The sequence below is a fragment of the Eptesicus fuscus genome, chromosome 17 (assembly GCF_027574615.1).
Source record: "Eptesicus fuscus isolate TK198812 chromosome 17, DD_ASM_mEF_20220401, whole genome shotgun sequence".
Lineage (NCBI taxonomy): Eukaryota > Metazoa > Chordata > Mammalia > Chiroptera > Vespertilionidae > Eptesicus > Eptesicus fuscus.
The window spans coordinates 19406760-19680513 of NC_072489.1; the positions used below are offsets into that span (position 1 = coordinate 19406760).

The window sequence follows — 273754 nt, forward strand, 5'->3', positions numbered from 1 at the left end:
TGTTACTTTGTACCATTGCTCAAATGTTCTCTCTCTCTCTTTTTTTTGTTGTTGACCTGCTACCATGTTCTTTTAATGTATTATTGGAAGTGAGGTATTGATGTTTTCAACAATTATTTTATAATAGTCTGTTTTACCTTTCAATTCTGTCAGTTTTTACTTTACGTATTTGGGGATCTGTTGTTAGGGGCATACATGTCTATAATTCTTATATATTTTTGATGGATTGACCCTTTTATCATTATAAAATACTCTTCTTTGTCTCTAGTAACAATTTTTTTTCTTAAAGTTTATTTTGTCTGATATTAGTATAGCCACTCCAGTTCTCTTTTGATTACTATTTGGATGATATATCTTTTTAACATTATTTTCCTTTCAACCTATTTATGTCTTTGAATTAAAAATGTGTCTCTTGTAGGTAGCATATATTTAATTATATATTTTTTACCCATTCTGACAATGCCTGTGTTTTGATTGGCAAGTTTAATTAATTTATATTTAAGGTAATTATTAATAAGGTATTATTTACATCTGCTCTTTTGCACATATTTATTTAAATATTTTTTCTGTCCCTTTCACTCTCTTCTCCTTCTGAGACTCCTATTAGCACATGTTGGCATGCTCGATGATGTCCCACATGTCCCCGAAGTTTGTTTAGTTTTATTCTTTTGGTTCCTCAGACTGGATCTCAATTAATCTATCTTCATGTGTGCTGACTCTGTCTTCTATATGCTCAAATCTGCTATTGAATGTCTCTAGTAAATTTTTCATTTCAGTTGTATTTTTTAACCCCAGAATTTCCATTTGTTCTGTGTTATAATTTCTATCATTTTTTCATATTTTTTATATGAAGAAACATGGTTTCATATTTTCATTTAGTTCTTTAGCTATGGTTTGCTGAAGTTCTTTCAACCTGTCTAATACAGTGATTTTAATGTCTTTGTCTATTAAGTCTAAGGGCAGTTTCTATTGCTCACTTTTGTTTTTTCCATTTATGGATTTCCTCCCTTCCTTCCTACTTATCTTCTTTCTTTTATTTATGCGTGTACATATATACATATGTATATATGTATATATATATTTCTTGAAATAGAACACTTTAAATAATATTATATATCATCTCTAGAAATCAGATTCTCCCCAGAATTTGCTGTTGTTGCTTTTTCTTGTTGCTGTTTTTTAAAATTAACTTTTATGAATAATTCTGTAAAGTGTGTATTTGTCATTTGTGGCCACTGAAGTCTCTGCTCAGTTAGTTTAGACATCAGCTAATGATTAGACAGAAATGTTCTCAAATGGCTAGAACCAATAAGTCTTTCATTCTTTGCCAAGTGTCTCTGTGTATGTGTTGGGGCATGCCTTCAACACTCAGCCAGGTACTTGACAGCTCTCCCTTAGCCCTGACTTGCTATACAGGGAGGGCCTCAAGGTCAGTCAAAGGTAATTGCCTAGGACCTTCTCAGGTTTTCCTGAGCATGTGAACTGCCTAAGCATGCATGTGGCCTTCTACATTACCAGGAATATGTTGGCGCTTTTAAAAGTCTCCTGCGGAAGTCTCATTTCTCAGCTTTACTCTTTAGAACTTGTTGGTTAGACAGTTGTTTGTTCCAACTGGCATCTACCACCCAGGAGCCACAGTGTTAAAAAACCACTGTGATGGTTTCTCACAAATGCCCCTCCAGGTCAAATAAAGATAAACCTGTGAATAGAGCCTTCCAGGTAATGGCCAGACAGGTCAGGTAATGCACATTCTCTGCAAATGTAGCCTCAAGTGAATCCAAATCTGGTTCTGCCTCTCACTCCCTGCACCACCTCCCTCCCCAGATAGTTGCTAGACTGCTGATTTTCATTGTGATTTTAGGTAGTTCATTTTCAAGACCACCACTGAGCTGGGGAGGAAGGTATGGAAATGAGGCAAGTCGGGTGTCACCCAGTTTTCTTTAATTAATGCTCTTTGGATTGTTGTAAACTTTTAATTAATTTCTAGAGTTCTGAAAATGTTGATTCTGAAATTTTTGCCATTCTTCTAATTGTTTTTATGGGGGAGAGGATTTTTGGATCTCTTTAGTCCACCATTCTTACTGTTGATACCATAGATACCTTAAAATTTTTAGCACACAGCATCTCCTGTATATGTCCACAGTTAACCAGTAAGTTTATCTTCCTCCTTATTCAGAATAAGGAATAATCTGGGGATGGTTTTACTTTCTCTTTCCCTAGGTCTCTGACACTTTTGTTGTTGAGAAAAAAATTCTCAAACTTGATAATTCTGTTTGTTCTATTGCTATCAATAAAACAACAATTTAGGCTTACCTGTACATTTTACTAATTTTTATGCACATACTAGTTTCTTATATCTCATGCTGCCCTTTTTGCTGGAGTATACTTTCTAGTAATAATTTCAATAAGAGTTTATAGTCTAAGAAATATTCTGAGTTCTAGATATCTGAACATGTCTTTATTTTATTCTAATACTTAAATGATAGTTTGATTGGATATAGAATTTAGGTTCGAGATTATTTTGTCTCAGAACTTCGAAATTATCTCTACACCATCTTCTTTTTAATTATATCTTTTGAAATAATTTTCAAACAATGAACAATTACAGTAGTATAAGGAACTTCATATCCTTCACCCAGATTTACCAAATGTTCACATTTGTTTATTATTTTATTTTTGTCTTTATCCTTTCCTATTTTTTCTAAACTATTTGAGAGAGAGTTGTAGATACTCATCTCCTTGACTTCTAAATACTTCAGTGTTTACTAAGGGCAAGAGTATTCACTTATATAACCACAATGCCATTATAAAATCAGGAAATTTAACGTAGATACAATACTACTATCTAATCCTCAGACCATATTCAAGTGTTTCCTATTGCCATATAGTGAAATTTATAGCATTTTTCTTTCTGGACCGGGATTCATTTTGTTCTTATGTCTCTTTAATCTTTATTCTTCATTAATCTGAGTCAGTTCCTCAGCCTTTCTTTGTCTTACATGACATTGATATTTTTGAAGAGTACAGGACAGTGTTTTGGTTGAATCTCCATCCATTACATTGTATTCCTGCATCCAGTGTTGTTGGTTAGAATTTGGAGGTAGAAGGACTGAACAAGGGTGCCTTTAACGCAGCATAACCCAACTTCACTCTTAAAAAGCCAGGGAGATAAACAAGTCTACTTTTGGAACATCCAGTACCCAAACTCCTCAAGGCCTGTTCAAGCTCAGAATCCCTGGAGATACCATTTAACAGCTCATTTTGGGGAATTTACTGCTCTCTCAAATGGAACATGAGCTGGGAGAGTGATCTCTATGTTTGGTGCTATCTCAACCAATCTCTTCTCATTCCCACTTTACAAATCTAATCTCTGAGAGGTTGTCTACTGACTTTTGTCAGTCACACTTACAGCTGTCAACAGCAACTATGCTCATATCATATAGAAAATACCAGTGGTCACAATGTATCTCCAGTTATCACTGTGGGCCACAGTAGTATCAGAAGAGAGTTAGTTTCATGACTTTACTTTATGAAGAAGTAGAAGCCTTGGGAGGTGAAGAACTAATGAAGGCCACATACCTTATTAGTGCCACAGCCACATCTTGAATTAATATTCTGATTTATTATTTAAACTTGAGATGATCCAGCAATCCTAAGGAAACGACTACTTAGCAGTGGCAAGAATACAGTGGCCACATTAATTAAATTAGTACTGGAAAAGGGGGAGGGGCATAGTTCATGTCTCCATGACTAAGACTCTGTGAATTCGCCAGCATTCAAGAGGCCAGGTGAGTGATATGCATACAGTATTATTGAAGGGCGCTCTAGGAGGTCAAAAAAAGAGAGACTGAGTGCAATTCATTATTTGAAGAGCATCTTAACTGTCAGCACATTAAATTAAGGGGCCAGTAGCAAAGAGGTTCTTCCCAGTTAACAGCCACAAATGTGAGGGGTCAGAGGTCTCTAATTCAGAGGTAAGACGCTAGCCATATAATCGTGGAGATTTATTGCTCTTCCAGCGATGAGTGTTATGAGATCCAGGGTCAACATCCTTCACTACATCTGCTTTTGATAAGCTCTGCAGAGTTAGTTATTTATGTCAAGAGTTCTTAGCCCCAAGCAAAGTGGGGGTGGGGTGGGGTGAAGAGACAGTGAACAGAGAGAGGGGAAGGGCACTGAGCTCACAGGGGTCAGAAGGTTAATACTCAGATACAGGGCTCCATCAATATCTGCTCAAGGGTTTTCCTGGTTACACATTTACGAGCATAATGTATGAGTTGAAAATGATGATGGGCTTTCATGTCTGTGGACTAGGTCTGGGAATTAAATAAAGCAGAGCACTGCTGTATAATTGTAGAAAATATTCTTCTTTTTCAATGGAAAACTATGCCTCATCTATAGCGGATCCTTCTGGCTTGTCCAATTCTAGATCTGTTCATCATCTCCGAGCTATTTAACAATGCTTTGTAAGTTGTAAGTAAGTGGTAGATATGTAAATTCCATCCTGGGTGATAGCGATTATTGACTTTGTTCTATTTGTAAGTCTTTCAACATGCCTTTACTCTATATAAATTTGTGCTTTTTTGACTTTTCCCCTGGACTGGTTAAAACATTTTCAACTCATACAATATGCTAGTAACTGCTCCCTCATCATGTGAATCAAATAAAATATTTAAAATGGGTTAATTTTGATATCTACATGAGAGTCAAGATTTTTACCTTTCCCTGACCAGTATATTTCTTTTTAAACATAATTTTCTATGGTTTTCTTTGTGTGTGTGTTTTTAAAAATATATTTTTATTGATTTCAGAGAGGAAGGGAGGGGGAGAGAGAGATAGCAAACTCAATGATGAGAGAGAATCATTGATTGACCACCTCCTGCACGCCCCAACTGGGGATCAAGGCTGCAACCTGGGCATGTGCCCTGACTGGGAATCAAACCATGACCTCCTGGTTCAACCACTGAGCCACACCGGCCGGCCCCGACAGTATCTTTTAACACAAAATCCTCTGAGCTTGGTTGTTTGTGGAAACATTCAGCCACTCTTCTCTTCCCTGTTTTTCTGAGGTCTGGTTCTGCGGGTCATCGCTCTGGAGATTCCTTCCCTGGAACTTTTAAACATCAGTTATTTAAAACAAAACACAGCCGAGGCCTTTATTTTTCTTTTTTGATGCTGTTTTCAGCACTGTTGCGTTTATTGATTTAAAATCACAGGACTACAAATCTAAAGTACTTACCTGTTGAGCCAAATGTGCACCCGGGAGCTGAGAGAAGGTGGTGGTGGTAGGAGAGGGCAGTGGGACAGAAAATGTCGGGAAACTGGAAACAGAAGAGGCTCTTTGTCTATCTCACCCCGGTGCAGGCATTTCAGGACAGGAAATGGCACAGTTCATGGCAGACCCAGACCTGGCATCCATATTTCCTGGTTGGCAAGTCTGCCCTTTTCTTCAGAAAAAGAGGAGCGGAGAGAGAAGCCGTAACTTTTAGAAGCCCTCCTGTTGTGAGCAAGAAAGTGTCCCGGGAAGCAGTCACTCACACATGTTTATGTCTTCCCACAGCCAACTTTACTGGGGGAGACCGGCCCAGTAAGCCAACTGAGTCACACACAGAGAGGGGAGCTTACGGGATAGACGTGAGCCCAGTGAGTTCCAGTCCACGGCGGCATCCGCAGGTGGACAGGTAGGTGTCCCCCTCAAGCCAGGTGGCTACAGTGGTGGCATGCGCCCAGTGGAGTGTAGGTCCGGCAGGAATCCGAGAGTGACCCCTGCTACAGCCAAGCTCAAGTGTTGTGTGGTCAGAGCTCTGAGTTCTTACAGCCCAGAAGGGGTGGAGGTCCCACTCATATGGGGTCCAGGGGGAGTCCTTATCCAAGTGTCCAGACTTGTGGTTTTGGGCCTCTACTAAGGTGTTCCCATGTCAAGACATAGTACTTGACAATGGTCATGGCTGACAGTGACTCCATATTGTTTTGTCTAAAGTGTCCAAAAAGTCCTCTCTGCTTTTGCTCCATATACCCCCAGCCAGACCTCCAAACTGTCCGGTGCAATGACTGTATTTCTGATGCCTTAATCTGAAGACAGCGGCCGTAGGTGACTGAAGATGAACGCAAGTTCCCTTTCACCTGCCCACCATGCGCACCATCTTGAACAGCAGGAAGAGAGGGAGGGACCACAGCTCCAGAGAAGGGCCTGTGGATCAAGGGCCCTCCCGCTGTCCCTAGCTGCTTTTCTCATGAGCTGGAGGAAACATGATGCTGCGTGATCTTGGCTGACTCACGAAAGTTCTCAGACGCTTCTGTACAAGACGAGGTGGGTACAGACAATCTTAAGGCTCATTTCTATTCAGACACGGTAGGAGGTCTGTGGTCTGTTGAAGTGAGAAGCAACCAGCTATTCACGTGGCGTTCTTTGGAATTAGATACCTTCAGTTTGGTCACCCACAGAGGATCCGAGGGTACTGCTCAGTGTGACAGAGTTATATGCAGGATTTCCTTGGCTCCATCGTAGAGTCTGCAAGGGACATCCCTCGGGGTTTCTGCCCACTTACAAGGACTGTCAATCCTAGGCCACTTGATTATGTTTCTGACCCAGTAAAAGTCTTCTTCATGGGATGTTAGTCATCAGGGAAGAAATTCTGGTGTCTAACAAAGAACATACTCAAAGTTTGAATATTTAAAAACATTTTTTTTTGAAATGTATGTCTTCCCTAAATGCTCTTAAAGCTAATAAAATAATTATTGAGTACTGACAGGAAAAGTTAACTTCACACTCAATTTCTTTTCGCTTCGTCTCAAAATAGAATTCAAGCAAAATACAATCTTATATAAAAATGTCCATCTTCCAACCAAATGACATAATGAAAATTAAGATGAAATAATTCCATTCCTTTGAGGACAGGTTTTTTTTTTTTTAACTTTCAAAGTATTTTGCAGCTGTTACCTTTTGGATTTCAAAACAACTGTGACAGCTGTTTTCATTTTTAGATGAAGCTCCAAGAGGTTAAGTGACTTAGTCAGTCCCACATCTGTTAATGCAAGAGTCAGAACTAAAACCCACTCTCCTGACCCCTAATCTTTTCCTCTTTATATGGCACCATCTTACTTCCATTAGTTAGGAATGAGGGTTTCCTTTAATCATGAAACTCTTTCCCTTCTGAAAGATATTAAAGTAAAGGTATATAATTTCCAAACACACGCACGCACACACACACACACACACACACACACACTCCAAAAACCAAGATGTAGATGATTTGTAATTTATTACTTAGATCAACTTCCATTTTAGAAAAGACAGAAACAAAATATATAATTCATATTTACAGTATTTACATCGGAACATATTTACACCATAGATATTAAGTACAAAACAGCATAGAAAACTCTAGGACACAAACAGTAAGGACCACAATTCCAGCAGAGAATTTTCTGGTTACGTTTCCCCTTATACGTCAAAGTGCATTAGACTAACGGTTGCCCAACCATTTTGCTAATTGAGCCCGTTTCTCTTTCATCTTTTTAGCTTGATGGTCTCTCCTAAAGAGCCCTTGTTTAGTGTAATTAGTAATTAATCTTTCCACACCACTCTCTCGGGTTCACCTTTGATCCTTAGGATACCTACTCCATCACTGTGGTTCGGGCCATTGGCCCTTGTGGGTTTCCAGATGGCAGCGCCTTCTACTTAAAGGAGCAGTTGTACTCATTTGCTAAAGTTCTCCCCATTTGGGAGTAGTGAAGCTACGTATTGAGGAATAGGCTGATTTGTTCAGCTACATTGATACAGAACTTTCCAGGTGTAAAGAATATCTAGCGCTGCTCTTTATAATGCCAAGGCCCAGAAAGGGTTGACATTTAGTGCATTAGTAGCAGAACTGAGATTGGGACCTGGGTCTTCTGACCCCCAGGCTGGGCCCTTACCTGGTGTCCCTCTGGCTGGGATGGAGTTGTTCAGAATTCCAGGTTGCAGGCTACCTAGATGTGCTGAAGTGGGGGGCAAGCAGTTTCAAAGAGATATGGGTATGGGTTAGCTGGGGGCTCGGCTCTCTACTTCAGAAAACATTTGCCACTTGTGAAGCCATCTGGTCGTAGGTCCTTAGGCAAACTCCAACCACCTGGGAAGTTTTCCCTGGGGTTCACTTTTAGCCTGGAAGTTATTGAAATGAAATGAGACCCTACCGTCAAGGGGCAAAATGCTATCTTTGGCCTGGTATGTTTAGGCATGGCAAATTGAATCATGGGTAATTAAAAATCAAAGTCAGAATGGGAAGGACAAAATAATCCACAGAGAAACATGTTTTGTTGAAATAGCACCTGATAATGGGAAGAAAAGCATATAGGTAGCATTTAAAAGGACCCATCTTTTAACGTCAGTATCTATCAGAGAGCTTGCTCCCTGCTTAAGCAAAGCACTTTCCTATATCTTCCTAATTATCAGCCTTCCAAATACCAAAGGTGATTAGAAAAATAAATTGAGTGCACCAAAAAAAAAAAAATCTCCAAAATTAAGAATGATAATAGAATAATAGTGATAATGGTCACAATAAAAAGAGAGACAGTACTTAAAACACCAACATATGTCAAAAGGTATTTACATATATAAAGTTAGCTACAGCACAACATCTATAAAATGGGTGTGTAAGATTTAAACATTTCTGAAATTATCTGGAAGCTGTGAGAAGCGAGAGAAACTGTTCCATTATCAAACTCATTACGGAAATAAAATACTGTGCATTTAAACATTGCGCCAAATAACAAGAAAACACAAAGCTTCAATGAAAGTGTAAAGGTAACAAACGCATAAAATCCAGTTGCTGCAATGAACTGGCTGGGAAGACCAGCCTGGAATTGCCATGGAAGTTTGCAAGTTCAGTTGGGCAGAGAGGAAGTGCTGGGGATAAGGGAATCAGGTACCTTGCCCCTAGTATCGTTTTTCTGGTAAAATGACATTTTTTACTGAATCCCTGAAATATAAGATTCTATAATCTTTCTTACAAAGGAAGCTCTTATGGGGTCATTGAAATTCTTTGGAGCCTTTCTTCAGATCATCCATGGAAGAGGCCACGGTGCTCAGTGGAGTCTGGCGTGCAGAGGGCTGTTGGAGAAAAGCCATGGTCTGAGGCGCAGGGGTGCTGCCCAGAAGGTCAGTAGTGAGAGACTGAGTTTGAGGGTAGGACCTTGGGAAGCTCACAACAGCCTTCGTGCTCTTGAGTCACATCAAAAGTGGAATGCGCTTCAGAGCCTGGGAGTAGAAGCTCAAGAGGCCCCAGGTCTCCCGGGCCCCAGGAAGGCTTCTTCCTGCCAGGGCCAGCCGCCTGGTGTGGACAAGCCGGGAGCTGGAGCCCTGATGGGCAGAACCACGTGCATTTTGAAGAAGCCAAGGCGAGTGCCTCGGGACTTGGGGAGGGACTTTCAAACGGGAAAACTTCTGAGAGGCTATTTCAGAAAAGAAAACTTAAACCGGAGACACCTGATTTCTGCTTCCGACGTGGGGACATCCCGGTTTACGATCAGGTTAATGTTTGGGCCGGGGACAGAGGGCTGTGCCCCAGCACAGCACCAGCCAGTTCCGTTGAGTTTGTGTGCCAGGTAATGTCATATTTCTCGGCCAATCGGTACAGAGGAACGTTGCTCTGTGCTGCCTCTACTCCTACTTGGTGAGGTTTGCAGGACATGTTTTTGTCTAATTCACGCACAACCATATTCCCAGAGACAACACGTCCCCCGGCATGAACCCGTGGCAATGCCTTCCAGTAGCACATAGAACACAGGCGCTGAGTTCCCCTCCAACACAGATGTTATAAACCCTTTCGGCCAGATGACAGCTACAGAACCACGTCGGGTCTTGACAGTTGGTCATTCTAGAGCACACACTGACTGCCAAGGCCCGGGTGACAGGAGCCCTGCAGAACTCTGCTCATTCATGGGAAGGAAATACTGGGTGTCTTCGGGGGCTGGGCGGCGGGGGGGGGGGGGGGGGAGTCGATCTTGGATGGCCCTGGAACAGGCTTGCTTGGTTTTTGGCTAAGCTATGAAGCAAAGAGTTGGTTTTTAAGAAACCTCTATTTTATGCCACAAATACCTGGCTCTGGGTTTCTCGGAAGGTCTCATCACATGTTAGAGACCTCGCCTCAGATCCCATTGACCCAGGAACGGGGGCGGGGGAGGGGGAACCAAGCGGATTTCCGAAGGAAAAGAGAAAACCAGCACAGGGAGCTTTAGCTCTTCCTTGTTCACTGCAGCTTCCCGTCCAGGCTTGGTGGGGAGGGGCCTTTATCCACTCAGGCCTGAGCCAGAGCACACGTTTACATTAGAAATACGTGGTACCTGGGTGGTGACAACAGAACAAACCAGCCCCTGACAGGCATAAGGAAAAGTGCATTTGACCTACAAAAATCAACACAAAGTTACTGAACGACAGAATCCCAACATATCACCCCCAGTCTCCCCCTTTCATTTTAAAGACACTCTTTGTACGCTAGCCCCTGCCTTCTGCTGAGACGCAGCATTCCGTGGGTCTGTGCTAAGGCGTTTGCTGTGACACGTTGAACTTAGAACCAGTAGGAAACCCTGGAGACTTTGCTTATGACCCTGAAACCAAAACACAAAGAACCCAAAGCGTTTCCTCACCAGTCGGTCTTCATAACAATGTTTTACCAGACTGAGAATAGAAACTGAAATAAAAGTAGGCATTTCTCTTCTTGTGGGGAACATAAGATAATGACGCATCCTTTCTATTTAAACGGAAGTCACCAGGAGTGTTTGATCGGAAAACGAAACTCTCAGAGGAGATGGCAGATCTTTCTCCCCAAGGTACGAGTGTTCAGGGAAGGTGAGCTAGACTGATGCTCAGTGGACGGAACTGAGAGATGGGGACAAGGACGGAGGGAGCCAAGTGGTCTGAGAGTGAGAAGTAGATGGAGGGAGAACTGAAAAATAAATAAACAGAACAAGGGCAGATGCAAGATAAGGAGGGGAGAGGTTCTCAGGGGGGTGCCATAAGGAGAAGGGGCTGGAGCTAAAAAAAAAAGTGATGGCCAGGAAGACCATCTGAGCTGCTGGCCTGGCTGGGGGTCTGATCCCTCCAGGGTCAGAGAGAGCGAAGAGGCTTTGGGAACCATCTGGGAAAGCAGCAAGAAGGTAGGCACCTTCCAACTCTCCCCACCTGCTGGGCCTGGTGGGAGATGGAAAAATGGGGCCCCCCGCGACCAGCCACTGACCTGCTGCCCAGGATAGGTCCTGTGTGAAAATGACCTCTTCTTGGTAACCGGCACCTGGGAGAAAGGGGCTCCGGAGGGGGTCAGGATGGGACAGCCATGCATGTTGTGTGTGTGTGTGTGTGGGATACCTGGGGTGAGGGGCGGGGCTTAGCACCAGGTTGCCTTCACGGGAGGCACTTTTGACCCAAAGGAGAGCTCAAGAGAAATAACTTTTTAAAAGTCATAGGAAAAATATAACAGTTAGCAAAAAGAAGACATCTTGTATAACATTAAGACAGAAATGATAGAGCAACTTAAGCCATTAGCAAACTATATGCAGGTAAATGTTTTCTTCCACAAAATAACCCCCACTGCCCGCAGTATGGACAGGTCCAGCCCAAACATAATTACCTCCGGGGAAAAAGGTAATTAATTAGTGCTTTTGTCATCTAGGGGTGACTCTGGGAATCCTTTTTCCTACCTCCTCCTCCATACAAGCAGATGAGATAAGCTGTTGACCTTCCTTAGGCAATTCTGAAAATTAGGTTCTGACTGACTTAAAAAACAATACCAAGAAAACATTTAAACCTCCATGAACTGCACTGAAGTTTCCTGCATGACGAGTTTTCGTCAATGAAATAGAACTTCTTCTACTGAAATACTAAAGGGATGACTGTTGAACCTAAGGTGAAAGATGGACCACCTGGGGTCTCGCCCACAATGTCGGAGAGGGCACAGGTGGGGAGGGTGAGGGAGGCGGGAGGCTGCTGGGAGGTGGAAGCAGGACCGGTATAAACAACACACACCCGTCTTATGCTGGAGTCAGAATGGGAAACCTTCTCATTCAACCAGAAATACAGAGAAAGCAAGATTTTAAAAATTGCCGATTTTTCTCTTTTAGGGAGAAGAACTAAAAGCCCCTATGGATGGTTATGGACTTTAGTTTTAAAAAGCAACTTCCCAAGGCAGTCCTCCTGTCCCGCCCCAGATCAGCCACCGTTCCCTATTCGCTATTCGGCGTCCACAATGTTGGTGAACAAGGCCCTCTGTGTGCACACACGAGCGCCTCCTTTGAACCTAATTTTGCCAGAAGTTTTAATGAACCATTTTTCAAGTTACTCCAGTGAACTGAGGTTTGTCTATGAAAAGCAAGGCTTTATCAGAACAGTGAACACGAACCCTCATGCTGTCCAACCTTCGTACAGTACAGTACACTTCTCTTGGGTGTGCCAAGTCATGTCCTGGAGATGTCCTCCCATCACCTGCGGGCCCTGCAGAACCTGTCCGAGGCCACAGAGGAGGGAATGGAGGCTCAGAGCCTGGGAGGCCTTGCCCCAGGTCGCTCTGCGGGGGCGGGGCCGAGGGTCAGTGTGCAGGCCTCCTGCCTCCAGGCCAGAGCGCTTTCCCGCTTTCCCGCTGGCTGAGGGCACTGCAGGCACATTTATTTTGGCCAACATTGGAATAAAACACTTGGTCTTTGGAATGAGTGGAGTGCAAGAAAAATGTCTTAGCAGGCGGTTTCACTGCATGGCTTCCAGGGAAGTGAGCCCAGGGACCTCGGTATCCTCTCTTAGAAGGGGGCCGTGATGGATCTGTCTTCCTCCACGGTTGTTGGTTCAGAGCGGGTGGCTTGCTGGCAGGTGATGAAAACCATCTGACTGTATACACATGTCCAGGATTCTGTGAGTCATCGAAAGTCCTCAAGCCCATTCACTTGTGTGTCATGTCATGTAAGGATGTGTTTAATTTCTCCCATGCCCCGGGGATGGCAAGGAGAGTTGGGCAGCTGGTTAACTTGGCTGTAAAAAGGCCAGTGGTACCCACTGTGCCCCACGTCATGTCTGGATCACCACCTGGGTCCATTAGCATGACTTTGGCCACATCCAGTTATGCACATGCACCCGTGTCCCCAAAGGGGGCTGAGATGGGCCCATGCCGTTTGTCCGAAACCCTGGATGAGCTACTCCTAACTCCGGTAAAGAGGCTGCCGTCCCTACTTACAACACACATCCAAGGAGGGAGAGGGGTGGAGTTGTCATTGAAGGTGGGACTGTGATTGACAAGCTTTGTGAGCCAGACACTCTGCATGGGAAAAATAGTAAACTTGTTCTAATGCATTTTCTGTAACCTACAGGGCTGAGAAAAGATGTTATGGATTTAAAGTGAGAGCGTGGGCCCTGGTGACCCAGCTCCCCAGCGTGGAATTGTCTTAGAGAGGCATCCCTCTGAGAGTGAGTTAGTCAAGAATGCCCACTGCCCCTTGTTCCTGCCTCCTCTGGCCCCCTTCCCTTTCCATGCAGGTGTCATTTGAGTTCTGATCTTAACTCCCCACCAGATGAGACTGGAGGTGAGAACAGGGGGTGTTTACCTTTGTTCCCCAACTATATGCACCTGGCCCCGACTTCTCAGGCCCTCCTAAGTAGGTTGTAGCTCTAGGGAGCCATGAGTCATTGCTGGAGCTTGGCCTGGGGGCTTGGGGGAGGGCTGGTGTGTTGGGTCATGGTTAGTGTGACCCTACCTCCTGGTTTGCCAGGTTGACTTCTGTTGTCAGGGCATAATGATTAAGTGCCTCCTTCACTGGCAAAGTGTCCTGGACTGAACAAGAGAACACGGCCACCCTATGGGAGAAGCAGGCAGCAGGGTGGTCTGCCTGTGGTGGCCACGGGAGAAGGAAGGCAGTGGGTGTCGAATTTCCAGACACTGTCTCTTTGACAATCTTGCTAAAGGAAGATGGTTTATTCAAGATCCTCTTGATGATACTGTATGTGGATTGCTGCCTCTCCATCGGTGTCAGCTCAGTCCTGGCTGGGGCATCTCAGGGCATCAGACTGAACGCATGAGGCCCTTGGCTCTGAGGACCAGACCAGGGTTCCAACCCAGGAAAGAACGTTGTGTCTTCCTCTTGAAGACCATGTTCTCTGCTTTACTAGCTTGGAACACTCATCAGCTCATGACATTTGAGAAGCCCAGGGAGTCAAAGGGCTAACGGTGGCAGCACCAAAGGGAGTTAAAGGAAATCTGTTGAGAAGGAGCTGGAAAAGGTGGCAGGCCTCTGGCCCCGCCTCCCGGGGAGACTGCCCAAAGTCAGGACCTGGCAGCTCCTTCTCAGAGAGGTTGCTCAGAGAAATGCAATTCTCCACGAGGAATGGGCATCCCAGTGCCCTGACACGGCAGCAACAGCAGAGGGCCCAGCGGCGGGCACGGCGGAAGCCCCAGCAGACAGCTGGGGAGACAGGGGCGCAAGCCTTGCTCTTCGGGCTGGGCTCTGGCTCTCGGAGAGGGCAGACGGCCATGCTGTCCTGCGGTCACCCTCTGGTCACCTCCTCGAGCCAGGCCCCCGGGAAAGGTTCGGCTGGCGACCCTCTGTCCAGGGGCAGCTCCATGTTCTCACTCCTCCAGGGAAAGACGCTTCCCCAAGGCTCTGGGCTGGCTGGCTTCACTTCTTGGCAACTAACCATGGACTCTGGCCCTTGAGGAGGTATAAAGAAGGGGATGTTTCAGACAGAACCCCGTGGGTGAGTGGCACATGGGGGGTGCCTCCTGGGCCGGGTGATCCCACAGAATTGGCTGACCTTGGCATAAGTCCAGCACCCTCCCAGTTTGGACCTGCCCTCTCTGCCCACTTTCTTCCAACAATTTCATTTGCCATCCCCTGATTCGAGAAGCGAGTGTGGCCCAGGATCATGCTCACTGGAAGATGCTATCAGGGAAAGGAGAATGAGGCAAAGGAGGGGACTGCCTGTGTGTCAGCCAGCTCCTCCCTCTCTGCTTTGTAATCCCTGCTGGGCCCACTGGGTCTCTCTTCACTCTGGCCGTGCTGTGCTCTCTTCATTCCGGCCGTGCTGGCTGCCAGTGTCCTCATTAAGCACTCAGTCTCTGATGAATTCGCCAGCCAGACACCAATGCGAGAGGCACCCTCTGCCACCAGGCCTACCCTGGGGGCGCTGACCCATCACCTCCTGTGTGGCCAGGGTCCCTTGGGATGCTGCTGGTTAGTTAGGAAGCACACGCATGCCACACAGGTTTGTAATGCCAACTCCATGCATAGCAGCATCACAGCCAGGAGCTCTCGGGGAGGGGCCGGAATGCTGCCAGGAGCTGAGTGGTCAGTGGAATCTGAAGGTTTCAGGGAGTCAGAGGTCACACAAGACGACTTCCTCATGGGACACTCAGGACCACTGACCCCTGGAGTAAGTTGCCCCGCTCCAGGTGGTGGAGAAAGGACTAGAAGCTGAGCCTCCCAGCTCACTGGCCAGTGCCCACCTTTTTCGTGGACTAACTTGACTCTCCTCATGTCCGTGGCAGAGCCCGGGAAGGGAGGCCAGCGTGGGCCTGGCAGGGAGGAAGCACAGGGGGCTGAGCCGGGGCGTGGTGTGCGTGTGTGCGTGCGTGCGTGTGTGTGTGTGTGTGTGTGTGTGAGGGGGAGCTTCCTTTGGCTCACATGACTGCAGAGGCACAAGTTGGTGAGAGCCACTGTCACCCTCGGGGCACTGGCTCAGTCTTTGTCAAGCCAGGTGTTTGCACGTCTCCAGGTAGAGTGCTGGGCAACACGTCCCCTGTGCCAGAGCACAGAGCGCGGGCCAGGGAGGGAACCAGAGGAGGCAGCCACTCTCAGGACCAGGGCACTCACAGAGCACGCTGCCAGCCGGGTGGTAGTTTGGCCCACGGGGCAGGGCTGGGTTCATGGCTTTCTCCCTGGGCTGGCAGGTCTCAAGAGGAGGGGCTGCACGTCCCCAGAAGGGCCTGAGTGTCTTTACCTCTGTGAGCCCTCTCTGCCCTGCAACCCTGAGCGGCCCTTCCCTGATCCTTCCCTCCCGTCTGCACCTGCACTTCCTCCCAGCACCTGGTTGTCCCTTGTCCACCGGGCTGCTGGTGTGAGTTCGATCCCCAGCTACTCTGGCAGCTTCCTGCCATTTGCTTCCCTATTTCTAATCTTCCCGCGCCACTTTTGATGCAGAGTGGAGTTAAGGTCCAAGTGGAGAGGCCCAGGGGTTCCTGGAGTCAGGAGGGTGGGGCTAAGGGTGTGCAGCTCGCAGCCTGTGATGGGAGGAGGTCCTGGTGGAGGAAGCACCAGGCTACTTGGGGAGACAAGGAGCTTGCGGACATGGAGGGTGGGGGTGGAGGGAGGCAAACCTCTGTGAACTGCCACCCCCTGTGGAGGGCAGCATGGGCGCTGAAACCAGGCAAATAATTTATTTTTTCTCTGAGCACCAGGCAGCCTGCAGTGGAATGTGCCGAGGGCCTCCCCGCCCCCCACCTATTTGGGGTTTCCTGCCACTTCCTCTGTACTTACTTTTCTTGACTCTGAATTTTCAACTTTTCTTTGCACACATTTCTATTTTATTAACTATACTAGAGGCCCAGTGCACAAAAGATGTGCAAGGGGGTCCCCTCAGCCCGGCCTGCACCCTCCCGCAATCCAGGACCCCTCGGGGGATGTCCGACTGCCGGTTTAAGCCTGCGGTATAGGGCCTAAATAGGCAGTTGGACATCCCTCTTGCAATCCTGGACCGCTGGCCCCTAACCCCTCTGCCTGCCTGCCTGATCATCCCTAACTACTCTGCCTGCCTGATCGCCCCTAACTGCTCACCTGCCTGCCTGATTGTCCCTAACCACCTCTGCTTTGGCCCCTGCCCACTGTGGCAGCCGCCTCTGCCTCGCCCCTGCTGCTGTGGCTTCATCTGGAAGGACATCCGGAATGATGTCCAGAAGGTCGTCCGGCTGTCCGTCTAATTAGCATATTATGTTTTTATTATTATAGATTATTGCGAAGGACTTCAAACACTCGTGGTATTAGGTGGGGGGTAAGAAGCAAATGAACAATGGTGGGACTGAAGCACAGTCAGAGGCTTCTGTTGGTCCGAAGGGGATTCAGCTAACACAGAATCCCAGCGTCAGAAGCTTCCCAGTGAATGCTGGGATCATCAGTGGGTTCCAATTGCTCCGAGCAGGACTGAAAGGGAATGAGGCAGTGGGTCTAGAACAGCCAGATCCTCGGGATCTCAGACGGGGCGAGGAAGCAGAGAAAGTGGTGAGCAGAGCACAGAGAGGCAGAGAGCTCAGCTCAGGACGAGGCAGGGCCTCAGTGGGCTGCTCCCTCCATAAAATAGAAAAGACATTATATTTTATGACTGCTCTGATTGGAAGGGGAGTCAAACCCTGCCTGGGTTCATGATTACATATTAATTTTTTCTTCTTAAAAGAAATGAAAACGAAAATATTTTCCCAGCCGCTGAAAGTACTTGGCTGTGCCGAGTGGCGAGGCTGGCCCGGATGGGGCCGTAGGAGCTGGTCAGTGTTACCCGGAAAGCGCTGCCCCCTGGCACTCTCCCTCGGTAGGAAAGCACCTGTGCCAGCTGGTGGCTTGGGCCTGGTCCCTCCCTCATGCTCTGTCACGTAGGGAGGGGCAGATGACTCCATTCAGTGGCCATGGAGGTCAGCTCTAGTTCAAGTGCTCCACTTCTCAAATGAGGAGGCCAAGACTCAGAGGAGGAAGCTGTCTATATCCGAGCGGACATGTAGAGTAAGAATGCTGGCATAGTCCCCGGCTGTGGGCAGCTTTGACGCACGAGTTTGTGAGTGACCTCTCACCAGCAGTGCGCAGGGTCTCAGACGTGAAGCCCACCGGTGTAGCAATCCTGTGACTGCGTGTGGACAGGTTTGAGTGTAAGTTTGCCTGTGCACTTTCTACAAAGAGAGGAGATACAAAGACAAGTGAAAATGGAAGCAAAATGAGAGGGTGTTTAAACTACTCAAGTAGTTTGTTCTTGTCAAGACCTTCAGAAGCACCAGTTTATGTTGTAAGGCATCTGACAATAAACTTGTGTGCTGCACCAGTTAATTCTTTTGTCTCTAAGTTAGGTTTCCTGAGACCTCTACTAAGCAAGGTGCTATGAAGAGGCAGCAGTAAAGCTCTATTTCTGAAAAAAACAAAAGTAACTTCAGATGGACCCAATCTGGCCCAGATTCGTGACCGTTTTCTGCCTGTTCTTTGTTGGAGTGAAATGGCAGCTGAGGCAAACCTTCCAACTGCTGGCTGTGGGTGGGCCTTGCAGATTTATATCAACTCACGGCCACCACCAGCAATGGCTGATACTAGTGACAAGCGCAAAGGAAGAAAAACAGAAAACTACCAACAAACAAACGTAGCAAAGAGCCCTTTGTAGGTGAGTCTGGGGGCTGCGGGGGAGTGAGGGGGTGCCTTCATCACAATGGAACCCTAAGTGCTCAAACAACACCGTCACGAACGTGGAACATGTTACAGTAGACATTGCTGAACGGACTTCACATCTCAAAACATGACACTTCCGAGAGCCCTGCTTCTGGGACCTTCTGCTTTCACAAGAAATAAGGTCTTCAGTTTAATGACTAATCAGGATCATGAACTGCTATGTTTCTTTTTTCTTTTTTTTCTTTTTAATAATGAAAATCCATACGAGTTTAAAAGATACTTAGACACACCTGGTTTGGCAAACACCACGGACCTTCATGTTTTTGTGGGTTCACACATGGGCAGCAGAACACAATAATTTATTAAGTTTCCATACTTAATAAGTGTGCACAAATATCATGCAAACATGTGACCATCTCAGAAACAGGAAGTGTATTAGAGTCACCGACTTATACAAAACATCTTGTAAACAAAAGAGGAGAGGTTGGTATTTTCTGTACAAAATATGCAGGTTTTTACTTTTTTTTTTGATAATCTGTAAGATGCATCATACTTCGGGCACTTTCCAAAAGTAAAAACTGTATAAAAATAAATATCCTATGTACAAACACACACACAGGCCACTCCCCGGTTAGAGGCATCACTGCAAAACAAAAACAAACACAAAACAGCGCAGAGTTAGTGCCAGGGGGCCTCTGGGTGTTTATCCCCCTCGTGTGAAAGGAGGTCCATCTTGTCCTGGGTTGGATGGGCGTTCTGGATGGGCAACTGGGGGTGAAAACCCTGGGTCTGACGGTCTGCCCCCTGAGGGTGGGAAACCGCTTTCCCCTTCCAGTCCCTCCCCTTCCTGGCCACTAGAGGGCGCTTTCTGTCTACGCTGCCTCTGGAGGCTGGGCAGTTGAATTCCTGACCATCCCAGACTGAAGTTAGGATAGGAACCAACAGACTGGAGGCTATCTAGCTGCTCTTCCAAGACACGGTAGCTCTAGAGAGTGGCTGTTCGTCCCCTGCAAAGCGCAACCATCTCTGGTCCCTAACCATCAGCAGCAACCTTGAAGGAGAAAATCTTACTCTGAGGGGGCAAGGGGTCTCATTCAACGCACCTCTCACCTGCTTCTGTGGAGCTGTAACTAGGTCTAGGGCAGTGGTCGGCAAACTCATTAGTCAACAGAGCCAAATACCAACAGTACAACGATTGAAATTTCTTTGGAGAGCCAAATTTTTTAAACTTAAACTTCTTCTAATGCCACTTCTTCAAAATAGACTCGCCCAGGCCGTGGTATTTTGTGGAAGAGCCACACTCAAGGGGCCAAAGAGCCGCATGTGGCTCGCAAGCTGCAGTTTGCCGACCATGGGTCTAGGGGAACTCGCCAGACGACGAGGCACAGCTAGCGGGACAGATTCTTGGGGAGGCATCGGCCTGGGGTGCTGAGCTTTCCTCTCCCCGGTGAGGGTGTTTAGGTACCTGGGCAAGTAGGTGCTTCACCAAGGGCCTGGGGTCTTGGTTTCACTACTTTCACCCAATCCCATGAACGAGTGAGCTTTGGGCATTCAGCGTACAGGAGCATATGTAGCTCGGTGTCGGTATGACCCTGCTGCCTCGGGGACAGGACCGGGTTAGCTAAGCACGCGCTCTGGCACAGGCTGGGGGTTCCAGCCCTGTTACGAGGAAAAGTCTTCGATGGGGGGCAAGGTGGAGGCAGGCTGTGGGCGGACAGCACGGCAGTGTTATCTTTGCCGGGGACCACGCTAGGTTTCTGGATTAGTACACCGATGGCCCGGGTCCGGCTGGGGAGCTCTGTGTGTCGGGGGCTGTGGCTGAGTGAGACGGTTGTGTGCCAGGGCACAGCCCTTTGAGGTCAGATGGCTTTGATGATGGCAAAACCCAAGGCAAGTGTGAATAAATGACAGCTCCTTGTTAGACATTCTGGGCCGCAGGTCTCACGTGTGGAAGCGTGAAGCTCTGACACTTACATGCAAGGGAAGGGCCGAGCGGTGAGCCGGCCAGGCTCTCCGTGGAGGGATAGAAGCCATGTGGATTTATAGTTTAAGAAATTTAGATTTCTTACATCTGGATAAATGTCATCGTATGGCTTAAATGACCTCAGATGAACACTATGAGAATAGCTAATGACAACTAATTTTAAAACAAGGTCTAGAGCTCCTTGGAGAAAAGGTACTGTATACATTAACCACACAAAGCATACAGATGTCATCTGTGTGGCTGCATGGAAATTCCATACACGGGATTTGCTGGTGCCTTAAAAAGCATATGTGAATGTTCTCCAAGTGTGTGCAGTGTGTGGGATGTCTCATGGGCACCCTGCCTTTGGGATCGGCCCTTTTCCGACCCACATCTACTGCCTCACCTGCAGAAAGGCCCCGGATGGAAATGGTGCATGCCTATCACGCTGTGAGAACAGCGCCCCGAGGACACCTGTGCCCGAGGCACAGCGGCCGCTGGGAAGACTCACCTTGTTCCAGCAGCCCTGGACTGGTAAGCCATCTTCGCCCTGCAGTGAGGAAGGAAGCACACGGCTCAGACTCTCCGGACGGCCCATCGAGCAGGCAGGACGGGGCAACAGGACCACACACTGTGGTAGCTGGTCAGGACCCGGCCCCTGCCTGCTCTTGTCTATTTCTTTTCTATTCCTATTTCCTCCCGGTCAGGGCCTTGGAAGGAGGCAGGACGCAAGTCCATCTGTGTTCCCATTGGCTCAGGTCACATGAAGTTACAGTGCGAGCCCAAGAGGGGCTGTTCTAGCCTGAGGGTCGGTGAGCAGAGGCGACCTGAGCCATGGGACGAACCGCCTGCTCCCTGCTCTGGCTGCACGGAGAGCTGCGTGCTCAGGGGCAGGTCCCTCAGCACCGGGCAGCCTGCTTCCTCCTCTGTGAAGCCTGGGGAAGGCAGGGCTGCAGGACATAACTGCCAAGGCCGCCCCCCACCCCCGCAGCCCCTCGTCCTCCCATTCTCTTATTCTTTTCTCTTTCTCAGCAGTGGCAGGAGGAGATGTAGGTAGTTCCCATCTGATAATCAGTAAGGAGGAGGGGCACAAAGGGACATGGCTCTGAGGGGCCTTCAGTGCAGTGACAAGGGCTTGCAGGGAATTTGGGAAGAAGATGCAGTGGCCGGATGGCGATGAACTGTGCACTGTTGTTCCCTTTGCTGGAGGCACCCCCGGAGCACCGGCAGCCTCGGGGTGTCCCATCTTCGGGGGCCCTGCGCCCTGCCTCTCTGGCCACCCTGGGGGAATCTAGGGACCTCTGAGAGACAAGGTGGGAGTGGGAGGCTGGACCAGGGCAAAGATCGGGTTCTCAGTCCTCGTGTACTAGAATTGAAACCCAGATCCTAGAATTCCAGGCTCCAGGGCAGAGGAAGAGATGGACACAGGGATTCAGGGGCCCAGAGCCAGGGGTCAGCCCCAGGGAGATTGCGTGAGAGCCCTCTGGGCCTCAGACCCATTTCATCCACCATGACGGTGCCTAAACCTCTCACCTGGCGTTCAGCAGGCGGCCAGCCGGCATGGCGGGCTAAAGTCTAGATATCTTGTACTAAAACCCATGATCAATAGCACCCCTGCCCCACACCCATAATAACACCGTGCAGGAGACAGCAGCGAGAAGTGAAGGGGAGTTAGGTGCACTTCCACAGCAAGATTAATACACACGACACCTCAACAGGGGATGTTATTGGAGAATATGCTAGTTTGCATTAAGGGTCAAATAAACACGACCTTCATTTGTCCCCTCTGGGTGTGGGAGGGTCTGCAGGGGGAGGTGGTGCATTCCAGGGGTCATGACGACCTCATGCCCCTCCCCCAGCCCGCCACAGAGCGCCCGCTGCACACGGACTCTGGAAGGGAGAGGAGCCTCCGCTGGCCACAGTGGCATCCCATCGGCACATGGATGGTGGCGGGGTGGGGGACAGAGGGCGGGCAGGTGAGAAGGGCGAAGTGTGAGGGGAGCAGGGAGGCTGCGGTTGGCGGAACTGCAGGCGCTCAGATGGAGGACCTGGCTGATTGGAGGGACAGAAATGCCACAGCTGAGAAAGGTGGTGGAGGACCTGGCTGATCGGAGGGACGGAAATTCCACAGCTGAGAAAGGTGGTGGAGGACCTGGCTGATCGGAGGGACGGAAATTCCACAGCTGAGAAAGGTGCCCGTGCGTGCCGCATGCTCAGGTTCAACAGGCCGGGCCAGTGGGATGTGGGGCCAAGCAAGGGTTCGAGAAGAGGGGACAGGCGGCATGCTGCTGTGTGTGCTTGTACTGTTCACCTTTGTTGGTGGTCTTAAAAGCTCCTTGAAGGGGCTCTATGGCCATCTCTTAGGTCACACATCATATTTTAAAAATAACTTTCTTCTTCTGCTCCAAGATAATTCCTGTGTGACCCCAGGTGGGGTGTGGGGCTCCTACCTTGGTGGGGAGGGGGGAAGCGGAGGAGAACCGGAAGCTTTGATCCGTCCGCTTCCTTGGCAGGAAGCGGGAAGGATGCTGTGGCTCTCTAGGTCCCGCCTAGGGAGGAACTGGGCCCGCTGGGAGCAGAACTGCTGCCCTAGTCTGGGACATGCCCCCCTCCCCACCTCTTCTTCTCTTCATTAACTACATTCTCAACCTTTTCTCGCTCTTCCAGACGGTTCACCGATGAACCAGCTCAGATGAAAGAAAGGGAAGCCCAGGGAGGGTCTTTGGGGACTTAAGCAAAAAGGACGCACCCTTTAGGGTCTAAAATCCTGACCCTGGACCCCCTCCCCCCTCCATGGCAGTCATCAGGGCAGCCGGATACAATGGCCCGGACACCTCCTTCTCAGTGTGCCCCGTGTTTATAGGTGTGCCCACCTGCCCCGCCAAATCGTGAGATGCTGGCGCAGGGAGGGCTGTGGGCAGACTCGGGCCTCTGTCTCACATGCTGTGCCAGGTGCTCAGCCATGCCTGCCGAGCTAACGGCGGGGTGCAAAGGAAGAGACGTCCCCGTTCCTACGAGCCTGCCCTGAGAACCCACTCTCCTAGTGTTCTCTCTGGGAGCAGATTTGTCTAGAAGCAGTTGTGGAAGGAGGATGAGGCACCGCCCACGCTGGCTCGGTGGGCAGGGATGGCCCACACTAAGGGGATGTGCTTATGAGGCAGCTGCAGGACGAGGCCAAGAAAGCATCCTGGCAAGCTTTGCATGCAAGAGTGGGTGCGGCGGGAGCCCCGAGGGCCAGCCGAGGCCGGTGACCCTTGGTATCTACAGAGAGGAGAGGCGGGGAGTGGAGACTGGATGGATGGAGCAGGAGGAGGTGGAGGGTGGTGGGGAGGAACGCAGGCATGAACCACACACGTGGGGAAGCCCAAAGTGGCCATGCAGGCAAGGAAGGGTGATGCCATACCAATGGGCACGGGGCATCCAGTCCGTCCAGCCCTGGTAACCCCGGCTCCCCTTTCTCTCCTTTAAAACCTCGGTGTCCCTGTTCACAAAACCAACCACGATGGTTATTCAGGTCAAGGCTGGCCAGCTCCGACTGTGGAGGCGCGAGGCCCCGGCCTACCCTGCCCAGGATGCAGGACCTCCTCAGTTGATGTGCGTCTCCTAAATTCAGCCTTCGCTCTCCCTTTGGCCGCCAGGAGAGTTTAGCTTTGGAGTATGGGCGGCAGCCCCCTCTCCCTTGACAGACGCATTTGGAGTGGACACAGATGAATTTCCATGTCCACGCGTCAGAGTTTTTGGAGCCTTCAAACGGGCTGCAAAGGCACCTGGGAGGCCGGCCGATGAGCCACGGGGCATTTCTTACTGGCTCGTTGCGAGGGCTTCCTGGGGTGCTTGCTGACTGATGCTGGGCTGCAGCTTTTAGCTGGGTGGCTGGTGGGCGCTGGGAGTCTGTGTATTAAAAGCCACCTTTCTGGCCTTGTTTTGCCCAGTGGGGGCACAGGGTGCCCTCAGGAGATGCTAACCTGGGGGTCCTGCATCCTGATCGGGTGAGGATTCCACCAGCGCGAACTGCTGGCTGCACAGGTGGCCACGAAACGAAGAAGGCAAACGCATGGCTCACAAATGCTACGCTGGCTGCCACAGCCATCCTGGAGTTAGGAGTTGAGGCCTTTTCCCAAACCCCTCTCCTCGGGTCTCTCCACATCCACACATCAATTGTTCTGCAGCTTCAAAGGAGAGGGATTTAGCCAGAATGACTTGCAGCTGTGGCTTTAAGGCCACGCCAACGGCAGGCAAGCATTCCACGGGCCACAGGCACAGACAGATTTGGTAGCATCAGTGTAGTCATTCGGCTCTCATCTTAGTGTGTTTGCCTTCTTTGTTTCCAGCTCGCACACCTCAAGGGAAAAACCAGAACAAGGCAAGTGATAAATGAAAACATACCAACGGACAGGGGGCGTCTAATCCAGGCGCTCCTTGGTCTCCCTTATCCCCTTTAGGCCCTCTAGAGCCTTTCTTCCCCCTCTCCCCCTGCAAATAATAGTTTAGTCCGAGAGAAAAAACAACATCAAAACTTTAGGATCATTCATGTGTTAAGGTTAGAGATAGACATAGAAAATAATAAAGAGGGGAAAATAGCTTCTCTCAATTAGGATGGTCTCCCCGATAGGATTTGGGGTCAGTACTCACTGCCACCCCTCTAAGGACCTGAGGGTTTGGCTAAGGCAGGTGGGGAGGGGCAGGGGAGGTGAGCAAGCCCTGGGAGCAGGAGGGCTCGGAGGTGGAGGTGGCGGGGGGAACGCAGATGGAAGATACGGGTGGGCAGCTTTGCTAATACTGAGCCCAGAGTGTAAACAGGGGGACTCACTTCCTTCTGTTTGAGGGTCTATTTTTGAAAGATTTTGGCTTGACCACTTTTGTCCCAATTGGTTTTCATCTCTTTGATAGTCTACTAGGAGGCAAGGTAATTTTTATTTAGAGCCCTGGTGTGCATGTGTGTGTGTGTGTGAACACAGCATGTATGAATGTGTACATGTACATGGTTGTGCACATGTGTGCATGTATGAGTCTGTGCTAGTATGTACATGTGTGCCCAGGGCTCATGGGTGGTCCCTGGTTCTCAGCTGGGTCCTTCCACTCTGTGTCTCTTGTCCATCCTGGTCTGAAGCCATAGGCAGCTATTTGTACACAGACAAGTCGGCTCAAGGAATTCACTTGCTTCTGAAAAGCTTCAGTGAGCATTGTCTTTCTCAGGTGAACCCCATTTTGCATGTGCCAGTCACTCTCCGTTTAAAGAAGGGCTGTGGGGGATTCTTTGCAATGAATTAGAGTTTGGGAATTTCGCAGGTTGGAGGGCCAGGTGTGCCCCCGGGAGCCTTCCTGGGAACGCCTGTCCCCTGCGATGGTCTAAGGCTTCCACAGAGTAGCTCCAGGGCCCCAGGCCTCGAAGGAGGGCAGCACATAGGTCAGAGCAAAAGCTCACCGCCAACGCACGCTCTGCCTGTGATCAGCTGTGTGTCTTTGGGAAGTGACTTAACCTCTCTGCGCCTCAGTTGCTTCACCTGTAAAGTGCGGATAATACCTGCCTCAAAACTTTATTGGAGGCCTTTGTGTATGTGAAGTGCTTCATACTGGCACATGGTAAATGCTCAGTAAATGGTAGTTGCTTCGTCTGATGACAACCATTACTGTTTCTCGTTAGCTAGTATGAGGTATGGCCTCGTGTGTCTACTGTGCTCCTGTAGTGGAAGGGTAAGGGTTTGCTGGAGGGAGCCAGAGGATAAGAATGTTTTTGATGCTTTCCAGGATCTTTGGAAATTCCTTAAATCTCTTGATTCCCGAGGTTCCCTGTGATTGCCAATGCGTTGTTCTGAGTGACTTTTCTAAAGTGCAAATGTTTACTTAGAAAATGATACGAGTTAACGAGGGCACGTGTGCTGCATACCAGGCAGAATCGCATTGGCTCTGAGACACTCCCACCAACGAGAACATCGTGGCGTGAATAGTCCCCGTACAGTGGACAAGCAAAACCACTTCCTGGGGGGAAGAAGCCCCACGTGAGCTTTCTCAGGGATGCGACTCCCTTGCCCCTTGGGTGGGGCCAGGGTAAATGTGAGCAGTTTCCCAGAGCCGGGGGCTCCCGGTCCCAGGTGACCGGCCTGTGGTGATGGAGGCTGTGCTGTCCTGCCTTTCAGGATGGGTGACTTGCATTATGGGGCATCATGTTCTAAGGGCACAAGAAATGGCTTTATATCGGGTGCCCTTTGGAGACACTAGAGTAGTAGCTTTGCCTACATCCTCCTGCTCCCAGCGAGGCCCCGGCAGAGAGAGGATTCCAGCTGGAACAGGGAAGGCAGATAAAGCCAGCTGCAGAGGTTCCCTTACACAAAATCAATGCAGATGTAACAACTGATTTTAGAGGAAAGAAATTGAAGCTGGGGGCGTGAAAGGGACAGGGTGAGGGAGATGGGGTTGTTATAATGTAGGGCACAATATAGGGGGATGAATATTGAGGAAGTAAAGGAAGGAAGAGGCAGGCCCAGGCCAAAGAGATAGTAAGGAGGCAAGGGGGCTTGGGGAAGCAAGATACTCATGTGTGCATGCACACACACACATACCCGTACACACATGTACACACATGCACACACACAGGGCACACACACGTGCATGCACCCCCCCCCCCTCCCAGATGGTGCATCTCGGAGAGTGACAGTAGCCGCACTACATGCGCGCAGACCTTTCAGTTGGCTGTGGCTCGCAGGCAGTTCCACCTTCACACCCAATTATCCTGGTGCCCAAATTGCCAAATTCACACCCCCCTTTTATCCTTGATGGACTTTTTCATCCTCAAAGTGGCTCCTAGGCCAAATGCATAAGGCTGTGAAGGGACAAGAAGGTGTCCTTAGTGACAAGGACAGAAAACGGCCTGTTAGGGGCTCTGAGCCTTGCCCACCACCACGAGGACCTTCCTCCCTCCATGAATGGGAAGAGGTTCAGGACCACCTTCTGGCGGGACGTGAAGGAGCAGTGCTTTAAGATCGCATCTCAGGCCACCGTCCGATAGAACGATAGAATGCAGGCACCGTCTGATAGAACACTGGGACCGCTCTGATGGGGTCCCGGCATGTGTGGTAGAGTTTGGGAGCATCCCTGCAGGCAGCCGCCCTCCACACCTGGTGGGGCAAGGGCCTTAGAGCATCTCCAGCAACAATGAGACTTCTAACCAGACTGTCATGTAAGCCCTCCCGGCCTCTTACCTAGACCCAAGTGTTAATTCTGAGCTTCCAGCATCAGAGTAAAAGCTGCCCCTAGCCACGGTGCAGATTCTCCTTGGACCTTCCTTTGTTTTGGAGGCTTTGTGTCCAAGCCCTCACCCCTCCCCTCAACGACCTCAGAGGCTGGTGGCACAAGGAGGTCTGAGTGAGGAGGTGAGGTGTAGGGGGACCGTTCCAGGACATTCTGGCATCCTGTCAGTCAAATCTCTTGCGGGGAGAGAATAAGCTGCTCCTTGATTCGCTAACTGGCTCTGGGGAACACTAGTCAGCCAATGGGCTCTTTGCCACACTCAAAAGAAGGCTCAAGCAATTTGACCACTCTCGGACTTGACTAAGTGACATTTGCTAATTTATATACGGGACGGGGAGAGCGTGTAAAACCTTAGAAAGGGGAGGTGGAGAAGAAATATTTTCCCACTGATTCCCGGGGCCTTATTGCCTCATACAGCGGCTTTGGTTCCTTAAACAGCAGCGTCTCCAGCCTCCACCTCCCCTCCATCTGTGACAAGGGCGTCTGCCTGCCCTGCCCCCACCTCTAGAACCACACAGTCGCCACGTGGGCTGGTGTTGCAGCCCTCAAATAGCTCAGTGCCTCAAGCCAACTGAAAACGTCTTAAGAAATTGGTTTAAAAAGTTTTAATTGACTATAATAACGAAAACCAGAACATGTTAGAAATAAATTAGAAAGGAGGTTAGTATGCCAACGAGAAGGTGGAATGATCAATTTTTTTAGTGGCCTAAATTCTTGGATGCCACAGCAATGAAGGTGGGCTTCCCAGCCTGCTTTAGCACATTTCTGGGACTAGGTCTGTCTATTCCAGTGGTTTCTAGACTTGGTCTTCCCATGGACAGTCTGTGCGGGCAGCTCTTCCTGCTCCCTCGTGTTTATAAAACATATGGGACAAATCGAGTTGCTTTTGGCCAGCTGCCAGAAAGGAGAATTTAGGGATACAGATGTACTCTAAAAATACATCCTAAGTTGAAGAGACTGGAATCAGTGCTAGATTTAAGCGTACGAATTCTGGCACTTTCCGTTCATGATCACGATCACCAGCATTCAAAGCTCAGCTGGAGTCCACCTGCTCTGCCTTCAGCTCTGTGGGGATTCAGTGCATTTGATCATCGTTCTGGGCCTGTTTTTCCGTGTGTGCTTCCCACTCCTCTTCTACCTCCAAGATCCTTGGGTCTTTTGACCTACACAGGGGTGGGGAACCTTTTTTTCTGCCAAGAGCCATTTGGATATTTATCACATCATTCGTGGGCCATACAACATCAGCTTAAAAATTAGCCTGCTATATTTGGTCAAACTTTAATTAGCTCACCTCCAATGCCTTGGCAGAGCCAGACCAAATGATTTTGCGGGCCTTATACAGCCTGCGGGCCTTATACAGCCTGCGGGCCTCATACAGCCTGCGGGCCTTATACAGCCTGCGGGCCTCATACAGCCTGCGGGCCTCATACAGCCTGCGGGCCTTATACAGCCTGCGGGCCTTATACAGCCTGCGGGCCTTATACAGCCTGCGGGCCGGACGTTCCCCACCCCTGCACTAGAAGATGCCCTTGGCTGTTAGGGGGCGTGGGTCACACTGAGACTCACTGCGATGAGCAGCAGTTGAGATATTCTAGAAAGCAACTCAAAGGTCATCTCTTGGTCAGATGGAATTAAATGGTCCCTGCTGGGGCCAAGTATGTCATGTGTCATATACATGGCATGTGTCATATACCATGACGTGTCTATGGGTGCTGTGGGCATTTGGTCACTGTGTCCTGGTGAAGATGGCAGAAACCAAAGGGAGAGCTGGGGGCCTCTGAAGGCGTGAGTCATTTCCTAGTCCTGCTGACGCTTTCCAAGAGAAATAATGGCTGTGCAAGGGCTGGCTGCTTACAATAGCTTTCTGCTTGTTCTCAGAACTGGAATTTATTTTCTCTCTCACCAGTGGCCTGGGATGCCTGGCAAAACTGTTTCAGAGTTTGCTAGGACTAGGCAACGCTGGATTTAAAAACATCATTTAGGGGCCCATTATCAGGGCACCGTAGAGAGAGCTGGGCACGTGACCCCCATCACTGAAAGGCAATGCTAATCTGATGGCCACCATGGGATTCTGTCCTCCCTTGTCAGGCAGAAAAATACAAGCTTCAATTTCAGGATCAGGCCCCAGGCTCCCTGCATGGCCACAGATTAAGCCCCTCACTAGCAAGCCTTTTAATTTACAACGATTTATCAGGAAAAACTGTATTTGCCATGTTGGGTCAGGAATCCCCAATTGGTCATTCCACCACATCATGAAGACATTAGTAACCAGAGCCAAAGGGTGAGGGGTCAGACTCACCCGGTTTCCTTTGTCCCCGGGTGGTCCGTGTAAACCCTGCAATAAATCAGGGACATGGAAACACATTAACGAGAAAACACGGGATGGCTGTGCAGTGCTTCCTCCCAGGCTCATAAAGTTCTTCTCCGATGCCTAATTTATCCAAGACAGATTTAATTATCCCCATTTAACAGAAGGGGGATAAAGGGGCTCAAGGAACTTAACCTAGGGATAAATCATGAATTATGGGCAAAGCCAAGAGCGTGGTTCTGGTTTTCTGCTCCATGGCCAACGCCCTGCTGTGTTCTTCAAGATCACTCAGGCTGAGGAGTGACGTGTGCTGAGGACGTCTGGGGAGGGAACTGCCTGGCAGAGGAGGTGTTTGCATGGCTCTGCAGCCAGGTTCTTGCTAGAAAAGTGGCTACAGAGCTCCCAGACCCTCTCTGCGAGGTGCATGCTGCCCTCCATGACCTCAGCGGGGGAATGGGCATAGGCCAAGGCTGGCCGGGGCTGCACACTTAGCCAGAGCAAAGCCGCCTGGGCAGCCACGCACGGAACCATGAACAGGTAGATGGACAATCTTCAAGTGGGTGGGAAATAAAATTCTGGTTTTCTCAGGCAATCAACTTTTTAAAACAAAGCAATGGGGAAATCTGCTTCAATGATGAAGCCGTCCCTTGGGAAAGCTGCCCTCTCCTTCTTGTAGGATAGGATTTGGATTTGATTCCCGCCCCCGCCCCCCAGGACAGGGCCATGGCACATTCATCTGTGAGACCCCCACGGCATCGGACGCGGAGCCTTGTAGTGGATGGGGCTCATGATGTGTTTGCTGCATCCCAGCAGATGGTCCACACAGTGGAGGGCCTGGTCCCCCCGCAGGGATATTCCAGCGTGTCGACCAGTTGGCTGTTGGCAGCTTCTTCTGCCACAGAAGTGAGAATTCCTGCTTAGCTCTAGACTTTTTGCTGTGGGCCCTGGGCATTCTGTTGGGACTGTTTCTGGTGGACAGGGTGCGTGAAGAAAACCTTGGACCCCGTGAGACTTACCGGAAGCCCAGCTGCTCCCGTTGGTCCTGTCATCCCAGGGTCGCCTTTGCTGCCCTGAAACAGGAGACAGAAGCCAGTGAGCCCTTCTGGACGTAGTAACAACCTGCCATCAACTGTTTTCTGTTTTAAACCTGGGACGCCTCGCCAGGCCCCCCTCTCCCCCCCCAGCAGCCGTCTGGGAAGCAAGGTCTGAGCGAAGGGTTGGGGTTACTGGTGTGGACTCTGTCCGGGGAGGCGGCTGGAGGCCCCTCCCCCTCCCTCCAGCAGAGCCTGTTCCCCAAGGCCTCTGGGAGGATGGAGCAGTGTCCTGGGGGTCCCGGCTGGCCAGCGGCAGGAGCAGGGGAGGAGAAGGAGGGAGGAAACGGGCGTGAACAGGAAGGCAGGGAAAAGAGAACAAGAGAAAAGAGCTGTGATTTCTTCCTTAAAGCTGTCACCCCGCGAGCAACCCCCCTGGTTGAGGACGGCATTCGCTTCCTCCAGGAGGGATGGGTAAGGGCAGAGACTGTGGGCCGAGCGGTGACCCTGGGGCCGGTGCCAGGGCTGACGGCCTGAGGCTGAGGAAGGTGCCAGGCTCCCCGCTCACTGAACACTCACCCTCTCACCCTTTGGTCCGGCTGGGCCTGGAACTCCAATTGGTCCCGGAGTGCCCTGGGGAGGCGAAGGAGAGCAGAGGTGAAGGCCTGAGGCGGGGGAGCCCTGGGCACCCGCCCGACGCCTGGAGAGGAGCAAGGTCCAGTGGCCAGTTTTCAGGGTTGGCGAGGCCAGGCTCGTTCAGGGCAGTCATTCGACTGAGCTGTGTTCCTGTTTGGGTTTGGGGGCCTCGGGGAGAGAGAGCCTCCCCTGCCCCAGGGCCGGATTTGAGGAAGAAAAAGGCCCTTTCACTTCACAGCCAAGCTTGCCAAGGCTGAAAACGGTAGGAAAACGGTTGCTTAGTTTGCTCCCAGAAGCGCTTGGGAGGGAGTCGACACCAGCCCGGGGATGGGGGCCCGAGGGTGGCACCCCTTTGCCGTCACAGCTCCACATGCAGCGGGAGGGGCTTCATGCCACAGAGACCGATGCAGACGCACACACAGAGGCAGGCGTGGGGGGGTCATTCAGCCATCGCCCACCCACCTGCCCCACTGCCGGCCCAGCCGGCCTTCGGCCTCTGGCCGGACCTCTGTCCCCACTCCCGGCCCAAGGGAACAGCTGGGTTGGAGAGTGAATTAGTGTGCCTCGATGCCTGGTCTGCCGACACTGCGGGGGAGGGAGGTGTGTCAGACGCTCCTCACCCAGGGCCGTGGGGGGGGGGGGGTTGGGGCAGCTGGAGCTATGGGAGCTGCGTTGCTTAGAGACCGAGCAGGGCTTGCTATGGTATAATCCAACATCTTCCCCAGGTTCCCAGGTACAACATGCAGTCTATGTTGCAGAGCTTCCGATGGCTCGTCCTCAGTGTTTGTGTTTCCTGCTCAGACATGAGGGGGTATGGGCTGGGCCTGTGGACAGTCCCCCATGTTCCAGGTGCAGCTGTGGAAGGCGGGGCAGGAGCAAGAGGGGAAATGCTGATCTACTTTATGGGGAGGGCGGGGGCGGGATGCAAAAGGCTATTCTCAGTGCTCCCTTTGCAGCTACCAGGGAAGAAGGAAAGCTGTGGGCACGGGTGACAAGAGCACGTCAAAAATGACAGAGGCCGGATCAGAGTAATGGCTCAGCCCAGGACTCCAGAGCCACTGGATGGCTCCCAGTCCTGCTTGAAGGCTTTGAATTCTGCGATACTGCAGACGTTCCTTGGCCTCTCTGAGGCTCAGTTTTCCCACCTGTAAAATGGGGGTGACAACACGAGTGTCTGCCTCTCAAGCCGCTGCCAGGTTAAATGGATGAACACATGTCACGCATTTGGCGCCCAATAAATATCAGTATTTGGCAGGGCAGGGTGACTTTTCCCATATACATTTTCCTTTAAGGTCGTGATATCGATTTTATGAAAAAATAAACCCTCAGATCCAAGGGGACAAAATTTACTGCTGCCCTCTGTTCATCATGAATGGAGGAAGTAGCTGAGAGGGAAGTCCCGGTTTCTCTGAGTCCAGCCACAGATCATCTGCCCAGCTCTGACTGGGCGCCTGGGAAATGTGTGCTCGGGGCAAGGAGGATGGAAATGGAGGGCCTGTGGTGCAGGAGCAAAGCCGTAATAATGCTCAGAAAAGGGGCATATTCTCCATTTATGAGAGTCTATAATTTTAACTCCATAAACACGTAGTGGGGAGAGGCTCCTGGGAGGCCTGTTGCCAGGGTGATTTGACATCTCCCTCTACCCTGAGCGTATGTCCTCCCTCCTCCAGTGAGCCCTGCAAGTTCTCCTCTCCCCCCAGGTGTCGTGCCAGCCAGCTCATTAGAACCTTGTCTTCTAGGCAGACCAAGCACCTGTGGCCTCAAAAATGTCCTGCAAGGTCAGAGCTGAGATGGGGCTGGCAGGGGCTGGGCACACATACAGCTCTGGTTATAGCTGCTCCCGAGCGGGAAGCCCAGCCTCCTGGCCCTGCTGGCCAGTGATCCCAACACCGTGGAGAGGGACAGGCTTCAGCTGGGAGTGCCACTGCCCTGAAGACCTGAAGGGGAGCTCTGGGAGGAGGACTGGAAGGCGAAAAGGAGGGGCGTTTTTCCCTGATGCTTCAGTTGTTAAAAAAGAGAAGGTTCAGGTACTTTCCAGTCAAGAGTAGGTGATGTGTGTTTTCTGGAATCAGGAAGAACAAAGAAAGAGGGGGCCCAAGTGTCCATCAATTAGCTCTGCATAAACCCCCTGTTGGAATGGATGACTGTGGTGCAACAGGAAGTGCAACATGCCCACAGAACATTGAGCTGGGACTGGCCTGTGTGCTCCTAATGCTACACCTGCCCTCACCCGTCCATGCTGTCCCCACCCACTACATCAAACTGGTGGCTACGCAGATCTAGGAAGCCCCTCTGGGCAGACAGGACATGGACAGAGCTCACAGTATGAAGACAACACAGCATGACGGGCACATACAGACACTGTTGTGTTTGGTGGGGATGAGTCATGGCCCAGATCCCCAGGGCTGGGCTCCCAGCCCGAACTCAGCATTCGCTTAGGAAGAGTCTGCTGCTGGAGTGGGACTCCCACTCCACATCCAGGAAATTCATAATTGAGGACCCTGGGTGTATACTAAGAGCAGGGAAATTTAGATGAAGGCCAGCCATCTTTGGTCAAGAGGCCAGAATAAGCACTTCTGAACAGAGCACAGGTGGTACCTTTCTGGTGTCAGTAGTGGGATAAGTCACGACTCACTGGGAAAACGAGGCCACAGTGGGATAGACGAGAGGGAGCACAGGCTGGGGTGGGGTGGGGTGAAGGGTAATGGAGAAGTGACACTCACCGGTGGCCCAGGTCTGCCGTCCAAACCTGAAGCTCCCTGGACAAAGGGAACAGTTTGACCAAAAGAAGGGTAAGGGAGGAACGGGAGGGAGAAAAAGGGATCAGGGAGGGAAGAGGTGAGTGAAGCAGTGACTCTGGACAGACACAAATGCTGGTAATCAAACAAAATGGGAGAAGTAAGCTTGGGAGGACAGGTAATGGTATTCACATGGAAACCAACAACAACATGGAGACACCGAATGCAGTGGGGCCGACTGCTGAGCAGGCTGGATGGAGATCAGTGCACATGACTGTTCTGATCCTCTGTGCCCCCGGCTCCCCTTCCTCCTTTGATCCCCTCTCAGAAACCCCTCCCAAAGGGTGGCAGCACTCTGGGGAAAGGGATATAGAAAGTGAGTTCATGGGGAGGTGTCTGGAACCTGAGCTGGTGCCTCTTCCCCAGGGCCAGTCTCACTGGGGAGAGACAAGCCTACTTGAAGGGTGGGGACCTCGTGAAGGGGGGTCTCCCCAGCCTATTTTGCAAACCCGTTGAGACCGGGCAACATGGGGGACCCTGAGAGGCTTGTCACTGAGTTACAGCACCTGGTTGTGAAACCTGAGTTGATGCTTCTACTCCAGCCAGGTGGGAAGAGTTGGTTCTTAAATGATAATACTAATGATGCCTGGCATTTCTCCAGACCTTCACAGTTTGCAAATCTCAACACAAGCTCAGTCCATTCGTGTTATCCCAGATGAGGGTTCTTTTACAGAATAGGGCTTTGGGGCAGCTGACTGGGACAGAGGTCTAAGGCCATGTATACCCTGGAGTAAACTCGCTGAAGGTGGGATGCTCTTAGGACCCACTCACTATGCAGTGTCCGGTGTTACATGCAGTGGGAATGGGAGTTCTTCCTCAACCTTGGACTATAAATCTACCCCTGAGATCCACCTTGGAGAACCAGGGGAAAATTATCGAATGATTCCAGTGTGACAAGCCAGGGAGAAGGAAGCAGGACACTCCATCTCAGTAAGGCCTGAGTTATTGGAAACTGCTTCCAAATGGGCCTAGGACTTAGGATTTGAAGGTGGAGGAATGCCCCCAGGCAAGAGGGCAGGGAGCTGCTTCCTCCTGGGGGAGGAGTGTTGGATGTAGGACTTTACAGAGCCTTGCTTCTCAGTTCGAGGCCCTACTTACTTCTGGGATGATCTTGACTTACACTGAGTGGCCAGATTATTATGATCTCTGAATGCATAATAATCTGGCCAATCAATATATATATATATATATATATATATATATATATATATATATATGAGGCCCGGTGCATGAATTTGTGCATGGGTGGGGTCCGGCCAGCCTGGCCAGGGGGAGGGTACATGGGCAGTTGGCCGGCCTGCCTGCTGGTCGAACTCCTGGTCGAGGGGACAATTTGCATATTAGCCTTTTATTATATAGGCTATACACCGAGTGGCCAGATTATTATGTGTTTAGAGATCATAATAATCTGGCCACTCAGTGTATAGCCTAGAGAGCTGTGGTTCTCAACCCCAGCTGCAACACCAGAATTTCCTGAGGCAGATATGAAATAATACAAGTGCTTGGGTCCCACCCCAGCCCAAGTCAACCTCAGTCTCCAAGAGTGAGGCTGGGGTCATGGCAAGCTAGAAAGTCCAGGTGACCTCAATGTGCAGCCAGTGTTGAGAACTACTTATATAAGGCAAATAGGAAGAAGTCAATAGGATATGCCTGGAAAAGCATGCTGCTAGTATATGGAATATAGTATTGAGGTAAAGCCCCAAAACAGAACATTAGCTAAATCTCCACAAACTTTGTCTCTTCATATTAATACTGAGTTCTCTTGAGAGGTCTGGAGCACAGACGGGAGGTTTTCAGGCCCTCTGTGGGCCACTGACATATTCTGTATGGTCAGTAGTGCTGCAAGTAATTTTGATTGAATGTGAGAGACTAGGGAGATTTCACATAAAATGCCAGATTATCAAAACTAGAAAAATGAAAGATAGACTGGGCACCGTGTCTTTCCTCTGGCATTTTCTTTGTTGATATGACTTGTTTGGTCTCTCTTCCATTTGCATTTTGACGGAATTCTCCATGTTCACTAGGGTTGTTGGGGCCATGAAGGTGGACAAGGAGAAATTCATGGTTGAGTGGGGGCAGGGACGCTCTTTAATAGGAAGGAATTCTTCATCATTCCAGATGCAGCGTAAGACATGGGAAAGTGTCTGCTAAAGTCATCAGTTTTCTGTAGTCTGTCAAGTGCATCCGCTCCTTAAATGTTCCTGCACTTGATGCACTAATAGGATGTAGTGGTATCTTTTGCTCTTGCTTTTCGGTTGCCGTGATTATATTAGCCAGACCTTCAAGCTCTGCCAAGCTGGGGTAATTGGGCTTCCCATTGTTCCCCTGCTCTTTACGGCTTCCTGGGGGCGGGGAATGGCCTGCTGCCTGGGACAGAAGAAGCCCCAGTGGCTGGAAAGAGGCCCTTGCGTGGCTGTGACCTCAGTGGAGGAGCAGCCTCTGGCCGGGCCACCGACTTAATATGTGACCTCAAGTGAGTCACTTTCTTCTCTGGGTCCCTCAGTGAAATGACCAGGTGGGTCACCGAAATCCCTTCCAGGCCTTGATAAACAATCCAAAAGCAGTGCCAGCCTCACTGGGTTTGGGGGAGGGTGGAGCCCAGGGTGGTGGGCTGTGCTCTCCTGGACGAGGTGACCAGCCCACCAGCCCACTGAAGCTTGGGGCAAAAGGCTTTGTCCAGGACACACCTGGAAAGGCCTTCCGAGCGAGCCCCCTCCCCTGACTGGGGGCCTCCAGCCCTGGGCAGGCGGAGATGAGAGATTTCAGGGGACTGGGATCGAAGTGGCCTTAGCCAGCGGGGACAGGAGAATCTGACCCTTTACAAGCTTTTCTGCTGTGGCCAGAGCTTAAGAGCAGAGATCAGGGGTGCTCTTGGGGCCCCTCCTGGGAAAATAGAAGAGTGATGGAGCAGACGCCTCTGCCCCACTGCTCCCAAGTCCTCCAAGTGTGGCCCCTGCGAGGGCACTTTCGTTGCTTCTGAATCAGGCACTCCTAGGGCCCAAGGCTGTGCGTAAGCCACCTCTGGCTCTCCAGCTGGGTGCTCTTTGGGGTAGGGGGCCCTGTCTCATTCAGCTTCATAATCCCCACACTGAGACAGGGCCCGGCCACAGCAGGCCTCAGTAAGAGAAGCAGAGCCCAGGGTCTTCCCAGGTGGGAAAGCAAAACCACACCGAGCTCTGGAGTGCCCGGCACCCTTCAGGACCCCCGGCTGGGCTCCTCCAACCATCGCTGGGTCCGCGATACTCACGGGCAATCCCAGAGGACCTCGGTCTCCTTTTTCTCCCTGGACACCCTTCTCTCCTTTTGCTCCATCTAGTCCTGCTTCCCCCTGAAGGCAAGGGAGATGGGGAGATTACAGAAGGGCATGTCTCAGACACTTCATTCTAGAATTCTGAGGTCCTGGGGACAGGAGTGGGTGCAGGGATGGGGAGGTAGAGGAGGAGGTGGCTGGCCCAGGGATGGCAGGCTGGGGACTCCAGGGATCCCTGGCTTAGCCCTTCTCTGCCTCAGCTGGAGCCCCCTGTATCCCTGTAGTAACTTTAAGGTCCCCAAAGGGAAAAGAGATGGTGGAGTGGACATAGACTCACAGGGAAGCTGCCCGCCAGGCTTTGGCATAGGTGACTGCATGGCAGGAAATAGGGGACACTGCAGAGGTTGGCTGGCAGATGCCTGAAATGCCACCACCGGAGCTCTGAGGCTCCCAAACAAGTTGGGAGAAAAACTGCCCCATAGTCCCCTGTCATGTGAGGGCAGGAGACCAGGGCTGTCACGCCAGCAGGCTCCAGCTCCCCTGAGCCATTTGAAGTGCTTTCAGGGGGAGATTGGGAGAGCCCCAGGCCAGTGTGCAGCGGAGTGGCTCCTGGGAGGGGTCCCACGCCATGCCGCTCTGTCTCCAAGGGTCTGGGGCAGGTGACGTGGGAAAAGGATCTCATCATTTGCCAAGCACCTAACTTGTCATTCTGTAGGGTCCACTGGTGGATGGGAAATTTCTAAACCCGAAGCCTGCCCGGTGTCAATGATGGATGTTATAAGGACCATAGGACTTCACTGTGTCCTGATCATACCCCACTGGCCAGAGGGTCACATGATTCCATTTAGGGAATGGGTCAGCTGGGCTGCCCACCTCTGAAGCACTTTCCCTCTTTTCTGCCCTAAGTCCTCTTCCCCCACGCCTCACCCAGCACCTGTCCCATGACCTCTTCTTACCTTTGGTCCAGGAATGCCTTGGAGCCCCTGCATTTGGAATGAAAACAAGGCGCTTCAGAGCTATATTTCTGGTTAAGTCAAACATCCTTGTCCACAAGTTGGACCACAAACGTGCAAGGGCTCAGCGTGCAGAGCCTGGCCTGGGTCCCTGCCCAGGGGAGGCAGAAGGGAATGCTAAAAGGGGGTTGTGCTTGGGGCTCCCTAGGGTGGGGTCTGACCCAGGCTTCCCCAGCCAGAGAGTCTCCTGAAAGACTGAGAGGAAACACAGCAAAAGTTGGATAAATTAATATGTGCAAAGTGCTTAGAGCAGAGTCTGGCATGTAGCAAGTTACAATAAATGTTGGCGACTATCATTATTACTACTACTACCTCTACCAATGACAGCAGGTGACACAGTGCTTGAGCGAGGCATGAACCCCACAGAGGCAAGAACTAGCATCTGTTGGTTTGGGGTGCTTGGGAGCCCTCTAGGTACAATGCAAAGGGGTCTTTTTAAAGGCCTTTCTTCATCTGTAACCATGGAAAGGCCCATCCAGTGGGGCTTGTTGTAAATGGTTCACTTTCTATTTTAATCCCAGTCTTCTTACTGGTTGGTTAGCAGGAAGAAGGAAGAACAGGAGCTGATGTCTGAGGGCAAAGGTCAGAGCTTAGTGACAGCGCCTTCTGCAGAGCAGTTGGACTTGACCCCAGGGCCGCCATGCCAGTCAGCTGTTTCCAAGAAACCAGGCAATGCCCAATCTCTTTAGTGTCACTGGAATGGTGTCTGTCTGACATGGGAGGGAAAAAGAAGGGGTCTGTGGATGAGAAAAACCCCACCCTGGGAGGAGGAGGTGACAGTGACCTAGTGGTGAGGTGGAGCCCAGTGACTACTCTGGGGAGGGGACATTAGGGACCCAGTCACCAGGAACTGACGTACTGATGAACCTTCCAAACTTACCGGAGGTCCGGGAGGCCCCTCTGGTCCCGGTGGCCCAGGAACCTAGAAGTGAGAGGGAGATGGTTAGCCCACCCTGTTATGCTCTAAGTGGTCCCGCCTTCCAACATGGCCTGGGGTCTGGCTGGAGACTGCAAAGCCGAAGACGGAACTGCCTGGCATACAGTCTCCCAAAAGAAGGCTTAGAACATGTCACCAACTCATGGCAGCTCATTAGCCTTTATAATGTTGCAAACAAATGAACTATTGCTGGCAAATGTCCTTGAAACATCTACCCACCCTAGATTTTTTTTAAACTAGAAAATTTGGCAGCACTAAGTTCTTATTCCTGCCTGTCAACAAATGCCTGGAGCTTTCCCCTCCAGGTGGGTCCTGAGACCTTTCTTTTTTTTTTTTTTTTTTTTTTAATTTCTTTATTGATTAAGGTGTCACATATTTGTCCTCATCCCCCCATTCCCATCCTACCCCACTCCCCACGCATGCCCCAATCCCCTGTTGAACTTAACCGTTGGATAGGCTTATATGCATGCATACAGGTCCTTTGGTTGAACTCTCCCCCTCCCCCCACCCTCCCCCTACCCTCCCCTATCCTCCCTCTGAGGCCCGATAGTCCGATCGATGCCTCCTTGATTCTGGTTCTGTTCTTGTTCCTCAGTCTATGTTGTTCATCATTTCCTCTAGATGAATGAGATCAAATGTCACTAGATATATACTAATAAGAACTGAATGTGAGACGAGCAATAATATTTATGCTGACAGGCAAATGAATCAATCTGTAGCGAGCTTCCCCCTGGACCAACAGTTCTTTTGAGACCCAATTTCGATGTCCAGTAGTTCCTTATGTGTACATGTCAGCACTGACCCCTCAGCTCTGGATGGTGGACAAATGGTGGTAATGGAGGTCCGACTCCCTCTGGTTTGGTCTCGGCCGAACCCAGGGGCACGGCGTCACCCGGACTAAGGGGCACGTGGCCTCACCCATACCCAAGGGGCGCGTGGTCTCACCCGGGCCTGGGACCCAGCCTCACCCGGATGGATCCAGGGGCGCACGGCCTCACCCGGACCCAGGATCTGGCTTCACCCGTACCCAGGGACGCTTGGCCTCTCCCAGACCCAGGGGCATGTGGCCTCACCCGGGCTTAGTTGCACAAGGCCTCACCTGGATCCAGGGACACATGGTCTCACCCAGACCCAGGAACGTTTGGCCACTCCCAGACCCAGGGCCACTTGGGCTCACCCGGGCCTAGGTGCACGAGGCCTCATCCGGATCCAGGGACGCATGGTCTCACCCGGACCCAGGGACGCTTGGCCTCTCCCAGACCCAGGGCCACTTGGGCTCACCCGGGCCTAGGTGCACGAGGCCTCACCCGGATCCTGGGACACATGGTCTCACCCGGACCCAGGGATGCTTGGCCTCTCCCAGACCCAGGGCCACTTGGGCTCACCCGGGCCTAGGTGCACGAGGCCTCACCCGGATCCAGGGACACATGGTCTCACCCGGACCCAGGGACGCTTGGCCTCTCCCAGACCCAGGGCCACTTGGGCTCACCCGGGCCTAGGGGGTCCTGAGACCTTTCATTTGACCCAGTCCCCACCGCTCCCTTTTGTGGTTTAACCTGAACCTTGGTGTTTGTTTGTTGCATACCTGGCCCTTGTAGGCATTTGAATTTGAGACCCTTGGCTTAGAGGAGCAGATATTGGTTACCTGGAATTGGGGGAGGCTGAGATATTGCCTCAAGTCCCCCCAAATTTGTAACGGAGACTGCTGGTCTCTGTTTCCCTTGAGGGCAAGTTGAAGTTGAAGAGATGTGGATGGGACAGTGCAGTTGGGGAACCCAGGGCCGTCGTCCTCTCTAAGGGGGATGGTATTTAGTGATGAAGATGGACACCCATTTGTCTACAGCAGCCACCCAAGAAGTGGAAGGAGACCTGCCTGCTCCTCTCTGAGCTGGTCACCCCACTTCGGCTTTGGGGGCTCTTCTCACCTTCCCAGGGATGGAATCCCCTGGGTGTGACCATGGTGGAGACCCTCTGTCAGGCCACCATGGAGGGAGGCCCTGCACTGGGCAGATGGAGACCCTGACATCTCTTGGACCCTTGGACTTTTCAGCTCCAGAATATACAGTCTCCTTGCAGGGCACTCAATCTTTGGAAACTCTACTTGGGAAAAATTACTGCTTTTTCTTCTTCTTATAAATAAATAATTCATGTATCCTGATTGTGGTCATACAAATCTATGCATGTATTAAAATTCACAGAAGTGTACACCCACTTCCCCAAAAGTCAACTTTGCTATATAATAATTAAAATATAAAAAAAATTTAAAGTAATGCAAACCCATTAAAATATTTTATAAATTAAAAAAAATTGAAAGGAGGCAAAGGAATGAATGTCTGAGTACTGCTAATATTTTGCTTTATTTCCTTCCACTCTTTTTTGATGCATAAAATATATTTGAATATATGTGCATACTTATGATATTATATATCAATATATATGTCATTTCTATATATACATACATATGTATATGTATGTATAACTTGATTCTCTGCTCTTTTTCATTTAACACAAAACCCACTTTTTCATTTTTTGAATGTTGCCCACAAGCCTCAGTTGTATGTCAATATGCTATTCATTGAGTGCAGAGTTGCTCCTTAGCCAGGGCTCGGAGCAGTGCTTGGCACAGCGACGGTCCCAACATGAGGACTATTATTACCATCAGCATTATTACCAGAAGTTACTTAATCATTTCCTTCTTGTTAGAAATGTAGGTTGTTTCCAATTTTTACTTTAAATACGTCTGGAAACAACACTTTGGGGTATAATGCTTTTCCTGAATTTCAGAGCATTTCTTTAGGAGGCTATCCATCTCCAAGTAAGTAACATGCTATACAGTCAGGTCTGTGTCACTAAATGCAGACGGGGCTTGGTGACCCTGAAGGTGACAGGAGCCAGGGGACTTCTTCAGGGACTGAGAAGGCGTGGCGGTCTCTCCCTTAGCTCTGCGGTGGTGTCTGGGGGGCCCAGGTCTTCCCGCCAAGCACCCTCTCCCTCATGTGTCCTTGGCCTCTTGCTTTCCTGGCTCTTTCCCTCGATCCTACATATGTGAACCTGGCTTCTATCCTCTTACGCCACTGTTCCCTCCTCTTCCCTTCATCACCGCACCTCTCAGAGAATAATGCCCCCTCCCTGGGAAGCCCACCTCTGCAGCTTCTAGGCAAACTCCTACAGTCTTCGAAACTGCTCAAAGGACCCATTTTGGGGAAGCTCACCAGACTCCTGAGTTGGTGTCATTCTAGTACCCACTACTGGGGACTGTTTGCTGCGCAGGCTCAGCCCCAGGAATGAAATATGGTGGGTGCCTGGTGAAATGCCACTGAGGATTAATGGGGCGACCGTGGAGCAGACTGGGGGCTCCATGGCTGGCCACTGCGATGCTCGGTGAACGTTCCCCTCCTCGCTCCCTTCCTGAACAGGGCAGCTCTGAGTTTCATTCTAGATCGTGGAAATTCTGCCCACACTGGAGAGACCAGGTGTGATGAGGTTCCTGCCCTGAACCCCCGGGACACAAAAAGGCAGAGCGGGCACCACCTACCTCTACTCCTGGGTCACCCTTTTCCCCAGGTTCTCCTTTCTCCCCCTGTGGGCACAAAACACCATGGCGTGGATGCCAGCACTCAGGGGAGCCTGGGACAGACACACCCTCAAATCTGTGACAAACCAGACCGGAGGTAGACTAGGCCTAGGCGTTGTCAAGGAACACCTCAGAGGCTATGGCGTGGTCAGCCTGAGGGACGGAGATGGGGCAGGTGGCCTGTGACCCCTGCTTTTCAGAACCTGAGTTTTCAGCATGTGGGAGGAGAGGATGGCATTCTCTATGGGTCCTGTGTTTATAGTACACAAATGATAACCTATGACATATGTTAAGATTGTTACAAATATGTCACACACACACACACAGAGTTCTGTCCTGCCAGCACACACGGAGAGACTCCTGCTGACCTTGGCCTTGAAGAAACAAGCTGCTATAACGTGAACTGCCTACGTGGGGAAGGCCGTGTGGCAGTCCCTAGGAGCTGAGGGACCGGTCCCGCTGTAGCAAGGAGCTGCACGATGCCCACAGCAGTGAACCTGGAGGGGTCCCAGCTCTAGATGAGAACGCAGCCAGCCGACATCCTGACGCAGCCTCGGGAGGCCCTGGGCAGAGGACCCCGCTGGGACGGGCCTGGACTCCTGACCCACAGAAACCGTGACATCTTAAGTGCTGTGTTGTTTTAAGCTGCTGAATTAGTGGTGGTTTTTAAAACGGCTACAGAAATGAATAAGGCTCCAGAGGCAGAGCGAGGGCCAATGGGGGGATGGTGATGAGGGAACTTGCACCCCAAATCTAGGAGCACTCCCTTCAGCGTGGAGATGCCCCCCAAGAAGGGGACATGTCGGAGGTGCTGAGCTGCCTCCTGTTGTAGCTGAGTGAGGCGGCCGCAGGCAGTCCCAGGTGGGACTGGTGGGCCTCTGACGTCTTCCCACTCGTAAGAGGAGAATTCTGAGTCTGAGATCCTGGCACCTTTGAACTACGTTGGCTCTGAAGACAGAGGCCATCATGCTGTGGGCCGAGGGAGTCGGAAACCTTGTTTAGACTCAACTGCCCCTCAGGAAGTATCTGCTCATCAAGAGAACCCCCTCCCCGGGCCCGGCCGGCTGGGGGTTAGTGCAGCCTCACTGCAGTGCCAGGCACCTGCTAGGCTGCCACCCACGTGAGGGGCACCCCTGCTCAGGTGCCCTTGTCCGCAGCTGCCGGCTGACCACCTGGGTACCCAGCCCTCTGGCCTTACTGTAAATCCCGGGAGCCCGATCGGGCCAGGCAATCCTGTCGTTCCGGGTCTCCCTGGGCCACCTGGTTCTCCTTTCTCCCCAGTTGGGCCATCTAGACCCTAAGGACCGACAAAGATCTCCGTTAGTCAAGCGCAAAGTCATCACGCTGAGCAGCTGTGACCAAGTGTGGCATGCACGCATGCTCCCTTCCTCCACGGGCTGGCGTCTAGGATGGTGACGATTCAGACGGAAGCCACCGATGCCAGAGAGGGCCCCAAGTCAAGGCAGTGGCCTGGCTGGAGTGGGCTGTGACCCCTTTTTCGTACAAGCATTCTCTCGTGGTGAGAGGCCTTCTGCATACTTCCCCCAGAGGCAGTTTTCTACCCATGACTTCCTCTCCTTCCCAACATCCTCGCGAGGTTTGCAGGGAAGGCATTCTAAGCCCACTGCAGAGACAGGGACCGAGGCTCTGCCAGGCTCAGGGACTTTCAGGGGGACACAGACAGAGACGACAGAACAGGACCCAGGTCTCTTGAGGGGGGACACTGGCCTTTGTAAAGGAAGGGGGGCCTGAGGGGAAACCAGGTGAGTCCCCTTCCCCCAACTCCCAGGTTAGCAGCCAAGCCCCATCTCATGCTGGGGTGGGGGGTGGGGGGCGGGGGAGGGGCGGTCAGGGCGGGGCGCATGCAGAAGGGCAAAGGGGTCCAGACAGTCCTGGCACTTACCGGTGGGCCTGCCTGCCCCGTCTCCCCTTTCTCCCCTTTCTCTCCCGGGCTCCCTGGATGTCCGTCTTCTCCCCTTATTCCTGCAGGCCCAGGCTTTCCTGGGGGGCCTTGGGGACCAGGAGGGCCCATGTCTCCTGGTTTGCCTCGAGGTCCCTTTAGAAAATATCAACACCACTCATTAGATACACGAGTGGAGAGCACAGGAGGGAGAACGTGAAGGAATGGGTGGCCTACAGGACTGGCTCTTCTGTGCTTGGTTGGACCAGGCAGAGAGCTCGTCCGACTCCCTGTGGGAACCCGAGGGGCCTCGGCCCCCAGCCCCAGCCCAGCCCATGTGGCCTGCTGGCTTCTCCGAGGCCGCAGCGTGGGGCTCAGCAGGGCATCTTCAGGGTGGGCCTCCCTCCCTTCCTCTCTCCCTTCCCCAAAAGGTCCACCTTGGGCTTCCTCCAGAGCCCCTGCCCATCACCCCCAGGGCCAGGACCAGCTTCCGAGGTTTGTCTGGGCGTGTCTGTTCTCACCTTTTCTCCATCGTGGCCTGGAGGGCCTGGCAGTCCAATCTCCCCCTGTGGCCAGAAAACTAAAGGTTACTCTCAAGGGTGACAGCTGCCACCGAGGGCCCCGGACACTCACTCCCTGGCTCCATGGGAGGGGTGCCTGCCTCTTGGTTCCCTTCAAACCCAGCCCTTCTGTCCTGGCTGCCCCACAGGGCACGCCTTTCATTTTCACACCAACCCATGCCCCTTCTTTAGCTCAGAGAGGGCGATGAAGGAGGCGTGGCCTCTGCCTTGGAGGCCAGGGGCAGCCTGCTGCACCACCGAGGTAAAATGCCGTAGGTGCTATGAGAGAAGCGGAGAGGGAAGGACAGTGAATTCTGCCTGATAGATCAGGGGAGGCTTCAAGGAGGAGGTGAGCTTTGAAAGGTAGGGAAGAGGGGAAGAGGTTTCAGGGTAGGGGCCTCATGAGCAGAGGGCAGAGGGGCAAACACACAAGGCCTTCTGAGAAAAACCACAGGGGCTGGGGCAGAGTATAAAAGGGAGCCAGGGCAGGGAGCGAGGAGGGGTGAGATTGGGGATGGGCTCAAGGCCCTGTTCCCTGGTGGCAGGTTGGGGTCACTGCTGTGGGTTTGGCTGGGGCAGGGTCTGGTGGGGCAGGCTCCGCCACATCAGAGGGGTTATGGGCGCCCAAGACAGGCAGCCAGGGAAGAGTGGCAGAGCCCAGGGTGGGAGGAGTGACGGCATCTGGGATGTGGGTGGAGCCCTGGTGCATTGGGAGGGATTACAGGCCAGAGCCAGGTGGTGCTCTGGGAAGATGAGAGGGTCATGGGATGAGGGGTGGCCACGGGGTCCCACGCTCAGAGTCACATGCTCTGTAGGGTCAAGACAAGTGTCACCTTCTGGCCTGGGATCCCTGGAGCTCCAGGTGGGCCGATCTGCCCGGGAAGACCAGGGGGCCCCTAGGAAAGAAAACAAAGACTCAGGAAGGACGTTCTGAGGAGCAGGAGTGGCCTGTCACCAGAGGGGAATAGCTATAGGCTGGCTCAGAGAGAGCAGGCATTTTCAAACGTTCTGTCAGTGGCAGGAACACCTTTTCTGCAAAGGAGATAATGTGGGGACTTCACAATGTGTAGGCGATAGGCACCGAGTGTGTCTGGGTTAGAGGAGGTGGCGGGATCCAGAGCCATGCCCAGCAGCCTCTCTCCTCCTGCCTCTGAGGCACCGCCGGGCTCCTGAGCTCCAAGAAGACAAATCTGACCTCCCCTGACAGTGACTTAACACGTCTCCCGGAAACCACACGTCCAGCCACAGGTGAAGGTCTGGGACATCGATGCAATGGAGCGCTGCGGGCGGTGAGAGAAGAACAGGGACTGCACCCGCCATGCCACGGCGAGACCCAGACACACGGCGCTGAGCAAACGAAGCCGCACGCAGACAGCTACACACGGCGCGCTCCCACTCACAGGAAGCCCAGGGCAGGCACAGCTAACCCACGGCGACAGAAAGCCGAGTGGTGGCTGCGGGCTGGGGCAGGTGTGGGGCTGACCCCCAGGCCCACCCATGGAGGAACTCTCGGGAGTGACTGGGGTGGTGGATACATGTGTACGGACACGTTTGCCAAAACTCAGCAAACTCTACACCTAAAAGGGGTACATGTTATTGTTTGTAAATGATACAAGGCTGTTTTTTTTTTTTTTTAAAAAAAAACCCACACACACGTGTTTCTAGGAAAGTTTTGCTTCCAAAAGCTATTTTGAAGAATCCATTTTAATGTTTCCAAATGAAGCTCATTGATTCCAGAATCCTGTGGTTAACACCCGTTGCTGGGACTGGGGCATCCTGTGGCGGGTGCTTGGTTCTGGGTTTGTGTCGTCCCCAAGTGTGTCCGTGGCTCACGGCCACTAACAGTATTGGGCGAAACATACGCCAGCCGTTTGAGAACGTGGAGCCCTCCCCGGGCCCCTCCACCTGGTGGTGGAGTTGGAACGACAAGCATTCACTGCAGGCGGCCACTGGCAGGCCTGTGTGCAAAAGCCAGGCTTGGAAGGCACTGGTTCCCAGGTGCCCGTAATACAGTTGATTTGTAGGAAATGCAGAGGGTCGTTACTCATTGTTCAGGGTTATGCACTTTGTCAACTGAAGGTGGAGAAAAAGGAGAAAGATAAAAGCATCCTCCTCTATACCTCTATTTCCTTGACAGAGCTGTAATGAGAACCCAGCATTTAAACTGTGCCAAGTATATACTCTGCCTGGTAGATCAGGGGAGGCTTCAAGGAGGAGGTGCACAGCTGAACCAGTGAAGAACCACTCCAGCAGACAGCCATGATCCAGGCTGGGGACAGCTCCTGAGACCCCCTGTTCAGACTTAGGTCACCCTCTGTCCCAGCCCTGCAAGGCCAACCCTCACCCAAAAAAGCCCAGCGTCTGCCTTCGTGAGGCAAGACCTCCAGGCCCTGTTTCCAGCCCGCCCTCCCCACGGCCCCAGCCTGGTGCCCGGGGAAAGTGAAGGAAGAGGAAGACTTATGATCAAGGTCAGTGTCAGGGTCTCCTAAAAAACCATCACCACGCCATCAGGTGAAGGGCAAGTCAAGAGCCAGAGTCATGGACTGTGGGAGCTGGGCCCCTCTAAGGAGCAGGCTCCGTGCCTCCCAGCCCCACGCTCCTCCACCTCTCCCAGAGGTTTGTGATCACTGGGCAGGGAACACCCCACATCTCACTGAATGCTGCTCTGCGGCTGTCTTACTTTGACTCAGACAAGCCCTCACATAGCCTGCGCCCTTTCCCTCACTTTGCCAAAGAGGGAGGAAGCAACATCCCTTATGCTTTCTAGCCGCTGACTGGGAGCTTCCCTCGCTTTTCTCTCTTGTCCCAGTAGCTAGATTTCAAGGTTCCGCTGCACCGCCCTTCAAACAAACAGACAGCATAGCAAACTATGGAATCACTCAATTGTTGGCATTAAAAAAGAATTATACAGCCGAAACCGGTTTGGCTCAGTGGATAGAGCGTCGGCCTGCGGACTGAAAGGTCCCAGGTTCGATTCCGGTCAAGGGCATGTACCTTGGTTGCGGGCACATCCCCAGTAGGGGGTGTGCAGGAGGCAGCTGATCGATGTTTCTCTCTCATTGATGTTTCTAACTTTCTATCCCTCTCCCTTCCTCTCTGTAAAATATCAATAAAATATATTAAAAAATAATTATACAGCTCATAAATGGAGTCACATTGTTAGAACATTTCCTTTAAAGGAGTGGCTCTCCACCTGAGGCGGTGTTGCCCCAGGGGGCATTTGGCAATGACACATTTTGGTTGTCCTCACGGGTGGGGTGCTAATGGCATCGGGAGGGTGGAGACCAGGCATATGCTGAACACCCTGCAACCCATAGGACACCTCCCCCCACAGCTCCGAGCAAAGAGGGCCCAGCCCCAGCTGTCGACAGTGCTCGGCCTGAGGAGCTCTGCTTTCAGGGGTGGGTATCGTATGACCTTGAAATACGATAAAATTGACGCAAAAGGGAGACGTGGTCCAGGAAGACATGTGAAAGGGGCGTGGGTGCTCTGAAGAAATGGGCCCCCCCACCCTGCAGGGTGCCAGGATGCTCCAGGAATGGCTCTCAGTTACCCAGAGCCAGGAGAGCGGGCCAGATGGGCCCAGTGGGGAGCCAGGCCACCTGGATGCCAAATGAGCGGGCCATTTGCCCGGAGGCTGCACAGGGGGACCCAAACAGCGGGCCAAAGCGGGGGGCACCAAGGGAGCCTGGCTCAGTGGCCTGGCCCCAGGGCCTCCATCCAGGTGTGCAGCGCTCCCCTCTCAGGCCTCCGTGCAGCGCGAGGCCCGCACCGGCAGCTCTCTCGTCCCAGGCCAGCCCCACGCACCTGGAGCGCCTCGTTGGTGCTGGCGTTGCACTCCACCGCCTCTCCTTCCCCGGCCTCTCCCTTGGAGCCCTGCAGGACAGACAAGATCTCAGCCGCCTGGGCCAGCAGGGACCCGACCACAGCTGCCGCCCGCTGTCTGTCAAATGGACCGTGGACAACGCTGGCTGCGCCTGGCTGCACACAGGTGGGTCCAGGGCAGCAAGAGGGGAGCCTAGCGGGGGACCCGAGCGCTCTGAGGCTGCCTGGGAGTTGGACTCCGTGAGCGCCGAACTAGACCGACCTGGAGAAGACTGAGCCCAGTCCTGGCTGCAAGGCCAGACCCTTATTGGGGACCATCAAGCTCTTCTCCTCTCCCCTCAAGACCCCAGGGACCTGCCCCTTCACTCTGTGACCCCAGGGAGGTGAGAGGCGCTGGGACTCGGTGAGATGCACGTACCTTGGGGCCAGCTGGTCCCTGTGCTCCAGGCACTCCAGGGTCCCCCTATTGCACGACAAAACTGGAGTGAAATGGGGATGAAGCTACGTACAGAGAACCTGATGCCTCCAGTGGGCCACGCGCTAGGGCCATGGGCGGCCGGGTGGCTCACCCTAGCTCAGCCATGAGGACGCAGAGCTCCCTGTACCTGAAAGTGCAGGCTCCCCTCTCCCCGGAGGCATCCCCTCCCTCCGCCCCAGCTCCCTCAGCTTGCACTGAGGGGTATTCTTTCTGTCCTGCGTTAGTTGTTAGTGACCCCACCTGTGTCCGTCTGCCACCTCCCCAGCCCCCTAAGCCAGCCACCTCCGTGGGCGCAGAGATGAGCCCTCTGGTTCTCCTCATTCCCATTCTGCTCAGGAAGCAAGGGCTCCGAAACCTTTTGCCAATTAATTGCCTGGGCCAATATTTGCCATGAAGAGCCCATGCGGTTCTTTTAGGGGCCCCTCTGTTTGTGAACGATCCAAACTGCAGGACGGAACACGGGAGGGGCGGGGAGCGGAAGGTATTAGGAGCCCCCAGCCTCCCTGAGCGGGGGACGTGAGGGGCCTTTTTCCTGTTGGAAACAGGACAGAGGGTGGGGAATAAATGAAACAGTGGTGTAAATTGTGAGAACAAACCACGCTTCAGTTGTTCTGGGATAGTGTTAACATTGAGGACAATTAAAAAAAAAAAAGACAGAAAGTGAAAATAAAGGAAAAGTGAACTCTTTAATGTAACTCAACTCCTGAGGACACTGGAGGCGGAGCTCATGGAGTGTCTAGCCCAGGGGTCCTCAAACTTTTTAAACAGGGGGCCAGTTCACTGTCCCTCAGACCGTTGGAGGGCCGGACTATAGTTTAAAAAAAAACTATGAACAAATTCCTATGCACAATCCACATATCTTATTTGGAAGTAAAAAAACAAAACGGCAAAAACACCCGCATGTGACCCGCGGGCCGTAGTTTGAGGACGCCTGGTCTAGCCACTGGCACCTCCAGGTCACCTGCCTCCCTGCCTCCCGCCACAGCATTTCAGTCGTGCTCCTGTGAGGCACACAGCACCCACCCGCCCCTGCCCGGGGAGCAGCTGGCGGGAAGCGGGAGTCCCCTGAACCAGGGCTTGAAGGCTAACAGAGCAGGGGCTCTGGGCCACTCCCCAGCCCCCAGCTCCGGCCCCTGGGCCAGCCCTTGCATGACTGCTGTCTCAGGGGACAGACAGCAGGCAGGAGTCCCAGCGGGTCAGCCTGTGCCCGGGGCGTCCAGCCGCAGGGGTGGCCACACTGCTCATCTCTGAGCTGGGGCTTGAACTCCCAAGCGGACCCTCATCCTGCAGCTTTCAGGTCTGGGGCCTCTGTACCTTGTCCCCCTGCTTTCCGGGGGGGCCGGCCTGGCCATGGACACCAGCTTCTCCCTGGGGAAGGAGAGAGATGGGTGAAGGCTTGCAGGGCACCTTGGACAGCCGCTCAAGGGGACAAAAGGTGGCCCTGCTGTTAATGTCCTGGCTATTGTGTCTTTGGGCCTCCATCTCCTTCTCTGCTGGATTCTACGAACTCACCCCATTCCACCTACCTGACTCCTACCCACGCCTGGGCCCAGCCCCGGTCTCACCTCCTCCTGCAGCCCTTCTTTCTACTCCCTTCCTCCTCTGAGGTCTGTTCTCACCACTGGCTGGTGTCCACCCCACGCCACCCCCCCTCCCCCCCAGCCAGGCCACCTGCAGTTCTCAGTTAACATACATGTGCTCAGTCCTGTCTTGGCCCCAAATGTGGATGCCAGCAGCCCTTGGCGGGTCATTTTGGAGCCTGAAACACTTGCCAAGGCACACCTCACCCTGCCTGGGGGGTGAGGAGAGGGTGAAGACCCTGGGCCTGTGTGTATGTGGGGGGACTCGGGGAAGGGGAGTACTGGAGGCCTAGGCCAGGAGGGGAAGGGGAAATGGGAAGAGGCCCATCCCAAACACATCACTTATTGAACATCTGCCTGGGCTTGGAGAGAGGATGAGAGGTTGGGAACAGTCTTCTAGCTTTCCCTTCCTTCTGCCCCAGGGCGTGAGGACAATAGTGACCAGGTTTCTCCAACCCTAAATGAAGACCCCAAATGTGCCAGCTATTTGTGCCCTGTCGGGGCAGAGGGACAAACTCCAAAACTTGGGATGTCTGGGAACCCGGTGGGAGGGCCACCTTTGGCAAAGCTGGTGCTCGTGTCAGGGAGGGTCTGTCCCCACCACAGTCAGATGGGCATCGGGCATGGGCACGGGGAAGGGGAAGCCACGTCTGCCTGTGAGGTTCCTCGTGCTCCCTGCACTGTATTCCTGCAAACTGTGGCTCTGCCTGTCCTGCCAGATTGCGGGCCAGCCCACCATAGCAGCCCTTGATAAACGCCAGTCAGTGGGGTGAATGTGCGTACTGCTGCCAATCATGTAATTCATCTTTTCCTTGTAAGCTAAGAAAGGGACCCCTCATCTCCCCATGCTGCTAAAATAAACCAAGGAGGCATCTGCTTTGGGAAACCGAGTCTTACCCTGCAGTTTCCACAAAGAGCAAGGAAAGGGTGGGCGGCCAGCTGTCTCCCGGCCACCACCCTCCTCCCCGAAGTGCGCCAGCACAGGCGGGGCTCAGCAGCTCGCTGGCCTGTGGCCTATTCAGAGCCCAGCCGAGGGGCCTTTCTGGCTGTCCTTAGGCCCTGCAGTCGCCAGCCCCTGACTCAGTTACATCATAGCCATTTGAGTCAATGGGACCAACCCTCTGTCCTGGGTGACATCTCTGCTGGATGGCCAAACAGTCTCTGCTTGGAAGTAGGAGCTCAGGCCAAATGGCCTTTCCAGAATCCACGGGAAAAACCACACTTCTGCAGCAAAAGACTGGAGAAGGCAAGGTGCCCAGGACACAGAGTCCCCAAGAACCGGCTGAGGTAAAGGCCTCAGGCAAACATCTTCCTTGAGCACTGACCTTTGGCCCTGGGGGCCCGGGGAGCCCTGGGGGGCCGGGGTCCCCTCTGCCTCCTCCAATGGAGTTGCCAGAATCGCCTTTCTCTCCCTGGGGGTGGAAAGTAAGAGTTATTAGTTCTTACTTCACAGTTTAGGCTAAATTTGGTAGGGGTTGAGGGTGGGCATCAGGGGGCTGTGGGCTCCAGAGGCCCTCAGAAGCCTGGCCTAGTCTGATCCAGCCGCAGGATCAGAGAGAATAGAGCTGGCTATTGAAGGGGAACAGGCTGAAGCAAGAGGCCTATCAGAACCTGGGTCTGGAACAGTGTTTCTCAAAGGGTGTTCCATGGGCCCAGTTGGCATGGATCAGTGGTCACAGTTCGATTCCGGTCAGGCCACATGCCAGGGTTGCCAGCTCGATCCCCAGTAGGGGGGCGTGCAGGAGGCAGCTGATCAATGACTCTCTCTCATCATTGATGTTTCTACCTTTCTCTCCCTTTCCCTTCCTCTCTGAAATCAATAAAAAATATATATATATTTTAAAGGATGTTCCATGGAACACTTCTTCAGGGGGTTGAAAATATTTGAAATGTGAGAAAAAAGGGGTCTGGTGGCCAAACAACGTTAGGAAAGGCGGAATGAAATGAAGCTTTGCGAGCTCCTGCATGCGGCGTGCTCAGAGCTCTGACAGGCGACGGTGCCTGTCCCTGTTTGAGGGGCCACCTTACCCAGCTCCCCCACACTTACCTGACCTCTAGTCTTTCTTCAAATGGACTATCTTATGGAGCTCATGTACCACAGAGCACATTTTCAGAGCTGCTGCAAAGAAGTCTGACCAGGTCTTTGCCATTGAATTCTTTGAATTTGGGCATTGTTTGGCCAATCAGGGCCTCCCATGTGGCACCTCCTTAGCCCCCGCCTCTGGGAGGGAATGTGCAGGCGGGAATGTGGGTGCGGATGGGCATCAGGCTCTACATGCATCGCACCATGCAGAGCTCCTCAATACCCACCTTCTGCCCTGGGAGGCCAAGGCCCGCGGCGCCCTTCTCACCCTGCAGAGAAATGCGGACAGTGTGGTTAGAAGCCGCTCCTCCAGGATGTGGGTGAGGCCTCACGCCGCCAGCGCCAGGCCTTGGCTCTCCTCTCTCCCACCTCCCTGCCCCTCCATGGGCTGTTTTCTGAAGGACTCCACTTCCGGAAGGACCCCATCTGGCCCAACTCCTTCCTAAGACCCCTTCACACTGGTGACAGCCTGCACCAGTGTTCCCCTCTCCCATGTGGGTGGGCCCGCATCACTCGTGCAGAGCGGGGAGCCACCAGCACTTAGTCCCTTTTGGGGGAGGGACGAGCAGTGTGGAGCCAGGCCCTTGGGAAGCTCTTCCCTTTAACCACCGTGCTCTTCTCATGTTCATGTTCATCAGGACCAGCCGTTAGAGGCCCCTGGTCTCCAGGGAGAGCCTTCTGCCCGCCTCCTCCTGCCTCTTAAGACAAGACCAGCCCGGCCGGCATGGCTCCGTGGATGAGCATCGACCTAGGAACCAGGAGATCACGGTTCGATTCCCGGTCAGGGCACATGCCCCAGCTGCGGGCTTGATCCCCAGTGTGGGGCATACAGGAGGCAGCTGATCAATGATTCTCTGTCACCATTGATGTTTCTCTCTCTCTCTCTCCCTCTCCCTTCCTCTCTGAAATCAATTAAAAAAAAAAAAAAGAAGAAGACAAGACCATCTAACCAGGACTTCTCTTTGGAGGAATATTTTGAGAAGCTTGCCTCCTGTTATGGGTTGAATAATGCCTCCTCCCCCCGATTTGTATGTTGAAGTCTGAACCCCCAGTATCACAGAATGTGACCTTATTTGGAAATGGGACATTGGAGGTGTAATTACATTGGAGGTGTAATTAGCTATGCTACGAGGTCATGCTGGAGTGGGGTGGGCCCCTAATCCAATGTGACTGGTGTCCTTATACCAGTGAGAAGGGGAAACTTGGACAGACATGCACACGGGGGAACACATGAGAGCGTGAAGGCAGAGATGGGGGGATGCTTCTGAGCCGAGGACCAGCAAGGATGGCAGCAAACCCAGAAACCAGGAGACAGGCCTGGGCTAGATGCTCCCTCACGGCCGCAGAAGAACCGACCCTGCTGACACCTGCACCTCAGACCGCTGGCCCCCAGGCTGCGGGGCAATAAACGTCTGTGGGTTAAGCGACACAGTTTGTGGTCCTTTGTGGGGCGGCCCTAGCTAAGGAACACCCCTCGTAGCCAGCTCCTTCCTGAAGAACTCTCCCCCTGACGTGGACCACAGAGCCCGCCTCGGTGCAGGGGAGGGGGCTCTGTGCCTGTGAGCAGCCCCCCTGTGTCGGCGGCAGATCTGGTCTCACAGGCAGGTGTCCTGAGGCTCCACCTTCGACCCAGTGTCTCACATCAGGAGGCCCCCAGAGCACCGCCAGGTCAGAGCGAGGAGCTCCACTCTCCACAGCCTGAGGCTGGCGGTTCGCGTGTGTGGTTACATAAATTGAGGGCCATGGGTCATAATTTGCTCAGACGTCTCAATGACTTGTCTAGCCGGAGCCACACAAGAAGCCACGCCAGGTCACTGGGGTCATCCCCTTGTTACCTGTCCTCGGGGAGGAGCTGAATGGCAAAGTGGCCTGGAGCTGGCCCAGGAAGGAGAGCAGGCTGGGTAAGTGCCCAAGTGACGGGAGGGCAGCAAGTCGTGGGAGCCCAGCAGGCCCTGTTCTGCCTGGGCTATGCCTTAGCGGGCACGCCCTGAAACAGCCGGGAAGGGGTGCAGTGCTGTCTACGGGGGTCCTGGGAGGGTGGGAGGACGGAGGGAGGAAGGGCCTTCCTTCCGCTGGGTTCTGGGTAACCCATGGCTTTCAAGGAGGGAGGGTTGCTCCCGAGTGGAATTTCTGAAGCTTTGCAGGCTGCCCCTTCCTGGGGTACATGCACCCATAGCACACTGCAGACAGCACCCCAGCCATGGGAGGGAGAGGTGGGCAGGGAGTGGGGGACCAGCACTCTCAAAGACACAATATCCTACCCTCTGTCCCCTCTTTCCCGGCAAACCTGGGGGCCCCGGCTTCCCTGCCGCTCCTGGGTCTCCCTTTGGGGTAAGAAGAGAAAGTCACTCCTAAGAGATGGAGGTGGGGGTCATGAGGGGTATAATGGACAGCATTTCCTTAACACTAGTCCCATAAGATGTTCCTCTGATAAAAAGGATGCCCTGGTCAAAAAAGTTTGACATCTTCACAAGATATTACCTTTTTAAAGCTTTCCAATGCACATTTAGCATGTTAAAGGCTCTGAGAAGGCCTGCACGAAAGAAACCCGTGTAATATTTTTAATCCCCTATTTCTCAAACATATTTGGCCTTGACCATGGGAACTTTTTTTCACGTTACATCCCTTAATGAGCTAGATGAGTGAGACAGAGTCCCCAGGTGCAGGGGTCAGCAGCTCCTGGCTGCTGGAGCAGGTGTGTAGGCAAGCCGGCCGAGCTGTCCAGCCCGAATCCAGGAGCGGGAGGCACTTGCTGTGCCACCCTGACCAGCAGGCCCCTCCCTGGCAGGTCGTCCTCTGCTCAGTCAGGTCCCCAGCCCCACGCCCGCCTCAGGGGACCAAGAGCGAGAAACAGCAGCAGCCCCTCCCACCTCCCCTGGAAACCTGATGCTCCATGCATCCCAGAATATTCCCTCTGGTCAGTACCTTGGCTCCTGGGGTTCCTGGTTCTCCCTGTGTAGGAAAAAAAAAAAAGATTCAGGTAAGGAAGTAAGAGGGCGCAAGAGAGCGGGAAAGGGAGCAGGAACCAATGAGCAGAGCTACTCTGGGGGGCGGCGAAGCACCTGGCCAGCTCAGGCTTTCCTATGCTTAGACCTCAAAGCGGCCTCCTGGACCGCCCCCCCCATTCTCCCCCAGGTGAGGCGCGGGGCTGGTGTGGGTGTCGGTGAGGCCCCGCAGGAGAGGGAGAGGTGCCCCTGTGAGTGGGCCTGCCAGAGAGCCACCCCGAGCACTTGTGCTGCTGGGTGTTTCCACCGTCCGCCTGCCCGCCACACGGCAGTTAGCGTGGGGTTCAGGAGGGAGAATCCAGCCCCTCTCCCTGAAGCTCTGCAGGCAAGTAGCTGTGAGATTCCAGTGTGAAGGAAAGCTCTGGCTCCCCTGCATGGCAGGAGGTGAGACCTAGAGCTGAGAATGGTAACCCTTTGCTACTCCCTTGCAAGGCTTAGGTAGACATTGGCTGTTCAAGTCACGTGTGCATGCATGTGACGTTGGCTGTTCAAGTTATGTGTGCATGGATCTGGCAACAATGCTGCTTCAGGAGAAATGTCTCCCAACCCTGACTGCCCCCTCCTTGGTTCAGGGCCTCTGAAGTTCCAACTCTGTCCTCCTCTCCCCATCTCTCCCCCATTACCCCTCAGTGTTGAATTACAGCATTTCACTGACCTTCATCCCAGCCACGGCGATGCCAGGAGCCCCCTGGCAGAGAGAAGAAAAGGCATGGAGACTTTCTGCAGTCAGGGGGAGCACGGGGGAAGTGGCCAGCCTCCCAGCCTCCCCTTGGGGACATGCGAAGGTGGACTGCTCACGCCTGTGTACCACCCAAACCCACGGGAAAGGAGGGGTGCTGAGCTTGGCACGGGGGGGGGGTGGAACCCGAGGAAGAGGCTCTGTGCAGCACAGCTGGGTGCCCAGGGTCCCACCCACCTGCTCAGCACCTAGGCGGTACTGGGGGACACAGTGGGCATCATGGCAGGATGCCCACAGGTGAGCTAGATGGGACATCCCTGGGCTGAAGTGAGGGAGGTCTTCATTGGGATAGGAGAAAAGGAGGAGGAGATGGGGGAGGGGAAGCAGGGAGAGCCTCGGGGAAGGGGAGACCAGTAGATGGAGGTGTCACCACGTACAGTGCCCCCCAGTGTGTGTCAGCAGGCTTCTCCTCACAGGAAGCTCTCTGGACCTACCCCCTCATGGACTGGGGAGCAGCTGGCAGCGAACCCCGTTTCTATATCAGCCCAAGACCACTGACTTTTGAAGTGAACAGGCTTCCAAGCACAGAGCTTAGTAAACCCCAAGTGGAGGTGACATTACAGGGTGTCTGCTCACGGGGTGACATGGGTCTCAGGACTGCAGCCAGAGCTGGGGTTACCCAAGAAGATTGTTATGACCCAAAGTTGCCCAGAAGGAGGCCTGGCCACATCAGAAAGGGCACTGGTGAATGATGGGGCCAAACAGGAGCCAAACAGGAGCAGCCCTGCCTGGAAGGACCGGCTGCACAGCGAGGGGCGAGGCCTGGGAGGATACGCACACCCAGTCTTCACCGTGGGACGCGGGAAGGAGGAGCGTGGGAGAGAGGCCGGGGTGGGGGAGGGGCCGCCTGGGTGTGCTGAGGGGCAGGTACCTTCACTCCGTGTTTGCCCGGCATCCCTGGCATGCCCCGTTCTCCCTGAAGGAAGAAACAGAAACGATGAGAAGAGGACCAGACTCGGCCCTTGAAGCGCGGCCCGCTAGGCTGTCACCGAGAACAGTTGGTCCAGGAGCTCGGGACAGTTGAGCTCTGGCAGTCACCGTGGGCCACTCAGCGATGTGAACTCACACAGGGGTCCAGGGCATGGCTCACAGTGAGGGAAAGGCCCCAGAGAGAGCGGCCACCACAGGAGCCGAGTCCTGAGGGGAGGGGGGCCAGGGAGCTGTTCAAGATCTACTGCCAGCGGGTCTGGGACTCAGTGCTGTGGGCAGGAGCAGCCCTGGGCCACATACCTACTGCACAGCCTCCCTCCCACCCGCCTCGCACTTCCTGCCCGTTTTCATTCCAGCAGCCCTGCTCCAGCGGGACCTGCGGGCATGCCATCGCCCTCCGGGGCTCCTTTTCCTCCAGGTTCCTTGGTCTAACTCCTCCCAAGGGCCTGTGGGCCTTGGCCCCTGTGGCAGAGGGTCTGCCTGTACTTGGATGGTGGGGGCTGGAGGTGAATCAGGTGCCACCTGGCACCTTCCAGAGGCACCAGGACAGCTGTCGCTGCTCCAGGATCGCGTGGGTGTGCGCTACCATCTCAGCAGTGTCTTCAGCCTCTCATACCTCCCCGTGAAATGCCGCATCGATGGGAGGGGCTGAGCCCAGGACACACCAGGAGGAGAGGGGGTTGGAGATGCCAGCCAGTGGCAAATGGGGGCTGCCGTGTTAGGGTGACCAGGGGAGGAAGAAGAGCAGCTCCCGTCTCCATGAGTCGAACCCCAACGGAAGCCCCAGGCAGGGCCCAGAATGCTGTGCAGCTACAGGTGACAACGGCCGGCCTGCTGCAGCTGCCTGCGTGTGAAGGCCAGCGCCGTGGGTGGCCATGCCCAAGCCCGCTCCCGGCCCAGCTTCCTCTCTCAGGCCAGTGGGCACGGCCTCAGGCCATGCTGCCGTTCCCGCAGGCTTCAGGCAGAGGGGCAGCCTGGTCCCACCTCAGCTGTCCTCACCCCTCTCCGCCATCTGACAGAGCCCACCCCATGCTCACCGAGGACAGAGATGCTTCTAACTCTGCTCCAGGACCGAGCACTCCCTGTACGTAAGCTGGACAATAACACTCCCTACTCAAAACAGCCACTGCCTGGCATTGACTGTGGAAAAGGGGCCAGGGTCCTGAGCATGGCGTTCCATCCTCGCTTCCTTCCCAGCCTCATCTCCTGTTAGCCTGGCACCTCTTCCCTGCGTCCCTGAAAACACCACCCACTCTCCTGACTTTCTGTTATTTCCTCAACACCCTATTGGTTGATGGTCACACACCATCTGCTCTGTGGAGCCTTTTGCTGTGCCCGAGCCCCGTGCTGGCTCCTCAGTGCAGCAAGGAGCCCGTGCATTTGTAGTCTGTGCACAGAGCCACGTCGGCCTGGGATGGTTCACCTGCAGTCTCTTGGGGACAAGTCTCTGAATTCTGCAAAAGGCTCAGAATCTTTAGCTCCAAACCCAGGAGCCCTTTCTCATCCTCACTCACCAGGACCCCTGCGCCACAGGCAGTGACCACAGCAGACAAGCCAGTGGCCCAGGTCTGCCCTGGCCACCAAATTCCGGGGACCCCTCTGACGGGAAAGAGCAGAGAAAGGCATGGCCATTTGCTGCATCTGCCATGCGTCCGGCACCGGGCTAAGGGCTTTTCATCTTTCTGCTCACTGTCCGGGAATCTACTCCGGTGTGGGAGTGGATGTTACTCCTGCTTCACAGGTGAAGAAACTGTAGCTCAGAGAGGCCGGGTACGATTGTCAGGGTCATGCAGAGCAGGGATGTGAACATAGGTCTTTTGTGTGCCAAAGCCCAGGTCCCCATTTCTCCAGGCCAACCCCAGCGTCCATCCGCTGGGCTGGTGTTCCACCTGCTTCTGTTAAACACCCTCTGCGGGCTGAAAGCAGGCAATGCCCTCTCTGCTGGAGGGCCCTGGGCCTGAGCCCCACAGGCATGAAGGAGTCGGCCAGGCCTGTGAGGGCAGCTCAGCCCAGAGCCCTGGGGTGGGTCTTTAACCACAGACACCCAGAGAAAAGCGTGGGGCAGGGCCCTGCCTGCCAGTGCGGGTCTGCTATGTGGCCAGCAGAGGGCACCCCAGGACCTCGTCAGGAGTCTGGCAACAGGCCTCCAACCCCTTCTCAGGAGAACCAGCTGAGGCCCTGCTAACATGCCAATCAGCCCAAATGGGTTGACTCAGCCACAAGGACATCAGACAGAGTCCCTGGGGTGGGGTAGAGGTACAAGTGGGAGGTCAGCTTGGGGGTCCCTGAGTATCCAGGGATTTCCCATTTGTCCTGCCCTGCCCCTGTCTTTCCCTCAATGCCCCAGCCTCCCTTTCCCACCTCCATGTTGAGGAGCTGATGGAGTCAGGAAAGGCTGGCTGTGGGACTCCAGATAAACCCCGTTCCCTCTCCGGGTCCAGGATCCCCACCTGCAACGTGAGATTAGACTAGATGGTTCCCAGCCACTCCTGCTCCTCCATCTTTCTCCATTGCCCCCAGCCCTGCCTGTGGGAGACCCTTAGGAGGGAGAGAGGCCACGGCCAGGGAGGGGACACGGGGTCTGTTGGCAGGTCCAGGACAGGCTCCCTGGTGGAGGAGGTTAGCTCTGGGTAAAACGGCGGCTCTAGGAGGGCTCTCTGCCTTCTCCTCCTGCCCCCAAGAGACAGACAGCTTCCTGTGCCTCCGCAGGGAGGAGGGCGGGCTCCGGGCTCCTGTCTCCAGCCTCCACAGGAGCCCTGCAGAGCAGGAGCTGGGAGTGAGGCCTTCCAGCTAATTGGGCTTGTCTTCAGCCCATGTGGGTTTGTCTGTAAAGACACAGCCATGCCCTCCAGGGAAATCCGGCCCCTTGGAGCCTCCGAAGCAGGCAGCCCTCCTCATTAGCGTGGCTGACCTTTGCCCCTTCCCTCCCTCCTGGGTCAAGTCTCTTAATTCCGCAAACGACTCAGGCTCCCTTGATCCCCACCTCAGGGCCTCCCTCACTCCCAGCCCTTTGCTGGGCAGGAAGCAGGGGTGCCCTCCGCTGACCCACCCTGTGGGCTCAGTCCACTCTCATCAGCCTCCTTTCTCCAGGCCTGTCTCCACGGGCGTGCCCCAGCCTGACCTCTGAACCGGGGACTGTGCTGTCCTAACAGAAAGCACTGGCTCCTGGACGGTGGCCGAGGTGAAAGAGGGGTGAGAGTCACTGTCAAGGACTCGGGGTGGCTGTGGCAAGCAACCTTGTCTGTAGGGAGGAGGCAGGGGCGGTGCTGCTGCAGCCAGCGCTCCGAGGAGGCCGATGCCTGTGCACACGGCTTTCCCCGGTGGCACCCCTCAGTGAGGGCACATCTAGAGGGCCCTTCCCTGGCTTTCTTCTTCTTTTTTTTTTTATTTTTTATTTATTGTCTAAAGTTTTACATATGTCTCCTTTTTCCCCACTTGACCCCCCGCCCCAAGCCAACCTGGCTTTCTTCTTAAAAGTGTTCCTTTCTAAAAGGTTTAAGTTTGGAATTGTGCTGAATTCGGACTCATTAACTCACCGGCTTATCTTAGGTGGGAAGGAGCTGTCATAGTCTGTCAAAGCCCCCGGCCCCAATTTACCCTCTATCTTTGCCTTCCCCTCCCAACGGGGAGCCTCTGGGTGGGTCTTAGCCACTGGGTCTGGGCGTCCTGCAGCTGGGGAGTGGGTGCCCGGGCATGACAAAGGCTCTTGCCCCAGGGGCACAGAGCATGGATGGCACAGGCTGCTGTGGGACCAGGCTTGTGACCCCAGGCGGCGCCGACCCGCCACCTGGTTCTTTAACTGTGGTTCGGAGAACCAGTGCCTGATTGCAGGCCTGGAAAGGGTGGGTTCCATTCAACGGGGCTAAGAAAGCTCTGGGTGAGCACAGGTGGGTGGGTGGGGGGGGGGGGCACCCTGAATGACCTTGAGGACCTGTCCCAGCAAGGACTTCACAATGTCACTGACTCTCAGCTGGACCCTGCCTGTGCTCCCACTGCAGCATCACTAGGTGCTCCATGCTGGTCCTTGCCTCCAGGTGTGAGGACCCATCCTTTACCCAGATGACAGGATGGAAGCGAGCTCCTTGGAGCACAAGCTGGCCATGCTCCCGTCCAGGGGGAGCGGCCTCTTAATTGGTGATTTACTGTTTGTGGAACAAGCGGGGCAGGGACTTGGCAAGAAAACGCAGTCTGGAAGGAGGTGGGGGGCTTCAAGGTCAGCTTCCCAGCCAAGCAGAGGTCAGGTCAGAGAAGCTTGGGGAGATGAATGGACCTCCCTAACGTGAGCAGCCCAGCGCTGGGTGGGGGGCCCTGGGCCGAGGCAGCTCCACACACAGACTCTTTGTTCTCTGCAGGGAGGAGGAAGACCTGTCTGAGTGGGGAGCGGAGGGCTGGGGGGAGGCCAGCAGGCAGCTCTGGCCTCAGGCCTGGACCAGGGCCCTTTCCTGGGCTGGAAAATCCGGGTGAGGAGGGCCAATGCCTTTCTCTCACCTAAAGCGTTCCCAGGACTCCCTTCCGGGAAGAGGGTAGCTCAGTGCCCTGTTCCTGCTCTAGCAGCTCCGGGGCAGAGAGCCCTGGGACCACGGAAATGCCAGGCCCTCCGGTAATTGGGGCTGGCAGGAAGCGATCTGGGGAATTACCGGGTCAGGCGCCCCATCGAAGGCCAGGGCTTTGGAAGGGCGGCTGGCTTGTAATCTCGATGTGAGATCGGGTGATTTTGTAGTTAGTTCCAAAAAGAAAAGTCAGCTCTAATTAATCTGTGGACTTTGGAGTGCAGGAGCAATGGGGCCCAGAGAGCGGAGGCTGGGGCTGGGAACCGGCAGAGTGGGAGCCCGTCAGCCTCAGATCTGGAGCCCCTGTCTCAGCTCCCTGATCTGCCTTAATTTAAATGGGCTGGCTGTTCCCACTGGGATTTCGTGGCTTTGAAAGAGTGCTGTCCCCATCCCAGAGGCTTCTGTATCTACCGCTTCATTTGGACGAGGCACTCTGCCTGTGAGCCCAAGAGAAGCCTGGGGGTGTGCAGGTCCTCTGAGAGCCAGAGGGGCGAAGGAAGGTTCTGGAATAGCTGCAGGGCTGGGCTGAGCCAAGTTACCTTCTCCTGGCTCTATCGGAAGCCCCGGGACCATGCCAACTCCCTGCAGGAATCACTCAGGCGAAATCGGTGCCAGTGGAAAAAACACCACACTTCCTTGGTTCTTCGACTAAAATGCACCGCGTACCCCATGCTTTCTGCCTTAGACGCTCCACGTGCTGCTCACAGAGAGCTGGAGGCTCAGAGAAAGGCCCGAATCCAGCCACAACCTTCCCTCACAAGAAGGAAACAGCTCAACATGCACCTCCTTTTCTCCTAGTGGAGGGGGAACTGCCTACTGGAAATCCTGGGGACCCCCCAGGGCTATAAGACCCAGGTGGTAGTCATTCAGAGCAAGCTTTTGGGGTCAGACAGAACCCCCTGGCACGGACCTTCGAGGGTTCACCTTCGTGAACCTCAGTTTGTTCATCTGCCAATTGGGGGTGAGAACAGAACGCACCTCAGAGGGTTGTTATAAAGATCTAGTAAGTTGATGCGTGCCAAGTGCCTCATACACAAACTGGCATGTTGAAGAGGCCCCGTTCCGTAGCTGTAATAATGCTAAGTGCCATTCTACGGGAGTGTGTCCACCCACATGGCCCCTTGCTCTGACCGGCAGCTCAGAATGAACACATCCTCTCATAGAAGGACTGAGGAGCGGTGGGGAGGCTGGCGTGGCCGGAAAATGAGGACTGAGACGGGCGGGGTGACACCCTCACCTCAGTGTCCTAGCCATCCAACCACAGGGCTCATGGGCCCGCTCCCCTGGGAGTCCCTGTTTCTGGGGAGCCAGCAGCCTCCAGGAGGGGTGACTGCAGTTAGCAGCCGCTCTAGCACGAGGTTCTCACATCCCGCCTCCTCTGGTCGGAAAACGCACAGCCCACAGCTGCGGAAGGGAGCGTGCGCTCAGCCACAGTCCTTCATGCAAACCCGGGGACTTAACACCCAGACCACCACCTGCGTCAGACGCACCCCCCTGCAGAGACAGACTGACCAGCTCCGATTGCTTAGAGATAAGCCCTCACCAGGTTTGTGATCCACATACAGTCTGACAATCCTCGTCAACCCTCTTGAAAGAGAGCCAGGGTTGTAATGTTTTAAACACACTTTGCGTCTTGCAACATATTTAAAGGAGATTGGCGTCATAAATTTGGATCAAATAGGTACCACATGGGCGCACAACAATACTCGCAGTGTCTAGGCAGCGGGGCTGGCCCGGAGTGGGGCTGGGGCAGCACAGGGCCCGCTGGCCACATCGGCTCAGATCCCGAGGAGCTGGTGGGGAGCCTGCCCTGCTGGCGGGCTGGCCTCTGGGAGGCGGCCAGGTCGGGCCCAGTTGCTGGGGGGAGAGGGGGTGATGGAGCTAATCATTAGCAAAGTTCATGGGCTGAGAAACATCTCTGCTGAGAGCTAAGTTCCACCCCATGCTGGAAGAGAGGCCTCCCCACATGGGTGTCACGTCGCTGGGGCACAGCAATTGAAGCAGATGCGGAGGGTCCCTCGGTTACCCCACAGGTCCCCCTCACAGCCTGGCCCCTGTCCCAGCCCTGTGTTCCCACCTGCTAGCACTCGCTCCTCCCTGGGGTGGGCAGCAAACTCGTCTCAGCACCTGTAATCAGGCGCCTCCTTACTGTGCCTTACTCCAAGCAGAGAGCGGAGCGGGGAGAAGAGAGTAACAGAGAAATGATGGGCAAAGGAAGGGTGCTTGGGGGAAGAGCCCTCTACTTCCAGGGAAACCACAGCGGACGGTGGTCTGTGCACAGCTGGCTCAGCCTGGGTGAGACCCCTGAGCAGAAACTCACTTCTGCACCAGGGTGAGAAGACTGGCCTCTTGACCTGGACTCAGGAGACCTAGCTTCCAATCCCAGCGGACTGCTCACCAGCTGGCAGCCATATAAGGCCCGAGGGAGCTAGGGAATGAAGGACCTTCGGCTGAACCAGAGACGTGAAGGATTATTGCACTTGTCCTTGGGCACTGGTCTCTTCATCTCAGAGTTCCGACGGGAGGCAAACTACCTGGGCATGGCGATCAGAGGGGCTGGGCAGTGGTCAGGTGCTTGTAGCCTGCTGAGAGTTGCCTGACCTTGAGGAAGACCCCAAGTCAGTTGGGGGCGAGCCCTCTGCTGCTGGCCACCAGTCCCCAGTGCATACCCTCTGGGCTTTGTTGAAGTAACGACAGAACAAGGATCCAGGCACAGGGAGGGCCAGCCCAGACATGAGGGTGCTGAGACCGCCTCGGGCTCCGGGAATACCTACTGACCAGACTCAAGGACAGGCTGGGAGAAGTGGAGGTCAGAGGAGCCTTCCAGAAGCCTGAGTGACATGAGAGGGAACTACCCGTTCACAGCCCCTGCAGACTCCACAGAGGCCGCTGGGGAAGGGCAGAGGGGGTGGTCTGACAGAGAAAGGAAGGGCCAGGAGCAAGAGCCGAGCACGGAGAAGAAGGGCCTTCTCAGTTCCCCGTAGATCTAAAAGGGGTGACGCTTGTGCCTTGGCTAGGTGGCTTGGCTGGAGCATCGTCCATACACCGAAAGGTTCTGGGTTCGATTCCCCATCAGGGCACATATGGGAGGCAAGCAATTGATGTCTCTTTCTCACGTCTATGTTTCTTCTCTCACATCTATGTCTCTCTCTCTCTCTCTCTCTCTCTCTCTCTCTCTCTAAAGATCAATGAACATGTCCTTGGCTGAGGATTTAAAAAAAAAAAAAGTGGTGATGCTTGTCACAAGCCTGATGTAAGTGAAGAAAGACCTGACAAAGGCTCGAGGAGACCAATACTCCTTCCAAAGCCAGGGTCACTCTCTGTGGAGAATGGAGCCAACTCTGTCCCCAGGAAGCCGTAGTTTTCCTGAGCTGGAAGGACTTTAATCCTGTCTCCCATCTGATCTAGAAGCTGCTCAACACATGCCAGACCCTACCCGAACACCTCCGGTGACAGGGAGCCCCCTGCAAAGGTTCCCATCAGCACTCGCGCCAGCCCCTTCCATGCCGGAGCCTCTCTCGCAGCCCTGAGCCGTCTCTCCCCAGAGCAGGCTCCCTGGGGGCCAGGAGCTGCCCCTGTCAGCAGGACCACAGTGGTTTTCTTGCAAATGCAATGCAGTCAGGGTTGAATGATCTGTCCCACAGTCTGAGCCCAGGATGGCTGCCCTCAGGGGACCAGGGCCTCTGTCATCATGATACTCCAACCCTAAGCGGAGTCCTCTTAGGACAACAATCCCCCAAGCTCCTTTCTGGAGGAACCAGACTCGCAGTTGGCAGGAGAATACAGACACAGCCATGGTATGGATACTGGTTGCGGGCATTGCCACGATCCTAGCGCAACCACTGCCGGCCCCACAGTTTCTCTCTCCACCGCTTGAAAGAACTGGCGTGGCTGCTAATGGGAAAACCGACCTGCTCTGCACCAGGAGGCAGTAAATTTTGTGAGTCTGTGCAAGTGGATAGAGACAACCGCGGGGGCTATAATTTCCACTTCCTGACATAATGCAAATGTCTCAGTTTATGCAGAACTAATTACAGAACTCTCAGGTCTCGCCATCTCATCCACCAAACACCCATAAAACGACCCGGATTACGGAGTGTGCGGAATGAGCTTCTCAGGAGTGATTCTCCCCTTTCCACCCCCACCCCACCCCCGTGTGTCCCCCTTTCCGTCCTGCCTCTTTCCTTCCCCTGGATGTCTCTAGAGGCTTCCCAGCCAGGGTCTGCAGGCAGGATGGGCTCCATGTAGCAGGTGGTTCCATGAGAAGGGCCCAGACCTGGACATGCAGCCTCATAGGGAGGTTTTAGGACCAGAAACGATGCAGGTCACATTGAAGAACAGCCTGGCAACATGGTGGGCATTCAGTAAGGGGTGACTTTTATTAAGATTATTTTTGTTTTCATAGTTATGATAAGGACCGCCACTGGGCCTTGGTTCAAACAGTTTCCCTGTCTAAAATGCCATTTCCCTTGAGATTTGCTGACTGAAGGACCCCAGTGGAGGATTGAAAATGGCCACAAATGCGTTGCCACTCCTCCCACAAGAAGAAGTGGAAGCTGAGTGCCCGCCCGCCGCCCACATGACGTGGCCATGTGACTTGCTTTGGTCTTTAGGACATCAGAAAATGTGATGCCAGTGCACTGGGCGTGCCCATTTTGAACACTGCCCTGGGCCTGCTGCACTATAAGGAAACCTGTCTAGTCCACGGCGGGGGGGGGGGGGGGGGGGGGAAGGGGGCGCGCTGAGATGCCCAGCGGAGGGAGAACAGAGGCACCCCGCCCACAGCCAGCGCCAATCACCAGGCATGTGGAGGCGGCCGTCTTGGCCTTTCCATCCGCCATGCCGTGTGAATGTGTGAGTGAGCCCAAGGGAGACCAGCGGTACTCTCAGATGGCCAACCCACAGAATCATGAGAAAGAAACCGTCATTTCAAGCCAGTGCGTTTGGGATGGTTTGTTACACAGCAATAGATAACCTACCCATTCACCAGGACTGAGCTCATAGGCCGTCACCTCCCAGAAGACTTCCCAACTCCTGCCAACCTGGAATTAACCTCTCCACCACCCTGTATTCACAGCGCTTTGTGATGGCAGCAACCAGCACAGACGATCTTCACCGGGGTTATTGGTGCAGGAATCCCATCTCTCTGGCCGGTGAGCTGCCAGAGAGCAGGGCTGGGACCCTACCCCATTTCCCACGGGGCTCTGCCCGGAGAGCCCGAGGTGCCTCGGTACAGGTACAGCCACCCAGGTTGGCAGGGGAGACTCTTCTGGGTCAGAGGTCCAGCTGGAACACTGATTTGCCCAAGGCCCTGTCCCCTCCTCAGCCTCCTGCTACCCCAAGTGGAGACATGACCTCTGTCCAGCCAACCTCACACGCATTATGAAGCTCACGCTCGGTGAGTGTTTGTGCAAAATTATGTGTGTGTGTGCACCATGGTGAGATCCCACTTGAGTTATCGCTGTGGGGTGAGGTCTTCCCCTCCCTCCACTTCTTACCTTCCGGCCATGGTAGCCCTGGATCCCTGGGTCTCCCTGGGGCGGGGGGGGGGGGGGGGGAGGCAAAGAGAAGATGGTTAGAGGGGTTTTCCTAATGCCAAACGCCAGCTGCTGCTGTTCCCCTCACGTTCCCATCCCTCTTCCCCCCCATGTCTAAATCCTCCCGACCTCCACGCGCAGCCAACCCTGGAACAACAACAGAGGCTGTTCTGCTCCTCAGAACAAGTCAACTTGGCAGGAGGCCTGAGTTTCAGTTTTGGTTCCACCACCGATTCTCTGTCGAAAACTTGGACCAGTCGCTTTGCCCCGGGCCCTCAGCATCATTTGTAAAATGGTTGGGCTTTGCAGCTTCTCATCCTCAGAGCCCGAGGTTCCCCGCTTCAGAGGGAGAGCCTGTTTGACATCCTGAGCTTCCAGATAAGGTTTCAGAAGAGACCAGATGACCCCGAAGGTCCCTTCTAGTCTGACCCCTTAGGAAACACTTTTATTGGGATGTTGTGACAGTGTCCTGGGCATCCACCCGGAGTTTCCAACCAGCCTATAAGCTCCTTGGAGGTGGCACCAGCCATAGGACTTGGTCAGCTGAGCACACAAATGGTCCATCCTTGTGGGACCCAGGCAGTTCCCAGGGGGCCAGTGGTTTGGAAGTGCGCCAAGCCTGATCCATCTCTCAGCTCAGCTCCCTCTCAGCTCCTTATGCAGAACCCTTCAGTAGTGCCTGCCCCTCCTCCTGCAGGGAACTCTCCCACCCGCTCAGTGTATCACCCCAAAGGGCCCTCACCTTCGGTCCAGGAGGCCCAGGAAAGCCCTGCGGAAGCAAGAGAGAGGTGAGTGGAGGTGGGTTCCACAGGTAAACAGTTGAGGATAGTCATGTTTACAGGGGCTGCTGGGGCAGAGCGGTGCTTGAAGAGCTCGAAGGGGCTTTGGATGTGCTAGAGAACAGATCAGAGGATCCTGGGAGGGTGTCTGAAACCTGCTGAGGGCACATGGGGACACCAGGCTGGTGTCCCTCTCTGGAGCCATGTGGCGCCGTGGGCATCTTCTCTGTGCTTGCCCACTGGAAAATAGGTCAGTGGCATCATGTTAAGTCGACAGTGTGGTTTGGTCCAGATCCCCACCCGCCCACCTCCTAATTGGAACCCCTCCCTCGGAAGCCACCAGTCATGATTTTGCTTTTGGCCCTGCCAGCCTGTGGGGGAGCCCTTTGTCTCCGTCCCACCGGGCACTGTGACCATGGCAGCCCACAGTGGGGAGGTGGCGCGGGCCCAGGAGCCCGAGGGAGAGGCGAGGGAAGATGTGCTGTCTCCACGCGGTGGTGGGAGCGGGTCTGGATGGCAAACACGGGCTTCAGGAAACCCTGATGCCGGAGTCTGGGCTGTTTCAGCTGGTTTAAAAACACACTCTCTGTTTTTTTTTCTTCTTTATAAAAAACCTAACAAAGAAAACCATCTGGCTTGGGTTCAGTGAGTGGGAGCCCGATGTGTTTGGGGAGGCCAGCCAGCAAAGAAGTGGATTTTGAGCACTTTTTGGTTTTCCCAGCTTGGTTTGGTTCAATTCCCTAAATTTCACTTCCTTTCAGGTTTTCCATTTTCCCATCTAGAAACTCATGAAAGTGAGACCAATCTCCTTCCCTGAGGTCCTGGGGGGAAATGATGGAAATATTTAAAATCCGTTGAGGGGGTCAAGCTGGGCAGGAGAGCCAAGCCCCCAGCAAGCTCATTTCACACCGTGGTGCTCCCTTCCGGCCAAGCAGGTGCAGCTCTGCCGGAGCTGTGGCCCAGCCCAGGAGACCCCGCCCTGAGCCTCAGCATTGGCAGCTGGGGAGCTGAGGGGCTAGAGGTGAAGCCAAGTGACCCGGATGCGACTGTACTCATTGAGGGCCATTTGGCAGGGAGGTCACGACTCAGCAATTTCTCCTCGGGGGCTCCATCCCAGTGACAATCAGGTGTGCAGACATTTAGGTTCCAGGATACAGATCGCAGAAGGGAACTCGTTAACTGCTCTCTCAGGCCCAGCAGCCCTAAGACCCACGTCCTGGGAGACGCCTGATGTGTGGGAAAGAGCGTGCTTTATGATGGCAAATGGAAAAGTAACGGTACAAACTGCTGTATTAGTCAGAACATTATCAACCTGGAAATGTTCAGGTGCAGATATATCTAAGGAGGAAAATGGAAGGACTCTCCAAAATGGAATGATGGTGAACTCTGAATATGGGAAAAGAGACCATTTCAAACATTTTCTTTGTCTATATCCCAAACTTTTCATGATGAATGTATGAGGTTTCAGTCGTAAGAAAGAAAACCAGGTTTGTTTGTGTGTTAGCCACCTGGGAAAACATTATTAAACAGACTTTGTCCTTCACCCTGTCCCTCCAGTAACAGATGCCTGCTGCGTTATTCTCCTGCCCTGCTGCTTTCTTGCACTACAATGGGTTGAGAAAGACCCAGGTCTTGGGAATGGGTGACTTGGTGGCCACTGGGCTTAAATAGTCACCTGTGTGTGGTCTTGCCTGGAGGTGGGGTGCCTGCTAGCCTCCCTGGGCCCCTGCCAGTCCTCAGGCTTGGTGCAGGGACCCCTGGCTGACCTGGCATCCAGCTGGTGGCTTAGAAGTGGGAGACCTGCACACACCAGAAAAGGCACGTTTGTTAGGAGTGCCAGCTGGTGGGACAAGCCTCCGTCAGAGCTCACTGGCCCCAATTCAGGTTCTCCCAAGCCCAGGGGTCAGGGAATAGCCATCAGAGGTGGCCCTGGAGACTTTTCCCCTTTCTGCAGAGCCGGGGGTAGCCTGTCCGTGACTTCCTGCCTAGAAAGCAATGGCTGGAGTTGAGGACGTGGCCCCAGGAGGCGTGTTTTCAGAACCAGAGTGCAACAGGTGAGTGTGGCAGGGAGGGGCAGCTCCTTGCACAGGCCACCCATGTGCAATGGCCTTGCCAAGATGCTTTGGCCATTCGGCTGGGACACAGGTTCCCGTTGGTTATGCAAAGTTTGGATGCTTCCAGAGAATTCTTAGAACAAACCTTGGGAGAGGAGGCCGTGGAGAGAGGAAGGGGGTACTTACAGGTGGCCCCATGGGCCCTGGCAGTCCTGGATGCCCCAGAGGTCCACTTGGTCCAGGGGGGCCTGGTGGCCCTGGTGGGCCTTGGATACCGGCCTGGCCCTGTTCACCCTGAGATTCGTGGAAACAAGTGTTAGAGAGAGACCCCCAGGCTGTAGAGCGGTTCCCGCCCCAGTGCCATGCACCCGGTGAAGGCCTGCGTGGGCTCTGGTGGGGAGGCGGTGGTGGTGTGATGGTGAGGCTGCTGCGGTGGTGGCGTGATGGCAAGGCTGCTGCGGTGGTGACTACATGCAGGGACTGGTGGCAGCAAGGAGACGGCCAAGACATTGGGCCCCCAAGAGGAGGGGCTTCCAGGGAGGACTTGCTGGTCCCAGCGTGAGAGCCCTGCTGCGGTGGCAGAGGCAGAGGGGTGAGTGAGGTGACCCCTGGTGGAAGGTCCGCTCCCAGCCTGGCCAGAGCGCCAGAGTCCCCTAGGCAGTCTGGGGCCAGGGCCTGCCTCCGCTCCCGCCGCGTGGCAAGCCATGTCCTCCCTCTGCGCCCTGGCCTCCCAGCCACCGAATGAGAACAGCGGTCCCTTCTTTCCTAATGCAGCTGTTTGTCATTTTTGATGATCTGGCCCAGAGGATCAAATCAGATCCTTAGGTCAGAGGTCATAGACTTTTGTTTGGCTCACTAAACAATTGGGCAAGAGATTTTAAGTAAAAAAATAAATAAAAATGGATTGATGGGTTCTGATGAAAAAACTGGGAGCCCTGGCAGCTAGGCCCACATTCCTGGGGGCAATCATGAACTGGGTGGAGGAATGGCGCCCCCTTCAGGTGGGGCATGAGTTCTCCAGTTGCATCAGGATGGGTGAGGGCCTGGGAGGCAGGGGCAGCATCATGTTCCCTTAGGAGGAGAGAGCCTGGGGCTGGGGACCAGTCAGAGTTATCCTAAGTGAGCTCCCCAGGGATGATCTTGACTCAGGTCTGTGACAAGGGGCCCACCCTGCAGACAGACTAACACAGAACAGCCCGTGGGGGAAGGTGTGGGAGCTCTAGGCTGGGCTGCAGGGGACGCAGGCAGCCTGAGTTCCAGGCCCGCCCACCCCGCTCAGGGGGGTCTCAGCAAGCCTGTCTGACTCCTGCTTCCCTGTGTAAAAAGGGGAGCTGATGATGCTTCCTGCAAACTCTGCAGAGGGAAATGATGATTATAAACAGGAGTGCACGACCTCAGGATGAGAACTGGAAGATTTTAGCAGCAACTGCTTGAGCCCCCAGCTCTTGGCTGGGACATCCTAGGGCAGACGGCACCCGGCAGAGCTACTCTGGGCCCCAGGCTTCATCCTGCCGCACCCCGAGAAGCTGCGTGAGGGCGCTGAGTGCTCCCTGTGGAGGAGGCAGGTGCAGAAAAGGGTCACAGGTCCCACTTTACAGAAAACAGGCTCTGGGAGGTTGAGTTCCCTGATCAAGGTCACAAGAGAATTCAGGGGGAAGTCAGGACCCCAACTCGGAACTCCAGACTATTCCTATTCACTCCAAACAAGCCCCCAGCAAACATTGCTCACCGTCCAACTTTCTACACGTTGGAAGTGACCTCCAACACCGTCTGCTAAGCACATCATCTCTCTTATAAAGTGTCCTGTTTCAACTAATATTAGACCCAGTATTTAAGTATCTGACAGAGCCTGTAAAATCAATATTGGTTTATTGATAGGAAATGGACAAACCTTTTTATGTCCCACCATGGCTGACAGGCCGAAGCTGCCGCAGGCAGAACAGGGGCCGCTAAACCTCTCTCTCTGCTTAGGAAACCAGGCCAGCGCAGCACAGAGAGTTCTGCTCGCCCACCCCTGGCTCTGGAAAAGGGAGGCAGTAACATGCCTGGGCCCCTCTCGATTTCTTCATCTGAAAGGTGGGGATGATGACGGTAGGACCGCCACTGGCGGCGGCCGGTGTGGGATTACATGAGCTGATCCATGTAGAATTCATACAACAGTGCCTGGAACCAGCGAGGGCTCAACAAGTAGCAGCTGATGCAGCTGAGGCAGCTGAGGCCCGGAGGTGGCCGCTTGGGTTGAGGTGAATGGCCGCTCTGAGAGCAAGGACCCAGCTCTCCTGGGGTGGGGTCTGGCACGGGTGGGGGTGGGTGACAGAGGGGTGGGCCTGGTGCTTCTCTGAGCTGCCAGCGGGCCCCCTGAATAGCCATGCTTGGGGTAAGCACTCAGAGCACATGGAGGCTCTCGAGGATTTGGCTGGTGTAATGGGACACGCAGGCTCGGGTAACACACCCATCACGTGTCCCTCTGTATTTTTAGTTGTTAATTGGAGTGATTTTTTCAGCCTTGTTCTATCAGGTGCCTGACATGCAGGCCTCTGGACTCCTGAGTCAGGGCAGATGGTGGCGCCAGGCCATGCTGTCAGGCTTGCAGGGAGCATCTCCGAGCCCTGTCCCTTCCAGCATCCCTGCGGCCTTGGGGGTACCCCCTGCATAGTGTGAGGAAGACTAGGGGTGTGCGCGGGAACCGCGGGCTGCCTGGCCTAGAATCGAGCTGCAGTGCCTTAGCCTGAACCCTGGGTCTGAGGTCTCTTGTTCTTTGTGGTCTGGTCCTACCCAGCCTCATTGGGTTAGTAAGGCAGGAAGAAGGAATCAGTTGCTCACAGTGATTACACCTGTTGATTGTGGGCTACATTCCCTCTGCAAACTCCCTCACTCCTCAAACTCAGGTTACAAGTGATCAGATGCTAAGCAATCTGCATTTCTAAATATACAGGGTGTAGGGCTGACTGAGAGAGCCCTGGGTGGGTGGGGGGTCTGAAGACCTGCTGCCAATTCCCATTCTGCCTCTTGCTGTTTGTGCGACCTTGGGCACAAACTCCCTTCTCTCTGAGCCTCAATTTAATGATAGCAATCAAACTGTGCTGGGAACTAGTCTAAGTACTTTGCATACACAGCAACCTGATGCAGTGGGAACTGTTATTAGCTTTATTTTACAAATGAGAAAGCCGAGGCACAGAAAGGTTAAGTAACTTGCCCCAAATCACACAGCTAGTAAGAGAGAGAGAGAGCCTGGGTGCTCTTCAATGTACTGTGTGACCTTGGCCAACTTACTTAACGTCTCTGAGCCTTGACTTCCTCATAAGAAATAAGGATGACCATGCCCGATTCATAAAACTGTTGAGTGACTGAGATGAAATCAGGCCTGTGAAACGTGGGACACGGTGGCTGGCACCAGTGAGGGCTGTTGCGGTGGCTCCTGAGAGCAGCAATGGGCAGTGGGAGTTGGGGATCTGTGTGTCTCCGGGTCTATGGCATTGACTGGTCCATTTTTGTCTAGTTTAATTTAACCAAAAGAGAGTGAGGTTCTGTCTTCGTCTGCAGCCCCCGCTGGCCTCTCAGGCCCAGAGACTCGCGGAGCCCCAGGGAGGCCACAGGAGGTCGGGGCAAAGGGAAGGGGTCTACCTGGAAGGTCCGCCTTTTAATGACTGGGGGTGGAGCCAGTCGCACTGAATTGAGGAGAGGCAGCAGCTGAGGAGAAAGATGAGTTGGAAGGCCAGAGGGCAAAGGCCAAAGGTCGCAGGTGTTCAGGAGGATGCCAAAAGTCACCAGGAAGTCAGGGCGGCCAAGAGGGAACGGAGGAGAGATAGAGAGAAGAGAGATTAGCGAGTGTGAGGCACAGGGAGGGGAGGCATGGACCCAGCACTCTCGAGGCTTCGGGGGTGCAGTGCTGAACTTGCCTTGGAGGGTACACCGTCCCTTAAAGGAGGAGCGGCCCTTGGGGTGTTGGCCAGCAGCATCCCCCAACAGGGAGAGTGGTCCTCCTTGCCTGGGCCGGCCCTTGGTGGCCACGCTGGGCCGAAAAAGCCGCCTGACACACAACCCAACATTGCACTGCTGGCCCCACCCGTTCCTGGTGGTGGACACGGGCTGCTGGGCTGAGGGCGGGAGACTCAGAGGCTCTGGTTACGCAGGAGCCACAGGACCAGCTAAATTGGTACTTGGAGCCAGGCTGGTGTGTGGCTGCCTCTGGGTGCTCTTTTTGGTTGAATGAGAAAGGCCGATGTCAGCGAATCTGGGGAGGTGGTCAAGGGCAGTGCCAAGCCCGGTTCCCGGGGGCTGAACCGACTGAGGGTGTGGCCAGTGTGGGCACAAGATAAGTGCTACCGAGGTCTCACCCTGGGGCTGGACGGCTTGGAAAATAGAGGCTGGGCAAGGATGTCCAACCACTTGTTTGGGAGAGGCAACTTGCAATCACAGTATTGCATGTGACTTCATTTCTGGAAAACCTTGCTGCTTTCCATCTCTCTACCCATGCAGCGGAGCACCCAGGGGCTCTAGGAAGTGGCTAGACCCAAGTTAAAACAAAGATGGCATCTGACCAGCCTTTTGTTTTGAAAGCATTTTAACTCCCACGAGGCCCCTGGGATGAGTGTTAAGAACCAGAGGCCACCTGGGCTGAGAATGTGCCCAGCTGGGTGCTTGGGTGCCTAATCATGGCCTTTCTAGGTCATGGCCGCCTTCCCGGGCAGCTGCTGCACCCGGAGCCCCACCCCCACCCCCTCCCACCAGGGGCCCGAGGATGTGCAATGTTGGCCTCTGTGTCCAGGAGCCTCTCAGCAGAGCGGGGCCAGAGGCCTTCGGGAAGAGAACCTACAAACCTTCAGGGTAATTATCTGGTTGGAGTGCAGAGCTGCTAGAGAGCCGCTTAGGTACTCCTGGGAGGGAAGGGGGATGGAGGTGGTGAGACAGGGCAAGGGGGAGAGTGAGTGCCAGGGCCGCAGACACCGCTCCCCCGCTCCCCTGCTCCCCGTCCCAGGGGACTCCATCCCAACCTTCGCCCCTGCTCCCCTCCCTGCAGGTGCCACAGGCTGCAACGGAGGCAGGGGCCAGCCTGGATCTCCTGGCATCTTGTGGATCTGGAGGCCTACCACCCACGATGCCCGCAATCCCCCGATCGACCACTTTCCCTAGAAGCCCCCTGCTTTCCTACCCACTTCCAAATGAACAGCAAGTGCCGCGGCCCACCCCGCTCTCACCCCGCCTGACCTGTACCCCACACTGCCTTGGCCATAATGTTGCTGCACCCGGTGGCCAAGGTGCTTCTGGAGGCTTCTGTCCCTGCCCTCTCCCTCCTCTTATGCTGGGTTTAGGGGCCCTCTCCTGCCCCCACCCTCGCGCGTGCGCCCAGGTCTGGTGACACTCCCAAAGCGCCTGCAGTTGTGTTGTCTTCTGTGCAGGGGGAAGGTGTCTTTCTTTCGGGCGACATAACAATCCTGTGAGCCCATCGTTTCAAATAAACACAGCTGACCTTCTATTATTGTATCAGGATCAGGCTGGCCGGAACACAGGGCCCCTGCGTCCCTGGAGCACATGCCACTGACAGGCTGGCTCTGTCCACACGGCTGCTGGCTTGCAGCCCCTGCCCAGGCCCAGCCCAACCTTGGCCTCAACGCCAATCCCGCTGCTCATGTTCAAGGCTCCCTCCCGTGCCTCTTCCTGGCCCAGGAATCCAGGGGTAAGAGTCTGATTGGCAGGACCCTGCTAGCAAGGCCCTCCTGGTGGCCCTGCGGAGCCTGGAGCACCCTGAGTCTGGCTTGTGCTTGTCTCCACTCCCTCATCCCCCTGCCCGACAGGGGTGGGCGGCCAGTGAGCCACACCACGTGTGTGTTTCTGGGTACAATGAGGCTCAGGACAGGGGAATGGGCACCGAAAGATGCCTGCCCAGGTCTGAGAGTGGCAAGGCTGATCTACAAAACGAAGGGCATTTTCCAGGTCGCTGGGCCTCTCACTGGAGGAAGCAATGCACACCTTGGCCCTCCCGCCTCAAGGAGGGCTCTGCAGGGGCGGCTGGTGCACCGCTGCAGGCGTTGGGCTGTGCAGCCTGGGGGAGAGCCAGGACAAGGAGCTGATGGGGGTGGGGGAGTGGCAGACCATCTCAGCCCCCTAACCCCCCACTCTGCTTGCAAAGAGCCCAAGAGGCTCTTTAAGAGGCAAAGCGGAGACTTCACCCTTGAATTGTACAATCCGCCCCCAGCTATCTCTTCCCCTAGAGGCTGGGTCATCTGAAACAATGACTAACCCAAAAGTCCCTGTGATTCGGCCAGGAAGGCAGCCAGACATACACACAGTCATACTCACACAGACACACAAGCCACACGGCCTTTCGGGGGAGGCGATGGGCAGAGGGAAGCAGCTGGCACTCGGAGTCACAGATACACACCTGCTGGGAGACTCGCAGCCCAGACAGCGCGGGGCAGATACACAGACACGCACGGATGGGCGGACACGAGCTGGAGACCGGCTCCGCACAAAGTCCCACTGACACAGGCACACTCCGGGGCCAGGCAAACACTGCTACCCAGGGCCCCACTCCGGCGGCTGGCCGCAGGGGGGTTGTATGCGCCTATTCCCAAGCTCTAGGTGCTGGGGGCCCAGGGAGATGAGGCTGATCAGTTTTAGGGGTTCACTTACCCGGTGCGGGTATTCTCCACACTGACCCTGAGGGGAGGGGAAGGAGAGGAGGGTGTTAGGCACTGGCTGGTGGCTGTCCGTCAGGGTCACCTCAGGGCTTGTACACACCACGCACACTCACCACCCACCAGACCCCCTCTGGTCCTGGACTGAGCTCTCTGAGGTGGGAGAACTAACCCCCCTCCCCACCCCACCCCTGACTGGCAGCATGGAAGAAACCCCGGGCCTGCCTGGATGTGGCCCCCTGGAGCCTGGACAGGACTCCACTGCCGTGTGCCATGTGCCATGACACGGGCAGGAGCTGTGCTCCACGCCTGGCTGGAGGGATCTGCCAAAAAGGTTGGCCCTCTGGGTGGGTCCACCCGATGCCCCTGGATGGCTAGGCAGGTGGTAGGCAACGAGGCCCTCAGAGACGCCTTCTCTGAGCTCGGGGTGCCAGGTCCCTGTGCCATCCACCTGGGCGAGCCCAGCAGAATCTCCATTAGAAATTCGGAGAGAGTAAATGTAGGGGGCCAGGCAGGGGCCAGGCTGGTGGTTTACACACTGACACCTCAAAATCCCAGCGGCTCCTGGAGGTGGGTCAGGAGACATGTGGGGGTGGCAGGTGGGAGGGGCTGAGGGAGAGGCTGAGGAGGGCCAGGCTTCAGGGCCAACCCCAACCCCCCCCACCCCCCCAGACCCCAAGAACAGAGCACGAACCAGAGCAACTTCCCTTTTCTCTCTTCTGTACCGGCACCACGGGGGCCTCCCTGGTTCTGATAAGAACTAAGGTTTAAAAATAACCACTCTGGACCCCTTCCTACCTGTTTGTGTGTGTGTGTGTGTGTGTGTGTGTGTGTGTGCGCGCGCCCTACCTAAGATGAAAATTCTAGAAAACCTCCATCGGGCTTACCTTTTCTCCCTTTTCTCCTTGGGGCCCCTATGAAGAGATGGAGAGGAGAGCGTTAGAAACTAGAGCTGAAAACACAGCGGCCCAAAGCCTCTCTGCGGGGGAACATTGGGGTGAGGTACCAACCGGCTGTCCTCGGGGACCCGCCAGGCCCTGTGGGGAGGAAACACACAGGTCAGTGGGCGCACAAGAGGCCGGCCGGCCGAGGCGTTGGCCCAGGCAGGGGCTGTGCTAGAAGCCGGGCTTCCAGGTGCTTCTCAGAATGCCCCGGGGTCGCAAGGGCTGGGCCCCACCACCCACGCCTGGTCTTCCTGGGCCCGAGATGCTCCTGGGGTGTGGCCTGTACCCCACATCGCAGCATCTTCATCTGTCAGTGGGCCCGGCTAGCTGTGCCCTGTCCCCTCCTGCATGGCCGAGAAGAATAGGTGCCAACCTCATTCATTCCTCCCACCATCATCTCTGGGCCCCTGGCCAGGAAGGAGGCTGCATTTACAGGTCAGGTGGGGCCCCGCCCCTGTGACGCCTGCCTCGCTCACGCCCATCTATCTTAAGGCTTTGGGGGAATCTTTGGCCAAAGAGAGGAAGCGGGAAGTTGAAGACTTAAGCCAGGTCCTGGGCCCCTTGGAGGAACATAAGAGACCTTGGGGTTTCTTTTAGGGTATCTTGTCAAATCTACAGGGCTGAGAGAGGCTCCCGGGCTCAGGGTGGACCCACGTTCTCTGAGGACACAGCGTCTGGCTGGCTCTGTCAGGAGCCTGAGTGGAGCCTGTGTGGAGGCCTCACGGCTGGTATGGAGGGAGTGGGAGGACAAGCACTTCCGGCTTTGAGGACCACCCTGAGGCTGGCTTTCCGTATATGCTGAGCTCACACCCCACTGGCCCGTGAGAAAGGTGCTCACGTCAGCTCCATCTCCCAGACGAGGCGAGGGAGACAAGGCTCAGCATGGGGTGGCATTGGGACGTGAGTCCCAGTCTGTCTGACCATCAGGGTCCAGCTGTTTCCACTCTGCCACGCTCTCTGAACTGGGCTCGACCTCGGGAGGCAGCGCCTGGGCTTTTAGACTTGGCTGAGCCCGGGCAGTGCCCCGGCTACTGGGGCCTGAGGTCCCTTCCAGCCACCATCCTCAGGGCCTGTGGGACCCACCTGCTGGGCCCATCTCTTTGGGGCTTGACGAGCTCATGATTCCCAGGACAATCCTTCTGGGTGGGAGATGGGCCTTCTCTTGCTCCTGGCTGGCCATCTGGACCAACCGCCAGACTGGGAAAGTCCCAGGTTCATAGGGGGAGACCAGTGGCCTTTGGGGCAATCCATGTGGCACCCCAGCCCATATGGCTGACCGAGTGTTTAGTATCAAGATCCGCAGAATATGATGCATCTGGCAGGAACCAGACTGCAAGTGACCAGGCCAGAGAGAGGAGCTAGATGAGCGAGGGAGGGCCAGGGGCCAAGAAATAAACAAAGGTTCGGGATTACACAGGCTCGCAGGAGTGAGTCAGACACCCCAAATGGTGGTCCCTGGGGCACTCGTGGTCCCAGAGGTATTTGGTTGATCCTACACAGTTTTCTTTCACTTAATTGCCAACATTTAAGAGCAAGGAGAGCACAACAAAAACCTGGATTTCAAGTTTCTTTTAAAAATTTCAAGGTCCAATAACACATGGCACCAATTAGCTCCCGCCGAAAGCAGCTGCCCCTTGAAGGGCATGGGTGACGTGCTGGCTAAGGCGCTTGTCGTGTCTCCTGGGTGCCAGGCACTGTTCTCAGCACTTGGTGGGAATTAACGGTTCCCACCCTTAGCAGCCCTGTAAATGGTGGGACAAGTTGTGAGTTCAAGAGTCCCAGTGGGCACCAGTGGGACCTTGATCCTGTCTACACCTTACATCAAGTTTTTGGGGCTACTCTGAGGTGGGTGGGGCAGAGGTAACCGCCTTCTAACAGGTGAGGACATGGGTTAAGCACGTGAGGGTGAGCCCCAGCTCCCATGTTAGACGCCCAGCAGAGGGGAGAACCAGCTGGGGAGGAAGGTGAGTAGGAGACGGACAGATGATAAGCAGACCAAGATAATTACACCAGACAGAGCATTGAATTAATAGCTCGGCGTCCCCGTGCCAAGTCAAACAGGAGTCCAATAGCTCTGTGGCCTGTCTGATTTTGATGGATGACTATGAGGCAGATAGGGGATCTATCACACCGGTGTGGGCTCAAGAGAGATGGGTGGCCCCACCCTTCCCCTGAATTAGCTCTGACCTCTGAACAGGCAGGTTAACTGGGGTGGGGCAGAGGGACGGCAGGAAGGGGAGCCCCATAGAAGGGTCCTTTCCTTCCAGACAAAGGGTCCTGGCAGCAGAAAGGAGGCGTGGTGAAGGGGTGAGATCTCCCCACATGGGTCTTCATCCCAGCTCTCTACTTAGAAGTTGTATAGCCTTGGGCAAAATACTCAACCACTCTGTGCCTCCAGCTCCCCTTTTGTCAAGTGGGAATAAGAAGTCATTATGAAGATTGCAGAACAGTGCTAGCTCATGACCATCATGACTACTTCTCCAGGCCACCAGGAAGGAATGCCCCAAACACCTGGCACAAGCCCCAGGCCTGGCCGCAGAAGCTGGCAGCTCACAATGCCGATGTGACCAACCCCGGAGGCAGGGCAGATCCCGGCCGGCGGGCTGGCCCCTCTGCTCTTAATGGCCCAGCAGTGCCTCTGAGAACTGGCCCCTCCCCTAGAGTGGACAGCTCCTGCCAGGGGCAGACCTTTCCTTCCGGAAGAAGTGGCCTGGGGCGGGGTGGGGGTGGGGAGACAATACAGAGGAAATTCTGGTTGAAGGCTCTGCAGAGGCAGAAGGGGCTGGAGGAAGGTGGGACCTCCACCGGCTTCTTCTCGGAGGCTGCTTTTGCCCAGAGGGGCAGGACTGCCTAGAGTCCGGAGCAGCCAGAGGAGGCCGGCATGAGGAAACCAGGCCAAGGATGAGGTGCTGGAGGGCTCCCTAGACCCCCAGTGCTAGTGCTGAGCTCATCCCTGAGGGGCGCTACCTCTAACTCCGTGTGACATTGGCCAAGCATGGATTCCTCTGGGCCTCCCTTTCCCCATTTTTCACGTGGAGAAGCCCCCTGCCCACCTCTCCTCCCTTCACTGACGTGGGGCTCTAGGGGGATGCCCTGTACACAGCGGGGGGGTGGGGTGGTGATTGTGGTGGCCGCTACTTCGCTGTCCCTGTCACCCCGTTGGCCTGGCAGTGCTGGGCTGATGCCCCGCCCCTGGAGGGAAGACAGGAAAGCTGGGGTCTTACCATCTCTCCTTTGGGTCCCGGGTAGCCCTGGAAGGAGAAGAGCATGAGTGCCCCGCACATTGTTTGCAACCCAGAAGCCCCCTTGCTCTGCCACACGTGGCTCCTCCCTCCATCGCCAGGTGCTGGGAGGTGAGTGGACATGATGACCACAGCCACACCGTGCTTAGCTCTGGCCTGCAGAGGGGAGTGACTGGGTGGGCAGCCAGGCCCCTCATCTGAGAGGATGCCAGCTGCTCAGGGAGAGAGAATGGGGTGGCATCTGAGAGCACTGGAAGGTTGAGTAGGGAGGGGTCTCCTTTCCCCGCGAACATTTGTGTCATTCAAGCCAAAAGACTGAAATGAACAAGAGAGTTCAGGATGGGGCAGCAGCCTCTGTACAGACTCGGACGTGTGTGTGTGTGTGTGTGTGTGTGTGTGTGTGTGTGTCCACCAGGATGGGAGCCCCCGGGAGGACGGGAGACGCAGGAGGCGCCCTGGGGGTGCTGGGAGCAACAGTGCGAGCGAGTGCCAGGCTGTGTTTAGAGTTAGCTGTTGAGCCCTCCCCACCCGGCCCCCTTCCAGGAGCACCCCGCCTCTCCACATTCTAGGGTGGCTCTTGCTCCAGACGCTGAAGGCCCGTCTTGGCGGCGGTGGACTTGTGCCCGGTGGAGGCCCACTGGGGTCAGGGGGTAACCCAATCTAATGGCCCCCCCCTCCCTTCCCATTGGTGCCAACTTTCTGCCCCAGGAACCGTCCTTCTATCTAAAGCCTCTTTCCAAGGACTTGGGGTCTTGCCGAAGGACTAAGAGACCCCAGGTTAGTGACCGGAACCAAGTGACGGGGAGGAGCCTGAGGCCCAAGAGGGTCTACTCACCGGTTTGCCGTCTAGCCCAATGGGACCCTGAAAGCAGAAAGAGGACAGATGTGAAGGCCCAGCAGCCAGGCCTCCTGCCACAGAGGCCACCTGGGCAGTGGGTAAGACTCCACCAGTGAGGGTTCGAGTCTCTGCTTGGCCACTTCCTGGTGATGTGACCACGGCTAAGCCAGTGTCCCCGTTCTACAATGGGGATGAGACTAATAGGCCTTCTACCGAGGGTCCTGGTGAGGAGTGAGATGTTGTCTGTGAGATGCCCCGCAGGAGGCCCCGCTGGGGCCGTCACCATTGCTAACGCAGGCCTCTGCTCAGCCGGGCGGACAGTGGGCAGTGTGTTCCTCGGAAGTCAGGCTGGCCGGCATCAGGGCCTGTGGGAGAGAGCTGCTCCTCTGCCCTCTCTCTTGGGGTCTGTCTTAGGCTCCCAGGGAGGGGTCCCAGGGCATCCAGACGGCCACCTTACTGCCTCGAGGACGGAGCTTGCCTCCCTGCAGTGCATCATCTGTGCCACACTCCAGTGCCCAGGGCTTGCCAGCCTGTGACTTCTCTCATGGCTCCTGTCCCGCCGTCCCTCCATCTCCACGCTCATTTCCCTGTCCTCACATGCACTGCGCTCCTCTCCTCGGCTGCTCTGGGGAAAGGCCGGAGGAGAGGGCCCTATTGGCCGGGGCTGGAAGGGCAGGGCTGGCCCTGCATGAAGGTGACCCAGCCAGGCCCAGGGATCCCCGGAGCCACAGCTAACAGCTCTCCCCACTTACCGGAAATCCAGGAAAACCTCGGGTGCCCGGCTGGCCCTGAAAGGAATGGAGGGAAGTGAGGATGGTGAGGAGGAGACGAAACTAATCCTTAGCCCCCTGGTTCACCTTTATCCCCAGAGGGGCCTGGTCGTCCTCCCCCTCCTCTGTGATCATCCAGGGAAGACACTCTCCACTGTGAGCTGGCTGCGAGGGCGGATAAAGGTAGCAACTCCTCCCAGGACTGGGGTGGGGAGGGGAAAGGAGATGGCCAGCATCCTTTGGGTCTTCCTGGGAAGTAGCCCCTCGAGCTCCTCGCTGCTGTGGACACCCTGAACCTCAGCATATAAACAGGTGATGGAGAGCGAGGACATCGGGGACTCGGCCGGCAGCACACTGAACCCCTGACCTGTGGTTTTCCAAGTCCTTTCTGTTTACAGTCATGACTCACGGCCACTTATCTAAGGACAGCTTGGCTATCAGCGGGTTCGGAAACCTGGCCTTCCAGATGCGTGTTTTCAGGCCGGGCTAGAGGCGCTTGCTTACTTCCCGCTTAGCAGGCCTCTTCTAGTTGGGCAATTTTGGATACCCTCATCTTTGCAGGATCAATTCGTGCCCATTTTCCTGGGGGTGCAGAGGAAATAGATCGATACTCAGGTTGGAGACTGCAAGCAGGTTCACTGGTTTATGGTCAATAATCAGGACAAGAGATGTGCCCAGCCAGGTGAGAAGCAGCATGAAGCTGTGCAGATCCAGGGCTGGGGTGGGGTGGGGTGGGGGTGTGGAAAGAGGGCTGATCGGGAGGTCAAGGGCCACAGAGAGCTAAGAAGCACCAGTGCTGTCGCTCTCCTTCTCAAGACCAATAATGGCTCTCGTCTATACACGCCATTCATGGCCATCCTCGACTCATCCGCATCTGCCATCCCAGGTCCTTTCCTGCCTTATCTCCCCGCCGACGCAGGCACACTGGCTCACCTGCCTCCCCCAGACACACCACATCTTTCACGTGTTTAGCTCTCAGCTTAGAGTCCCCCCCTGACTGAGATGGCCACAATCTCTTCCCAAGCTTGGGCTCCTGAATCTGGCTGCCTCCACCAACAATGGTTGTGTGACTCTGAGCAAGTGGTCTAACCTCTCTCTGCCTCAACAACCTCATCTGGAGGAGGGTGACAGCCGTAGAGCCTCACAGGGACACTGAAGCACATTCAGTTATGTCTGCGAAGCCCTTTGAAATGGCAGCTTACACCATCAGCCGATTGCTGGGTTGAACTGAATCTAGAAGCACCAAGATAAAGCAAGGTTGCTTTTGAGCCTGGTACTTCTTAGGGCCCAAGGAGGCGTGTCCTTGCCAAACAGCAGTGTCAGAACCAGACCCTGTCCATCTGCTGTGAACCCGGAACATCTCCAAGCTGCTTCGGTCGTCCTCGAAGCTGTGGACACAAGTGCCCAGAAGCCTCTGCTCTGGAGGCATGGCTGGTGGGAGGTGGACCCAGGCCAGTGAGTGCACTGGCCAGGCAGGGGGTATGCCGCAGGCTCAGGATGGGCTTCTGGCAGGCATCCAGAAGGGCAAGCGGGAAGAGATGCCACTCTTATATCAGAAGGGCCCCTGGCTTCTCTCCTCTCCAGGATAAGTGATGCTAAGAATAGCACCAAGCAGAAAACTCGGAACCCGTGCAATGTGACCTCTGCAACCTCCCACTGTAAACTTTGGACTTCTCTGAACGCTGAGAGGAAGGAAAGGCCAGGAGGAGAGGATTCCAAGAAGCATCTTCAAGTCCCACTTGGGCTAATGTTTACATGGTGGGGATGATCACATGGTTTGCTAATTACAGAGCCTGCCTGGTAGCAGGAGGCCTCTCTCCAACCCAAAGCCAAATCCAGGGCTGACCAAGGGCTTTTTAGGGATCTTGGGAAGAATGTTGTCATTGACCAAATGGAAACTGGGACTCTACTTACTGAAGAGGTTGGGTCTGGGTAAGGCACTTGGAGAGGCTTGGAAGTGGATTTTAATTTACAACAAGTTCTATACTGAGGGTGGACATCCCTTCCGATGTTTACTGCTGAACAGCCTGTTTGTCTTCTCTACCAATATTTTCTACGAGGTTGTTTGTCTTTTTCCTATTGATTTGAGTAAAGCTCTTTGTCAAGCACAGTGACTCTTCGGTAATCATGCTGCAAGCATTCCTCCCATTGGCATTTGCCTTTCTAATGAACTACTTGGTGCCAGATGGAAGTTTTTACATTTATGTCGACAAACTTATCCATCTTGTCAAACAATCGTTTCTTGTGGCTTCTGGGTCTTATGTTGTGTTTTGAAGGTCTTTCCCAAGTTAAACATGAACCCGGCCAGCACGGCTCAGCGGCTGATGGTGGCTCATGCACCAGGAGATCAGGGCACATGCCGGAGGCAGCCGATTAATGATTCTCCCATCATTGATGTTTATATCTCTCTCCTCCTCTCCCTTCCTCTCTGAAATCAATAGAAATATATATTTTAAAAAATGATAAAAATGTTTGCTCATGCTTTGTCCTCGTATTTTAGGGTTTCATGTTTTGCATCTAGGTGTTTTATTCATTCGAAATTTACTCAAATTTGGTATAACAAGTGGGGTAGATATTCAGCTTTTTGTTTGTTTGTTTGTTTAAAATGGCTTTTTTCTAAGAGGCTTGTCAATGGGCCCAACATCATTTTCTGAACAATCAATTTTTCTCTCTATTATGAAATCAAGCCTTTATCACAGACCGACTTCCAGGCGCATTTGGCTTTATTTCTGGCCTCCCCATCCTGTTCCATGTGCAGTGATACTTGTTCCACCTCTCAGCTCCCAGCGCTCACCATCGCCCCTCCCTGGCTGCTCAGCTCATCACAACTCCCTCCCTTGGCCCTAACCTCGCAGTTTCCTCGCTGACCCCTCTCCTTGGACTGTGGGTAAAGGAGAAGACGCCTGCTTTCTATTGGCTGCTCCGCTGAAGGCAGGAGAGTGGCAGGCTGAGCTTCCCCCATCCGTTGGGCCAGCCTCAGACTCCCAGAAGCTGGCTCCTGAGTAGAAGGTACAGCTCCCCTCGCGCTCTCATTGTAAACAGCAGGTGAGGAAAAGCACGTAGCAGGCCGTGGAGAGGGTGGCCTGCTGCTGTGGTGGAAGCCCTGGGTGCCAGGGGTCCTGGGTTCTGGTCCTGCCCTAGCCTCTATGTGTGGGACCCTGGCCAAGCCAACTTCCCCTCCCTGGGCCAGTTTCCCCTTCTCAGAGGGCTGTGCATTCCACTGCTGAGGTCCTTTCCACCCTGACAGTTGGTGATTTTTATTGATTTTAGAGAGAGAGAGAGAGGCAGAGGGAGAGAAGCATCGATGTGAGAAAGAAACAACCATCGGCTGCCTTCCGTATGTGCCCTGATCTGAGATGGACCCACAGCCTGGGTATGTGCCCTGACCAGGAACCAAACCCCTGACCCTTTGGTGTACGTGATGATGCTCTAACCAACTGAGCCACACCGGCCAGGGCAATATTTGGTGATTTTATGGAAGCCCCGTGGCTCAGGCGTTCTTTGAGAAAATCAGCCAGGCCTTCTTTCCAGAGTCACCACATCTTCGCACATCAGCACCCACGTCACCCTCTGGCCCCTAAGGGAGCGTATCTACATGGAATCCTCTCTCCTTTCCCAAGCCCCAGCCACTGGGCGGAGGGCGTAAGACACAGGACCCGGCTAAGCACAAAAGGAGCCTCTGAGGGCGAGGGGTGGCTCGGGCCTCCCCGGGACCAGCAGTGGGTGTGGGATCAGGGCCTCTGTGCGTGGGTATTTGCTCCAGGGGCTTCCAGAACCAGGCGTGACCCCTGGAAACTGGAGCACCCCCTCCCGGCGGGAGTGGGCACGTCCTCCCCTTTGGCTATAAACAGCAGGGCCACCTGGCAGCTGCTGCAGTTTTGTAATTCAGAGGCTGTAATTTAGGTATATTTAGTCAGGCCACTCGCTAACATCCACAGCAGCCCTGAGGCCTGGCCTGGCAACCTCGTCGTCACATGTGGTGTCTGCCACACCCAGAGGCAAAGCCTCCATCCCGAGTCCTTTTCATTAACTCACCCATCCCGCCCACCTCCCCCCCCCACCCCCAAGAAAAGCAAAGACCACTCACAGGGGGGCCTCGGGGCCCGATGATGGACATCCCGGCATCTCCTGGGGCCCCCTATGGAAGAGAGAGGGCAGAGAGGGAGAGGGAGCCAGGGGCAGGGGCAGGAGGGGAGAGGGGTGGGAAGAGAAGAGTCAGAGGGAGGGGCTGGCAGGTGGGGAAGGAGGAGCATGCCAGGGTGGAGTGCCAGCCAGAGGCGGAGGACAGAAGGGCCAGGGGATGCACAGGAAGAGGGAGGTCAGGGGAGAGGAGGCACAGGATGAAGGAAGCATCCAGGAAAGTTTGAGGAGAGCAGCGGGCAGGCAGGAGGGATAAAGCAAGAAGAGATGTAGCAAGAGCATAGGATGTGGGGACCAGGAAAGAGGGCGGTAGAAGCCCAGGCCCAGAGTGGGAGAAGAGGATGCAGTGCAGTGGTGGGCAAGAGGGCAGCGCAGGGAGAGACGGGGGGAGGAAGGGGGGAAGGAAGGGGCGAAGGGAGGTGGGGAGGGAGAAGGGAGGAGCACAGCTCAGCCATGGCTGCTCAGGCCCCAGAAGCCTCTCCCCACCACCCTACGCAGGACACTCTCCGACGTGCCCCAGTCCCACCCAAGTGTCCAGCCCCCAGGTCTTCTTCCCCACCCCCATCCCCAAATACCCATGTGGCTGCCCACCCTGCAGCCGATGGACAGCAGCCTGCCCCTGGACGGGGCTGCTGAAACAGAGGGTGGGGACACCACACACACTGGCCGTGTGGGCCCAGCACCTGAGCCTGAGGCCGAGCTGCCTGGAACTTCCTAGTCCTGGGTTCAGGGTGACACAGAGGGGTTCCGTGTGGTGGGGAGGGCAACAGAGGGAGGATGAAGGTGTATGGAGCAGATGGGATGAGAGGTGATGCTCTGACAGAAGGACCCAGGCAGTGCCTGCTGGGAGGGGGCAGGAGGCCGCATCCCACTCAAAACAGGGACGTGTGCTCCTTGCCTCTGGGAAGGGTGACCGCCCGAGGCCTGGAGTCAGAGCTCCAGGCACAGGCAGCCTCAGCAGGCGGGGCCGGAGGCGGGGACCCACTCGCCAGGAGGCTTGGGGCTCAGCCCAGGAATCCCAAGACCCCAGCCTGACGGTGTGGAAGCTGTTAGGAAACGGCGTGAGAGGCTGAGGGCCCCCAGGCCCAGCTGGCAGCTCTGCTCCGCGGGCATGCCAGCGGGAGGGCTGAGCTGGGGCCTCTGAGAGCCCCGAGTCCACGGGGTGGACGCATCGGCCCGGGCGGAAGGGCGGAGGGGAAAGTGTGGACTCACCTTCTCGCCTGGTTGGCCCTTTACTCCCTGGGGCAGCCACATGCAACACGGGGTGCGGGGGAGAGAGAGGGAGGGAGAGAAAAAAGAAAGGATGAGAGGGAGGCGCACACACAAGGATCTGTGTTAATGGCACAACAACCACACAAAAGAAATCGCCGTGAAATGAGAAATAAAACAAAACACAGATGCTGACACATGACAGGTCCCGCCTCTGGCAAGCACCGCGTGTGCATGGCTGTTGCCTCAGCCCTTGGTCTGGCCCCAGCCCGCCCCAGCCCTTCCAGATAACAGGGGCCTTCTCCAAGCCTGCGTGTGTGTGTGTGTGTGTGTGTGTGTGTGTGTGTGTGTGTGTGTGAGAGAGAGAGAGACAGAGAGAGACAGAGAGAGAGAGAGAGAGAGAGAGAGAGAGAGAGAGAGAGAGAGAGAGAGAGAAGGAGAACACGCAGGTCGGAAAAATCTGCCTGAGAAGCTGAGAAGCCATGGCCCCACCTGGGTGGCCCGCTAAGGTGGGGTGGCCATGGGGAGACTGTCCCAGGGACTGCATTGTGGAGTGGAATCTAGCTGGTGTGGAGATCTAACTGAGCACCAAGCACAACAGACACGTCAGGAGTCCTTAGGGCTGGCCAGGCAAGATGGCGGGAGAGGGGTTGGAGCAACATGGGAGGACAGATAGTAGGACACACACATCTGGGAGGATGGAGGATGGATCTGAGATGCAGAGGAGACTGGGTAATGGCCCAGGGTCCCTGTATCCATAGTGACCAGTGGATAGACAGCCCCAGTGGACCCTAATCCTTAGAAGCCAGCTGTGCCACCCCTGGTGAACCACAGGACAACCCCCTCAGGCATTTCACACCTACTGGTCCCCCCAGTTCTTATCAGGTGGCTCCTGCCGGGACTACTACTGGGCAGCCAAATGGGTCCATTGTCACATGTAAAATAGCACAAGCAGCAGGAAACCCTCAGCTTGGAAACAGCTCTGTGGGGAAGGAAATGGGGAGACCTCCCGTGGCTCTGCCTCCAGCCCCACCACTGTGGGCAGGACGAGGCTCAGATGGATACTGTCAGGGGAACATGTCCACAGGGCCCAAGAAGGAGGGCAGGAGGGCAGCAGGAGGGGGCAGGCCCTGAGGGGCAGCAGGAGGGGGCAGGCCCTGAGGGGCAGCTTTCACTTTGCAATCTGCCCAGCAGCCTGGTGGCTGCACTCTGAGTCGAGTTTCCTGAAGCTTACCTGTTAGGCGCAAAGAGTTTAGAGGCTGTCCGTCAGCTTGGCTACAAAAGCCAACTCCACCCCAACCCTGGCCCGAGTCTCAACATTCCCATCAATAACGTGGGATCTTGGAGGGCTACAGTGGAGAGCGTGCCTGGCGTAGGCCCACCCACAGCAAGCCCCGGAGAAAGGCTGGCTGAATGTCCTTTCCCTGCTCTACTCAGCGGAGGACCCAGTGACAGCGTGGGGGACTCATGTTTGGACAGAGAACTGAAGGAGAGCGTCGGTCAGTGCTGTGGCCTGGGAGGGGGTGGGAGAGCCCATGGCTGGGCCCTGGGGGAGCTCAAAGCCCTGTGACCTGGAACACCACTTGTCCTGAACCTCTGAAACGTCCTGGATCCTAGACCTGGGTACTGAGGCTCCGCCCTAAGGATCAGACCCTCCCTTAGAGCCGTGATGCCAATGTTGGGGAGGGGAAGTAGTGTTGCCAGGGTCAAGGGCACAGGTCTGGAGTCAGGCTGCCTGGATTAAAGCCTTGATCAGCCACTTCCTGGCCATGTGACCTTGGGAAAGACACAACATCTGAGCCTCAGTTTTCTCACCTGAAAAATGGGGGTGGGAACTGTGCCTACGTCCTATAGTTCTAGTGAGGACTGAGTGCGCCGATGCATGGAAAGCTCTTAGCACAACGCCCGCATGCAGTTAGTTAGCATCGCCAGTGTTATCTGGGGTCTGGGTGCCTTCGCTCTGGGCACCAGGCTCACACCAGCAAGCAAACTTGCACTGGGATGCCATTCCCAGGCCTAAAGCCGACCAGCCCAGGAGGTGAGGTGATGAGGAAAAGCACGCGAGTGACACGGAAGGATGGCAGAGGGGTAATCAGGGAGCACCCGGGAGCCAGGCTGAAGGTCAAGGCTGAGGGCAGGAGGGGAGTTAGGGGTCCGACAGGGTGGTGGTGAGGCCGGGTATGGCCATCAGTGCCCTGGGCTGCCAGCCCGAGTCTGTCCTGCCCTTTCTAGCCCCTCAGAGGCTGGAAACCACCAGGAAAGTCCCAGCACTGGGACCTGCAGGCCCAGTGCCGGCCTCCCCACCCCTGAATACTCTCCCTGTCAAACACTCCTGCTTCCCGTTCGCCATCCGACTTTCCGCAGGAGCCGTTACAGGTCTGACTCCCAGCCTCCTGGTGAGGATTTGGAAGCGCTGCCTGGAGCAAGCCCCGCCTTCACCACCTTCTAGGCTCTGTCTAGGGAAGATGCCTCCAGAAGCCGCTCCACGTGGTGTCCAGAGAGCACCTGGAGGCTGCGTTTCTCCCCATCTTTTGCTCCTCTTGCCGGGGGCTGGGGTGGTGGTGGCGGCTGCAGGAGCCGCTAGAAATCGAGGGTGAGCTGCCAGCCTCGGGGGTGGAGTGGGTGGGAATCCTCACAATATCAAGAGGGGTTCGGGCCTCACCCTGTCCTCCCAGGGTGATGGGCAAAGAGCTTTAGTTATGCTTTTTCTTGGAGTTTTCCTTTGCCATGGCAACTCTCTGGAGAGTAAAACCATAATGGAGGAGCTGAAGGGTTGAAATAAAACTCCTCTTCTCCTGGCCGGTCCCTCTCTGCAGCTGACTTGGGCAGGGGGAGAGGCCCAATTCCCCTGCCCTCTCCTCTGGCTGGGGCAGGCAGCATCTTGTCATGGTCTGGAGGACAGGCCAGCGTGGAGAAGCAAGCAATGGCCACCCAAGCAGGTAAAAGTGCCCCAACTCACCACACGTCCAGGCATCCCAATGGCACCTTTGTCCCCCTGATGAAGGAGGCAGAGACAATTAGATGTGGCTGGAGCTGGGCCAGCATATGAAGGGCCCCCTGGGAACTGTGCACCCAAGACCTGGTTTGCATGGGCAGCTGGGACGGTGCCCAGGCATCGTGTGAGTGAACTTGCCCATTTGGCCCCCACACACTGTTCTGCAAGCAGCCACCCCTATCGCTATCTGCACGCAGGCCTGGCGCCGTGGTAAGAGCACTAATGTAGGAGTCTGGTCCCCAGCCTGGGTTTCCCTATGTGTTCCACTAGGGGTCCAAGGCTCTTCTTCCCTTCGATCCTTGTCACACTCAGCTTCGAGGCACAGAGCAGGGTGAGTGGCAGCTCCCATAGGACAGATACGGGAATCACTTTCCTCGATCTGTCTTTGCCAAGGCCGGGGATCAGCGCCCACCCTCCCCGGCTCCTCCCAGGCCCTCTGTCCTTCCACACCCCTCCGCGCGGCCACCCCCAGCACCAACAGGAAGGGCCGTGAGCCGTGTGGATGCAGCCGCATCATGAGCTGCCGCTGCCCGGAGGGAGATGCTTTGTTTTGTAGCCAGGGTTACATCTTCTCACTCTGGAAATCTGCTTATTAAGTTTTGTTCCTCCCCGTTTTGGTAAGAAAACATTTTTTTGCAATTATACGTGTGCAGACATCATAAAGTCTGGGGTGGGCCTGGGTTTGCTAGGCGCCCGCAAAGATGGAAGGCAATGGGGGCCAAGAATCAGAGGGTGTTTGTCCTGCTGAGCAGGTGAAGCTGGGTCTGTGGATTCTCCTGAAGGGGGCAGGCACTTCTGGGGTGATTCTGTGTCTGCGGACCACACTGAGGCAAAATGCCCTGAGGGACAATTAGTACCCCAAAATATATATATGGGCGCACCAGAGAGTAGCAGTTGGCTCTGGAATTAGGCTCTTGTGACGTGCACCTTGTCGAGACCGAGGGCATCTTCGGTGACACGCTGGCCTTTGCTGTGTGGCAGGGTAGCGGCGTTGGCCATGAGCGTGGGTCCGTTTCCTTAGCCTCCCTGAGCATCTGCGCCTCTCTCCTGGCTGCTGGGCGGCTGCCCTGGGATGCTGTCTCTGGAACGCTTACTCCCGGTGCCTGGCACCTGGTGAGTGTTGCGTAAATGGCAGCGAGGGGGAGGAAGCCCAGCGGGCAAGTGCATTTTGTGAGCATGTTTATCCTTCCCACGTTGTGCATTTCACAGTGGGCCAGCGTCAGCCAATCTCCTGCGGGTCACTCCCAGGGCCCTTCGTGCAGACGCAGGAGCAGGCCCCTGACCTGTGGCTCAGCGGCCCTTTCTGCGGCGGCACCAGGCCCACGGGCCGTCGGGTGTGACATCCCCGTGGCCCACTTACTCTCGGGCTTTTGAATGTTATTGCAGGATGTGTGTTTTTGGTTTCTCTTCATTTCTTTTTTAAAACTAATGTTCTTTGCAGTCCTGGCCATAAAACGCTCGGGTTCGGGACAGGCGCGGAATGGCCAGAGACTGGAAACTATGCGCAGCAGCCCCTGCTCTGTGAATTGCCCCCAAATGCTTTTTAAAGGTGGACGTTGTCAGAAAAACAAAGTCTGCCCACGTTCCCCCAGTCATCTGATTTCCCCCCTCCTTGGGTTTCATGGGACCGATTCACCCGTCCTCCTCTGCTCCGGGGCTCGGACTTACTGGGCGAGTTTCCATTTTCAAGGCTAAATATTCTCCCACATGCATTTCATTAAGAAAGTCACTGCTGGACATGAATTCTAGAAGCTGTTGGATTAGCCACGAGGTTACAGTATAATTCATGTCAAAGGAGGAGTACCTGGGGTAAGAGGGATGCACACAGGGTCTGCAATTCAGTGGATGTGGCCTTGGGTGCAGGGAGAGCGGGCAGCCTGGAGCCAGCCCTGGGTCACACGCCACACCTCGCCTCGGCCCTCTGGCTGGCTGCAGCATCTTGCCGAGTCCCTCTCCACCAGGGGCCTACAGTATACAGTACTCAATGCATATATGTCCCAGGCGACATCCTACAGAGCAATGCCCGTGAAGACTTTAAAGATGGTTCTCAGACATGGAGCATGGACCCAGGAAACAACAGTACGGAATGGCGTGTGATAACATGGACTCCCGAGAGGTTTACAACGGAAGCTTGGACGATTGGACAAAGGATGTCACCTCTCTGTGTCTTAGTTTCCTCATCAATAAAATGGGCACAACGATATCCATTTCATTGAGTCGCAGACAAATCAAATGTATGAAGAGTGACTGGCATAGTGCTTGGCATGTATTAAGGTCTCAATGAGCGGGGACTAGTACTGTTATTTCTACTTTTATTTCAAAGCCCCCATGGTGACGTGGCACAGCCTCTCTAGCTTTCAGATATGGTAACCAGGGGGAAAACAAAGTTTTTGAGTGTACTTTCACCAAAGGACATAGGACAAAGCAGGGACAATGGTCTTAATCCTGGCTGGTGCGCAAGAGGATGCCCCTCTCAGGCCTCCATTATAGGGCCATCGTCTGGAAGTCAGACCCAGCATGGGAGTCACCTGTGTGCTGTCACCTGCCTGTCTGGGCCCAGGAGGTACCAGGGAGCTGCCCCCTCAGCGACGGGCCAGAGAAGCTGGAGAGAGGCCGCTCACCCAGCCACAGCTGGAGGAAAGCAGCCACCCAGCTTCGCCGGCGCTTGGGCTGAGGAAGAGCACGTGAGACAGATGCAGAGGAAGAAATGGAAGCTACTTACCGGGAGGCCAGGTCTCCCAACGGGACCCTGAAATAAAGGGGGAGAGTGAAGTGTGTGAAGGTCAGGGTATTGTAATACCTGCCCCCCCCCAGCTATGTGACCTGGAGTCACTTCTGCTCTACGAGCCTCTGTAATTTCATGAACAAAATGAGGGGAGGGCCTTGATCACATTCAAGGATCACATTCAACCCAGGCTGACAGCTGGACGTCATATATTTCCCTATATTCCTCCAGAGAAAGAGACATCCCTTCTTCCCTCAGTCATCTGTTTCTGTCTCATGGTTCCCATAATTAAGAATTCTCTCTTAAAGCTAGTGCAGGCATGGCCAACAGATGTCAGCATGAGTGTGGACCCCAATGGGATGAATAAAAACACTATGTTAAAAAGCCTCCTAATTGATTAGCAATGTCTGCCATGGGCAGGAGGGGTTGGGCAGTGGTGGCCACACATTTTGTACCACTTAAATGATTCCTGCTGCTCCCGAAAGCCATCTTCCCGTGGCCGTGTTCTCCAGGCACTGGCGGTCCTTGTGCCCACAGGAACGTGGGTCTTTCGACTGGAGTACGGAGCCACCCCAAGAGGGGTCCCTGAGACAACCAGGGGGCAGCAGGCAGGCATTGCGACCAGCTGCCATCTCCCTACCCCTCACCTCTGGCCAATGGCATTCTTTCTTTGCAGAAGCGGAGAAAACAGGGCTAGGAGGCGATTCCCACCCTGGCCAGCTTCCCATGCCCTCCTCATCCTGCCTGCGGTGTCAGCCCCGTTGAAAGAGCCAGGACTCCTCTGTGTCAGGCTGAGAATGTGGGGCAGCTTCTTGGGCTCCTCCCCCTCACTCCATGGCTCTGGGGGTGCCCAGGTGGGCAGGCATTACAAGGGGAGATTCAGATGCAACCCTCCCATGTGCTCCTGCACTGCAGAGCCCACAGGAGGGGCAGCGCCCGCTCTGGCTAGGAATAGAGCTCTCAGAATGCTCTGTTCCTGGTGAGGGCGGGCCCTCCAGGCAGGCAGGCAGGGACCCCGAGCTGTGCCACCGGGTGAGCCCCCGCAGCCTGGCTATGGGGAGAAGTGAACGGGGAAGTCCCGGAAGTGGGGGAGATGAGGACTCTTTTTGGCTTTGCCCAAAAAGAAGGAGGAAAGCAGCCCAGGTCCAGCTGGTGGTCTGTCGAGTTTATTTTGGAAGATTGATGGCAGGAATTGAGCTCTGTCCTCCAAGACATGTCAGGATAAATCACCCCCCACTTTCAGGGAGCGCCATGATTTCCTTCCCTCCCTGTAACTGGGAGGCAGGGGGCTGGGCGGCCTCGCCAGAGCGGGTGCATGGGTTCAGTGCACGGCCCGGACACACGTGGAGGAGTAAATCATGTCTTACTGCGGACTGGGCCGGCGCTCGCGCAGGTACAGGTCAAGAGGAAAAAAAGGATGGAAATGCCTTCTCTGCGGGAGGGCTGGGGCCGGCTGCTTTCAGGAACCTTGAGAAAGATCTGATGCCGAGGGCTGGGCCCTTTCAACTCCCGTCTCCAGCCGCCCCTGTGACCTCTGGGCCTTTTGTTGGGGTATCAAATGCTGTCCTCAAGAAGACACGCTCCTGTTCTCTGGGTCTATTACTTCGGGGGCCGGTCTCCTTGAACGCTTCTCAGGTTCTCTGGAAACGACGAGGCTCCCCGCCCCGCCCTTGGCCTTCGCGACGCCAGGGGAAGGAGCCTGAGGTGCTGCCTATGATTTGTGTCTCCCACTCTAACTGCCCGCACTGCTCTCCCAACAGCAGCCACCACGGGCCCAAAGTGGCGTGGCTGGGACGGAGCTGCCCACGCAGCGGGCGGACATCACGTCCTCCGGACCCGTCTGCACTTAGAGCTGCTCACTGACCTGCTCACTGAACGGGCAGGAGGCCTCCAAGGACCAACACTGAATAGAGATGCCCTTTCTTCTGCTTAATACCTGGTGCTTCTTGGACTCCAGTTCTTTAGGGACAAAGGAGCTGGGCGGACAATGGAGCCTGCCAGCCTTTCAGATTGAAATTGGGACCTGCTTTGGGGGCCGCAGCTGTCTGGCCCTGGAGGGGTGCAGAGGTGGGTGGAGAGCAAAATGGCGGCCCTCTCCCCTGTGTCAACCTGCTGGAGGCGAGACAGGCCAGTAAGCCAGGACAAGTGGAACTGGGAACGGAGACAGAGAGCTGACCAAACTGGCAGAGCAATTTACGGCAGATGCAGAAGGCCACCGTCCTAGAGAACATCTAGGCCTCAGTTGTATTTCAGCTCCAGGCCCAGAAAGAACAGCAGCAAAACCAGGTGGGCGACGCCAGGACCAGCTGCATGACTAAGGAAGCCCGGCCCTGGTGCTGACCAATCAGTAGAGACCTGGACCCTGAAGGAGCACACCTGGAAACGGGTGAATATTCTACTGAAACCCTCCCCTGAGACCTCCCCTAAGATTCCCGCCTGCAAAAGAGAGATATAACCCTCAAGACCAAGGGCCCAGTGTGAGCTTTCTCTCTGGGAGCAACCCCCCCATTCCCTTCCTCCTCTTCTTCCCCCACAGGCCTGCATCTCTTAAACTCTAAGGAACCCCACGAGACTTGCAACCAGGGCAGCAATGGGCAGCGGCAGCTCAATCCTGGGCTCCCCCCTGAACCTGTCTCCAAGGTCCCCTTTTCTCTGACTTCCCAGTGAGCAGCCCCGCCTCTGCTCACTTATTTTCTGTGACATTTTTAGAGAACCAGAGCAGCCCAGCCTAGGGTCTCCTGTGGCTTCTTCTGTGCTAAGCCCTTCCTTGTTCCACTGTGCCCAGCTGTAATAAATGTACCCTCATAGTCACCTGGACTCATGCTGTGAAATCTTTCTTGAAGTCAAGAACCCACACACTATGGGGCTGGCCCTAGGCAGACCCACTCAGGGCCAGGTCCCCTGTCTGTAACAGAGGGGCCCTGCAGACTGCTCTGGAGGGTGTAGGGGCTCCCCTAGAAGACAGCAGGGCCAGCTGTCAGTCCCCCCCCCCAACCCCCCCCCCCCCCCCCCCGCCCAGGGCCCGGTTACCAGCAGGGAGCAAGGCCTTTCGGATGTGCGAGAACAGGCTACGGCTGGGGTTACTTACAGGAGGTCCTGAAAGAGAGAGAAAATGCCAGGGTCAGTGTCGCTGATGAAAGTGTGGGGAGGGCTGCCTTAGAAGCAGCGTCCAAGAATTCTTCATGAGGGGTTTCCATCTGGTCTTGGACGTTTGTACTTTCCTGGCCCACTTTCACCAATATAATCTCTTCTCCCTTTATTTCATCTCCAAATTCTCATTATTGGATGAGAAATCCAGAGAGCTGGGCCCCAGGCGCAGCCCTGCTGGGCCCTAACGTCCCGCCTCAGCTTTCCGCCCCACAAAATGGGCTCCTCGGGAAGCACCCTAGCTCACGTCCACAGTCGCTCTTCGGAACACAGGGCGGTGGGCACCCAGGCCCATTGAGAACATCAAGAGTGTACGGAACCGAACGAGATTGTGATTATCAGCACGCGTGTCCTCTGCACATTCCCACAAAACACAGAGGAAAAGGAGCAGGAAGCAGCAGGAGCGAAGGAGGCTTCTCCTTGGGTTCCCTGCCTCCTGTCTCTCCGCCTGTCCTGGTTTCTGTTCAGCTGTGTGTGAGTCAGGCATCTGCCATCCTGGGTCACTGCCCACTAATCCTTTCTCACCGCCCACCTCTGTGCTCCAGCCCCACCTCCCTCCACGCCCCTCTCTTCTCCTTTCCCTTTCCTTCCCTTCATTTCCTTCCCTTCCTTTTCTTTCCTTTTCTCTCCTTTCTTTCTATATGTGTCCACTTGCCTCCCTCCCTCCCACAGGCCCCAGCAATAGCCCTATCTCTTACTGACAATGCCCAAGAATTACAAATGCAAATGTTCAGCAAAAGGGGGCAGGAGGATGGGTGGGGCGGGAAGGTAGAGAAGGCATTTCTGCAGAACGTGAGTCATGAAACCCCCAGGGCCTGTGGGATTCCCAGCTGGGCTGGTGCGTCTGCCCAGCCCCTGGCGACCTGGCCCCGTTAACACAGCTGCTACTCCAGTTGCTTCTTTTATGCGCGGCCAATAAAGACTCCTTCTGTTTCCCCTTGCTCCTCACGTTCCCGAAGAGGCTTTCTTCTCTCCACCTTCATCTGCCAGCTTCTCTGTCCTGGTCCCCATCCAGGAGGAAACAGCCTCTTTGATGCTGGCCTCTGTCAAGCCATCGTGTTAAAGGGGAACAAAATGTTTTAAATTAAAAAAAAAAGGCAAGAGGTGTAGTGACTGGGCGAGGCGGCCCCAGCAGCTCTGTAGGCCAGCAAGGGGGGGTTCAGGACAGCGGCAGGGAGGGAGGCTGAGGAGGAGGGAGCATCTGGGACCTATTAGGCTGAGGGGCCGGGGAATGTCACCCAGAATCTGAAAATATCCCCAGAGTACAGCATGCCAGCAGAGCCAGCCCAGCTGGAAGGTCCGAGCCTCCGGCGGGGGGAAGTGTCCTCATGAGAAGCAGGCTGCTGACAGAGTTCGGCCCACAGCAAGTTTTGGATGGTTTAGCCACATGCAGGCCAGATGCCCCATGCCCTCCGGGCCTGACAGCGCCCTGGCCCTCAGCGCTGGCTCTGGGGAGTCCCTGGTGACGCAGCAGAGCTCGGGTGACGGCCCTGCCTGCTGTTGGCCGTCTCGGCTGCATGGGTCCCCGCACATGCAGCCGCGCAGCCCAGACGTGGGATTTGGCACCCTGCCGGGTCCCAGGAGAGCCATTTGCTCAGCCCCCCTCTACGTGATATAAATTCTCTGGAGGATTTCACGGGTTTTTATATCCACCACCAACATCCTCACTGCACACATCTCTATGGCCCCTACTCCTTGCCGGGCACGATTCTAAGTGTTTTCCTTTAGGGAGAAGGTTCTATTATCCTCAGCTTGCAGATGAAGAAACTGAGGCACAGAAATGCTGAGCTACTCCCCCAAGGCCCTTCACTATGAACCTCTCTCCACGCCTCTCAGTCAAAGAGCAACTCAGCTCACCCCCGAAATTGTATGGAGCCGTTCCCTCTCCACACCTCTCCCTGCTCCTCTCTCTAGACCCTGCCCGCCCACCCCTCTTTTCCGGGCCCCTTTTCTGATGCGAGGGAATTTGGCTCCTCCGAGCTCTCCAGGGCTAGCGCTCCCTGATCCGTCCTTGCAGACTTCAGCAAAGGGAAAGCACCTATTTGTCAGTTAACGCTGCACCTTGGAAAGGAAGAGAGATAGGGGAGTTCTAGAAAAGATTCTGCTCTCACAAACATTCCTCCCACACCCCCACCAATGAGACCCTGAAGGGTCCCCCTTGAAAATCTTTAGCCCCCCTTGGGACAATCTAACTACTGCCCTGCCCCTGCAGCTTTCACCATCCACCCAGGTTTCGGAGCAGACGATTCACGTGACACTGTGTTCATTGCTCCGCAGCACCAAGGTGCCGGGGGAGCCGGCGGCTTTGAGAAACCCAGCAGTGCCTTGAGGTCACTGGTTGGTGTCCCATGTGAGTCACTCGCTCAGTAACATGGCTGTGGACTGACCTGTCTCCCTGGCCACGCACCAAAGGATATAACTGTCCCAAGCATGGCCAAGTCCCCATTGTACAGATGGGGAAACAGAGGCCCAGGGAGGGCCATGGGTCTTCTGAACAAACCACACTGTCTCTTATGTCTATGTAGTTGACCCTGCAGGGGGACAGCCCACACTGCCGCATCCCGAGGGAGGAGGACCCCACCCCTGCCTGCTGTGGCAGGGAGAATCATGAAGGCTGGACCAGTTCCCAGGGGCAGGGAGTGGGGGGAAGGCGGGGAACAGCCTGCAGTGGGCCCCAGGGAAGGGTCCCCCGCTGCTGCCTGGGGCGCAGAAGTTCTGCCCAAGATCCTCCTCTGTCACCCAGCGTCTTGGTGAGGACACCTCTCCTAGTAAGCTGCAGTGTCCTTCCCGACTGACATGTGGGGATGGATTCCTAGGGAGGATCCTGGGGTAGTGTCTGGGCCATGGCTTTCTTCAACATTTTTGTATATTCATTCATTCATTCATTCATTCATTCAGTGATCACCTACCATGTCGGTTTTTGTGCGGGGCTATGACTACATAGAGATGACTAAAGCACAGTCATTGCCCGTCGAGGAAGGAAAACTTCATTTGTTAAGCACTGAATATCTTCCAGGCCTGATGCTAACAGAGAGGAATAACTCACTTCCTCTGGTTGAGAAGTCAATGGTTCCCTATGTTAGAAAGCTGGAGAAATTCCAGAGAAGAGAACTAAAGCAACAAAAGGATTTAGGGGAGAAAGGTTTGCTGCAAAAGGATCCATTCATTCAATCGACAGCATTTACCGAGTGCCCGTTACGTGGCGGGTGTAACGCTACACACGGTCATTACAGCAGGACGTTTCATCTTTACAACCACCAGGTGAGGCTGCCATTATCATCTGCATATCACAGACGGGGAAGCAGAGGCTCAGGGGGTAGGCAACCTGTCTAAGGTGGTCTCTCTGTCTTCAGTGTCAGTGTCTGGGGTTTTTCTTTTTCTTTTTAGGTTTAATTTCCATACAGCAGAGCCTGGAAGGTTTAATTTCCATACAGCAGAGCCTGGATTTGAACCAGGTCTCTCTTACCCACAAGCCTGTGCTCTTCAGCTAGAGGTCATGAAGGTCATCAGGGGTGGGATGACCTTCCAGGTAAGCTCTCCCTCCCTTCCCCAGGGGTTGGCCCTGCCCAGACCCTGGACCCAGTCCTGGTCCTGGTTAGGAAAGGAAAGAGTGACAGGGTGTGCCCAGGTTCAACGTCATATGAGCTGTGATCTGACTCTGCTTGACTGCTGGGCTCCCAGCAGATGGGGTCCTAGCCCTGACCCACGCTCCTGGTGCTTGCTGCCAGGCTGCTCGGAGCTGACCACCTGCCGCTTGGCTCTGCCACGTGCCGGCCCACTCACTGTGCCAGGACAAATGCTCTGCATCCAGGGCTCTCCTTGGAGCGGGCGACTATCAGTGCCTGTCACGCTCTATCGGCTGGAGTAGGGGTTCTCAACCTGAGGTGATTTCGCCCCCCAAGGGACAGTTGGCAATATCTGGAGGCATTTTAAAAATATATATTTTTTATTAATTTCAGAGAGGAAGGGAGAGGGAGAGAGAGACATCAATGATGAGAGAGAATCATTGATCAGCTGCCTCATGCACGTCCCACACTGGGGATCGAGCCCGCAACCTGGGCATGTGCCCTGATCAGGAATCGAACCATGACCTCCTGGGTCATAGGTCGATGTTCAACCACTGAGCCACACTGGCCAGGCTGCAGGCTTCATAGGTGGGGGCCTTTTTATTTTAAAGCCCTTGCTTTTGAGAACGCATTATGGGACTGGCATCCGAGTCTCTGTATCAGGATTGTCATAAACACTAAGATTGACTGAGCGCTCACCAACCACCACCAAGAGCCAAGCAAACTATACATCAGCTCATGTACCCTTCACAGTAGTCCTGTCAGGTAACACCACAGTTAGTCACACCTAACAGATGAGGAAACTGAGGCAGAGCGGTCAAGCTACATGTTGTACGGCTAGAATCCAGGCATCCCGAGCTCCCAAACGATGCGTTATCTCACTGAGTAGCAACAGCAACCCTGACAGGCAGGTCAGTGCTGTTATTGTTCCATTTTACAGACGGGGCTCTTGCGAGGCAGAGAAGGTGGGTAATTTGTCTAGGTCACCATACAGCTGGCTGGTGGCAGAGACGGCCTTTGGAATAGATGCCCCCTAAAGCTTTCCTTTTTATCCCCTTACATGGACTGCTTCAGCTGTGAAAGCAAATAAGAGTCAACAAAACTTAGGTGGTAGGTGAGAGGGTCAATTAGATTGTTGAGAAAGAAAGTCTGCAGTGAGTCCTTTGAGGAGGATGGCTTTAACCACAGGCTAACTTCAGATCACTCCCATCTCTTTCTCTTTCTCTTTCTTTGTCTCTCTCTCTTTTTTTTAAGAGACATTATTTGGTGTTTTTTTAAAAAAATATGTCTTTATTGATTTCAGAGCGGAAGGGAGAGGGAGAGAGAGAGACAGAAACATCAATGATGAGAGAGAATCTTCAATAGGCCGCCTCCTGCATGCCCCACACTGGGGATCGAGCCCGAAACCTGGCATGTGCCCCTGACCAGAATCAAACCCGGGACCCTTCAGTCCGCAGGCCGACGCTCTACCCACTGAGCCAAACCAGCTAGGGCTTCTTTGTCTTCTTCGTGTGTGTGTGTGTGTGTGTGTGTGTGTGTGTGTGTTTGTTTTTGTTAATTCTCACACAAGCGTATTTTTTCCCATTGATTTTTAGAGAGAGTGGAAGGGAATTTTTAGAACCGAGTGTGACACTGTTTACATTTATTTTTCCCGGGAAAAGGAGTTGGTGAAACACTGAAAAATTCATTTTCCTAGAGCTATAGAACAGTATGAAAGAATTGAAAACACTAAGAAATCAAAATGGGAGTTAGGAAGGGAGGGAGGGAGAGAGGAGAGAGAGAGAGAGAAACATTGATGTGAGAGAGACACATTAATTGGTTGCCTCCTGTAAGTGCTCTGACTGAGCCTGGGGATTAAACCTGCAACCCAGGTATGTGCCCTTGACTGGGAATCAAACCCAGGACACTTTGGTGTGCAGGTCGACACTCTAACTCATGAGCGACACTGGCCAGGGCTCCCATCTCTTTCTTAAAGGGGGTTCCCAAGCATACTCAGTGAGGGCTAATGGCTAACACCATCCAGACACTGCCTGTCTGCGCAAGAACTATAACTCATGGTCTCGTTATTCCTCCCTTTACTTGGAAATAATGAAATAGAAACCTGACTTGACAACTTGGACCTTTAATTTATTAAATTGAGCTCCTGCCCAGAATCGTAGGTAAGAGCATGGGCTTTGGAACCAAACAGCCACAGTCAATTCCTGGCTTTTCTACTCACTAGCTGTGTGACCTTGGACAAATTGTTTAACCTCTCTGAGTTCCAGTGTCCTTTTCTGTAAAATGGGGATAATTATATATCTACCTAGTTGAATTTTGAGGGGTAAATGAGAGAATACTATTAAAGGTTTGAATACCATCCCTGGCTTAAGAAAGCACACTCAATAACTGGTTGCTAGGACAACTCTTATGGTGATGAATTTGGAAATGATGACGTCCGACCCCAGAAGGGTACGATACCTTCCTCTATTCTAACAGAAGAACGGCCAACACAGAGAGCTCTTTCCATGTGCCAAGCACCATTCTTAATGTTATACGGACAAGACCAAATTCAATCCCTACAAGCCTGGTGAGATGGGCCCTTTTTACAGATGAGAAAACTGAGGCACATCCCTACAGAGAGGTAGGGATCCTGCTTGGGGTCACAGGCTGGTGAGGGACAGGCTGACTCCAGGGCCCAGGCTGTTAGTCCCGCTGCTGCACTGCATTCAGATGAGCCCCTGAAACCCTGGAAACCATGAGAAACTAACAGGCCGGGGGCAGGGTGAGCTGAGATCAGCAGAGCAGGATGGCTGGGGCTGGTGCCCACTGGATGAAATAGTGCAGATGGAAGTCACCAGCTTTGGACTGGTGGGACAAATTACGCATTTTCTTGCTTCCTGGGGCCCCTGACACTTCCAGGTGGGGGTCAGAATCAGAAGCCCCGAGTGAGGAAGTCTCAGGGGTAGGTCTTGCTGGTGGAGATTAGAGGCCACTTTTGCAGATTCAGGCCAAGGGCAAGCATTGTTCTCTGGCCTCCAGTTTCCTGAACAGCCTCCGGCACAGGACAGAGGGGCAGGGCTGCGGAGCAGATGGGGAGAGTGGGCGTGGGGCTATGTGGAGAGGCTCTCTATCCAGCTGCCCAGTGTGGTCAAGGTGGAAAGCAATCAGGACCTCCCCTCTGTTCTGATAAGGATCTGGAGTCTCACTTGGACTTGTCGCCCTGGACGGAATCTTCAAGAAGCAGTGAGATATCTCCCAAGGAGAGTTACTTCCTGCCTGACCCGCACCCCTCACAGGGTCCTTCCCAGGAAGTCAGCAGTTGAGCAAGTGATGCTCCCTTGTCACATCCAAAAGGCACAAACAGTTCTCAGCAAAAGTCTCAGTCTGTACTCTGCCACTCCCTAGCACCTCCGCCAGGCACTTGGCTTTGACTTATCACAACCCCCTGGTACCTTGCTCACTTCTCTCCCAAGTCCCCCAAATAGTCAATTAGTTATCGTTCTCATTTCTATGTGCAGATGCCAATTCCATGTTTTTCTCCCTGTCTTTTCTCTTACATTGTAAGATTTCTATTTTATCCTTTAGTCACTACTCCAAGAGGAGTTGAGGAAGAGTTAGATGCTGCAAACTCCGGTGCCTACAAGGAGCCAGGCAAGTAACATAAGCGAATGAGGCAGGCCAGGTGTAGTGCAATAGGGAGTGGTAGAGTCTGTGGCAAAGTGCTAAGGGCTTGTTTGTTTCTAAAATGGAGTTATCCCCCATCAGCTCTAACCAAATACTGCCAGGTGGGGATGAAGACCCACTATTATCAGATCTTGAAATATTCAAGAAAAGCCCCAAGTTGGGTATTTCATGTAAAATCTTCTGATCTTTAAATGTTGTTACTAATTTAGGATAAGGTAAAAACAAGCCAAACAAAGCTACATTTGGTCCTCAAACTGCTAATTCACAATACACAATCTCTGGGGACCTTCCAGGCTTGATCTGTTCCAATTCCACAGCCTGGAACTACTACTGGCCCAGAATGTGTGCTCAGAAAATCCTTGCTGAATACACGGCTGAGTGTGGGGTGGGCTCACTGACTAGCACCTAAATTCAGGATCAGGGGAGAAACAATGCCGTGACAGTGGAAAATGAACTTGTGTTTGAGAGTTCGCTTTCACTAAGTGTGGATTGTTTGGTTATACCATCTTCAAGCGTGTTTACATCCTTCCCTTTCTGCCTCCCTCCTTCCACTGGACATGGACATGGCCATGCACTGAATGAGGCCCAAGCCTCAGGATGTCAGGTGAGTTAGAAAGCTGAATTTTACTCAGGCCTGGAGGTAAGGCAGGGTTATGTTGAGCAGTGACTGGGGTTAATTAATAATTAGTGAGGTACTTCATTATCCCTGGGAATCTGTTTTTCTTAAAATATACACAATTAAAATTCTATATCATGATTAGTAATTAAGAAGTGCTAATGCTTGATCATAACACAGAGTGTTTTAATTTATAATAGCAAAATCAAGTGAAAAATTTGCTTATCTCTGTCTCTCAATTAATCATATCTCAAGCAGCTGTATGATTTGCCCACAAGGCCAAGACTAAGGTGTGCATATGTAACTGTGGGCCAGGGAGCCATAAAGAAATACACAGCCTCATGGACAGCAGCTTAGCGACTCCACCTGGGCCCTGTTCCACGCGACCTGCCCGACTGATGCCACCTGCCTGAATGGCGCCACCAACCCTCACTGTGGCCAGGATACCAGCTACCATGTGCCAGGCAGTAGACTGGGCACTTTCTATTCACTATTTCTAATCTTTATAACACAACTTATCTGCAAAGTATTCTAATTTACAGAAATAAATTCCAAGGCTCAATGAGGTTAAATAGATTGTCCAAGGTCAAACAGCTAATAAATGATGGAGCTGGGATTCTCACGTGGGTCCATCTCTTTGCAAAGCCCACCCTCTTTCCACACCAGCATGCTGCCTGGAGAACTGGGAGCATCACCCTTCCTTACACGGGACAAAGTTGCACAGTACTCAAGATTCTCCAGGGAAGCCCAGATGTCAGAGCCTTACTTTTAGAACCAGACTACTCTGGGAGAGCAAATACCCGAGACACATACCACTACTCCTCTATCCAGGCCAGTGGCAGACATAACCAATCTATTTCAGTGCTGCTTCTTGCACTTTTGGCAGCCACAACAAATCAATCAGAGCTGGCACCTCTGAGGAAACATATTTGCCATCCCTGGCCAGGGTCTTAGCACAATCACAAGTAAAAGAATGCTCAATGTGAGGATGTGGACATTCTCACCAGAGTCTGGTGGCCAGCAGAGAGATGCAAGCCACTATCTTTTGAATGGAGAGGGGCTTAAACATGTGACAGGAGAAGGAGCAGTAGGAAAAGGAAAGAGCGACGTGAGGCTCTGTAGTTTCAACAGCGGCCCTGGGCCCGACTGGCATGGCTAGGGTGTGACCTCACGGGGACTTGTAGGGGCTGTGGGGTCCCGGGGTGACAAGGAACTGGATACATCTGAGCTGAGAACAGGGAAAACACTTTGGATCTTCTACTTGGCTTTGCTTTTTAAGAAAGAGTTTGTTTTTTCTGACATTTATTTATTGTTAAAACAGCTCTTTAAGAACATTAAAGGACATGTTGGGAAAGAAAATCATCATCCCTAATCCCCCAGCCCCCTGCTCTCACACAACTGTTTCCATTTCTCTGCTTCCTTCTGATCCCGGGCCACACGCAAACCTACATTTGCAGAGTTGACACTGGCGTGCATTCGTGCAGCCTTCCAAGTGACGTTTGTTAAATGGCTGTGCAATATAGCACGGTGTCCCTATTCGTCGGTGGCTAGATCTGGAAGTTTCCGCGTTTTTTATATTTTATGCTACAATGACTATCTCTGTGCAACGGGCACTTTTCTTTTGATAAATGATGCTGTTAGGCTGAAGTGGGACTGTTGAGTTAACTTGAAACCTCTGGTGCAGATGGTTATGACTTTTTGCACTTGTGTCTGACCTACACGAATAAACTCCCGGGAGTCTCCAGAGCACTGTGCTTGAGCTTGGAGGCCAAGAAGGTTGCTCCAGATCACCCAGCAGAGAGGCCTCCTTGGAGAGCACTTGTGTTTCAGGCTCCTCGTCCAAAGCTCCTTTGCACCTAGAAGCGGGGTTCCGAGGCGAGGGTGGGGGGCCGCAGACTGGGAGGGGGTGGATGCAGAGCCCACAGGAAGCGGGGCAGCAGCATCGAGAGAAGGGGGAGGCCTCTGAGCGACCCCTCCTCCAGGAATGTCCCTTCCCCCCAGGAGGCCCTGCCTGACTTCTTAATTAAGAGAAGGTGCTGTTTAGAGGGGGCTGGCACCACAGGGAGACCAGGCTGTGCTATCAGGTGCTGGTTCCCATGAAGTAGCTTCTGGTAGAGAAACCGCTCCTACAGCAGCTCTGCACTGAGCCTTCCACTCACCGCCTCCAGCTAGACAGCCCGAGGCGGCGCAGCGGGTGGGAGAGCGCTCCACAGAGGGAAAGGCTGGGTGGTCTCCAAAGCTCTGGTCCCTTCTGCCTGCAGCGCCAGGAAAACACAATAAACACAGGCCTAGCAGCCCCTGCCCGGACTCCGGCCTGTCCCAGCCCCATCCCAGCCCCATCCCAGCCCCAGCACAGCCCTAGCTCAGTCTAGTCACAGCCCCAACCCCAGTTCAGCTCCTACCCCGGCCCCAGCTCAGCTTCAGCCCAGCCCAGCCCCCATTCAGCTTCAGCCCCAACTCCAGTCCAGCCCCAGTCCCCGTCCAGCCCCAGCCCCAGTCCAGCCCCTGCCCCTGCCCTGTCCCAGCTCAGCTTCAGCCCAGCCCCAGCCCCAGCCCCAGCCTTGGCTGTGGAGCGCATACCTTGGCCTAGAACATCACTTCACTGCCCAGGAAGAAAGTTTGTCAGTTTAGCCCAGTCCAGCCCACTTCTCTCCCTCTCCTAGCCCACTGGGGTCTCCCAGGATCGGGTGGGTATGACTACAGGCCACACTCGGCATCACCACCAGTCCTGTCCCCAGCCCACCATTCCAGCCTGGGGTTCCACAGGGCAGCAAGGCCAGGCCTCGCACCCAGGGCTGGAGGCCCTCCTGGGCTTATGCCAGCCCAGCCTTCTCACCTGGACCCACACCAGCCCAGCCCCCACACCTGGGCCCACACCAGCCCAGCCCCCACACCTGGGCCCACACCAGCCCTAGCCCCCACACCTGGGCCCACACCAGCCCAGCCTTCTCACCTGGACCCACACCAGCCCAGCCCCCACACCTGGACCCACACCAGCCCAGCCTTCTCACCTGGACCCACATCAGCCCAGCCCCCACACCTGGGCCCACACCAGCCCAGCCCCCACACCTGGGCCCACACCTGGCGAAGTTTTAGATAGTCAGCGGTCACTTTGGAGCCCTGGCTTTATGTGCCTGGCACTGTCCTAAGTTGGAGCTGGGGCCTCAGAGTTGAAAGAGACAGAGTGAGTGCTGACCTGTGACCCTGGGCAAGTAACCCTCTGAGCGTCAGTGTCCTCATCTGTAAAAGGAGGCTAAAACAGCACCTACCTCAGGGGGTTGTGGTGAGAATTAAATGAGGTAATATGTGCCAAGTGTTTACATTGGTACCTGACACATAGTAGGTGCTATGTAAATATTAGCTTTCACATTGCTATTTTTCTATTTGCAGGCAATGAACAATAAACGGAAATAAGTAAGTGAGGAACATTCAGGCACTGATACCTGGTATGAAGAGGTTAAAATACAATGCAAACATGTAAAGAAGGGGGGTTGGAATTTGGGAAAATGCTAAGATGCTTTGGCGTGGGTAGCAGGGGAAGGCCCTTCTGAGGGGATGATGTGGGAATCAGAACCTAGAGGATGAGAAACAGCCAGTGTGAGAAGATCCCAGGGATTCCCATTCTTCACAAGCAGCAGCAAGTGCAAAGGCCCTGAGGTAGGAACAAGCTTGGGTGTCTGGGAAACAGAAAAAAGGCCTATGCGGTGATGTCTAATGCAGTAGCCACCAGCCACTAGAACACTGGCATTTAAATTAAATAAGGAATTCAGTTCCTCAGTCTGGCTCACCCCATTTCAGCCCACGAGAACCGCACGTGGCTCGTGGCTTCTGTAGTGCGCGGCACAGGCATAAAATATTTTTGTAGCTGTAGAAAGTTCTCCTAAGCACCTGTGCCCTTGAGCTTTGGGATACAAGGAGGGATTGACATGAGAGAAGGCAGGAAAAGCAGGCAGGGCCAGACCTCAAAGGATCTGGAAGGCCAGAGCCAGGAGCTTGGCATTTGTCCTAAGTGCGCTGGGAAACCTTTGGGGTGTCCAGACTTTGGCAAAATCATTTGGCTTAGGGGTGGAAGAAAACGCCTTCTTGATCGCCTACTCTCTGCGCCGGAGGGCTCCTCAGCAGGCAGCGCTGAAGGAGAGCGGACGCATCCCTGAGTCTGACAAGCCTGCAGGTCCTGAAGAGTTTGCAGAAACGCCTCAGAAACCCCGCGGCCTGGCATTCTCCTGCGGGCCACATGCACTCAGTGAACGCAGAGGTGAGCTCGGGTCCTGAGGCCACGGGCCCATGTGCTGGCGCCTGTAGGAAGACCCCGGTGGTGGGTGCTGTGCTCTGCCCGCCAGACTCCCCTTTCAAGGGCTGAAGGACTTAGTCCCCCAGCTGCTGAAAGTGCAGCCAGCACACTGCCCTCACTGTCCGTTCTCATCGGGAAGTGCCTTGAAGAGAACCGCCTGGTCCAGGGCCCCCTTGGTGGTCTGGCCCCCACGCCCAACTTGGGACAAGTCCCCGGGGCCATGGCAGCTCCGGAGCTACCTGGAGGGTCGGCTGAGGCCTTCCTTGGAGCCACACCACAGCTCAGCATCTCCCTTTGCCCAATCCCTTCCCTCCCCACACTTACTAGTAAAGTCATCTGCCCGGGGCACCCAGTCTGCCTCAGCCCCTCAGCATCACACACGGCCTGTCACCACGGTCCTGGCAGCTCAGTGGGTTAGAGCATCACCCTGATATGCCGTGGTTGCTGGTTCCATCCCCAGTCAGGGCACATACAAGAAGCAACCAATGGATGCATAAATAAGTGGAACAACAAATTGATGTTTCTCTCTCTCAAATAAAACAAAAAGTAGTCACCATGATGAAAACGGTAAGCCAAGCAATGCCCTGACCAGGGGGCAGCTTCCTCTGAGTGGTGATGGCCACCGGAAGGTCCCCAAAGGGCCCTCACATTGCACATGCCCCCTGGGGTAAGAAATCATATTTACTGAGCGTGCCCCTTGGACACAGTTTGTACATCCAGTCCCAGGCGCCCTCACTAGGCCCCTGGAAGCAGGATTATAATTCTCTTTCTACTGGAAGAAGCAAAGCCCAGACTTTGAGCGAGTCCACGACGAGCCCAATTTCTCACAGCTCCCCGAGGCTGAAACTCGGGTTTGAACCCAGTTCTTGCTGATTCGGGAACCCACTCCCTTGCCTGTACTGTGCTGTGCAGCCTCAACTCCCAGAATTCCAAACGCAAGGATTTCATGAGTCAGCGCACAAATTCCTTTAAGGAACGTGGACATTTGGATCTCATCTTGCTTTTGCCAAAGCGATGCTCTCCTCCCAAGGGGGCCTTCACGGTGCAGCCACAGCTGCCTCCTACTGTCGTCATGGTCACTCCTTTTCCAGGCTCGACAGACACCGCTTTGATGTGATAACAGCCCCTGATGGAGACCAGGACGGTCAACCCCAGCTATTCTCCTGACCTGTTCCTCACTGGGCGCTGGCTGGGGGACCACTGTATCTCCCAGGCACTGGAATTCAGGGAATCTGAAATCCCCCAGGCAGCTCTCAGTGGGATAGGCCTGGAAAGAGGCCAGGAACATTGTGATTTCAGCAGATGGGAAAAAAAACAACCATAAAAGTGTCACCTGGGCCCAGCTGGTGTGGCTCAGTGGTTGAGCATCGACCTATGAACCAGGAGGTCACGGTTCGATTCCTGGTCAGAGCATATACCTGGGTTGCAGGCTGGATCCCCAGTAGGGGGTGTGTGGGAGGCAGCCGATCAGTGATTCTCATCATTGATGTTTCTCTCTCTCTCCCTCTCCCTACCTCTCTGAAATCAATAAAAACATATATATATTTTGAAAAGTATCACCTGGGGGTGACAATGTGACCTGCCCTGGGGACAGGTTGAGGCAGCCCGGGAAGACGCCAGGAGACTCCGTCCTGTGGCCAGCCCCTGAAGACTACATGAGACTACACAGTTGGCTTCTGAAGAGACATCCCATAGGCTACCAGGGTCAGAAAGTCCTGCAGACTTGGGGCCGGGCAGGGCTGGAGTCAAGATCAAAAGGAGATGTGACAAAAAAGAGAAACAACATCCTCTCCTCTTATTAAACATAAGTAAGAATAGAAACTTGCCACCAGGGGGAACGATCCTGCGACCCTCCCCAGTGACAGGAGTGCTGAGCTGGGTCTGCCTGTGGGCCCCTGTGTGGGGTGGAGGGGATGAGGAGCTTGGCGTTGCTGCCTGGGGCCCCGGGAGCAAGCATCGAGAAGAAACACGGGCACTAGGGTGGGGCTTTCGGACAAGCAAGGCTATGCCACCACCCCGATCAGCCCCCTCTGACAGCTCCCCTTCTGCACACGGTCACAGGCAGTGTGGACACTTGTGCAGCCAGGGCTGCCACGCCCAGCCGGCACTGCTCTTGTGACATGTCCCCGTGGGATGTCCTGCTATGACCACTGTCCCCCATCACGGACAGCCCCTTAACCCCCTTGTCTGCCTAAGCTATTCAATTCATCTCCATATTCCCTTCAGATCAGATGGACTGGAATTGCCTTAACAATCTTACCCAAAACAAAGAAAACTATCAAAATCATTTTTTAAAGATGTCCTAAACGTGTAAAAGATGCTTAACTCACAAAGAACAGGCTTCCGATATAAACGGATGGAGAGGCACTTCCAGGCCTCGGCCCCATTCTCTGGCCGCTGCCCCCTCCTCAGATCCCGTCCCCACTTCCTCCAGTGGGCTCCCCGCCGCTGTGACTGAGAGCTCATTGGGCCCAGACATCCCCACTCTAGGGACGGAGACAAGCTGGGACGGGGAAGGAGAGCGGAGCCAGGGTGCAAGAAGGCTGTGCTTCCGGCCCCTTCCCAGCACCCTGGGCCTCTGAGGCCCTTATTCCTGTGGGGCAGGATCCAGCCCTCTGACCTTGATTCTCTCTCGTCCTGCAGGGAGAGGGCCCCTCCCCCCGTCCCCCGGGCCAGCCCCAGCCCGCTGACCTGGATGGGAAGAACCTATTGAACTTTCCTTAAGTTTCTTGGCTGGTTTTGTGGGGCCGGCCTGATTGCTTTCTTGGGTCACAGATGGGGAGGGTAAAGAGAGAGTGATGAAGTCCCTGCCCCCACCCCGCCCTCTTTGGCGGGAGGCTCCTGTCCCGCCCTCCCAGGGCTCCTAATCCCTGCGAACGCCTGTCCTCACAGGCTGAGACGCTGCAGAGCCAGAGGTTTATACACAGACCCGTAATTTATTGGGAGGCTTAGGGCCAGGATGAGTCTGGGCCACATTCTCTTCTGTCCTGGCTCTTCTCACCTGGGCTGGAAGCAGGGAGGGGAGGAGAAAGGGGGGAGAGGGGAGGGGAGGGGATGGAGGAAGGGGCACCCGTGTGCGGAGGGCCTGCTCTGTGCCTGATCCCGTATGAGGTGTTTTCAGGGCAACTTCATTGGACAGACCGCAGCAGGTCCCTTGTACCTAACTAACGTGTGCACGTGTGTGAGCAGTGTGGACATGTGTGTTGCAGAGATAGGACAGTACAGTGGCCTGGGTCCCAACGCCAGCCCTGGCTTTTATGGGATGACCTTATATACACAGACACACTCCTTCACTTGCTGGAGCCTTAGTTTCTCATCTGTGAAATGGGGATGAGAATTTCTACTTCCGGGGTTCTAGAGGAGCTGGAATAAAGCCCAAGCGGGGTGCCGGGCACAGTGTGAAACACACAATAGATGTGGCTGTTGGGAGGAGGAGGAGGAGAGGGAGACTACAAGGGGGGAGGCATAGAGAAGATGAGAAAATGGGAGAGGAGGGAGGCGGAGTGAGCAGGAGAACTCACCTGCTTGCTTCCACCTGGGGTGTGACCACTCTAGTTTTCTAGCCGCACCCACCAGGGAAGCCCCAGCTCGGAATGATGGAGACAAACCAGAGGGAGGGTTCCGGGCAGCAGAGCTGCCGCTGATGCAATGCCCAAATGCCTGCACCCTGGCTTCCGCCAGCAGCCACTGCGCAGAGGCCGGATCTCCAGGGATTTGGACCCTCCTGGGGCTCTTTGCTGAGAATAAAAAAAGCACCCTGTGTCTTTAAGGAGGCGCCTGTTGGGAGCCCAGGAGGGAGGAAGGTTAAGATGATTAGCTGGTGCTAACAAATTTAGGATGTGGAAGAAGTCTTTTCTTGGCTGTCCATCAAAGGAAGGATTGAATGTCCCTGAGCTTGGAGAGAGCAGAAGGAGGGAGGAGAGGGCGGGGGAGGGGAGCAGGAGGGTGTTATGTGGGTACCAGCTGAGCCTTCTCCCTGGACAGGCCCTTCCCGGGCACTGGGGGGGTGCGGGAGTCAGGCAGGCTTGCAGGGCCTGTGGCTGTCTGTCCTGACTCTGGCCTCCACATCAGCCTGTCTGTCTGTCGTCGCCCCTCCCCCGCCACCCCAACCCCAGCTCAGGTTATGTCCAAGCAGCTGGGCTGAAAAGTGATCCTGGAGGAAGAAGGCCCTTCCTGTTGATTAGGAACCGGGACACTCTCCCCCAACGCCCTCCAGCCCAACCAGACCCCCACCTCAGCCAAGCTCCCATGTCCTGGGGCCACCTCCTGCCCCTGGTCACCGAGGGCTGAGCCACTCTTCGGCGAGGCTTCCCCTGGAACCAAGGGGAACAGCCATGGCCTCCCAGGGAGATCACACAGCACTCGCCAAAGCCTTCGTAAAAGGTTATTTCCGGCACGGGCTGGAAGGAGGGGGGCATGGGAAGGCGCCATGTCCAGGAACGGTTCATTCAGAACTGCCGGGCACTGGCTCTGGGCCAGGCCCCGTGCCGGGCACTGCGGAAGCAGACAGCAGGGCACTGCTCCTGTCCCTGCCCCGGGTCCTGCCCTCAGAAACGGCTCCATCAAAGAGCACAACGATGCTAAAACGTATGGCCGTGGTTTTCAGAACTCAGTGGGCAAAAGCATGACTTGGAAGGCTTATCTAAAAGCAGATTTCTAGGCCACATCCTTGGCGATTCTGACGCTGCGGGTCTGGTACAGGGACTAGACATCGGCACGTTTAAGCAGAGAGGATTCCGGTGCCGGTGGATGTCGGAGTTGATTTGGAGGAAGGCTGAAATGTAGGGAGTAGGGGTAGTGCAAGCGGGGGTTTAGGGATGGGAGAAGGTTTCCAGAGAAAGTGACCTGAAGGTGATTTCTTCTTCTTTATTTTAAAATATATTTTTAGTGCTTTCAGAGAAGAAGGGAGAGGGAGAGAGAAATAGAAACATCAATGATGAGAGGGAGTCATTGATCGGCTGCCTCTGGTACGCCCCACAGTGGGGATTGAGCCCGTCACCTGGGCATGTGCCCTGACCGGGAATTGAACTGTGACCTTCGTGTTCACAGGTTGATGCTCAACCACTGCACCATGCTGGCCGGGCTGAAGCTGATTTCTGCTGGGGAGGGGACAGCAGACTGAGGGAGAGGAACAAGAAAAAGACCAGGATGAGCAAGAAGTGAGGTCTTGGGAGCGTTCAGGAGGAGTTTAATGTCTCAGGCAAGGGAAGTCTTGATTGGGTTTGCAGTTCTGAAAGACCTTCCAGCTGCCAAGTGGAGAACGGGTGGAGGGGCCGGACTGGAGGCAGGGGCACTCATTAGGAGGCTGTGGCAAGATGAGGGCTAACGGGGGGAGTAAGGCAGTGGCGGGAGGTGGGGAGGCGGGGACAGACATGGGATATGCCAAGGAGGCTGAGTCTGCAGGACATGGTGCCTGGTGGACTGAGGAGCGAGGGAGGGGTAGGACGCGGTGATGATTCTCAAGTTTCTAGTCTTGGTAGTGCGTGGAGGGCTGCGTCTCCCCGAGGCTGGGATATGAGAGAAAGGAGCTGGTCCCAGAGGAAAGTGGGCATTTTGCTCGGACCCAGTCCCTGGGAGCCCCTAGTTGAGTCGTGGGCCATCCTAGTAGAGATCAGCAGCAGGCAAAGGAACTGGACGATCTGGAGCCCAGGGAAGAGAAATGGGCTGACGATGTAGGTTTGGGAGATGGCAGGACCCGAGTCTGTGGCTTTCAAGTTTTTCTACTATTAGAATCACAACTGGAACCACAGAAACAAAGCCCTTCATGAAACAACAGTTCCCTTACTACATGCAGTGCACTGGATATTTTGTACTTCATTTTTCTTTATTTGATTTCATTTAATTTAAAAAAGTGCTGGTCACAGCCCACTAAATTGATTTCACTGACAGGTTTTGATCTGCCATTTGAGAAACACTGATCTCCATGGAAATGGAAGTCATTGGCGTGAATAAGGTTCCTAGGGAGAGGGTTTAGGATGTGAATGTAGGTTCCCCAACACGGAAAGGCCCGGTGGGAGATGAGAAGGCAGCCAAGGCCCCTGTGAAGGAAGGAACCAGAAACCTAGGAGAGAGAGACAGTGTCTTGGAAGAGAGGAGACATTTTGGAGAACAAAGGGGGTTAGCAGAGAAAGGCCATGTGGCATGAGGCATGAAGAGCACCCAGGACCCAGCAGGGCATGGCCTGGTGGTCAAAGGAGCCTTGACCCTGGATCAGACTCAGGGAAGGTCAACACAAGAAGCGGCCTCAGAGGGACTCTGGGACATGCTGCAGGTAGGGAAACTGAGTCCTGCAGAAGGTCGGGGACTTGCCCAAGGAGACCTGCGGCCCTCTCCTTCCTATCTCAGCCCCCTCACCCTGGCCTGTGAGGTCTCCTAGCCTACCCCTCTGTTACCCCATCTCCATAGAGCACACGTGGCCGCTCAGGGTCTAAGGAGAGATGTGTTTCCTCATCCTCGCTCGTGCTGGAGATCTGCTTGGAGCTGAGTAGACACATATGCTGAGGATCAAGGGCCTTTGTTACCTCCACTGAGTCATGATATGCTGAGGGCCTACTATGTGCCAGGCACTATGCTGGGCCTAGACCTAGGGGTTCCTCACCTAGCCTGGGGTGGGGTTGGAGCCAGTTCCCCTTGGATGGGAGGGGTCCACTAAGACCTGAAGAATGCGTAGGAGAAAGCTCAGCCACGAGGCAGGACAGACTGTTAGGAGCCTGGGAGGAAGTTTTACCCCCACTTTCCACAGATTCTCTGGGATTGCGTGGGCCGCTGTCCTGGGCTCTGAATGTTGGGCAGGTTGGGGAGCTGGAGACTGGAGGTGCTTGGTGGCTCAGAGGCTGCCAGAGCCCCAAAGACCTGGGCCAGAGCCCCTGCTGCACAGGCCACATCCTTCCCACCTGGGCCTAGAGAGTGTCCCTCCTGTGACTTCTCCGTCCTCTGGATGCCTGCGCTTCACTGGGGACAGTGTGGTCTGCCCAGGCTGCCTCCTTCCTGGAGAGGAACTCCAAAGAAGTCCTAAGCCTTCCATGGAACAAACCAAGATGCTTCTCAGAGAGGACCTGGGTCGCATCTCACCAGATGTCCCATTTTAAAAATAAGGAGACTGTAGGACAGAGAATCATATACCTAATTAGGCATAAGCCTTACCACAATATAGTTCTCTTGCAGGCCTCTCCAGTAAACTCCTACTCATCTCTCTAGATTCACCATTTTCTTCTTTCTTTAAAAAAATATGTTTTTATTGATTTCAGAGAGAGGAAGGGAGAGGGAGTGAGAGGTAGAAACATCAATGATGAGAGAGAATCATTGATCGGCTGCCTCCTGCACACTCTATTAGGCATCGAGCCCGCAACCTGGGCATATACCCTGACCAGGACCGAACCGTGACCTCCTGATTCATAGGTCGATGCTCAACCACTGAGCCATGCCGGCCTGGCAGATCTACTTTCTTTGGGATTCCCAGAATGGAGCCCAGGCCTCCAGAGCCAAACGACTACAGACAGTAGATCAACCCAGAAGTTGAGGCCCAATTCCATTTACCTCCCCAGCGCTGCTGTCCCTGAGAGTCTGGACACCCCTCCCTCCAGTATGTATTCACCCGGCATACGCACTTCGTAGACTCAAGCATCCGTTAAGGCCGGGTAAGGCTTAGTTGGCCATGACCTCCCTGACCATCAGTTGAATCCTCTGGCAGTTTGTGCAGCGTGACTGATCTGCTGAGACCCAGGGGCCCGTCTCCTGCAGTGACACAGTGGACGGTGGAGGAGATGAACCCACCAGCCACCATTTCTTTGCAGGAGGCTTTTGGTCACAGGCTCTGCAGCTGGAGAACATAAACAATATACTCTCACTGCGTTTCTGCAGCCCAGCCACGGGGAGGATTGAACCTTGCTTGGTCCAGCTCATATATGTGCAGACCCAAGGAACATAAAGGCCACTGCCCTGGTGTAAATGCTGCTGCCCAACCGCTGCTGGGTCCCTGTCTGCAACCCTCGCACAGGAGGGCCCGGCGGGCTTGTCAGGGAGCTGCGTTCTTTCCCGTCCCCCGCCTGAAGGAATAAACCCTGAGTGAAGCAGACACTGCGGCCTGGCGCACACTGCGGTCCGTATCTGGGCAGCCACAGCCTGTCCTGACTGCAGGAGGCAGGTGTAAAGATGACGACTGGTCTCACGGAAAGCCAGCATTCACAGTGGGGATGTTAGTGCCCAAGTAAGCACAGGCTGATGAGGCGGGGAGTGGGGCTGGGAGGCCAGTCCGAGAGATGCAGCCCTGAGGGGGTAGCTGCAGAACATCGCGTGGCGGCTGAGTGTGGACTGGTTCTGGTTCCTGCTTCTGACAGCAGCCAGTGAGCTTCTCATGACACCAATCTGACCAGGGCAGGGCTCTGCTCAGTACCCTTTGGTGGCTCCCCATGGCTTTCCAGATAAAGAACAAAACCTTAACATGGTCTACAACAGTGGTCGGCAAACCGCAGCTCGCGAGCCACATGCGGCTCTTTGGCCCCTTGAGTGTTCTAACGCCACTTCTACAAAATAGACTCGCCCAGGCCGAAAACCGACTTCTGCGCATGGGCCACGAAGTTTCAATCGCACTGTACGTGCGTGTCCGCACGTGGTATTTTGTGGAAGAGCCACACTCAAGGGGCCAAAGAGCCGCATGTGGCTCGCGAGCCACGGTTTGCCGACCACTGGTCTACAAAGCCCCACGTGTTCCAGTTCCTGCTGACCTTCTGAACCTGGTCCCCTCCCCCCCTCTCCCCCATGCTCCCCGCTCACGCCACACTGCTCTTCCTTCTGTCCCTCATGCTTGCCGCACGCCTTTCCACCTCGGAGTCCTCGCACATGCTGTTCCCTTTGCCTGAAGGGCTCTCCCTCCCTCTTTGCCCGGTCAGTTTCCACTCCTCAAGGATAACTCCCCCAGGGGAGCCTTCCTGGACCTCCCTGACCCTCATGATTTTTTTTTCTAGCTTTCCATGGGATTCTGTGTCTATTTCCCTATGGTAGGGCTGGTCACCATTGCAATTTACATTTGCTGGTATGATTGATGGCGCTCCCCTCCCTTGCTCTGTGAGGGCGTGCCCAGCACCTAGCAGAGGCCTGCCTCAGAGTGAGTGCTCAATAATACAAGTGGAATGCAGATATAAATGAGTAAATAAAAGGATGCTATTGTGATTTTGTGCAAGGCAATTCTCTGGGCCTGGCACCTTAAATGATGATTTGTAGAGTGTCTTCTCCACGCCAGATGCTGGGGAGGGTGCAGAGCTGGCTGGCTAGAGGGGAGATAGGCGTGCAAAGAAGTCACGATAGCACAGGATCAGGTGATGCTGAGGGGACAGGTTGGCTCTGAGGAGCGTCGAGCAGAGGCATTTGGTTAGGATGGCCTGGGGCTGGGAGGACTTCCCTGAGATGGCAATTAGAGCCCCCTCCGACGGGTAAGCAAGAGTTAACAGGCAGAGATGGAGAGAGGGCGTCCTGGCAGAGGGCAGAGCAGGGCAGGGTGCAGCAGGGAGGGACTCCTAGGACGGCTGAGCTACAGCGAGGCCAGGAGCTGTGCCGGGGAGTGGGAAGAGACAGCCAGATGGGCCCAGTTGGACTTCATTGTGAAGGCGCTGGCGCCACTGTGGGGTTTCAGGCAGAGGGGCGGCAGGGGCCTGTCCCCCTGGGTAAAAGGAGAGACTGGGGCCGCTCCAGCTCAGGCGCCTGAGGCATGAAACCCACGGGACAGAGGAACATGGGCCGGGGTAGGAAGGTCCCAGTCTCTGTTGCCAGCAGAAGCCTCACGGGACTGGTTTCCTCCCTGACGTCAACTTAAAGGTCACACAGATCCCAGGTTTGCTCGCAGGAGCCACTTAGGGCTCGCATTTTATGCGCTTACTCAGCCCCCTTTGGGATCCAATGACATTCCCAGGCTAGACCACCTCGTGGGGTAACCAGCCCTGAGCCCCAGGGGCGCTGTAAGAAGCAGGACTTCCTTTAATTTGTCCTGAACTTACCTCGCTCAAGTTTCAGAGCGGGGCATCATCCTGGGGTTTCGGAGTGAGTGCAGACGGAACGCACCCGGCGCTGCCGCAGCGGGAAGGGGAACTCAGGACATCCTCGACTCCGGGGGCCGGGGCCGCTGCCTGTCATCAGCCCCCCAGCCGTATTCCCACCGCAGCAGCACAGACAGGCTGTCCCTTCCTCCCCCCACACCCAAGTGCCTCTGTGTGCCGGTCTAGGCGAGGCAGGAGCTGAGGAGCAAGAAGTGAAACTAGGCCATTCAGCGGGCTGCTCCGTCTAGCACACAGAGGCCACAGCTGGGGTGTGTGGAAATGACATGTCAATGACAGGACTCCTAAGTCACCAGGCTCCTCCAGTGCCGCTGACTGTCCCTCCCGCCTCTGCTTCCAGTCCCGGCCCCATCCCGCCAGGAAGCCTGCCCCCGCCAGCACGTCGGGTGGAAGCCATTCTGCAGCTCCAGCCCCTTCAGAGCCCTGACCAGGCCAGGGCTCCAGTCAAAACGCTCCAAGTCCTACTTGGCTTCTCTCTGTCTCTCGCCCCCACAGCAGTCCATCAACGAGGCCTGCCAGCATCACTTCCGAACATGCCCCAAGCCCATCACCATCGCCTCTCACCTGGACACTCCCACAGGCTCTTTTCTCCTGCCCCTCTGCCCGCCCCCACACCCCAGCACCAAGAGGAATGGAAAAGGTAATCTGAGCATGCGGCTTTCCCTCTTAAAACCCTCCAGAAGCCTCCTGGTTCCCTGAGGGCAACATTTACAAACCCACAGGCCAGAGTCATGGGAGGCACCACAGAGCTGGCCCAGGACCTCTCTCCTCTCTCCCGTCCCCTCATTCCATCAGGCCACTCGGACCTCCTTTCTCCTCTTTTTTCTTTTCTTTTTTTTAAAAAAATATATTTTATTGATTTTTTTTACAGAGAGGAAGGGAGAGGGATAGAGAGTTAGAAACATCGATGAGAGAAACATCGATTCAGCTGCCTCCTGCACACTCCCCACTGGGGATGTGCCCGCAACCAAGGTACATGCCCTTGACTGGAATCGAACCTGGGACCCTTCAGTCCGCAGGCCAACGCTCTATCCACTGAGCCAAACGGGTCAGGGCCTCCTTTCTCTTCTTCTCGCTCGTTCCCACCTCAGGGCCTTTGCACCCTCTTGCTGACTGGAATGCTCATTCTCTATCCTCTGTTTTAATTATTTAATCAATGTATTTAATAGACACTTTATAGTGCTTTATGGTATGCCAGGCTTAACTCTTCAAGCTGTAAATAATTTGTTAACTCTGTGCATGGGTGGCTCACTCAGTGAAGCTGCCATAGCCCCATTTTACAGATGCGGGAGCTGCGGCCCGGAAAGGCAGGGCCACTCAGTGTGCCCAAGAGCTGGGCTCACCGGCATCTTCCAGGGCAGTTCCGAAGCCTTTAGGAAGGCCTGTATCCAACTGAGCACCCGTGCCCTGGGCAACCACATCTTACTTAATTGATAGGTTCTTGGAACTTTGGTGAAACAATGGATTACAAAACCAGCTGAGGCTCAGAGAGGTTAAGCCGCTTGCCCAGTGAAACACAGCTGGATCCCCAAACTCAGCCAGGAGACCGTCCTGTCGCTGGTCAGTAGAGACATGGCTAGGTGACTCTGAAAGCGCCTCTTGCCGTCTCTGTGTCTTAGACTCTGTCTGTGAAGCCCAAGTTCTTACTGGATCCTGTCTAGGCCTGTCTGGCTCTCACATTGGGTAGGGAAGGGAAAGGAAGGGAAGGGAAGGGAAGGGAAGGGAAGGGAAGGGAAGGGAAGGGAAGGGAATGGGAGGGAAGAGAGCGGCCCCTTGCAACATGAGGAAGGGGCTGCCTGGGTGCCTTGGAGCAAGGCAGACCCCACACTGCCCTGGGCACCGTGGATGGAGTGTAACCAACCCAGGGGAACCCAATCCACAGGGCCCTGGCCTCCTGTGCTGGCTGGATGACCAAGACCAGGAATAAGAAAGGCTGGAGTTTCCCAAGGCCAAGAAAATGACTCATGCCCACAGGGGACTTTTAGGTGGGCAAATGCTGTGAGTAACACCCAGCCCCACTGCAGAGCTGCTAAAATGAGCATCAGAATGGGTTTCTAGCCGAGTTTCCTTTGGATAACAAGACCTGGTTTCTTCTCTGTATGTCTATTTCTTTGTCTTTTTAAATATTTTTTATTAGAATCTTTGAGACTGTTGTTCTAAGGAAACTTGATCCTACTCTGTAGGTGTCCATTCCACAAGGGGGTGGGCACGGAGGATGGAGGAGAAGAGAGAGTCAAGGCCAATTTCTAACTCTCGAGGGACCCCCCCCCCCCATAGAAGTAAGGAGAGGGAAAGGGGCATAGAAAAGATCAGCTCTGACTTCATCGCTAGATATAGCTGTGCGGGGGGAGGGGGAGGGAGGTAGTGGCTCCAGGGGCCAATCAACTCCAGGGAGGCGGCGGCATCTTGTGTCCTGTCGGAAGGACGGGCTATCTCACGAACAGATGAATCTGAACCACTCGCCCAGCCTGGCCTGAGCTCTTGGCCTCCGGAGGCATCAGGGCGTGGCGTTGGGCGGCACTGGCCACCGGGCTGTCTTACATCCCCCTGCCTTGCCTCGGTTTCCATAAAACTCCCGCTTCCCTGAGACACAGTAGTGGCTCTGGGACCCATTCTGGGGACACGACATGGTGGAAAGACCCCCGGCCATTCCCCATCTGGCTGTGCAGGTTGGAGCAAGTTCCTCTTTCCCTCTGAGGGCCTCATTTTCCCCAACGGCAAAAGGGACAGATTGGATAACACCAGAGGACTTTGCATCTTGCTCCTAGAGTTCTGAGGCGCCTAGAGGGGGACACCAGTGGGACACGCCCTGGGTGCTGAACCCCCCATCCCATCCCCACCCCCACCCCCAGCCCCACCCCCATCCCCAGCCCCACCCCCATCCCCATCCCCATCCCCATTCCCACCCCCACCCCCATCCCCACCCCCACCCCCACCCCCACCCCCATCCCCATCCCCATCCCCATCCCCACCCCCATCCCCACCCCCATTCCCATCCCCACCCCCATCCCCACCCCCATCCCCATTCCCACCCCCACCCCCACCCCCATCCCACAGGAGGGCTCTGTTCCTACACGGGCACGAGGCATTTGCTGGGCTGCATGGAAGATCCCCTGCAAAGAAAGGGTCTGCCGCGGCCCAAGGGGACCTGTGCTCCCTCTCGCTGCTGCAGTCTGGATTTGGCAGCTGTGAGGAGAGGGCACGTGCCCCCTTCCGTCCCTGCAGGACTGGTGTCGGGAAGGCAGGAACTTGTCCTCGTTTCTGGTCCGGAGCCAGAAGGAGGCCACCATCTCTCCTCAGCGTCCAGGCTCCTCACTCCTCCTCTCTCAGTGCCTGGCTCGCTCCTCCTTGCTCCCCAGCTACGTCGGGGAATGCCTGCCAGATGCCAGCATGATAATTGTCAGGAATGGGAGCTGGATTCTTCCAGAGCCAAAGAGACTGTCCAAAGTGAAGTTCTGTCTCATGCTTGGTGGAGAAGAGGCAAAGGGCTGAGAAAGAACGACCCGGGTCTGCAAAAAATCAGGCCCGCCGGGCACCGTGGGCCATACAACCTCCATTAGGCAAAAGGGCCCTTTTAGCCAGAATACCACGTTTTCGGGAGAAAGGGGCAGGTGACCTCAAAAAGTGACATAGAGGCTTCCACCTCCTGCTGTTGTTTCTCGGAGCCAGAGCTCACCCAGCCCGTGACTCACTCACCTCCGTCACCCCGTTCTCTGGGATCAAAGCAGAGCGTGGAGCCCCGGTCAGTGCCTCTGAGGGCCGGCCGGCGAGGAGGGACGCAGCCAGGGGGCTGTTGCCAAATATTTGGAACAAGAGGGATGTGGAGGCCCACCCATCAGAACCAACACAGCCGTGAGGAGTGGGCCAGGCCACCGTGGAATGTGGGTGCGGCCACAATGTCGGGGCTCAGGAGCTCCACGAGGGAAAGGCACCCGGTCCTCAGCTAAAAGGGAACCGAAGAAGACACGCAGGCTGCCTAGGCCTTGGGCCCTGGGCGTTCCTGAGCTGGAGGTGCAGCCTGAAGAGCCCTCCGTGCCAGCACGCGGGCAGCGCCGGGGGCACAGGCCACTCCGCCCCCCAGAGGTCTGGGACCGGCACCCCCTCCCCGCTGGCCTGTCACGGTGTGCTGGGCCCCTGGAGGTAGCTTGTAACTCTGCGGGGGACTGGCATCCACTTAACACTGGCCACCTGTGGGGCATGTCCTACTGCTCCATGCCAGGCTGGCTCACGGCACTTCCTCCCCACTGGGCCCGGAGCCCTCTGCCCAGGAGCCCTCTGCTGGAGGCCTCTGCCCGGGCTCGACCTTCATCCCAGCCCCTAGGAGCCTCCTGGGCCTCCACCGGACGGAGGAGCTGGCCTGCCCAGCCATCCCCGCCTCCTTTTGTCATACTCCTGCCCCGTCGGAGACCTTCCTGCAATGCCTTGCCTGCCATACCTGCCAACACGGACAGATGGCAAAGGCTGTGTGTGTGCGTGTGTGTGTGTGTGTGTGTGTGTGTGTTTGGGGGGGGGGGGTGTTGGGGAGGAAGCATCAGGCTGAAATGAGTGTGTGAAGTGAGCTGAAAAGAAGGACAGGCAGGCCCTGGGCTAGTCTTGCTGCCACTCAGCTACTGGAGGGTCTGACCCTCCTGTAATGCCCTCCCCTGCCTGCCTGCCCCACCAACCTCCCCCCCCCCCCCCCCGCCCATGCAGAGCCACTGCCTCTGTGCTGGGGGTCTCTGCTGCTTCTCTCCATGACCCCTGGAGCTGGTGCCTTCGGTACAAACGCCCGCCTTGCAGGCCCCATCTGGGTCCCTGCTTTGATTGTGGCCCACCCCACGGGAGCTGGGTCACCGGGACTGCACATGGACGGCCCCGGGCAAGGCACCCCCCTGCCGCCACCTGCAGGCCTGCCCCACCCTGGTCCTCGGTCTCTGCTGTCACCGCTTTCCCTGTGGCTCCCTCGCCCTGGGCTGAGAGTCCCTCCTAGCTTCCCGAGGACAGGCCTGGCACAGAGCGGGGCTCAGGAATTGTTTGCTGGGTCAGTCAGCTGATGAGAGAGGCAGAGACAGGCAGAGGGAGGGAGAGTGAGCCTACGTCCTGACACGGCTCTGGTTTGCTCCGAGTCAGACTGCGTGGGTTTAAATCATTCTGGCGCCAGCAGCCACTAGCTCTGTGGCCTTGGCCACAGCGCATAACCTCTCTGGGTCTCAGTCCTCTGATATGCAAAGTGGAGATAATAATAGTATCTGCCACACGAAGTAATGGTGAGGATTAAATGAGATGATGCAATAAAGTGCGGATAACGGCGCCTGGCACACAGTCAGCCTCCCTGCATGTAGCTGTGATTATCACGGCTCACCAGTGTCCTCCAGACCAGCATCACGGCCACAGCTAAGCCTTCCGCTCGGGCCCGGGGCACCTCCGGCTAAGGCAGGCTGTGCCGTGCAGGATGCACATCGGAAGACGGGTTTCCGATGTGCCTGCTGATGTTTCGGAGCTGGTTTTCAGTCCCAGCCCTACCCCTTCCTAACCTGCACCCTTGAGTGAAGGACTGAGTGACGAGGATGAACGGAGGCCTGCGAGTGCGGAGCGGGCGACCATGCTCGCTGCCGGCAGAGACCATCGGTCGTCTTGACGGTGGCACAGGACCCACCAGAGAGAAACTGAGGTGAGCCTGGGAGCAGGGCAGCACGAGGGGATGGCTGGCCAGGGTGCCTCTGGGAGGCGGTGAGAGCTGTGTCCTTGTGCCCAGCATGCCCACCTTCTAGTCCCTTGTAAGGGTCAGGGGCCCTTGCTGTGTACTGCCCCCTCCCTCCAAGCGGCACGCAGGTGGCAGGACTTGCTTTTGGGACCCTTCCGGGTAGAGCGGGTAGAGAGAGACCAGGAGGTCCTCCACTGGGTCCGGAGCAGAACGCCCTTCTGCCCTCGGCAGCCTGAGCCAGGCTCCCAGCTCCGCAGCGCATATGGGACCAGGGCTCCCCCTGTGCGCTGCGTGGGTACCTCCAGCCTGGGTGCCCCCAGCAGGCTCTCCAACAAGATGCACCCGTGCCCGCTCTCCGCCCTGAGCAGTGAGCTCCGCAGCCAGCCAGCTCCATGTAAGGCTTTTCTTCTCTAAGGCCACAGCCTCAGAGCTTCCCTCTCCCCACTCCCCGCCCCAAGGGCCCTCAGCACTTCCCCAGGGACTTCCTGCAACCCCACCGCCCAACCCCCAGCTTGTCCGAAGTAGAGCCCTGCCTCCTTCCTCCCCACCCTACTCCCATCTGCTCTGTGCCCAGGGCACAGGTGCTGGCACTCAGAGCCTTGGGCTTGAGTCCTGGCTCTGGCTCTTAGCCATGGGCCTTGGGCGATCCTTGAACATCTCTGAGCCTCAGTTTCCTCATCTTTGAAATGGGGATAACCACAGCCCTACATCACAGGATGCTTGATGGGGATATTAGCCATATTGTATGTAAAGCATGAGGACGACGCCATCTCTTAATATAAATACAAGCCATGATTGCCCTTTCCGTCCAGCGCAGCCATCAGGTAAGCACGATGGGCACTTCCAAGTACATCCAAGAGCCATGGAGGAAGAGCCATGGAGGAAGACGCAGTCTGATATCATGTGCTTTCCTCTCAGGGTGCGCTGCCGGCGGTACTGCCAGCTCTCTGCTCTCCACCTGGCCTCATAAAGCTGGGACGCAAGGCCATGCAAGGCCATGTCATATATCAGATTCGTGAGCACAGTGGTGGCCGCATACGCCCTGTTCCTAAGGGTGCGACCTACGGCAAGCCTGTCCGTCATGGTGGTAACCAGCTCAAGTTTGCTGGAAGCCTTCAGCCTGCTGCCGAGCAGCCAGCTGGACGCCCCCGGGAGGCCCTGAGAGTCCCGAATTCTAACTGGTTTGGTGAAGTTCAACATGCAGACTCTTTGAGGTCGTCCTCAGGGACCCATTCCATAAAGCCACCAGACATCCCGACACCCAGGGGGCCACCAAGCCGTCGGCAAGCACAGGGAGGTGTGAGGGCTGACCTCTGCAGGCCGCGAGAGCCCTGCCCTGGGAAAGGCCCAAGGCCCAGGACGCTGTTGGTGGTTCGCTGTGCAGCGCAGAGAAGGTGCAATGCTCTCCAGCTACCACTAATGGATGCTTGTAAGTTTTTACCTAACAAACAATGTAGGACGGTCATGGCTGCTTTGCAAAAAAAGTGCCTCCCACGGCCACGGTCGCTCATCGGGGCTCACAGGCTCGCACTGCCTTGCCTCCCCCCTTGCCCACACCTCCCATGTGGCCAGCACTTGCCAATGAAACCCCGTCCACATGCTGCTCTACGCCTCCTCTCAGCAGAACTCAGCCCCTCCTCCTGGCCCCTCTGCTTGACTGAGCTCCTCCTCTGCCCTGCAGGGAGCACAGCCGCTCGGAGAAGCCTTCCGTGGCATCGTCAGGGCGGTGTTCAATGCTGCTCATGGTCTGTTTCCCGCACCCCCAACTTTTCATCCCAGACTTCTCTCTGACAACATCCCTCCATGTGAGCCTGCTGTAGCCATTCTAGACGATTTCTTCTCTCCCAGAGTGAGGAGGAGCAAGAAAGCACATTCCTTAGGTCTCTATACTTTTACCACACTGCTTCCTTCGCTTACAACGTCCTGATGGAAGTATTCCGTTCCTGGCGTCTTAACTTGTCTTTCAAGGTCTGCTTCAAACGCCACCTCTCCCACGAAGCCTTTCCTGATTCCTTCCTTCTAAAGTCCTTCTCTTGCATTTCCCACATGTGATGCCCTGCTTCGGCTTAGCTCTCACCTAGCTCTGGATAGGAGGGACTGTCTGATGCTCTCTATACCCTCACGGCACTGAGCATGGGCCTGGAGCTGCTGTTAGCCCATGGAGGGCCCAAGTCAGATGCCAACATAGTGATCAGGCAGCCTGGAGCCCTGAAGAGCACACACCAGCTCAGAGTCTGGCCCCTGGTCCCTGGTCTGCCTCTGCTGGGTTGGGATAAGGGGGTGGGAGGTGGGGGTTCGCTTTGGCCACAGTGTCTGTCCTCATGGGGCAGGTGCGAAGGAAAAGGCTCTGACAGGTACGTGTGTGATACACACACCTGTGGAACCGTCACAAGCGTGGGTAATCCTCCCGGGGCCTGGGGAGTCTCTGCTGGCCTCTCTGAGGCTGGAAGCTGGACGGACAGGAGGAAATGAACACCAGCCAGTGCGGCCGTGTACTGCGAGTCCACCCAGACAGACAGCTGTGCCTTGTTGATTGGAGTTCCGGCAAAATTCAGAGTCACTCCCAACCCCACCAACAGCTGCTGCAAACATGGCCCCTTCCCCTCGCAGGGCACAGAGTGAGGCCGGGTGCTGCCTCCGAACGGATACAGGGCACAGACACGACCTGTAAGGAAAGCCCACTGCCCAGCGGCTCCTGCTCCAGGCTGTGGCTGTAGACAGTGGAGTGCAGGGAGGGTGAGTCTTTCTTCATAAACCAGGGTCCCAAGGCCCGCGGACCCTGAGCATCAGCAGCGATCTCAAACATCCCCTCCAAGGAGCCAGCCATCGCCCTGCTTGTAATTAACACTCCCTCCCCCACAGTCCACGGCCCTGCATTCATATCGTACAGCCCTCAGCGCAGCCTACCTTCTATTTCATAACGGGACTGTGGGCAAGTCTAATTCCTCTCCCCCTAATGGCTTTCATTTGTACCATACCCAGCAGTTGACCAGGAACTTTCGCAATAACCCTGTAAGACACGTATGCGTAAGAGATGAGCTCATGGAAACTCAGAGAGGTTAAGCGGCTTTTCCCATGTCGAAAGCCACACATGGAGAGCTGGGAGGCCAGCTCTGAGGGTAGGCATGCATCTCGCCCATTTTGCATCTCCTGCAGGGCATTGCTGAGTGTAGAGGCATCCAGGATTTTTCGTCGAGTTGGAATGACTTAGCTTCTGACAGGGCAGAGAGGGAGGTGAGAGGAAGCCCACGCCCCCTGAGCCTAAGCTATTTCCCTGTTGCATTGGGTGGCACAAACCGGTACCACTTCCGGGTCTCTCATGGCTGGATGCCACGGGGTGAGGGCTGGACTTCTCCTCACAGCCCATTTCACCAGAAGCCCCGTTCCACTCAACATGATTATCGTCACTATGACAACTAACAAACGGTTGTGAGCCAAGTACGTGTCAGGTCCAATAAGGTGGGCACTGTCATAAGCCCTCCCTTCACACCAGGTCAGGAGAGTCATTCATCCACACCCCATGACTAATAAGGAGTAGAATGGGGTTCCAGGGATTTGACCCAGGATTGCTGGGAGTCAGACTTGTAACTGCTGGGTTAGCTAGCCTCTCCTCGGGCAGGGCAGGCGGGTACCACTGCTGCTGAAGCCGGGCAATCACACCTCCCTGCAGACAGCCCAGCCCTGCCCAGGGCCCCCTGCCGGTAGGGGAGTCGGAGACATAAGAGCAGATCCCAAACAAGACAAGACTGTGGATAGTAGATACATAGCTTGTTTCCTTGAATCCTCACCTCTGGCCTTCCGGCGGGCACTAGCTCCTGCAGCTCACAGTGGTGCTCAGAGAAGCTAGGGACCTTGCAGGGCTATCGGCCCTCAATGCCTGGCTGTTGCTCCCTCACCGTGGGGCCGAACAGCCCTTGGAGCACAGCTCTGAGGGAGCTCAGAGAAAGGGCCACCAGCCGTACCTGGGAGCCATGGGAGACGCTGCAGAGGTGGTGACGCTGAGCAGGGCAGAGGAGGGGAAAGGAGGCACCCCAGTGTCCGGAGGGCTGGGAGGTGAAGTCCAGCCCGGCAGGGTTGGCCTCCCTGGGTCCTCAGAGGGCTGGCACTACTGCTGGCCACCCAGAGGTGGCTGAAGGCCCCACACATGGGATCCAAGCTCCAAGCAATGACACACCTTTGTTGTTGGTGGTGGTGGTGGTGGCGGGGAGTGCCAATTGGGTATAGAGTCAGGCCCGGAGGCTGGCTCAACATGCTCTCCTCCAAAGCATCCTCTACTCAACTTCAGAATTAAAAATGTTTTATGTCGAAACATTTTACACATTCAAAAATGTACCATGTATATATTTTTAATAATATAGTATATTATTCAACAATAAAAAAGAATAAAGCCCTGGTACATGCTACAGCATGGATGAACTTGAAAACATGACACTAAGCCCACAGAAATGAAAGATCCGTGGTTGCCTGGGGCTGGGAGGGTTGGGGGAAATGGAGGATGACTGCTAAAGGGCATGGATTTTTTTTGAATGGTGAAAATTCTCTGATTTTGATGATGGTCACACAATTCTGTGAATATACTAGAAATCATCAAATTGTATACTTAAAATGGATGAATTGTACATGAGATTATATCTCAATACAGTCGTTACAAAAAATATAATGGCCCTAGCTGGGTGGTTCAGTTGGTTGGAGTGTCATCCCATACACCAAAAGGTTGTAGGTTTAATCCCTGGTCAGAGTATGTACAGGAGGCAATCGATAGATGTTTCTCTCTCTCTCTCTCTCTCTCTCTCTCTCTCTCTCTCTCTCTCTCTCTCTCTCTCTCTCTCTGAAACCAATAAGACATATCCTCAGATGAGGATAAAAAAGATGAACTTGGCAACTTGGCATACCCATCATCCAGCTTAATAGCAATACAGACAACCCCTCAGGGACCCCAATCTCTACCTCATCCCTGTTCCCCACTGAATCTGATGTTTATCACTCCCATGCATTTCTTCATATACTTATTGCTTTTGCATATATTTCCTGAAAATGTGTCATGTTGTTTTATGTGTTTCTAATGTTATATATATTAATTGTATTGTAAAAATTGTCATTTGCCCTTTTCTCCCCATAGGATGAGATTCACCCATAGTATAGCTTGGTCTGAGGTCCAGTTCATCTGTGACGATGATGTACGGCATTTCATTGAGGGAAGTACCTCGATTTAATGTTCACATGTCTCCACTCTTCCACTGGCAGGTATTTAGGTTTTCTTTCCTTTTCTTGGTAACACACAGAGCCACGGTGAACACGCTTCTCCTCGTGCACGTGAGTGTGTGCCAAGGAGGGGATTTGCTGGGGGCCATCCCACTCTTTCCCAGAGACGTCCACATCACTCTTTAAAGTCTATTCTCCTTACACGTGAGAAAACAGAGGCCCTGAGAGAGGACAGTGCCCTGCTCAGAGTCCTCGGGGCCTGGGACCGGTTCCCAGTCTGGGGCTTCTGGCCCCAGCACTCTGCCTTTCCGGAACCCTCCGTTTCCTTATTTTTATTTCTCTACAAATCCCAGTGACCACCCGGGCGGGCCTTATCAGCACCGATCTAGGAGAAACACATTATCAGCAGCGTCCAGGAGGCTGGGGATCTGGAAGTGCTTTCAGGAGGAAACGGGAAGAAATTATTAACTTGAGAGAATTCCCCAGGAGGCTGTGAAGTGGGGAGCGGAGGGCCTTGAGGAAGAGGCCCTTCCAGGGCGGGGGCGGGGGGGGGGGCGTCTGGGGGCAGCTGTGGTCTCTGCAGCCCTGCTCACACTGCCTCCCGACCCCTCCCCACAAGGGCTGGGTGTTTCCTTATGTCCAGGGTCCGCTGGGGAAGCAGGATGCCTGAAATAGGACCACAGAGGCCACAGGACATGCCTTCATTTGGAGGCCAGTGTCCGAGCTTCTGACTGGCTATCTGATTTTCAGAGCACACCATCCCCACACCGGTCTGTCTGTGGTTCCCTCCTCTACAGCCTCTCTGCTCCAAATACCGTCACCAGCACACAGGCGTCACCAGGTACCACAGGCATCACCAAGCATCACAGGCGTCAGCAAGCATCACAGGCATCACCAGGCATCACAGGCATCACCAAGCATCACAGGCATCACCAAGCATCACAGGCATCACCAGGTACCACAGGTGTCACCAGGCATCACAGGCGTCACCAGGCATCACAGGCATCACCAGGCATCACAGGCATCACCAAGCATCACAGGCATCACCAGGTACCACAGGTGTCACCAGGCATCACAGGCGTCACCAGGCATCACAGGCATCACCAGGCATCACAGGCATCACCAAGCATCACAGGCATCACCAGGCATCACAGGCATCACCAGGCATCACAGGCATCACCAAGCATCACAGGCATCACCAGGCATCACAGGCGTCACCAGGTACCACAGGTGTCACCAGGCATCACAGGCGTCACCAGGCATCACAGGCATCACCAGGTACCACAGGCATCACCAGGCATCACAGGCGTCACCAGGCATCACAGGCGTCACCAGGTACCACAGGCATCACCAGGCATCACAGGCGTCACCAGGCATCACAGGCATCACCAGGCATCACAGGCATCACCAGGCATCACAGGCATCACCAGGCATCACAGGCGTCACCAAGCATCACAGGCGTCACCAAGCATCACAAGCATCATCAGGCATCACAGGCGTCACCAGGCATCACAGGCGTCACCAGGTACCACAGGCATCACCAAGCATCACAGGCATCACCAGGCATCACAGGCATCACCAGGCATCACAGGCATCACCAGGCATCACAGGCATCACCAAGCATCACAGGCGTCACCAGGCATCACAGGCATCACCAGGTACCACAGGTATCACCAAGCATCACAGGCGTCACCAAGCATCACAGGCGTCACCAGGCATCACAGGCGTCACCAGGCACCACAGGCATCACCAGGCATCACAGGCATCACCAGGCATCACAGGCATCACCAAGCATCACAGGCGTCACCAGGTACCACAGGCATCACCAAGCATCACAGGCATCACCAGGCATCACAGGCATCACCAAGCATCACAGGCATCACCAGGTACCACAGGCGTCACCAGGCATCACAGGCGTCACCAGGCATCACAGGCATCACCAGGCATCACAGGCGTCACCAGGCATCACAGGCATCATCAGGCATCACAGGCATCACCAAGCATCACAGGCATCACCAGGTACCACAGGTGTCACCAGGCATCACAGGCGTCACCAGGCATCACAGGCGTCACCAGGCATCACAGGCGTCACCAGGTACCACAGGCATCACCAGGCATCACAGGCATCACCAAGCATCACAGGCGTCACCAGGTACCACAGGCATCACCAAGCATCACAGGCATCACCAGGCATCACAGGCATCACCAGGCATCACAGGCGTCACCAGGTACCACAGGCGTCACCAGGTACCACAGGCGTCACCAGGCATCACAGGCATCACCAGGCATCACAGGCGTCACCAGGTACCACAGGCATCACTAGGCACCACAGGTGTCACTCTGCACGCAGAAGGGATCATACCCGGCCGGGGAGGCCTGAAGGGGCAGCAGGCCACATTAGGGAGTTGAACTTTATCCTAAGTGTGATGGAAAGCGCTGACATGTTTTAACTAGGGTTATGCATTAATTTTTAAAAGGCCACCTGATGAAGAAGGGACTGTGGGAGGCCCGACAGGGGCTGCTGATGTGAATAAGGTGGGGGATGGTGGCAGCCTGAACAGGAGTGACGGCGGTGGAGATGGAGGGAATCGGCGCAGTGGGATCAGTGGGGCTGGGTGATTGATGGGACATGAGGACAAAGGCGGCGTCCGGGCAGACGCCCAGGTTCCAGCCCAGTGCTGGGCCCATGTGGTGATGGTGCCATCCCCCAGGACAGGGAATGCTGGGAAAGGGTCAGGTGTGGGAGGCAGACGCTGGCTTCAGCGCGTGCGCTTTGAGGGTGGGCGGCCTGTGAGGCTGCCCGGTGTGGTTTGTAGGTGGAGAAGGTTCTTCCCGGCTGGAAACGCACAAAAGCTCCTCTCTGTAAGAGCCTCATTCTGAGCTTTGCTGTCAAGCGCCTGCAGAATTGAAATCAAATGGTTTATGATCGTGGCCAGGGAGAAACCTTTGCAGGTGTACACGTTTTGGTCTGTTTTCACTTCTCATTTGAAGACAAATTACTTGTCCCAGTAGGTGGTTTTGCCTGGATTATGCATTGAGCACACACGAGGCATTCTGTTAGCATAGTAACCAGACTGCAGAACGACTGGAAAAGGCTGTGGGAGGAGAGGAGGGCGAAGAGCTGCAGGGATGCTGTAGTAGGCCTTGTGGGGGCGCGGGGGGGAGGGGAAGGTGTGAAACAGAGAACACAGATATCAGAACAGCATGAGCGACTGTGACAGGTGACACATCCGTGTGTGGCCAGGGCAGGTGAGTAGGCCAATTTTACTGGGAGAAAAGGAGTACAACATAGTGGGAGACTCGCCACAGACTGGACTAGAGAGACAAACATGGGCTGATGATTGGGTGGGGGTGTATGAACACTAGGGAGTCATGGATGGCTCTTGAGCAGAGGAGTGGAATCGACAGGACCCAGCAGCTGATGGGGTGCAGTGGGTGAGGGAGAAGGAGGCACTGATGGGCTGGTGCCTGGGTGTCTGGGAGGTCAGATGGGCCATGAGACAGGACTGCAGAGTCAGGAGGAGGCGGTGGGGTGGGAGAGGGGGAATGAAGCTGACACAGCACGGGAAAGCCCATCCCTCTGGCTGAAGCAAAACAAGGGTGAGCCGGCATTGCATGGGAGGGTCTCTTCCAGGCTGGATGCACATTAAGGAGCAGCCAGGAACGACTCAGAATTACCCCAACGATTATTTGCACGTAGAGTTTCTGAGGCACCTGAAAACAGTCTTTCTTTGGATTAAATGTGCTCCCTACAACAGCCATCAGCTCTGCAATCTTTTTCTTTATTAGTGGCACCAGGGACACTTTGTTCTGCAGTCTCCCTTTTCTGGGTTAGCTGAGTCTGAAATAAGGAGAACCACAAAGAAGGGGGGCGGGGGCTGTGGCTCTGCTCCGCTGAGCCCAGGGGAGGCGGGAGGGGCCCAGCTGGGGACAGAAGCTCTGGCCACGGGCCCTGCCCATGTAAAGGCAATGAGGCTGCTGGGGGCAAAAACGGGTGCCAGGGCAAACAGGGCAAGGCTAGACAAAGGCAGGGCTTCAGGACGTGCGGACACCAGCTCTCACCACCTACGGAAAATAACCGAGCCCCGAGAGGCAGTTCCCGCGCGAACGTAAATGGAAACACATGAGAAAATAGAGCCCTGTTCACGGAATCGCAGACGTTTTTGTTGCTGCAAGGGCCTTTCGCCTCTCCAAGCCACTGTCCACATCACTGCTAGTTCTGGCTCCAGAATACAAATCGGACCGGGTCCCATCCCTATTCCCCAAACCTTCTGTGATGCAACATCACCTCCTGCGGGGTGACAAAGCCAGGACACAGGCATCGCTGCCCAGGGCACAGGCATTCGCAGCGCAAATCATTCAGTGGTTGCGCCTCAGAATCCAACTCAGCACAGCCCTCCGGGCAGCCATTACCAACCAAGCATGCTCAGGGCGAAAGCCTTTGCCTCCCTTTGAATGGAGGGCGCTGAGGCGGAACTCCTCGGCCCGGCCCTGGGCTGCCTTTCCCACCCTGCTTTCCCATCACGGCTTCTGTGCCCTTCACTGCTCGCCCGCCCCAGGTAGACCTGCCCTTTCTCACTCCCAGAGCCTTGTCCGCGCCGGTGCCGCACCGGGAGGGCCCCTATACAGATTGTGAGCTGTCCCTAGGTCTCTGTTCTCCCACTTCCCAGAGGAACTAAGTTGCACCTAGACATGGGGCCCCCCAGCAAAAAACACCTCCTGGCTCCCTGGGATCTGGGGGGACCATGTGACTAAGTGCTGGCCGTGGGATATGAGCAGAAGTGATGCGTGACAGGTTGTTTTCCTTCGAGGACGGTGAGAATGAAACAGTGACAGGAGCCCAGAGACGGAAGCCACCTGGCGACGATGGCAGGGCCACCCCCCTTCCCTGGACCAGTGTCTTCCAGCCTGCAAGGAAGGGACCTCCCTCCTCCCTGGTTGGAGTCCTGTATTTGGGGTCTCGAATTGTGGTGGGAGCTGTGTCTATGCCCCCACCTGCTTCCCTGTTCCTTATCTCCAGCCTCCAGTGCCACCTCCTCAGGGACATTTTCCCAGAGGGCCAAGCGCCTCTGGAATCCCTGGCACTTCATCTGCACCTCTCATTAGCATATCCCTCATTAGCATACCCTAAATCATGGCCATGGCCTCTCCCACCAGCCTGGCAAAGGCACTGTGCACAGGCCTGACCAGGTCACCCCTCCCCCACTATGGTCGTCCAACCTCTTGGCCTGGTGGTCAGTGCCTGACACTGACCTAGTCCTCCCCTTAGGATGAAGCCCAGACAGCGGAGGAACCCGCTCCCGCAGCTCAGCTGGTCCTGGCTCCCTCCCTGTGTACCACGTAGCATCCCTCACACTGCCGGCCCCTCCCAGCCCCAGCGTGGCGGCCCTGAAGTGGCCGCTTCCTTGCTGCCTGGAGCCTCCATTGTCCTGCTCCTCCTCTGTTACTGAGAACAGGGAGAGAGAATGGGAGCGTTTCCCTGATCTTTGTGTTCCTTTCAAGTGGCCTAGGAAGTCCCACGGTCTGTGTATCTGTTCCCAACGCCCTTCTGTCCCGCCAGGCCATATGCTTTGCAAACGGCCCACACCTATTCCTCTGAACTTCTGGCAGCGGTGACCCTCCTAACGAGGCCCGACCTTTGGCATCCCGTCCCGGCCTCCAGGCCTCCAGGCCTCCAGGCCCATCATCCCCTGGAGCAGTGCATGCAGCCAGGAGCAGGATACAGCCAGATTTCAGCCAGTACGGGGCTATTTTGGGACAGGGAGGATCCTGGGAGGATGCTGGCAAGGTCAGAGTAGGAAGGGAAGGAGGTGGGTTTTCTGCCCACGATTATGTGTCCCAAGCCCTTTGGATGCCACCCAGGGCCCAAGGCTGCCACAAGGAAGAACACACCCACCACAGACTCCCACCTCAGCCCAGCGGGTCTCAGAGGCAAACCGGGGCAGGCATGGGCTTGGGGCTCCCGGCTCCAATCTCGGTGGCCGCAGTGGGCAGGAAGAGTGTGTGTTTATTTGCTGTGTCCCAGCAGCTGTGATTTCAGCCTCAGGCAAGACTCAGTGCAGTCTCCAAGTGGGCGAGGCATCGGAACCCAACCGGAGGGGAGATGGAGAACACCAGAAAGAATCCAATCACCCAGGGATGGGTCCTGATCGGTTATGGAACATTCCTTGAGCATCTACTAGGCATGGGGCACAATATGAGATGCTGGCAAGACAAAAGGAATGACGCTTTGACTCTGACTGTGGCACTTACAGTTGCCTGCGTCCTTCTGTAAGTATCAGGCGCTCTAAAGTGGTTACACACTGACCCCGACTAAGGAAATACTCAGAGGGGCAGGCTTTAGGTGCACGGGTGAGAGTGGTGTTTTACCCGGAGTTTGGGGATTTGCAAACATTTCAGGATGCCAGAACTCCACTCTGCCGGCTTGGAGGAGTGCTCGGTACTGCGCCCAGCACGCAGTGGGTGCTCAGTTAGGGGCAGTGGCAACGGCTATTTCTCATAGCAGGTCGGCAGCCGCATGCCCGTAGGCTTCAGTGGGTGAGAAGCCCCGGGTTGGGCAGAGGGGGCAGGTCCAGGGACGCGGCAGGACCTGCCCATCCTAGCAGATGCATTTACTCCGGGGCTCTATTGTCTGAGCGCCTGGGCAGCCCTTCCGGAACTTCGATCCTTCCTCTTTTGCCTCAATTTGGGGTCTTGTCTTAAATGCCTGGGTGTTAACTGCCTGGTTCTGGTCTGTACTTCAGGCCAAACTGCCTCTGGGGAATTCTCTAACACCCTGGACACCCCTTCCGGAACCCCCTGCTCTCTCTCCTCCCATCTCCTGGCCACCTCATCCCCTGCTGGTGGCCCCTCCCACAGAGGACCTGCATCAAGCCCTCCCCCCCCGCCCCCCGCTGTGTCCCTTCACCCCTCCTCCCCACCACCTCTGAGCTGCCCCTGCTGCCTCTCGGCTTTCTCCTCCCCACCCAAGAGCCCTGGGTCCCACACAAACTCTCTTCTTCCAAATCCTTCCCCCTCCTACCACATCGTCCCCAGCTCCCAGCCTCCCGGGACCACCAGAGCCAGACTCTCCCAAGCACAAAATGGATGTCTGTTGGTTAGGCACCCACCCCGACATGGGCAGGGCATGGGAAGCCCAATCAGGCAGGGAGGAGAGAAGGGTAAGCCTCTGTCTTGCCACAGATGTGCAGCCCACCTTGCCCCCAGCATCAGGATGTGGTGCTTCAGAGGGATTTCTGAGCATCTTTAAAGTGCCAGAGGGATTGAGGGGGACAATAATTGTGCTTAGTAGGAGTCAGGAAAGGTGCTAAATACTTCCCACCATTATCTCCCTGAATCGACACCATATACCTGCAAGATGGGTTTTATCCCCATTTTCCACAGGAGCCAACCAAAGCAGAGAGAGGGTAAACCGTTCCCTGAAAGCCACACAGCCGATAAACGTACAGCTGAAATGCAAACCCGCGTCTTCATGGCTCCAAACCTCCTGCCCCTCCCCAACATCCTATACTCTGAGCAAAAAGACCAACTGCAATTGACCAGAGTTACAGAGACGACAGACACGAAGATTTGAAACGCGGGCTGCCCTCGAAACCCTGATGCTACCCACAGCCGCCCTGCCCGGCCTGCCGCCCCAGCCTTGCCTTCATCTCATCTCATTAATCTTGGCATTCGTCTCCCCAAAGCTTTCCCAGGTCCCAGGGCTCAATCTCCTGCGCCCTGAGGGAGGGAGGGAGCTTCCCAGGGCTTCTGGACACCCTTTTAATTAACCCAGATGACCCTCTTCTGACGGGGGCCAGCTGAGTCGCATCACGATGCCACCATCTCCTGTGGCAGCCCCCCTGCACTGTGACTCCCACCTCGGCCCACTCATGCTCCAGCAAATGCTGCCCCTTCACTTCCCATATGCTCAATACATGCTGGCCTCTCTCCCCTGGCTTGGGGACCAGGGGTGAGGGCCACTGGGGCCCCTCGGCCCCTCTGTCCATGGAGGGCCTGCCAGAGAGCTCAGTTAGTGTCCTGCCAATGCCACCTGCCCACGGTGGCATCGAGGGGCCACCCTCTGAGCTGGCAGAGGTCCGGAGTGGAGTGGTGGGTTGGGGGCTGCGCAGGTCCTCTGCCCTCCATCAAACCTTGTCTTCACCAGCTTGCAAATCACTGAGCCAATCTGGAAGGCCCCTGTGATGACATATTTTCTCCCCCAACCCTTTTTTGGAACTTTCTTCCTCATCCCCCTAAAAGTACAGCCCATTCCAGTTACCATGGGAACAATGAAACTTGCTCATCTGTCATTCTCATGGCTTAATAATAGTGGTCAGCAACCTAGAGAAGTCCAGATGAACTAATTTATCGTTACGATTAACTGTTTGCAATGAAACGGAACCCAACACACAGCATGGCGCTCAGCCCAGAGCAGGGGCTCGGTACATCGGTACATCGCTGTGACCAGATGAACAGGCGCGGCGAGGAGCGGGTCGCTCTATGCAGAGGAACACACACTAGCAGAGGTGCCCTCGGAGGTGACCTGCCCACACAGGGCTAGTAAATGCAGGAGCAGAATCTGAATCCAGATTGGCCTGGTTAACTCAGTTGTGCCCCTTCGCCTTGACCTTGAGCAGTTTGCACGGGTGCGTTTGTGCAGGTCGCCTCCATACCACACAGCACGAAGCGCCCTAAGCCCGCGCGCGAGGGCAGGGACGTCTTACAATCGGGGCACTTCACTCATTCCGGTAACAAACACTTTTGTACGCCTACTATGTGTCAGGAGTTGGAGGCGTAATAGTGACCGTGATGAGCCTGGTCCCTGCCCGCTTGGGCTTCTCTTCCCTTCAATGCTGCATAGCCCTTCAGAGTTTGCAAAATGCAGTCGTACCCATTATCTTGTCTGATTTCACAACTTGGTGCATATAGTGAAGGGCCATAGAAGCGTCCATGAATGAATGAATGAATGCTTGAATGAATGAATGATGGATAGGGGATGGGTGGGCCGATCAACGAGTAGAGGAAAGGCAATACCACAGATATTGCCATTCCATCTTTCAAATGGAAAGTGATGCCCCGAGCAGGGTGTGGCCAGAGCACAACCACCGAGGGGGCCTCTGGTGTGTGTCCCTGTCCTCGCCGCCGTTCGCAGGCTCCTTACCTGGAGGGCAGTGACACCCTGGAGACGTCTTGGGGGCTTCTCGGCGCCTCCGGGAGTGGAGCTTCCATCTCTGCACAGGAAGACAGAGGAGAGGAGTCACTGGGAGTCCCGATGGCCAAGCCCTGGGAGTTGTCTGTGGGCTGGCGCGGTGGGGGTGTGGGGGAGGGGCCCCTGGGGGCTGGCAGGAGGGCTGTTCCTGGATCAAAGACCGGCCACCGGACGTCTGGGTAATAAGAAGCAGACGGAAAGGTCCCGTCTAGCTAATTTCAGTGTCTGCCGTCTTCGGAGTGCTCTTAAAGAAATCGGCCCCGATCACAGGACCCTGTAAACCGGCTGTGGCCTTCCTGCACCGCTCCCTCACGGGCACCAGGGCCTGCTTCTCTCGGCTCTCTGCTGCTTGGCTCCTGGCTAGTCTGGGCTCCTGTTGGATCCGGGGCAGGGACAGGGACTTGTTCTTCTTGTGTCCCTCCCAAGCTAGGCCCTGGCAGGAGTGGTGGGTTGGAGGCTGGGCAGGTCCTCTGCCCTCCATCAAACCTCTCCCTCGCCAGCTTGCAAATCACTGAGCTAACCTGGAAGGCCCCAAAGAGGTGGCGACAAGTAGAGTGGGACACCTCCTGCCCACAAGGAGCTGCCATTCCCCTGGTGGTAAACGGACACACACACGCGCACACGCCCAGGAGCACGGGTGCCTGGGGTGCTCACGCTGTCAGCGTGGTGCGCTTGAGCGCCTCAGCCCTCACAACCACCCTGGGCAGGGGCCGCACGCACAGAGGTTGACAGGCATGCCTCCGGGCCAGACTGCCTGGGTCCAGGCACAGCCCTCGGGCCGTGAGCTGCTAACAGTCCCTACCTCACCGGGTTACTGAGAGGATAGAAAAGGCCGACGACGTATAGAAAGAAAAGCCCTCAATCCATGTCAGCTATTGTTGCACTCATGTTACAGGCGAGGAGCCTGAAGCACAGACGGCAGACTGTCACCTGGCCAAGGTCAGGGGAGGAGCGAGGCTGGGATTTGAACCCACACTCTCCGAAGCCAGTGCAGCAGTTAGAAGCTGGTAGCCCCGGAGCCAAATTGGCCCTTAGATGTATTTTAATTGGTTCCCACAGATATTTTTTTCATTGAATCTGTTGCCAATATTTTGAAGAGGTTGATTTTACATGCACATCTGCATTTCTAATTTCTCTGGAAAAACTGGGAGACCTGGCCGCATGGGGCCTGCACGGTGACTGGTTCTGATTGACAGCGTCCAGTAGTCCCTGACATGTGGACCAGTTAGGGTGCCAGCTGGCCCCCACCAGCAGCTCTCCAGCACTTAACTACTATGTAGTCTGCCACTCGGGGTGGGCCAGGCAGGACATAAAGAAAGGTCGAGTGGGAGGTGTAGTGGGATGAGGCGTCACCTCTGGTTGGTGGTGGAGAGGGAAGGTCGGGAAAGCTCCATGGTGATTCACAGCAAACTCATGTCTGCTCAGCCCCGATCGATATTGGCACTGAGCTGGGTGCTTTATACAGAGAATCACATCTATTTTTCACAATCTAACAAATTTAACAGCGAACTCATTTTTCCCTTAAGGAAATGGAGGCTCAGAGAGGCTGAGTGACTTGTTGAAGGTCACACAGCTAGTACGTGATGGATCTGGGGCAAGAACTCAGGCTTTTTGGTGCAAAGTCCACGCCACCCTGCTGGAGAAAGGTGCGCACCGATGCCCCTGGGAGAGGGAGCACAGCGACAGGGAGGGTGAGGACGCTGAGGGAGGAAGGGGTCAGGGGGGAGAAAGACAGGAAGGGGAGGGAGGGAGGAAGTCTCAAAGGGGAGCCCCTCACTCAGAAAGGGAGACTGGTGCACTAATGTTGTGGGTGGATGGTGAGGCTCGGCCACAGGTGGGCACAGCGTGGCCACTGGGAAGACAAGTGCCCTCCCAGGACAAAGTCTGGTGAAAGGCCCCATGATGCCCAGCCCTGAGTTCAGCTCACCAAAGCCACGTCCCATTGGGACCCCACCTATCGACTTCCCTTCCCACCAATGACCTTGGGCTCTTGAAGACTTATTGGTGGCGGTTCCTGGCACACAGTAGGTGTGTGACAGAAGTCTGCTAAGTGACAAGGCCATTCAGTGACTGACAAGCCAAAGCCAGCTGAGTGTGCAGCGTTCTGGCTACAGGTTGCAACCACTAGGGTTGTCACTCACTCAACAGCAGCAAGAGGCCAAGCGCGGGCTGGGCCCTGGAGATGGAGCCGGAGAGAAGGCTGGAGGCTGAGGGTCCTCTCTGGAGGCTGTCACAGTCATCATGCGACCGAGAGACACCGGGGTCTGCGGTGTGGCATGGCAGGATGGAGAGAGGGGGAAGGATGTGCAGGGGGAAGAATGCACAGGGCACAGATGGACCTGGTGGGGAGAGGGTAGGACCAGGCTCTGCCATGGCTGCCTAGATGCCCCCATGGGGACAGGACAGGGGCAAAAGCCGGCTTGTGGGAAGATGACAAGCTGAGCTGGAGGGCTGCCCTGTGGAGGAGTCCAGGTGGGCAGGGCTGTGTGGTTCTGGAGCTCCGGAGAGAGGCCTGGGATAGAAAGGCGGATCGGGAGCCAGGGACACCATCGAGAGGGAAGGAGACAGCCCAACCGGTGTGGCTCAGTGGTTGAACGTTGACCTATGAACCAGGAGGTCACGGTTCCATTCCCGGTCAGGGCACATGCCTGGGTTGTGGGCTCGATCCCCAGTGTGGAGTGTGCAAGAGGCAGCCAGTCAATGATTGTCTCTCATCATTGATGTTTCTCTTTCTCCCTCTCCCTTCCTCTCTGAAATCAATAAAAATATCTAAGAAAAAAAGAGGGGAAGGACACATCTGACAGAGATGGGAAACTGGCTGCAGTCAGGGTGTGGGTGGGTTTTCTTGGCCTGCGCAGTGTTTACTTTTGAAAAGTATTAAATCCCAACATCGCCACACCCCTTCCAGAGCCCAGGCTTCAAACCCGCCCACTGCCCCTCTCTGCAGCTCACTCCTTCCAGCGCCTCCACCCCGGGCTCCCTCCCGCCTGCGGGCACCTCTTCACTGTCCTTCACCCACCACATTTCACGTCCCTCCTGGCTCAGTGTCAGGGATTACAAACCCTCTCCTGCCTACAGCCCGGCTGCCAGCACACCCTTCCCTTTAGCACGTTCTCCTGGCTAAGCCACACACCTGGTGGACTGGACGTTTCCACGCACCCCACGCTGGTACCCACGCAGCAGAAGGAAGCCAGGAGAGTGCACGACCGTGGTGACTGGCTTCACTTTAATCGGGATCATTTTCTCAGAGCAAAGCCCAGCGAGCCTGTTGTGATGCGCTAGTTCCTCATCTTCCTGTCCTAGTTGTTCTCACACCTTCTCTCCCCAACCCCAACACGCTGTCACCTGGCGAAAACAGAAGCCGCCGGAAGAGGCCTCCCAGAGGTCCCACCACCACGCACACCCGCCCAGCTGCACCTGTGCGGGCACACCCCCTTCTCTCCTCTTGCCTGTCTGCCTGTGCTCCCAGATAAGGCCAACCCCCTACCTGCTCAGCAGGTCCTCCCCCTCCTCCTGCTCCAGGGCATCTCAGCAGCAAGTCTCCCTCCCACGGCCCATCTGTTGCCTCCCTGGGGCTGGATCCCTTATACCACTCGTCAGCAAACGTTTTCTGCAGGGGGCCAGCTAGTGACTATGTCAGGCCCTGTGAGCCACGCAGTCTCCGTCACAACCACTCAGCTCTCTGTGTAGGCGAGAAGCAGCTAAGGACAGCTCGAAAGCAACACAAGCAAGGCTGTGCTCCCATAAACGAGTATTCACGAAAACAGGCTTCAGTGGGATTAAGCAATCCTTCGAGAAGGACTCCTGATGTACATCACTGTGCAAGCACGCTGTTGATCCTCCCATCATAAAAAAGAGAAAAGATAAGAAAAGTCCTCTCTTCCTCCAGATGCACTGATCAAGCTTTTTTTTTTTTTTTTTTTCTAGAAAAACTCCCTGATGGACAGTGTAGCCGCCTGCTCCCTCCTGGACAGCTCCTATCAGCTCTGACCTTCCCTGCCCCCAAGAGGTCCTCCTTGTGGCCACCGGTGACCTCTGCGTAGCTAAGCCCACTGGGCAGCCCCCACCTCATCTCAGCATCTGCTCACTCCTCCTTCCCCTTGACAACTTCTTCCCTGGGCTCCTAGGACGCTGCTCTGCTCCTGTCAGTGTCCTGGGCTGGCTCCTTCTTACCTACTTGACTCTCGATGTTGGAGAGCCGCAGGGCCCAGTCTCACCACTTTCCCTCTGCCCTGCTCCTTGGGGCTGTCACTAGTCTTACGGCTTCAACAGCGATGTACATGGCCATGCGCTGCTCCTGGCACCTCTGACCCAGACCTTCCTCCAGATGCACTGATCCAGCTGCCCACCTGACATCGCCACGGGCAGGCATCCCCAAATCAGCCCAGCAAATCTGAGCTTCTCATAGGCTATCCCTTCTTCCCAGGTAATGGCCCCGGCAGCCTGCCAATTGTTCAAAACCTTGACATCATCAGTGATGCCTCTTGGTCTCTCACTCCACACCCATTCAGTCAGCAACTCCTGTTCTCTACCTTCCACACAAGTCCAGGATCTGACCCCGTCTCACCACTCCCACCCGCTCTGGTCCAAGCTTTATCAACGTTGGTGTGATGGCTGCCACAACCTCCTGGTGAATCCCCTGCCTCTGCCCTTGCCCCACAGACCACTCAGCCTGGCAGCCAGCGTGACCTCATAGGCCCCCTTGAAGTGCCTGCACATGCCCGGCCTCCTCCTCCTACCTCAGGGCCTTGGCACTTGCTGCTCTCTCTGCCTGGGATGTCCTCTTTCTAGCTAACCACCTGGCTCACTCTCCATAAGGCCTTCCTCACCCCCAGTGCCCTCCTGCAGTAGACTTACTATGCCTCCTCCCTGTTTTATTTTCTCCTTAGGATTTTCTTGTTGTTGATGTCTAATTTTCTTGCTTAATGTCTCCCTCCACAACCAGAAAGTAAGTACCTCCAGAACATGGGTATTTTGGTCTGTTTTAAATCACTGCCATAGCCTCAAGGGCTAGAACATGGCCTGGCGTAATGTAAATGCTCAATACATATTGGTTGCTTACAAAACAGGAGACTCGCGTAAAGGTCCAGATTGCTGATCCCTCGTACAATAGGAGGACCTGGCAACACTGGGCCACTGAGTGATGGCGGCCCCTTTCAGGGGGGCGTGTGCTCTCCAGGCCACCACCGTCCCCTCGCCCTGGCCAGCTTCACCTACTTGGGCACCTGAGTTGAGACCCCTAGAGAGAAACCCCCAGGCTGAGGCTCAGGGGCAGGTGGAAAGCTTTCCGAGGCCCTGGGGTGGACCCCCAGCCGTTCTGGACAGAGAAGCCTTCCTGCTTTGCCCCTACGGGCAGCCAGGGCCTCCCGGAATGCCCCGCGTGGCCACAGCTGAAACATCACCCGCCTGGTCATTGCAGCTATTAAAATGCCTGTATCAGTATCAAAGGGAAAATGCCAAGCGGCTACTCACTCCCCCCAAAGAATGCAGCTCCAGCCTGGCCTTGGGTTTAGGGCCACTCCCTCCCCATGCTCAGCTTTGGGCTCTTAAAGGGCTCGGGTTCAACCTCGGCCTCTGTGACATAGGGCGGGTCCAGGTGTGGGGGTTGGGACCCCAAAGGCAGAGGCCAGGTGAGGTCTGCACTCCATAACCATGACCTTCAGCCTAGCACTTCCCCCATGAAGGATCTGTAAAATGGGGATGTGAAATTATTAAATGAGCTAATGTTGATAATTAGAGGCCCGATGCACAAAATTCGTGCAAGAGTAGGCCTTCGCAGCCACGGTGGCTGCCTGGATCCCTCCCTCACAGCCGCGGCGGCTTCCTCCATCCTGCGGCTGCAGCCCCGGCTTCATCTGGAAGGACATCAGGTCTAATTAGCATATTACACTTTTATTATTATAGATAATAGCTACACATACTGAGCAGTATATACCAGGCACTGTGCTAAGTGCTTTAGGTGGAAATGTCATTTAATATTTAATTTTTGATATTATTAGTGTGTGACTTCTGTTAGAACCCACTGGCCCCTGGAGGCTGCGATGGGCCTCTGTTTAGGGTTAGCAAAAACCTCTGATGGGTGCCCATGTGATGGGGCACCGGCAGTGTGGGCATGGCCTGAGCTACAGCCGGGAGTGCAGGACCTCGGGTCCAGCCCCAGCTCTCCCACTAACTGTGTATGAAGCGAGAGAGATCACCTCTCTGGACCTCAGTTTCCTCATCTGTAAACTGGGGATAATATTAGTTCTCCACTGGCCTGCCCAGGGCAGTTGGAGGGATAAGTGAAATGAGGTCAGAAAAGAGAAAGAGGTTCTAGGTGTGAAGAAGGGTGAGCACCTGCTGTGCCAGGTGTTGTTCTTACTGGCCAGGTGAAGGCCACTTCTCTCTGGCTGGTGCCAGGCCTGCCTCCGCCCCGCCCAGGTGCCCCAGGAGCTGGTAGGGCCTCAGGCACCACTGCGAGCAGGTGGACAGATGGTAGTTTCCTGCCCTGCCCTCCCCGCTGGGGAAACCCAGGTGCCGCTGCCTGCAGAAGGGAAGGTGGGTGGGGCCTACCTACAGGCCTGCCTTTGGAGCCTGAGGACTAGGAGTTGAAAGGAGGAGTTGCCCAGTGAAATGACCACACGGGGCAAAGCTCTGGCCAAGTGTCTGGTGACAGTGCCTGGCATGGAGTGGGCGCCTGGTCCATCTGCTAGAGCCCTTCCAACACCCTGCGCCAGCACTGTTCCTGGGCCAGCACCTCCTTGGAGACTGAGCCGGCCGTGGAGGGCAGGGCCTGGTCTGTGTCCCTGATCCACACTCGAACCAAATTCCTTACTTTGAGGTCTGCCCTCTAGGGCCAGGAGGACATGCGCTTTGGGCTGGGCTTCAGCAGGATTCGGAGAGAAGGAGACGGGGGCGGGGGAGGGGGGCAGTTCGGTGAGGACCAAAGGCACAGAGGCAGGGCCCGGGCCGTGCAGGGCTGGCTCTGTGGGCCTCATCCCAGGGACCACAGGAGACGCGGCCCACAGACTGGGTTTGTTAAGGCAGCAGGCCCCTGCGCGGCTGCGTGCCCCGGGGCGCTGGCAGCTCAGCAGGGTGAAATCAAAGCGGAGGAAATCTAGACACTCAACCCACACCCACCAGAACTGGACTTGCCTGGTCTGCTTGCGGGGGTGGGGGACTGTGTGCTGGGGCCCCGGAGGGCGTGTCATGGGGTGGGTGCCTTAGAAACCGTCTTCTCCCTCCCTGCACTGCTCTCTTTGTACCATGGACTTGGCGCCTGATCACAGGCTCCCAGGGCCAAAGAACAGGGGCCCGAGGGTCCTCCGGATGCCATTGCCTCTGCCTCCTGCTTCTCCAGAACCACAGACAGATGTGGCCCCAGGCTCTGCAGATCAGAAAGTCGGGGAAAGGAGGTGCTGCCCTGCATGAGGTTTCCAGCCTTCATAGGAGGAAGTCCTTCCTTCCCGCTAACCTACAGCCCTGCTGCTTCCCCGGGGGAGTCAGGACCTGGACTTAGAACTATGTGGATGTGGCTGGGAGCCGGGTTAGCATGGGGCCCAGGACTTCAAGAGTTTCAGGGAGTCCGGGGTCATCGCTGGGCCACGGGCAGGATGAAGCAGGGGTCCCCTACAACGGTGTGGGGAGGGGCTGGGGTGAGAGTGCTGGGATGAAAGTCAATGCCTCTCCTTTCCTTCCCTCCCTTCCACAGATGGGCACTGAGCATCTGTCTGGGCCAGGGCCGGGCGAAGTGCTGGGAACACACAGACTGGGCTGGTTCAGGCCGCCTGAGCAGAGCAGACATTCAGGCTGCCCGCATGGAGCTTACTCTCTAGGGAGGGCGCGTAAGAGTCTACAAACCACGCACATCAACAGGAGGCAACCACTGTCATCAGAGCTATGGCTGGATGAGGTGCCGAGGGCCTGCCCCGTGGCATGGACTAGGCTGGCCCATCCGGGGACCCGACAGCTGGGCTGGGGTAAAGGATGAGCAGCAACGAACCAGGTGAGGGGCCCAGGTACAGGGGAATGGCTAAGACCAAACCCAGCAACGTGCTCTTATGCACCAGGCAGGGGCCTGGCATATATTCATTCACCCAGCACTCACAACCACCCAGGCATGACGGAGGAAACTGAGACAGACAGAGGTGAACGAACGTGCATGAAGGCACCCAGCCAAGAAGGGCAGAGGCAGGATTTGAGCCAGGAAGCCGAGCTCAGAGCCCAAGTCCCTCCACTATGTCTGCCTGTGACCCAGGGTGGCTGGAGGGGGGAGGCTTGGCTCTTTTCAGGGGATCGAAATATTACAATAATCACAATCCTATTCCTGGAATGCCAGGTACTGCTCAAAGCCCTTGTTTTTACTTGTTTTATCCTGAAAACAACACCCATAAGAAGGAGGTCCTCTCATCATCGCCACCTTTTTACAGAGGTCCCACCCAAAGTACTGAGAGGTTAATCAACGTGCCCACTGTCACCAGCCCGTGATTAGCAGAGCTGGATTTGAACCCGCCACCTGGCTCCGGAGTCCGTGCTCCGAGACTCGGAAAGTGAGGGGAGGGGAGTCATGAGGCTGAAGAGGGTGGTAAGGGCCAGGGCTCCTGGCCACTAAGAGCAACAGGAAGTCATTGAGGAGTTGTAACCAGAGAAGTGTGGTGATGAGAGTTCTTAAAAGATCGCCCTGGCTGCCGTGTGGGTGGTGAAAAGGGCAGGACAGAGTGAATGGGTGCAGATAACTTAGGAGGCTCCTGCCACGGCCCAGGAGTGCCCAGGGCAGCTCAGGTGGGGCCGGGCAGGAGTGATGAAGAGAAGGGGACAGATCTGTGGGGGGATGAGAAGGTGCGATCAGCAGGCCTAGAGGGGGTGCAGCTGGAGGCCAGTGCAGTCACCCATGATGGGGTGCTGGGAAGGTCTGGATTTCTTGTTCAGTTTAGACATGGTGAGTCTGAGGTGCTTTCGAGACATCCTGGGGGGGTTGGGATGGGAGGTGTAAAGATAGGTCTGGCGCTCTGATGAGAGGAAGAATGCACATGACATTACAGCCAGAGCTGTCCAACCACGGGACAGTCACCCGCACAAGGTAGTGAGCTCCCCATCCCTGTGAGGGTGTAAGCCTGAGAACCAGACACGTTGCGGGGGATGCCTAGTCCAGGGCAGAGCTCCCTTCCTTCCAACACTCCGCTTCTATGGAGTGGGGAGAGGCTGGAGGTGGCAGGACCGCCCTCTAACCGCCCATGCCACCAGTCTCCCCCTTCACCCAGGGAAGTGGACTAAGGCTGTTCCTGGCAAAGCCCCAACGAATGCCCCTCTAACCAGCCCCCTTTCTGCATCCTTGTCCCCCTTCGGGTCCTGCCCTACTGGCCACCTTGTCAGAGCATGTCAGACACAGAAAACCTCCAGTGATGGCATCTACAGAGTAACAGGTGACTGCAGGTGCAAAGCGCCTTGGATGGCAGGACCCCAGCCTGGGGCAGCGAGGCCGCCCTCTGGCATCTTACCGAACAGGCAGAGTGAGCTTCCTGGCCGGAGGGAGGCGTGGACGGGGAGAGCCTGCTGCAGTGGGAAACGCCCGCCCGGGGAAATGAAAGGCCAAGACAGGACCATGGGCATCAAGGAGACCAGTGAGCTGGGGCAGAGGGGTGGGGTGGGGGGAGGCGAGGAGAGGAAAGCACGCTGAAGAGGCGGCAGAGCCCAGCCCATGCGGACTAGAGCCATGGCAGGCTTTCTGGGAAACCCACAGTAGCCTCCCGGGCGGGAGACAGGGCCCCAGTGTCCCCCTGACGGCTGTGCCCAGCCCCCCAGGCAGGCAGTTCCGCCCCTTTGTGCTGGGCTTGCCCTTGCCCTTTGAAGGTCGGAGGAACCCCTGCTGCTGGCAGCCCCATCCGCCCTTTGGTCACCCACCACCCGGGGCGTGTGGCCTGCGGCTGGGGTCTTGCTGGCAGCCCAGGTGACACCCAGGAGAGCCGGGGAACCAGCCTCCCAGCCACTCCCAGCCCCAGCCTCAGTTTCCCTTGGAGGAGCCTGCTGACTTCCTTTACTTACGGAGGACTCAGCAAGCGTCTTCTGGGAGGGCAGAATGGCACCGGATGTTCCAGCCTGGGGCTCACAGAAGTGCTCTCTCTCTCTCTCTAAGGGGCTGCCAGACATGGACACCCTAAGCCCACACCCTCCCCACAGGGTTTCCTATCAAGGTTTTGGGAAGCCGGTCAGCATGGTGGGTCAGCTAGCCTGTCCCCGGCTCCGAGCAGGCCTTTGCGGGTATGCAAACATGACGAGAAGGAGGGAAGAATAACTTTAAAAAGTGTAGTTACTATAGAAGTTTTAGCTTTATCTTGTTTCAAAAGGGCCGTTCAGTCAGCTGCATACACAGACAGACAGACAGACAGACAGACGTGTTTATACAGTAAGGCCACAGGAAGGAAGAGGGAGAAAGAAAGGCCAGGGCAGGGGGATAAGCAGAACTGGGAGCGGGGCTTTGCAAACACGGCTACAGGGGGCTGCGCTCTGCCAGGCGGTGGGTCCAGGTCTGGCGCTAAGCTTCCGAGAGGACAGCCCAGCGTCCAAGAGACAAGGAGCCGTGCACCCTGCCTGGGAAGCTGAGCACCTGGAGACCAGGCTGATACCACAGACGGCACCCCAGTGTCGTTCCTACACCAAATGGCACCCTGGGCCCGATGCCACGTCAGTTCAGTAAATGACTCGGTGCTGGGAGCCAAAGTGAACCGAACCAGTGCCCAGCCCCTGGCCTACGTGACTGGCCTTAGCTGTATGACACCTTATACTAGTGGCTCAGAAGGCCAGCTCTGGGGTCAGACTGCCTGGGTTCAAGGCTTGGCTCTGCTCTTTACTAGCTGTGTGACCTTGAGGAAGTTACTTAACTTCTCTGGGCCTCCACTTTCTCTTCTGCAAGAAGGGAAAAATAGAACCACTTCATAGGATTGTTGTGAGAATTAAGTGAATTCATAGAGGTAAAGCTCCTTAAACAGTGCTCAGTAAGTATTAGCTATTCATGAAAGTTGTGGACACGGCAGAGCCCCCTCGAATCTCCTTTGATGATGAGGGAAGTGGTAACATTGCTATTAATTGAATGATTCCATTTAACCCTGCAACAAGCCTGGGAGGAGATGTCGTCATCCGTTTTTACAGATCAAGACACCGAGCTCAGGTCGCACAACTAGTTCGTGGCAGCGGTCCACGGGACATCGAGTGCTATGGTTTTGCTCACTTCAATGTTCTGCTCCGACCAAAACATGCCAGGCAGCCTGGGCAGGTGAGGTGAAGCTGCTGACCCTCAAAAGTAGGAGGTGGGGGGAGGTGGGAAGGTGGGGAGGGGGTGCTCCCAGCTGCTCTGTCTGGTGGGAACACATCACACCAAGCCATCCCCACTCTCCCAGCCAGGACCGGGGTGGTGGCCCTGACTTCGGAGTTAATCCTTTCACCCTCTGCTGGTGGCTGCGAAACACCCACCTCCAGGGCACCATCCCCCCAGCAAATGCTGAGCATAGGGCTGGGTCTGGGGGTGTGGGTGTGGGTTTAGGGGGCAGCTGACTGGGTGGCTTCACTAGCCCCCAGCAGGGCAACCTTAAACCATCAACTAATTGGTGAGGGCTGCCTACTATGTGCCAAGTCCCTGCCTAGACTCAGGGACCCTGAAACCAGTGAGCCCTGTCCCTGCCCCTGGGTTGTGTGTGAGCTAATGGAGAGACAAGATGTTCAAAGGCCATAGAGAGGAGGACACACTGACAATGTATGTGAGGCTGAGCCATGGATGGCAAATAACATGTTATCTTGGCCCTTGACCCGAATAGACCGGGAGTGGCAGCCTGGTGCACGGTGTTGAGAGGGATTCTGGGGCCCATCTCGGTTCACTGGGAGTCATGGCTGCTGTGGTTCCGGGATGAGAGAGGCCAGCACGTGCCATGTCTTATCTACTGTCTTCTCTGAGCTCCCTGTTTGGCGTGGCCAGGAGGTTCTGCAGGGAGAGAGCCCGTTTGGGTTGGATGGTTCGGGGAGGTTTTCCAAGTGGCCCTGGGCCAGTCTAGAACAAGGGAGAGGCATTTTTCTGAGAGTGCAAAACTGGGAAACGGGGCTGAAGGCCCATGGCGAGTGGTCGCAGGTGCTGTGACTGTTCCCACCACCTCCCCTGAGGGTTGGCGACGTAATGAGCTCCTCAGTCTGGCTTGGAGCTACCAGCTAGCTTTAAGGCCTCTGGAGAAGCTGTAAAACTTTAGGAACTCCCCCTGGCTTTATCGATAGTAAATATTGCTCTGCGTTTTTTAAAAAAACTCATTTAGAGTCACGAAATAGCCCTTTCTTGAACCCAACTCACGGGTTGGTGGTAGCTTCCTGGAACCGTGTTGGAAGGAGTCTGGGGCAGTATGTGAGTGCAGTGGGAAAGCGCTACGATTGATTAACAAGGTCTGCCGCCGGCCAGGGACTGCGGAGTGGAGCACACAGGGGCCGTGTCTTTGCCGTCACTCGGCTAGACAGTGAACTGTGGTCTGAAAAGGAGAAGAGATGTCTGCAGGGCAGGCGGTGTCTCTGATACCTGGTTTTGCAGCCTTCAAACCTTTGTTCTCACCTGTAGGGCAAGAGTAGTGGACTGCAGGGGCTCTATTCCCTCTATTTACACCCGCAAGACTAGACATTTGCTCCCTCCATGGAAGGGGGAGGAGTTTCAGGACTGACACAGTGGAGTCCTTACTGCATGTGAGGGCACCTGGATCGAAGGTCTGTTCATCACGGAGGTGGAGGCAGCTAGGATCGCCACACATCTTCACAGACCACGCCCCTCACTGTGTCACACACACACACTGTCCCGTTAAGAGCCTGTTCCCACCCTCATCCCAGCATCTCAGCCACTGCTTTGATCTCTCCCTAAACCCTCCTCTGGAAAGGACCCAATAAAGGGCCCCTGTACAGACCCTAAAAGTGTGAGACATTCCTATTACAACGGTTGTTCTTCTTCTATTTAGGGATGAGAGAGTCTGCCTGGGGTCCCCTAACATTCACCTTGAATGTGGCTGCTGACACCCCTGGCTCCCCCTTGGCCTACAAATGGATTTGGCGATTAGATTTTAAATTCCACTCCCTCCTCTTTCACTGCACACCCTCTGTCCAGCCCTAGGTGACATCTGATTTCCTCCATTTGGGACATTCCAGTTCTCGCTGCACAGCAAGCTCGTCAAGTAACGGCAGCTGGAGTGCTCATTAAGGGTCCCAGACCAGGAGAGCGGAGCTGACGGGGGAAGAGTTGGGGCCTGAGGTCTGGAAGCCACACTCCCAGCTCCCCATGAGCTGGCCCCCCGCCCCAGCCTCCTCTCCCAGCTCGGACCCTCCTCTCCCAGAGGCTGGCCCTTCTGCTCACAGCTGCCTCTGGCTCGACTTGCTCCAGGCTCCTCGCCTACTGGGTCCCCTCAGCACGGCTGGCAGCTCCCTCCTCCCCCTGCCTCACAGATGCGGTCTGTGCCCAGCATGCTGCTTCCCCACTGGGGTGTGTGGTGTGAATGTGCCCCTAGATTCCTGCCTCCAGGCCACTGCACAGGCTGTATACTCTGCCCAAGGCCCTTCCTCCGTCCTTCAGGGAGTGGCGCAGCCCACCTGCTCCAGGGCTGGTCGCCTGCCGCAGGTCCCCGGGACCCCCCTGCGAGCGCTCCTGTGGCCCTGAGCATGGCCTCTGGTGGCACCTTTAAGTGCATTCTCCCATCTGCCATCTCCTGAGAGTCTCCCAGGGTTCCCCAGAGGGAGGCAGGGCGTGGGGTTTCTAGAGTAGGGACCCAAGCCCAGGGGGTGGCAAAGCCCACTGGAATCCTGGTCTAGGCCCCAGTATTCAGTGGGGGCCTGTGTGCCCTGTGAGAGCGGGAGCCCCCTGCACATCCATTCCACAGGATCCCGCTTCACAAAGGCCATGGCTCCTCTCTTCTCTGCCTTTCCTCTTCTCCCAGGGGTTTTGGCCAGTCCCAGGTCTCCTCCGCTCACCCTTTCCTCACCTTTGCCGTTGGCTCCAACCCGGGAGAACATACCCCGGGGAGGAAAGGTCTGCCGTGGAGGAAGGGCCTCAAGTTGCTCTGGGGACACCTTTGCGGGCCCAGAGTGTCCTGCTCCTGCCACAGAGCGGTCACACAGAGCTTCCTGCGTGACATACATGTTGCATGTCTGTGCTGTCCAGTCTGGTAGCCACTAGCCACAGGTGTCTACTGAGCGCTTATTTGAAATGTGGCTAGTGTGCTTGAGGAACTCAATTTCAATGTGATTTAATTTTAATTAATGTAACTATAATGAGTCACATGTGACCAGTGGTTACCATATTAGACAGTGAGACCCTTAGAGGGCCCCTTCAGGAGCCCCTGGACTGAGGCCCCACCCAGGACCATCTCCACACAGACTAGGCCACCCCCCTGCCACCCTCAGGACAGCTCTCTCTCTGGTTCCAACACCCTTTGCACCTGACCTCAGGCCCCACCACTGCAGCCACCCTTTCCATTCACCCCTCTCTGACCCCATTTGCACCCCCAATCTGGGTCACAGCCCTTTCAAACCTGCACTTGCCTCTTGTTTGACCTCTCTGCTCTGCCTTAAGTTCCCATACTGGCCCCCTGTAGGCCCTTCCATGGCTCCCCACTGCTCTTACATAGATCCGTCTCTAAGGCCGCTGTCACTCTCCAGCCAGACCCTGTACCATGCCACCCGCCCAGCTCTCCGGAGTGTGCGCTTTCTTCAGTTTCCCAAGGCAGCCCCCTCCGCTGACTTTCAGCCTCCCTTTGCCCCTAAGAACAAGGCCCCCACACCCATTGCCTTTGCCTGGAAAACTCCTATTTATCCTTTAAAACTTTGCTTGAGAATCACTTTGCCAGGAAGCCCCCGCCATCAGGTTTGTTGCATGTTAATCCATTCCCCAGGCCTCCTCTGCTTCCATTATCACAGCACTTTTCACACTTTCTCCTTTGTGTCCTGTTTGCCTGTGCGTTTAGGAAGGCAGGCGTGTGTCCACACTGCCTGACCCACAGCTGGTTCTCAGGAAACATTTGCTGAATGACTGGATGGAAATGGACAGAGAAGGTGGCAGGACCTCGTGCACTGGAAGCAGGGTCAGGAGGCCTAGGTTCTCGTCCTGGATCTCACCCTGTGACTCTGAGTAACCTGCCGCCCCTCTCTGGGCCTTAGCTTCCCCATCTGTGGAATGGGGTCAGTTCAGGTGCTCTGCAGATGAGAGGTCTAGAGGTCAGTGGGGTAAAGATGAAGCAGCAGTTTCACGAGGAGGAATCAGCATATAAGATAACACTGTCAGCCCCAAGACCTTAAAAGCATGAGACTTGGCATGGCTAAGTCTTAAACAGAGGAAGCAAGGCTCTGGGAAAGGGCCGGGGCATGTCCTGGCCAACAGGAGGGGCCAGGAAGGGGAGAGCATGGTGAGAGGAACTAAGCAAAACTCTCAGGGGCTGATGCTTGTCCCTCAGCACCCAGCACCCAGAGACACCCAGGAGAGCCCCACCTGCCCTCAGACCCTCTCCATTGCTGAGCCTAGAGCTCCGTGCTTGTCCCAGCCGGTTCAGGGGACTGTGGGGTCTGACCGAGCCCTCTGGATTCCCTACAGCCTGGCAGCGCATGGGAATGAGCTGATAGCAGCAGTCATGGCTGAGCCAGTAAACTAGCAAAGGCAAACTTGCCACCCTCTCTGCTCTGGCCACGTGGCCTCCCTCTCCTTGACCACCCTGGAGACAGGGGGCAGGTACCAGCCTCTGCCTGGAAGGGGCACCTGAGAGGGGCCTGGCTGGAGGAGACTGGTGCATCATTACAGAATAGATACGATGTCACTACAGTTCGAGCGGCGCTCTAATGTTTGCCATCGCCACCACAGTTTTGCCAGCTCAGAAGGGTTAGGCTATTTGCCCCAGGTTGCACAGCTTCTAAGCAGGACCTACTGGACCGAGGCCCTGCTCCTCACTTTCCCACAACACTTCTTACTAAGCGGCCCGCCCAGTTTTTCCCATGGAGCCTTCCACGGCAGCCTCTTCCAGGATCTCTTCCCAGACTGCTGCACCCTCACCTGTGGGTCCTCTCATCCCCGGGCCCTGGATCCCCTGTGCTGTCCAGATTCCCATAGTCACCAGGCCTCATGCCCTCACTGCCCGGCCTTTTCTCTGATGGCACCAGTAAGACTGCATGTCCCTCCTTCCTGGGGAGGGTGGGTTTTATGTACTCCCAGGATCGCCCTGGCTAAGAGACGCTTGTGGCTTTCACTTGTGTTCATGAACATGTTGGGAATGGGAGAAAGCTCAGTATCCTTTTCCCAGAGAAACACACCAACAGAAAACGTTGGGGGACTATTCCAGAGGGTAGGAATGAGAAACCCAGCTTAGGAACCAGAGGGCATGCAGAGCCGGGGAGACCCACAGCTGGGCCCCAGTGGTCTGGGCAGCGGCAGGGACCAGGACACCCCCTGCTGCAGGAACTGCCTCCTGTGGCCCCCTCAGCCCCTCGGATGCCTCCCTCCCTCCCTCTATCATAAAGAACCGTTGGCACAAAAAGGCAGTACTGATCCTCCAGGGATAGATGGGGAGGGCCATGGGGACAGCGAGCCTCGGCCTGGGACCACGGGTCACAAGTCCCGTGGCGTGGGCGCTGGGCGGCTCTCACCCCACCCTGGTGGGACAAGTGGAGCTTGGCCGCCTCGGAGCGCCTGCCTCTGCGCGCCCTGCCTTCCTCCACCTGCCCCGCGCGCCCAGGGCGCTCCCAGCCCCCGATGCGGGGTGGGGGGCGGAGGGGGTGCCTGCCTGAAGCGGGATTGAGGGGGCCCGCGTCAGCCCCTCGGGTCCTCGGGGTCCCTGGCAGGGCAGCATCCGTCCCCGCCCCCAACCCCTCCCTGGGACACTCTGTCCGAGTTCCCGGGCGCACTGCGCAGCGCGGATGGCAAGTGCCCGCGGGCACCGGCGGCGGATGGAGAGTTTGGAAGCTGCGCGAGGGGGCGCCGCGGGGAGGGATAAAAGCCAGCAACAAAGAGCACAGACCTCATCAAGCAGTTGGTTGACTCGTCCCAAAATAGCCGTCTCCATTTGCTGCTCCCCACACTCGGCTTCCAGGCGCAGCACCCGGGCCTGCAGCTCCGCCGTCCGAAAGTGGGCGAGCAGGCTGAGCCCCAGCGAGCAGAGGGCCAGCGCCAGCAGCCCGCACGAGCCCGGGCTCGGCAGCCGCGCGCAGCGCTCCGCCGGCGCCACCGCCAGCGCCACCGTCGCCGGAGCGCCCCGCTCCCCGGGCCCGCGGGCACCCGCGGCTGCCGCTTTGCGGGCGCGCTCCGCTACCATCCCCTCGCGTCTTGAGAACCAATAAATAAATAAATAGAATAAATAAGGGCGGGAGCCGCTGCCCCAAAGGCTCGATCCAAGCTGCGGGACGGGGGTAAAGGGCTTGTGTCCTGGAAAACGTTCCTTTCCTTTGCTCCCGGCAAAGAGGACGGAAAAATTAGCAGCAGGAGGGGGAAAGCCGAGAAAACACCACCGGCGGCACTCGGGGGACGCCCAGGTGGGAAACAGTTACTTCGCAGAGTGTTCCAAGTCCGGGACAGTGAGAGGAACCGGTCGGCACGCCTTCTCTCCGTCCGCCTTTCCCTTCAAGTATCCGCAGAGTCCTCGAGCGGCTTCTGCACCGTCCCTGCTCCCCGGTGCCTCGCGTCGTCTCCCGGCGGCGAGCCAGTTTCAGTCCCGGAGCGAAGGGGCGCGCGCGGAGGGCCCCATGGGCAGAGGTGGGTCGCGGCCGCTGCGCGGAGCGCTGGGGCCGATTCCGGCGCCTCTGTAACTTGACACACCGGCCGCGGCTGCTCGGATCGGATGAGCAATCCGTGCTACTTCCCAAACTAATCTCCCCCGCCCCTCCCTCCTCCTCCCCTCTCCTCCTCCGCCTCCTGCGGGGCCGACGGCTGGGATTTGTTTATTTATTCAAACTCGCCCGGGTGGGGGGCGTGGTGTGGAGGGGCCGCTGCCCCAAGCCGCCAGCCCCGGGAGCAGCCTCTCCCCCGACCTCGGTCTTCTTTGAAGTGACACGGGGTTATTTATAGGCAGGAAGGGGGTGTGGAGTGGCGTGAGGGCTTCACTTCTCTCCCTTTCCCCGGATTCACACCGAGGGCCCTCCTCGCCTTCCGCCGAAATCCCGGGGCCAGGCATCCCTCTACTCCCGCTTTCTGACTAGCTGGCAGAGCCCGCCTCTGGGATCCTCCGGGGAGCCCTGCCGAGTTACTGTCAGGCGTCTAGAAGGATCTCCACGTCCTGGGCAAGACGATCAGAATCCCTTCGGCTGCCCCGGCGCCCAGCTCCCTCTCCCCCCAAGTCTCACCCCTTCCCGGACTCCCCGGGGTGACTCCACCTTGGGCTCTGAGCCACCCGAGTCCTGCAGCTTCCCCGGGGCCTTTGGTGCGGCTCCTTCCGACAACCACACCTTTCCTGGGGGTGACCAGGTAGCCCTCCAGGGGCCGCAGAAATGGTGCCTTTTCTCTCTTTCAGGACCCACAGTCACAGGGTAGAGGAAAATGAAAACTGAGCAGCAGGGCTCATCCCAGGGTGTCGGAAAAGCAGGTCCTACCCCCCCCTGCCAGTCTTGATCCCTCCCTTATTTCCTGCCATTGATCTGAGACCCATTCCATCCTCCTACTGTCAGGCCAGCAAGCCCCCCGCTAGCCCAGCCATCAAAGGTGAGCAATTCTCGCACCGCTCCTGCTCCATCCTGTGGGTCCTTCCCATCTCCACCCCTCCGGCCCGCATGTCCTAACCCCCAGAGAGAAAAGCTGCCTGAAGGGCATTGCATGGTTTCCTCTCTGCTCTTGTCACCTCTCCCACTTGAAATAACAGTTGTATCCCAAGAGACTTTATCTCCCTGGGCCTCTTGTCACTCCTGCAAACGAGGTGGTGGGAATGAGTTTATGCAGAAAGCGTGCTTCCCAGGACCGGGGGCAGGAGATAAAAGGCTGGCTCCTCCGATGTGGAATGGGGGCAGGGGTGACGGGAATGCTGGATTCCATTTTACAATAACAGGGTGTGCCACCTTCACATTTTACGTATTGACCTGATCAAGCTTAATATGTAATAAGCACAGTATCATGGCACACCTCGTAGTGTGGCACGTTTGAAAGAGTAATATAGTACTTGTAAGTAATGTGGTATAACACTGCCTGCTGGGTCAGTCCGCCACTGTGGGGGACTACAGGGGTAGAAATGGATGCTGCCACCCTGCTGGCGGCCGGAGCTCTGGGTCAGGCCCGCCTCTAGCATTTCCTCCCTGTGGGGCATTGGCCACTAGCGTTTCCCTACTCCGTGATGGTGTTGAAGACCACCAGGGGGCGCCAGAGAATGTCTGCACCGAGAGGTACATGCCTGGGGATTCAAAGGTAGTGGGAATAGAAGAAGGGAACTGGCGGGGAGTGGGGTTAGTTTCATCCTTAGTTGTTCCACAAACTGCTCTTTTCCCTTTCAGGATTTTAGCAGCCTTGGGGAATGCTAAGGCCGTGAAACCTAAAAGGACGTGGGGCTGGCGCAGCCTCTGTGATTGGGAGCTGAAGGAAGAGGGTACTAAGCTAACCTGACTCCAGCATCAGCAATGACACGTCCAAACCCCGGGGACTTCCAGGGGGACTCGAGTCAGAGAGACCCGGGTATCAATCACGGTTCGGTCAATGATGGAGTTACCGAACGTCTGCTTTCTTTCTCATTTACAAAACGGGACTTATTGAAGTAATGCATGTAAAGCACTTAACACAGTGCCTGGCACACAGTAGGCACTCAATAAATGATAGCTACTTCATTCTTTCGGAATTCATGGCCACTGGAGTCGGCTAAGATACAGCCACCTCTGGGCTCCCAGTTGTGCAACAGGAAGAAATTTCTACCCCAAGATGAGTCACAGCCTCTTTTCCCCTCAACCGATCGCTGGGGGTAGCAGTGGTGGGATTCGGGCCTCAGCCTGAGTAGGGGGGCCCTATGCCCAAATGTCCCCTCCCTTCTTCATGCACTGAATGACATTCTGAGCCTGGGGACGCTCCCTTCCCGTTAAGCACTGCCCACCGCAGGCCCTGTCACAGGGTATCTGGGCTTATCTCGCAACCTCGTTCTGCAGAAGCGGAGCCTGCAACTTGGAGACACGGGAGTGAAAAGACCCTGCCCTCCAGGAGCTCAAAGTCCGGAGGGGAAGATAAGATACGTTCAGGCACAACAGGCAGAGGGTGAGAAATCCACAAACCAGAGCAAAGGCCGCAAGGAGGCTTCCGGGAAGAAGGGCGGAAATCCTGTGACTCAGGACAAGTCCCTAGGAAATCGGGTTTCTTGTCTGTAGCCAGGAGATAGAAGGCTTCCCGTGCTAACCAAGGAGTTTGACTTCAATCTGTGGTCATGGTTACACTCCCAGATAAAAATGGATATTCCGGGTACCAGAGTGGAAAGCTAAGAAAATTGTCCCTGTGCATGTAAGCTGTTCTGTTCCTCAAGCATTTTCTGTTTTTGTTGTTGTTGTTTTGGCTTCCACATATTTGCTGGACCCCCTGCCAGGGAGTTCATCCTTCACTCACCTGTTCTCTGTACCTTAAAACCCTGCCAATTGCTCCAAGCCCAGTTTTATGGCGGGAACCCCACCTCTCTTCCTCTCTCTGTGCCTTTGGCAGCCTTGACCTCTCTCTTCCCCAAACTGTTACCATCCCAGCCCCTGAGACCCCCTGCCCCATCTACTCCCCCCTCGCTGGCCTGGTTTTCAGTCCTCCCCGAAGACTCCTCTTTCTCTCCCCACGTCAGAACGCTGGTCACACCTCCTACCCACAACTCTTCTCCTGGCTGCATATCAGAATCACCTGCGGAGGCCCAGGTGCGTGGACACCTGTGGTTTTACCTCCCCTGAGCCTATTCCCCCTTCTCTCATAACCGGGGCTCAGTTTCCTTTGGGGGACCCTCTAACTCGCAGTCCGTGTGGCTTTAATGGCGTCGGCCCCGTCCCTGGCCCTCAGGAATGTGAACTAGTCTAACTCTCTCCCCTGGCTCCAGTCCTTAGGCTGCAGATGGGCGTGCGGCCCAGGTCAGGCTCATGAGAGCCAGGCTGGAATGATGGGGAAAGGATAGCGCCCTTCGCGAAGGGCTTTCTAAAAGAATGGCAACTGCTGCTGGGGCCATCTTGCTGCTGGTCTTAAAGATCCGGTTTGAGAAGGAAGCCAACACAGGAGGCAAGCCGAGGTGGAGACAGACGGGTCCGGGGACATCATTAAATCTTAGATCAAACTGTGCCTGCAGTCATGCCTGCACTTTCAGTCACAGGAGTCCTTTTTGCTCAAGCCGGTTTGTACTGGGTTTCTTCTCTTGCCAGTAAAAGAACCCACAGCCACAGCCAGTCAACCTCTTCCTGAGGCAGAATCTCTTTGTGAGGGGCGTGGCCGCCCAGGGAAGCCCAGGTTCCATCCTGCTTTCAGAAGCTTCGGGAGGGACTAGAATGTACCTCCGAGGTGGAAGGTCACTGCGCTGTGCCCTCCCCCTGGGGGACCGGTCCTCCTGAGCTCCACTCTCTGTCTCTCTGAGGAGGGCTCTCCTGTCAAATCCGCAGCCCACAGCCCATCCCTGGCACTTCCCACCCGTGTCTCCAGCTCCGTTTGGAGCCCGCCCCCAAGCCAGCCTCCCCTCGCTCTGCCTCCCTTTCCTTCCCTTGGCCTGTGGCACTGGCACCCTCCTGAGGCCCAGGCTGGGCAATTGCCTTCTCCTTGCCGGAGCGCCTTCATTTGGTTGGCACCAAGTGCTGTGGATCCCGCCTCCTCCGTTTCGCTCAGGTCTCTTCCTCCTTTTGGGTTTCTCTGCTCCCTCCTGCTGCCCTGCCCCATGCTTGGCCTTCAAACAAGCCCAGCTCTGCCTGGCCAGCATAGCTCAGAGATTGAGCGTCGACCTATGAACCAGGAGATCACAATTCGATTCCCGGTCAGGGCACATGCCCAGGTTGTGGGCTTGATCCCCAGTGGGGGGCATGCAGGAGGCAGCCAATCAATGGTTCTCTCTAATCACTGATGTTTCTATCTCTCTCTCCTCTCCCTTCCTCTCTGAAATCAATAAAAATATATTTAAACAGGCCCAGCTCTCCCACATGGTAGCCACTACCGGGAAACCTAACCTGAGGAAGCCTGGCCCCAGGACCTGCCAGAACGTCCCCCAGGCCTGCGGACTCCCTGGCCTTTGTGATCACTGGCATGCCAGCCCTGGCTCTCAGCTCTGCTTCTGCGTAGAGTGAACACTGAGATAGAAGAGGCCTGGGCTCCTGCTAGCTTCACGGAGTTGAGTTGCCAGGCAAGCCTAGACTTTCATGTGAATGGGAAGGAACTTATCTCATAACAGCCCCTGTTATCTGGTCTGTCTTGTGCAGCCTCAACCATGTCCTCACTATGAGCTGTGTCTGTCCCCTCCCCTAAGCTATGAAGCCCTAGAGAGCAGGGGATGACTATGCTCATCTCTGTACCCTCCGCACTCAGCCCAAGAAATGGTGGTTTGAATGAAGGAGTGAGTGAACGAATGAATGATTGGATGGATTCTAGCTCTGGCTGTTTCCCAAATATATTACTGAACTTGGAAATCAGACTACAATCTGCACCTGCTCCATGTACGGCCCATACTACCAAGGCCCACACTGAAGTATCAGGGCGAGGAAAGGCCTCTTCGAGATTACATTTGAATTTGAAATCAAACATGCCTGCGGACTCTGAAGGAGGACCTGCCTTCATCAAGCGTGGCACAACGCAAATCGCCCATGTTATAGTTTTCCCGTAAAAAAGGGGAACTGCAGGCACTTAAGCCCCAAAGTGCACAGCTAAGGAACACCTGGCACCATGAATAAATTTCAAAATGTGTCTGTTTTCAAAATCAATTCTTTTTCATTAGATGGTGCACTTCCCGTTGGAATGCTGGTACATGACCAACAGCGCCCATTACCAAGCAGTGGAGAGCCCCAGGGAAGAGACTGGATTGGTTCTTCAAACCACTGACAGTCTCTAGAAAGTCTGCAATGTTCGCTGTTTTAAAATTAAGCATCTGGTTGGAAGATCTGTTATTTTATGATTTTTATAACAACTCATGTGCATCTACTTCCACTTACTATGTGAGTTTTCGAGATTGATGGGCAAGGAAGGGAAAGGAGAACTGGGATGTGTAAGGGCCTTTCCAGCTCAGAAATCTATCCATTCGGCAAATCCCTATGGAGCCACGCCCTGGGCTGGTATTGGGGACACATCGGAGAACAAGGCAGGCCAGTGGTGGAGGCCGACAGGGGTAAGTGCTGCAATGCAGCGCATAGTGGGTGCCTGAGGAGCACCGAAGAGGAGCCCCTATCAGCTTGGGGGATGAGACCTGAAGGTTGAGCAGAGTCAGTTAGAGAAAGGGGTACAGGGAGGGCATGCCCAACAGAGAAACCTGCTTATGCGACGGCCTGGGCGTGAGGAAGAGCGTGTGCTTTGGGGAAATTGTGAGTGGTTCACTGTGGCTGAATATGGAATGCCAAGGGAAAAGGTTGGGGCTTCTGCTGAGGTGGGGGCAGGGGCCAGGCAGGATAAGGGGTTTGGATTTTGTCCTGAGGGTGAAGGGGAGCCATTGAAGGGGCTGTGCCGCTATGCTGGGTGTTGGGAGCTGTTGACCTGCACCAGATGGAGATCCCAGAGAGCATGAACGGAGGCCAGGCTCGGAGAAGAGGTAAGATGAGCAAGGCAGGTATTCTCGTGGGCTCCAGCTCTCAGTCTTGCCTGGGTACAGGCTCTAAAATTCAACTCGCTTGCCCCAGGTCGAGGAGTGTAGCCTGCGGTGTATCTGGGGGGAGTTCTTTGTGGGTTGGGGGCCAGGGCGAAGCTCCTGCTTGGAGCAGCAGGTCAGACGTTGGGAAATGCCTTTCCGAGTCCCCATTTCCTTCCCACTCAGCCACGCCAATCAGTCCATTGGCTGTGACTCTACAGAGCAGGGGATGGGGTCGAGCGGCAGGGCCTGCAGATGTGCGGGGGAGAGATAGCCTGCCAGGAGGCCCTGGGGGCCTTCTTAACTGGGGCCAAAACAAACTCTCTCATTAAGTAGAGAGCAGAGCCAAGTGTGGAGGCTGCACTGATGCAAGTCCTGGGGACCCTCTTCTGCAGGCCGAAGGGTGGGGAGGAATTTGGGTGCTATGGTTTCAGGCCATGAGTGCTTGTGTGCACGTGTGTGGGAGTGTGACACCAGCTGCCATCTATCTAGTGTCTCACTGTGTGCACTTGCCTTTATCTGGTCTTGTGTCTTGGTGCAGTTGAGATCATGCACATTTCTGCACACACATATAAGCAGGCACATGCAGGGGAGGGCAAAGGCTGTGGCTGCTCAGGGCTGCTCCACAGTACAAGTGGGCTGGCTCTAAGCCACTCCCAATGTGTGTGTGTGTGTGTGTGTGTGTGTGTGTGTGTGTGTGTACCCATTCATGTGACCAGAAAGGGTGTGTGCCAGCCTCTATGTGTGTCATCTGCTTTGGTCTGGACGTATACACAATAATATGTACATGCTTCTGAATGGTCAGGACCCCAATCATGTCTAGGAGTGACAGCGGCAGTAACTAGGGACAGTATTTCAGTCATCTATAGCTGCCCCAAAACTTAGTGACAGAATGACTCATTATTTCACACAATTCTGTGAGTTGACAGGGTTCAGCAGAGTGGTTCTTCTGTTCCAAGTAGTGTGGCTAAGGTCACTCACGTGGCTGCATTATGACAGCTTGGCTGAGGTTCGGACATTCAAGATGGCCTCTCATCCTTTGGGGCCCCTCTAGGTGGTCCCTCATCACCCCGTAGCCTGCCCTGAGCTTCTTTACTGCGTGGTGACTGGCTTCCAAAGGGAGAGCTCCAGGAGGACAAGTTCCATTGGGCAAATATGCTTATGACGCATCTGCTTCTGTGACACTTGCTAATGTCCCATTGGCCAAAGACCAAGCACAAGGAACTATCCAAGAACCTGATTCCAGGATGTGTGCTCCCCTGGAAGCCACAGATGTAACTGTCTACCCCAGACCAGGAAGAATGCCTGATAGGGTCGGCTAGTGGACCTGTGTACAGAATCACTTGACACCGACAAGTAGGATTTAGGGGATGTTATGATGGTTAGCAAAGTCCATGCATAGTGCCAGATCCTGCCCAGACCAGCTCTCTCCTGATGGCCTCTGCAGGAGCAGCTGGAGGCCCCAAATAGCCCCTTGCCCTCTGGTCTCAGGTTAAAAAATAATTCAGCAGAAGTCTCAATCCTGGTCTCATTTCAAGCATTGGAAAACTCTGGGACCCAGTTTCTGCTTCCTTGGAGGCTGTTCTGAGTGGTTTCATGGGCAGTTCCACTGTTGACTAGCTGTGCAATCTTGGACAAATTATGTGATCTCTCTGAGCCTACTTTTAAAATCTGAACTATAAGGAGAACCATCCCTGTTTCCTAGGGCCATTGTGAGGACTAGATGAGATGGTGCATGCTCAGTGCCCTGTCAGTACTTAATGTGAGACTGCCATGGCCATGATCGTACCTGCAGAGATTGGGGACACACAACAAAGACCACACAGTTCATGCCCCCGCTCACACTCTGTGTTCCTGCAGCTGAGAGGAGGGATGGTATAGGTCATTGATCCATCAATCAGTCCACACCTATTATTGAGCTCCTAGTAGGAGCAGAACCCAGAGTCAGGGATGCACAGAGCTTGCAGTCCCATGGGGTCTCTCTAGGGACTTACATGCATGGGAAAGAGTGGTGCCAGGCAGCATGAGCTGAGGGCCAAACAAACAGGCAGATGAGTAGTGACTCGCACTTGGAGAAGAAGAGTTGGGTAGAGACTTGGAGTTGGGGTGAAGTGCAGGAAGGCTTCCTGGAAGAGGTGAGCTGGGCTTGCACCATGGCAAGATCCAGACAGAGGAGAGGACTGCGAGAATAGACCAGAAGTTACAAATTGTGTGGTCTATCCTTGCTAAGGATGCATCATGTGGCAGCCTTATCCCCAACAGCCCCAACCATCTGTCCCTTTCATTCCTCTCTTTTCAGATGGCATGGCATGGTCTGGTCATGTTTGGCATACATACCAAAATTCCCATTTCCTCATCATTGGCAGACATCACTAATCAATTACAGAACACACATCCCAACACACACACACACACACACACACACACACACACACACACACACACTTCTTAGGCTTCTCCACGGAGGAGGCTATTATCAATCTATTGAGATCAGCACTTGCGGTGAAAGCATTTTGCTGACTCAGTTTGAGTTGAAATAAAGCATCATCTTTGAAACCAAAACTCTTAGTCCTGGCCTCTCCATCTGCAAACTGTGTGCCCTTCAGTAAGTGTCTTAACCTCCTGGATCTCAGCCTCCTGCTGGGGTAAGGGAATATTAATTCCTACTCAGGGGAATGCTGAGAGACTCGAATGAGATCATGTGTGCGAGATTCTAACAAAGAACAAAACCCAGAAGAGATTATATTATGGTGATGGTCCTGATGCAGCCAGACGTCAGAAAGCTGGAGCAAATGCATCCATTAGGGCCCCATTTGCAGCTTTTTGGAGGAAGAACAATCGGTTCAGGAGTGAGAGTGAGAGGCAGACCCTCCAAGCTGTCAGCCTGTGGAAACAGGGCTGGGAATCTGGGCTCGGCACAGAGATGGTGGAAGGCGCCCCAAGAATGTGCTTGGAGAAGCAGCCCAGGGCTTGAGCTCTCCTTGACAGGCAGGAAGAGCTGTCGGAAAGGCCAGCAACAGGGTTAAGACAGATGTTTTTGGTTGATGACAGACGGGTAATGGAGAGCACAATTAGTTTACTAAAGCAGATCCCTGTTTACGAGCATCTGGGAACTACAAGTTATGGTGTGGTGTCTCTGTGTGCTCTCCTGTCCCCAGCCCCCCATCACTGTGGAATTCTTTGTCTTGACCATGGAGCTCAGTCTTGGAGGTTCATCTTAAGAGCAGCTCTCCTGGTTTAAAATAGAGAGAATTCCTACCCTTTGCCCAGAAGAACCTCTATACATCCTCCAAGCCTCCTCTGGTACATTCACTTGCAGAAACTGAGCACAGAGCGGTCAGAATGTAGCCCAAGATCACACAGCATACTAGTGGCTGAGCCAGATCTGGCCAGGTCTCTTCCCTACCAGGCACCCTACAGCCTCCACATTCAACCTTCGTCCAGTGCCCAGACTGTAGCCAATGTCAGTAAACCCAGAGGAGGGACCCCAGAAGGAGTGTTGTGCTTTCCCCAGCTGTAGCTGTGAAAGCAGAACTGCCTGGAACATTCCTGTGACCCTCATTACAAAGGCCTTTTTCTTCCTTTTCCCCTAAAGGCTGTTGTTAATGTCATTTCTAAAGTTGGGGTGGGGAGTGCCCTGTTTGTCTTTCCTATATCCTCCCCCCCAATCAGGAAATGAGGGGTCTTGCTTTCCTTGATTGATCGGTTCCTGACATTAGCTCACCACCGACAGTCGGGCTTGTTGTAGATCTATTAACTTGAAATCTTTCCTTGGCTTTATAAGGCTCTGGGACAACATCTGGAAACAGATGTTTGCTCAAAGATGGAGCAGAAGCAGGAGGCATGGGGCCAAAAGCAAGCCACAGCCCCCTGCGGGAGGGGGCAGATGTGCTGACTGCTCAGGCAAACTGTAGGCCTTGAGCTAGTGTGGGAGCTTTGCATATTTGAAGGAATGGCTACTCCCCCTCTGGGCTGGGCACAGACAACAGTCACACTGGGCCTGCCCGGGGATTAGGGCCAGTGCTCTAATGTGCTGGACTCTGTCCCCACACCTCCCTCTTTGTTCCATCTCATGGCCAAAGACTAGGAGTCCAGCTCCTTCAACATGTCAACTTTCTTGTTTCCCAGACATGGAAAATTCTGAAGGGCTGGAGACTTTATCAAAGTCAAAGTTGTTGAGATTTCCAATATGAAGCTCAGGGCTGGGCACATTAAAATTCTCAGGAACAGAGTGATGATAGTGGAGATGATGGAGATAGTGATGGTGGTGGTGGTGGTGGTGGTGGTGGTGGTGGCGATGTTAGTAGTCAGTAGTTCGAATGTGGATACAAACTTGAGTATCCACATGTTCACCAAGTTTCTCCCAAATACATGGCTGTGTTGGCACTTGACCAAGCTGGGCCAATCACAAGAACACACATTTCTAGGCATTGTGATTGGCCCAAAGGTGACCAAGCTTGACCAATCAGGGACTTTCCTTGGATTTTTAAAATCTGAACTTGGGAGATGGAAATTCTTTTGCTTTTGGATCCCTATGCAGCCAAGATGTAAATCTCTGAAGCTCACATGGACTGAGGTTTGACTATAAATGGAGAGAATTAAATGAATAGCAGAGAGAAGCAGAGATAAGAGACGAAGAGAAAGAAAGCAACCTGTTGGTGTTTGGATGTTTGAGTCTCTTGAGCATAGTCATCCTTAGAATTGAAGGTCTTGCCCTTTTCAATTTGGGTGTGTGAACTATAATTCTCTCCTCCTCCCCCCACTTAAGCTAGTTGACTTGGGTTTCTGTCTCTTGCTACCAAAGGGTTCTGACTGACCTGAGCAGATGATCATGGAGGTGTAAAGATGATTATGGGAGAGAGAGTCTAATGATGATGATAGTAGAGATTAAAATGAAAATGGCAAAGATAACATTGGTAATGGGGTGGTTATGGTGATGTGATGGTGCTGCCAAGAATAGGTGGTGATGATGATGGTTTAGATTAGATGGTGACATTGATGGGAATGATATTCATGATGACGGTGGTGATCACATGATTGATTATGGTGCAGGTACTGACTTTACCAGCCTAATCTGGGTGTATGTCTTAGAAACAAGCCCAAAGACCCAGGAGAGGACCATAAAACCAACCAACCAAACAAACAAACAAAAAACCATGAAGGCAGGGACAAAAATTCTTCAAATATATCAGGCACTGTCCTTTTTCTTAGATGGATAAATTCTAGCTAAATCTGGACGTGGAGAGGAGGTCACAGATGGTACTGAACTTCATAACAGCATTGGAACCTTCTAGAACAGAAAGACCCAGGGACATCAACCTCATTGGGTCCTTTGGAGAATCCCAGGTGGCTCCAGGGATTCCAACATTGGGTAAGATGAACTTGGGGCAGAACAGCAAACAAAAAAAAGCACTGATCTCATGTCTGATCATTTATACTTTGTGTATATCTGTGACCATTTGTTCATCATGGTCCAGTTGGTAAAAATGAGTTACTTCTGGAGAATAATAGCAACCTACATTTTTGTTAAGCACTTACTATGTGCCAGGGGCTGTTAGTCTTGTGTGATAAAGTCCTCACAACTCTAGGTATTTCTAATCCCTATTCATCAAATCAGGAAATTGTGGTAGAGGGAAGTGATGTGTGTGTGTGTGTGTGTGTGTGTGTGTGTGTGTGTGTGTGTGTGGTTGTGTGTGTGTGTGTGTGTGTGTGTGTGTGTGGTTGTGTGTGTGTGTTTAATCCTCACTCGATATTTTTTTCCATTAATTTTTTAGAGAGAGTAGAGGGGAGTGGGGAGAGAGAGAAAGATATATGAATGTGAAAGAGATATAATGATCGGTCGCCTCCCATACATGCCCTGACCGGGCCTGGGGTAGAACCTGCAACCCAGGTACTTTCCCTTGACAGGAATCGAACTGGCAACCCTTCCGTTCACAGGATGGTGCTCTAACCACTGAACTACCGACCAGGGCTGTGCTTTTTTTAATCCTCAACTGAGGATATGTTTTTATTGCTTTTAGAGAAAGAGAGAAAGGAGCAGAGAGGGAGGGAGAGAAACATCAATGTGAGAGAGAAACATCAATTAGTTGTCTCCTGCACCCACCCCAATGGGGGATCAAACCCATAACCTAGGTACATGCCCTGACCAGGAATCAAACCAACAACCCTTTGGTGTACAGGACAACGCTCCAACCAACTGAGCCACCGGGCCAGGACTAGCGTGGGTTTTGTAACTCACCCAAGATCACATGTGGTCCAAGCTCACACAGCGTATACTAGTGACAGAGCCAGATCTCTTCCCTACTCGGCACCCTGCAGCTTCCAGGTTCATGCTCAGCCCAATGTCTGGACTGTAGCCAATGGCCAGCAAGATTTCTATTCTGCTAAAAGGAGCATGCTCCCCTGAAGGAGGGAAGAGTCAAGTGGCTAGAGAAACACAGGAGGGTCAGTACTGACCCTGTGAAGTCTTCTCCCCCAAAAGTTATAGATCCCTGTAGCTGGATTTTTTAAAAGTAAACACATGCCATTTCCATAATGGAAAATTTTCTTTAAAAAAAAAAAAAAGTAAGTAAAACATTCTCCTGTCGTCTCCCTTGGCCAAAGAGAACCGAGAAAGATAAATGAAGCCTTTTACACAGGCGCAGGAGGTTCCAGCTCTGGGCTCCACCCTGACAGGGTTCTGGCTTTGTTGGAGGCTCCCTCAGCCTCAGGAGCGCCCATCCCCATTTCCCCCGGAGGCCTGTGGGGGCTCTGCAGTGGGAATATGATCCTTGAGAGTGGGGGCCCCACGCCCCTCCTTTCAGCTTTTCCTTCTCAGTGGTGACCCCTGCAGGCAGGCAGCACCACTGTGCTAGCTAATGCTGTTCATTTATCTATAGTCTCGGGTCTGTTGGGCACCACTGAGGCCCCAACAGGTGAAAATACGTGTCCAAGGTGACTCGGCAAGTAAATGGCAGAGCCAGGACCAGAGGGAAGGGCTTGGTGTCCATGCCTGCCACTGTGCCCCATAGAAGCACATGCTTCAGAAGCCCTCCCGTCAATCTGTTGGTCTGGGATTCGATGAGAAAACCTCTGAATTTGGAGTCAGACACCACCATCTCTATCCAGCCCCACTCTTTGCTGTCCTAAATGCTTTTTCCTAAGTCAGCTTCAGTTCCCAAGATGGCGCCCGCAGCTCCCCACATGCTTTTCATTCAGATCCTGCCAAAGAGAAGGAGCACCTTAGCATTACCAGCTGAGTCTTAAGATTCATCCTAATTGGACTAGCTCAGGTCACATGCTCACCTCTGGACCAATCCTGGTGGGCAAAGGAAGCAAAGTGCTCACTGGCTTCACCCCTGGGTGGAGTGAAGTTCGAGTTCACCTTCTTGAATCACTATCCCCAGACAGAAACTAGGGCTCCGGGGAGGAGCACCTGGGTCCTGGGTGGCAACAAACAAATGTCCACATGGTTCATGGTGCTGGGACTCTTCAACCTCTTTATCAGGAAAAACACGTCTAAATACTTTAATAGAATTAAAAAATTCGTACTTCCTCACAACTGCTGTAGTGATGTGAATGTTCCAAGGACTATTCAGCCATGTAGCAGGGATTGTGGGCCACTGGTAACATGGTGCTCTCTTCAGCTGGGTGATGGATGCTTGTCTTTATTACAGCTCATGATCTCTTTACCCTCCTCCTGGGACCAGCACCCCCTATCTCCTTTAGGGAACAACCTGTCCTTCCTACCCTTCCATGTATTAGAATAGGATAATATGACCTAAGTTGACCTTGGGACCATGTGACCTAGGATTAGCCAATCAGTGTAGCCCCACTCTCTTGGCTGTAGTGATTGGTTCCGGGATAGACACATGACCCAATCTGGGCCAATGGCAGCCAGACCCATGAGTTTGTTTCTCATAACTGGGGGAGACAAAACTCTTTTCTGTTGAGTGTGAATCTGGGAAGGTGAGGCTTGGAGCTGCTGACAGCTATCTTACCACAACTTAGAGCCTGAAAATGAAGACAAGCAGAAGAGAGGACTGAGAAATGAACCAACACAGATCACTGGTGACAATGTGAAACCCTGAATCAAGTGGCATCTGAAGCTAGAGTCATCTTGGACTTTTCAGGAATATGTTCCAAAAATTATTTTTGCTCAAGCCTGATGAGTTGGGTGTCCTGTCACTGGTTCCTCGAAGTGTCCTTACCGGTAGAGCGTGTGTTTGCGTTACCCCCACCCTCCCCGAGCCTGGACTAAAAGCTCCTGATTCATCTTGTGCAGAGCCCAGGCTTTCAATGAGGAAACGGTGTCCCTGCCAAATGAGTCTGCTTGGGAGTGTCAAAACATGGGGCCTGTTGAGAAAAAGCAGTCATCTATAATGGTTCAAAGCCACACTGTCAGGCCATCATTGCTTTGATCATTGCTGCGAACGGTTGGAGAAAGAGGTGCTCCAAAGGGAGCAGAAGAGAAAAGGCAGGCAAGGGCCAACCCTTACAGAGGCTTCGCAGGGCAGCACCGGGTCACTCCCTGGGGAAATTAAGCCTGGCTGTTGGGAATGTTTCCCAAGAGAACGTGCATGGCTCTGCTGCAAATCCCCGCTCCAGCCCTTCCTCAAATGGCTAAAGTATCCGAAGGGCTTTGCTATGTATTTTTCATTCCACACACTATTTGCTCTGCCTGCCTGTCCCCAGCCGGCTAAGTTTAACCCAACTGAGACATTCTTCTTGGGGAATTCAAGTTAATGGAATCCCTTAACTCTTGGGACCATGAGTCTACTGTCCCTCTGCGTAGCTTTGATGATGTCCAGTTTCTCAGATGTCACCAAGCATCTTCTCCTGCCAGCCTCAGGTTCCGTGGGACCCTCATGAGCACTGGTGTGAATTAGATGCAACCCCCTGCTTCTCAAACAGCTCCGAGGCGGGGGAAGTTACACACGGCCTGTGATTGGGTAATGTGGGGGAGGAGGAATGTGGGGAAGCAGGCATGGCGGGTGTCACAGGGCCCGGCCTTGGCACTTCCCCTTCGGTGGTGGGGTCTCTCACTCCAGGGAGAGGGAAGGGTTTCTGGGCCAAGTGGAGCAGAGGCGGGATGATCCGAGGCCTCGTGTTCACATTCCCTCCCATCTTCTAGGGCTGTGTTTCTGCAGCGAAAGCTCAAAAGGGGTTTATGAAAACCACACTCAGGAGGTTAACTGTCGAAACTGAGATTTCACAGTCACATTATGGATCTTATCCTTAATTAAGCTCTTGCTTTTTTGGCCAGGACTCTCCTTTCTTTGAGCCAATCCAACAAGCTTAAGATAAAGCCAACAAGTATATGTCTCGTAGCGTTATGGTGGTTTCTAAACCAGCCTACCACATGAGAACCCACTGGCAAATATAGCTACAAACTTTATCTGTCACAAATTGGCCATATTAGCTCATGAGCGGCTGGTTACCATTTCCACGTTTTAGGGGGTTGGTTTTTGAGCATAAAGGATTTGAGAAAGGGGGGAATGAGTTTGTTTCCAAAAGAGGTGATGATGGGGTGGGGGTGGGCTAAAGGAAGATATGGCCCAGAAAGGAGAGAGCTAGGTAAGAGGGGTCGAGCAGATATATGGGAGCATAGATATGTAGTTATTCAAAGCTTAGGAGCTCTGCTGTGTGGCTTGGGACCACTATTCAACCTCTCTGTGCTTCATTTAAGAGAGATTAAAAAATTGGAGCCTCTGATAGTGGGTGATGATGTATTAGGGATCAAATACTGCTGGAAGGTCATGCAAAACTTGGTGGCTTAAAACAACAGGAATCATTTATTACCTCCCACGGTGTCTGTGGTTCAGGAACTCAGGAGTGGCTTGGCGAGGCAGGTCTAGCTTGGGGTCTCGCATGAGGCTGCAGTCAGATGTCGATTGGGCTGTACTCATCTGAGGGCTTGAGGATCCACTTCCAAGGTGGCTCAGTGGCTTTTGGTGCCAGGACTCAGTTCCTCTCCATGCGGGTGTCTCCACAAGGCTGCCTGAGTATCTGCATGGCAGGGCTGCTGGCTTCCCCCATGCAAGGGGTTCAACAGACCCAGGTGGAGGCCGCAAGGCTTTTATGACGTGTCCCTGAAATCACACACTATCACTTCTACTGTGTTCCATTTGTCACAGTCTTAATTCAGTGTGGGAGGAGACTACTAAAGGTGTGAATATCAGAAGGCAAAAGGCTAACTTCCACAGTGCTTCCCTGGGCCGCCATCAGGCAAGACTCTACCATATGCAAAAATACACTCATTCCTTCCCAAGGCCCCCCAAAGTCTATCCCGTTAAAACATCAGCTCAAAGTCCAGAATCTTACCATCTAAAGCAAGTCCAGGTGTGGCCAAGGCTCCTTGGGTGTAGTTTTGCACGTGCAGTTCAGTTAATGATGGAACTTGAAGTGTCAGGAAGCATCTGGGGTAGGGTGGGGTGGGAGCAAAGGATGACAGCGTGTGGTAGGCAGAGGAGCTCGCTCTGTATGCATGAGCCTGAAAGGCCAGACAGCTGATGGGGCCCGGGAGAGGGAAGCTGGAAGGACTGCAGAGAACAGCAGATGGGGTGCCTGCAGGTCTTCAGTCACCACTGAACTACAGGAAGGCCTCATTGATGCCTCCAAATGTATCTTTCAATTAGCTCATGCTTATTGCAAGTCCTCTTTAGGAGAAAGGGAAAAAGGAAACAATAACTGAAAGCTATTGTGAATGGATGGTCAAATCACCCCACACCCCCAGGTGGCCTGAGACTCCTGGGGTCAAACACATTGAGCAGAATGGCAATACCCACAGGGCCAATTGAGGGTCCCTCAACGAATCTCCAGGGGAAAAACCAATTCATGACATTTTGCTTATTAAGGCAGGAAAATGGGCTCAGACATGTGAAAAAAAGCATTTCACAGTACGGGTGGGAGCAGGGTTGGCTAGAGTGGTTGGCTGGGAGCCAAAGAGCAGCAATTTGGGGACTGGTCCCATGGGCTGTGTCCTACTGACAGAGATAGAGGCGGGACATACAAAGTACTTGGTGAGCACTGGTGCCCCCATTTACGGCTGTGTGATCTTGACACGTCTCTGGGCCTCAGTCTCCTCCTCATCCAAATGGAGACATCAACATCAGACCCGCCTGCCTCACAAGGCTGCCTGTGAGATGCAAGTAAGGCCATGTCTGTAGTCACAGCTGCCCTAGGTGGTGCACATTGTTCACTGAATAGGGGTGCCCGGCCCAAGGGGTGAGCAAAGCCTGAGTCACCCACCCTCCACTTAACCCATCATAAGATCACGGGGCTGCTCAGCCCAGAGAGGCCTCTTTTTCAGACCCCCAAAGGGGTCACGTGAGCCAATGGCTCTGTGTACAAGTGGCTGATCACAAGTTGTATGAGGGGTGAGTTGGAAAGGGTCACTGGCTCTACTCTGAGGTCCTGAGTCCTCTCTCTGTAAGGCAAACAGAGGGACAGGAGAAGGGAGCTGGATCTGGAAGTGAAATCATTGTCTTCCCACTCCCGTGAGTGGAGGAGGGACAGCCAGGGCAGAAAAGGAAGAAGTGTTGGCCAGGTGCCTCTAGCAGACTCACAGGAGCAGCTGTCGGTGCTTTCTTGCCCCCTTGGACCACAGCCCCGCTGTGCAGGCTGCAGGGGATGAGGGCAGGGTGAGGCCAGACTGGTCAGCCAGGCTGGAAGGTCCTGTAAAATGAGGGGATGGGCAGTGCCTCCTATCTTGTGAGAGGGAGGAGGCCCCCACTTCCATGAAAACATCCCAGGTTCTTGTGGCTCCCGACTCTCCCCTGCTCCCCACCCCACCCCCACCCAGGATCATTGGGGTGGGCCCTTTCTGCTGCCTTATGGCCTAAGAGCTTTCTTCAAGCCAGAGATCCTGCCCCCTCCTCCACTGCTCCTGGGAGAAATGATCTGGGTGGGGGAAGTGGCTTACCACAGGTAAGTCTTATTCTTCGGGGCCATTTTGGTGTGTGCGAAATCTCTGCAAGGCTGGCTAAGACCTTGCTGCTGGAACATTCTATGAAGCCATTTCCCTTCCTTGGGATCTTGCCACCTGCCAGGGCTCTCTGTTACAGGACCCAGGTCCCCTCTGCTCTCACGTCCTCCAGAGCTCTCCGGGAGCCTCTCCGAAACCACCACTGTCTGTGCTTTTGTGGTTCCTGACTCTCCTCTGCTTCCCCACCCCACCCCACCCCTGAGACAGAGCCTCCTTTTCAAATCTGAGGGTGCAGTCACTGGTCAGGCTCATGTGCTTTTCAAATCTTACTGGTGTGAGCCCTTTCTGCTGCCTCTGGCCCAAGAGTTTTCTCAAAGCCCGGAGACCCTGGCCCCTGCTGTCTGAGGTCACAGCTCTCCTAAGCGCTCTGGGTGCTCAGAAGAAAGCCACTTGGCCAGGTCACAGCTGAATCCTAGAACCTCTGGTTTCCTGGAGGAGATCTGGAGAAGGCATTCTGGTGAGCAGCAGGGAACGCTGCTCTGTGAGGAAGGATGAAGGAACAGGGAAGATTTATTCTAGAGAAGAAACAGCTCTGAAGGGATGTCAGAGGGGAGGACTGTTCTGGGACTCCATGTAGACCTGAGGTAGTCAGACTTCAGCCCTGCTGAAGGGAAGACTGAGGGTTTGTCTGAATGGGAAGACTCTCCTTAGAGAGAGGGAATTCCCCGCTGGTAGGAAGACGGAGCAGAGGATGGAAGAAGTCTGGATGGGGAGTCAGACCCTTGGATGGAATGTCCTGAGAGACCTCGGGTGTTCCTGCCCCACTGAGATGTCATAATTCTTCACACCCACTGAGTTCTGGTGACTCCCACCCTCCTTCACTTCAATTCCACTAATCCACACCTTGTGGTAACTCAGACAGGTGCTGTCTGAAGGCATTACCATCCATGGAAAATGAGTTTGCTGAGAGATACAAAGTGAAATTATATCACAAGGGAAGGACTGCCCATGAGAGCAGACTGTTCCCAAGCACTTCCTTCATTGGCTATTGGCCGGAAACGTCAGTGGGACAACTAAGTGGGCCTCTCCATAGGCCCAAGTAATATAGGTACAAATAATACAGAAATAAATGAATAATACAATAATAAATAAATAATAATACAAGAATAAACTGTTCCACGTACTCACACCTGTAAATCTACTTTCACCCGCCCCTGTATGTAAGCAATCATCATGGTAATTGACATCATTGTTGGCTCACTCCACTCACTGCGACCTTGCCTCCTACTCTTTCTGAGAAAATTGAGGCCATCAGGTATGAATTCTCAATTCCCACTCATCCTCACCCTCAGGTCTCCTGCCAGCCACTCATCCTGCTTCCCTCACTGCAGCCTCAGAGGATGAGGTGTCTTTCTGTTCAAAGCCAACCACCCCACCTGTGTCTTTGACCTCCAATTCTCCTGCCTCCTCCAAGAGGCTACCCCATTAGTCATCTTTCACTCTCTTGGATCTTCAGCTCTCCCAGTCCACTGGCTGCTGCCTAAAAACACCCTCAGGTCTCGCATATCCAAAAACAAAATATTCCCATGTCATCCTCTAGCTTCTGTCCAAATCTCCTTTCTTCCCTCCTCATCTAACCTTCTTGAAAAAGTAGTCCACACCTGCTATTCTCCAATTGCTCACCACCCATCCAAACCTCAGTTCCCTGCAAACTATCAACTAAAGTTGCCTTTAATTGCTCTTAATGTTCTTAATTACCTCCACTGATAAATCCAATGGACATTTCTCATCCCTTAGCTACTGGTTCTCACTGCTGTATTGAAAACTATTGAACACTTCTCTTCTGGAACTCTCTCCCTTTGCATCTGTGATATCCCCTTGTATCTCTTGCTGTCTTCTTCTCAATCTCCTTCAAGGGCTCTGTGGTAGCTAGTCTCCAAGATGGCCCCCAAAGATTCCCTCCCCCTGGAGTTTTCCTTGCATAGTCACCTCCCACATTATATCATGGTCAGACAGTGTGACCAGTAGAATATGGCGGAAGAGATTGCATGTCACTTCCGAGATTAGGTTACAAAAGACAATACGGCTTCCATTTTGGTTTTTCTCTCATTCTCTCTCTTGGATCACTTACTCCAGGATAAGCCAGCTGCCATATAGAGGCCACTCAGGCTGCGTATGGAAAGGCCCACTTAGTTGTCCCACTGACACTTCCAGCCAATAGCTAGAGAGGAACTGAGGACTCAACCAATAGCCATGCGAGTAAGTCGTCTTGGAAGTGGATCCTCCAGCCCAAATAAAGGCGTTAGATAATGCAGCCCAAGCCAACAGCTTAATTACAACTTCACGAGAGACCCTAAGCCAGAACCATCCAGCTAAGCTATTCTCAGATTCCTGACTCTCAAATATTGTGAGAAAATAAATGTTTGTTGCTTTAAGTTACTAAGTTTTGGGCAAACTTGTTACTCAGAAACTAAGATTCTCTTTTTTTAATCTCTATATGGAGCTCCATGAAATGTTGATGTTCCCCAGGGTTCCACTCTGGGTGACCTCACTTCTCACTCTCAGCATTTCTGGGATGGGAAAACACTATGGGTTGCCTATCCAATAGTCACCCCACATCTCTTATTTATTTTCTGCTGGCAGAATCCACCCCCCTTAATTGAGATAACTTTATCAGCTTCCCTTGCAGCTAGGATATGGGCACAAGTCCAAGCCTGAATCATGGGACCTGAGGAGTGGTCTGCTGAGTGTTCTGAGAAAAGTTTTTCTCCTTGACAAAAGAGGGAGGTTACTGAGAGACTCTCCCTTTGCCTTCCAGCTTTTAAATGTGATGTGAAGTTAAACGTTGGAGCAACAAGATCTGCTGTTCTGGGAGTGCATTTCCCCCATTCTCCTCCTTTGTCACATCTACAGTGAGCACGGGAGAATATGCCCTTCTTGGGGGCTGAGCAGTTTTCTCAGCCTGTTTCTTGCCTGTGGAATATTGCCAGCCCAAGAGTTAAACCTTGAATAGTCATCAGCTTTTTAAGTCAAAGCTTGTGACTTTTTTGGCAGTACAAGTCACTTAAAGACACAGCAGTCTTCTTAGGTATTCTCAACAACTCCATGTACCAATATCCACATTCATCATTTTTATTCTAGACATACATTTAAATTTTCTGAATTTCTTTCCTCTGTTGTCCCCATTGGCCCCCGCTTCCTTCACACCACTAAGATTTGGGGTAATTAATCACAGGGGTGTTGGGCCTATCACCCTGAGATGGGAGAGCACTCCTTCAAGTCTTGGTTCCCTGAGTCAGTTTGTCCAGGTGAAAAGATTCGCCTTAGTCTGTTCAGAGTTTTCAACAATGGATATGACAGCCATACATCAATCTGATCCTTGCCACAGGCTAAGACTACCACTGGCCTCATTTAAGATTTTTTTCTTCATCAGTGGTTTTCAGCTATTTGATCATGATGTTGCCTTGGTATAGTTTCTTTGTGTTTATCCTCAGTTTCTTGAATTCACTGAGTTTCTTGAAACTATGAGTTTATATTTTTCATCAAATTTGGAATATATTTGGTTATTATCTTTTTCAAATACCCACATGCCCTTACTCTTTTTCTGAAACTCTAATTACATGTATGTAAGACCACTTGTCTAATAGGTCACTGAAGCTCTGTCAGTGTTTTCTCAGATTTACTTCTCTCTGTGCTTCAGTTTATCCTGCCTTTAAGTTCACTTATCTTTTTCCATCAAGTCTAATGTGTTAGTAAGCCTATACCATGATTTTTAACTTCATATACTATATGTATTAGGGTTCTCTAGAGAAACAGAACCAACAGGATATATGTCTGTCTACCTAGCTATCTATCTAGCATCTACATTCTATATAGAATAAGATTTATTGTAAGAAACTGGCTCATGCTATGATGAAGACTGAGAAGACCATGATCTGCCCTCTGCAAGCAGGGAAAACCAGTGGGCCTGACCCAGGAGTGCTGATGTGTGAGTTCCTGGTCCAAGGGGGGGAAGAGAGAGAGAGAGAGAGAGAGAGAGAGAGAGAGAGAGAGAGAGAGAGAGAGAGAGAATTCAACTTCCTTCTTCTTCTGGCTCTCAATGGGTTGGATGATATCCACACACATTGGGGAGGGCAATCTCCTCTACTCAATCCGACAATTCAAATACTAATCTCTTCTGGAAGCATTCTCACAGACAGAGCCAGAAATAATGTTTAACCAGATATCTGTGCATCCTGTGGCCCAATCAAGTTGACAAATAAAATTAACTATCATGCTGTATTTAATAGTTCTAAGGTTCCATTTAGAACTTTTAAAAAATATGTTCCATTTCTTTTCTCACTATAATTATGCTTTCCTTTAAATACTTGAATCTATTTTAATTGCTGTTTAAAATTCTTATCTGCTGATTCCCTCACATATGTCAATCCTGAGTCAGTTTCTGTTGGCTGATATTTTTCTCTTGGTTATGAATGTCTTTGCCTCTCATATCTAGCAATTTTTTATTGAAAGATGACCATTTTGAATATTACATTATTAAGCACTGTTGGTGGTTTTTTAAGAATCATTCTTTAAAGAGTGTTTAGTGTTGTCAGTTTACTCAGAGATCAGCTTGATCCTTCCAAGGATTATCTTTAAGCTTTGTTAGGATGGGTCTAAAAGCTTCTACTCTAGGGCTTGCTAGTTTAGCTCTACTCTTAAGGTGTGGCCATTCTGAAGTTTCCACTAAATACTCTGGGTGTTGAATGAGGTCTCTCCATCTAGCTGGCCTACACTTAAACATCTCTCAACTCTGAGCTCAGAGAGCGGAGAGGTTCAACTTACAACACCCCAATAAATAAATATTCTATTTCTAGTATTTGCTTTGTTTCTAAACTCATGGAGACTCATCATACACATGCACAGCTAAGTATTTAGCCAAAGATTCAAAGGACTCCTATGCAATTTTCTGGAACTCTTTCTCTGCATAGCTCCCTCCTCTCCAGCACTCTGCTCTGCAAATCCCAGATGCATGAGTTCTCTGAGTTCTGATCTCTGTCTCCTCAAAACAGTGTGACCTGCTTGGGTTCCCCCTAATAATCTGGCCACTCAGTATATATATATATTAGAGGCCTGGTGCATGAATTCGTGCATGGGTGGGGTCCGGCCAGCCTGGCCAGGGGGAGGGGACATGGGCGGTTGGCCAGCCAGCCTCCTGGTTGAACTTTGCATATTAGCCTTTTATTATTTAGGATATACACTGAGTGGCCAGATTATTATATGTTCAGAGATCATAATAATCTGGCCACTCAGTGTAGTTCATGTTATTTGTTTTCCTTTCTCAGGGACCACCGTCTTGTTCTGCTGGTTAGCCAGTGTCTGAAAACAGATGTTTCATATATTTTATCCAAAATTGTACTTGTTTCTGGTGGGCGGGGGCAAGTCCAGTATCTGCTACTCTATCATAGCACAAGCAGAACTCTACACGGGATAAAGTTTCATTAGCCTTTCTGACTGAAAGCATTTCTCAGTTTTACCTTTTACCATGTAGGATTCAGAAGCAGTTGCCTCTTCCAAACCCACAAGTACTAATGGTGGGCATTTAATTCCCGCTTATCCTTGCTTGCCAATCAGCCAGTTTTTGTGTGTGTTTGTTTTTTTCTGAGCCTATCCCTTTCATGTTTCTTCTCTAACACAGCCAAAGGCAGGCATCACATCTGCTAACCAACTGTCTTCTACCCTCTTTCTCTGGGGTGACACGTCCTTTAGGTACCCATCTGTCTCCACGTTATTACAGGGCATTTACTTATGGATGACCAGAAGTGGCAGAGTTAAAATATATAAAAATCTGGGTCTTTGATGAAGAAGCCCAGGACTACCTCCAAACTTATTAAATGAAACAGATAAATGCCTTTAGTTTTAGCCACTTTTAAATGTGTGTTCTGTTCATTGCAGCCTAAAGCATGGACACAGGAGGGATCCCACCTCCTTCCATGATTTTTGATGCTCATGGCCCTCTGGTCTTCCTCCATAGCGACACATTCAGATATCCACCTGCCTGTGGGTCATCTCTGCTGGATGTCACACCAGGTTCCTCGCGCTCAACAAACAAAATTGATGCTGTTTCCCCTCCTAAACTGCCTTCTCTCAAACTCTCAATCTCAGTTGAAGATACCATCTGCTTTGCAACCCAAGCTATAAGCCTGGTTGCCATTCTGGAATCCTCCTTTTCCCTCCTCTGTTGAGATCCATAAATCACTAGATCCTATAATTTTGTCCCCTAAGCATTTCTCACAGGCGGCCTCTTCTCTCCATTCCTCACACTGCCACTGAGGGTAGGCCCTGCCATCTCTCTCTCCATTTACCCCCAGCGGATCCTCCTGCTTCTATTGCAGCCTCCGCACTGCTTTCTTTCTGGAACAGATTTATCTGTATCACTTCCTCGTTAGAACCTTGCCGTGCCCCTCCACTTGTGTCCATGATGAAGTCCAAACCCTTGCCAAGGCTTACAGGCCTCCCGGTCTGGCCCCTGCTGACCACTCCAGCCCCACTCTTGCCACTCCCCGATTTCACACCACACCCCAGCAACAACCATCTGTGGTTGCTTTCCCTAGTCACGCTGCTTATTCTTCTTGTGGGCCATTGTGCACGCTGTGCCTACCTGAGATATGCCCCTCTGACTCTATCCCATTTCCCAGCTTTTCTCCGGCAAGCATCTATCATCCTACCTGAGTAGGGGTCCCCTTTTCCTTCCTCCGGAAATCTTCCCTGGTGACCCCACCCTGCAATCTTGTACGTTACCCTTTTCTGTGCTCCAGTGATCTTCGTACATATAGTTCTTACCAAACCTACCACTTGGCTTTGTAGACACGGTTGTGTGTATCTGCCCCTCCAGACTGGGTTCCTTGAGGGCAGACACTGGGACTTCCTTGGCCTTGAATCCTCAGCCTCTGCCCCATAGTGGCTGCACAATAAATGTTTAACGACTGAACGGATCACCCAATAAATCCCTCACAGCGGCTCCCTTACTGTACTGTGGAATGCTTAGTGGTTCCCTCACTTGAGTAAGTGGATTAACTTAAAAATAATAAAACTGTGTTTCCTTAAAATCATTTTTCCACCAATGCTTTCCTTTTAATTAGTACAATCAGGGACCAGAGTGTATTTGTGGTGAGGTTTCCATAGCACATCTCTCGGAAGGGGTATTATGTTTCTAGAAGCAAAGAATCATGGCTTAGGAAGAAAAAATATGAAAAGAGCATGGCATGGATCTGAGAAGCTGCTGGAAACTTTTCTAGGCCATGAAAATCAGGAAGGGCCTCCAGCATCCATGAGGGGGTGACTATGGATGTGGGTGACTTGGTGGGTGTCTGGCAGTGCCTTCTTCCCCAGTTGCTACACCTACCAAAATCCCACCATTAGAGAGTCACTCCATTGACTATCCATCAACCTCTCCTGTGGAACGCTAAGCCAAATTTCCTGTAGAAGGAAGTTCCTCTCTTCTTCCAGGGACTGCTTTCTTCTGCCTGGAAAGCATCTCTCTCCTCCCGCTCCCCCCCCCCCCCTTCGTCTACTCCCGTTTTTCTTGTTCTTTAAAATGTAGATGAAATTCCTTTCCTCCCATGAAGCCTCCTCAGATATTCCTCTTAAGATTGTGAGGGCCTCAAGAGAAGAAGCCATGTCTCATTCAAGGTCATGTCCCGGGTGCCTGCTACAGAGCCTGGCACGTGGTAGGTGTTGAACAAACAAAGGGAGAACTGGCCTGGACTCACTCAATGCACAATCATTTCTCCATCCCTGTACATTCTGGATGCTTCTATCGATGCTGGTTCTCTGGTCCCCTGGTGATCACTCATGCCTTGTGGAAGGTCTTCTGCTGCTCATCTGAGATGTTCTTTTTGATGTGCCTTTTATGTTTTAACACTTCCTGAATGTAGGTTAGTTTTCTCATCTGGGTGGTGACTGAGCAGGCAAGGCCATGCCTCTGCCTTCCTGGGCTCCCCCTGTTGGTGAGGACTGGGGGGCATCTTGTGGACAGGTTTTTTTCAGCTTGGACCAGATGATGAGGAAACTTCTGGCATATGGTATGTGGGACACCACTTGTACTTTTATTTTACACCCCAAAATAACAGGGCAGCCTGCTCCTGGGTACCCTGGGTGGATGATGGGAATGTCATACAGGGTCACCAGGGAGGGGCTCAGTAGAGTGCAGTGGCCCAGGTGGTTGTTTCCCTTCGGCCTGGTGTTTAGTTCATCAGGGGTAAAATGAAGTCACGAGTCAATCAGTGTTGGCAGGTGGCAGCTCAGAGCCCTGCGTCCCCTGGGCCTTCAAACATGGCTCCTCAATGCGGTCTCCTGCCAGGTCAGTTCACCTGGCTCCCCTTGGATGCCCTGCCCACACTCAGGTCCCAAACTTCCCCTCATTTATACTTCCTCCATCCTCACCTGAGACTCTGGGAGAGTCCCTGTCCCATCTCCATCCTGGTCTTAGACCCTATTCTCTTCAGGTTCTTTCACCTACTGACCCATTCAACCTCCCAGCAACTGAGAAACTAGCTTCCTTTGCTTGGTGATGGGGAGAGCTTAATACTTGCATGTCCACGCCTCAAATGAGGAAGTAAGGGAAAAGCTCATATCCAATCCTTTCTACTGTAATAGGCAAAGGGTGGGAAGGAACACTTTAACTTCCCTGTTGAAAGAGGCTGAGTCGTTCCTGTCGTGGTGGAGTGGGTGACAGGCCCCAACTCCTCGCCCTTCCTGGTGGCCCTGCCCGCCATGCCTCTCCACGGTGGAGCTTGCTTCTCTGCCCCTTCACCCTGGGCAAGGCCACGTGACTTGTTCTGCCCAATGGTCTAGAGCCGAAGTGAACATGCACTGGCTCCTTAAGGGGCTTCGTGTGTGTCTGCTTCCCTCTTACGCCCATCGCTGCCATGAGAGGAACAGGCCCAGCCACCCTTTCACCCCGGAGAAGGAGAGATGCAAGAAGCAGAGCATTCCAGCTGACCCGCAGGCCTGCAATGAGAAGTAGCCCAGCCTTGATCAGCTGAACCTCAGCCAGCCTCTCTGAGAATGAATAATAACCAAGTTTGGGGGCTGTTTGTTAGGCAGCATTATTGTGGCAGTAGCTAACTGAGAGCCATCCTTCCAGAAGGCCAAGGTGAAGCACTGAGCACGTAGTAGTTGCACAGCACATCATGGATGCATAGTATTGGGTTATCAACTAAGCCTTCCTGGTAGGCACCATAAAAGAATACGAGACCATCAGACCTGGAGGAGCCCTTAAAGGAGTTGTGGATGGACGAACAACATGGAGTGGCACTGTGACTTGCCCCAGGGCACACAGGGAACTGTGGCCAAGCTCAGTCTAGCACTCCAGGCTGGTGGCTCCATAACACCGTGAGGTGACGTCCCTGCTTGCTGTGGGCCAGCTCCACGGTAACCAGGGCTCCCTCCCGCTCCCTCCTTGGCCGTGTGTGTGCGCTGCAGGTCACTGTGCTGGAATTTTGACAAATGCGAAGTAGTGACAAAGGAGGAGAGGCCGGAAACCGTTCAGCCAGAGACAGGACTCTAGATGCAATCAGGGATGATCCATCTGCACTCCTGTCTCTCTGTGGTGCCGGATGCCCTGTGATGGGACCCCCAGTCCAGACCCCAGACTGTGGGCCAGCTTCTGCAGCCTGGTCTCAGGAGGGGAGCTTGTCTCAGGTGCTGGAGGCCCAGTAACAGCCTGAGCCCCGGACTCAGCCCACTTGTGCCTCAAGTGGCCTGCAGCACATGGCAGGCAGAAAAGGCAAGCCCTCCGGACGCCTGCATATGCGATTCCACCCCCAGCTCTGCCCCTTGCTGCAGCCGTTCCTCTGCATCTCCCTGCCCTCCTCTGGCTGGTGGGGTGAGTGATCCTGGCCTCCCAGCGGTGTTGTGAGGATTACCTGAAATACCAAAGGTGCCACACCATGCGTGCACCTAGTACCTCGTGCTTGGTAAACGCTGCCTCTGCCTTCCTCAAAACTCGCTCTTCATGACCAAACGGACTTTCTGAACTCTGCTGGTTTACCCTGACCTTGCAAAGCCCTGCAGCCTGGAGTCTGAGAGCACTCCCTCCAGCTCCCCCTCCCTCTGCTGGTCTCTCCCCCTCCTGTGACTCCTGGCCCCACAAAGCGATGTCCTTTCTCTTGAAACCAGTGCCTTCATGCTCTTTCCCTTCTTGTATCCACGCTCATTTATATGAAAGTGAAAATGACTGATATGGCTAGCGCTGTGCCTCCTGTTTGGGGGTCACGTGTTGGAAGGAAACAAAGCCATCAGCAGGCTGAGTGATTAGAGGGTCCCTCCAGCATCAAGGTGCACAGGAAGGAGTTGTCTGTGGTTGGAGGGACCCCCTCAGAGGGGACCCGGGAGTCAGTTTTCCCTGTTCTTTGGGACCCATCTTTGAGCACATCAGCTCCACAGGCAGCCTGGCTCCAGGTAAGCTCAGCCCACCCCTCTAAGTCTCTCTTAGAACATCTGGGCCCCGGAGGCAGCTGCTCAGAGACTCCTACGGAACCCCACAGAGCAGCCTGCCTCAAAGCCCTGCTGATGCCCCGTTCTGAGCCGCTGGACCTGCTGCCTTGCGTCTCGTTTTGTCCCTCTGCGCACACCCCAGCTTCTTCCTGTGGTTTGGGAAAAAGACGGCCTGATTCATGATAGGAGCTTTTTGTTTACATTCCCCAGGTCCATTTACTCTTAAAAAACAAAAAAAAAAAGGAAATGAAAGAAGAAAGGAAGGAAGGAAACTTGTCCTTTGGCCAAAAGTGTTTAAAATGGAATTTTCCTCTTTCTTTCTTCTTCTTCCTTTTCCCCCAGCAGTGAACTCCCAGGCCCTGAAATGAAAGGGTAGGGACCCCTCTGGCTGTCAGAGAGACAGGTGTGCCAGCGCTGCCTGGGAGCCGGGCCCTGGGGCTGCAGGACCAGGCCTTGGCCTCCTGCCCTCCATCAGGGGACGTCTGGTTTGGATGCACTGATGGGGCACGGCAGGTCAACACATGCGCTTTCACACAGCCCTCACCACCCCCCCCCCCCCCCGAGTGTTTTCATAACCTCCTTGCTCTCACCTAATTTTTCATTTCTGCTGCCTTCAAAATCAGAGACAAACATGTTATTATTTTATTTTCTCCCATCGTGCATTGTTCGCTGAGGCCATTTTATTGGTTTACTTGCGGCTTGCAGTCACCAGGACATGAATTCCATGAGAGAACAGACAAGGTCTTTCTCGTTCATGCTGTCGCCGCAGCACCAAGAACAGTGCCTGGCTCTGGGTTAAGGAGAGGGAAGGAGGGAGGAGGAAGCCAGCTCACCCCAGCCCTCGCTTGCTGCTGCCATCACCAGCTCTCTGAAGTTCCGGTCTCCAGACCCCTCCCCACACATGCACACACATAGATGAACACACACAAGCATGCATGCACACACTCATACATGTACACACTCTCACACACACACACACACACACACTCATATGCACACATGCACACATATGCATACACGCACATGCACACATACATGTCCATATTGAGAAAGGCGCTCTTCATCACAGCTTCTGAGATGGGGTGAGGGGGCAGCAGGTTTCCCAGCACCTTGGGAATGACGCTGAGGCCAGGGCCCGCTGCTCAGGGCCTTGCCTGGAGAAGAGGGGGTGACTCACTTCTGCCTCCCTTGGGGTCCCTTAGCTCAAGAACAAAGGTGCAGACCCCCTGAGCTGCCGGGCCCCTCTCCTGGGAGTCTAACCAGCCAGAGGCCGAGGAACTGGGGGGATGCATAACTATCCCAGCTTTGCAGACGGCAAAGCCTTTGGCGGCCAGGCCGAGGGATACACCAAACAGGGAGGGTCGGCCGTTCAGGCGGAGCCAGGAAGTCTCCCAGCGCTGTCAGCTCCCTGGCCCGCTTCGGGCTGCCCTTGGCCGGGAGAACTGCATCGCTTCGGAGGAGAAAGCAGGGTCTCTGCCAGGCCCATCTGGCGTGAGCTGGGCTGGCTGGGCCCCCAGGAGCACCTGGCCCAAAGGTGTGTGAGCAGCTGCCACTCCTACCACGAGTGCTGGGGAGACTGAGAATCCCGCTACCGGCCCTCCGCCCAGCCGTCCATCCGCCGGTGAGCTGACCAGGCCCACGCTGCCCTTTGCTCAGGGCCCAGCATGGCTCCCAGGTCTCTGAAGGTCTGCTGCCTTGGCGAGTTATTCAAATCCTCCCACGGTGGATGTTGAACCCAGGCTGGTTTACAGTCAGGGAAACTGAGGCTTAGAGATGTGTCAGGAGTCCAGGTCGCACGGGAGTCAGTCCTGAGTGGGTGATGCCCCTTGGTCCACTCTCCTTCCCCTGCGTAAATGTCTCCTCTGGGAGACACGTCACATTGGCACTAATCGGAGACCTCGCCACCTGCTGGCTCTGCCCTCCTCACCCCGCCCCACCCCCTGCAGGCTGAGAAGAGAGCGTGGGAGACGTGCCCACAACTCCCTGCCCCATGGCAACCACAGGGGTCCTGGCGGTGGACGTGCCTCGGAGCCCAGCAAGCATCTCCAACTCTGTCCCTCACCCAATGGACACCTAAGTCCTGAAAGATAACCTTCTCCTTCTTTGTCTGCAAAACACAGGTTTCCTCTGAGGTTGATGGGCCCAGAAAAAACCTGCTGTTTAAGCAAACCGATGCTGGCACACGCAGCCACCGCTCCGGTCTCAGGTCTGCTGGATGCCACTCACACCCAGCTCAGAGGAAGGATGAACACAGCCAGACTCCAAAGGGGGCCGGTGCCTCATGCTCCGTAGTCAGCGCGCCATCCCAGCAAAGGCAAGGTGGCGCAGGGAGAGAAGCCAGCGTCCCGCCCCGCCTCTCTCCGTCACTGGCTGGGCCTCAGTGTCCCACTTTAAAGGGAGGCGGGTGTGCTGGATGCTCCCGAACGCCCCTTAGGTCTACACTTCAGTGTATCTAAGCTGACCGAGGCCTGACGACCCCCTCTCCCCAACATGGGTTCCAACCCCCGCGAGCATCTGTTTCCCACGTCAGTGTTTTCCAGACACACTTTCCTCATCTCACAAAGTAGTGGGGAAGGAAGAAACCAGGGGTTCCCGCTGACAGAGAAAACAGAGATGCCCAGAGAGGTTATGTGAGCTGACCAAAGACACACAGCCGCCTCACCCCCAGAGCCCAGCTTCTCCTACCTTGCCTTCCAAGGGCTGCAGTGGCTCATTTAAACTGAGCCGTCGGAGCGGGAACCAGGGGAGAAGAGTGAAACCAATCTACAGAATGGGAGTGATGTTGGGGGGCTAAGGAACGTTCCTGTCCCCTCTCCCCATGAGGCTTGCTAGCTACGTGGGGGAGGGAGAGAAAGGCAGGCAGCAGGAGAGGCCCTGGGTCTGAAACCCAGCTTTCACCGCGAGCAGTGAGCACAGAATGCCTAATGACTCCAAGCTGTCCTGGAATATTCTCTCGGCCCCCCGGGAGCTGCTGGGGAGTCTGGCTGCCGTGCACAGCAGCTGTGTGAACTGCCTGCCGGCAACTAGCCCAGCCACCAGGGACCACCGGCAGCCACAGCCACAGGGCCACTGGCAGGTGGGGCCGGAGTCAGAGAGCACCCTCCTTCCTCAGCATGGACCTCCGGGGCCGGCCAGCCTGGTGAGCAGGGGCAGGGCTGCGTGGCCAAGAGGAGTCAGGTCCCAGGCACCCCCCCTTCCTGCCAGCTGATGGGGTGGGCCCAGCCTCAGGTCAGAAGGGCACGCAGGGCACTCCTCCTGTCCCCACTAGGCCGCCCTCAGGACCCAACAAGCCCTGAGGAGCCAACGGGTCCTGTTCTGCGATTGTCCCTCTCCCCGCCCCTTCCTTCCAGCAGCTACGTATGTGCTTAGGCCTGGAGATGCTGCCCCAAACTCTGCCACTTATGAGCTGTGTGACTTTAGACAAGTTATTTAACTACTCTGGGCAATTAACTTAACCTCTGAGGCAGATAGCTAATTCACAGGGTTGTTGTGAGAATTAAATGAGTAAAGGCTTAACCATGTCCTGGCTCAGGGCACTGGATAAATGGTGCCTCTTATTGGTATCATTTCCATCAGTCCCCTCCCTGCTTCCCTCTGTGTCAGCCCAACCCCTCTGCTGTCATTGTCAACCCCATTCTCTCCTGGAATCACACAGGCAAGGCCAAGGCCCCACTGGTTCGGCCAGTAAAGAGACAGCAGGCCGCCCTTTAAATCCGGCAGGTTTATTACCGACGTAGACATCAGAAGGGATAAGACCCAAAGGTGCCAGCTGCCCAGGTCCTTGTCCCACACGCCAGAAAGGACGACACCAAAAGGAGAGGGGCCGAGGGAGGGGGAAGAAAGTTGTGAGAGAGCTCATGGCTCAGGAGCCAGCGCTGGGCTGCAGCTGAGCGGCTCTGGAGTCTGCACCTGCACCCGGGGGGCGGGATGGAAGCCCCTGCCTCTGGGAAGCGGCGTCCGTGAGAAATGGTCTCCGACAGCCTCACGGGGAGACAGGGAGGCCAGTGCGCCATGGCCTCAGCAGCTCCTCACAGGCCTCTCAGTCGCGAGGGCTCGGGGCCATCACCCAGTGCTCTGCCCGGACCAGGTGACTACAGCCCACGCCTCCCTGAGAGCCTCTGTGGACGTGCAGGCCACTGGCCGCCTGGCAGAGCCCTTCCCCTGCCCTGGTCTCGGCAGGCTCCTTTGCTCTGTGGCGGTGGGTCCCAGGCTTGGCCAGGCCTCCCGTTATCATCTGGTGGCATCGGTGATGATGATGGTAGCAGCGAGCATTCACCGAGAGCACGCAGGGCCAAGTCTCACGTATTCATTTCAAAGAACTCCAAACGACGCCAACGCGTTGCTACTTTGACGATTCCCATTTTATAGATGAGAACACTGAGCCCCGGAGAGAGTAAGCGACTTGCTCAAAACTACTGGTCGATGTGGGATTCCAATCCTGGCCCCATCTGACCCCAGAGTCGGGCATTTCCCTTAGGCTCCTTTATACGGATCCTGTTCGGTAGTACTTCACCAATACCTCTCACCATGAGCTCCAGAGTTCCTGGTCTACAGGGACCCCGGCTCCCCCTTCACTGCTGTGCGGCCGGCCCTCAGCCTGGTCCACGGGTACTTCAGCAGATGTTAGCAGTGCCCTGCCAGTGGCTCCCCGGCCTTCCAGCACCTGTCTCTTTGCTCCAGGGTTCTCTCTGGCCACTGGACCGGGCCCTGCCTGGAAGTAGCCCTCAACTAATAACTTCTGCGAGCTGGTAAATGGGTACCCGGTCCTTTGCCCTTTGGGGAGATACGTCTGTGTCACAGGTTCAACACTGGCTCCCCCAGTTCTCCAGCAAGATGGAGCCCAGTTGCCCACAGTGCTCACCTGCTGGCATGCCCTTTCCTGCTGCCCCCCATTATCCATCCCAGTTCCCCATTCAATGACCAATAAACTATCCCCAAGCAAGCCCCACAAACAAATGACTTGTCCTTACCTTCTCACCTGGGGTCGGCTTCTAGGGGAAGACAGCGTCATGCCTGTGGGACGTTAGCCTTCAGGGAACCAAGTTGGCGAAGGGCGAATTAGTTAATTTTCATACTTTTTAAAAAATTAAATGTATTGGGGTGACATTGGTTTCTTAACTTACATTTATTGGGGCGACATTGAGCATGCTTTTACCTTACTTTGGTTTGAAGTAATCCATCTTCTCCATCCAGAGACAGGAGAGTATGATTGCTTCAGTGTTAGTTCTCTTGTTTTTCTCCTTTTCCCTCTTTCCCCTCCTCACGTTGTGGCAAGCTAGAAAACGATGGGCTCTGCGCAGGGCAGCTCTTGGTGAAAGCGGTTTATTTTGGCCGCTGGAGAAAGGGGGGGTCGAAAAACCGAGTGGCACCCGTCTGTCTGTCGCCCCACGTACAACACTGTCCTGTAGTAACAGCAGAAAGCAGCAGCCGCGAGGAGCTTGGCTCTAACAGGGAGGATCTGAGCTTTGGGCAGGAACTCCCAGGAACTGAGACTTTTCACTCTGTTTTATCAGAGCGCATAGAGGTCCTCTTTCAGGAAAAGTGAAGCAGTCATTTACAAAAGGAAGTCAGTCTGCATCTGTGGGTTGTAGAAAGGTAGACCACTAGCCCAGTAGCTCTCTACACTTTTCACTGTTTCAGAATATATTTGTTTGGGGAAAGGTAAACCCCACGTGGGAAAGACAAGCTCCCACCACAGAGGAAGAGCATCTCCTTCCTCCCCGTGGAGCCTGGTAAAGATCAGCAGGAAGACCCAGACAGGAAGGCCATGAGTGTGTTCAGGGGAAAGAGAACAACACACATGTTTGGGAGTGGTCAGGGAGGGCTCCCTAGAGGAGGCAGCAAGGGAGCTGGGCCTTGAGGATGGTTTGGGAGGAAGCAAATGGTGAGTGGAGCTCCCAGGTTTCAGTGAGGACGTGTGTTCCCTCTTCAGGCAGAAGTAAAAGAGGGAGGAGGCTTGCTGAGGGGGTTTTGGGAAACTCAGCTCTGCTGCTCACCAGCTGGGTGATCTTGGGCCATAACTCAGTGTCTCTGAGCCTTCCTTCCTCATCTGTCCAGTGGGCATCACATCAGAGGGTTGCTGTGAGGATTAGACAAAGAAACTGACATGGAGGGCGTGGCCAGGGCCTGGGTGCTGATGCTGGTGTATGTGGGGACACGAGTGGTCCAGGCTGACTGCTGCCTACAACGTTGGTAGCTCGGAAGCTGCTGGGGTGGCACCTGGAAAGGCGAGACACCAGTGCTACTCAGTTCTGGCCACCTGCACCCCATTTCACCTCGGGGAGCCCCGGGTCCCTCATGTAACCTCATGTAAAACGGCATTTGACTCTCAGCTCCACCTGCATCCAAAGCTATAGAGCAGAGCCGGATGAAGAAACAGATGTGAACATAGTTTATAAACTGTTCAGAGCCAGCACTTTCGAGAAATGCGAGTGATGGCCACAGTGACTCAAATTCAAAATCAGCTGCTCATAGCAGAGGTTTTATTGTGGGTCAGGAATTCCTAGAAGTTTCAGGCTGGAAATGATTCTGGATAGAGTCATCTAGTTCAACATGTCCCATTTGAAGATGCTCAAACCATGGCCCAGAAATGGAAAACGATTTACCCAAGGCCAGAGGCCTGGCAGGAGGCAGGGCAGGGAATGGAACCAAGGACTCTGGTGGCCAGCTAGCCTAGGGCACCTTCCTCTCCGCAGTGGCTGCCAGTAGCAAAGCTACCTCCTAAGCAACCCCCCTCGGCCCCACTTCCGTCCCCCACGTCCCCTTTCCGGGCTGTGCCATCTGTCTGGCTTCACTCTCTCCTGCCACCTCCTGCCCCCACCTTCAACCCACCCCCTCTGCTCCCACCTGGTGACTTGGCTTCCACGTGTTTCTCTCACAGTAACTGCATTGGCACAGGTCTGTGCTTGTCAGACTCCCCACCTCTGTTTACTAGTGTTTATCCGGTTGTGTCCTGTCTACCCTTTTAGCCTGGAAGCCACAAATGCTCATCTGGCCTCCTGGTACCGTCACCCACTCCTGTGGGCTCTGACCTTTGCACACAGCAGATGCCCTGAGATGCCACCAGCCAGCCTACATGGTGCCCAGGCCTGGGGAGGTCTCAGTGGCTGACACAGGTAAGGATATGAGGCCCCCCACCCGTCCCCCTGAAAAAATGGGGCCCAGATATTAACAACCATAATCATAATTAACAATGCCAGTTTTTACCTCTCGTCATTTAGTCTATGTAGGAACTGTACTAAGTGGTTTATATGTGTATCATCGTCCTAAAGCCTTAGGCCACCTCTCTGCCTGATGTAGTTATTGCTTTTCCTATTTTTCAGATGAAAAAGTTCGGATAAGTTATATTTGCTAGAGATCACACAGCTCATGGGTGGATTCAAACCCACGTTTTCACTCCAAATCATTGCTTACAGTCACTATGTTATACTGATTACCCTTTCCATGACTCAGGCCCAGCCAGTGTCCACCTGCCCACACCGCTAAAGGCAAGGCAGTTCCCGCAGCCGCAGCTGACCGCTCGGAGGGGAAATGGGTCGCAGCCATCTCTGAGCCACCTGCCAGGAAACCCTGGTCCCAGTCCGCTAGTGGAACTGCTGCATCGGACTCTGATGCGTGATTAGTGAGAGTCTAAGTGGATCCAGCCTTTCAGAGGGCAATTAGGCAGAAGCCAGCAGAAATAAAATATGTCACAGTCTTTGACGCAGCAGTTCCTCTTCTAGAAAGTAATCACCCACGGGCACAGCAGCATCAACACTCGGGTATTCACTGTAGACGACCTATGGGCCTGATGTGTACATGCGCAGATGTTCGCTGCAGAGACCTGTGCGCGCAGCAGGGAGGTCTGGCCATGCGAGCCCTCGTGCGTCCGTAGGGTGGCTCGGAGGCAGCAGGGAAAATGAATGAGGCAGGCTTATGGGAACTGACGTGGGAAGATCTCCAAGACATATGGTGAGCAGGAAAAGGCAAGCTGCAGAACACTATGTGAGGTGTGTATATAAAGCGCCCAAAACAAATCCGAATGATGTATATGTATAAATAAACGCCAAGAAAATGGACTGCGGCGATACATCCTGAACTGTAAACAGTAGTTCCCCCAGGGACAGAACAGGTTTGAGAGGGCAGAGGTAAGGTAGGATTGCTGCTATTTGCTCTGTGCACGTGGGTATTTTTTTTTTTCGAATGAGAACGTGTTCATGATCCACTTGTATAATTGAAGAACAAGCCAAATCCCAGGCCCAGCTGGGGCCTACAGAGGAAGAAGGCAGCGAGGGTGGATTTCCGGATTTCCTGGGGCCACTGGGGGCTGCCAGGGAGACCCAGAAATCAGCCTGACCAGGTGGGAGATCCCTGCAGTGTCCCCCAGAAACCTCCAACTGTTGCTCCCCAGGGCAGCGTCCTCACACCCCTGCAGTGGTCCGGGGCACCTGTGTCTGATGGGCTCACCAACTTGGTGGCCTGTGCAACAACTCCAAGGATGGATGAGGGCACTCAGAATCCCAACCCACAGGACAGGACCTGGGGACCTGGGGGCATATAGTTCCAAAGCGGGGAGAGGGAAGTAGGTCTCGGAGCCGTTCGGGTGGCCAGCCCTCCTGGAGGAGGGAAGGGGGCAGCTGTGCATGGGAAGGACCTGTAGGTCTGGGTTTTCAAAGAGTGCCCCTCCGCTGGGGAGGAGCCCTGGGGCTGAGTGTCCTTCGCACTCCCCAGCCCCCACCAGGGCAGCCACCGCCCCCCCTCCCCAAGAGAGCCCCTTCCTCGCTCCATGATTTCAGGGCGCCTTGGAGCCCTGCCTCTGGAGTTGGTAGACCAGGTTTGAATCTGCCTCTAACCAGCCTCGCCAGCCTGGACAAGTCACATGCCTTTCTGGACCCCCATTTCCTCATCCAGAAAGTGACAAAATCGTAGAAACGTCTCACAGGCCTGTTGGGAGGTTACAGACAATAGATTCCATTTATAAAGCACCATTACATGTGCATAAAAAGTGCGTGGTCAATGCACCGATGAGTTCTTTCTGGGCTACAGCTAGTACCTGGGCAATGCAGGGGCCTTTAACAAAGGCCTCCAGCCCTGCCGGCATGGCTCGGTAATTGAGTGTGGACCTATGAACCAGGAGGTCCCGGTTTGATTCCCGGTCAGGGCACATGCCCAGGTTGCAGGCTCCATCCCCAGTGGGAGGCGTGCAGGAGGCTGCCGATCAATGATTCTTTCGCATCATTGATGTTTCTATCTCTCTCTCCTCTCCTCTCTGAAATCAATAAAAAATATATATATATTTTTAAAAAGGCCCCTGATCCAGCACAACTCCAGACAGCCTACTTCTTTTTTTAAAACCCCTAAAACAACAAATGAATTTCCCCTTCATTTCCAGAAACAGGTTCACACGCCCCTACCTAAAACCGCTGTGGCTGCGTGTGTTTCAGAGTTCAGAACTTTTGGGCTTGAGAGATATCTCTAAACACGTCAAATCCCTAGCAGGACCTGGGGCAGCCCCCCGGGATTGAGCATTGTCATATGTGTGCAGCAAACTATATGAAGCACGCACACCGAAGGAGGGGAGTAAATTCAACGAATAGTCTCCTATCAGCTCAGCTCAAGCTTTGCTGCCAAACGAGCTGCGGAAAGCTCTGGTTTTCAGAGTTTCTGGGGCAATGGAATCGTGGATTAGAGGCTGTGGGTTTGCTTTATGAATGCTTTGTACTCTCAGGCTATTTCTCCGTTCCCAAAAGTACCCTTTCTGCACTGCAACAACTCCAAGAAGGAGGTATTTTTATCACTGCTTTACAGACGAGGAAATGAAGGCTCAGAGAGGTTACGTGACTTGCCTAACATCACACAGCCAGCGAGAGTCAGAGTCAGGACTAGGAGCTGGGATCTCAAATCTCTTGGGGCGGCAGTGAAAAACAGGGCTCGAAGGCAGTGGGGTGGAGGGCCCTGTGCTTCCGCTGCTCCCCCTCAAGCCCCCAGGCAGCAGCCTGAATTCCTCCTCTGAGCCGGGCAGCCGACGACCGGGCACCTGTGCCGCTCACAGCTGGTCTGTGCTGTCCTCCCGCACAGGGAGCACCAGGCACTGGCTTCCGAGGTCTCCCTCTCCATCGGCGAGTTTCCGGGGATGACAGTAATGAAACTGTAATGGAGAAGAGTTTTCACCCTGCCCATGTGTTTTCACTTCAGCCGTACAACCAGGATATTTCCTGGCATCTGGGTTCAATTGCAGGCAGATGGGGGGGGGGGGGGGGGGTGGTGGTGGTGGTGGAGGAGAGAGAGCCAGACTGAGACTTCCCAGTCCCACTGCGGATGTGCCCCGAGCTATGGCATGCCCTCTCCCTGTTCGGTCACTGCAGCCAAGACTAGTCAGATGATGTGGATAGCTGGGGTGGAGGGGTTGTAAATAAATAATGGAGCACAGGCAGACGGGTGTTCAGTGGCCCTGCTGGTCTTTGTGGGATGGTGTCCAATGGGGAAGGGTGATTTTTCAGCAGAAGAAGCCAGATCCTGACCTGGAGTCATCTGGGCGGATGGAGCCCTCCCTGGGATGTACCCTCCCGGTGAGCCTTTGAGCCACAAGATAGTGTGTGTGGGTCTCTCTCTGGGGGCTGGCTGGGCAGTGAGGCTCCACCAGATCTACACTCCCCCTGGGAAGCTCAGACACCAAGTTTGGATTAAATCACTGGTCTGGCCCTGAGGGCAGCTGAGCCTGTGCCGGGTGCCTGTCCCCTCCAGCACAGGGAGCGGAAGCAGCCCCAGCTGCCCTCTGACCCCACAGGCTCTTGGGGTTAAGCCCAGCTTGCTCTGGGAAGACATGCTTTACTCTACATTATGAGCTGGGGACGCTGAGCCAAGGTCTTTACTAGCCCAAGTGCAACCCGCCCTCCTCGTCCTGCTGGGTGCTCTCCCAGGTCCATCGAGAAGCACTCTCACCTTCAGTGGTAGGTGGCGTGGTGGGGTGGCTAAATACACAGGCTCCGAAGTCACACAAACTAGTTCAAGTCCTGCTTGTATCACGCACTGTTGTGTGGCCTTGAAGTTACCAAACTTCTCTGTGCCTATGATGGGAGCTATTATCAGAGAAGCCAAAGCCAGAAGAGCTTCTGGAAACAACAGGACATTCCTTTCACCCGCAGGGGGGTCCCTGAGCCCCAGGCAGGGGAGGCAGATCCCGTGAGGGATAGAGCAGCGACAAGGCCAGCCCTCTGCCCAGGCTGCCCAAGCTCCTTCCCGCTCACCCTGGGCTGAGTCTGTCTCCAGGCCTCCTGGCGGGCCTGTGCTTCACCATCCCACAAAGCAGCGGCTATCTGCCACTAAGTGAAAGCAAGCAAACAATCAAGCAAATCTCTCTCTCTCTCTCTCTCTCTCTCTCTCTCTCTCTCTCTCTGAAAAAGCGGTGCTATCTTTGAATAGTGAATAGATATTATAGCTGCACATGCTGAGGGAAAAATCTAGAAGAAATAAGCCCAATTCAACCAGGAGTGACTACTGATGTTCATTCTTTTGTCACAGTGAATCTTTCTCTCTGCTTGTGCCAACTTTGTAGGATGGGTGGATGGATGGGTGGATGGATGGATGAATAGATGGATGGATGGATGGATGGATGGATGGATGGATGGATGGATGGATGGATGGATGGATGGATGGATGGATGGATGGATGGATCAATGGATGGATGGATGGATGGATGGATGGATGGATGGATGGATGGATGGATGGATGGATAGATAGATGGATGGATGGATGGATGGATGGATGGATGGATGGATAGATAGATAGATAGATAGATAGATAGATAGATAGATAGATAGATAGATAGATAGATAGAAAACAGATAGATAGAATGAAATCTTTTAGAAAGACTTCAGATTATTGGTCACAGGTGTCCAAGTCTCCAGCATGGCCCCGGGGCTACAAGCTAAGTGTGGGCTCTGGCTTCAGACAGGCCTGCATTCAGGCTAGCTAGGATTAGAGAGGCAGGGAAGAGGGACATGACCTGTCAGGGATGAGCACAGGAGAGGGACAGTGGTAACTTTTGCCGAGCCTTTCCTGTCTGGGGAACACCCTTCTTTACTCTCCTGGCCCCTTAGGCAGCATGAGCTGGGCCCTTCGGCAGCATGAGCTGGCTGCCGGCCTGCTGGGCATATCTGCAGGGCTGACTTAAACAGAAACACGCTGGGACCTGTCTATTTTGGGGCGCATGTGTCACATGTTTGGAGGGCATAGCTAGACCTGCAGGAGCTGGTAAGGGGGTCACTGTTCCTTGCCATCCTGCTTTGGACTTCCAAGCCCAACATATGGCTTAGCTCGACTCTTTTCTTTAAGGCTGGGATGGAGTACATGTATGTGTGTAGGTTGTTGGGGGCTGAGAACTGAATTATTTTAGTGTCAGCAAGACACATCTTAGAGAAGCATGTAATTGTATTCCTAGGAACCAAGCTCGAGGAGGGAATCAGGCAGCAGCCAATGCAATTCTAAGAAGCCGTTGGTGTGACTCAGCCCATGGCTGAATGCCTCCTGTGGCTAGAATAGCACTCCTACCTGAACTGGCCCATTCTGTGACGATTTAGCTAGTGTCTTCCATTCCCCTAGAAATAATCTCCTTAGTTAAGAAAGAACAAATGAGCCCAAAGTCCTGGGCATCACCAAGAATCCTAGACTTTTTCAAAATGGTGTAATTTGCTAATGGCCCAAGAGGAAAGGGGCCGGGCCTAGAAACCCACTGGTGTGCTTCAGAAGTCCTCTAAAGACCTTTGCTCACTAGATTGTCATGGGATCTGATGTTTCCACAACTGGAAAGGGTCCCTTAGTTTTTGGTTTGTCTTAAAAACAAAAAACAAACAAAACACAGCTTTGTTGAGTTATAATTTGCATACTCAAAGTGTGCAACTCAGTGGTGTTTAGCATATTCACAGCGTTGTGGAACTACAGTCCATTTTGGAATAGTTTCATCAAAAAGAAACCTTGTACCAATCAGCAATCACTCCCCAATTCCCCACTCTATGCCTTCCCCACACCCGCTAGCCCTAGGCAACCACCAATCAATCCGCTTCTGTCTCTATAGATTTGCCTGTTCCATTCTAGGCCTTTCATATAAAAGGAATCATATAATATGTGGTCCTTTGTGACTGGCTTCTTTCACATAGCATAGTGTCTTAGAATTCATCCATGTTTCAGCATGTGTCAGTACTTTGTTCTTTATTGCCGGATAATGTTTCATTGTATGGATATACCACATTTGGTTTGTCCATTCATCATTTCACAGACATATGAGTTGTTTCTCCTTTCTGGCTATTATGAATAATGCTATAATATACATCCATGTACAGATTTTTGTAAGGACACGTTTCTTCATTTCTCTTGGGAGTATCTCTAGGAGTGGAATTGCTGGATCTTATGGTAACTCTATGTGTAACCTTCTGAGGAACTGACAGAACATTTTGTTGTTTACAAACCCACCAGAAGTGCATGAGAGGGTTCCAATTTCTCCACACCCTGGATAATACTTGTTATTATCTGTCTTTTTTGTTGTAGACATCTTAGTGTGTGTGAAGTGACTTATTGTGATTTTGATTTGGATTTCCTTGATGGCTAATGATTTGAGCATCTTTCCATGGGCTTGTTGGCCATTTATATAGTGTTTTAGGGGAAATGTCTACTCATATCCTTTGTGTTGTTTTTTTTTTTTTTATATTGAGTTATAATGGCTTTATTTATATTCTAGACAAGTCTCTTATCAGATATAATATTTGCAAATAATTTCTCCTATTCTGTGGGTTGTCTTTTCACTTTTTAAATGGCTTCCTTTGAAGCATAGATGTTTTTAATTTTGATGCAGTTTAATTTATCTGTGTTTTTTGTTGTTGTTGTTTGTGCTTTTGATGTTGTACCAAAATACATCTAAATTTTGCCTAACCCCAAGTCCCAGATTTACACATATCTTTTTTTCTAAAATTTTTATAATTTTTAGTTCTTTAGGTCTATGATCCATTTTGAGTTAATTTTTGTAAACAATACAAGTAGGGCGTTCAACTTCATTTGCATGTAGATATTCAGTTGTCCCATCTTTTGATAAACAGACATTCTTAAATTTAATGTGCTTGACTTAATCTTTTAAAATTAGGGGGTCTCAGTTTAAAAATATTTCCATACTCCCAAAGACAATAAAGATATTTACTTACGTTTTCATTTAGAAATTTAAAATTTTATTTTTGACATTTAAAGCATTTTGAGCTGATTTTTGTTTAAGGTGTGAGGTAGGAATTACATTTTATTCCCCGTCTTCACCCATCTATGCCCAGCTATTATGTACCTTTAGGAAAAACACCATACTTGTCCCACTGTTCTACCATGCCACCTGTATCATATATCAGATGTGGCCTGGGTGTGAGGCCAAAGATTCAGGTTCAGCTGGCCGGCATGACTCAGTGGTTGAGCGTCAACCTATGAACCAGGAGGTCATGGTTCAATTCCCAGTCAGGGCACAGGCCCGGATTGGGAGCTCAGTCCCCAGACTAGGGCATGCAAGAGGCAATCGATCAATGATTCTCTCTTATCATTGATGTTTCTATTTCTCTCTCCCTTTCCCTTTCTCTCTGCAATCAATAAAAATATATTTTAACAACAACAATAACAACAGATTCAAGTTTAAACCCTGACTTCCTCACTCTGGCTGTACGACTGCTGGCAAGTCTCTTTAACCTCTCTGAGCCTTGGCTTTTCCTGCCTGTAGATTGGGTTGTTTGAAACTAGCATCATTAAGAAGTTGTAATGTAAAAGCAAAATACATGATATGATGTTGCTGCTGGTGTTGATGACAACGGCAAAGATGATTCAGGGTAGTCAGACGTGAAAGCTTCATCCATTCTCAACACTCAGGGGGAATGACTGTTTCAGATTTGTCTAGTGAACCAGAAAGAACCCCAGCGCTTACACAGAGTGAGGGAGGATCTGGAGGAGGATGCCCCAGAGCACAAACACCAGTGAACAAATGTTAGGCCTTGGCGGGGAGTCCTGGGGGATCAAGGGCAAAAGGATCCTGGTGCCTAGAATGGAGCAGAGGACCTTGAGTGGGTGAGAAGACCCACCTTGAATGTTTGGATGGGCCATTGAGGGGGAAAGTCAAGGTCAGCTCACTTGAACTGGGAGGAGCTCAGAGACTGACAGTGGCCCTCTAACCCTCCAAGGCCTCACACAAAGTCAACAGGTGGAAAGGCCTACCAGTTCTCTCAGCATCACCTGAACTGTGACTGGTTCATCGAGACTCTGCCACTCTGTATGATGGGATGTTTTTCCCGAAGTCAGGCTGTCCCACCAGCCTGGGAACATCCCGTGGGCAGGAAGCTTAAATCCAGCACTCAGTAGGTGTTCAATGTCTGATGAGAGAAAGAAAGAAAGAAAGAAAGAAAGAAAGAAAGAAAGAAAGAAAGAAAGAAAGAAAGAAAGAGAGGAAGAGAGGAAGGAAGGAAGGAAGGAAGGAAGGAAGGAAGAAAGGAAGGAAGGAAGGAAGGAAGGGAGGAAGGAAACGGGGTTTAAGCTGCGTGCATGGGAGGTCACTTGACCTCAGAATGATGCATCGTGGATGTGAGTGGAGGTGATTCTCCCTTTAACCATGTGCCATCTCCAACCTTCCTGCCCTGTGCCTTCCATGGCGCCACCCTCTCCACAGCCTCCTTTCTCCTGAAATCTTGGTGCCCCCCATCCCCTGAAGTCTGTCTCCCCGCCTCTTCCCTGCCCTGCACTTCCAGAATCTCAGGCTCGCTTCTCCAGAATCTCCTCTCCCTCCTCCACAGTTGCTCTGGATTCACCCATTTAGCTGTCACCTATGTGCTTAGCTGGGGGTTTGGCCCAAAGCCAGGTCCTTCTGTTTCCCTCTGTGTGTGTGTGGGGGGGGGGGGGGTTGGGGGAACGGCATGGCATTTGCTCACCACCTTTTCTTCAGGGGGAGAAGAAAGCCCAAACATGCCCTGCAGACCCCACCCAAACCTCACTCTTGCAATAGGAGACCCCAGAGCTCTCCGCAGCACACTGTGTCTGGAAAAATCGGAGCAGCCCCCACACGAGGCTCACGTCCCAACTTGGGAAAAACAATTTCCATCCTGATGAGCCACAAACCACCCCCGATGCACCCACCACACACCGGCACGCCGAGGCCAGAGCCAAGGGCACAGCCCAGCCCAGGATACATGCCCGCCTCGGCCTGGAGGGAACAGAGGAGGGTGCAATGGAGAAGATGGGGAAATTGGGGGTGACAGAGCCAGGCAGGGTGGAGCGAGAGAGGAACGGAGAAACACAATGTGGGCCAAATTTGCAAATATCCAAACACACAGCCAAACTGCCTGTCTTCACTCCTGCTGCCGCCCACTCCCACTCTTGTACCAGACGGTCTCCACCGCGCAGACGGCCCGCGCTGTGATGGGTCCTGGAGAAGTGCCCTTTGCCCCGGGAGCTGGGTCATGCCACATGGGCCAGGGCATCTCGGATGAGCAATGGCATCTGGCTCTGGGCTTCGTGTTTATAGATGTCCCCCCAAATGCAGACACACATGAACAGAAATGTGCCTTTGTTTTATTGTTAATCTGGTTCGCAATACAAAGCCTAGGATGCTCCATGGGCCCCTTCTCCCTGATCCCTCCCTGCAACCACTCATTCCATTCATTTCCTTGCCTGCGTTAGCCCCTCCCCCACTGTTCACCTGTGCCACCTTTGGGACCACTGCTGGACGTTAAACGTCCCCTCCACCTGCCTTTGCTTAGAGGGACCTGGATGACACCTAGTAATTCAGCAGCTACGTGAGCCCTGAAATGCAGGCCACGCAGCCGAGAAGCTCAGAGATTTCTGCTGCCGTAGGACATGGAGGAAAGAGGTTTATGAGCCTGGTGTTCTGCTCCGTGAAGCTGTCGCTGGGTGTTTTGAAACCACGGGCCAAACACACAAAAACACTTGTAATCGCTTTGTGTTTATGCTTGGCCACTTACTTTCAATATTACCATTATTACACTGGAAAATATTTTCCCTTTAAATATGCACGCTTGCTTTTTGTATACATGTCATTTTATTATATCTTGAAGTCAGAATGTTCCCTCCAGAGAAATCCATCTCCAACTTAACAATTTAAGTCAATGAAAAAAAAATAGGGTTCACTGTGTGGAAACTCACTTTATTCCCCTTGCTGCTAACATCTGTGCAATCTCCCCTCCTCCCATTCATTCCCCGCCCTTTGGCATGGAGGGCCACTTGCAGTTGCTCTCTGTAACTCTAACAGACAGCCGTGAAATCCTGCGCTTAGCCCCCGAGAGGAAGATCGTCTGGGGAGGAGATCAGAGTTCACGGTACTTTAAATGCAGCCAGATCCCCCCAACGCAGGCTCACGAGAGCCTGCGGTTATCAGCTCGGAGCAGGGACAGAACCGGAAGCGCCTCCGCCTCCAAATAGACGGTGATCTGTTTCCCAGAACAACCACGTCTTTATCCTCTTTTTGAAGTTCTCCAGAGGTGGGAGCGCCACGGCACCTGCTCTAGAGTTTCGTGGCCGAGCAGCCCTCCTTCGACAACCGACGGCGATCTCACCAGTTTTAGCCACATGACTAGGGTTGCCAGACTCACTCAGAATGAAAACAACAGAAAGGATGCCTAGTTCAGTTTTAATTTCAGATAAACGAAGTCTAATTTTTAGCCTAAGCACTTACCGTGCAACATTGGGATATACTTATACTACGAATAATCGGTTTGTTTTGAAATTCAAATTGAACTGCGTTTCCTGCATTGTCTCTGGCAAACCTTGGCATGACCATAAGTCAGGCAGATGCCAGCCGCCGCCTGTGAGCGCATAACTCATGCCCAGCCCGGGCCTGTCTTTGAAGCCCTGACTTTCACTGCAATCGGAGAGGACCTGCCCCGTCCCATGGGGAGGAGGCGCTCCAGACCCACCCCCTCGGCCGGACAGGAGTCCACACCGGGGTCAGTGGGTTCAATTCTGTGTGAAATTCATGATGTCTGATGACTGATTGCCATCACCTGTCAGGAGGGACGGGGGAGTGTGGCCCCACCAACCGGGCAGGTCCCAGCATCCAGAATGGGACATGCAAGAGCCATGGCCCTTCTTCCTGGCCTGGGGAGGAAATGCCACACCGAGGCCGCCGAGAATGGGCCAGGCAGGACCCCAGTAGCCAAGGGACAGATCCCCAATAGGGAGGGGGGAGAGGACCCAGGAAGAGAGAGGAGCAGTGGGGAGGAAGGGGCAGAACTAGAGCAGAGAAGAGACTTGGGCAACTTGGCGAGTGGAGGAGTTTCCCAGTCAGAGTTGAGACAATTTCACCTGATCATCACCCGCTCCTCACCCCTCAGCCTTCCTGCTAATAGAAAAGGTCCAAGTGGACTGCAAACCTGGAGGGCTTCCCAGGGGAGGCGTGGGATCAGCTGAGGTAGGATGAGGCAGGGCTGGGTGGGTTGGAGCGCTACTCTTAGGAAACCAATGTCCGAACCAAATATGGTCAGTCTTCCTTGGTCCTTTTCCCTTCTGGTCTGTCTAGGATGGTTCCCAGGAGCGGTGAGGCCGGCCCTCCCCCAGCCGGTGGGTACAGCAGTCTCAGGAGGCGCTGAGCGTGCGGGGCGCTGCTGGGGAAGGCGGGGAGGCTGCTGGCAGAGTCGGAGAGGCAGGAGCAGGAGGGGGATACCTGAAGCCCCAAAGAGAGAAAGAGTGTGTGTGTGTGTGTGTGTGTATGTGTGTGTGTGTGTGTGTGTGTGTGGGTGTGTGTGTGTAAGCACTTCCTATGTTTTGGCCACTGAATCAGTCAGCATTCTCAGCTGCCGAGGAAAGAAACTCAAGTCAAGCTGGCATCAGCCCTGAGGAGAATTCACGGCTTTCAGAGGCTGGGAGCAGAGTCTGCTTTGCGTCCATCTGGACCGCGAGGCCATGTCAGCAGCCGTCTCTCCCTGCCTGTCCCTGCGTCTCCTTTTCGGGGCGTCGGCTCCTCAAATGATGCTCCCTGGACTCTGAGCAGTTCTGTCGGCTCCGCAGCCCGTGTGGAGGTGCTGGCGACGGCCCTGGCTCAGTCCCCGGGGTCTGGCTTGGCTCACGTGCTCACTTCTCAACCACCACCAGGCCAGGAGGAGAGAACACGAGGATTTGCCAGGCCTGGGCCGAGGGTTCGAGGCTGAGGCGCAATGGGGGGCAGCCATGCCTAGGGACTGACTGAGAGAAGTGGTCCCTCGACGGGAAATTGGGCACCATTGGCAGGAAGGCTGAGGGGTAAGGAGGGGATGACGATCAGGTGAAATTGTCCACGACAGTCCAAAGCTGATGTGGTCTTCGCGGCGAGGGGGCTGGATAGGGATTATTAGCTTATTTTACAGAGAAGGAAACCGAGGCTCAGAGGCCTTGGGACTCATCCAGTATTATGGAGCGAGGTGGAGGCATCACAGGATTCGAACTCAGGATCCTTGGTCCTGACATGGCCACAGCAAGAGAGCCCGCCAAGCAGAGGCCCTCCGGGAGGAAACAGGGTCCCTGCCCTCCCAGGGCCTCAGCAGCCAGCTACTGTGAGCAGACTGCTCCCAAATTGCATGTAAAGGAACAAGAATTCCTTCGGAGCGAGCCAAGTGTGAGTGGAGAGGGCACAGGAGAGCAGGCTCCGGGCCTCGGGGACGTGGGGTGCCTGCAGCTGGGTATTCACAACAGCAGGAACTGTCAGGGGAGCAGCGAGGGACGGGCCTCCTGGCCGGGGATCCGAGGAGTGGGGCTGGGTAAACAGGCAGCCCAGATGTGGGTCTGGGCAGGAAGAGCTTCCTGAAACTCCTGCAGCCCCGGGAGGTGGGCCCACGAGACCTGGAGCCCCGTGACCAAGGAGGCAGCTGGAGCCGCAGCCCAGCTCCAGGCTCACCATGCGGCCTGCCGGAGACTCCGTCCCATCCCCAGCCCGCTGTGTGACCCTGAGCAAGCCACACCCCTCCTGGGCCTCCGCCTGTAACCAGTGGCTTTCCTTTCCTTTTATTTTTGTTTTGAGCTGCAGTCCAGAGTAAAAAACACCTTTGCCACTGACTCAAATCTCCAAATCTCACAAAGTAATATAATTCCAAGCAATACACTCTGTTATTTTCATTAATTTTAAAGCTGGTTTTTACCTACCCACTTTTGAAAAACCACACTGGACCAGGTGATCTCCAAGGACCTTCGGCAGGGCTTTGGGCTTGAAATATCTGTTAGGTGCTGTAGGGCTTGGGGGTGGAGGGTGGACAGAGGTGGGCATTGTAGGAGCTGATGCTTAGGAACACACACACACACACACACACACACACACACACACACACTCAATTCTCTCATCGGCCTTCCCAGCTCTCCGGGGAGGTCACTGTGGGTCAGAGGCGAGTCTGAGACTTTCTACTATGTGAACCTGGCCGGTTCCCTTCCCTGGAGCTCCTTTTCTTGACCTGTAACATGGGTAATAGAAAGTACAAGGCTGGACTGTGGCCAGGAGCACTGACACGCTGCCCTCTGGAACGTGGGTCTGCCGTGTGCCCTCCGCTCCCTCCTTGCTCTGCTGCTGTGGCCTGCCGCGCCAGCATCCGTCCATCCCACCTCCGGTACCCGGAGCGCCTTGTAAGTGGTTTTAAGGACACCAGCTGCATCTGTCGGTATTTGACAGGCAGTTTAATCAGAGGCTGCAGTTTCTGTTTGAAGAACAAGGGAGGACTCCAGAGGGAGGCCCCGAACTTTCAAGGAAATACCGACGGGTCGACTTTCTGTCTGTGGAAGACAGCCCTGCTGAAAGGGCTGCGAAGCCTTAAGTGATCAGCTCCCAACTCGTTTCTGGGAGCCAACTCACTCAGGCCATTTCCTCCTGCTTCTCCCCGGGCCCGGGTGGAGACTAGAGTCAGACCAGGTGACAACTGCCTTTGCTTCTGCGGGGTTGGGGTCATTGCAACTGGGCCAGATTTGGGGGTGTCAGGACTGGCCACTGACAGGATGTTTAAAAACTGACTTTTAATTGCACAAGTGATACATGAACACAGTCTCCATTTCCCCTCTGAGCCTTCCTTTAAAGATGAAAGAATTCAGGTAAAATCAAAGGCCCCTGCGAGCGCCACACGCAGACCCATTCCTTCCTCCCACGTTCCTCCCCCATAACCCTGTTGGTGTTTGGTGCAAAAATAGGTCATGCTGTAGACATGGGCGTTTTCTTTTCTATAGCAATTGTGTCTGCATCGGACACTGTCCAACTACCCACCCAACAGCCAACGGCACCTTTTCTTCCCCAACAGAAGCCAGCATGTTCAAGCAGTGGGCAGAAACCTCCTGGTGTCAGGGCGAGCAGGTCCTCCTTCTAACCCCTAGAGAATGAGTCATGATTGTTCTAAATGATTTTTGATAATCTCATTCCTTTCATCAGAAAGGTCTAAAGGTTTCTAATGAGGGATAAGGGAAATTCTCCTGGGGAAGGCTTCCCTTAACAAAGAAAATGCCAAACGTTGGTGAAGAGCAAACCCTTTCCCCTCTTCCTGCCTTAAGGGTGATGATGTCTGGGGTACAGTAGCCATTTCATTACCGTGAGGCAATGAGCAAAAGAGAAAGGCCAAGGAAGCCCTAAGATGTACTGCTGAGCAGCCGACCCGACTCCACCAGTTGCTAGGGCTGTATTCCTTGTTATTTGGAAAAAAATAAACTCCTCTTCCTTTAAGCTGTAGTAGGGTGGGTGATTGGTTCCTTAAAGCAAAAAGGAATTCTGACTCAGGATTACACTGTATATGTCAATCAAAGACTTGCTTTTTCCCTGCTCAACAGTGATTCTGAGATCTATCCATGTAAGAACGCAGGGATCGTCTTTTAACTAGTAAACTAGAGGCCCGGTGCATGAAATTCATACACTGACGGGGGGTGGGGGGGGTGTCCCTCAGCCAGGCCTGTGCCCTCTCACAGTCTGGGAGCCCTGTGATGGATTGCCCCGGCAGAGGGAGGCCCCGCCCACCCGCTGCAGCCCACCAGTCGGTGGCCTGGGCCTCGCTCTGCAGGGTGATCATGGGGCGATGGCCGGGCCCCCGACCAATTGCATCGCACCCGCCTTGGCTGGCCTGGCACCAATGGGTGTCATAGCGTGGTCGTCCGGATGGTTGTTCCACTGTTTGGCCATTCGGTCGATTTGCATATTACACTTTTATTATTACAGATTGTGTTCCACTGTGGAATAAACCATATTTCAGTTAGCTGAAATAAACCTTACTTTAGTTTACTGCACATTTTTGTTTTGCTGGCAATACTGGAATGGACGTCCTGTACATTGCCAGCATTTCTTCAGGAGGATTCTTAAAACTGCAATTGCTGGGTCATAGGCGATGCACACTTTGAGGTTTGATATATTATAGCTGAATTGCTATAGAAAGAGGTTGTCACCAATTTTCACCTCCACCCAGTGTGAATGGGTCCCTAGCCCGCACCCTGGTCTGCCTTTCTTTGGCCATCATAAGGTTTGAGAAAACCTCAGATTGTTACTGTGTTTTACTTTCCCTGATGACTAATGAGGGAGCCTGGTTGCGTGTATGTATGTATTAGTCATTAATGTTTCTTTCAAAGTATTTGCTGTCTTTCAAAGTATTTTCCACTGTGCCATTTATAAACATTCTGTGTGTAACATGTCCTAGCAAACATTGGTTTGTGAAGAAAACATTGCTAATTTGTAGCCATTCGTGATATATTACGGAATGTGAACCTTTATGGGGGGCTGTGTCTGTGACAAGACTTTTCTCCCAATAAGTTGCTCGTCTTGCTCCGGCCCGGTGGCAGCCAGCCCCACAGACCCCTGCCTTGGGTCCAGGGTCACAGTGCGGAGCAAGGACCTGCGACCAGGTCATCTGACCTGAAGCAGAGTTTCATTCTCTTTCCCTTGTGTCCTGCCGCGCCCCTGGAGGTTAATAACAACAAGCTGCTTCTCCTCCCCCGGTCCCCGGGGTGTCCTCCTCTCCTCCTCCTTTGGCTGATGGTCCCCCCATTTGGGTCACTGCCCTGGTTTAGCATCAGAGGAGGGGCGTCACTTCCAGAGATGACTTGGGTTCCCCTAAGAGGAGGAAAAAGCATGTGAAGGGCACATATTTGGGGGCTCCTTTCTCCCTAGGGTCACAAGGATCTGGGGGTGGCCTCATTGTCATCTTCTCTGTTCTCCCTCTACTCACACCCACACAAGATAATCATCACAAGGACCCTTTTACAGCCCGGGTTTTGCAAACAAAAGCTCCCGAACTAGCTGCCACCCAGTGCTGCCTATTAGGTCCCCTAAATGGTTTGTCTTCCTTGGCCCTGCTCCCCGTCCTCACCCAAGGATTAGGGCCAAGGCGTCAATATTCCCGGGTCCAGAAAACCTCCATGCAGTCTCCCCCTGGCCCCAGATAATCTGTGTCACCCTTGGGTGGCCTGGTGGACCTCTCTGAGTTTCTGGTCCTCACATCCCAGGAGCCTCCTTCCCTGGGGTGACCAGATACCTGGGAATGGAAACCGTGGAACAAAAGCACGCAGGTGGGCTGTCCTCTGCTGACATCATGCTTTCCTGTGAGTGTGGGCTTTTCTAGATCAGCCTGTGACCCAGGGGCACCAAAGCCCTGGAGGGTCTGCTCCTGGTTTGCCTCCCTCTGCTCCCTCCTCTCCTTGCTGCCCCAAGGATGCTGACATCTCTCGGCAGCCACTGGCCTGGGCCTCAGTGCCAGGAGCAGCAGCCCAGATCAGAGGCCACATACCCCTGCCCTGTAGGATATCCTCTCAGAGTTCCTCATCTGTTAAGGGCCCAGCTGGCTGCCAAGCTCCTGACACTGGCCCAGCACCTCCTCTAGGCTCATCCTTGTGATCCTTGTGGCCATGCCCTGGCCACATCAAACAACACCCTGTTGTCCAGATATGCCATGTTCTTTCACACCTCCATGTCTTTGCAAGGCTGTTTCCACTTCCCCAAATACCCTTCTGACTCATTGTGTCTACTTGGCAAACTCCTACACATCCTTCAATACCTTGATTCCAAACCTCCTCCACCCCAACAGTTGGTCTCTCCTTCCTCAGCATCTTCAGATCAGTGTGCAGAATCACAGCCCTAACCACACTGTAGTTTATTGATGGTTGACCTATATGTTGACCTTAAGGTCAAGGGCAGAGGTGGCAACTTGCCCATCTTTGTACCCCAGTGCTTTTAAGGTATGGGACAGAATAAATCTCAATGCTTATTTGGAGAGAGAAGGAAGGGAGAGAAATACATAATTCTTTAAAACCTTCATGAGGTGGGTAAAATTTTCCCCAGATTTCAAATGAGAAAGTGAATCTTAGGAAAGTTAAGTCATGTGCCCAAGTTCCTGCAGCTTGAGGGGAGTGGGAGCAAGATTGGGGTCCAAATGGCCTGGCCTGACGCCAGGCCCCAGGCACTGGTCCAGGGTGCCCTATCGCTCCTTCAGGGTAGCCTTTTGTAGACTTTGGACCCGTGGCATCTCCGGGCTTCACTAAAGGTGGCAGAAATGATGATATGGAGCCAGTTTTGTAAGGCTGTGTGTCCTGGAGTGAGCCACTCAACCTCTCTGGTCCAGCTTCCCCACAGGCAGAGCAGCAGTAACAATCTTATGGGGCATTTTTCCCAGGGCCTTATTCAGTTCCTACCAGATACAGGATGGGAGGGGGCTTTGAAAAGTCTGCAGGGCCAGACTCCTGTGTCAGATTGCCATTCATAAACACACACAGTAGAGCCAGCCAAGCCCAGACTCCATCTCCCCTCAAGGGCCTCCACTTCCCCACTCCTCACCTGCCTCTTTTGCAAACCAGCAGGCCAGTAAACCGCAGCCAGGCCCAGGGGGGTGAGCCCGCCCCCCACCTCCTCTCCCTCCTTTAAAGCACAAGTGTTGTCACATTCTGGGAGCGGCCTCAGGCCCCAGACACCCCAGAGGCTTCCAGGATCAGCCTGAATGCTGGGTAATTTAGCGGGTGAGTGGGGAGGGAGAAGGCTCCAAACAGACATGCCCCACCTTCCTAAGGCCAACTTGACCCCACGAGGCTCTGGCCAAGAAAGAAAGGAAGGCACTTGCAAAGGCCTGGGAAGGGTGCGTTTGACTGAGGTCTGCACATCAGGGTCCTTGGTCTGCCTTCTGAGGAGCTACCTATCCCGAGTCCAGCCTCCCTGGTACCCCCAGGCCTGGGCTGACTTATTGGAGAGAGGAGGAGTGAGGAAGCTTGGTCACCTTCCCTGGTAGGAGACTGTGTGCTGGACAGAGATGCAGTCATTCACGCCACAAACACTTAGGGAACAAGCCCTGTGTGCCAGGCTGTGTGTTGGGCGCTAGAGGATAGGCATGGCCCCTGCCCACGAAGGGCTCCTGGCTCCTTGGTTTCATCCACAGGATATTTAGGAAGGGACCCCTAGCAGCAGCTCGCACTCTTGCATAGCTTAGCAATGGACTCTGCACTTAGACTTGATTTTGGAGCATGTTCCCTTCACCCAGTTACAATCTTGTTTTATTCTCTGGGTGATACGGAGAGGAAGGCAGGGCAGGGGATCGTTCCATAAGACTGTTAACTGCTGCTCTACCTGTGGGGAAGATGGACCAGAGAGTTTAAGTAGCTCACTCCAGGACACACAGCTTTACTAGTTGACTGGCAATACTTGAGTAAGTACTATGCTCAAGGAGATCCTGAGGTTATGTCTGCTCAGTGCTGGCGAGAGCTGTGATTATTAGTGATGTCTGTAGTGGATGCAATAAGGGGCAGAGATAGTACAGGTGCAACGGTGAAGTCCCCTGTACCAAAGTGTGCCCTACTCAAGGGCGTAGGTCAAGTCTTGTTCACTAATGTTCTCACGGCACCTGGCACGGTGCCTGGCACAGGCTGATGCTCGATCACTACACACTGTATATAAAATAGCGAAGAACAGTGAAAGTGCTGAGACCCAGAGTGACGAGTGGGACTGGTCCAAGGGCACATGGTGGGCCTGAGCCTCCTGGCTGCACATCCTCCCCTGTGTTCTCCTCTCCCCCACCCCCACAAGGTTCACTGCAGCCAGAACACCGCGAGACGGAGAGACCGGCTGGGCCATTCTTCTGGGTAGGGGGCTGGGGAGGGAGGAAGAGTATGTACCAGCTTCCCTCCCTTCCTGTGGCAGCCCCAGCCCTCCTCACCTTCCCAGAGAGGCCTGCGTCCTGCCGCACTGTCCCCCAGACACACTGTGAAGGATGCCAGGGGCCCCACTGGGAACGGGCCCAGCTCTGCCCACCTCTGGGCATGAAAGCAACAGACCTTCTCTTCTTTGCACAGACCACCAACAAATATTTTAAGAACTCTGCAGGCCCAGACCTGGCCAAACAGTCCTAAAACAGAGAGTTCTAGAACTTTTTTAAGACCGCTTCCCTGGCAGCCAAGGTGTGGAGCTCTCCCCATTCCCCAGCACGGTGCTAGTGAGCATCGCCTCACAGGGTCTTTATTCTCCTGAAAGTGCTCTCATAACCACTTCGGAGCTAGAAAGGAATCACAGAATGTTGTTGCATGAAGGATTCCTGGAGACCCTCAAAAGCCCAAGGTCACACCGAGAGGTGGGCAGAGCTGGGCCCGTTCCGAGCGGGCCCCTGGCTGCCTTCAGGGTGTGTCTGGGGGACAGGCTGCAGAACGCAGGCCTCTCTGGGAAGGTGAGGAGGGCTGGGGCTGCCACAGAAGGGGGGGGGTGAAGCTGGAGAGAGTCTTGGGGTCAGACCCCAACCCCAACTCAAGCGTTTAACCCCCAGGATAGTACCCAGTGGCTGTCCCATCTTCCCCAGGTCCTGTCTGTGCCACCCACAAACCACTTCTCATTCATTCATGTATCTTTAAACATTTTCTTGGGTTTGTTTCCCATTCTTTGTGTTTACAAAAAAACAACAACACTACATAAACAATCCAATCCCCAAAAGAAAAGCCACCAGCTCGGACCAGCTGCTTGGGTTCAGGATCGAAGTCAATATTCTCGGGAAATGGGTCTTTCCTCCCTCTCCCCACTTCCCGCTCTGAGTGGAGTCCCTGTTGTTTAGCATAACTCGAGGGCAGGGAGACGGGGCAGGCACGCACACTGCGCATGCTGAGTGCTGAGCGGTGCTCTACACCCCCTATGCTCTACTGTCCTCAGAATCACCCCACTTTGCTGATGGGGACACGAACATGCCCTAGGTCGTCTGATTGGCTAGTAATCGGTAGAGCCAGGATTCAAACCCAGGCGGTCTAGAGTTCAAATTCTTGCCATTATGCTAAAGGGGCCTCCTAACATGGTCCACAGGGATGGGGACGGAGATGGGGGTATGGGGAGAGCTGAGGGGAGAGCAGATCTGCTGCCCCCTTCTGAAGAAGGGCCTACAGAGTGGAAACCTACCCCATCATGTTCCTGGGGAATACTGTGCAGTATGTACACACATTCATGAATTCATGTAAACACACACTTGCACACATGTAAACACACACTCAAACCCCTCATAAGGACCTACACACGCTCACTCAGAGACCACGCAGCAGTGCAGAGGTGCCCAACCAGGCCAGATCCCCAGGACATGTTCCTCACCCTGAGACCTGAAGCAGGACACAGCCCCTAGAATAGATGCTGGCCCAGCCTCAGCCTGACTTCCTCTGCCCCTCCCATGGGCGTAGGCAGGAAGCAGGACTTCTCTTATCACGGCCAGGAAGCCTCTCACTTGCGCTTCACTTTGGCAGTTCCTCCTTTCCTTTGGCCTCTGCTCACTGGCCATCGGCAGGTAAGGAAACAGATCGGACAGGGGAAGTGACTTACCTGAGGCTGCACAGTGGGAGCTTCCTGTGGTCATATTTCAAAACTTTGCTTGCTTGAGGTCCTCCCTGGCTTAAGGTCCTAGAAGGACTAACAGAGGTTCCCTAGCAACCGGTTAAGTTGGAGTCCCTGTGAATGTTTGCTGAGTGAGGGAATAAGTGGATGGATGGATGGATGGATGGATGGATGGATGGATGGATGGATGGATGGGGTGAATGTGGAGTGAGTGAGTGAAGGAAGGGAAGAGTGAATGAATGATGAGTAACATACCCAGGTCCTCTAGGCCTAGAAATTCATTCAATTGGGAATAGCAGACACAAGGCCAGGCTCTGCCCTCTTAGAGGTTGTGTTTTCATGAGGAAATATGATAATTTTTTAAAAATGTAAACAAGAAAAAATGGCCCACAATGAGTCACCTTTGGGGGAAGATTTCCAAGAAGTCACCCCGCCACCATTATGCCAACCTCAGTGGGTGTTCTCTCCCATTTGGCATCTGACCAAGGAGTAGACTCACCATTCCCCTTTAATGTCACGGAGAGAAGGCTTGTTTAAGTAAGTCTTTACTCTAGACTTGAATATAACAATAGGGAAATAAACCCAGAAGCTGGCATGCACCTTCCTTAGGATTTCCAAGTTCCTGGCATTCATGTCCCATTTCTTAGTCTGGTACCTATGCAGACATCACTGAGTGATCTTGGCACTTCCTCCCTGAGCACAGGGTTCTTCTCTGAGCTGTGCTCCAGGCAGCCACTAGCAGTCGGTGGATTCTGACATGTGAAAGAACGTCTATTTGCCCTTCCTGGCCGTGGGGACATGGATGACATGTCTTCAGCTCAGGGAGTCCTTGGAGAGGCCTTGCACCTGGGGAGGTTAGAGGTCATCTTGTTCAACTCTCATTTTAATGAAGAGGCTCAAAGAGGCCAAGTGACTTGCCCAAAACCTACATGGTGAGTGATATGGCTGGGTCTAAACCCAGCTCTCCCGTGGAACACCTAAGGCCCCTGAGTGCCCCTGATCCTCACCCACTCTGCGTTCTTTTCTCTGGCATTTAGGGAGACAGAAGAGCTCTGTCCATCTCTCTGGGGCCTCCTAACTTCCTTTGCTGGTGACCTTCAGCCTGCCTCCTCCTTTTTGAACCTTACTGTCTTTCCGATGAGATTTTGCAGTAGAAGGGGTTCAGAGGTGCGCAAAGCCGTCTCATGTTCTCCCTTGAACCATGAGGGGGAGAGAAGGGATTTTTCTCACCTGCCCAAGCCCCACCTGCCTGCTCCTCTGAGACCTAAGTAGAAAATATCTCTAAAGCTTCTAAAAGGATTCTGGGACAGAGCTGGCAAGTCCAGTTATTGGAGCCTGGATGCAGCTGGATCTGGAAATAGTGGCTCTGGTTTATGCCACTGGGTATGGATGGGCTGGGTATAGGGAAGTGGGCTGGTGGTTGGTTGATGTTGTGAATGGGTGAGTGGGTAGGCTGCAGTTGCGATGGAAGATGACTGAGTGCTGATTGGACTGGCTAGAAATTAGGTGTTAGAAATGAATAAGCCTGGTGACAGGGGAGTGGCCATCTAGCCAGAGATGACCTAGAAGGAGTGTTGGCTTGGGGTATGCCAGGAGAGAGGTGTGTATCCCAGCCTGTAGCTGAGTAGGGTAAGCACTGTGGGTCCAGAGGGGGTGGGAAGTGTGTTCTGAGTGTTGGGTGGGCTGGGTATCAGCTGGGTGGGTTGATGATGGCACTGGTTACGTGGGTGGGTGGGTGGGCCAGGGTTGGGGAGGGTTGGGTATATCGATGAAGTCTGGGCCTGGGAAGGCAATTTGAGGCTGAAGATCTGGATGCTCCACTCCATCTTCTCTTTAGCGTTTGATGTTTGGCAGTGGCTGACTCAAATGCCTGGCTCCCCTGTTGTCTCCTTCGGCTGCAAACCAGCTTCCAGCCACCACTCCCCACCCGCCAATTAGCCTCCGCTGGTGCTGAGGGCGTGGACCTGGGCTGCGTTGGTGGCTATTCAGAGCGGTGGTCAGGGCCCAACTGACTTGAGCCAACCCAGAGTGACCTCTGGATGCTTTCCGGAAGCCTCTGGCAAGTACCCTCCCCTCTCACATTGCACAGGCTCAGCTGCTTGGGGAGGACGTGGAGTGGGGGGCGGACGCAGCGGGCGGCTTTCCGCAGGGAGGGTGTGTAACTGTGATTCCTGCAGAGGAGTGGCAGGGCTGAGGGCCTGGGAAGGGGGTTGCCAGGGAGGGAGAGCCGCAGCGGAGACCAACCAGGGCCTACAAAGATCCGCTGATGTAGAGCCTTTACAAGAGTTTGGCTGTGAATCTGGGCTGGAATGGGCTTTTGGACCATCCAGAAAGAGAGAGTTTGTGAGCTAAACTAGGACCAAACAGGATGACAGAGGGACCACTGAGCCACCACGAGTCCAGAGGCAGTTGGCATGAGTTCTTAAGAGCAGGAGCTGTGCAGCCATCCCCCGACATCGGGACCACACCTCTGCTACTTGCTGGCTGTGTGACCTCAGGCAAGGCATGTAACTTCTCTGTGCTTCCCCATGAAATGGGGATAATATGATAATACCTATCTCATCGGGTGGTGAAGATTAAATGAATTAACATGTGAGAGGTGCTAGGAAGAGCATCTGGCAAATGGTAAGTGGCATATGAATTAGCTATCATTGTTATTTAATTGTTACTATTATGAAGACAGACTGGCCAGGCACTTCTCATTACCCAGCTGTCTACCTGGGCTTGTCTCCAGAGTCTCTCATTAAAGGGGAGGCCTGGGCATAGCCACGGGCAACTAACTCTGTTGCTAAAGACATGCCTCTGCGGATCTTCGAAAGGCAATAAAAATGCATCCATTGCTGTGCATGTCCCAGGCCCGCTTCCACATCAGGAATGGTCCCTCCATTCCCAGCATCTACCCCAAATCAAGGAGCACTGGGGGAGGGACAGGAAGAGAATGGTTTAGGGGAGGCTAAGGACAAGAGGAGGCTCCTGCCAGGCCCTGCCCTGAGCCCTGTGAAGGGACAGGTGTGGAGACCACAGGCTGCTGTGGCTCGACTTCGACCGTAGGGGAGATGAGAGAGCGATGGATGGCCTCGTGGCCAGGCCCTCTCACCCTGCAGAGGTCTGGGCATCAGCTGTCCAGCCCCAAGTGGCTCCTGTGGAGGGTCTGGCTGCCAGAGAGGAAGCCCAGAGCGTGCCAGCCTCTGCGGGTCCAGGTCAAGGGCCAAGGCCAGCTCTCAGGGCACAGCTGCTCTACTGGCTCATCCCCCAGCAACTGTCAACTGCACACTCACCCAGCGCGGGGCCAGCTGATTACTCTGGAGTCTCGTTCCGCTTCCAGACACTTCCTGTTCCCGGGCTCGGCCCCTTTTGTCCCCAGCGGGATCTCAGACATTGGACAGACCCTGGGTCCCAAGGAGCTGGCTTCCAGGGCTTCTCACAGACTTGGGGAGCGGAGTGGGTGGTGGGCAGGGGCAGTGTGTGTGCGGGGTGGGGGAAGCTGAAGGCGTAGGGGGCAGTGGGCAGCATTGTCCCCTCCCCATAACCAGCTGTGGGGCCCTGGACTTCTGCCCTTTGCTCTAAAGGTATGAATGAGCTTCCTTCATTGGGAGGGTGGCCTGGAAGGAGATACTGGTCATGGCTGACAAAACTGAAGTTAGGACTTAAAAATGGAGCCACAAAGCCACAACTTCTGTTCCCTCCATTGTTATCACACCCTCGGGCACTTCCACCGCTAACAGGCGTGCCACTGCCTGGGCACAAATCTGCCCACCTCCGTGACGCAGCAGGGGAACAGTACCCGGCCTCTTTCTGCGTCCTGGGTATCCCAAAGTCTAACTGAGCTGGCAGGATTGGAGGAGCCAGGGCAGGCATCCAGGTGCGCGTGCGCCTGTGTTTGACCTCAAAGGCAGCTCCAAGGGCTGTGGTTTATGTCCGTCCTGCACCATCGGCAGCACCGACATTTACAGAGCAGTCGACGGTCACCGCCCCCCTTTCTCCTTCCCTTCCGAGTGGGAGGATGAAGAGGAAGGAAACCAAGAATTTTCCTTGCAAATTCCCAAGAAGAAACTCAGGCCCAGAGAAGTTAAGTGACTTGTCTAAAGTGGTCCCGTGAGTCAGAACTCAATCCGGGCCTGGAAGCCAAGTGTCTGAGTCCCTTGCTGGGCAGTTCCCAGCAGGAGGAGGGGTTCAAAAGCCCCTGTTGCCTGCCCCTTCGTGGCTCCTCCTGCTCCTGGGGCATCTCGGGGGGTGGGGTGTCCCCCTGCTCGGGGCTCTGAGCAGCTCTGCATCCTCCGCAATGGGACTGCCTGTGGACTCACGGAGCAGGAACACTCGGAGGCCTTGGCCTTCCCCAGCAGGTTGGAAATGAAGCGATGAACTCAACCTTCCCAGCTCCTGCCCTCGTGGAGCTCACCATCAGTGTCTCGCTCAAGGAGCCTTGCCTTGACTTTCTGGAACAGGACAAATGAAGGGTGATGTGAGGGGCTGGCAGCCCCCCACCCCCACCCCTCGGGGGCATGGGAGGGCTCAGCCCTGCCCTACAGTAGGGAGAGAGGTAGAGGCAGTGACTTAGCTGGTCCCTGCTGCTTGGGGACTGTGGCAGGCAGGCTGAGTTCAGGGGGAGGGGGGGGAGGGGGGATCAGTGTGTGGGACAGTGACCCCTCTGGTCATCCTTGGCCAGGACTGAAACCTCTACCTTCCCAGGTGTCTCTCATGGGAGGCTGGGCCCGCTGCAGGCTGGAGCTGCCAGTCACGGGTTTACAAACTGCAAACAATTCACCATTCAGAGGAGGAAATGGGGCCCAGACAGAGGAAGAGGCCTTCCCGCAGTCACCCAGGGGGTTATGGGAGAGCCAGGCTTCCCAACTCCCACACCGAGGCTCTTTCTACCACGGTGTGCAGCTTGTGTCTGACTGGTGACCCGGTCACTGGAGGGGACAGCTGGCATCCCTGGAAGCCAGGCCACAGTCCCCAGAGCACCCAGTGGGTCCTGTCCCCTTCCTTCCAGAACAGATGAGACCCCCACTGCCCAGTGGGCTTTGCAGGACAGAGCCTGGACCCTGCTGATCTGCGTCTGTTCCAGGTCCAGGTGAGGTCGCACTGGTCACCGTCTGCCTGGCTGGAGCAGCCAAGGCCACTACCCTAAGGTGATGGTCAAAGAGCACCAAAGAGGCAGGGCGCCCCCCCCCCCCCCCCCGGAACTGCCAGGCCCAGGAGAGCGCTCTACAGTGGAACAGACTCCAGTCCAGCTCTTTCATCCCTTTGCTGCTCTGCACACCTTGGCCGGGGACCAGGGTGGGCGAGGGGAAGGCACAGCCTTGGCCCAGAGAGCCGTGTGAACAGCCTCACAGGAGGCCCCGTGGGAGGCAGGACAATTGCTGGCGCGCGATTCAGCACGGAGCTGTCAACCCGTCTGAGCGTGGGCTCAGCGCTGACCCCGTTCAGCTCAGGACAACCCAGAACCTTCTTACCCACAGGAAGCCGAGGTGGGGTGGGGCACACAGGGGTCCCACGGCGAGTGGCTGGGAGAGTCTGGGCAGACCCAGGCCTCCTGATCCTTCCTCTCTTCTGACCCCAGGGGAAATGGAACACAGAGCCTGGAGTTCACCTTCTCTCAACCCCCTTCTGTGCCTCAGTTTCTCTCTCTGAAAACAAAGCCCCTTTTCTTGACATTCCCCTGGCTGAGAGGCTGTGTGCTCTGGAAACAATTCATCACAGGACCCTGGAGATCTCACTCTCCCTAGCCACCCCTCAGGCAGACTGTCTTTGCCTAGGCCCTCCGACTTGCCCCACTCTGCCCCGCTCAGGGCTTTTGTCCATGCTGTCCTCCTGCCTGCCACACCCCTGTCTCCTCCCAGGAGTCCCCGAAGGATGAGGGCAGTGCAGTGCAGGGCAGGCCTCCGCTGAGTCCTGGCTCCAACGCTAGAGAGAGAGATAGGGAGGAAGCCGCCCAGGGGAGAGGGAGGCAGAGCGCCAGGGAGAGCAGGCCCCGGGAGTCACGGGCTCGGACGCAGTCAGTGGCAGAGCGAGACCTGAACCCAGAGGCCCTGGTTCAAGTCTAATATCCCGTCCTCTGTGTCCACCTCCCCAGCCGGAAGATGCTGCTGGTGGAGGGTCCTGAGAAAAAACGAAGATGGAGATTCTCTGTGTGCCCAGCACCTCTGAGCCCTTGTTCAGCCAGTTTCTCCCTGGAATGCCCTCCCACCCTCTTTACTTGTAAATCCAGCCCATAACTCAGGGCCAAACCTGAGCACCCCTTCCCCGGGCTGTCACTGCTCACCCACCTCTGACCTCTGCTAAGCCCTCTCCCCCTCCCCCTCCCCCACCAGGTCCTTTGTCGCTCTCCTCTGCAGGATCCAGAGAAAGGAGGACCCGGGCGCTCTATCTCCCAGGCCTCTATCCACACTCCCTCCCCGGTCCCCTCTGGAATGAGATAGATATGGCCATGAATGTCTCCCAGCCTGCCCGCCTGCCCACACCCTGCCCCGCCCGGGGTCTGGCTCGCCTTATCTCACTCTCTATCTCACTCTCGGGCCTCCTGAGGGTCTTCCTGCCTCTCATCTCCCGGCTCTGGATTTCTTTCCTAATCGCACTGTGATCCCGTCACTCCTTTGCTCGAAACCCTCAGTGACGCCCCGTTGCCGAGGGCTGCTTGGGGACAGTCAGGCCCATTCTGACCCAGCCCAGCCCACGCTTCTGGCCTCGCCCTCTCAGTCGGCACCCTGAATGTTCCGTCTGCGCTTCCTCGTGTTTGCTGAGTTTGGGGGTCTCCTTACTTTTGCATACACCGGCATTCCCATTCTCCAACTGAGGAAACGACTCCTTCTCCCAGATCCCCTACAATGTCTCCTCTGCCGTGAGGCCTCCTTCAGGTGCTTCCAGACGTTTCCATTGCGTGTGGGGCAGATGCCTGTGTGAGGGTATCCACGGGTTACTGCAGCCGCCCTGCTCCCTGAGGCCAAGCCCATCTTTTCCTATGTGCGCCAGCCCCGGCATGGCTGCCCTGGATCTCCAGACACGTCTATGAAACGAATGAGCCCCAGCAGCCCCCGGGAGCAGAGCCTGCCTCTTTGAGGGCCTCAGGGCCTGGGAAAGGTCCCACACTCCATCCCTGCCTGTCACCCCTATGTCACCTTCCCCTGATGATGAAAGGTTGTATCTTATGGGGGGATACAACCTTCCATGCCACAGGGAGAAGGAAGGCAGGACGCTCTCGCCAGGTGTAAATGGCTGATGTCTGCTGCTCCTGAGAACCTGTAGGGGGCGGGGCTGAGGAAGAGGAAGAGCTCAGAGCCCATGCCTGTGAGGGAGGAACCATGGGAGGGCTGGGGAGGATGTGCAGGAGTGCGGCTAGAGACTGGCATGGTGGTTCCGGCTGTCCCACTTTCAGATCCAGTAAGCCTTCTACCGGGGTGGGGGGGTGGGAGGAGGCTGTGACCCAGGGATGGTGGGCATCCTGGCCAGAGCCTAAGAGCAGTGGCCCCTGGTGGCCCTGTGATTCTGGCTGCAGAGCTGGCTGTCAGGGGCTCCCTGGCTCGGCCTGCAAGGCTCCGCTGTGGGGTAGGGAGGGCACCGGGCCGGGATGCGAGCCCAGCTCCTTTCCCCACTGTGTAAACAGATGACTTAAGGGCTTAGGGGCAGAAAAATAAATAGCCCTGCTGGCCACAGCTGGGCTCTGCAGCAGGGAGCTCACTTTTCCTCTAGGAAGCAGCCTTGGGACACTTGGAACCCCTCCCCCCAGCACCCCCAGCCTGGAAGGAGAGCCCCGTTTAGCTTCAGACCACCTCTCCCTCCCCCAGATTCCCATCTTCTCTATGAAAACTCCCTCAGATGCAAATTATGTTGGAGGGAAAGAGACCCCGGGACTGGCCTCTAGAAACCACTGGAGGTGCTCACGGGACAGGACAAGGTGTGCCGTAGTGACCTGTGCCAGAGGCCCTGTGAGCCCAGCCCTGCTGCTGGCTCGCTGGGTGAGCCTGGCCAGGGACACGCCCTTCCCGTGCCTTGGCTGCCTAGAGAATTGGAACAGTAGTAGTACCTGCCCCACGGGGTTGCTGTCAGGGTTAAATGAGATGATGTGTGCAAAGCACAGAATAGCCTCTGGGACATAGTGCGAGCTCAGCAAATGGTAGCTATTACTGTGAATGCCACCTGGCTGCTGCCCTTGGGGTCGGAATCCCACCCAAAGAAGCCCCTCTGCCTCACTTCACACACAAGAATGGGGGCTGGGGTCGCTAGGCCGCACCCCACCCCCAGCTCTGTGCCAACACTACCCTGAACCTCTGAACAAATCCACCCTCTCCCCTCTGACATGAGCATCCACCTCCACCCAGCTGTCTGCTCTCTGCCGACACCCAGCATCGAGTTTTGAGAACATCTGGATGGTGCATCTTGGCTCTCTCTGTGAAGTCCAGATGTTTGGGCAGCGTGTGGACTCCCCTTTCCGGCCTCCCCCGGGAGTGGGGCGGGGAGGGGTGTCTCAGCATGCTGTGCTGACCATCTGTGATTACAGGGGGCCCAGCCCTTGCCTTCCCTAAGCTGGGCCTCCAACCAAGGGCCCTCACGTGGGGAAGGGGGTGGAGACAGCCCCCTGACCCAGGATGCTGCCTGCTGTGGGCTGGCCCTGGTCCCCACCCCTACAGAATGTGACAGTCAGCTGGGCCCCTTGCCAGAACATGGGCCAGGAGGGACACGTGGAGCATGTGGGGGACAGGAAATGGCACAGGATCTCTGCTGACCGGAAGCCTGGAGACAGCGAGTGAGGAGACCTGGGCTCTAGTCTCATACAATTGCCGTGTGACCTTGGGCAAGTCAGTCTTCTTCCTCGACCTTGTTCTGGCATTTGAATAGTAAGGGGGCAGGGCTGGATCAGTGGTTACTAATCTGACCAGCATCAGAACCCCAGAAAGCCCGTTAGATCCCAGCCCTCTGACCCTGTCGTTACCACCACCAACAAGATCCTGATTCACGAGGTTTCACCAGGAACGGGCCTGGGAATTTTTAACGAAGGCCCCTAAGGTGGGCCTCCAGGTATGGGAGCCGCTGGCCCAGGTGATGTGTAAGAACCTGCTGACCTCTGGTCGCCTCTGTGTGACGTCCCTGGATCTGGTTCTCACAGTCACGCCGGAAGGCTGACGTCTGCCTGCTCTGGCCTCAGACAAGCACACGAGTGAAGCTAATACCTCAGACCCAGGCAGGTCAGGTGGTGTCAGCAGAGTGTGTGTGCATGTGTGAGAGGAGGCACGTGGGTCTGAATGTGCGGTGTGTGCTTCTCCGTGAGCAGGGAGTGTGAGCGTGTCTGGCTAGGCGTGTGTGCCTGGGTGTGCATGTCATCAGAGAAAGCCTGTATGTGTGTGTGTGTGTGAGTGTGTGTGTGTGTGTGTGAGAGAGAGAGAGAGAGAGAGAGAGAGAGAGAGAGAGAGAGAGAGGAGAGAATGAGAGAGAAAGTGTACTTGGCACCCAAGGCTGGGTTCTTTGTAGCTCACTGCTCTCCTGTCACCTCTTTTATACTGAGGAGGAACAGGTGCTGACATGACCCAGAAAGGCCCTCTTGACCCACCCTGTTCTCTGTGTGACCGAGTGGACACTTGTACCCACAGGGAGTTGCAAGGCTGGGCTCCAGCCTGGAACATACTGCAGTGTGTGGCTAGAGAGGGGACTGGGGCTAGGCCAGGAGGGCAGGAGGACGGCCAGGCCCGGCGACTCAGCTCATCCCACACTGAGGCCTTGAGAAAGCTGGGGTCTTGGGGAGGCAGCAGGTCTGCAGAGATCCCCCTTCCCTAAGACCCCAGAACTTCTAGGCGACCTTAGGCCTGGGCAGGAGTACTCTGGACCCTTCAGTCCCACCTATATGCATTCACCCCAGTCCTCAGGCTAAGGGGTTGCAAATTGGGCAAAGAGGCGATGGCTAGAGTTGAGAATTTGGTGGTCCTTCACCCATTAACTGATTGCATCACTATCTTGCCCTCTTCTTTGTCCTGCACTGGGCCCAAAATGAGTCAGTCTCATCCAGCTACACACACACACACACACACACATACACACACACATACACATACACACACACACATCTTTGCAGGTGGAGGCCAACTCGAAGATCTTCTGTTTTCAGACCCCATCTCAGCCTCTGCTACCTCCCGCTGGGCTTATCATGAAGCCCCAACCTGACAGGACATGATGGCTCTGAGGCAAGAGGCCAGGTCTCAGCCCGCAGCACAGCCTTGGCCTTGCTGTGGGACCCTGGGTTAGATCGGAGCCAGGCTCAGTTGCTCAGATCCCAGCATCCTCCATGGAGATGAATAAGAACACAGGATAGTACTGAGCACTGATCTCCCGTTGTAGGCAGATCCCAGCATCCTCCATGGAGATGAATAAGAACACAGGGTAGTACTGAGCACTTCCTATGAGCCAAGCACCCTTGGAAGCACTTCACACGTAATGTCCTATTTGACCGTCACAAGGACCCTAAGAGGTAGATGCTATTCTTCTCCTTATTTTGCAGAAAGCCCTGAGGCCAGAGAGGTGAAGTAGCTTGCCCAGAGTCACACAGGGAGCAAGTGACAGCCAGGAGGCAGAAACGCCAGGTATGTCCTTCACTACTGAATCCGGACACCTGAGGCCTTTCCATTCCTGAGCACTAACAAGGTGCCAGGTGTGGGCGCCGTGATGAGCGCTTTCCAGGCATGTGCTGACTTCGTGCGGGTCCTGCTTCTTTCGGCCAGAGCTGGAGGAAGAGGAAGCCGGGAAGGACGTGAGTGGTTTGGGAAGAGCGTCGAGGAAAACTAAGGAGGGGAGCTCAGGGTATGGCCGTAGTGGGTAAACACTTTCCGTAAAGGGCTGGATGGTAACTATCTTAGGTTGTCTCTATTGCAACTACTCAACGCAGCGCAGTGCAAAAGCAGCCATGACAACATGTAAACGAATGAGTGTGGCTGAGAGCCAATAAACATCATTTACGGATGATGTAACTTGAATATCATAATTTTCATATGTCACAAAATATGCTTCGCTTGATTTTCTTCGGCTATTTAAAAATGTAAAAAGCATTCCTCATTTGCGAGCCATATAAAAACAGGGTGTGGGCTGGATTTGGCCCGAGGGCTGTAATTGGCCAACTCCCGCGTGGGCTCAGCTCACAGCGCTGTGCTTTATGGCTGTCCTGGTTCCTGCGATTCTTCAGCCCGGTTGGCGCTCCTGTCCCAAGGGCCGCATCCTGACATCAAGCTGCCCCTGAGAGTCTGAGTGAGAGTTGGACAATGATTAGTCCTGATCCTGAGCTGGGGTCCAGATCTAAGCCAGGAACTCCTGTAAGGATTTGAGTTTTCAGCACCGCAGTTTCCTGGCTGAGTGATGTTGGGCAAGTTTCTTAACCTCTGACTTAGATGGGATTCCCTTCAGGTGCAAAGGAGAGAACTTCAACTCCGCTGATTCGGTTAAACGGTAGATGTATTGGCTCCTGTGATTGAAAGGTCAGGAATAGATCGAAGAGCTTCAGGTGCAGTAGGATCCAGGCTCCCAAAGGACATTCTCTGGCGTCTCTCTCTTCCCACCTCTGGGCTCTGTGCTTTGGGTTGGCCTCGTGCTCCATTGTGGTCATGCGAAGGAGTGTTGGGGGTGCCACCAAGGGCTGAAGGCTCACAGCCCGTCTGCCTAGTAACCCCCGTGGAAAGCAAGCTCTACTTCCGCAAACACTTGGCAAATTTCCTAAAGATGCTCAGAGGCTCTGGTTGGCCAGGTGTGGGCCATGAGACTCCTGATGAACTAATCACCATGTCAGGAGAAACGAAATGCCCTGGACCAGCACCCTCTGAGAGTGGACAAGGGGCGGCTCCCCAGTGGAAAACCAGAAGGAGGCCAGTGGAGGCAGGGCAGGCAAGAACAACAGCTGCCGCCATCGAGTCCGAGGCTCAGCTTCCTCTCCTGTCGAAGGGGACAATGATCCACCTCAGTCAGTGTGGCAGTGGGAAGCAAGAGCATCGTGATAACCCTAAGCCACTGTAATGAGGAAGGAAGGAAACTAGGAGCATGTGGGGGCCCTTCATCGGGGGGACCTCTGACATCACACCACAACCTCCAGTTGAAAGAAAGACCTGCAGAAAGTAAAATGGCACAGACGCTGTGGATAACTATAGGGCAGTTCCTCGGAGCATTTACAACACAATTATGGCCGAAACCGGTTTGGCTCAGTGGATAGAGCGTCGGCCTGTGGACTCAAAGGTCCCAGGTTCAATTCCGGTCAAGGGCATGTACCTTGGTTGCGGGCACATCCCCAGTAGGGGGTGTGCAGGAGGCAGCTGATCGATGTTTCTCTCTCATCGATGTTTCTAACTCTCTATCCCTCTCTCTTTCTCTCTGTAAAAAATCAATAAAATATATTTTAAAAAATAACCACAATTATGATATGATCCAGCAATTACACTTCTGGGTATATACCCCAAAGAATTGAAAGCAGGGACTCAAATAGATATTTATCCACCTGTGTTCATAGCGGCATTAATCACAATAGCCAAAAAGTGGAAGCAAGTGTCCACCGACAGAGAAACGGATAAACAAGTCATGGTGTACACATAAAACGGGACATTATTCAGCTTTAGAAAGGAAGGACATTCTGACACATGTTCTAACCTGGATGAACCTTGAGGACATTGTGCTTCATGAGATAAGCCAGGCACAAGAAGAACAAATACTATATGATTTTTTTTTATATGAGGTGCATAGAGTAGTCACATTCATAGAGACAGGAAATAGAATGGTGGTTGCCAGGGGTTGGGGGAGGGGAAATGGGAGTTATTGCTTAATAGGTATAGCTGTCTCTACCTCTGAGGTCCTTGTGACAGTCAAATTAGTCATTACTTGTGTGGATGATGCCTGGGTGGATGGGTGGACAGGTGGGTGGGTAGATGGGTGAGTGAGTGGAAGGATGGGTGGATGAACAGGCGGGTGGGTAGGTGGATGGGTGGATGGATGGATGAGTGGAATGAAAGGCTGCACTAATAGAACACAGTAAGAAACTTCCTCTTAATCAGAGATGCAAAGGTAGATCCCTCATACTCCAGCTAAAAATGTTGGTGCTCACAGCCAGGGAAACACTGCCCCATGCATGTCCTCCCGTTCCCTTCCCATATGCTAAAGGCACATACTCAGACCCTCCCCCTGACCCGTGGATGGCTCTGCCTCTTCGAGCCTCTTATGAGTGAACCAAGACTGTTTGTAGAGTTGGAAAGAGGTCCCTGACACAGGGGAGAAACCTCGCCAGGGGATGGGTAATCCTCTTAAAACAGATCAGGGTGAACACGCATGCTCTTGCCTCGCAAACACTGCTGTAGGCACTGTGTGTATAAACTCCCTGGACCCTTGCAGCACCCCCTGAGGTAGATGCTATGACTTCTTGTCCCCTATAACAAATTAGGCAACTGAGACACAGCAAGGTCAAGTCCCTTCCCCAGGTCACCCACCCAGTAAGAGGCGGAGACGGAGCTGGAACCTGTGACAACGCCAGTCTTCTTCTTCGTCAGCCTGACCCCGTGATCCTGGCTTCCCCATCATCCGAGCCAGGGCTGCCTTCCTCTTTCACTCCCTCTCGTTTTACAAATAAGGAAAATGAGACTTTGAAGAGTGAAAGAACTTTACATAAGCAAAATAACTGCAAAGCCAGCCAGAGCTTCACACAGTGCCAATAGCATTGATATCATCGTGTCTCCGATTATGTATTTCATTACCTTGTAGTGGGTAGGGAGTTACACGGAGGTACCCAGGCCCTGGTCTGAAGCTGTGTTTGAGAATTTAAAGTTCTCAAGGGCAGCAACCATGCGTCCAATAGAATGGCTGCAAAAGGTCAGGGATTGTGTCTGTCTAGTTCACCATTGCAGCCCCTGCCCCTGCCCCTGCCCAAGCTCAAGGCTGGTAAGCAGTAGACATTCAAGTAATAACAGCTAAGCTTTCCTGAGCCATTACTATCTGCTAGGCACTGTTTTAATCACTTTACTGACTCCTCTCAACATCTTTTTGAAGCAGGCTCTATTATTATCCCCACTTACAAATGGGGGACACCGAGGCACAGAATGGTTAAGTAACTCATGCATGGCACATGGCTAGTACTGAGGAAGTGAGTGGACAAATGAACCTGATATGTCATCATGGAGTCCTCCTGGACTATCGCACCAGGACGTCAGAGAGTGCAGAGCCCACCCCCACATGACTGACGAGCTGCTCAGCACTGTGAGAGCAACACAGCCGCCCAAGGGCGCAAGGGGCTCCGCTCCCTGCAGGAGCCAGCATGCGCAGTGGTCTGGGGGGGGGGACCGCGAGAGTGTCCCAAGATGGGACAGGACTGGAAGGGCTGGGGATCAGCGGGCCAAGAATGGAGCAGCCTGTGGAGGAAGTGTATTTTGTTTGCTATTCGGAGGTGCTAAGTGGGAAGGTGGCAGGGGCCCTCATGCACACACTCACACACACGGTGTCTCAGCTGACAGGAAGAGGAAATGCCTTGCATTTTCCAGCCGCTTGTCCCCAGGCCAAGCCTAAATGCCAGCCCTAAAAATATAGCCTGGAAGCAGAGCCATGTGAACAGCTCCCTCCTGTCTCTGTCGCCCTCCTCCCGCATCCCCTCAGGTTTATTTTTGAATGAGGACGCTGCTGTGGAAACCTGAGCCCCTTTCTTTCATGTCTCCTTCCATTCAGGTTTCTGGAGGAGGGGGAAGAGAAGGGAAGGAGGGGGCATGACCACCTTTGGTTTAGGAGGAAAGCAAAGGGGACGGGGCGGAAAGGGGCACACACAGGGCCTCTGCAGGATCTCGTCACCTGGTTGGCAGTGAGGATCTGTCAAGCTGAGCCCATGCCAAGCACAGCACAGGAACTGAAATCAAATAGACCATTTCTGCCCTCAAGGAACTTGCAGTCTCCGCGAGACATGGACCAAAACAAGGAAGAAGAGCACATGGCCCAAGACTAACTCCAGGGTCCTCCAACCAGTAGCAAAAGGCCATCCCTTTGAGCTTGCCCATGTCTCACCAGGACGAATAAAAGCCACAGATGAGTGAAAGACTGCGTACCTCCCCTGTTATGCATGACTGGGAAAAAGGCAAGAAAGTGAATTCTTGCCATTCCTACTTAACACTGTGCTGAGATTGAAACGAGTGCAACAAGGCAAGAAAAAGACATAAAAAAAGCATCTAGATTGAAAAGGAAGTAGCAAAACTGTGTTTATTTGCAGATAATATGATTACCTACATTGAAAATCCTACAATCTACAAAAAGCTACTAGAATTAATGTCAGTTAGATTAATGTAGAATTCAAAATCAATATACAAAAATCAATTGTATTTCTATATACTAGGAAAGAGTAATCAGAAATTGTAATTTGAAGCACTGCCAGTTACAGTAGCATGAAAAAGTATGAAATACCTAGGGATAAATCTGACAAAAGATCTGTAAGACCTATACACTGCAAATGCAAAGCATTGCTGAGAGAAATTAACCAAAAGAACTAAATAAATCAAAAGATGTACCATGTTCATGGATTGGAAGATTCAATATTGTAAGAATGCCAATTTTCTGCTAAATTGATCTATAGATTCAATGGAGCAAAATCCCAGATGGCTTTTTGGTTGAAATTGACAAATTGATTCTAAAACTTGAGGGGAATACAAAAACACCTAGAACAGTCAAAAAGAACAAAAGTGATAAACTTACTCTATCCAGTTATATGACTTACTATAAAGCTATAGTAATCAAGACAATATAGTATTGATGTAAAGATCAATAAAAATAATAGTTCAAAAGTAGAGCCCTATATGGTCAGTTGATTTTTGACAGAGGTGCCAGGCAATGGGTCAAAGATAATCTTTTCAACTAACAATTAGATACCCATATACCGAGAGAGAGAGAGAGAGAGAGAGAGAGAGAGAGAGAGAGAGAGAAAGAGGAAGAAGAAGAAGAAGAAGAAGAAGAAGAAGAAGAAGAAAAGAAGAAGAAGAAGAACTTAAGAACTTGGGTTCATAACTTGCACTGTGTACAAAAATTAACTCAAAGGATCATAAACCTAAATGTAAGAGGTAAACATAAAACTTCCAAAAGAAAACAGGAGAAATTTTAGTGACTTTGGATTTGTCAAAGGTTTCATAAATAGGATGAAAAAAAAAAAAAAGCATGAACTATAAAAGAAAAAAAATATATATATACATGGGGCTTCATCAAATTTTTAGTTTGCTCTTCAAAAGAAATGATTATGAAAATGAAAAGGTAAGCCACAGCTGGTAAAACTATTTGTAGTACATTTATCCCACAAAGGCCTGTGTCCAGACTCTATAAAGCGTTAGAGCTCAACAAGAAGACAACAAACAACCCAATTTTTTAAATGGACAAAAAGTTGGAACAGACATGTCACTAATGATTTGGATGACAAATAAGCATGAAAAAAATGCTCCATATCACTAGTCCTTTGAGAAATGCAAATTAAAAGCGCAAAGAGATACCACTGCTCACCCACTTGACTAGCTAAAAATGGCTTTTAAAGCCTAACCGACCCAGTGTTGTCCAGGATATAGAGCAACTAGAGCACTCATACCCTTCTGGTAGAAATGCAAAATGGTGCAACCATTTTAGAAAACAAGTCAGCAGTTTCATTCCATTCCTAGATGTTTACCCAAGAGAAATGAAAGCACATGCCCAGACAAATATGTATTCATGAATGTTCACAGTATTTTTATTGGTAACTAGAGGCCTGGTGCACAAAATTCATGCACTCGGGGCGGGGGAGGTCCCTCAGCCTGGATTGCGAGAGGGTGCAGGCCGGGCCAAGGGACCCCACCAGTGCACAATCAGGGCCAGGAAGGGATGTAGGAAGTTGGCCAGCCAGGGAGGGACTGCAGGAGGGCTCCAGGGCATGTCTGGCTCGTCTTGCTCTGTCCTGATCAGCTGGACTCCAACAGCAAACTAACCTACCAGTCGGAGTGTCTGCCCCCTGGTGGTCAGTGCATGTCATAGCGAGCGGTTGCGCAGCCTTAGCATATCATTAGCATATTATGCTTTGATTGGTTGAACGGATGACCGGATGACTGGACACTTAGCATATTAGGCTTTTATTATACTAGTATAGGATAGCCCCAAACTGGAAACCACTCAAATGTCCATCCACAAATGAATGGATATACAAATTGTGGTATATCTACACAATGGAATACTACACAGCAATAAAAAGTAATGAACTATCTACATATATAAAACCCTAATATGCAAATAGACCGAATGGCGGAACAACTGGAAAAACCGAACCACCAAACAACAAATTGCTATGATGTGCACTGACCACCAGGGGGTGTGCGCAGAACATGGGCATCGGCAATAGGCAGCAGAGTGCAGAACGTGGCAGGCATCAGGCATGGTGGGATGGTGGAGCAGGTGAGCAGGGGTGCCAGACCAAGGCAGGGCGCTGGTCGCTGTCATCGGGGTGAGCCTCTGGTGGTTACTGAAAATTCTTTGCTCCTGTGTGCCACGGTACCACCTGGCACTCACACCTGCTGCTGGCGCTGGCCCCACTCACACCCGCTGCCAGTGCTAGAGCCACTGCTTGCACCCGCTGCCAGCACCCGGTGCCAGCCCCAATCACTCACTGCCATCAGTTGGTGTAAGCAGCAGCTGCCAGCCCCAATCGCCCCTGAGGGCTTCTCCACCTCCCCCTGCTCCTGAGGGGTGATCGAGGCAGTAGGTGCTGGCCCCGCTTGCACCCACTGCTGGCACCAGCCCCAATCACTCTGCGCCGTCAGCGGGTGCGAGCAGAGCCGGCGCTGTCAGCACGTGGGAGCAGTGGCAGCAGAAGCAGGGCTGCCGGCAGATGGGACTGGGGGCCGTGGTGGGAGGGGCTGGGTGGGGGCATGGAGAATGGGCCGAGACCCACCCCTGTGCTCACTGCAGCCTCGTGACCCACAGTTCCTTTCAAGTTGCACGAATTCGTGCACTGTGACCCTAGTATATATATAAAAGCCTAAACAACCGTCAGGACTGGACGACCAGATGACCAGACGACTGACCAGTAGCTATGATGCTCACTGACCACCAGGGGGCAGATGCTCAATGCAGGAGCTGCCCCCTGGTGGTCAGGGCACTCCCACAGCAAACCTCCTGTGGCCGGCCAACCTCCTGTGGTCCCTCCCACCTGGCCAACTGGCCCCGATCGGCCCTGATCGCCGGCCAGTCCAAGGGACCCCACCTGTGCACAAATTCGTGCACCGGGCCTCTAGTATCTCAACAAAGCTATAAATGCAGTCTAAAAAGCAAAGCTGAGCATTGGCGTGATCAAGGATTCTTAATTATGTTTTGGTTATGGTCCTCTGAGAATCTGATGAAAACCAGAGACAGTCCCTCATGCACTGACCCCACACTTGATGTGAGGCCCACCTCGGACCTCAGCTTTCATATTCCTGCCCTAAAGCAGCATCAATCACCACACCTGTTAATGTGCTGGTTCCCCAACCAAATTTAATGCCAGATGGACCCCTTCCCCTCAGTATGGCCCACTCCATCCCAGTTGCTTTTCAGAATAAGAACATGTGTTTATGACAAAGCCAGCAGAGATTCCAAGGAGGCACTGGATCCTGTGGCCCATGCCCAGGAGGCTGGCCTCATGCCTTGGGAGCTGACGCCTGGACACTTGGTATGGCAAAGTATTGCAAAGACTCAGAGGAGCCGCCCTGGGGGAGCTGGAGGAGGCCGGGGCAGGCTCCACTTTCGCTCCTGCCTGGGTCTCTCAGGCACAGGCCTCCTTCACCACGGCAGCCGGTGGCCATAGCTTGTGATGAGATGGACCTGGCCCCTGGTGCTTCCCAGGTCACGGAACCTCGACACCCCTGAGTCTGAGAACGACCCCAGACTCAGCCGTAGACTGACCCTGGGCCCTGGCCCTGGCCCCAGACAGAATTCTAACTCCCACCACAGCTGATCCTGACATTGACCCCACACTGAAACCACAGGGGAGTTCAGACAAGGAATTGTGGGGACTCGGAGCAAAAGTCATGCTTTCAGTCCTGTTGCCTCTAAACGCGAGCCACGCATGTCGCCTGATGATGATGATAAGGAAAAGGTGGAGGAGGTGGGCAGAGCCTCAGCGAGGTTTGGCTGTGTGAGCTAACGTCTGCCTGCCACCCTGGATCTGGGACACTGAGAAGAGACACAGATCCACCTCCCCTGATGTTCCTCCATTTTGAGGGGTTAGAGGCAGTGCGCCTCAGCGCCCCTTCCCATCACAGCTCTGCATCTTGAGTCTCCTCTTCCGCACCCTGGCATCCCCAGGGAGACATAGCTCAAACCTCCCAGCAGAGGGCGCCCCGTGCCTTCTAAGTCAGCACTGTGGCCTGTTTCCTGGGTGCCAGGCCTGGGAGACTGTGGCACACACTGAGCCAGCTGGGCTGCTGGGCAGGAGGAGGGAGCTCCTGGCAAAATGCCTCCAGCAGCCAGTCCGTCCTGAGCCGAGCCCTGGGCCTTGGGTGGGTGGTGTCGGTAGGCTCAGAGATGCCTTAGGCTGGGGCCAACAGGGATGGGTGCTCTCCCTTGATGCCCTCAAAGCCCCCAACAGTTAGTGGGCACCCACATCAAAATGCTGTGGCGCTTCAGCCTCCTGAGCCTGCCCCTGGCCTCTGGAATCAGGTCCAAGAGCTTCTAATCTCAGCACCCTTGACCAGGGTGCTGGCCAGTGGCTCTCAGCTCTGGCTGCCTGCCCACCAGAAGAGCCTTTTAAAAACATCAGTGCCTGGCCCCTCCCCCCCCCCCCCCCCCCCAATTAAAAGAGATTCTGGGGGTGGGGCCAGGCATCGTGTCTGTTCAAAGCTCCCAGGTTGAGAAGTGAGGGGCGAGAGTCTCTCGGGCGCCTTGGGTCTCCTGGCTCTAAGTGTGGTCTGAGGCCCAGCAGCACCCTCATCACCGCAGCTGGTCAGAAAGGCAGAGTCTCGGGCCCCACTGGCCGGAGGAATGAATCTGGATCTGCCTCTTTACAGGATCCCCAGGGGGTCAAGTGCACATTGACACAGGAGGTGCTGACCTCGAAGCACAGCCATTGCTGCTGGCATCAAGAGGTTGAAGTTGTGATCAGGCTGCTGCGAGGCAGAGGAAGCAGAGGGCCCGGCCTGGCGGAGAGGGCCCTCCTTGGAGGAGGAGGAGGGGGGACCCACACCCGGAGAGGGAGCAGGGAGCACAGAGAGTTGAGGGAGGAGGTGGGGCACTTTCTGTAGGAAAGGGGAGCCCTGGAAGATGCTTAAGCAGCAAACTAGCCTGTGAATGAGAGCTTAGAAAACCTAGAACAGAGTGACCTGCTTCCCCCACGGTGCCAGGCAGAGGAGTCGGTAATGAAAATAATAACAAGAAGAACAGTAGCTGGAAATGTCCGTCGCTGTCTCCCCCACAGGATTTCAAGGATCTGTTTTGGTTACGAGTCGAATGGATGTTCAGCGGGTGCACTGGGCAGGCTCCCCAAAGTCTGAGAACTTGGCCTGGTAACTGGTGTGATGTGCGCAGGCAATGCTGTTGAGTGATTGAAGGAATGAACATACATGAGATGCAAACATCACTCCTCCATGCCGGGGGGGGGGGGGGGGGCGGGGGGGGGGGCACCCAGATCCCTGCCTTAGGGGGAAGGCAGTGCACGTCATTAAGAGCCATCAGACAACACGAGCTTGAATCCTGACTCTCCCATTCACTAGCTGTGTGACTTGAAGTAAACTACTCAACCCCTCTGTGCCTCATCTGTAAAACAGGCTAATCGAGTTGTGAGGAATAAATTAACTAATATGCACAAGGCACTTAGCACAGGGTCTGGCACTTAGTCATCCTTTAATAAAAGGTAACTGAAATCACTATTATGATCGTTATTATTAGCCTTTAGCTTCCTGAGCTGTGAAACAAACCTGGTTCTTCCGAGTGGAGACATTTAGGGTGCGGAAGCCCCCAGCACCCCATCCTTGGCCTCTGTAGGAAGATTTCAGGACAGGTAGTCAGCCTAGTCTGCAGACTCGAAAGGTGTGCTGGGAGGAGAACCATTCCAATAACTCCCTCACACCCACCAACACAGACCCCTCTGGGACTGGAGCAAGCTGCATGGGGCGGGGCTGCCTTGCCTGAGATCCTAAATCTCTCTCACCTTACAGCTGGAACCTGGGGCAAGGCCCCCGACTCTGCTACCCCGGCCTATTCCCGGGAAGGTCAGACCAGGCAGATCAGACCCCTACACACACACACACACACACACACACACACACACACACACACACCCCTCATCCTTCCCTCACCTTTCCCAGCAAGTCATAGATCGGGGTTCCCCAAAGTGCTTTGCAAGACGCAGGCCTGAGGGGTGTTCTCAGTCAAATGCTTCATGTTTTCATTTCCATCCTGCACCCCCAGGGCTTCCCAGTACACATTAGCCACAAAGGCCCTCACAAGTCCTGCCATAAAGAAACTGTTTTCTCTCTTGTGCTATCCTCGTTCCCTGGGTCTGTCATAATGAATTACCACAAACTTCGTGGCTTAACATAATATCAAGGTATTTGCTCACAGTTGTTGAGGCCAGAAACCCAAAAGCAAGGCCAGGCTCCCCTGCCTCTCTCAGCGTCTGGTGGCTGCAGCATGCCTTCGCTAGGGATGGCATGACCCCAATCTCAGGCTCCAACTTTACGTGGTCTTCTCCCCTATGTGTCTGAGTCCCAAATCTCCCTCTGCCCTTCACATATCACTGAACTCAGGGCCCACCCTAAACCCAGGATGGTCTTGTCTCTGGATCCTTGACTTAATTACATCTGCAAAGACCCTTTTAAAAACATATTTTTTATTGATTTCAGAGAGGAAGGGGAAGGGAGAGATACAAATATCAATGATGAGAGGGGATCAATTGGCTGCCTCTGACCACCCCTGGGGATGGAGCTTGCAACCCAGGCACGTGTCCTGACCAGGAACCGAACCATGATCTCCTCATTCATAGGTCGAAGCTCAACCACGGAGCCACACCAGCCGGGCAGCAAAGACCCTTTTCCAAATGAGGTCAGGTTCACAGATTCGGGGGGTTAGGACTTAGACATACTTTTTGAGGCCACCATTTCACCCCCTATGCCTCTGCTAAGCCTAGAACTTCCCAGGCTGAGTGTGGAGCGAGCCCCTCCCTGCCCCCTGCCTTTCTCGGTGAACGTTGTTCATTTGCACAGTGGTTTGGGGTCACTGTCACCCCTCCGGGAGCCCTGGAGGCTGGCATCTGGCTGGTTGTACCCAGCCCCCACCCCCTGCTACAGATGAAGACACGGAGGCGTGGAAGGTGCTGCTCTTGTCCGAAGTCACCGAGGGCGTGGCCAGGCCGAGTCTAGGCTGGACTCACAGCCCTGAAGCTGGACCGCTGCATCCTGCCTCGGCGCTAATTCCTGAAAGGTCCCCCGTTCCTGCCCCAGACAAGCTGCCGTGGCCCTTCTGACCTGACAGCCCGAGGCCCCTCACAACGGCCCTCTGAGGAGAGCGCCAGCAGCGCCATCCCGGCACCAGGACAGCTGCCGCAGGGCCTTCCTCTACCCGGGAAGTAGATGCTGAGGACAGGCTGGGGGCTCGGCTCCCCAGGCCAGAGATTGATGTGGCCGTACCCAAAGTGACAGAATGGGCCTTGCGGGCGGCCAGGCAGGAGATAAAAGGCACGGGACATAAATAACAGGAAATAAAGGGTGGAGAGCTGGCCCAAAGGAATAAATCCCTGCTCCCGACAGGCTCAGTGTGGGAGTCAGGGCAGTGTCGGTGGGCAGGGGAGGGGGCAGGCGGGAGGGCAGAGTGCTGGGCTGCCAGCTGCCCCCTGGAGCCTCTTGGTCACACTCACTCCCCCTACGCGCACACACACACACACCACACTCGCAGAGGCAGTGGGGGAGGGGAGTCCTGCCTGAATCACCAAGTCACACAGTTGGGGACGTCACCTCTCTGCCTGTTTCCTCCACAGTGAGATGAGGTGGGTACGAGGCCAATGTTTCCCGGGAGGGGTCCGAGGACCACCTGCGTCAGCGTCACCTGAAAGCTGTTTAACATGCAGATTCGGGCCCCCCACCGACCCATGAACTAGGCCCTCTGGAGAGGGTCCTGGACCCGCACAACCAACACGCTCCCCAGGTGTGAGACCCACGGGACCCCTCCATCGTGTAGATGAGAGCGATCGATGGGTGGGTGGATGGGTGGATGGACGGTGTGGATGAAAAGGGGGCACATACTAAACCCGGCAAGCTCACGGGAGAATGCGTGGCGGCTAGGATGGTCTGAAATGGAAACGTTCTAACCAAAGGCAGGTCACGGCCGGTACCTTCCCGGACAAAGGCCAGCCTCTACCTTAATGGAGGCTGTCTACTGTCTGTTTGCATCTAGGTCCTCGGATAACACACCTTTCCGGCCTTTGGAATGTCAGGTATTTTCCCCCCCACTCCCCTTTCCCAGGCCCCTCAGGGCACAGCCACCACCACAAATCCCCTCATTGTTATTGGTATCAGGTAAATTGTTAGCTGTTAACTCTGCTCTACCCGCCTACTGTACGAGAAATATGTGGCTGTTCCTTTCACCTTTTACCCAGCCCCAGAGATTCCCCCTTTGCTTTCTCTGGCTCCTCCCTAATCTCTCACCAGTGCCTCCCCTCTGAGTCCGTGTATAAAATAAGTGGTAACACTGCCTCTTCCGGGGCATTTCCCGCAATTCCTCGAGACTTTGCTTCCCAACAATGGTTATCAGTTTGGTTCAAATTAACTCCTAAAAATTCTCCACAGGTTTGGAGCTGACAATGGATAGATGGGTAATGGCTGTCCCACCCTTCATTAACTTTTTGCTAAGTACAAGGCTGGATGCTTTGCTTGTGCTTCCCCAATGCAAATTCCACCTTATCACCCCCACTTTGCAGGAGAAGAAATCTGCTCACAGAGGTTCCATGACCACATGGGGCGAGTGCAGGGCCAGCCCTCAGCCCAGGTCTGTGAGACCCACGGCCCGTGCTCCAGACACCACAGTGCACTGTCCCCAGGAGAGGGATGGAGTGTGTGAGTGTGTGTGTGTGTGCACGCGCGCACTTGTGTGTGCGTGTGTGCGTGTGTGCGTGCGTGTGTGTGTGTGTGTGTGTGTGTGTGCAGTGATCCTCCAGTCGGTGAGCTTTACAAGTGTGTTGTCTCCATGACCCTGACTTCTCTTAAAGTGGAATCTGATCCCAGGAGCCCCATCGCCACCCCACGGGGCCCCTGCTCTCCCCCTGAGCCTGAGGGCCTGTGTGAGAGCAAGAGGGCCCCGAGATGTGGCGGTGCCCCCCCGCCCCCACCACCCTGCCGGTGACAGTGAGGATGAGACGAGACCCGAGCATGTGAACGCCTGCCCCACAGCACCCCGTGGGCAGCCCTCACCACGAGGGGGAAGTAGACACTCCTTTTCCCTGGTGCGCAGGGGCCCCCCTCTTCTTTTTAAATGGCCCCAAATCATCTCACTTCAATTCTCCAAGGAACCGGGACTCCTGCCAACTCCACCCTTTGTCCTCTCCTCTGGCACCAACCCTGCCTGCTTCCCGGGGCCTGTGAGGAAGGCTTCCCAGGGGGTTGAGGACGGACCTGACTTTCCAAGAGACACAAAGCCAAAGGCTTGCCCAGGGGAGCCAGCTGCGAGGAAAATGGGAGCCAGATGTGTGGGCCTTGGGGGGAAGTCCCTGCAGACCGGGCATTAGCACCTCGTTCCCACTGTCCTCAGCCAGGGCTGGGGTCACTGAGGAGCACGCCCCCAGCGGGGAGGGCCCCCCAGCTGCCGGCTTCACTCAGAGGAGAGGAGGGGCCGAGGACCCTCCGGAGTGTGGAAAGCTGCACCACCTCCGGGAATTCTGGGCTGAGCAGACCAAAACAGGAGTTCACTGGTCAGAGCCGGCGTGCGGAGGCCCAAGGCGTGAAATCGCTGGAACGAGATCACACAGCATCGCCCCTTGGACGAGGTGTGGCCTGGCCATCTCTCCTCGGCCGGAGCGGCCTGTAGTTCCTCCGCTCTCATCCCTTTGTGGCCAAACAGGCCCCTGTGGAAAGGAAGCGGTCCTGGGGAGAGCACATGTTAACCACTTCCAGCCACTTCAAGTGAACTGGTCAAACCCTGAATTTTAAAAGGGGGATAGTTTTTCACGATCTAGGCTAGTGACTCTCAGTCCTGGCCGTACCTTCAAACCTCTTGGGGAAGCGTTAGAAAAAAGAAAGCACGTGGGTGCCCACAGGGATTCTGACTCAGTGACAGAGTGGGGCCAGGCCTGCTGAGGTCTCTCCAGGGATTCCAGGTGCAGCAACACCCCGCTTCCAGCACGGTGACCCCTTCAGGCTGGCCAAGCCTTCAACCTCGCTGCTCATGACCTCAGAACCAGCAAGGCGAGCAGCACCTGGGAGCTCAAGAGAAATGCAGGCCCTCAGGCTGCACCCCAGCCCTCCACAACCAGAGTCTGCACTTGAGCTGAGCGGGCCGGGCCCTCCAGGCAATAGGGCACATCAGAGTGTGTGCCCATCTTATTTATTTTTTAAATATATTTTTATTGATTTCGGAGAGGAAGGGAGATGGATAGAGAAATAGACACATCAATGACGACAGGGAATGATAGATGGGCTGCCTCCCGCACACCCCACACTGGGGACTGAGCTGGCAACCAGGGCACGTGCCTTGACCAGGAATCAAACCTTGACGGCCCGGCCCCATCTTATTTCTGAGGCTACTGGCCAGAGCAGATTCATGTTAACTCCACTGCCCACCTCCCCCCAAATCCTTCCCAGCCACAGAGGCTGCTTGTCTGCAGTGGGAGGGGCCACGGGTGTTTGTACGGGGAGCCCTCTCTCTGCCCAGCCCAGGAGGTCCCAAGACCTCTTCCCCCGCAGAGAGAGCATGTGGGTGATTTACTGCTTCAGACACGGGGTGAAGGGGTGGGGGTACCGGGAGACGGCGGGCTGGCAGCCAGCCTGACCAAACACACTAACCTCAGCCGCCGCCTGGGCCCTCGAGGAGCCACGAGCTTCAAAGATGCGTTAACTCTACGCAAAGAAAGATGGGCTGTTTTGTTTTTCTTCTTTAACAAGTGAGGCTTGTTCCAGGGACTGGGAGCATATGTCGCCAGGCCTGTTCCAACCGGGCTGCACCTGCTGATTCCATTCTCAAGGCCCAGCGCCGCCCCCCCCCCCCAGGATGTCCCCACCCCTGTGCTACCCACCCTGGCCTCTGCCCTCCCTCCCCCCCTTATGTCACAACACCATCAGTTTCTGGAGTCTCTGGAAAGCAAGCCTGGGCTAGAGCTGGGGCTGCAGGTGGCTGGGTGACCCTGTGGAGGAGCAGGGGTGGGCCAGACGTTGAGACAAAGGCCCCGGGTCCGGAGTGGCCCTGGGCCCACTGAGTCCAGGACATGGGATGAGGCCAGCAGGGAACTTTCCCTTCGGTGGGAGCCACTCAAAACCGGGTCCTATGATGCCAGGGAAAAGCATGGCCATGCAGGAAGGGAGGGCTGGCAGGTGAGGAAAGGGCCTTTACTATTTTTTTCAATTGCAGGGGATATTCAATATTCTATCACAGTTGACCTTCAATGTTATATTAGTTTCAGATGTACAGCATAGTGGCCAAACACTTACATAACTTACAAGGTGGTCCCCCTGATAAGCCTAGTACCCATCCGACACCATCCATAGTTATTACAATATTATTGACTGCATTCCCTTTGCTCTACAAGTGCCAATTTGTACTTCTTAATCAAAGGGGCATGTTTAAGGAGGGTCGGCATGTCAGAGATGTTTTCTCAGCTATGTCACCCCTGAAAGGGAAGGACCTTCTCTCCTTTTCTCTGAAGCATCTTGCAGGGGGCTGGGAATGGCACAGTGGTCCATGGAGAATGAGTCCGGAATAAAGAAAAAAAGCAATGGATGGGTAGATGGAAGGAGGGATGGAGGGTGAATGACTAGGACTTCTGATTCTAACATTATGGCAACCTAGAAACTTGGAAAGGCCCTCTTGCTAAAGAACTAGATCCTGAGTAAATTAAAACACAATTTTTAAAATATATTTATTGATTTTTTACAGAGAGGAAGGGAGAGGGATAGAAAGTTAGAAACATCGATGAGAGAGAAACATTGATCAGCTGCCTCCTGCACACCCCCTACTGGGGATGTGCCCGCAACCAAGGTACATGCCCTTGACCGGAATCGAACCTGGGACCCTTCAGTCCACAGGCCGATGCTCTGTCCACTGAGCCAAACCGGTCAGGACTATAACACAATTTTAAACACATTTCTGAGCTTGCAGAATGTTAAGGAAATGTTCAAAGGAGGGGGAAAAAAATCACAAGAAGTTAAAACCCAAAGGTGATATTGATTTGTGGGTAAATGCATTTATTGGCAACACCAAAGAGAGCCACCTGCAGGTTGGAAGAGCGGAAATTAAATCTGGGACCCTGGTCAGAAGTACCTCTCTGCTCCCAGCCGGGTACAAATCCTGCATGGAGGAAAGCGTTCTCGGTGGAGACCCTCATGACGCCCAAAGATGAAGTATAACAAAATGTGAACTCACAATAAAAAATCACCAGACACGTAAGGACAATGCATCGCCACAGATTTAGATTGCTAAGGACTACAGATGTTGTAATCAGCAATAGAGACCATTAAACAGCTGTTTTCAGACATTGGACAATAGGCAACTCAGAGAAGAGAAACAAATGAGCTCAAACCTTGCCCCAGTTTTCCGCATGGAAAGAATTTCTGGAATGCGAAGCCGGACGGGGAGCCCAAACACAGTCCAGTGGTCTCACCGAGTTGAAGGGAGAGACAGGAGAGTTCGGGCAGGCCAAGGTGCCTGGAGTTTGCAGGACAGAATGCCAGAGAGAAGGGAGTTGCGCAGACAAAGGGCTTCTAACATGTGCACGGAGCCCCCTTATATCCTTGGCAGATCTCGATCTGGGCAGCATAGAGTATATGCCCAAGGCTGGCAAAGAACGGCATCTGGGACAAGAGCCATGGCCAGGGGCTCTAAGGCCATGATCAGGGCTAGAAATCGCTAGAGTTGCTTATTTGCTTTTCATAACGTTGTGTTAGTGTCCTTTATTGAGAAAGATGTCTCCTGTCATTATCTCTATTCAAGATTTTACTGGGGGTCCTAGCCACAGCAACACATTGAGAAGTCACAAAAACATCCCATTGGGAACAGGATTGCAAATGAACCAGACTGAACTTTTGGAAACAAAAAAAGGTATATGTAACTGCCCAAATTCACAACTCAATGCGTGGGCTCTGTGGTGCTGGTTGGGAGACTGAGATATTGGAATAAATATTGATGTAGATAGATAGATAGATAGATAGATAGATAGATAGATAGATAGATAGATAGATAGATAGATGAGTGATAGGTAGATAGATGTGTAGACACACGGTTAGTGTGTATATGTTCCCTAGCTCTGACCATGGAAAGGATTTAGAAGCAGTGACACTCGTTGAGTAGCAATAAGATGCTTCAGGCTCAGATCCTGGTCTCTAAATGCCGTTGTCCAATAAGAGGAACCAGGTTCCTTGATGAAACACCTGATTCTATGTCTGGGGCAGGGAAAATACACGATGAACCCAACGTCTTGCGAGTCAGGAAGTATGGAAGTGCTTTTTAAACAAGTGGAAAGGCAGAAGAGCCGAAAGAACTCCCCGTGGCCAAACTTGCACCGATTTAAGCAATAAAACAAATCCCCGTGAAGCCAAAGGGATGCAAATAAATGACTTAATAAGAAATAAATGGTGGGGAAGAGAGAACTCTTTCTTACAAAAGAATTCTAATTAATAAATGAGGGAGGACTGAGGAAAATTAAAACGCACAATCAGAACATCAGAGTAATAATTGCTGCAGGCACAATCCACTGGCAAATGCTAAAGTTAGTGGGCAAAACCATAGGGAGAAACAGGATACTTGCGTAACCTCAAAGTATCTCCCCTCAAATACTTACTAATTACTGTGTTGTTGTTAACACATGTCCACGGATTCTTTGATACTCTCTCTCCAGGAGGTTAGCTTAATTCCCCTCTCGTGAAAGTGGGCTAGATTCATGTCTCACGTATAATACATAGCTAGGGAAAGGGGAAAACAGTAGCATTTATAGTGGAGAAACCTGGCCAGATCCCACCTTACCCAGGTTAATCAAATTTAATACGATTGGTAATAAGAAATGTTGATCAGATGCACTCGGACCTGATGCTGTAAGAAGGGCATCGAAGCTCTGTGATATTCTTCCCCCAAATCCATAGCCCAGTCTGATCATGCCAACACATCAGACAAATCCAAATAAAGGGACATTCTACAAAATACCTGACCAGTATTCCTCAAAAGTATCAAGACCATGAAAGACCCTAAGACTGAAAAACAGTCCCAGATTGGGGGCCTAAGGAGATCTGGCATCGACGGAGTCCCGAAACAGAAAAATCAGTGGAAAAATCGAGATATGCAAATACAGTCTGTGGTTGAGTGAATAGTGTTGTGCTAACGTTGGTGTCTTAGTTTTGGCAAGTGTAGCCTGGCGATGTAAGATGTTAACATTAGCAAAGGCTAGAGGAAGCGTACGGGAACTCTGTACTATCTTTGCAACTCTACTGCAAGTCTAAGAGTTATTTCACAATAAAAGTTTGTATAAATTACGTATCGTTCTTTAAATACATATATAAGTGAGGCATCAGCACAAGATTAGGCACCAGGTAATCCACATCCAGGCGAAGGCGGATGGTCCTAGCGTTCTCTCTCAGCTCCCACCTGGGGAGTGAGTAGATGGAGAGACGCGCAGTAGCTTCTACCTTAATGATACTAAGAAAGCGGTCGCGACATCGCTAAGCTGGAGCACCCTGTGGCGTTTATCCTACGCATATCCCAAATGGTCCTTTCATCTTCCACTTTTCAAACGTGCAGATTTTTATCTTACTTTCCCAGATGGAGTTTAAACTCCTTGGTGCTTGGAGATTGCTTGAATTTCAGTGCCTTCTCTTGCGTATTTATCTAATTATTTTTCAATGTAGCTCTAGGCCCACACTTTCTCCACCACTAAAGGAATACCATCTTTCATGTGTCATGTACTAGAAGCCATATTTTGATTCTCATCGTTCTATGGACTGAATGGTGTCAACCCCAAATTCATACGTTCAAGTCCTAACCCCCTACTGTGACTGTCTTTAGAGATAGGGCTCTGAGGGTAATTAAGATTAAATGAGCTCACAAGGATGGGACCCCGATCCGGTAGGACTGATGGTCTTATAAGAAGAGGAAGAGAGAGAGAGAGGAAAGGGTGCAGGGACTGTCCCAGAGGGAAGGAAGCAGATGCAGGAAGAGGTGGCCTGGGCTAAGATTGTAATCTCTCTCTGCATCTCCTCCACCTGGGCTTCCAGCACGCGGTCAGGGCCAGAGGCTGGCCCACCTCTGAGCACCCCAGAGGCCCTCTGTGCGGCCATTTCTTCATGTGTACAGCAGCCTAGCACAGGAGGTCCAGTAAGGAGGGCGCGGCTCAGTCACCGGCTTTCTCAGAGGGGCAGGTGGGCACACACAGGACCACGCACAAGCACTGCCCCGTCTTCCTCTCTGTGCATTTACCTGGGCGGCTAGAGCGGGGGCCACAGTCCGTGTGACAGAAAGGACAGGCAGAGCATCAGCAGAAGAGACATTATGATCGAGAGTAACCATGGCCGCTGAGGAGCAGGAGATTTACAACCAGCTGCTGGCCTCCTGCTGCCTCTGCTGGCTGCTCAGCCCCAAGGAAGCCTGCCTGAGCGCTACCTTCTGGGGATCCCTGGAGCCTGTTTTTCCCGTCTCTGCCAACAAGGCAGCCAGCCCGCGGGATGGTGAAGGCTTTCCTCCCAGGAAGCTGGGACGGGGGAGTGGTGGCCGTCTCTGTGCAGGGCATTTCCCTGGGAGGCGGACAGCAGGTTGGGGGGGCAGTGTGAGTGGTTGGGAACCTTGGCTGCCATGATGCCTCCCAGCTTCCCAGCTTCCAGATTCTTCCCTTTCATCGTCTCATCCAGCTTCCCTCTGAGCTTTGGGATTTTAAACATACAATTCTTTTTCCCTCTGACATCTCATTTTGTAGGGATTTTTCTGGTGGTGAAATGCACATGACATAACAGTTGCCATTAGTAACACTGAGTACATTCATGATGTGCAACCATCCCTCTGTCTGGTTCTGCTCTCTTTTAAGCATTATAAGCTCATTATTAAAGAGATTTGGAAAGAGTATGAAGAAAGAAGTAAGCATTCCCCCAGATTCCACTTGCTGGGGATGACCGTGGTTAACACGAAGGCCGTAGCTCCCGGACAGAGCGCCGAGGCCACCAGGGCAGGTCCACAGAGGCGCTGTAGGGATGCCACAGTTTTGAGGGCAGCACAGTGACATCTGTCGGGTGCTCTGCAAACTGCTAGCTCTAAGTCCACACCATGAGGTCATGTGACATTCCTCTCAGCGATGTCACATCTTAGAGACGGTCCTTCTGTGGGTGGTTAAGGTGATAAAGGCAAACACCCTGTGGAAGGTGCAGGGACAGGAAATGTGTGACAGTGTCCAACGTGATGCCAAGGGCTGAGCCATCACACAGTACCCACACCTCCCAGGAGTGAGTAACTGCTTATGCCAAAATGCAATGGAAATGGTTTTCTCCTTCAATTTTTGTGCACTTTTTCAGGTGGCTGCAAGGTAAGCTGTGTGCTATTTAGACCCAGTCACTCACCCCGAGGACCTCGTTGGCATTCCTTTCGGCCCAGGGGCACCGTAAGCACGACTGACCCTCAGGATGCGTGGAGGAGAAAGCTTGGGGCCCTCTGTGGCAGGGCGCTGGCTTCAGCTTTCTGGTGTTAAACCCATGTGGCACCTGCTCCCTGGCTGAGCTCAGCTGCACGTGCATGTCCAGTGGCTGCTGGGACCCATCGCTCTACAGCTGAAGAAGCTCAGCTCCAAAGGGCAGTAGTGGCACAGCCAACCGGGCCCCTCCTTCCCCACCCTGTTCTTCGCTCTCGGAGACCCCGAGATGGGGCACCTCTGTGGTTCTGACAAGTACCAGCCCCACCCCCATCGTCTGTGGGGCCTTAAGATGCCGCTGCCTTCCTCTAGGCTGCTGGCACGGTGTGCCCCTGATTCACTAAGTCAGAAACGCCCCGATCTTTCCCCGTCGCCCACTTTGCTGATTCCTAAAGGCTCATCTACCTTTCGACGTAAGACTCGTTAATATCAGATGACTCTTGGACCAGAAGCCCATCGAGCTGCTGTCTACCATCGGGACCTCCATGTGAATGAGCTTAGCAGAGTCTTTCCTGAGAGACGTTTTGACAAGAAAAAAAGGAGAGGTCTCTGAGAGAAGCAGGTAAGCTGGGTGTCTCCGACGGGCTCGCTGGAAACACGGGAGCAGAGGCTGTGTGCAGAAGGATGAACGGAGAGCGCGCAGGAGATGTGGCAGCGCCCCCTACCTGCAGGGATACGTCCCAAGACCCCAGTGGGTGCCTGAAGCCAGGGTAGTGTCTAACCCTATGTATACTAGGATTTTTCCTATAGACACATACCTATGATAACGTCTGATTCATAAATTAGGCACAGTAAGAGATTAATAGCAATAACCAATAATAAAATAGAATAATTATAACAAGACACTGTAATAAAAGTTATGTGAATATCCTCTCTCTCTCTCTCTCTCTCTCTCTCTCTCTGTTTGGCTCGCTCTTTCTCTCTCTCTCTCTCTCTCTCTCTCTCTCTCTGATAACAGATCTGATAACTGAGAGGGTTACTAAAGGGCAAATAGCATATTCAGTGTGGATATGATGGACAAAGGAATGATTCCCGTCCCAAGTGAATGGAGCCAGACTGCACAAGATTTCATCACACCACTCAGAATAGCTTACAATTTAAAACCTATACTTTGTTTATTTCTGGAATTTTCCATTTAATATTTTCAGACACTGGTTGATCGTGGGTAACGGAAACCATGGAAAGCAAAATGGTGGATAAGGGGGGGATACGTGGCCTGCAAGGAAGGAGCTGGCCTGCAGTGTGGTTGTAGGTTAGTCCCTGGCCATCCTGCAGGGCACTCCAGAGCTGAGCTGGCCCTTCAGACTCGTCTCAAATTGAGGCAAGGGGCCAGGTGTTTGCATTCACCAGCCACTGTCTGTGTGGGTCCCCCATGGAAGGAGTGTGACCTGAGACCAGGCAGACTACAGTGAGGGATGCAGTGTGAGTCACTGGCAGCTGAGTCCCAGCAGGTGTGCACTGCGAGAAGCATTGTTTACAATGGTGCTGAGCGCCCTGAAGGAGAAATCTAAAGAGCTTGAGTGCATGTAATAAGGGGGAAGAGCAAATATCTTAACCTAACCTGGCAAGATGCTGGGGGCGGGGGAGGTGTCCACAACTTCAAGGAAGACTTCCCGGGAACAGTGATGTTCAGAAGGAGGCTTTACACTGGAGGAGGCGTTGCACAGGTAAAGAGCTGAGGAAACAATAATGGATAGCATGTGCAAAGGTCCTGGGGCAGAGGGAGCAGCCTTTAGTTGAGCTTGGGGCATGAGGGACCATCACAAATTGAGGTTGACATGCAGCCGGGGTCAACCAGGACAGGGGTACAGGGAGGGTTGGGGACCTTATGGAAGCCACTGACCAGGGAGGTAAGCAACATTATCAGCTCTCTCGCTTCCTGTCTGGGATCCTTTCCCACTCCTCAGGCTGCCCTTTTATGATCAGCCTAACCAATCCATGTGGGAGTAAGTGTGATTTGTCCTAAGTTCCCGCTGCCCCTCTCTAGAGAGGTCCTGGCTCCAGACAACCCCAGGGTCTCCTCGACAGCCAGCAGCCTCTCTCCTGGAACTGCCCTGGGTGTGGCCCACACACTCTGAGGGTCCTCAGAGAAGACAGCAGAGCCTGGAAAGGAACGGCTTTTTATTTTTTTATTTTTTTAGATTTATTGAGGTGGCATTGGTTAATAGGATCACATAGGTTTAAGGTGCCCACCACCCAAAGTCAAGTCATCATCTGTCACCATAAGAAGTGGTTATTCTTGTCCTCCCCACGCCCTTTCCTGCCCCGAGCAGACAGAGCTGCCCCCTCTAAAAAGATCCCGATGGGGGGACAGAGGAGGGAAGTACATAATCCCTTTGTGAGCTCCCCCAGAGGAAACAGGGTGGAATGAATTAGCAGAGCTCAAAGGTCCCATCTGGGAAACCACTCAAGATTTCCAGGATCTGACCCGCTGGCAACTCTGAGGGCACCTGAGCAATCAGGGACACACTGGCGGCGAGTCCTCTGTCTGACGTCTGTCTGCTTTCATGCAAACTTCTCCCGGAAGCCTGGGGCAAGGTCAGGGGTGGCTGGAGCATATCTGCTCACACACCACCCCACCCCACCCCCCACCGCCTCCCAGGCTACCCATGTGCACAGAGGTGGCTGGTCACCCCATGCAAAACAGCAGCATCCACCATAACCTAATCAGTGTTTTTAAAAGCACTCCGAACAGTTTAATTAAATCTACCAATTGCTTTGACTGCTTTTCTTTCTGGTTTATTAAGATGCTGTCATTTAATCATTCCTTTAACCAAGGCAACCATTTAAATTAGCTATGCAGGGTACAGGCCTCATAAAATCATCAGCCAAGACAGGGAGGTAAGTAACACGATCAGCTCTCTCACTTTGGATGTCAGCGAATGACATTCCTTTATTTAGCATTTATGTGCCGGGCGTTGTTCTCTTTGCTTAACAGACATCTGCCCATTGGATCCTCACAACGATTTGGGAGGCAGATAACATTACTGTTCCCATTGTACAGATGAGGGAACTGAGGCACCGAGCAGTTAAGTCGTATTCTGGGGCCACAGTTGGTAAGTGGCAGGCCTGGAGTTTGACTGAGAGTGTGGTTCCCGGTTTTGAAGTCGGGCCCAGAGGCACCGGAGGGCTCTGTGGAACTCCCTCAGGGAAGCAGGGGGTCACCTCCAATCCCTCTGATCTAATCTGCTCCATTGGTTTTCTCTCCAGAATAAAGACTTTTGGAATAAAAGGGTTAAGCCTTCAAATAAATTTGCAGATCGCTGGCAAGAGAGCTTTGTCAGAAGAGGCAGGAGACTTGCCCTCTCTCCTCTGAAATTCGGATTCAGAGGTTTGAATTAGAACCCAGGAATCAGCAAACACATCGGATGATTCTCATCTTCAGACAAATTTGGGGGAAGGGGGAGGGACCTGCTTTTGGGTTCCAATTCCTCCCTGTCCTCAATGTAGCTGAGGTCAAGCCCTGAGCTCAGTTCTTCGCTGTAAAATGAGCTCAATTCCCCGCCTGCCTCCCTCCTAGAGCTGCCGGGAGGTGCAGTGAACTCCGCACTGGGCTGCAGCCGGTGAGGGGCTGTCGCGACATCAACTTCTTCTAAAGTCCTGGGCGGTGGGGTCCCAAGCCAGGCGGCTCCTTGCTCCCGCTCGCCATCCGTCCCACCCCTCTTCCTAGTCACAGAGGCTCAGTGTTTGAATGCAGAGCACAGAGTGAACTCCCAGAAGAAAATACCGCCCCAAACAAGTGCATCCCCTCATTCACTGGGACTCCGGGGTTATGCTCCAGCAGAGGAATGCAATGCAGTGGGCAAATGGCGTGAAGGTCAGTGAAGGTCGGAGGGATGGCCAAAGCCCCCAGCAGGGTTTGAGCGGGACTGGAAGGAGGGGATGTCCCTGGAATGGCATCTTAGGAGGAGAAGTAGGTGAGCAGGGCCCAGTTGCAAGAAGATGGAATGAGAGCTGGCGGGGGGGGGAGGGAGAGGGCTCAAAGTTGCCCCCCGTGACTATGCCTGGACATCTGGGTGTGGACTGTTGGAAAGGCCTTCCTGATGCTGGGTAAGGGAGAGTGGGCTGGACAGGGGCAGGCAGCGGGGATTGGGCCAGATGCACAGCCCCCTACATGCACACTCAAAGGCTCAGGGGCTGGCTGGAGCCACGACTGGTCAGCCCAGACTTCCAAACAGCACCCCAAAAGAAGAAACAAAATAAGCTCACATTCTGTCCCTGTAATAGCAGCAGCTTTAATGGCTAAGGAGAGGGTGGCAGGAAGGGAGTAAGTCATAGGACAGAAAAGTGGGGTTGAGGGTACTTGGCCTCCTCTATCCAGGACCCTCCCTGCACCAGTGTTCCAGAATGTTCCACAGACCATGCTCCCATCATGCCCTGAAATTGCCCTGCATCCTCTTATGGGTCTCCCAGAGGCAGCAAGATGCCCGGCATCCCACATGGATTCAGAGGGGACAGAGATGTGGGTGAGAGCAGAGCCACAGGCCGTTAGCCATCCACCTCCAAGGACTTTGACACAGCTTGTCCTGGAGAAGGGACGCTCCGGCTCGACTCTCCACTCTCTCCCTCTGCCCGTGAGGATGCTGCTGGGGCAATTCCAGGGGCTGTGGAGCCCTGAGTTCTAAGCCCAGCTCAGCCCAGCTCGGTGTCCCTTCCCCTCTCAGTTTCCATGTGAAAACTGAGGCCGCCAGGACGGAGCCCAGAGGCCCTTGCAGGGCTGAGATTCTAAATCACCACCTGCTCCGGCCAGATGTCATCGCTGCAGGCAGACCGGAGCCCGCTCTGATCTCTCCAGGGGGTGGGATGGGCTCCCAGAGCCAGGCCGAGGGTGCGGCTGGTTGGGGTGGGAGGACAGGTGTGAGGAGACCATTCAAATGGGAGGCCAGATCCTGGGCCTGGGTCTGACAGGATGGGGGGGATGAGAACTCAGAAGCCCCAGGACATGCTTCAGCCAGGGGCTCAGACAGGGATCAGCTATGCCTCTGGCCTGGACCTGGTAGGGCCAGACGGGGGGCAGGAGCAGGCCGTGCGCCAGGGTGGGCACGTGCTTGTGTATGTCCTGGGCACCAAAAACTGCTGGGTGTCCAGAGAGGTCACACATACACACACACGTGCGCACACACGTGTGTGTGTATATCTTCAGGTTTCACAGTCAACAGAAGCCTTTCCAGGGACGAAGACAGAGCCCAGGCTGAGACGGGCCCCAGTCCAAGGCGAAGGTTCAGCTGGGACCGTTGCGACTGCACGGCTGGCTGTTAAATTATTAAAATACTTCAATCCCAGGTCATACTTCATTCTGAAGCTCCGGGAGCACCCCGACTCCCGCCCACCCCGATGTTCCCGTCCCAGGACCCCAAGACCTCCCCACAGGCCCACAACCAAAGGGCGAGTCCCAGGCTCCGCCAGGATGGACGCCGGGACCACTCCAGTCCCACGTCCCACATCCCACCTCTCCCTGGCTGATGGGGGTCCATGTGTCACTGTGCGCCCTTATGTGGATTAGCCCTCCCTCCCCTCATCCTTGCTCCCCTCCCATCTCAGCGGTCCCTTTGCTTTCATCACATCCCTCTTCACTGCGGAAGGAATTCTGGGTCCAGAAGAGAATCCAAGTGACCCAGATTCGATGCACATCCCCACCTTGAGTTCTGGGGTTCCGATGCCAAGGCCAGACCCTGGGAACTGCTCCAGAGGCTGAGGGGCAGACAGCGCGCTCTCACGCTCACACCCTGTGCCACCCCCGCACCCCCCCCCCCCCCCCCCCCCACAGCACAGGAACTGGTCCCCTCCACCAGCCCTCTGATGAGTATTCCACACCAGCTCCGTCCCCAGAAGCAGAGAGGCAGCCCCTCCCGGCGGCTGTTTGCTGACAACCGGGAAAGGGTTTTAATCTCAGAAACAGTCAAGGTGGGGAAGGGGAATGCGGGGCGGCGGGAGGGCCATATGGAACCTGTTTGAGGAGCTGGGTCAGAGCCCAGCTACACCTCCCTGTGCTGAGGCGCCAGGCCAGCCCTTGGCTTTGCCGGCTCGGCTCCGGCCAGAGAGGGGAAAGAGCGTGGGAGAACAGACAGGCGGGCTGCACGCGGACAAGGTGAGCGACGTGTGCTCACAGGCTGCTGCCCGTTAGGGATGGGTGCTCTGGCTGGCCGCCCGGTGGCTGGAGGGCGGGCGAGCCCAGCAGCTGGGTGACATTCTGCAAAGTGGCACTTCCGGGGCTGGCTTGTCCGGGAACGCCAGTCCTGCTCAGCCCAGCATTTCCTCGGTCCGGCATTTCCTCGGCCCGGCTCCTGGTGCAGACGGTTCCGGAAATCCCTGGACAGCACCATTTCTTCTCCGCTCTGGCTCCCCTGCCTGTGCACACAGCCAGTCCGCTCTGCCTCTGTCTACCCGGCCCAGACCCAGTCCCACACCCCGACGTCGGCCTACACCATGCCAACTGGCCGGGCGGGGCTGACGCTGCCATGGCTTTGGGCTGATGTGGATGTTGGACTGACCTTGCTGAGTTTGGGGCCCGCCTCGCCGAATTCCAGCCCCCCGCCTCAGGACATGTGCAGCCTGCCTGAACTTCTGTCTAGACTCCCAGGACTTCGAGATGAACTGACCACGTTTCTGATTGATTTTGCAGAAGTTTCGAAGAAACTTGACTGAAAGTAGCATGGCCTGAGTTTCCCAAATTCTCAACCCACCTGCCTGGATTTCTGGTTGGTTTGACTGAAAAGCTTTTTTACCAGTTTTACTGATTATTATTTAAAATCTAAACTTCTGGAGTGTTGGAGCTCTCCGGATTCTTTTACTAAATAGCAGGAAATTGTTTGGGGAGCCGTCAGCATCGGCCCTCAGCTCACACCCAAGTCTCCCCCAGCCAGCCTGTCTCAGCTGAGGAAGGGATGGGGCAAGGGGTGCCCACTGGTCCTTTATCCCCCTTCTGGAATATTCTAACATCCTAGTGCCTGTTTCTCTCTTAAAATATATATATATTTCAGAGGGAAAGGGAGAGGGAGAGAGAGAGAAACATCAATGATGAGAGAATCATTGATCGTCTGCCTCCTGCACGCCCCACACTGGGGATGGAGCCCACAACCGGGGCATGTGCCCTGACCTGGGAATCGAACCGTGACTTCCTGGTTTATAGGTGGATGCTCAACCACTGAGCCACACTGGCTGGACTAGTGCCTATTTCTTTATTGACACTTCCATCAGCCATTCTGCCTTCTTTCTCCTTGTCCTGGCCTGGCCCCAGCTCTTGGAACCAAGCCCCTGCATCAGGGGGCTCTGGGGCCCCGTCTCCTGCTAGGAAGTCATATAACACAGCTCACAGGCAAGGACTCCTAGGCCCGTGGCCTGGGCTCCAGGCTCAGCTCTGCTGGTTCTGGCCGTGTGATCATGGCACATGTTAATGACCTTTTCTGAACGCTGGCTTATTCATTTCCAAAATGAGGGTGAATCTCCTGCTCATCTCTTGGATTGGTGTGGAGGATTTTAGCAAGAATGCTAATGATAGTTTAGTCTTATTGGACAGTGACTCTGAGCCAGGCTCTGTTCTGGGGCTGCGTATGGCCTTAGGAACTTCGCCAAATCCTCGCCAAAGCTCACAAGTCTAGCGAGGGCAGAACCAGGTAGTCCAGGCTGGCAGAGGCGTGCCCTCACCCACTCTGCAGGCCTGCCCCTGGGCTTGCCTCACACTGATAAGAGGCCAGGAGTGGGCCAGCATTACCTTCCTCATCTTCCTAATTAGCATATTGGGCCAGCATCATCTTCCTCACCACCCTAATTAGAATATTATTGTTGGTGGCCTGTTTCTCCTTGAGAGAATTGGGCTGCTCTTTGTGTCCCACGTGGGTGAGGCCATTTGTAATCCGACGGTGTGACTTTATATTCTTTTGGGAACACTGAGGGCAGGAGTCCTTCCAGCGACCCTGTACCACCCCCACACCAAGGGACCCCGGATGTTTTCAGACCCTCCAGGCCTGTCAGAACCACGGGGCTTGTTCTGTTGTTTGAGACCTTTGTCAAGCTGGTCACATCTGGCCTGACTTTACCGTGCTAATCTCCTCAGTTTCTTTCCTGGCACCGTAATGGGAACCAGATTTGCAAGTGCTCCCCAGTCCGTGGTGTGTGGGGGTGTTTGCCAGGCTGCAGGCTGTAAGCTGTGGGCAGTGACCGTGGAGAGACTGGGCTGGTCCCTGATCTTGAGCAATTCCTGTGCCGGCACTGGTCTTCTTGTCTTCTCCGGGGCGGGAGAGAAGATGGGCATTTGGGAGGATGTGTGAACAGTAGCTGTTCATGCCTCCGCCTCAGAAAAGCTCTTGAATAGGGAGCGTTGGTGACAGGGGCTGGGGCTGCAGTTCTCCGTGATCCCTGTCGCAGGTCCCTGTGTGCCTCTGCCGGTGTGCTGTCCAGACAAATGCCTCGGCCCCTCATTTCCACCCTTTCTTGCCTTTGCACCTGTGGTTCCCTGCCTCCTATGTGTTAACGTGTTGAAAATCTTCTACATGTTAGACATGATGCAAGAACTAGAGGCACAAAGACATAATCACGGCCTTCAGTGGCTCATGGTGGCAGACACATGCAAGGTATCGGGATCATGGGCCTGGGACAGCGAGGCCGACCAGGGCAGGGCGGGGGAAAGAACCAGGTGAGGTAGTGTCTACGTAGATTTCTATCTTGCCCACCTGGAGAACTCTTACTCATCCCCCAACACCCGTCAGCTCACGTAGCACCGCTCCTTTGAAGCTCTCCCGGTCCCTACAGGCAGAATAAATGTCTCTCTCCTGCAGTCCCCTGGCCTTGCCCACCGATGAGAGAGCACTGGCCACCACATTGATGAAGCCTGTTCTCCCCAGTCTGCCCTGGACTGCACACTCCCTGAGGACAGAACTGGGTTCCGTGTTGCACTGCCAGGGCCCTGTAGAAGTTTAATAAATATTTGTTCAAAGTAAGTCTGTGTCATATCATATCCACATGTGTATGCATATGTGCATGCGACCACACATCTGTGAGCTGGGGCCTAGTGATGGATTTGGGGGGGGGGGTAGTTCTTGGGACTCATTATTTAACATATTTGCCTCATTAAGGACTCCTAGCTCCTCCCAATGACCCATCCTCTCCATGTAGACAAGCTTGATAGCTGGCTCCCTGGTGCTTAGATGTTGAAAGATTGATTCTGGGGAAGCAGCAAGAGGGGGTAGGGCTGGGAGACTTGATGCATCAGGCTCCATCCGTGCCTCCCTCACACCAGCTCAGCCTGGCAGCCAGGGCTTGGGGAGCACACCAAGAGACAGCCAGCCCACCTTAGCCAGGGGCCCTCCTCTTGATTCCCTGCACTTCTGCTCCCACAAATATCACCCCCCCCCCCTTGAGAAAGCCCTCCACTGCTCTGACCTACAACAGGAGCTTGGTGGGAGGGTACTAAGGGGCCCTAGTGTCCTGATTATTAACATTCTGGACAGAAACCTAAGGTTGAATCACGGGTTCACTCCTGTCTAGACACTCATAGCCCAGCTGGGCCCTGCCCCCTCCTGGGGAAGTCAGTGGCATGGGTGGTCTAGTCCAAGCTGAGCCCCAACCTGAGGTGCTAAGAGGGCAAGGAGAAGGTCCTCCAGGCACAGAAAAACCCTACATGCTCCCCAAAGGGCCCCCTGCCTGGTCTATGGTAATAGCCCTTGCTTCTATGTGGACCTTTGTAATTCCCAAGGAATCTTCTCGACATTGTCCATTCTGCTCACATCGGTTGAGCTTTTGCTTGTGCCTGGCGTTGTGCCTTGCTAGTAATCACTGACACCTACAGGCGCTGGGCTGTCCCTCACAGGCATCGCTGCTGGGTCCTCGCGATGACCCCTTTGTAAAGATGAAGATGAGAATACGTGTTTCCGTTTCTCACGGACACACAGTGCTCAGTGGTAGAAGCAGGACTTGAACTCATCTCTCTCAGGGGCTCAGACCCACACTCTCCCACTGCCCTCTCCAGCCTTTCACCTGCCCCCAATAACCCTGGAAAAGCTGGAGCAGGCACTCATGCCCCCCTTAAAGGGGGAAAGCTGGCCCTTGGAGGGCTTCGGAGACTTTCCAGAGATCTCAGGGCCCAGGCGAGAGTGCCAACCTGGCTCCAACATCCACGACGCCCGAAGGAGAACCCTCACCACGCTGCCCCAGATCCAAGCCCACCTCCGTGCCACGCTGCCCGACGTGCCCTGCGTCCCCAGCCTCCCTCCCGGCCCCTGCCTCGCAGGACGCCCTGACAGGGGGAGACAAGCGCTGAGAAGTGAGAGTGCGCCCAGCACAAGTGGTTTGTGAGGCATCAGTGCAGGTGGCTTTATAACAGGGCCCCGCCTACTGGCCCCCTGAGGCTCCTGTCCCCTGGGGCTCCCTCCACAAGGACAGGAGTGACCCTGCATTCCTGGGGGCTGAGGCACAAGATCACTCTTTCTGACATGTTCTTGCCTAATTCGCCCCCGAGCCAAGGACTTTGGGCTTCGTGACAAGGTCAATCGTTGCCCAAATGTCGTCAGATCAGATCTATTTTCAGTTTTCAGACGGGCCAGTTGCATCAACCGGGCCTGTTCTCACCCATTTTCCCCCTGTCTCTGTCAGCCCTTCCCTGGATGCTCGGTCTCACTCAGAGCTAAGAGCTCTCCCGTGTTTACTTAGAGAGAGAACTGCTCCCCTCAGCACGGCCTGAGGTTCCAGGAGGCAAACGTGAGGCAGGGTTTCCGGGCCTTTGAATTCCACCCCCAAGTTATGAGAAGGTCCACTGAGTCCCAGGGAGCCCCAAGGTCATGGGTCCTTGTCCTTGTCCATTGCAGGGTTCCATCCTCCAGGCTAGTCCCACTGGGGTCACCTTCTCTTGGAGCTTGGACATTTGGAAACTTGAACTATTCAGAAACTCAACAAGCACAGGGGAAAAACAGTTGCAGGAGGAGAGCTTGAGTGTAAGTCCCAGATCTGGCCACTGGCAAGTCCCTGGTGGCGCTGGGCACCAGCTTGCCCAGTGTTTGAATGCCAGGCCTGGACGCTGTCTCTGAGGATGAAACTAGCATTGCAGATGGTCACCTTCTTTAACACGACCAACCTAGGAAAACCATTCTGATGAGGAAGTTTTTAAGGCTCTATCTCATCATCCCACCTACTCTCACCGCATCTCTGAGAGCACATGGAATTAATTATCCTTATCCGTGTGCTACTTAGTTACAACAACATGAGGAAGAGAGAAGATCTGACATTTATGGAGCACTTACTATGTGCCAGACCCCCTTCTAAGTGTGTTCTCTATGTACTAACTCATGTAATCCTCCAGCAAGCCTATAAGACAGGTGTGAGCACACCCCCCCACCCTCCCTGTACAGATGAGCAATGTGAGACGCCGAGAAGTAACATAATATAGCGAGTTCCTGTGGCTAAAAAGCAGCAGAGCCAGGCTTTGAAGCCGGCGCTGTCTCCAGAACACACATGTTTAATCGCCAGGCCACAGAGTCAGTAAGACGGACAAGGCCTGGCCCAGAAGGGAAGATGGGCTCGTACACAAATTATTCCAGTACACGTTGGGGAAGTGATAAGTGACCAAGAGAGAAACAGATAACATCCCCGGGGATTTGAGATGAGGAGAAGATTGCTTCCAGCTGGAACGAGGGAAGTGTTATGGGGGTGACATTTTAGCTGAGCCTTGAAGGACAGGTAGCATGGAGCTGTGGAGATCTGGGGAGCGGGAGCAGCTGGCTGTGCTGGGGATGATAGGCAACAGAGGGAAGAGGCAAGAACAAGGGCCGAGCTGCAGAGGGGTGGAAAGAGCCCTTCATACTGAATGAAGAGGAGAGGCAAGGGTGTTTGGGATGGGAGAGGCACAGTCAGGAATCAGCTTCGGGAATCCGGAATGCTGTGCAGGGAAGGGGCGAGCCTGGAAGCAGGAACAGCATGTGCGCTCAGGGTTCTGGCAGGAGACAGTGCAACTCGGGGAGCTGAGTTGATGGGTGAATGAGTAAGCCCGTTGCCTATGGAGGGGAGATGGGCAGCAGTGGGAAGCCTTTATCCCCACTGGCCTGCCGGGTGCGGGCAGGCAATTACATCACTAGACCCTGTGAGAGGGGGACGCACAGACCTTTGGGGACCACTAACAGGACATGGCCCAGAGCCGGAACTGAGCAAGAAGAACCCACATCACATCTCTTGGGGCTTTCCATGGGCAGTGGGTGTGGCGAGCCGGCACGGCCATGGCATGCTCAGCTCCACGTTGGGCGCTTTATGTGCTGCGCCAGCTCAGCCAGGTTCGGTGACCCTGAGAGGGGGCGGTGAAGGATTGAGAAAAGACAGACAAGAGAATGAAAGCTGGGTCTGGGTGGGACGCTGTCCTCTCCGATGGAGAGCCTCTCTGATGGAGAGCTAGCAACAGCGCCACGGACTACAAGCCGTGTCTTTATTTTATAGCCAGATTCCACGAGGCAAAGTAAGGGCGTGGTCAAGATGTTTACAACATTCTCGTGGGTTTTGATCCTACTCAATTATATGCACCTGAACTCTATCAAGCCCACATCACTCAGACATGTGGGGCCACGTGTTCGGACCATAGGTTCAAGCTCACAGCTATAGCTGTTGGCTATAATTGTGCTGGGAGGGCTCTGCCCTCCAAGCTGGGACTTGCACGTGGCCATGAGAGGACTGTGCCCTCTCATTAGTCTGAGGCTTGAACCTGTTCACACACTGTAGCCGCGCCCCACAAGTGGGCTTCTGGCAAGAAAGTCCCCAGGAAGGAGACTGCAGGGGTCAGTTTCTGGGGACACAGAGCAAGACAGAGAAAGAGAACGATGGAGAGAGGATGTGGGGTGGGGGTCGGGAGACAAAGACAGAAGACCAGCCCAGGTCAGATTTAGAAGCTGTTGTAATGGTTTCGGGAAGAAACACTGAGAGATTGAACCAGGCATTGCTTCTCCGCCTTTTGGCTAAGATCAGGTGGAGAGACTGAACCAGGGCAGTTGCAGAGGAAAAGGAAGTGTTGGGGACAGGTGTGGGGGAGCTTCAGAAAGTAAGGTTGGCAGATTTGGCAAGGAGTTACCTGCAAGGGCAAAGAAGGGTTTGCATACCTGCCGAGTGCCACGTGTACATGTAGCAAACCTTCTATGTTAATTAAGAAAAACACACACCGAGAGTTGTAATGGTGTCTGTGTGACCTCCAGAGGCTGTGGAATTGGACCTTGGCCATCCCTAAAGGTTAACAACAGCAGCTCGGCCAGCTTTTGAACCTGCGAGAGGAGGGAGAAGAAAAGGAGAAGGTAATTTCAGCCAACTCTCAAAGCAATATTCAGGTACAGAGCTACCCTCGCATACAGAGATGAACTATAGACAAACCACTCAGGATGCCCCTGAAGAGGTTCGGAACTGTGACTTGGGGCGGGGGGCGGGGGGGGGGGGAGAGAGAGAGAGAGAGGGCTGCTACCAGGGGAAAGAATAGAGATCCTCTAACCTGAGAGCACGCAACCTCCCCTTCAGTGTCAAAGCAGCCTGGGGTGGACCAGATTCCTGCTGCCGACCTGGATGCAGGTGATCCTCTAACAGGTGGGGAAGATGAAGATGGAGACTTTGAAGAGGAGAGTGATGGTGATGATACTGTAGTTCTTGCAGAACTGGAAAATGTTGAGAAAGGAAGAGCTGAAGAGCAGGCCAGGAAGGACCGAGAACAGAAAGCTGAAGAAGGAAGGATTCATATGGAAAACATTCTGCGTGGAAACCCCCTTCTGAATCTCACTGGCCCGTCCCAGCCCCAGGTCAGCTTCAACGTTGAGAGAAGGTGGGAGGAAGATGCTGTTGTCAAGGTCTGTGGGAAAGGTGTGCGTGGCCAGAAGAAAGACAAAAGATTTGCCAATGATATGCTGCGATCTATATTTCACAAAAGGCTCATGAAGAAATATATGAAATAGTACAGTTTTATGTGCTTAATTAAAGACGGTAAGATGTAAACGATCGTTCTGACTTTATTTTGTGTGTCTCTTCTCTTTTGCCCCGTTTAAGTTGTGCCTGGGCTTCTCTCGTGTTAAGTTCCAAAATATATTTTCCTTGATTGGCGCCTTGTTTGATAAGGACTTGGGAATTGGTTTAATCCAGTTTCCAGTCTCTAAATGTCTCCAGCCATATGTTTTCTTTTTAATGTGGGAAAAGGAATCTGCTTGTAATAAATATTTTAATCTAAATAACCAAGTCTGCCCTGGCCGGTGTTGGTTAGTGGTTAGCACATAACCCCCCGCACCAAAAGGTTCTGGATTGATTCCTGGTCAAGGGCACATACCTCGGTTGTAGGTTTTCTCCCCGCTCCCCAGTCGGGGTGCGTGTGGGAGGCAACCAATGGATGTTTCTCTCTCTCCTCTCCCTCCCTTCTTCCCTCCAACTCTCTCTGAAAAAGCAATGGAAAAAATATCCTCAGGTGAAGATTAACACAAATAAATAAAAAACCAAATCTGTGACCCCCAACTTTGTTATTGAAATGTACACAGTTTATCCAATAGTATAAAACATAGATATTAAAAAAAACACACAGAAAGATCTGTTCTGGCATGTTTTTCACGAAAAACTTGAAACCAACCTATGGCTGAAAGATATGCTGGGTGGGTTGTCATGGAAGGGCCAGGACAGCGAGATCTCGCCTGTGCTGTAGTCACCCATCACCCCGCACATAGCCCTGTGCAAAGGTGTCTTGGATGAGTTGCATTTCCCGTTCTGCAGAGGAGGGCGCTGAGGCCCAGGGAATTCAGTGGTTTAGGGAAGGTCGCAAAGCAACATGGCAGCAGAGCCACAGCTGGAGGCTGCCCTGGTCTCCCCCCCCCTCCCCCGCCCGGCTGGCCAGCTGGTGTGTTATGAGAGATGACAGTCCAGCCCAGTCCTGCTGGGGAAGCCAGGGGGCTCCCCTCCATCACCCTCTGCCTGGGACGGGCCTCGGCCCCTCCACACCCACTGTTCTTTATCCAGCTCCTCTGCTGCCAGGGCCTCGGGATGAAAACATCTTTACCTTGGAAAGGACACAGGAATGAATCCGGACGTGCCCCGCCAGGCATCCCCCCGAATGAACCCCTGCTCTGAGTTTCCACGGCAAGGCCTCCATTCAGCAGGTTCCCGGGGCCGCGGGTTACAGGACGGACTGTGAGAGAAACGATACCACGCAAGGCCTTGTAAAGCAGTTTCATTATCCTGCCACGGCTTTTTGGCAATTCCTCAAGTCTGGCTTGTTTTATGTCTAATTACATATCGCCATACATTTCCCCCGTATGTTATGTTTCACATAATAAATACATGGAAAATCTTTCTCTTTTTCCATTAGCCCCTGCCCAGAAATGAACAGATTTCTGGCGTGTGCTTACGCAATAAAGAGGCAGTTGTTTCAGACACCGTGACACTTCATAACTGGCCTTTACGGGCCCCTGTGCTCCGCTGCAGAGGGTTTTCTGCACGCTGTTTCTGCTCTGGACGCAAAGGGCGCTTGTCAGGAGCCACGCCCTGGGGTGGCTGGAGACCCAGCCAGTTCCTCCGTCAGGGAGACACAGGGGCTGTCGGGCCATGGAGAGGACACAGGGTCTCCTGCAGGGCAGGTGTGGCTGCCGAGGCTTTCCCGTGGCTGTAGTGCTGACAGAAAGGCCAGGGTCTTGTGAGCACTGATCATTCGTGCGCACCTCACCTAACGGTCAATCTACGTGCATTTATTAAGCACCTTCTATGTGCCCAGATCTGTTCTAGATGCTGAGTCGGGGAGGAAAGGAGGAGATAGTGGGGAGGAGAATGCCAAAGAGTAGAGATGCAGAGAGAGCTCATAATGGGGCTATGAGAGCAGGACTTGGAACCGGATGGCCTGGGTTCAAGGCCAGGCTCCACTGCTTACCTGCTGTGGGATGTTTGAGCAGTCACTGAAACCTCTCTGAACCTGTTTATCCGTCCACTAAGTGAGAATGCCATGCTACAGCCTCATGGGCTTGTCATGAAAATTCAATGAGATAATCCAAGCTGAGGGGCTCGGCATGCCCCTGGCCCAGGGTGTGTGCTCAGAGATGGCCCGTTATTGCTGTTATCATTATTCTCACATCATCTACGATGGGGCTGGGCAGGGGCAAGTTGGGAACACAAAGGATATATGAGACATGGCCCCGAAAGTCAGTCCTGGACTTGAAGTCCAGCTCACAGTGATCAAGGAGGTGAGCCCTGTGCCACACAGGGATGAATCCGGGACGTGCAGTAGGGAGACAATTTGGTCCTGGGCTGTCATCAGTGCAAAAGGGCTGGGCTGCTATGGGCTAGAGACCCTGATGGCTTCCTGGGGGGCGTGGGACTTGGGCAAAAGGCACAGCAAGTTATGGAGAGAGGGATACAAGGGAGCCTACGCAAGAGTAGGAAGGAAGAGCACAATGTTTTGTGAGAAAACCATTTATCATTCATGCCTCAAAGGCCTATGGAGAATCTGTTGCTACAAGTACTTACTAAGGGCAAGGCCGCCTTCGAGGCCTGGGAACCCAGAGCTCCTGGCTCCTGGTCTGGGGCTCGGGCCCATACCCCGAAACTACAGTGCAGTCATGCACCATATAACAACTGCACGTATGTCAGCGGTCCCTAAGATTATAATGGAGCCGAAGCATTCCTATTGCCTACTGACATTATAGGTCTTACAAGCTCGGAGTGTAATGCATTACTCATAGCTCTTAATACAGAATAAGGATATAAAGAAATATTATTTACAGCTGTGCAGTGTGCTTGTATCTTAAGCGAAATGTTATCACAGAAGAGTCAGAAAGTTAAAAACGGTTTAAAAGTTTACAAAGTGAAAGGATTACAGTAAATGAGAGTTATTTTATTATTGAAGACAGAAGAAAATGTAAATACATGGAGTGTAGCCCAAGTGTAAGTGTTTATAAAGTCCACGGTCGTGCACAGGAACGCCCTGGCCTTCACATTCCCTCCCGTCCCTCCCGACTCCCCCCGAGCACCTGCCAGCCCTGCCGGCTCCATTCGTGGCAAGTGCTCTGTCCTGATGGACCACTCTTACCTCTCAGGCCATATCTTTACTGTACCTTTTCTATGTGAGATACACAAACACTTGCCCTTGCACTACAATTGCCTACAATATTCAGTACAGTAACCAGCTGTGCGGGCCCGGGAGCAACGGGCTCCACCATACAGCCCAGGTGTGTAGTGGGCTACCCCATCCAGGTTTGCGTAGGTGCGCTCTGGTGTCTGCCCAGTGACGAAATCGCCTATCGACACACCTCTCCGAACATAGCCCCGTCGGTAAGGGTGGCATGACTTTCTCAAATAAAGCTTCACCGTGTAGAGGAGCCGGGTGCACCCTGGTCAGGGGTAGGAAAAGGGGCACAGGTGTGATGACCTTTTGGCCTGGCCCATTTGACCATGTGATGAGAATGTACGCTGGGGGCAGAGGGAGGTCAGGCTGGGCAGATATTCCAAACTCAACAGCCATTCCAACTTTGGGCCCAATGGCCCTGATGTCACACACAATACCATAACCCACCGAGTGTCCCATGAGGATAAGGACCTTGTCTGCCACCTTCAGATCATAGATGCTCAAAAAATATGTATTGGACGGGGAATTAGTGGTAATTGAATCATGTGCTGGCCGGTGTCTTCTGTTCGCCCCTCCAGGTCCACTCTTCTCCTGTCTCCACCTTACTGTCTGCTCAGGAGGCTAATGGGCATGAACCACCTCCGTGGGCTCCCCTGCCATCTGGTTGCACTTGGGTTTTGTAAAAAAAAAAAAAAATTTTATTATTATTATTTTTGGAGCCACTTTGAAATGGAGTCAGAGCTGCCATCCCAGAGGAACTGCCTTGCACATCTTATGCCTCAAAGCTTTGGAATGTTAAAACGGCAACATAACCTTTGGACTAGGCCTTAAAGCAACACCATGTCCCAAAGAACTGTTTGCAGGGATAACAAGAAAGCAGATATTATGACGACGGGGCTGATTACCAGACTGAGAATTTAAAAAGCATTATTTATTGAGAAGCATAAAATGGTAGTTAAAAAATAGTCATGGGGTTATAAAGTTCAGCATAGAGAATGTAGCCAGTAATATCGCAATAACTACATAAGATGCCAGGTGGGTACTGAAATATTGGGGGAACACTTTGTAAAGTATGTGATTGTCTAACCACTGTGCTGTACACCTGAAACTAATACAAAATAATATTGAATGTAAACTGTAATTGAAAAAAATTTTTTTAAAGATTCTTTGGCATTAGCGTCACTCTGTGAGCTTTTCTGCACCAATAGAAATGCCTTCCTTCTACTGATGTCATTGTCCCCTTTCCCTTTCTCATAAAGACCCTTCGCCTTTGTCTCCTGGTTGTTTCCACCAGGAGTCAGCACTTCCTGAACAGCTTTTATTTTTAAATCTTAAATAAATGTTGGTTGTCTCTCACTTTGAAAGGCCTTTTATTTTTAGGTGAACAGTTTGGACAATGGGGAGACCAGGCAGGAGCCCGGAGAGAGGGAGGAGAGGGAGACCCAGGAACCTGGCTCCCTCCCTCCGCGGGCTGGGACCCTCCAAGGGGGGGCTCCATTCCACATGCATGACCTCTCCTGGGTGCTGGCAACCTCTCCCTCTTATAAACAAGGATGGTAACCCCTGTTACAAGCCCAGCTTTCTGCACCATCCAGTATGTATCCCCTCCACCCTGGCCACACGTCTGTAAACATCCCTTTGGAAATTAAACCTCAAATCACCCCAATTTGAGTGTGCCATTTGTTCCTTTATAAGACTCCGACTGACACATCCCCTAATTTCAAATTTCTTGTGGCAAAATTCTAACACAGTGCTGTCCTTCTCATCGCAATTCTGGGAGTCTGGTAGAAGCCGTAGATGTCTGATGGACTCTTTGACCAATCATAACCTCCCTGGTTCAGCCTTTTTCCCACTCCACAAATACTGTGGAACAGGAGATGACCCCAAAACGCAAATGTAGACCTTGCAAAGGGAATTCAAGTGAGCGAGAACACTCAGCAATGCTAGTTTTGAATCTCTTCTTCCTTTCTCCTTTGTTCCACTGGTAGCCTCGGTGGGCAACCACTGCCCACACAAATAGCAGCAGAAATCAAAGAACACAGAAGAGTAGATCTGAAAGGAACCTAGAGACAATCTAAACCAACCCCTCCTTCACCACCACCTCTCCTGACATCTCCAACCCACCACCTCTGCCGTCACCACCACAACCACCCTCACCATGCCCAGTACCACCACTACCACCACCACCATCTCCTCTCCAACTATTGTCACCAAGTCCACCACCACCTCCATCACAACCATTATGCCCAAACTAGCACCATCCTGACCAACATCATCACCACCACCATCATCGCCATGCCTAACACAACTACCTCATCTCCACCACCACATTCAGCCCCACCACACCACCTCACCAAACACCACCACTGTACAAAGAAAGAATGAGAGCCGGAAAGACGTGCTTTGAAACCTAGAACACTGAGTGGCTTTAGTGCTCGAGCTCAATTCTCTTAACTTTCAAAGAGACAAAGTCTCAAGGAACAGTGAACTTCAGCCACAATTTGAAAAAATGTAAAAGAAAGAAGGTCTTCAGGAGTACGACAGCATGCTATTGAAAGACAATATTTGTCTCACATTGATTTTTTTTTAAAAAGTAGACTTTTTAGAGCAGTTTTAGGTTCACAGCGGAGCTGAGTAGAAGGTACAGAGAGTTCCCATACACCCCCTGCCCCCACATATGCACATCCTGAGCCACAGGAGTACATTTGTGATACCTGGTGAACCTACACTGACACGTCATTATCCCCCAGAGTCCATAGTTGACATTAAGGTTCACTCTCGGTGTTGTTCACTCTATGGGTTTTGACGGATGTATAATGGCCTGTATCACCATTAAGTATACAGAATAGCTTCACTGCCCTAAAAGTCTGTGCTCCACCATCCACCCTTCCCTCCCCCTCCCCCTGGAAACCACGACCTTTTTAGTACATCCAGAGTTTTGCCTTTTCCAGAATGTCACGTGGTTGAAATCGTACAGCACAGTGGCCTTTGCAGATTGGCTTTCTCACTGAGGGATGGGCATTTAAGATTCCTCCGTGCATTTCTTGTTCGTGCTGAATAATATTCCACTGGGTGGATGTACCACAGTTGAATCCCCAATGCCAGTGGTGGCCAAACCTTAGTCTCAGACAGCCCAAGTTTCATGCCATTTCCCCAGAGGATGTCTGAGTCCCTATGGGTGGGAGTGGGGTTGTCATTGGAGACAAGGGTTCAAGTGAGACCCCAACAACATCATGAGTCTGCTTGGTCACCTGTGGTCCTGTCTGCATGATCCCACCAATCTGGGAGAGGGTTGGGGGGCCTCTTCTGGGCGACTGTTACACCAGGGACCCATCTGTTGTCTCCGCAGGCTAATGGGGCAGGAGAACGCACAATGGGGCTATTTCAGGCCATGGCCTTGTCACGCTGCAAACCCTTCTATTTCTCTGAGCCTTGCTGCCTCCCCAAGGTTCTTCCCAGAAGGGGAGGTATGGTCCCCGATACTCCCAGATTCCAGTCTCAGGAGAGGGTGCCGTTCCCCAGGACTCAGCTCTCCACCCCCCTCTGCTGGACCCTCCATTCAACCTCTTCTTCCCTCGGGGAGGACTTTTTTAGTTGGGGGTGGGAGTTCTTACTCCCTAACTCTGTTGCCTTCGCAGTTTCCCCTCAGTCAAGGCTTTTGCTCACGAACGTCAGGAAGGGACTCCAGTGTCCCTCTGACACTCTGTCACATCCTTTCCCTGGGCAGGGAGCACGGGAGCCTGGCTGCGGGCGGGAGAAGGGTGGGAAAGGAAGGAAGTGCCGTGGGGAAAGAATACCAGTTGGTTTTTTTAAATGTCACGTGGCAGATGGTATCTCATGGAACCGTTCCACCATGCTGGGACATAAATACTGCCACATGCTTACTCCTGCAGATGAGGAAACCAAGGCTGAGAAAGAGCAAGCAATGCGCACAGGTCTGAGGAGGGGCGGCGGCGTCCTGGGAACCCTGGCACTTGACCTAACCAGTGCCCCCGGCCCCGATGACCCACTTCCTGCATGCCATCCCTCACCTGCCTCCGCTGGGCTCCTGGGCAGTGTGTGGGCAGCAGGTGCAGGGTCCACGGGATAGCTGGGTCGCCCCAACTCCCGGTGACTCCCGCAGGCCCTGAGGAGCCCCAGGGTCACGCCGGCTTCAGAGCCCATCCTACAGGCACTGACAGGCCATTTTCCTTCAGGAGCAGATGTCTGATCGGGCTGGGACTTCCTGCCTCATCCACGGCCAGTGGTCAATAAAAGAATGTTGCCTGTCGTTACGTGTAATCTCCTGTGAGCCTCACAGCAGCCTAGGGAGAAAGCTCTTCCGAGGCTCTCTCTGACCGGAGGCCACGGGCAGGGGGGCTGCGCTCAAACACTAGGACTCCCTGGCAGGAGCTCTGACGCTACCCCAGCCGCATCCACAGCCAGAGTCCCCCCGTGGGCCCGGGGCCATCAGGGTATCAGTCCCTGGCTGGGCACACACCAGAGAGGCCTCCCTCAGGCTGGGGAATGAGATAAGGAGCACAGTGCAGAAGTGGGGGTCTGAATCCAGCCACCCCCGTGCCACACAGAGTTCTGTCCGTCCAGTGAGCCCCACGCTCACGGCCATCACCCCAGCCCGCACTCTGGCTGGGCAGGCAGAGGAGGCCATCAGAAGGGTCAAGCACCATCCACGGGCCCAGCTCACTTGAGGCCCCAGGAGAGCCCCACGTGGGAGGACTGGGGTCCTGGTGCGAAGGACGTGAGTCTATGGTCAGGCAGCCTGGTGGCTCGGGGACGGCCCGTAAACACACAGCAGGCACCGCAGCTCCTTGTGTAAACCAGCCACGGCCGACGGGCCCCTGGGCTCCTTCGGGGAGAGCAGGCCTGAAGCTGGCCTCTGATAAGCGAAGGCTTTCTCTGAGACTCCAGATCCTTAAAACAGGCTCCAAGGCACACTTCCAGATACTACGGAGAACAAACAGATTTAAGTACCTGGGCCCAATAAAAAAGGCTCCGTTTACTTCTGCTGGGATTTCAAAGGCGCCGGGGACAGCCCTTCTCCCTTCCTACGGCAGGTCCTTCAAAGGCTCTGGCGTCTGGTTTGAATGTCACTCGATGCATTTTCTTTCTGCGGGACATTCTCTCATTCGGACTAGCTTTCTTTTCTGTTAGTCAGTCAACCAACATTGATGGAACCCCTCCAAATGGCCAAGCGGGCTGGTCTACTTGGCAGAGGTTCATTGACCCACCCACCCCTAGTGGCCCCGGGGCCCACGTTTCAGAGGCTCCCCACCAGTCATCTGCTGAGGAGACCCAGGTGGTTCCCAGAGCCCACAAGCCCGCACCTTCTCCAGGCCCCATAAAGCTCGGGAACCCCACCCCCCAGCCAGGAGAGGCAGCTGGGAGAGCCGGCTAAGTGGCTCTCGAGAACCTAATGTGCGCGGGGGGCTGATGTCCAGGTGGAAGTGCGCCCCTCAGGCCTGGGCATGGCCCCCGATGAGGCCCAGGGTTGCTACCTCCCCTGGGTCTTTGGACAACACTCCACCCAGTCCTTCTCCCTTGACCAGCCCTTGGCTCATCTGGCCACACGCCCACCCCCTTCCTTGGCCCCGCTCATTCTGGAGCTTTCTTGCCATTTGGGCCTGAAACCCGCTGAAGAGCCCTCCATCCCTCGCTGTGCCAGCTCTGACACTGACTTGGCAGGGCCAGAGCGGTCTGGAGTCTGTCCTCTCTCAGGGGCCTGTCCCCACTCCCCAAGGCTCTCTATGGGCCTCAGGACCTGACTTCAGGCCTTGGAGAGCCGCCTCCAGAGGGTTTAGTGGGGCTGCATCCATTTGAGGAATCACGGGGACCCCCAGGAAGGGACCCAGGGCCTTGGTCAGGGAGGGGCCATGTGCTACCCAAGCCCCTGAGGCTAAGCATGCCCGGCCTGGACCCAGATTGCGTAGCTGCTGCCAAGATGCCCACTGGGCCTGAAGCATCTCGGGGTCTCTCTGAGCCTCAGCTTCCTCATCTGTAAATGGGACAATGTCTGGAACCGCGGGGCAGACCTAGGCAGGGGAGCTAGACAGGCCTGGACTCAAACCCACTCTGAGCTGCCATCTTGGGTAGGTTCACAGTGAACTGCAGCTGCATCATCTGCAGAGGGGAAAGGTCACAGGCCTCGCCTCTGTGGCTGTTGACAGGGCTGCAGGAAATGCACACACAGTACCTGGCACGGAGGGCTGAGCAAGCAGGCTCGTCATCATTACTGCAGAGGCCGGCGTGGAGGCTTACATCCAGTGAGGTCATGTGAGTGTGTGGGCAACGGCTTGGTGAAATACGGGCACAAATGGTAGCAATTACCACGTATCGGCGTGTCCCCCTCTCCCTGTGCCTCCTTCCCCTCCTTCTCTCTGTCCAGTTTATTTTTTCTTCTCTGCCTTAGCCTCCCCTTGGCCTCTTTTCCTCTAGTCTCTTCCGTCTCCTCCCCTCCCCACAGCCTTCAGAGTCAACATCCAACACTACTGTCATCTTCCCTCACTCTAGAACCCACACCGGCTCCCCGTTGTCCCTCATATCCAATCTCAGCAGTAGCACCACCTCTAGTTATCTGTTTTCCCTCACAGCCCTCTTCACTCACACTATCCCTCCGGCCTGGGGAGCTCTCGACAGATACACTCCCACCCACCCTTCAAGACCCAATTAAATTCAATTTCTGAAATAACAAATATGTTGCCCACAGCTACTCTGTGGCAGGGACTTTTGAAAGGGCTCTCCTCTTGGGGACCATCATTTTCCAGCTACAGCCATAGTTTTCCAGCTGTGTGGCCTTAGGAAACTTACCTACCTTCTCTGAGTCTATCTTATGAGGTGGTTGTGAGGATTCGATTAAAATTGTGGTTTGAAATTTTTTAGTGCATAAAAAAAATGATTAACAAATAGTAGCTACTTTTGTCATCCTCGTTCTTGGGTAGATAACATGAAGCCCCGCAGACCAGCTGGGAGTATTCGGCTTTTGCTGTGCATTGTGATCCTTTGGTTAAAATCAATATCCTCTCACTCATCGAGCACTCAGCCAGGCTCCCAAAGCTCTGTGTCACAGACTCCTCGGAGGTCTGGCCATTCAACACTAATTTATACGCATCCCCCCCGACCCCCCTGGGCAGGAAGCTGTGCTAGGCCTGGGGCAGGGGGACATGAGAAACTGGCACAGCCAAGACAGGGTGCCTGGAGGATGAAAAGCGGATAATGAGGACCCGGGTCCCACGCTGGCCTGGAACACCAGGGGCACCCCTGGTGGACTGGGACACCACCCAGCTTTATCTACAACACCTGCCGGTCCACCCCCAGGACCTGTCCCTTCTCCAGCTCATTCTCACCACCACCACCACCGCCCTCCCCCCGCCCCCCGGCTTTCCCTGCCCCTACCACCCTGGCTCCCTTCAGTCTGGTTAACAGACAGGTCTGCCCAGCTCAGAGTCTCTGCACACGCTCCTGTGAGCTTCCTCCTCTGCCCAGGACACGCTCGCCAGCCCACCCACCTCCAAGGTGCAAGAACTCCTCCTATACCCAGCCGGCAGGTGTGGCTCAGGGGTTGAGCGTTGACCTATGGAACCAGGAGATCACGGTTCGATTCCCGGTCAGGGCACATGCCCAGGTTGTGGGCTCAATCTCCAGTGTGGGGCATGCAGGAGGCAGCCAATCAATGATTCTCTTTCATCATTGATGTTTCTATCTCTCTCTCCTCTCCCTTCCTCTCTGAATCAATAAAAATATATATTAAAAAATAAAAATACATATAAATATATTAAAAAATAGAACTCCTCCTAGAGCCCGCCTCTATCTCTGTTGGAATCTCTGCTTTTGTTTAGGATGTTATGAAACAAGCTCAGGCTAGATTTGAATCCAGCTCTCTCACCTCCCAGCTAACCTTGAGCAAATGGCACTGCCACTGGGACCCCTCACCCCTGGCCTGCACCACGGAGCACCATGGCAGCACACAAGAGGGCACCCTACATGCCAGGGGCCTCCAAGCAATGGCTGACAGTGAGACACGGGAACACAGCCCGCACAGAGGCTGGAAGGGGGTGGAAGTCATGGCTTCAGGCACCTGCATCGCCAGCTCTCCTGCCCAGCATCCCTCCCCATGACAGAGACAGCCCCTGCTCCCTGTAAGCCCGCCTCTCTGCTCCCGCGATTAGACTGTGCCGGGAAAGCCCCTCCGAGCTAAGTGCTCTATAAAACAGGGCGTTTCTATTAGGTCCAGGTTGGGGAAGCTGCGAGAAGCTGGACAGGGGAAGTGGGGTCCCGGGGGGCTGCACCAGCTGAACCGAACAAGGCTTCTCGTGGCCCAGATGCTATCAGTCAAACCCGAGGGCTGCTGCCAGCTCCTCGGAGTTACGAGTAACCAGGGAGGGCAGCGCTGGCCCGGCTTCCCGCTTGCCAAGTGCTTTGGGCTATTTGTCTGGTATCTGTGGTTGGAGTAAGGCCAGGGCATGTTCAGTGAGGCCCCTTTTAAAATCTGTTTTTCTCCCCCACGTGAATGTAAGGGGTGGGGGGGCCTTCCTGGTTCTCCCTTATTTGCAGTCCGCTCTCAGAGACCTTTCTGTCGGCCTTGAAGGGCCTGAGATGTATTCGACGCAGCTAAAAGGCTCCACAAGCTGGAACCAGACCCCAAAGCTGGGCGCTTAGGGGTTCTGACCGAACGCTCTCAGGGGTGCTCCTCTTCCCAGGGGCACGTGGGAGCCACAGCCTCATCTTTCTTCTCTTCCTTTGACTATCCGTGTGGCTCTGTCACTCCTGCTGGTCTGGTTCAGAAAACCTCACCCCAGACAGAGCACCTGGGAGGGCGGAAGCTGGGCATTTCCTCCACCTGTGTCCAGGGACACTCCTGCGCCAGGAGATCCGCCAGCTGCTCACCATCCACGGGTAGATCTTGACCTGGTGGGTCTCTGTTTCTCCTCTAGCTGATCCCCCCATCCCTGCTGCCAACCTCTCCCCACCCCACGTTCCCCATCATTCCCTCCACCTCCCACCCTCACCTTACCCACTGCCCCCTCCAAACTCCCGCCTCAAGGAACACTTAGGATGCTGAGGCAGTCAGGCAGCCCTTGCCAGGAAAACTTCAAGGAAGAGCATTTGAAACCAGGGGCTACGACCTATGAGGAGAGAATCCCGAGAAACGGAGTGTGAAGGGGTCTGCACAGGGTGCTCGGGTGTAAGAGCCTCCTCTGTGAACGGGGTGGATTCTGCGTCTCCTCCTTCACGTTCCGCACAGCCCTAAGGGGGCAGAGGCTGCCTGGGTTGATGCATGAACACCCGTTCTGAAGGCGTCTGCATCGCAAGAAGCCCTTCGTCATCCAAGAGGAAGAGCTATGGGATTATTCACGGTGGCCCGGAAGGACATGCCCTGTCTGCCAGGAGTGCATGGTCTCTTGGAAGAGACAGAGTAAAACATGGTCATCACAGGAATAAGTATAAAGTTGAATGAAAGTATACTCACGGGAGCTGTGGGAGGCGGGCAGGAGGGGGGTCTGACCTCACTGGGCATCTGGGAAGGCTTTTCTGAGGAAGTGACGGAGCTGCCTGTCTGACCTCCCCTCTCCTGTCCCCACTGCCCTGCCCCTTATCTGCATGCCCAACTCCACAGCCTCCCCACCGGCACTGCCGGCTGGTAACACGCCCACGACAAAGAGCGCCTCCTCCCCAGCCTCTGGACGTCACATTCCTCGGACCTCCTAAGACTAACGCACTTACACTTCTCTAAGCCTCAACCTAGTCACCTGTAAAATGGGCCTGCCTCAAGCCATCACTGTGAGGTTTAAGCAAGACAAGGCCAGTGAAGGTCCGTTGTGAGCAAGGAGCACGTTGGGGCAGGGGGATTTCTGAGGTCGGACGGCGGCAGGTCAAGGCCAGGCTGATTTTCTTTCAGAAAAACCTCACCCCCAGACACGCCACTTTCACTCGATGACATCTCTCACTCAGGAGGGACCTAAGTCTAGGGGTGAGGGAGGGAGTGCCTGCAGGACCTGGGGAGGGATGGGATTGAGGGGTTGGTTCCGGTCCTGGGAGGGACTTGTCTAACTTTCCTTCAAGGTAGTGACGCCTGGGAGATGGAGGGAACCGGACAGAGGGACGGGAAGGTGAGCACTAAGACAGGAGGGAGAGGAGCCAGCCAGGTGGTGCGGCTCCTGGGGCCCCTGAGCCTGCTCCCGAGTTAAATATAACCCAGCCCATTGTTTCCACTGTAATTGTACTTCGCAGTTTTCCCTCTCCAGAGGCAGCCTAAATGAGGAACTGGCCAAGCCAGGGGCCGCCTGGAAGTCCTAAGAACACAATTGTTTTCGTGATGAAAATTAAAATTGTATATTTTTTAAGTTTAAAAAAGCAAACACTCCAAGGTCATACATTGGCCCTGTGCCTGCTGGAATCCGGGCTTGTTTGCTATTCTTCCTCAAGGTACCTGAGTCTGGGGACCCAGAAGCAAGGGTCAGCTGGGGGCCATTGGCTGAGAGACACACCCAGTGGACAGTCAAGTTCTCAGGAAACAGCGCACCCTGGCCGTCCAGGCCCCGGACAGCTCGCGGGCCCGGGGGAGGCGCAGAGGACAAGCCCGGTGGACGTCCAGCTCAGAGCCCAATGCAGGGAGACCTCTCACGGCCTTGCTTTCAGGGAAGCCACCTGCCTGGGAACAAGGCTTGAGGCCTGGTGACCTGGCCTGGGTGAAACAGGAGGTGCCTCCACTCAGGGTGCAGGGTCCGGAGCTCCCCTTTCCCGAAGCAAGAGTGCTGCGAGGAGAGACAACCCGCTCTCATGTGTGCTCATGGCGCCCCTCTCCTGTGTTTCTGCATTTCTCCCTGCCCCCTTGACTCTGTTCTCGCTCTTGTTGTTCCTCTAGCTCTCCTGCTCTCCCCCTTACTCTCTATTCCTCTCTCTCTCAATCCCATTTAACAGATGGGTATTGCTGAGAGCGTGGGGTCAGCCAGTGCAGAGCCAGGCCAAGAATCCAGAACTTGGTGTCCCCAGTGAGTTGAGGGTTCCCCCTCCCCTCCAAAGCGGGTTGGCCTGGAGGAGGCTGAGGAGACCACCTAGTGGGTCCCCATGCCCACCTCCTCCC

General features: G+C 54.0%; 1 protein-coding gene, 1 long non-coding RNA gene and 1 pseudogene across 4 annotated transcripts; 1 reads left to right on the top strand and 2 right to left on the bottom strand.

Annotated features, from left to right (window-relative positions):
- Nucleotides 1-19044: 19044 nt before the first annotated feature.
- Nucleotides 19045-157328, bottom strand: COL13A1 (collagen type XIII alpha 1 chain). Its single transcript, XM_054729344.1, has 41 exons — nt 157035-157328; nt 140002-140071; nt 97734-97741; nt 94643-94669; nt 91885-91920; nt 88929-88955; nt 87664-87714; nt 83559-83594; nt 82804-82830; nt 81951-81977; nt 78793-78819; nt 78670-78696; nt 77778-77804; nt 75965-76021; nt 74769-74834; nt 71331-71438; nt 69054-69080; nt 68273-68308; nt 58166-58210; nt 57211-57243; nt 56476-56502; nt 53778-53819; nt 52793-52879; nt 51202-51255; nt 49828-49872; nt 49392-49460; nt 46418-46480; nt 45546-45590; nt 45028-45180; nt 44323-44421; nt 43086-43130; nt 39494-39535; nt 38557-38583; nt 37598-37678; nt 34276-34311; nt 31496-31549; nt 30902-30955; nt 29877-29912; nt 24716-24802; nt 20841-20879; nt 19045-19134 (listed from the first exon to the last, which is right to left on the bottom strand). The coding sequence occupies exons 1-41, from the start codon at nt 157326-157328 to the stop codon at nt 19045-19047; spliced, it is 2331 nt and encodes a 776-aa protein (XP_054585319.1).
- Nucleotides 157329-173495: 16167 nt separating this feature from the next.
- On the bottom strand, nt 173496-176412 carry LOC114232934 (uncharacterized). 3 transcript variants are annotated; one of them, XR_003619049.2, is made up of 5 exons: nt 175648-176412; nt 175292-175400; nt 174736-174861; nt 174048-174142; nt 173496-173815 (listed from the first exon to the last, which is right to left on the bottom strand). It is a non-coding gene; the product is annotated as an uncharacterized LOC114232934 (long non-coding RNA). The 3 variants fall into 3 exon arrangements; XR_008558748.1 differs by having other exon boundaries at nt 173496-173883; XR_008558749.1 differs by having other exon boundaries at nt 174048-174382.
- Nucleotides 176413-257311: 80899 nt separating this feature from the next.
- On the top strand, nt 257312-259540 carry LOC103289592 (spliceosome-associated protein CWC15 homolog; annotated as a pseudogene).
- The last annotated feature ends 14214 nt before the right edge of the window (nt 259541-273754 follow it).

Excerpts from the sequence above, each read along its gene's own strand:
- COL13A1 (XM_054729344.1), bottom strand. The coding sequence starts at position 157,328 with ATGGTAGCGGAGCGCGCCCGCAAAGCGGCAGCCGCGGGTGCCCGCGGG. Across the intron at positions 37,679-38,556 it reads AAGGCATTCCTGGACCAAAG|GGGGAAGCAGGACTAGATGG; the intron begins GTAAGAAGAGGT and ends CCTTGCCTTCAG. Across the intron at positions 31,550-34,275 it reads ACGGCAGACCTGGGCCACCG|GGCACTCCGGGACCAATTGG; the intron begins GTGAGTGTCACT and ends TCGCCTCCCCAG.